Genomic DNA, 232,366 nt, shown 5'->3' with positions numbered 1-232,366 from the left:
CAAGATATTATGCCATTTCTTTTCAGGCCAGTCAATGTGCTCTTTGGCAAATTGTAAACGCTTCTGCACATGTCTTTTTCTCAGCAGTGGGACTTTGCGGGGGCTTCTTGCTGGAAGGTTAACCTCAGTAAGACGTCTTCTGATTGTCACAGTACTCACTGTCAACTGAAGGTCTTGCTTGATCCTCTTGGATCCCATCATTGGCTGAGTCTTCGCCAGTTTGGCTATTCTTCTGTCCATTCGAGGGGTTGTCTTTCTTTTTCTTCCTCGTTTTTCAGTTTTATGCTCCCATTTCAGGGCATTTGAGATCATTTTAGCTGAACAGCCAATGATTTTCTGCACCTCTTTGTATGTTTTCCCTTCTTTAATCAATTTTTTTATTAGGAAACGCTCATCTTCAGAACAGTGTCTGGAACGACCCATTTTCATTGTTTTTTCAGGAGAAATGCACAGCCAGCATGCCAGTTGTCTTGATCCTTAAATACGGATCACCTGTTAACACCCTTTTTTCCCAGAATACCCTCCCTAATTGATGCCCTCTCTAATTGGACTCACCACTGCTATTTTTTTGAACACACCCTTTTCAGTTAATCATTCAATTTCACAGAATCCACAGTATGCATGGCTGTCCTGTTGGGTTTGTTGGTTTTCTATACCTTTATTTTACCCCCCAGAAACTTATCTGGGGTATAGAGTTTGAAATGTTAATAAAACCAGTGATTTTCTTGCTGCTGTTGAGGCACTGCTATTATTTCGAACACAACTGTACTTCAGAAAAAAATTGTATGAAATAGCCAATGTAAATAATAAACATTTGATCTCAAAAGTGTAGTATTTTTGCTTTTATTTACTTTGTGTTGATTCACGATTCTGACCAAAGACGCCTCCATGTCTGCAGTGGTTTAGATGTTGTTTTGGATTCTTTTGAGATGTCGTGGATGAGTTGTCAGGAGACGTCAGTGAATGTTCCTGAATTTCTTCAGAACAGGTCATAGTGTGTTTCTTCTTGAGATCTTTTGACCTACTTCATCCAGTCAGACAGATTCTGTTTAAAAGGCGTCTTGAATCGACGCCTTAGACAGGGATGTGATTAATCACTATTAGTTCAGATGCTGTGGTATTCTGATTTGAATAATCTGAAACATGCACGTGTGACCTGGAAGCATAAGCAGAATTAATCTGCAAGGGAGAAGATGTTGCTTTACAGTACTGCAAACGTTGAATCACTTTGCATAGAGTACAGTCTGTAGAAGAAAATGAGACAAATAGGGAAGACACGATACACAGCACGCATCACCTTCACACTTCACAGGCCTTGCATGAGATTTTGATGGCGAGATAATCTGTGAAGATGGTACAGATACGTCCCATGTGGTTTCATGCAACAACACAAAAAATGTTGCCTCTGCTGTTGCTAAGAAAGGCAAAATAGATGTCGCACCTGATAAGAGCATATGAGAACAGGTTTCAGTCAGATACAGGTGTCCTTAGGTAAACAGGTTATGGACGTAACAAAGAAGAAGAAGAAGAAAAAAAAAATTCCATTAAAGCAGAAAGTGTACGACATAAAAATTTCAAGGACTGTAACTTTAGAACAAAACTTGATGTCTTACTTGTTTGATTACTTAAGGACAACAGTTATCATTACCAAAAAATTGTTTCGGGTAATTCATGCTTTTGGTATTTGGTACCTAGACAGTATGTGACTAACAACGCGAATGGTTTAAGAAGGTGGGGAAACTGTTTGTACCATGTAATGACAATATTCACAGAGCGCACCAATTCTTGCATAAAACTGCAGACAGAGATAAGATCTACGACGCCCTCTTTATGGTTTCTTTGTAGGTCATCGGATATAAAGCTCGTCAGAAAAAAGTACTCACCTTGGATTACTGAACCCACTTCTTTGTTTTTGTCTCACTTTTTTTTTTTTTCTATCTCCAAGATTCTCACAGACACAGTCCCATAACACGGAGTTTATGTTCTCTCATGTTTAAGCAAATATGCATATTTTACTGGGATTTTATGATAAAGACCAACACAAAGTGTAAGAAAAATGATTTATGTTTTTTTTTTTGTAAAAAAAGAAATCTAAAAAGTGTTGTGGGCATGTGTGCCTAGCCCAGTTTACCTTATGCCTATAAAAAGAATCAAGTGCAACCAACTGCCTGTAAAAGTCACTTAATTACAGAGTACGTACATGTGTAATGTAATCAAATCCGTCTGATCTGTGAGGTTTATTGGAGAACTTTAGTGAACTAACATTATCTTTAAAAGACCAACAAACACAGCACACAGATGGTGAAAAAAGCTGAAGAATACGCATTTTCCAGCTGTGTAGATGCTTGCAAGATGGGATACATCTATTCTTCTGAACACCTCAAGCTAAGAAATATGGAGAATGTTTTTTTGGAAAAAAATAAGGTTTTTATTCTCTCCTGGAGAAAGCGTAGAACAAAATCTGCAGATTTTTTTCAACGGGGGACAGTAGAAAAAGTTGGGGGACAGTTATTGTCCCCCAACTTTAACTAAAATCAACTTACTGTAAAACTGGGACTTTCAAATATCCTTTGATTTTAGTTTACTTTATTTATTAAATCCACCATTAGGATTTAGGAAAAAAAGACAAACTGGCATGACAATTGAAGATTTCTAAGTACTTGTGCAAAAAAAAAAAAAAATCATGATATGAAAAATCACCTACATACTAACTTTGATTAAAAAAAAAAATGGTCAAAATGAAATTCCAGGCTGAATCAAAGTAAACTGTGCTCAGTGTTGCTTATTTCCATTTTTAGAAAAAGTTACATCCTCTACTAAGCTTTGCTTTCCTGTCTGACTCATATGACTGCTATTCAGACAGACAGATAGATAGATAAATAACAGAGGAAAAGCAACCCTGCACATCGAAATGAAAATACCATCCCCGAAGCAAAACACGGAGGTAGCCATAGGATGCTTTTCTTCAACAGAGACAGGGGAGCTGGTCAATGTGGATAATGGGATGAATGGAGCAAAACGCAGGTCAACCCTGTATGAAAACCAGTTAGGAGCTGCAAAGGATTTGAAACGGAGCAGAAGGCTCACCTTGGAATTCAGAGCAAATGGTATTGATCTATTAAAATTGACCAAAAGCATGTATCCTTTTTACTTCCACTTCAAAATGATGCTCTATTTTCTTTTGGTTTCCTTTCACATAAAATCAATTAAAGTCTGTATTTCCCAGTGTAACAAAAAGTGAAACCATTCTCCAGATGCGATGACACTATCAGAATTTTTGTAAAAATATTTTTTAAAAAAGCTTCTGAACTCACTGCTTTTGATCTGACTTTAAAACAAAGCAACTGTTCAGACAATCTTTGGAATTAGGTCCTCATTAGCGGTCCCATTCACTTCGACAGCCTCTTCAGGCTTTCCCCTCGCTTTCTAGTTATTCCAGTAATACCTCACTGTGTCGCCTTACACACCCCCCCCCCCCTGCTCCTCTCACCCCAAAGGTCATGAGAACGTAAGAAGAAATAACTGTACTTTCAGGACGAGCCAGACGTTTCCTCGTGTGGGTGTAAATCTGAGGCTACAGTAACATCCGTCGGTTTCCTTGTACATTTAATGGCAAAATAACAAGAGGACAAAATAAAATTATTTACAACACGTACGTTTTGTTACATGTAAACACAATCTTCTGTACAAAGAAATATACATGCAAAAGTAAAAATGAGTCATAGTGAGACATTCAAGATGACATTGCTGCAGTCTTTGTTTGTAGGTGTATTCAAAATATGACAGGTTTACATCCCGGGCGCCGGGCAAACCGCCCAACCCTCTCTGTACAACTTTACATTAAAAGTTGACTTTGTTTCTCAAAGGCTCTTCACTACTTCAGTCAGGTCCTCCAGTGAGGTGGCTTTGAGAGAATCTGATTGAAGTGAACGACAAGAAACCGCGACCGACGCGTATAAATAAATAAAAAAAAAAAAACACAGTCACACAAAAAATGAGACTCCACAGACCAACAAGTGTCAACTTATTTTACAGTAAAGCAAATGACCTGACAGTAACGCTCACGACCTTCAAATATGACGATAAACGATGCACTTTTTTTAGTCTCTCCATCATTCTAAGGTTCTCTCACTCACCTGGCACTTTTGAAAAATAAAGATCTCCATAACATCCACACCCAAAGATGTTAAATAATAATAATAAAAAACTGGCATTAGGGGTATATTCAAAAGAAAAAAAAAATTATTTCTAAAATCTGTAATGCAGAGCATTTTTTTGCTTGACCTATTGCTTGCTGATGATGTAAAAAAAAAAGTGTTTCTATAAGTTTGAATGGGAATGCAAAAAAAATAAAAAATTAAAATATTGAGAAGGGGGAAAGAAATACTTCTAGCTGCTCCGGAGAGAACAAACTCACAGCAAATTACTTTGTGCACAGCTTGAAATCAGACAGGTGGAATCTGTTTTCAGCAACAAAAAAACCAAAGAAAAACAAAAACCAAACCAAAAAAAAAAATCACCAAACAATACCTCTTTACATTAAGAATAAATAAATCCACACCGAACTTTTGTAAACACTCACATTTCAGTGTGGACCGATATAACTTAACATGAATAATTTGAAATTAAAAAACGGACATAAAACTGCAGGGAAAGAAAGCTTAGCCAACTTTGGTATAGTTACAGAAAATAACAATAATAAAAAAAGAAAACATTACAAGGACAAAATGAAAGCATAAGTGTCCGTATTTCATAGATACATGTCTCTATACATTACTTCTGAAATCCCTCTTTTTGTCTAGGAAGTTTTGCAGATATTAATACTGAACTTAATACATAAGAGTTAACACAATACAGACATCTATTGCAGTACCAGGTACACACATGCCTTTTTTTAAGAATACGGCTACAACACAAGTCTTCATAAATAGTTGCATACATGGTAAAGCTGCAACATTGCACATGAGAACTGATGCAGAACAACAAGTGCATTTTCTAGCAGCTGTCTCTGTTCAAAGTGAGGATCAAGCCACCATTTAGAGTCCTGCCAGGACTCACTACAGCTCTGCACACAAAATAGCATTGTTTTTTGTTTGTTTATTTGTTTTTTGTAAATTCATTTGAGATAAACTCTTGAGGGACTGCGGGGGGACAAAAAGGGACAACTTTGTAAAGCAGGAAAAAGGTTATTTACAACTAAGGCGGATGCAGCTGCAGATCCAGGAAAAGTTAGCTAACTATGCTTTTTATTTAACGCTTGTTCAAGTCGTGTTCTGGTCTAAGTTACAATCTGAAAAGACTGGCTGAAATGAAGCGGGGTCATAAAGATAAGCAAAAACTATTGCACAAACGGTAGCTTTAACGCGTCTCTGGAAAACAGGATTTTGGTACTTTCTATCTGGCGTCAGAACCGACGAGACCTTCACGTCGCATTCCTCTTCTTGCTTTTGTTTTCCAAAAACCACCGAATTAAGACAGTTCTCCATTTTCCCGACTGTACACGATTTCATTTACAAAAGGTAATCTCTCGTTACAAAAAGAAGTCCTCTTTAGTTTAACCGAAAGCAGCCTGAATTGTTCTTAATATACAGTACTCTATTTTCTTTAACACTGTCCAAATGTGAGATTCACTCGTCTCACGTCAGCTTGTTCAGAAAGCTTGTTTCTTTCTGGTTTTTTTTCTTCTCCCTGCTGAGTCAAAGTTTGAAATCTCAAATCGATTCCGTCAGGTCATTTGTTGTGCCGGCATAGTGAAAATATGCCAAGGTAAGAATAGGCTGTGGGAGTTTATCAGTCAGTCAGCAGCAGCAGCAGCACTTCTGTGGCTTAGTAAATGAGAAAGAGTTCATAGTGGACTGGCCCCCCTGGTGGTCCTCTATCAAATTTGACCGTTCTGTCAGGTGTGGTTGTAAAGTCGGCTGTGGAGGAAGGCCTGAATGGCCCCAACGGGCCGGACGTCGTTCTGGTGTTTCCGCCGCTCGATGAAGGAGATGAGCCTCGAGGTGTCCAGATGTGTGCCGTAGTGACTCGGCGACGGAGGCTGCGTGTGATTCACGTGACCGTACCCGCCGCTGGCTACGCCTCGGGGCTGGAGCCACGGGTACTGCAGGCAGAACCCAGCAGAGGGCCGTCGCTCCAGCTCGCCCTGGAGCAGCAGGCAGACAAAGTCCTTGGCTTCTGTGCTCACACCCTGGAAGTAGTCCTCGGGGAAACTGAAGTCCAGCCGACAGATGTTCAAACACGTCTCCTCGAGGCTTTCGTCCAGGAAGGGAGAAGCGCCGCTGAGGAGAACGTAGGTCACCACGCCTGCAAAACATTCGGTAGACAGGCATACGCAGTTTCTTACAAAGAAATTTGCTATAAATTAATTGCACTGTTTTATTCAATTTGATGCACAAAGCCTGTTAAGGAGTAATTGCAATTCCTTTAAATTAAATGTAACCAAAAGACTTTTGTGGTATGTAATAATATTGCTGAACATTGTGATAATGATGTACCTTGTAAAAAATGAAAAGAAATGAAAAATAATTAAAGTGTGTGTGTAAGCTAAATTAATCAACTATGATATATGTAGGGGGAACAGAAGGGCAAAAGATGCAAATTATGTCCTTGGTTGAATTTGTCTACTGACCTAAGCTCCAGAGGTCAGATGTCAGAGAGACAGGCTGACCCAGGACCAGCTCAGGTGCAGAGAACTCTGGGCTCCCCAGCAGAGGATGGATGTGAGAGGAATGAGTGTCCAGTTGAACAGCGTCACCAAAATCAGTCAGCTTGATCACAGGCTGGGAGCACACCTGCTCCACCACGATGTTTTCAGGCTGCAATAGGGAAAAAAGGATCAGAGTAAATCTGTAACAGCAGGAGGATTTTGCTAGATTTGAACTAGTTTTAGTGTTTCTTTGAATATACTTATGACTAGTTTATGGGTATGTAAAAAAAAAAAAAAACTAACTTGAGAAATGTGCAAGTAAAGTAAAGATTGCCTGCTTACTTTGAGATCAAGGTGTGCTACCTTCCAGCCGTGCAAGTACTGGAGAGCTTCCAGGATATCTCGGAGGTATAAAGCTACCTTCTCCTCAGTCAGGTTTCCCCAGCTCACGATGTAATCCAGGAAGCGACCCTGGTCAGCCCTGACAGCCGAAAAAAAACCAACAAAAAAAACATGCCATTGGTCACATTATCATCAGCTTACACATTAAACCAAGGTAAATCCACAGAACTTACATCTCCAGTACCAGGACGTAGCTGTGGGCTGTCTCGTAGGTGTCCAGCAGTCTGACCAGATTTGGATGGTCCAGAGTCTGGAGGAGTCGAATCTCCTGCAGCACCTGGTCTCGACACAGCAGCTTCTTGTTGACTTGTTTTGCTGCGATGGTGCGCTTACTGCCTCTCTGGTCACACCGCTTGGTCACTGAGAATCGTCCCCTGGAAAAAAAACAGAGAGGAGAGTCACTGCAATGTTAAACTAGACGTTTGCATTGACTTTGATGCGGTGGAATAGGCCTCAATGCTGACTTACCTTCCAAGCTCAGTGATCTCTGTGAAGTAAGACTCAAAACTACTTTTCCAGATGTCTTCACTACCGTTATTAGGAGCTGCAGAAGACATTCACGTACAGTTTTTAGACTCTGTCAGTTGCGAAAACGCTGTAAAAGATGGGTGAAACATTGAACCACGACGCAAGTCTCACCTGACACTGTGAGGCCGGCGGAGGAGGTAACGGTGCCTGCTACGTTCGTGGCCACACACGTGTAGACGCCGTTGTCCTCGAGAGACACTCGCAGGACGTGCAGGGACGCCTCTCCTGTTTCACTGCAGTGACCCAGAGTCAAAGGGCAGCAGAGCATGAGGCACGCTACGGACATCAGAACACGCTGACCTGAGGCGGGGTTGTACCTGTATGTGACGCTGTAGTGTCCGTTGTTGCTTAGAATGCTATTGTCGGGTCCACGCCATGAGACAGTGGCGCGAGGTCGGCCACACACCTTACACCTCAGGGTGACGCTGTCGCCACTCTCACATGACGCGTCGCTGAGAGGGATGAGGAACTCCGGGGGGGCTGCATAAAAACAAGAGGAGGTTTTTGTATTTTGTGTTACCTTTTTCTATAATTTTTTTAAAATAAATGCTGAATTAAATCAGCTTACCATCATAGATGAAGTTGGGATTCAGAAGCTGAAGGGAAAGGAGATAGATCTAGTTCAAATATAAAAAAAACTGTGGCAGAGAGTGAATTGATTTGTGCACCGTGGAACTCCCTTTGCTTCCTACCTTGACAGAGACCTTGTTAGCCAGGCCGTCCTGGGACTTGCGGTAGCCGTTTTCCAATTTTCTGCCATCTTTATCTCTTTTTTCAGACTTTCGACGGATACGCAGCGCAGTGTGCCATGACAGTGATTTTCTACACCAAAAGAGGAGACAATGTTGAGAATGTTTTAATTTTAAAGATTTGAAAAGGTGTTTGCTTAATAGGCTGTGACAACTAGAGCTACTGGTACTGCCATGTTGCCATGACAAAAAAACAACAACAAAAAAAACACCTTGCCATGTGAAAGTATAACTGAAAAAAGACTCAAAGCTGGCAATTTTTAGTTTTGGAGAAAGTTTTTTAGATAAGCATTTTTACAAAGAAAGTATTTGCTGACTGCCCTGAATGTAGCTGGGAAACGCTGATCCCATTGCCTAATCTCCATGACTGTCAATGTAATTTTTATTTTATTTCACTTAGTATTATGTATTTCACCTAGTATTATGTATTTCACCTAGTATTATGTATTTCACTTAGTATTTATTTATTCAGACACAATTACAAATCAGTATGAAACCTTGGAAAAAATGGCCACAAAATTCTGATTGGTGCGTCATTCATCAGGTGCTTTTCACATACTATTTATACCAAACAAACAAAAATCTCTTACTTGATGGTTCCTTCAGGGAGGTCAGGTGTGGTGGAGGATGAGGTATGTCCCAACACGTAGCCAGGGATCCAGCCTTCAGCCGCAGGGGAGTGCTCGTTGGCGGCCCGGTACACCAAGAACATGTTCTGCTGGTTGCTGGCGAGCATTTGGACCACCTCACCCTGCACCACGCTGATCTCATCCTCCTTCACTGCCACGTAGTCCTGGGTCACCAACATGGTGGACACACTGCTGCTGCTGCTACTGCTTTCACTCTGCTGGAGAAGAGGATTGTGGAACTTAGCGCACAATTAAACACTCCTGAAAGTAAACGATGTTAAAATTAAAACATTCGTCAAAGGAAAGGTGGTCAATAAGCCATCAAATGTGTGATTTGACTGATGGAAACAGTTTATTGAATGCATGCGGCTACAAAAGCATTGCAAAATCCCCTTTTTTAAAAAAAAAAAATAAAATCTTGCAATTGCATGGATGTTATCATTCAAAGTGAGGTTCGACAAGTCGTGACACAGAAGTGGTGATCCTCAGGTGAGAGGCGCTGAAATGTTCAAATGTTTTTCCGCTAAAGGAATAAAACTAAAGGAATAAAAAGAAGGGGGATACAGAAGAGATGATAAGAAAAACAGAGTTGTTGCAGACGTGCTGTCCGACAGCTCCCTGATCAGTGAGATCATTGGTTATCACACAGAAGAAAGAGAGAGAAAGTGTTGCTCTGCGCCCTCTGATAAGTGTCTGAAAATCACAGTTGAAAAGCAAACACCAAGTGCAGAGAGAGCGTCTCACAAAGCAGATATGACAGGTGCCTCGAGTCAGATCTGTTAGTAAACTCATGGAGAGCCCAAGTATTCTCCACTACCACTGTCAGTGAAGTTAGTACACGCCGGTCGGTAGATGTTAATCTCCAGTCAGTGTTTCAGTAGTTGTAGTTGTTGCATGTAGAAGCCATTCTCAGAGCCAGCAGCAGGGTGGCTGGTTGAAAGCTGGTCAGTAAGTTAGGAAGTGGTTAGTGACTAGTGAAGAGCGCGGGGGCTCCTTAAGAGTCGTGACCTTGTCTTGACGTCTTACCCCATTGCTCTGGGTGGATGTTACCGACTGCTCACTGGTGGAGGAGCAGGTGCTCATTCTGTCTGTTTCCTTACTGTGGCTGGAGTTGCGGAGAAAAGGCGGCATTCCTCTGCCCAGGGAGTCCACTCCACCGCTATTGTCACTGGGGAAGGAGAAGGAACCGGGCCTGCCGGCTGGAGAGGGAGGCATAGGGGGAACGACAGCCCAGAAAGGATTCCCTTTATGTGCCGGGCTTGAAGGGATGAACGGTTCCTTTCCTCCTCCAGGGGTTTGAGGGGATATAAGTGGGGAAACTGTCCCAACTCGAGGGCTTCTGAGGGAAAAACTCAGAGGAGCCACTGGCATCTGTGGCACTGCAGTTTTTTGATGTGTCTGGGTTTCCTCGTAGACCCCAAAAGTCTGTTTCAGACCCCCGTCCGTGTTATCTGCCGGTCTGTTACTGTTATTATAGTTACTCCCTTGCGAACTGTCCAACCTCTTCAGAGTGAAGACCTCAGAGGTTAGCAGCTCTCCATTAGTTGGGCTGTCTGAATACGGGTAAGAGGGAAGGGACGGGTGGCTGGGGGACCACATACCTGCTGATCTGTCAGGCCCCTCGGGGCCCGGGGGGTGGTGGTGGTGAACGGGCTGGGGGAGCCGTGAGGATGGCTGTGGGATACGAGACGGGCGGGAGCGAGGGCCGCACAGGGAGGAGGAGTTGCCCCCTGATCCTCCAGAGCCACCGCCTCCCCCTCCACCTCCTCCTCCTCCCCCCATGCTGGAGGTACTGTTGGTGCTGCTACCTCCTGTACTGCTGCTGCTACTGCTGGGGGGTCCTCCACCTCCCACGTGGTTCCTCTGGTACTCTATGGGTGACGTTAAAGCTGTGGGACAAAAAAAAATATATATATTTTTTTTTTTTTCTCATGTCGTTAAGTGCATTTTGAGTGTTTTCACATTTTTTTACAATGTCACAGATATTTTATTGAACTATTATGTGACAATAAAAAAAAGTATTGCACAACTGTGACATAGGAGGAAAAAGGACACATGGTTTTTCCCATTTTTAACAGATACATTCTGAAAAGCTTGAGATGTTTGAGTGTATTATAAGTCCATAGTGGCTTAATGGTGTATGGCACAAAATAAATAAACTATAACTTTCTACCTTTATTGACTTGGATTTTAGATGAAAATTAGGATCAGACTTTCACTAAGGCATTCTAACACAAATATTATCATTGCACATTTTTTTTGTATTTTTATAAAAATATGTATTTTTCATACAATCACAATAAAACAGACAAAAGTACTGCAGTAGCTCTGAGTATGTATATTTTTTGTGCATAAGAATCAGAAAATTTGTGTTTACCATTGAGGAAATTGCGCTGGTTCTCCAGGATCTGGCTGACCTGGTGGACCCAGGCCTGACTGACCCCAGGGCTGACGGAATGCAGGGTGAACCTTTCCAGGTTACCACTGGATGATCTGGAGATCAGCGTAAACTTACAGGGGTCGTCTGAATTTTCCTCCAGACCCAAGCAGCTCACCTGCAAAGAAAAAAAAGAAGTCCCCAGGTGATAAATATATATATCTTTTTTTTTTAACAAATAACTTTCTGTGGCTCTTTGTGATTTTACTGAGCTGAACTCACCTTGATGCTATTTTTGAAGAGGTAGCCTGGAGTAGAGAAGCCCTTCTTTTTGTCCAGAGGCTCACTGAATATAACTATCTGCTCAAACAGAAACACTCGCCTCTCTTTCATTCTGGACAGGAGGCCTCCGTCTTGGTCTGAGACCATGAAGGTGTCCTGCAGGAGCAGTCTGCCCTGAGCTACAATTTTACCCTAAGAAAAAAGAACGGGACAATAAAAGCACCAGAATCATAAAGAAAGTGTCAAGTAAAGCAAATCTACGCTTAGTAAGAAAAACAGCTTTATCTGACACAATCTCCAACACTTCTAATTGAAATAAATGGTCTCACACTGACACCTGGTGGCAATGAACTTACTTCAAGTAATTTATAATGGGCCACAACTTAACTGTTATATTGGCAAACTTCTACATTATTGATTACTATAGAGAAACTTTGAGCCAATAAGTAGTAAACTTACGTCGAAACCCTGAAGGCGTCCAACATTCATCATGTCATTACAGCGTTTTGGGACCACACACATCACTTCTACAGCTTTCTAAAACAGGAGGAATACACACTTTTAAAGCGCTTGTACAAGAGGCAAGAAGAAATGTAGTTGATTACAGTATTGTTGGCATGATGTGAGATCAATTTCTGGTTTTGTACTGAGAGCTGTACCTCCAGCTCTGTCGTATCCGCTCCTGCTTTTTTGGAAACTTTGAGAAGATCCTGTTGGGGTGAAGAAACATATAGATTGATGCAATTTGTGCTGTTTAATTATACACCGATAATATAAGGAGTTTTTTGTAGTACCTTCAGTAGAAGCTGGTACTTCATAATCCGCTGAACTGGTTTGATTAGCAGGTCTGTGATCTGTAATCTGTGACCCAATCGCTGCTTAAGGTCCTGGGCAAAGATATAAATATGTCACATTCATGGAGTAGTCATCAACTAGACGATATACTTAAAGAGCTACAGATAGAAAGTTCATAAAATATTTTACCTCAAAGTAAGTGTCGATATACTCTGACACAATGTGCTCAGATTTAGGCTTGTTCTGACAGTACACAATGTACATGTGCAGCCTCCGCTCCTGGAATTGAGAAAAGAGCAAAATTAAAAAATTTTTTATGTTAAAAAAAAAAAAAAGAAAACAAAACATTTAACAAATAATGTTCATGCAACACAGAAGCTTGTTTCTTTTAACCTGTTTGACAAATAAAGCAGCTAGCCGTTCAGGATCCTCCAAGCACTTTTCAAGCTCTCCCAGGAAAAAACTGTGGATATATGAAGAACAAAAAACTATTGATTTTACACAACAAGATGCATGATATTGACAATCCTTTTTGTGTTTTTCTTTTATTTTGTTGTGTAAGCCCTGCTGCTGTAGCATGCAGGGTATGTTTACTGAAAAAGGCTGTGTACGTACTCTTTGTGCCAGTCATAGATCTGATGGATGTTTCCAAAGACCATCTTATCTTTCCCCCTCATGTCATCCGGAACTCCTTCCTCTTTCATCCTGCTCATGTAGCCCTGTGGATAGAGAAGCAAACACGTCTGTCAAACCCACAGGAAACATTGATCAATAACCCGACTGTAGATTTTGTATGGTTTCACCTCCACTACAGAGCCCAGGTCTCTGACATAGTCTCTCTCAGTCTCCACCAACTCCAGAAGCACATAGCTGAGCAGGAGAAAAGTGAAAATGTTACCGTTTCAAAATTCAACTATGAACATCAATAATGCCTCAGGACTTGTAGTTGTTCCTCTCAAAAGTTTTACATTTTCTCACAAAACAGCCACTAAATTCAGTGTATATTATCAGCTTTATCACGCAAAGCTGGAAACCTATCGTTTGTTAATGGATTATCCAACATTTAGTCTCATTTATCTCTCTGTCAACTGTGACCAGTTTCCCTATACCTGCTACCAAACACATAATTTCTTCTGTAGGACAAAAGGTTTAGTTTTGGCCTCATTTGAAGAGAAAACCTTGTCTGTCATCCCTTACATGACTGGAATCCAAATGTAAATAAACTAGTTATTTTTTGCTCCTTCTTGTCATTCTTCTGTAAGAAACAGAACTGGAATGCTTTCATGAAAGTTTCCCACTCTAGCTGTGGATCCCTGCAGCATCTATTGAGTCCACAACAATATCCTTGATTTTCCATGCAAGTCCTTTGAACCTCATAATGCCATTTGTTCACTGATGTTCTCTGACAAACCTCTCAAGCTTTTGCAAAACCGCTGTATTTATACTGAGATTAAATAATATACAGGTGGATTCTTACTTGCAAATTGAAGAGAACTGGTTGCATTGGAATTTATTTAAGAATATCAAAGTAAGGGGTTAAGAATAAAACGTCATGCTACACTCTGTACTACATTAACCACTACACTACCACTACCTTAACATACATGTTAAGGTAGTGGTTCCAATGTGACAAAATGGAAAATTCTGGAAGACATGAATATCTTTACAAGCCACTGATCAGCCTCAATCTCATGCTAGCATCAACATGCAAATGAGGTCAAATTTTATTCTAAACACCCGTGAGACATAAAGCTTGTAACTCACTGTCTCCTTTTGAGGAAGTTGGTTTTTCGCTCGTCCATCTCGTCGATGGGCGAGGAGGAGGAGAGCAGAGAGTTATCGGAGGGGTTGAGAGACGGTGAGGTGCTGTCGCCTTGCTCCACTGACAGAGAACTGGGTCGGTCCTCCAGAGACTGCACAAGAACAGAAAAGACAAATTGAAGATACAAAACGAGTGAAAAAAAAAGACACGTACAACAAGTTTTAACTTGCTTTCCATCAACATGAAGGATTTGCTGGATGTAGGACAGTGGCTATGAGTGTCTTAGGGATTAGTGCCCATTGGTTGGAACAGAGGACAGCTGGCACAGTTAGTCAGAGTTTTGACAGATGACAAGTAGGCTTGGATGTCATTCTCCATCACTGACACCAGAAAAAAAAAGTGTGTTCTTTCGTGCACATCTATCAGAATTGTTTTGTGTACATGTGTGCCAGATTGACAAGTACTAGTGGGTGTTGTTGACAACTTTGGACTCACCATCTTGCTCTTCACCAGCTCCTCGATGGCACTGACCAACTCTGCGGCACTCGGTGTCTCCGAACTGCTGGGACGAGCAGACAGCCGAGACGTAGACTGAAAGGCAGAGCAAGTAGAAGAAATACAGTAAATGACTCAAGGTGAATACATAAATTGTGATCGGTACAACATTTAAAATGCCACAATGCCTAGAAACTGGGAAACTTTTGGAAAGGCTGCTCACATGTGAAAACCCAACCCTTTTTAAATAAGAAGTGAATGCTTCTTGAAATCATAAAACACATTTGTAGTCTTGTAATTGTGCGTGCATATGTACATTCTAAATGATCATCACTGCGAACGCTGATCAGGCTCACCGTTCTGGTGTTTGGACCTCGATATTCCACATGTCCACAAAAAGAACTGCTTGCGTGTGGTTTTATCCTAATGACATGATTTCTTAAAGGCCAACCTGGAGCCAATCACAGGGTAGTCTCATGGAAAAAGGGATCATTAGGTGGGTATAGGTCAGGGCAATTTTAAGGAGCAAAGTGCTTATAATTAAGTGCACATGCAGTGACTGGTCAGACAACTCATTTATAGCGAGCAATGTTGCTTAATACTCCACTAGACAGTTTGCCTCTGCAACAGAGCTTAGAGAAAAATGAAAAAGGGGACGATTAAAGCAGAAAGGATCATTTGGGCATAACTGTTAACTCTCAGTAATACTTTGCTTCTGCAGACACAAGTAAATGGAGTGTTGTCAATTGGCAACAACAACAAAACAGTTACATTCCAAAGGAGAGAAACATAGAAGGGGAAAAGAAAAAATCAGGAGCTAAATAAAAAAGACTATTTAGTGCAATTACATAGAAAGATGTGGAAACTGGGACAGGAGAGAGGCAGAACAGAAATCAACATAATGCTGAAGGAGAAAACATGCAGCCATTAGGAAAATAAGAGCAAAAAGAGAAAAAAAAAATATTAGTGCAAAAGTAAGGTTTAGGTGCAGTTTTTTTGTTAGTTCTGAGATGATGGAAAATGAGACAGTTCTACAAACTTCTCCCAACATGAGTTTGTTTAAAATATGATTATCTAGATAATCTTTTTCAGAAGAAACTGGAAATTTTTGGAGTAATTTTCCTTACTATAACTCTCAACATACAGCGCTGTGAAAATTTATTTGTACTTTTCCCCATCCATCTATCCATCTATCCATCCATTGCATGGTTCCAAAGATGTAAGGGGCTGGTATCAATCTCCAGTGGACTTTGGGCAAGAGGAGGGTATGCTCTGAACAGATTGCCATGTTGCAATAAACAGACACACACCCATACCTAAGAGCAATTTAAAGAGACCAATTAATCTTTTTTGGTGGAGTACCTGGAGAGAACCATGTGTGAATGGGGAGAACATGTAAAAAGGCTGTCCAAAAAATTGCTTCTTTGCAATAATTTACTAGGGCACAATTATTTGTTCACATTGAATCAAGTAGCTCTGGATAGAATTTGAAATATTTAAGTTTAACCAAAAGAGCAAAAACTGAAGTACTTTGTTAGGAAACAAATTACTTTTTTACAGCACCACACTTTGGCACATATCTGTAACAACTGTCTTCCTACTTAACAAAACACTGGCATTTATGAGTCATCATTCTGCTGTATGATAATATAAAACATTAAAGAGAAGACTAAGGAAACCAAAGTGCAAATACAGAAATAAATATTCCTTTTAGTGTTATTTATTTGTTATCATGTCCTATAACAAATTATAAATTAACAGAGAAAAAGAAAAGCAAAATAATCCACCTTATCATCTTGGGAGTCAGACTGCAGTAAGCTATGCTGCTGGATTGCCATAGGGGGTGGTAGAGGGACAGCGTCGGCCCCCTCCTCTCCTTCCTCCTCGCCACAGCTCTGCATACCTGATGAGGAAGACTTTGAAAGGGTACCACTGCTCAGCCCTTCGTTACGCATCCGCTGAAGAAAGAGATTGAACAAATGGGAGACTCTGTACTCTGCCAGGTGTATTGACAGTTTCACAGCATCTGTTCTTACCTCCTCCAGGGTCTCATCTTGTGGCGTGGCGGCACTGTCGTCAGAGTCTTTCTGCGAGCCAGGTATTGCGTCCATGTTCTTTCTCGTGCCATCGCGATTTTTCTTATGCTTGTGGGCGAGTTTCTTCACGTGCCCGTCAGCTTTCCCGGAGCTCAGCCTTCGCACCGGGCTGGTAAGCCACTTTCTTAAGGTGTTCCCCGGACGTTTGGGGCCAGGAGAGCTATGGGGTCCGAGAGTGTGGCTGGACCCAGGCTGCAAGGCGTCGTTGCTGGATACAGACAATGTGTCTAAATGAAAGAGAGAGGTAGGGGGTAAGAGAAGAGGTTATTAATTCAACTGGTGACAACACAAGCAATTCAAAGAGCAACCAACTGGTGACCAGCTAAAAAAGTAAAACATCTGTCATTGTTTTGCAACCAGTAAATGCATCATTTTAAGCACTACCAGGTCACACTGACCACAACACAATCTGGCTTGGATACTTGAATCACTAAAAGAAAGAAACGCAAGAAGAAGTTGGATGGAAGTATGTTGTCAAGACATGTCTGCTTCAATCAAGTTGTGGGACATTTAGAGAGAGCAAAACTACAGGCAAGTGACAGGAGGGTTGAGCAGAGTACAGTTATGTTGCCTCATAGCAGGTTTATTTCCCCCAACTTTCACTCTGTGTTGAAATATTTTGGACACAGACATTTTGGTAGGCTTTTGGAAATCTCAGAGTCAAAGTCATACCCCAACAAATGGGGTCTGTATCCCATTCTTTGAGGTATATAGTAGTATAGTACAGTTTTGGCAATGTTAGCCTTGCTAATATTGCTAATTACTCATAAGCTAAAGCTGGGTCAGAAGGTAATCTTCAGAATTTGACTCTATAAAATGACTGAAATGACTGAAAGTTTTCCAAAAAAGTGCAGACTTTAAATGAGCCATGAAATGGCGAACTGTATGTCTGTAAAGAATCCAGAAAAGTCAAAAGACATAAAATCAAAATATAACCAAATTTCGATTTTTGTCATTTATTTTAGAGGCAATACATTCAATTCAGTTTTAAAATCCGGAAGTTTAGGTAACTGACATTGAGAAGTTTAAGAGGAAATAGAAGAAAGGTCAACACAAGACTGAGATTACTGGTGTGTATTTGTGTGCTTATTGTGCAGTAGGCAAGCAAGCCACCTCCACACAGTGATGACGCTCCTTGGGGAATCTGTAGGAGGAAAAATCTTCATCGAAGAGAAATGCAACAAGGAAATGAAACAGGATAAAGGGAGGCTTCAGGCTTTTAGTGAGTAAAGTTATATCTTTCTGTGTATTTTATTCACCTATAATCTTTTCCTTTTGTTTTTCAGGAGATAATCCCTTTCACTCCTGTTGAAAATCATTAGAGGCTTCAAAAAAACTAAAATGTATGAATGTTACTGGAAACCACCCAAAAATCGGATTAAAGATCGGAGCCTTTGACATCGTCATCACTTAGCTGTTTCATGGATGCAGATGCAGCTGTTAAACATTAATTCAAGTGATTCACTTGAGCAACACTTATGAATGGCAGGTGTGTGTGGAGATTCTGCCTGTTCTCACACAGCCTGAGAAAATGCGACTGCACTACATGTAAACGTGCGTGCCAGTGGTTGAGCCTCTGAAATACTTTTACTGCTCTCCGTTTATGGGAAGCATGTGTTCACGCTTCACATGCAAGCGAAGAAAACAATGTAGTTCCCAGAAACGCTGACACTTCAGGCATTGTGAAGAAACTATTAAAATCGTGTCCACTGACGTGATTAGCGTGACTGAATAAAATCGTTGTCTTTGGACAATATGAGCTTCTGATTTAAGATTATATGATCAATTTGTCATGCTTGAGCACAATAAAATGTCGATTTGTATCTTATTTCCATTGAATAATTATTTTTCCACAGAAACACAACAATACTTATTTCACTCCTTCTCTCCTCTTGACTCAGGATAAGTCAGATATGTTTGTCTTGCTTGAAGGAAAACTGATGCAAAATCATGCTATTAGATTTTAGACTTGATATGATATATGCCTGCCTACAACCACAGAGTGTTTCCAATACCCATGTACTCTGTAGTAATTCCTTTGTGATCAGAACATGCAATTAGTCAAAACAAAAAGTCTTTTTAATTTGTTATTCAATCCCAGGATTATGTCTTCAATTACCAGTTTTGAAAGTTTTATTTAGTCACATGTCCTCGTGATTTCCAAACTGCTTCAGCAAATCAGAATATTATTTATAGCATCTCCAATCTGCTATTAACAACTGATCACTGCTCTGTTCTGTTAGCATGTGTGGCAGGCTGATGAATCAACTCAAAAATAAAACCCAAGTCTTCCAATAGATTGTGCAGATAAGTTGCCCTTTATTGAACTCTGGACTGCTGTGATGAAACAGTCTGGGCCGTTACAATTTTACCATCTTTAACGCTCTTTAAGGAGAAATGAAACACTGTCCTATGACTAATCAAACCATTGGGGAAGTATATTCTGTTGTCTAAAAAGGAGAGAGAGGGGGGGGATGTGGTTTTCAATTATGAGAAGGAGAACCAGGAGTGAAAAGCAGGAGCAAATATTTTTTTTTTAGAAAGACTTATTTTGCACCTCTAAAAATGTAACATTTTTGAAAAATAACATGGGTTTAGAAAGCTAAAAAACATACCAAACTGCACAGTAACAATTTTTTACGTTTGTCCAAAGAAGGCATGGTCTGGCATGAGAATCTGTTATGCCTCAATATTCTTAAAATACCGCAGTTTCTGCCAAAAAAAGGTAAATGACATTTCTAACATGGTGCAATTTGTTTTATATTTAAAACATAAAAGCAATTGTTATTCCCACTGAAACCGTGTTTAAAAAACCCAGCTGTGCAAAGCAAAAGCAAACTTGTGCTTTTCGAGAGTACAAGCCAGAGGAAGTATCCATCAGTCAGGCCTCTCATGGATAACAAACAGACCATGTTTCCTGCAGACATGCTGGGCTCACAAGGGAACATGTAGCCACAGTTAACAAGTACATTTAACACGTGTTAATGTGCAAGGAAAGGTTAAGAAGGCATAGAATTTCGGGAAGAGAGTGCTGCACCAATAACTGTCTTTAAATTCTAGATATTTGTTATAAAAAATAACAATCAGAGGACTTTTACCCAGCTTTAAGTAGTCTTTAAGTACTGTTCACTTAAAGAGTAAAACAGCGTAGAAATCAATAACTTGCACCACATGTTGCATGTTTAAGATGCTCAAGTCCCAACTAAAAGAGCACTTATTGGTTGTGATGACTGAGCAGGGTCCTCTAAGAAGGATGTGAATGGGTAGAACATGGGGTCAGCAGCCTTGACACATTCCCCCTTGGAGAGTAATAATTCTTCAGACACATGGAGATGGTCGAATGGGAGCCCTTTCCCCTGGATGGGCTCTCTTTCACTCTGGAAACACCTAAAGGACAGCTAGTCCTGACCTTATGTGTGGGAACCCCCCCTGACCTCGCTGTCCAAATCTAACCATTCCAGCATGGGCAGCTGTGTTCAAGACAGCCAAAAGACATAATATCTGAGACAAATCCTAGATCTGTCCAAAATTCTCCTGCCAGTGATGCATGCTCAGACAATTGTTCCTGGAAAATCCTAAGGAGCTCTTGTGGGATGTGCAAACGCCCTTACATGACTCTCCTAAAGACGAGGTAGTCAGGAGCAATGCAGATCAATGTTGCAATGTTATTTCAGCTGCTTCTCTCACAGTAATCTTCTAGCTTCACGTTTTGGCTATCTGAGATTGGAAAATACATCTGTGTCCTCCAGAGTCACCTCAAATCCTACTCCCTTCTAATATCCTGAACAAACAACACACCAGCATCAACTAGCATTTCATTCAGCTTCATAGTTCTGGTGACAAAAAAAAATTATTCCATTCAGGTGTCTTGGAGAAAGAGATGCATCTAAAAGTCGCAGGATACAGTAGATTCTGGAGGGACAGGAGTTGAGCTCCCCTGCTTTACAAAATGTCCTAATATGCTTTTTAATCTTCTAATATCCTGTTTTCATTAGGGAAAAGCCATCCTTGTCTGCTTTGCTTCCTGTTTAATTCATCAGCAAACTCATTTTAGCATTAAACTGCTGATGCAACTGGGACAGCTTTAGCTGCAGGACTATCGATGCATATCTGCACTAAGCAGAAACACGGCGAACAATGTGAACCTAATAAATGTGCATACACATGCAACAGCATGTTCTATGCATCCCAAATTAGCAGATATCAAACTTCATAAAAACTGCCATCACGTCTGTCTACCACTTAACACCTATTTTTTGAAGACATATTGGAAATGCACTAAATTGTGTCCATGTAATGTCCCAACACAATTGTGCATAATTGTGAAGTGGAGGGAAAACAATATGACGTTTGCAAAATGTTAAAAACATTTCAATCCACCTTAATCTAATACCTTCTAATAAAGCTCGGAGCACTAAGTTGCTTTCAGAAGTTACCTAATTACTAAATAAAATTAACCTGTGAATAATGTAATCTCGTCAAGGCTCCACAGGTTTGTCAGAGAACATTAGCGATCATACAGCATCAAGAAACATACCAGACAGGTCAAGGATAAAGTCAACTAGACTTTATCCTAGTTGACTTTATCCTAAAGTCAACTAGGATATTTATCGCAGGATTAGATACATAAACAATGTCATCACCCCAAACTGAAGCAACCAAGATACCCATGACAATTCTGAAAAACCAGATCCATAGCTAAGAGTCTGAATTTTTCAACAACGAAACTATTTTTTGTTAACAAAACCGACCTTCACAGGAGAAGATAAGAAGAAAAGTAATGCAAAGACAAAGACAGAAGAAGTCATGTCTGCACTTTGCCAAAAGTCATTGAAGAAAAACATGTAGAAGAAGGTACTCTGGTCAGATTAGACCAAAAATGAATCTTTTTGGCCAACAAGGAGAATGAATTGTGTGGTGGAAAACTAAAAAAATCCATCCACTAAAACACGGCAGTAGCAGCAACATACGGGGGACTTGCTTTTCATCAGAAGTTTTGTGATGGCCTAAGCAAATAATATTCGAGTAAGCTAAAAATAAGTTTGTGACAAAATCTGAACAAGTTCACTAAACAAGTAGCAACGGATGCCACTGCAAAGAACTTTGCAGATTTACAAGGTTTGCACTAAGAATATGAGTGGGGTTGCATGTGGGGGTTGAACATACAACTGGAGTGATTAAAAAGGTCTGTGCAGCAACACAGAAGCATGCCTGGGATTCCAGAGGTCTTGCCAGGAGAGTGTTATTTGGGTGGTCTTTCTCCCGCAGGAGAAGTGATGCAAAAACACACAGATGGAAGATGTGGTTAAGGACCTGCCTTCAGGGAAAGAGGTACAACGTGTGGGAAAGCGCTGGGAGACTTGACATGCTTACCTGTAAACACATGGAGAAGGCTTGAGAGGGCTTCCCACGGCAGTATTCATGGAGCACAGAATCAATCAGAACTAGATTTTGTTTATCTTTCATTGTATACATCTGACATCTGCGGAGCACTTGAGGAAAAACTACATCCTAAAAGCCTCATTCTCTTTTTGCTCTTATATTTTTCTTTCTTGCTGGGGTTTACAGTAAGATCTGCAGCCCATCTGTGCAGAGCCTGCCTGGTGAGCCCCCCCACACACACACACACACACCCACGCCCGCACGCACGCACAGAAACATAATCTAATGATAGAGATTGCAGCAGATTTAAAGCCGCATCACATAATAATGCATCGTCTAAATTAATTTCAGCACCATAATGCCACAACCTGATCCAGAGATGAACTTTAAAATGACTAAATAAGATGCACTAGAAGCATAACACAAAAACTAGCTGTTTCACACATATTAAGGCTTCCTTTCCCACATGTAGAACTTTTGAGATAAAAGGATACATTTTTGCAGCCTGGCTCATATTTTTCTTATCATTTATTAGACTCAGCTTCTACTGTGACAAACAACCCTGTTTTTAAATGTCACAATTATGTACTCTAAATGAATCCGAATGAAAGCTTTGATAAGAGAGATTGACATTTACACGTGTCCTCCTAGAAATAATGTTTCTTCCTCGTGTGTCACGCGTGATGGAAGCACCTACCCAGATCCAGCAGCCAGAACTTGCAGCTGTCTGAGGGGTCTTCCCCTGATAAATCCATAGAGAAAAACGGGCTCAAAGACACCAAGGAATCGATCCCACGGGCCATGTTCGCCAAGTATATAAGCCTCTTGATTCCCGACTTATTCTGTTAAAGCATTTCCACATGTATGAGAGTTTTTATGAGGAAGAAAAAAAACAGCCTAAGCTTATCCGAACTGCTTTGGAAAAGGTCTTGTAATTAAATAAACGTTGCCGATATTCCACAGAGAGAAAGTGAGAAGTCCAGTGTGAGACGAAAAGAGAAGTCAAATGCTGCATTATAGTGTAGGACGTTATCCTCTCCCTTTCTTTGTATCTTCTTTTCCTCCCTCCCTCCCTAGCGAGTGGGCTGCTGTGAGGATATCTCCTGTTCCAAAGGGACGTCTGGAAACATGCAGCTCATCTACCGTATTACCCTTTGTAGAAGCGCCCACACGAGCCGTGTGGGCGGGTGCATATTTTACAGGCATTAGGATGCATACAAGTTGTGCAGTATGCTTGGAATAAATATAGACTCTGTTATGAAATCCATCTGAAGTGAACAGGAAAAAGGTTCAACAGCAAATATGGAGGTGAGACACACAAAGATGCCTCAGTGAAGCTAAATGGGAGCAATAAGCAGCTTCAAGGCTACCAACAGTGAGGATATAATTACTATGTGTATGATTGTCAGCAAGTATATAGAAAAAAAAAATAGACAGAACACCAACTGCTCTGAAGACTGATGCCTTTGTGTGGGCACTTCACTATTTTGTAAAAAGAAAAAAGTTAATGTGACAGGATGAAAACGGAGAGATTCCTGGACAACAGTCTGATTTCCTGAACAGTCACTTTCTCAAGACTTGGGCAAAAAACAAAAAAAAAAGGAAAACAAAACTAAAAACTTAATTATTGATCATTAAAAAGAAGGCGAGGAAATAGCAAAGATGTTTTCCTCATTTTTTTTGTCCACCTCCTACACAGAGGCTTTTTTTTTTTTTTTTTACTAGAACAACCCCTGCAGGGAGAGCCTCCTTTTCATTACTTCCTCCGGTCACATGAAAAACAGCACGAACTGACTGTGAGGGTGCAGTCAAGGAATCAAAAACACGACAGGACAAAGGAACCTAACAGCTGGAGTTGAAAGTGTTCAATAAGTGTTTAGGAAATTCTTCCCTATTTTCTACTGGACCTTGTAGTAAACCATTCAGCTTACTCCAAACTCTGGGCAAGTTGTCATTTAAATACAAATGCAAACTTTTATTCTTTATCTCCATAGAAACAAGCAGTCCAGTTCTCACCCGCTCTTCCAGATTCCAAAAACCAAAATGCACATTTAGAAGATAAGACAGTAACCATCTTACATTTTGGTCTTTTTTTTTGTTGTTGTTGTCGTTTAATTTAATCAGTATTCAGGTGAATGATTTCAACTGTTCAGTTGACAGGAAACATACTAGTATACATAACCAGCAGTAGAAGGAAGTATGCTATTGTAGAAGCTGGAGACAATACCATCAGTTTTGTGTAAACACCTTTACTGTGTAAAGATGTCTCAAAGTTAGCCGTTTTCAGAATCACCGAGGTGCTTAAAATACAATCTGAGAAGTCAGATGTAGGACATAGAACATATCTAAAGGGAATATATTCAATATCAGATTTTTGTTCCTCAAACAAGACTTAGCAGATTGCAGGAAGGCAGAATTACAACAAAGTTGCTCTAATTTATCCTTTTACAGTTTCTACCTTTGTCAAGACGCATGCTAAAGTTAAAAATGTCCACAGTCTTTGGAAAATTTCCAAAGACTGTAGACATTTTAAGCTTAGCTTTATGGTTCTTAAGAAAATACACAAGGACACTACTGTTTTAGTAATGCTAAACGCTAATATATGATAATGAAGTCATCTCAATGTCTACTAGATGATTCTTGCAAAAAAGTTGCTTATAGCAAATGAAAGCTCGCCATGGGAAGGTTTTTTTTTTAGCTGTTCTTAAATGATCTTACAGCTAGTAAGACATCAAAATTGGTACCAGTAGTCAGAACTTTACACAAAACTGAAATGAACTACAAAAAAATTGATTGGTGCAGCTCAACTGGAGACCATTTCTCAAGAGTCTGAAATCAACACTTACATGACCAAAAGAAGAACATTCCGCACAGCACCATGAAATGGATCAGGCGGGGCTTTCTAGTCTCAGCGAATTACAAGATTGCAAGAAAGCAGATGGAACTGGATGATATCATTGCACTGACCCACAAAAAGCTGAAATTGAGCTGTCCCTGAGGACAAGAAGCAGCACGAGGCACTAAAGCCGTGGTTAGACACTTATGCTAAAAAAAAAAAAAGGCATAAAAGCACTTTTAGCACCACAACAAACATGCTAACAGCTTCTAATCATGACTAATGGAGTTTCTGACATCACATCCTCTATCATTTCACCACATAAGGAGACCTACGTGTAGTATTTGTTATGCTGGAGATGCATGCTGTTTCATGTTTAAGCCAAGAAATGGGCTTCCAAAGGTAATAATAAGGTAGGTAGCTGCTGGGAGGAAGTGAGAGGAAGTCATGAAATTTTCTTAAAGATAATTATTAGAGCTGCACTTCAGATATGATCTTCACTGTTGCATAGCAACACTTGGAAATACATGTTTGTGTTTCCTGAAGCAGTTAATAAGAAACTCAGGTTGTGCAGGTCAACTGTGATATGTTTTCAAATATAGAAGGAATCCTGATAGGTGTCACATGTTCATGTGTGTGTAACTGTGATCTGTATCTACTTGAATAGAATTTGAGAGGTTGGTTAGACAAAAAAAGACAAAAAAAATGAAGATATTTACTTTGTTAGATATATTTCAGTTTGATCAAATATTTTTCCATCCACTTGAGCTTTCAGAAGTGAGGAAAATACTCTGGTCCTACCTTTATGGTTGAATAGCCCCTCCATTTCCATGGAGGACCGGGAGTGTGCAATGCAGAGGATGGAGCAGGGCACGATTCCCTCCTGAGCAGGGGAGCGGTCTGTGGTCCTGACCAAGCACCAGTCTGGTTTGTCATGAAGTCGCTCCAAAACCTCCACAGTCTGACCGCGGCGTACGGTAAGCTCCCCATTGCTGCTGCCATTACTGGCCACAAAGTCATGGATCACCACCGTCAGTTCGCAGCCACCAGAGAGCTGTGATGGAAGGAGCAAATGATCGCTTAATCGATTAATATTTCAGATGCAGAGAAATGGGACTGGTGAGTGGAATCTGTTGATTTGTAGCTTAATTGTCCTTGACCTGTTTTGTTGCTCCCTGAAAGCACCATACATTGGTACAACCAGGTCATGCTAATACCAACACTCTTCCGAGTGGACAGTAATAGAGTGAAGACGGAATATTTACTGTAGCATCATTATTATGTTTAAGATGAAATCAGAGAAAACCGAGATGTAAGCAGATATTTAATTGGAAATTGTATTTTCTGTGAAATGTTGAGACATTTTTACGGGTCATTCATCCTGCGTGAGAGCAAGACATTCAGCAGATAAAAGCAAGGCTGGGCTAGGTACAGAAAACTGGCTCTGTTTTATCTTTTCTTGTGCTTTCAGCATAAGTACTTCATGGAACATGTCGTATTTGGAATTTTCTTCAACAGATTACCATTTTGTTAAAGAATAAACACAGGGTTGATAGCAATCTGTGACTTAAACTGCGCTAATCTTGGATATAAAATCAAAAGGTTTAAAATGTCAACTCTGTACATGATCTTGTCTCGTTTTTAAAAGAAACCCTGTCTTATGTTGACATTTTCCTAACAGGCTTTGAAGTTGCCTTTCTCCCATCCTAGATAATTAAGAACTGCTCTCAGCAGGAAGGCTAGAAAAAATATCTTGAATGCAGAACCTGCTAAAATCAGAACCAGCAGGTCTGAGCTTTACAAAACACAGATTGAAAATCTGCCACAAACTTCTGATCGGTGCATTTGTAAAACATTTTTATTTGTTGACAGGGCTGTATAACGTGTGGAAATATTTAGGATCAAAATAGTGAATAGGAGTGAATTATAACACCTAATGTACACATGTATAAAAATTGAAGCCAGAACACAGGATAGTCTAACGTTGTTTTAGTTGACATTTCATCTCACAAAATATTATAAAAATTCAGATCCAACATACATTTTACTTTTTGTGTCATATTTAAGCATCTTTTCAGTACAAATGTACTGAATCTGTAATCAATAAATCTGCTGCAACAATTATTTTAGTAATATGTAAACTAATGTATGTTGCTATACATATATAAATATATATACATATATAAATATGTATACATATATAAATATGTATAGCAAAAGTGAGAGCAATAAAGTGAAAAAATTACAAGCAGTAATGATTACAGACCTAATTTAGCTAAACAGAGAAAAACACTATCATACAATTTGACTTTAAATTAGGCTGTTTGCTGCTTTTAATGCTTTGATGCAAAATGACAGGTAGAGAAAATTTAGTTATATAAACATAAATCTCCACATAACAAAGAAAAAAGATGATAGTTGTAAGAGGTTGAAATTAATGTTAATATTATTTTAACAAATTAAATTAAAAAAGTGCACACACAAAGTCATAAGCTCCATTGCCAAATCATTCATGGAGGAAAAAGTCTACATTTGCAACATACCCTCTGATAGTGTGGCAGAGCCAGAGAACTGAGGAGCTGAGAGACAGGATTTGAGATCTTCTCTTCCAGTTTGTCAATTGTCTTCCACTCCCTCATCATGAAAGATGGCCAGAAAAGCAAAACAAGTTCTGGAGCACTGGCTGATTTTCAGCAGGGATCTCTAAAATGTTCCTCAATCACACTTAGAAGATGGTTACTCGACAAGGAGCTGTCACCCAAAGGACGGTCACACTCATTTTCTGAAATGTTGGTTTAGTAGCTACGTGAAATATATTTGAAGCTCTGGTCAAAGTTGAAAAATGATCCACAAGCTCTTCTTTGAAGTCCTCACTTTTAGACTATCGACGCATAAATGATTTCCTCAGGAAGATCTTCTCTCTGCAGCAGAGCAATTTAATCCATCCTTCCTCTAACGAATGCTTCTAAAAGAATTGACCTGGCTAAGGCCCCCACTCCATCACTAACAAAAACAGACTCCAGAAAAGTAGGGAGGATAAAACTGCCCAAATTTTAGAGAGAAGTCTGTGATCGATTAATGTGACGGGATAATGCTGTGCTCTCCTGTCTGGCAAGAAGACGAGCATCCTCCGTCAAAAGAGAGTGGGAGGCTGAAGCTGCTGACACACAAGTCAGTCACTTCAACAGAAAAACACACCGGAACAGGAGCGCACACACTCCCCCCACCCCGCCAGCAGCACAAGCATGCCACTGTCATTGCCTCCTGAAAGAAATGCCTCATCTGAGTACCCGCAGAAAGACGGGGCACACAGAGACTCATTCAAAAAGTGGGAATGGGATGCCCATTCAAATGTGCACGTGTTCCTCTATGTTTTTGGATCTTTATGCAAGTGAGCACGCTTCGAACTGAGGGGACAATTCTTAATTAATTAGCCTCTTTGATGATTTTGACGGGAATGGGCAGATGCACAAGCAGACACGGACTTGTTCACCTCCCATCTAAAACAGTCCTGTGTTGCATAAAGCAGCTGCACAGTCGAGATTAGTGCTACTCCAACAGTTAAGCTGTGAAAGCTGAACATTATAATTTTCTTATTTTCCTGATTGCAGAGGAAGCCTGGTGAGGGCCGATCTGGGGTAAATCCAAGTCAAGTGTGAAAATAATGACCCGATCCACTCCTCAGATTTATAATTAATACAACACGAAGGCAGAGGAAGAATTTTATTTTTTATTTTTATATCCGACTGTGTGGGGTGTTAGCTTTACAATTGATCATACTGAGCGTAGGAGGATAAGCCTTCTGTGGTGTGATTGCCACATATAACCAAAGCTGATCGTTACTGTTCCCAGAGAACAAGGATTTTCTCTCTCAACCACACACACACACACACACACACGCACTGTATTAGAGCTCTGTCAGATGGGCCATTTCTTTCACTCAACACAATCAAACACTTTTACAGGAAGTGATTTCCAGACAGTTGTCTGCATCCATCCAGTTTGCGGTTTCTGACGGAGATGTGTGACGGTACTCATCCTGACCAATAACAGAACGGCTACTTATTGACAAACAGAAATAGAATTGTGTCTTGTAATACAGGTAGATACTTAAAACTGTATAAATAATGCCCAGTTTAGGTGCTACCTGGCAGATATAAAGTTGAAGAATAATATGTGAGTGTATAAGCGTGTGTCCAACCTTGTCACTGTCCAGTGTGTTCTGGGATGTCCGTGAGGCGATAGAGATGGTATCTGGTTGGCTGCTAGCATCTCCCTGGCTGTCTAGATCCTCTCCATCCCTTCAGGAAGACAAAAAATATCGACTGGTATTCATAACATTGAATCTCGCTTCGATACAGTGAAAAATATTCACATCGCCTGAAACCTTTTTGCATTTTACCACATCACTGCCACAAACTTCATTGTGTTTATTGGTACTTTCTGTCGTAGACCAACAATTGTTGTCAAGTAGAGAAACATAATTGATCATTTTCTAACCTTTTCATAAGTGAAAATCTCAAATGTGTGTCAGGTGTTTTTATTCGGCTGTACTAAGTCAATAAAGTGTAAAGCTACCTTTGCACTGCAATTTGACCAGACAGTTTGTGCACCTTCTTCAAAACTGGTTCCAATACTATGTTTTGCTTAATCACACAAAATTGTCAAAATTGAAGATGGTGGCTGTAACATGACAAAATAACTGCAAGTATAAGGATTGTGAACAATTTTCAAATGCAGCTTTTGCTTTCTACACCTGCTGTGTTTTGTAATCCTGGTTATATAACTATTTTATATCTGACTGTGTGTCTTTCAAGCCTGGGTCAGTATTATCTTTGCTTACCGCCTGCCTTTGTGTTTAGCAGTAGTGGCTTTAGGGATGTGAATGGGCTCCTTCAGAGCTCCACGTAGGAGGACAGTTCTCTCCTGGATTACTTCTCTGATGTGCTTAATCCAGTCCTGCTTGTTCTCTATACTTGATGCCTGCAGGAAAGGAAATAAAAAATAAAATAAAAAAATCACATGAAAGATTCAGACAAAGTATATGAAAAACTCCTGAGTACTTTGGACTTTTCTGCTTTTTAAAATACAGAAAAATGCAGAACATCAGATTTTGTTCCTCAAAGAAGGAGCAAGAGCCGGTACATTTTTTTCACCGAGTGTGGATGTTGACTCATGGCATTGTGTAAGCATGTAGAGAGCACAGAATGACGTTCGTTGTCAAAAATTATTGTTCCATCTGATCCCACGAACTGTTTGATCTTATTTAATCTTGAGTCATTATTCCATAATCATTAGAGTCCTTTTCTATTTCACTAAGCAAACAGATACAGTGCTTGCTGCAGTGGTGAGTTATATAAGATGCTGTTTAAATTGGTGTTCTATACTTTGCGTTTAGTTAGCTGCAGCTACAGTACTGTACAAAAGGTTTGGAGTGCCACCTACTGCCATGCAGGCCAACCTCGGGGCTCCCTAACCTCCTTCTATGAACACGGCAATGAGAAGTGCAATTTAATATAAGTCTTTCAGACGACACTTTCAACTTTGAGTGATGTAAGGAAGAAAATTGCAGAACATTACTCAGTCGTACCTTGAGGACAATCTTGTTGTCTGAGGTTGGCGTCCTGCCCAGCCACAAGGCAAACTTACAAGGATCCCCCTCCACATGTTCTGTCACTCCAAGCTCTGATGTCTGTAGAATTGAAAGAAAAAAAGCACAACAGCAATTACACATTTTGCAACAAGAGAACAAGTCTTGTTGACTTACACAGCACATGTCCTAAGGATTTACACTAGCAAATTAAGGGTCTTCTTACAAAGAGCTTGCTCTTGTAGAGGTATTTGCTGCGGCCGTTCGAGTCTTTCACTTCCTTGCTGAAGACCAGGGACATCTCAAAGAGAAACAGATGTCTATCACGGCCTTTCCGAATGAGAGTCTTGGGATCCCACACCTGGAAGGACTCCTGGAGTATCAGCTCCCCCTGGGAGTCTATGTTCCCGTCAAACCCTGAGAAATTAGAAGATGGAACTGAGCAAGCCAATGATCTATTGAGCTGTGCTAGTATTTGGACACAACATGCGATACTCTTCAAACTTTTTCACATCTTGTTGCGATACATCTACAAACATCAAAGTGTTTTATGGGGATTTTATGTGACAGATTAACACATGGGGCACTTACGAGGAAAGTTTTTGGGGCCGAAGGGCTAAAATTTGAATAAGAACAAGATTTTTTTTTTCTCGATTTCAATTTTTTCTTCAGTGAAATTTTTTTTCCACGTCACTACTTTGTGTCGATCTATCATATAATCCTAAAAAACACATTAAGGTTTGTGGCTATAACATGAAGAAATAGGACAAAGGTTAAGAGGTAAAATTCAATTGAATGATATTGATGTTAGATTTAAATAAAATTATCTCAAGGCAGACTAATCACCAGTTAGATCACCAATAGATCAGAATTGGAATCTTTCTTTATCCTGAATGAAACTGTACCAGTGTAGTGGATGCATGTGCGTGTGTGATGTCTGATTCTACATGCCTTCCAGCATAGAGAGGTGCATGGCATCATTGGCTTTCTTTGGAACGCTGAGCATCACTTCAAGGCCATCCTTGATTTCACCTTTCCCCTCTTCGCAGCATGTCAACAACTCCTTCAGTGGAATAGCATATATATAGACATGTTTCAGAAACCATGCTATGAACTCCAAAAGAATTTTAAGCGTGAATGTGTTCCCACTACTTTTTCCAGGTCTAGCATTTCCACTTCCAAACATAAAAACTTGCAGATAACTAGTCATGTCACTAAAATTAATTTGAAACTTGCTCTACCTTCAGAAGTAATTGGTATTTTGTGATTCGTTGAACGGGCTTGATGAGGTAAGAAGAGATGGAGTTGGCAAGGCGATGTCTTTGTTGAATTTCCTGTGGATTAAAATGGAAACATGTCTTTGAATTAAGAGAGATATTTCTTTTTTTATTTAATGGTTTACAACAAGTAAGTCAGAATTTCTGACAATTTAAAGCTTTACTTACATCAAAGTAGGGTCCAGCATGTTCCAGGATGAGCTGAGTGGAGTCAGGTTTGTTCTTGCAGTAGTTCACATACATCTGGAATTTGTCAGCCTGAGTAGGAGATTTCATAAATGTGTTATAATCAAGATATGAACCCTAATTTTAACGCTAAACACCAGTTAAAACAGCAATTTATCCCCCAAATACCCCATTATTTGAGGGAGAAATTGAAATTGAGAGAGAAATTACCAACCTGACCAAAGTAATATGAACGCAGTTTTATTTTAAACATGTGTTTAAATAAACTGAAGAATTTATTGTGTTGTAAAATAATGGTCATAGCTACTTGAAATAAAAACACAGCAAACACAGAATTCATTACATATGCTCACTTACCCAGGTCACAAAACAATGACCCACATCCTCTGGAAGCTGCTCATACTTCTCCAGCTCCTTCAAGAAGATACTGTTTGGAGAGGAAAAAATATTTACTCATAGACTATTAATCACCTTGCCTCTGCGAAATACAAACAATATTTCTACACATTGTCGCAGATTGCTGCTAAACTGACTTGTGATGAAACTCGTAGAGGTCCTGCATGTTCCCAAAGATGATGTGTTCCTTGTTGACAATGCCAGGAGGAATCTCCTCAACACCACTGGTCATTTCCCACAGGTACGTCTGCACAAACGCAACCATATGAAAACAGTTGTTTACATACATCTAGCTGAAGCGTTAATGAACACATGTACAATTTATGAGTGACAAATCAAGACTATAGGATTAATTAGAAACAGCATCTAAGGCAATACTCACATCCATACATTCACGTAGGTCTCTGACATATGCTTTCTCTGTTTGGATCAGCTCTGCCATTATAAATCTGGGCGAGAGAAAAGGACTCAATATGATAGTAAAATTGGAGAAATAGACATTAATTTCTTTTTAGTTTGCTGCAGGTAAAACTACATAAACAAAGGAAGGAAACTATATGAAACAAAGCAGAAAATAACACAAAACATTTTTTAGTTTATTATAATCTTTGAATGTGCAATGTGACTGTAACATGTATTTCAAAATATAAACACTAAGTTATTTGTTTGTCACATTATGATGAGCTGCTTTACATTTCAAAGCAGCTATTTTACTCTACTGTTTTGAATGCATGGTTAAGTGCATGAAAATATCAATAAATTACTTTATTTATATTATTTATTTTTCATAGTTTTTTGTCATGTCTATGAGCGTTTTGTGTTTTTAATCTCAAATACAATATTGGTTTCTGGATTTAGCATGGTTACTGGATTACACTCCCCTGCCTGTAATTTTATTCAGGCATTATGTTTTTTTAACTCCAGCTGAGAGCGGTACAATGTTGATTTCCTATATTTTTTGCTTACAGCTGGCATATAAATAACATACTTGCACCTGAGGGGGAAATCTGCCAATATTAGATGGAAGCATTATCCTTTACGCAGTTTTGGACTGTTATTGTAAATTGTGTAATTTGCAATGGTAGAAAGTAGACTTGTTGGTGGATGGATTCCTATGAAGGTCTCATAAATCATTTACAAGTGCCACTTTGTATTCCCAGTCATTGAAAGGATTAACATTTCTGTGTTAATTCTGAAGTCTTTAGGGCACAAGTTAAAGTCGAACCTTAAATGTTAAAGTCTTAAATGTGATTCACATGGTGGTTACATTTGATTTGGAGATTTTATCATTAAAACTGTGAGGATTTGAGTTTTCTTTGTGTTTATTTCAAGTTTCTATGTCTATTGAGTCTCCGTGTTGTCTTGTCTACCCCTTGATTTTTTCCAGCTGTGTCTCGTTCCCAGATTACCCTCTGTGTATTTAATGCCACTTGTGTTCCTTGTTCTTTGTTGGGTCCTTGTTGAATCTGTCTTGTAGCGTCAGATGTTTGTGCTGTTACCAGTTGCTATCAGCATTGAGCTATTAGCCTTCCGCTCATTCTGTGCTGCCTGGACTTTGGATTGTTGTGCTTTTGATCATTCAATCATCATCATCATCATTTCTCCATAAACTGGGCCCACTGTCTTCCTCACCACCTCTAACCTCATGACAAGAACTGTCACTTTAGGTGGCCATCTTGTTAAGAATTCCTGTAGTTTTCCAAAGGTAGCTTAATCATCCTTTTGAAATATTTCTTGTTCTTAGGAACTAGATATAACTAAAGTTTGCTGCAAGGCTGAACACAAAAAGTAACACATTCAATATAACTATAACTCTAAGACTCAATAGCTAACAGGTGAGCAGAAAAAAAAAAAGTCGAATTCTTACTCTTTCCTTCGTGCTGATTTTCTCTTTTCCTCATTGAGTTCATGGGCAGCGTCTCTTAGCTTGACCTCTGACCCCGGAGCGGTAGCTGGGATGATGTCCAGTTGCAGCTCTTTGCTCTGAACACACAGCAGGTTGTGGTTATTATGTGGCATACAGCAGCTAGATAGGATATCCAGCTGCTGTGTGGTGTTTGCCTTCTGTTGGCAGATGTTCGCTAAACAAAGTTTGAACAGCAGCATGCAGTAAACGGACGACAATACCATCTGGTCTCTGCACACCATAAAATAAAACGCAGTAGTAGGACTGGCTGATTTAAAAAAAAATAAATAAATAAAATCTTTAAGCAACACAAAGCCTGATTTTTTTTGTTTTTTGTTGCCGTTGTTAGAGTCTATTAAGTTGTCCTGATCTTATTTTTAAAACCTGGTGAAATCTCTTTGCGAGTTTCTCTATGTACCAATAATGTATGTACTCACAAAAAAAACAAAAACAACAAAATCACTCACAGCCTTGTTTGAATCGGAAGAGATGCCAAGTGCCGTTTCCAGGCTGGTTCGATATTTGTCCATGCGGAGAGAGAAGTCCCTGTAGCGCTTGTCCACGGAGGACACCCATTTCTTTATCTCCAGGGCATGGGCGTGGCCCTTGTCACAAAACCCATCCGCCAGCTGGATCAACAGCTTCACCCGCTCTTTGGTTTGCTGTCAATAGAGGGACATTCAGGGAGGGCAGCAGAGAGGGAGGAGAGAGAGGTGGTGCCAACAGAGAAAAGGTAGATGAGCGAAAGAAAGAGTTGGGAATCATGTGTTGCTTGGTGGACACAATAGCGAGCTCTCTGACACACAATAACAGTGACACAGCAAAGAGGACAATGAAGTGCCCCTGGAAATGGGCCTCACAGCGTAGCGGCGGACTGACTGAGCGAGCACAACATGATAATCAGATAACAACAGAGAGAATCACCACAAGCAGAAACTACTTTCTCTCACTTCGCAGGAAAACCAGAAAACATAAGACCTGCACGTACCTTTGCTGTGATCTGGAAGTCTTCATGCTCTTTCAGCAGCTCCTGCGTGTGGTGAATGCTCGACCCAGTGGACGTGTGCGTGGACAGGTAGAACTCCCCGGTGTCATGGATCCACTCCAGGGCCTGGCGAAACGACCAATCATGAGAGACGACACAGAGATTCCAGATAGCCTACGTGTCCAGCTCTGATAAGGATTCAAGTCTTAAGACAACAAGCAATCTAACAAAGTTGAAACTTTCTGAACAATATTTGAAATAAACTGAAAAGGGATTGTAAAATAAAAACGTTACTACAGAACCTACTTTTACTTTATAAAATAAGTCCTTTTTTAAAATTATAGAATAATATTTATGAAAATTATCGACTGAATATTACACTAATACTAATTATGAAATACTGATGGCTATATTATAAACATGCAGTTGTTCCACAAGAAAATGCAAATTATTTACAAAAAGGAAATAGTTTTGTCACTTTCTCTTCTTTTTAATTTTAGAATGCCCTACCTAGTGTTTTTCTTTTTTATGGCCTGTGTATTTTAAAACCAGGCCCTGGAGGTGACACTGCCCTGGCCTGAAATGGCAGAACTGGTCCAGTCAAACTGTGAGACCAAAAAGCATTCACACCCTGGGGATAAAACCTGGAAAGCCTTAAAATAGCTGTGTTCCAGAAAACAAGTGTGATGTAATTTCATTCTTACAGGCCAAGAAATGATGTTCCAATACTGTGTTTTCCAAACACCACAAGGGGGAGCTAAGTGTATGGAATTATACAGCAATGAGGCACTGTGGTGGCACTACAGCAGCAATAGCTTGCAAAACTATCCCATTTCTGTAACATTGCAGTATTCTATTTTTTTCATGTTAAAACCTAAAACCTCAGTGTATTGTGTGGTGATTTTATGTGACAGACCAACAGGAAATAGTGCATTTATTTGATAAAACACTGACTGAAATTTTGAGAAGCAGGGAGAGCATTTCTTTTCAGCAATCCAAAGTCAGCACTTTTTGGCCTACTTTGCCCATTCTTCTTTGGAAAATAGCACATGCTAAGTTAGATTAGTTAAAGAGCATCTGTCAACATCAGTGTTCAGTTTTGCCACAGATTCTCAATTAGATTTGAGTCTGGCGTCTGAGCCTGTTTGGGGTTTTGAGTTTAATCTGAAAAAAACTGTAATCTTTCAACTTGTCTCCAAAATGACACATAGAAAACTGAAATTTGGACTTCTTATGCCTTTCTTTCAACAATAAGTTTCATAAAAGTCAGATTTGTTGAAAATACAACTAATAGCTGTCCTGTCAACATATTTCCCAACAGGAGCTGCTGATGTCAGCTCCTTCGCTAGAGCTACTATTATTGCAGGTTTATATTCTGCACAAGTTCTGCCAAAATGAAAAAGTCCAGATGTGAGTTTAGTTTGCGTGTGGAAATTTTCTGCACTTTAAGCAGACTTATGCAAACTCTTCTTCTATATACAGTATTTGCCTTTTTAGAGAAATGCAGGAAGTAATTTAACCAACACACATAAGCCAGTTTTAACTATGTTATCATGGCAAAACACTGCATACTGTCATAAGTGGAAAAAATACTGCACTGAACTCAGTAAAATAAATTCTTAAATGTCCTTTAAAAGCACAAATCACCCATAAGTTTTTGTCTTTCTGTCTAGTATCAGTCTAATTAGTCAAATTTCGCATTTTTGCAATTTTACAAGTGTAGTGGTCATATCGCGCTAACTCCTCGATTAAACAAGAATACAGAGACACACATGCACAAGAACACACCTGCTTGGCGCTTCTTTCAAACACCACATATTGCTGGCACTGGTCCAGCCTCCTCTTCCTCATGGTCCAGAAGTGGAGGACTCTGTTCTCTCTCTGCAGCAACTCATTCAAGATATCTGATACAACAACACAAAAACATGGTTAATTCGGCATAACAACAGGATGTCTGCAATCATAAGGCTCTGATTAGGATTTTACAGGAGGAAGAAACGGTTACACAAAGTTCAGAGAATTATTTTATAAACAGAACACATAAATCATGAGGATATGTATTGCTCTTTACATACTTTTGACTTGAGTCTCTGGAGCTTTTACGTGGGACAGCATGCCAGGCATGTTGACACTATTTCTGTGCAGGTACTTCAAGAACACATCGGCATTACGTCTGGCTAACGTACAGGCCTGTGAACATGAAGGGAGGAGGAAATGATCACTCATCGGATCAGCTCAGAAATCACAGAAATGCATGTGTGGGCGTTTCTTTTCATATCTGAAGTTTTGGTCTCACTTTGAGAAATGCCTCTTTCTGCTCCAGATGTTTGCTGACCATAGGGGTGACATGATCCGTCTCACTGTTTGGGCCCAGTTTGTCAGCACCGCCGCACCAGTCCTCCTCTCGCTTGTACTCCTGTTCGAGGCTTTCCAAAACACTGCACACCTAAAGCACGCAAACACGACGTGGCTTTTAAATTCGCTCCAAAAGTATGTAGAAATGATATTCGGCTCATTCATTGTTATTTCAAAAATTATTCACTTGCAAAGATCTGAACTGTGCACAGCTGTTTCCAATCACAAGCAAAACAAATCTTTTCAATATTCAAATAAACTAACAAAATTATATTTCTGCATTTTCTTGTGCACGAATCCCTATTCACCATTATAAATAATTGGCATGACACTCCAGTTGTCCAAGTAGCATCAAACAAGATGCCCTTTTGTGCCCTGTTAGACAAAAATACCTGTTCAGATGTTTTGTAGAAAGCCACAGAGGCATTAACAAGTTTCAGCCTGTCCTCCATCTTAAGCATCAGCTGCTGCCAGTGATCCGCCACCTTCAAGTCAAACGAAACTCATCAGATTTCCAACAAAATTCTAAAACCCACACTGTGCTGCCTACACAGATTTCATTATTTTTCATAGATATACATAAAAAGCAAACCGCACCTTTTCTGCACAGTCTCTGATCATGTCCATGTCGTAGTGGTTTGCCTGAAGAAGCGCCTCTGCCTTCTGCTGCACCTGCAGTGCACTCTGGTGGGTTTTCTTCATTAAGAATGAGATAAAAACAAACTTTAAATATATAACAATTAATAAACAATGAATCCAGCATATAAAAACAGATGAATGTTTTCGAAATTTGTCCTAGGTTCATGCTGGTCCCATATTTGTGCAGTATGCATATGATGGAGCTTTTGCCATAATTCTTTCATTTTTAACTACAGGACCTATTGGGCTTGTCTTGTACTACTGCAACTAAAAATTCTCGTCCCACACTTTTGCAAAAACCAAAACAAAAGTGGATCTTATTAGTGTGTATGGGATCTGTGAAGAAAGCAGGTCAGGGACAGGCCTGCATTAAAATAAGCAAACCTTGACTGAGTTCAAAGGAATGCAAAAGGGACACTCAATGGCAAAAACTAGGAAAGAATAACGAGTGAAAAATGAGGGAGAGACATTAAAATAAGCTATTTATAATTTCATTTGATGTGTCAATTTTATAAGGAGAGGTGCAGATTGATAAGACCCTATGGTATCTCCGAAAGAAAAAATGTTAAGAGGTGAAGGACAAAAAGTAATGGAAAAACAAAAAAAATTGTCTTGTTTATATATATATATATATATATATATATATATATATATATATATATATATATATTCAATTTCACCTCAATTGCATGTTGAAATTGTTCATGTTCTTTCTGCAGCTGCTCAGCTTCTTGTAATGAACTGGCTGTGATGAGACCGGCATTGAGCATTGATTCCCCATTACGGATCCAACCTAAAACCTGCAACACACAGAGAAAGCATTTATTATTCATGCTTCAGTAGTAGTTTCAGCATTTGGTCTGAATTTTTCCATTCTCTCCTAAAAGCTAATTAAAAAGACAGCTTAATTAATGTTTTTATTTTCAGTTACTGTGTAAGTTCAAACTATCATCTAATGTTTGCATCCTCCCTCTCTCTACTTCGGCCCTGTATCCAAGTTGAAATCTCTCCGAGTGCAAACTTCTTGACACTTCGGATTTATTCTTCACTTCCACACTTTTCCCTCTCTTGGGTAATCTTGAAACCAACCGTACCACAACAACCCTGCTCCACCTCACACACATGCAGTCTGCAGCTTGAAAGATCGTTTTCCCTCATAGTTATGCCGACCTAGTTCTAGCTGGAGAGCGCACTCACAAAGACATTTCCCTCCCTCTCTGACTCAGCAGGCACACTTGCTGTGTGGGTGACGGCCAGAACCGTAGCTGACGCTCAGCTATAAAAGTGATGATGCAACCCTGACTCCTGCTTTAGACTCCTGGGACAATGTTTCCATTATGCCTGCAATGTCCTCAGGTGGCATGAAATCCATTAAATGTGCTTTTCCCGTCATACAGTCATACCACTTCAATTTTTTCCTTTCCCTCTCATGCGAGTCTGATGCACTAGCCTCTATTAATCCCTGTTTCTACCATTTATTTGGGACACGCCTATTTCAAATTACTCACACAAAGAAACCCTTACAGGTAGGACAACATAATGCAATAAAAAAAACCATAAAAAGTATATTAATTGTTAGAGATTGCACAATTTTATCCTGCAACCATCATTCTGGCACATCATTCCACTTGCTGCAATGTGTCTAGAATTTTTTTTTCTACTAAAGTATGTTTTTGTTTCTTTTGGCATTTGTCCAATTTTTTCATGTAAACACACAAACCATATGATTCTACTTGCCTGCATCAGTATAAGAGCTGTATTGGAAAAAAAAATAAAATATTTTCTATAATAATTTGTTTTGCTTTGAAATGTCAGCCTGCAAAATTGCTCCAAATGAGTGTCATGTTGTAATTGTGCACAAGCGGAGAATATCAGCGCTTCGCTTAAACAACAATCCCTCTTCGTCTCTCTGTGATGCCTGATGTGTTTTCTGATAAATATGTTTTGCGTGTCTAGAATTTCTGTTCTCGAAGCAGAGAAGAGGAATGAGTTCAGACACATCTTTATTGTTGTTTGGGCAATATAGGGGACAAAGAAAAAAAAAATCCTGCAACAAAAACATTTTAGGTTTACGTTTGTATTGGCTTAGATCAATATAGAGGCAATAGTGTGGAAAATACACCTATTAATACACAGGGTCCCCATCAACAGGGTGCCTGTGGGCACCTATAGCCTCCAAAGACCATAGTGGATGTAAAAATTGATAAATCATTAATCGTCAAGTTATATAAATAAAAGTAAACCGTCCGTATCCCTTGGTATTACTCAGAACCCATGAAATAGCTCAGTTGTAAAGAGACTGATGTCTTCCAAATTTGAAAAAAAATCCCCACATTTCAAAAAAATGTTCCTTCCTCATGCATGTATAAGCTTTTACAAACTTTGAACTTTGTGTCATGAATCTCTAAAAATCTGTTCAACAACTTCACCAGTTCTTAAAATTTTAAAGTCAATATTTTTCTAAGTTAGCATATATTTCTGATGCCAATAATAACTACTATACTCTACATAAACACATACAAAGAAAGGAAGAAAGAAAAAGTAGGAAGTAAACAAAGAAAAATTTAAACAAAAGGAGAAAAATACATAAGTGTATAAAGAAATAAGGAAAGATATACAGAAATAAAGAAAGAAGAAAAAAAACAGAATTTGTTGACAAGGGCTGAGTCATGTATTGGCAGTTCTGTGCAAGCAGAACGTGCTGTGACCTTTTAACACACACTAACACATTCTGTTGTAATTGTGGCATGTTGTAGCAATATATTATTAGAAAGACTTTCCAATAATTAACCTAGCCTCGCCCCAGTCTGAGAACAACTGTTTTTTAAAATGATTATTATCTTTATTAGACTTCTGTGAACATTGCAGTCATGTCCTGATGTAAAAAGTTTAAACTTGAACATTGTTGTGTCCTGTTCTTGCCTGTTTTCATGCAGTATTACTGTCTCTCACTGATACAATCTTGTGTTCATAAAGTGAGTACCTGTTTGACTTCAGCTTGAAGATGTCTTAACTGGACACACTGCTCCAAGTGTCTCCTGTGCTGCTCTGCAGCCAGGTCCAGCTCCTGCTGCTTCTCATGAAGGAACTCTAACAGGTCCTGCACCCGCGTTGCCATGTCCACATCTCTATCACATAGCAGCTCCACACCTGGAATAATAAACACTTTATTAAGCCAACATATACAGTTTTCCCCATCTTTCTATTCTAGTGATTTTTAAAAAAAATTTAAATATGCAGCTGTAACAAAAGCGAAAGCTTTATTTGTATTTGATTCTTTCTTTTAACTTAAAAGGGCCCATGTAAAGAGACAATATAAAGAGAGCAGTCTGTGTAGTGTTTTCATCAGATTCACATGACCATGTGTGACACATGATGAAACCTGAGCAGAAAAATGCCCTTTATTATGAAAGCATTCTTGAAATAATTACTATGTGAAATATATGAACAACCTTTTAATTTTTCCCTAAAGTCAAAATGGGATGTTTTATCAAAAAAAAAATGCAGAGGCTGTTCTTATGATGCTACAGATTATGAGCTGTTGTTTCAGAAAAGTGCCTCCGTGTCCCAGAGTATTTGCTGTTTTTTGTGGGGGTTTTTTTCAAATTCTTTTCTCTCACCAGATGTCTGGACCTCTGTGACATACTGCAGCAGCTCTTGCCCCTGGTGGATGACGTCAAAAGTGAGGTTGTTCATGGTAAGTGCTTTATCTGCATGGTGCTGAAGCCTCTGCTCAGCCAGGGTCAGGTCCTCTGTGTCAAAGTCATTCATCTGCTTGGACAGTTCCTCATTCCATGACTCCAGGTCTGAGATGATCTGTGGGACAGAAAAAGGTGAACTCATCAGTTTAAGCAGGTGTTCGGTAAATATTCAAAAGGTTTCCTTTCTTTTACCTCTGTATACATTTTATTGCTCTCCTAAAACTGAGGAAGCTGGACCAAAAGCCATTCTGCAGATATACCGTTATGGTCAGCTGTGAATCTCAGAGTATACGTTGTTGAAACTATTTAAACTTTAAACACTATAAACAATTTTGATGACTCCCATAGTAACAAATAGCAATAAAATAACAACGTGGTATTTCACGGCTGGCGGAGCAGATGTACTGAGATGTCGGTGCTTGTCACTGACTGCCCACGCTGCCTGAATCATGATACTGGGGGTCCCTCTGTCCTGGTGTTGTTCAGCTCTGTCTGTCACAAAGTTTTTAAAAAAACAAGGTGGTCTGATGGACAATTGCTGAAATGTTTTTGATAGAATTTGTCTAAAATAAAGATTCAGGTCTTGGCATGAAAGTAAATTAGGCTTTTCTTGTCAGATTTGTCTTTTTAAGTGACAACAGTTAAAAAGACTGCAGTCTTTTTCATTAACATATGATTCATGAAGACGACATCTAATCATGACAAGTTTGTAAGTAACAAGAACAAATGTCGGGTTTGACCCAAAGCTGTGCTCTGTTCAGATGTTGCAAAGCGTTATAAACTTGAAAGAAATCGCTTTAACAATATAACTGAAAAACATGAACAGTAGTACAAAAGCAGTAATGGTTTTTATGAGTGATCGTCACATGGCGGTAAAAATTCACTCTGTGTGCATTAATAAAAATGAGAAGCTTTGGTGGCAGCTGTTGCTCTCAATTGAGAAACCGCCATCTTGTTTTTGAGAAGACCCCCTCTCAAGAAGACAAGAGTCGAGCAAAAACAGAAACACAAAGACATGCCAAACAAAAAAAGCGGGTGGATGAGGTTTTGATGTTAATAGCTTTATGCATCTGGGCCAAAACAGAGATGCAATCAGTAAAAGATTCCTGAAATGAAACATCAGGAACGGGATCTCCTCAGCTGACAGAGTATTTATTTTTCTTCATTTTCTAGGGTTCTAAATGTTCTAGAATGGATTCTTCAGTCAACATCCACACTTTGACAAAATATTTGGTCAGTATAGACAAGCAGTAATGTATATTAAGCTGCATATTGAGTATTAATTTAAAACACAAATGTTCCTTTTTTATTAAGCAGAAGTTCAACCCACTCATTGGTAGACTTAATATAAAACCTAAATCATGTTTTGGGCAAATTAAACCATTTATATACACAGTTTACTTTGCAACCATAATGAAACTAAACTGATCTGCACAAGTTACATTTCCAGCAATTTGGCCCCTTGTTAAAATCAAGTTACACAGCAAATGTGAACACTCATATTGATGTATAGTTTTTCATTTCATTTTGTTAAGCTTTTCTGACTTTCTTAACATTATGGACAAATTTTATTTTCCAGTTGTTCACATAATGTTTTAAATGAATCTTGACATGAACAGTCAAGATTCACTGCAAGATTTTCTAGAAAGCTAAGATAGATCCCAAAAGTAATGAGGAACAAAAATTCCTTTATTAAAACTCAACAAAAAGCCAAGCTATAAAATATAGCTTTATAGGTATAAAGATATATGTTGACACCCTCAGCATTGCTATCAATAATATAAACAAAATGATATACAATATTCTTCTACAAAATAAAGTCTGCTTGCTGTAGAACAAAGACTATAGCGATGTGAATTTCTCTGGAGGAAAGATTTGCATAACATTAACTATCAGTTTTGTACACAATAATACAAATTACCCCATTATAAACAATAATAACAATATTTCAAAATTAGCAGAAATGTTTACACAACTCACCAAGCATTCATTTGAACTTTGCCTTCCTCTCCTCTTACAGTTGAGTAAAATGCCTTCTGAGTACAAAAAGACCATTTCCTTCATCTATCAGGACTAAGACAACTAATGAGTTGAGGAGACACTGTTAGTATCCCTGTTCTCTATTGTCTTATTGGCTTTGCGTAACGGTGAGAAGGGGAACCTAAGCAAGGCAAGAACTAATGGATGAGGCTATGTCTCACCTTTGCCTTGTTCTTAGACACACAGACTCACACCTCCAGTCGTGCCAGGAGGAGGTACAGTATTGCAAACTTTCACAAGTGTGTGTGGGAGCAGGGAAAAGAGGAAAATAAATCTGTCCTCCACCCATCTTCATGCTTGAGCTCTGTGTCATATTAATCCTGTGTCTGCATGCGTGCTTGTGGGCGTACTTCAGCGCTTTGCTTGTGTGATTAGCAGATTCACCGCCTTTACCTGGCCTGACATGCAGAGCTAATCTGGTTTTCGGGACAACAGAGACCCAACAAACCACAGAGGATTTTAATACCTGAAGAACTGTTCATATCCGCTTAATTTTTTTATTTCTGTCATATTAGAAATACAATCTTTAGGTGATGGACCAACACAAAGTGGTGCATTATTGTTTAATGAAAAAAAATTCTACAACGGTTCCAAAATTTGCAAATAATACGGAAAATGTGCTGAACATGTATTTTTAGCCCCCCTATGCTTGCATTTATATTTTTTGCTATATAGCTCAAATTTTTACATTTTGTCATTAAGTCTCACCTGGATTCCGGTCTGCAAGACATTCTAACATCTGCTTTGATTTGCTCTGGTTGCAATTTTAGGGCAAGTTGTCCAGCTGGAAGGTGAGACCCCTAAAATCTCATCCCAAATGTTCTGCAACTAGTTTTCTTACTAGATTGCCTGATAAAGGAAAACATCCCAACATCATAAAGCTGCTGCCATAATGTTTCACTCAGTGGATGGTGTGTTCAAGAACATGTGCAGTTTTCAATGACAAATAGCATTTTGCAGACAACTAAGAAGTTTTATTTTGGAGTATTCTACATGTCTGCTGTGTCTCCTATGTTGCTTTTGATGAACTGCTTAAAGGACTTGTTGGTAATGATTGGTAAAAGTCAGACTTTTAAAAAGTGTAACTAATAGGGAAGATTTGACAGATTAATCTACTCGCCTTTAGGTTGATGCTGCATTTAATCAGAATAAATTACAGGCAACTGGTTGTGAAGGCTATTGTTCTGGGGAATCAGGTTACGGGGAGATAAAAAATGCATGCAACACCTTTCAAATATTATTTATTAAAAAAACTATTAAAATCTAAGCCATTGTGTTAGCTTATCATATAAAATCACAAAGAAACATACTGAGATTTAAAAAAACGGAGTTCAAGGTGTAAACTATAAGTTATGTGGCATGAAATTAGACATTTTACTTCTTTACACATTTCATACTTTTACATGTGATACAACATCCAAGAACCCAGATCACCTTAAGCTTTTATTCTTGCTCCAAGCATTGGGAGTGGCTTACAAAGTTTGATTCGATGGCTTATATGTGACATAAAATAAAATGTTAGAATAAAACAGTCATCATATCCTAGCACTAGTTAAGGGAAGCATTCAGTGTCACAGTGGGATGCTCAGGAATAAGTGGATAGTAGTAGACCGCTGTTTCAAAAAAAAAAATTAATGAATGAGTAAGTGGATGTGATGCATCAAGTGAAACTAAATGCCTTTCAAAAGTACCAAATGCGAGAGTCGTGTTGTGATTTCAGCCGAGCTTTAACCCAGCAGGGGTCTTATACAGGACTACATCTCCCTTTTATTATGAAATGGCCCATAAGCTCAAAATCCCCTTTGATTTGCTGTTATGCACCTTTACAACATATATATATATTTGTGTGTGGGTGTGTGTGTGTGTGTTACAGAGTACCTACTTTCCCATCAGATCCCACACATGTATGTTTGCTCTTTATCTTATTTATAAACATTTAAAGCAAAAATGATTTGGAAAACATAAACCCTGAAATTTTCCAACAACTCACGTCTATTGCGTCCCTCTCGAAAATGCGGAGCTGCAGGAAGAGTTCCAGTTTGATCTTCCTTTCCTGGAACAGCTCCTCCATCTGACCCTGGGCCTCATCCAGCTGCTGCAGGACACTCTCAATGTGGGCCATAGAGCTGTTGTGAGGGGTCTTGTTGCTTGAGATAGCGGAGTCTCTGCAAACACAATCAACATTGACTGCAGTCGGAAACACTGCGGTTTTCTAGTTTTTGAAACTTGCTTGAAAAACTGTGTCTGCACAACCCACTTGATCATTTTCCATAACAGCGATACACTATGTAACATCCTATTAATTGTGTGGGAACTTTGTTATCCAGGGGTGTGGATAAATTTGGCTCGCCCCACTGAGTGAGAATCACCACGGCTTGCATTCCTCAGTTAAGCTGAGCGTTCTCGCTCACCTGAGCTGCTGTATGAGGTCCTCACCCTCCTTGATAACATTGACTGTCGCCTGCAGGGTGGTCTGCTGCTGCTGGCCGAATCGCTTGATCAAGTCCTGCACTGCTTCCACTGACTCAGCATACACATCATCCAGCAGTTCTTTCTGAAGCTCCTCCAACCATGTCCACAGCTAAAAGTAACAGGCAGAAAAGAAAAAAAAAAGGTTTTAAAAAAATCCAGAAGTACATAGGCAGTTCTTTATCAGCTCAACAACAAGCAGCGGATTCATGAAATGGTGCAACGAGGTTTAAAAAAGGTGTAATTTTAACACCACAAAAGCTTTCTGTTACATCATTTCTAAGGTTTGACGTTGTTTTAGTGCCAGACAAAACACAGAGATGCAGAATCTGCTAACAGCGGCTTAAATAATACTCAGGTTGTGCACATAACCATAAATATTTTTCTGTTATTGTTTCCACTGTAAATAATATGTCATCCATTAGCCACCGACATCGTAGATAAGTGCGCAGGTCAGTCAGTTCAGTTTAAGACCACTCTTACGGTGGTTGTCATTTATTAGTCCTCTACCTAAATATTCAGCGTTTCTGTTTTGACTGACAATATCCAGGTGAGCCATGATGGAAACCAAATCTGCAGCACAAAGAGTTTTCCTTGAGGGATAAGTGAACATACAAACAACAGATGTCTTGCATGTCATCATGCAGAAATAAGAGGAAACACATTTTCTTTGTGTATGCATGTAGTTGGACTATTAGTTATAATTGAAAATGGATAGTTTGTAGGTTCGCCAATGGCAGATTTACCTTGTTGGTCATATTGGAACAAGAAATGTACTCTTTCCTGCTTCTATTAAAGGTATCCGCATCACAGTTTCACTTATTTCTGCCAGGCAGTTTATTAGCAATCAGGACGCCCAGTTATGATCAAGCTTTCGTAGCAGGCAGGTTTCACTAAGAGCAATCAAACCATGCCGCAAAATGTTTCAACTATAGGATGTCTCTCAACATAATTTCACATTTAATTAGCTGGCATTATTCTATTGATCTGCAATTCCGCAAGGAAATAAAAAGTGTCCCTGGGTCGATTGTGCTTTTATACTTTCAGTAAAAATTGAATGCAACACTGCAGTTTAACCTGGTTTCAGGTGAACCAAAAAGGGAATGAGATACCTCTTTGACATGAGTGTGAAATGCAACAGACATGTCCAGCAGGACTTTACGCTGTTCGACACGCCGCACAAAGTCCTGGATGCGATCCTCTAGCTGGTGGGCAGCCTGGTAGATTTCCTCTGGGTCACACTCTCCAGTCTGGGCCAGCTGCTCTGCTGCCTCCAGCAGCTTGTCAGCATTGGTGTAGGTGTTCTGAAATTAAAACATGGAGCACTGAACAAAGCATATCTGTACTACTACATTCTGACAACTTATCCAACCAGTCTTAAAACACAAATCTTCGCAGAAAATGTGTTGCTATCAATTAAAAATATATATGTGAAAAACATTAGGGCAAATATAATATTCAAATAAATTAATCTGAATCTGAATTTCTGAAAAATTCAACTATTAATTTGAGCACATTTGTTCAGGTAGGAGAATAAAAAAAACTAATTAAGAAATAACTGCAAAATCACCCCTGTCACTTAAAAATAAATGTAACTAGCGTTTATTTAAGCATACTTATCTACAAACCTTTAGGACATTACCTGGAACTGAATGAATTGTGTCATGACTTCAGCACTTCAGCTCTGCCTTGACTGGGCTGATTGCTCATTGTCCTCACCTGCACTGAGCTGGTCCCTACTTAAACAGCTGCTCGTCACCAGCTCAGTGAGAGATCGTCTGTTGCCACTGTCACAGCGTTCAAGCCTTGTCGTCTCATGTTCCAAAGAGTTTTCTGGTTTCTGATCCTGCCTGTTTTTGACCACAGATTTTTGCCTAATCCTTCTGCTGTTGAAAGTCCTGTTGCTGAACCCTGCCTGTCTCTGACCCCAATTAACCCTAACCCCTAACCCCATCCCTGACTCCACCAGTGTGACCACACTCTTCTACACCAATTACTTTTGTAATAAAACTTTTGGTGAAACAGCACGCAGCACAAGGAAAACTCTTTGTGCTGCGTTTTGGGTTCTGGCTGATTCTGCTTTTAACATTACAGAATTGTACATTTAGTTCCAGGCTCATAGGATCTGTGGCTCTATGAGCCTGTTTCTAACATTGCATTTCATCAACTCATTAAAATACCAAATTTTAAATAAATATCTGGTGGTCTGTACTAGCAAACTAAATATACACTGCCACCAAAAAATGGTCACACTCTCTAATATTTTGTTGGACCGCCTTTAGCTTTGATTACAGCCCGCATTCGCTGTGGCATTGTTTCAATAAGCTTCTGCAGTGTCACAAGATTTATTTCCATCCAGTGTTGCATTAATCTTTCACCAAGATCTTGTCGAAGAAAAACAAGACCAAGATGGCATCAGTAGAAAACGACTATAGAGACTCACCTGTGCAACCTCTTCAAAGTCTTCATGTCTCTTTTGCAGTGCCCTGGCTCTGTGCAAAGACTTTCCAACACCGGTATGTTTGCTGAGGAAGGCCTCGCCGTGGTTTTCTATCCAGTCCAGCACCTTGAAACACATAAATATCCCAGAAACTTAAAATAGCAGCTTTTATTGATAGAGCAGTACACAATGTCAGTCAGCAGGGGGTGCAAAGAAATCCCAAAAGGCTGTAAATAAATCAACTAAGAACAATTTATAGATTCAATATCCCTGATGTTGCAAAATCCCTTTTCCAATTCGTCCCAATGTTCTTCTCATTCCTATATTTTAATTAAGAACAATTACCAACAGATGCAACGCAGCGTAAAGTGTGAACATTTCCAATGTGGGTGTGATAACTTACAAATCTTCCAACATAATTACCCTAATATCAATCAAACAGACAGACACACCCCATTTGTGGTAATGAAAGGGATTTCAAGGTCTCTGAGAAAATGTTTTCAAGGGACAAACCAAATGCTCTCGACACTTTATGTGACAGTAAATTGCATCACCATGGAAACCACTACCAAGAGAAAAGGGTGATGAAAGAGCGGATAGGAGAGCAGAGAGGCAGAAACACAGACAATAAAGAGGGAAAGCTTGAGAAACCCAAGTGGAAAGGAAAGCGGGGCAGAGAAGGGCAGATGCCTACAGGGTGGAGACGGAGAGACGACACAACAGAGCAAATCGCCAGTTTTGACGGAAGATTCAGGTTATCCATACAGTCCAATAGATGGACTTATGCAAAAGAGCGTTAGAAAAGATAATTATACAGTAACGTTAATACAATATCGCACAGATTAGCTGCTGAATTTCTCTTTTCTAAGGAGCAAAGAGGCAAAGCAGGTGTGTTCGCTGCAGGAAGCCATGGGGCAACACTGAACAGAACCTTCTGCAGCGTCTATCTCAGCAAAGGGTTTTCTTTTTCTCTTGTCACGTTTGCATTCGTCGCTTACTTGCTGCACGTCCTGCTGAAAGACACACAGCTGCAGGCGCTGGTGCAGGCGAACTTTGCGATGCTGCCAGATGTTTTCGAGCTGCCTCTGGTGATGCAGCACCTCGTGGATGATGTCCAGGACGTGGTGCACCGCCTTCGAATAGTTCGCCGACGCCATCAGCGAATCGGCACTTCCCGGAGTCAAAGGTCGCTGCAGCTTGTCCAGTAAGGCCTTGCCATCCTGGCTCACCTGGAAACAAGGAAGTGTGGTTTCACATGCTGGAAAACATCTAAAGAGTTTACATTTTCACAATTTTTATTTATTTATTGTTTTGTTTTGTGGGTTTTACTCTTGCAAAGAGTATTATGATATTTCACATTGTCAGGACCCTCATCATACTACAGTGTTTATCACTGCTTACAGTACTAACTAAGCACAAAGGATCAGTTGAAATAATTTGCATGAACTTCGTGCGTGTGAGAACATCTTTGCATGCAAGAGTTATCTTCATAAAAACCTCAGTGTTTTGCATACGTGTTCTTTGTTTTGTTTTGGTGCATGCTTGTTTCGGTGCACTGACCTCTGAGTATGCAGTGGTGATGTGTTCATACAGCCCCTGGTGATGGTGGATCGTATCTTCTAGATCCTGCAGCTCAGAGGGCAGTTCTCCTTCTCCGCACGCTTTACACCACGGCTCCACCTTGCTCATGTACTGGTTAGGAAATAACCAAGACAAACATATCATAACACACACCACTGCCTCAAATATGTGCTTGGAACACTGCAGCACCTTTTTTGTTGCAAAAAGTTTTTGAGAACAATAAAACTGACTCATGATCACTCAACTGAGTAAGAATAAAATGTTTGTTTTTATTTTCGTTTTATACATCGTCTACCTTCAGTTTAGCCTAGACCTGCAGCAGTTTTTCAAGATCTACACTGCCTTGCAAAGCTTTTCTCACAAAAGTTTCAAGTACACAGCTTTTATTTTGAACATCTGACTGACCTCTGTTCAGTTAATCATCTGAATATAGGAAGAAAAAAATGCAGCTGCAAATCTACCAATAAATGGCCTTCCCTCTGATAGCAGCAAGATGAGAGTCATTGGTGAATTAAAGCCTTAAGCAGCCTAGAGGACACAGTAAACTCATCAAGGAAGGTAGACTGGTCAAACTAAGGCTGAATACATTTGTTAGAAAACATTTTCCCACCATGAAACATTGGAGCGGCTTTGTATACTGCATTAAAGCTTATTATATTAGTCCAAATGAACCCAAACATTAACTATAAGAAAAAGTGGAAACAAAAATGAGGATTAGCTTAAAGTATCTTTGAGTGAATGAAGGATGGAAGTGCTCTGTTGATGCACAGATTTGTTTTGGACATATGACAGAAAAGCATCAAAGTATCGTGCCAACAGCGGGACTGTTCCCATTGTTTTACCTTCTGATATCACAAGATGTGTATTTGAATGGCGTGACTGCACCTGATCGGCTTTCTGGTGGAAGCTGGCAGACATCTCCAGCAGAGTGCTGCGTTCATCCAGCGCTGCTGCAAAAGCTTTCCACTCCTGCTCCAACTGGCCTGAGATCTGCTGGATCTGCTGGGAGGCGTAGTGGCCCGACTCCAGGAGCCGATTTCCAACTGACATGATCCGGTTGATGTTCACGTACACATTCTGCGTTTCAAAATGGGGGCAAAGAAAGAGTTGTAGCTTCAGTGTTAAAACAAACAAAAAAAAAGTAAGTAGGTCAAGCATGTTATTGTTTCTGACCATATAAATTAGCAGGGTTTCAGGTAAAGCACTTACTGCACTCTTGTTACATTTTGAGCACCCTGATGCATGAAGCCACAACTGTGTTTTCCGATAATTAAGCTGATTGTGTTGCTACAGAGCAGCTGAAACGTGCTCGTAAAACGCTGTGGCCACAAGTGTGCTCACAGAGAAGGTAACTTAAACAAAATAGATGAAAATCCTGCAAACACACCCACAAACACCTTCGGGGACATTAAAAAGTCATCCGCTTGGAAAGCGTACCCACGTGTGATTAATAAAAAGGGCCATTTACCTTTTAATCTTTTAGGCTTTTTCTAATGTACCTGCTTCAAGCTGTTTTGTGAAGATAGGCATGGATCAGCAAACGCTAATTAACAACTGTGTTAACAGCCAGTTATTATTCTATTCAATTACTGCTCCTGGAGCCCATTATGGCACCGAGGTCGCTTGTTTTAATTATAACATGTGGGAAAAAAAACCAACAGCTACAACCCAATAAACAGTTCAATCTCAAAAGAGGACGATAGCAGAAAACTGTAGGCTCTTATGTATTTTCAGTGTTGAAAATCCAAAAAGATAGAGTACCTTTTGCATTATTTAAGCTAAGGGTTGCCTATGTTTTATTATATTTTTACCTAGTTTGGTTTCTTGGAAGGCAGTGTCAAGAACTAAAATTTATGAGAATAATCAGAATCTGCACACCCAAAATCAGTTGTAGAAGTCACAGTTCTTTAAAAAAGATATTATGAGACCCTAAGAACATCTACACTAATTCACAAGCACTTACACACTCGGAGAGGGTAAAGAGGGGCAAAGTAGTGGAATGCTCAAACACACAGGGCGTTTATACAAAGTAAATGCATGAGGAGACAGTGAGGATGGGTTTAACAGGAACAGACAAAGATGTTTCGAATCAAACTGATTAGTGGCAAAGGATCAAAGAATAAGTGGTGGAGTAAAAACAGGCAAAAATACACAAAGTGCGGAGGATAATGCCAAATTTAACAAAAGCGAGAAAAAAAAGGAAAAGGGATGGATTTCTAAATTGAACTCAGAACAACTGTGGGGATACAAAAAACAAACAAAAAAAACTCCTGATGCTAACACATGTAACAGCAAGAATGGAATATATATGGGTCTAATAAAAGTAATATAGTAAACAAACAAAACACAATTTTTATTTCTTGATATTTAGATGCTGTGTTTCAGTTTCAAGAGCAGTTTTTGTTCTCTCCTTCGTGAGAAAAGACAATGCTGGAAAACAATGAAAGCCACAGTTGTGTATATGGGATAGTATTGTTTAACATGTTTTTAAGCAAATCCATGACCCAAAGGTCTTTACTGGAATAATACTAATCTCTACAACACATCTCCTTGTATACAAACTACAGGCAAATAACCAGGCTGCAGGTCCAACGTTTCCTATGTTTCTTTACGTAAACATTTCCGGGCAGAAAAAAAATATACTCGTTTGCAGCTTGTGTGACCTTGATTACAGATAAACTTTTCAATTCTTTGATTAGTTGTCAATGCTCTTAAGCAGAACACTGCAGAATTGTACATTAATCAAAAATCGTCTTTTTCTGACTTTAACGCCAGAGACTAAACGGTTCGTGTTAGAGGCAGGTGGGATCTCTTTGATTTTTTATGAATGCAGATGAAAATCTCTCCCGCCCACCAGGTTATTTGCATCCACAGACACCTGTATTTTAGGCCTGCAGAACATGAGCTGACTCACAGACAGCCCCGCAGTTCAACAATGGAGGGCCCTCAACCAGGCGAGAGTCCAGACAATGAATACATGGCGATGGATTCTGACCCGTGGGAAGACCAAGATGACACTTATGAAAACGGAGACACTCTTGACATTGGTATAAGACAAAGAGAGGTTGTGCCAGTGCCAGGAGGAGCCACTCAGCTGACTAACAGGGCCTCCCGGCAAACTAATGACACTCCCAACCGTCCACAGATCAACAGTCTGCCTCTCCCTAGCAGGTACATGACTTTAAGATGGCCTCTACCGAATGGAAACATAGCATCGGCGAAAACAGAGCAATTAGGTAATGTGCTTCAATTTTAAAGCAGTGCACAGTTAAAGCAAATACTCCAGGGAAAAACCCAGCAGTAGTGTTTGTAACGTGTTCTCTGATAACTAGCCTTCTTGCAGAGAACCATGGTGGGGCTGGTCTTGCTGTGCCTACTGTTGCTTGTAGTAGTGCTTGGTCTGAGCTTTGCTTGTAAGTACATTTTAAATATTAAAAAAATGGCAGAAATTTCTTGAGACTGATCAAATTGTGTACATTTTGAAGTCTGTGCTGCGCATTACAGCATTGGACAAGATTTAGCTCACTTTGCATAACTTTGATTTACAAAGAGATATTTTTGGCATTTTGTTCGGATCGGTCAGAAACGAAGTGCAATTATTTGGCATTTCTTTAATGAACAGGTGACATACTCACAAGACTCCACAAACGGTCACTAGAGAAACAGCTTGAAGGAATCGGTAAGAGATAGTAAAACGTAAAACATCTTTGTACCAAAAAAGTATGAAAATTTTTGTAAACAGTAAAATACTAATTTAAAAATAGTTTTTTTTTCCCTTAAAGATGACATTTTCTTAAACTGTCTCTCTTTTAAAAGGCTTGCGGTGTGGACCAAGATACTACATTTCTAATGATGAGAACCGAACCTTTGATTCAGAGCTGTATGTCTTAAACTGTGAAATGTTTAAGGTAAGGCGTTTTCCGATTCCAGTGTCTAAGTGAGCACATACAGTTTACATGTAGTGGGATAGTCTGAACTGCATTTTTTTTCTTGTGTCTTTACAGAGTTACATGAGTCGAGAATCGTTCGTTCTTCACTTGCAAAACGGCTCATGTAATAACTCATGGAAGTGCGAGTGTTGATTTATGGCCGATGGAGAACAGGATTCCACCCCTCTCTGTATATGCTTTGTATTCAAAATAACACTGATCAATATCATATAGCTACGACATTCTCTACATGATAAAATATATTGACATTTTGTAATTTAAGAAGAATAGATTATGTTTATTGTGTTGTTCATTTTAATATTGTATTTTTATACTTGTGTAAACACACACATGTTGTCATGTGTTGTCTTGAGTTAAAAAAAAACACGTTTCCAATGCTATTTCCTATGCACAAAAGTGTGAAACATAAACTAACTAATTACAGTTATCTAATCAAAATGTTATCAAAACAAAAATGACCACTTTTCCTTCTCATTAAACTGAATGTAAGGCATTTTAACTTTTAAGCTTTTTATAAAGTAACACAAGAAACAGGTTAGTTGGATTAACTCTACAGGTTTAAGTTGAAGTCACCCTGGTAACCGAAATGCTAACCATAGCTTACCAAATGAAACATTAAAACAAAATTAACTTAACAAAAACTAATTAGGGGTGCTTTCTTAGTTTTCAAAACCTGACTCTCCATGTTTATTACAATTGAAAATATTTTCATAAATACAAACTTGTATATATTTTTTTAATATAACTAAATGGCATAGCTCAGCAGAAGGTTGGGCTGCCTGTTAGAGAAAACAGAAAAAATCTGGTCACCCCATCACTCTGACTTTCTGAACATAAAAGGTATGATGGAAAAATTTGTGTTTTTGAATCTGTAACTATTTATCTCTCAGTATACCTTGTTATACTGAGGTATACCGTGAAAAAAGATAGGAGATTGAGAAACATATGATCATAGAGCTAAGCAATATAGAGATATTTGTTGTTTTGTAAAATAAAAACAAAACAAGTCTTGTATTTATTCCTGTCCGATGCTTTGTGAGCTGAATATAAAGTACCGTATATAGAACAAAATGTTGTGTTTTACTCTTTTATTTAAAAAAATATAGCAATCCTGATTATATTTAAAAACAAGGTTACAAAAGTACAATTAAATCACAATTATACATCACTAAGACAAAGATAGAAACTAAACAAATCTGAATCTTCCCTTCCTGAGTCACAACTGAGAGACGTATTGAATTTCTTGCTGATATTAGAGAATTGTATCTAGATTTATCCAACTTTTTGAATGTCAATCTTATAAATGTATTCTGATATCAAAATAAAAATAAGTACACCCACAATATTTGCATAAGTCGCCTTATTAAAGGTGAAAAGTGTTAATGACTAGAGATGTACTGTAGAAGACTTGTAATTCACCAGCTGTACTTGCAAAGAACATCCCATAGGGGGCATAACAGCAACATCACTACATTAATTGTTTAAAGCTGGAGACATTGCACCTAAATGATATAACACAGGCCTCTTTAGCATTTAGTCTTCACTTAATAGTTACATCCTCCCAAGTGATAACTGATTAAACACTATAATCCTTATTGATAAAAAATGATATCTTTTTAATACCAGTTTTACTATGCTTTAAAAAGTGTCAAACTACCAAATAAATGTGTCATATTTGATCTTTTTTCTACTGTAAAAATCTCCACATAGCAGAAAATCCTAACAAAAATAACAGTATTTATGTTGCCTTTGTACATGCACACTTATAATCACAGTTTGACACTGTGTATTTCCATTCTGCCGTGCAAGCAACAGGAAGAGGAAGCAGAGCTTCCTGTGAAAGAATGGGTGGAGGTGGCAGTGGTCACTCAGAGCTAACCTGACTGTGCGGATATGCGTGTGGGCAGAGTGTGGTCATATTCTCAAGAACACAGAATTTCCATCGATGTATTCTCAAGGGTTTGTGGTTGGTTTTAGCTTGAGTTACCCGTGGGTGGTGACTAGCCTCGCGTTGTCCCTGACAGCAGCTTGTTACATCAGTAAAGCCATGAGAGACTTTAAGGCCTCCAAAGGTGTGTGTTTACTTCTCCCTTGACTATAATTTTATTTATTGTAGAAAGGTGGCTGCAGTTTGAATCAGAGGTAATGGTGTGTTAATCCCTTTGCCTAGAGCAAACCAGCGCCTGATTCAGGCTTGGTTTATTGCTTATTTACAAAATAAATCCATTAAAAGTTCATTAATGAAAGGGTATTGGACACAATAAAACTGTAATAACAAAACACAGATAAGAAGCGGTGCACTTTTTGTGGCAGAACATGATACTATAAGAATGCTGATGACACAATCCAATGTCCTCAGCTATATTTCTTAGTTGTCAGACCGGCTAATAAATATAGCAGATCAAGTGGGAAGAGATGTAAGACTGCAGCGCTAAACTGTGGGAGAGGCACAGAGGTCATAAAGTGGGTCAATACTGGGACCGGCTCCATGACGGGCAATGACAATGCAAAGGCTTGGCTTTGTTCAAAAGAGTCGTATGAGAAACAGAAACAGGACAGAAGAATTGCAGAATACTTTGTAACACACTGCTTCAAAAAAGGGTGAAGCATTGTGTGATGGTGGCACACAGATGAGAGGTCTTTCCGCCATTATTTTAGTCATCCATTGGTAGTAATGATATATGTATGTGAGCACAGAAAAAACAGCAAAAAAAAACACACAAAAAAGAACAAAACAGGTTGACTCTTACCATGCAGTTCATAGCAAAGTGGTTGTGCTGTGTCTGCAGCTCCACAGCATGCTGGTGGTTCCCTCCAATCTCAGTGTAGCTGGTCAGAAAAAGCCCCTTGTTGTGCATGATCCAATCAAACATCTACAGATATAAATGGTGGAGAAGAGAAAGAAAAGTGTTCTTTACAAGATTTATTTCCAATATGCTGATTAACGACAACAGTGAGAACAAGAGGAGCCTGCATTTACTCAAAACCTTTCATCCATCAACTAAGAACTAATTTCTACAGACAAATGTCATCTCTAAGTTCAGTTGTGATACAGTCAATAGAAGAAACACACTAGCTGAGTTTGATTCCTACTAAGTTCTTCATAGTTCACCAGAGTGTGAACAGAAGTTGTATACTTGTGATTTATGCAGGATTGTGACACATTAGACATCTTTCATTAGGTATGTGACTGTCATATGCAGAGAAATGTGTTGGTACTACTTCTAATTAACCAAAAAAGTGCAACTACATTAGAAATAGTTGAAATTGACAAATGTTTAATGACACCCTCCATTATTTTCTGCATGTTTAATAAATCAGACCTTGCTTCTGAGTATTAGTTGATCTGGATATTTTACATAGTTTACTAAATGAAAATGGAACCTTACAGAGCACACTTGTCAAGCCTTCTTGGTTTGGATATGAAGCATATTATAGAGGATTAAGATCTGGAACCCTGGAAGACCATCTGACAATAGTGCAATGTTCTTCCTTTCTCTCAGATGGTCTTAAATGCTTTCTGTTTGTTTTGAGTGATTGTCCTAGTGGTGGACGACCCATGACCTGAAACTGAGCTTTCTAACTCTGACCAGATTGTTTCTCTCCAGAATGACCTGGTAGCTTGGAAATTGAATTATGCCCTGCCGCGACCCAAAACAGAACCAAGCCCCTTCCCTAATTCAGTCACATTGGTTATATATGTATTTTTTTCTTATTCAAAAGTTTTTCTTTATTTTATAAACAGACAACTTATGGGATGCATTGGTTTTATTGCATCAGTCCAAGCCACGTTCTCCCAGAATCTTTGGAATTTGGCAATATGATTTCTGGAGACAAAACTTGTGTTTCTCTGTCACTGGTGGAGTCCTACTCAGTCTGTCTCCATGAACCCCATTATGGTTAATAAGTAAAGAGATGGTGCAATCAGGAAGTGACAAACATTCAATGATTTTCTTTACTCCTTTTTTTTTACTATTTCAACAAATTGACTCATCAACATGTGGTTGTATTTCCTCTTGTATCCAAGTACCGTGAGGTTGCTCATAGTCCCATGAATAAAACTTCAAAATTGTAATGTCAGCTTTGGTCACAGGATTATAAAGTTGCTTGAGAGGTTGTGTTGTTACCTTGAGCTACAATGCTATTGATAGTCTTCTTTCTGAGCCTTGCTTTATCTGGTCGATGTTCAGAAGGATACCAAAGTACCATGATTGAACTAAATAGTTTTTAAGGAGAAATGAAGCTTTGATATATGTGTGTCCATATCTACATGGGGATATTGTGCGTAAAGCAGGTCAGACATCCATGGATTAACTAGATCATGTGTTTCTATCTTCACCTAGCATGCAGGAACTGTGAAACACTCCAACACGGACAAATTAAAGAAGAGTGCTCTGACCTTCTCAGCGTCCTGCTCAAAGAGCCGCAGCTGGAAACACTGGTCCAGTTTCAGCTTCCTCATGTGCCACAGCTGCTGCAGATTCTGCCGCGTTCCGTGGAGCTTATCCAACAACGCCGTCACTTTAGCAACCAGATTGTGTGCGTCTGCGTGAAGACCATGATGGTGGTCGTTGGAGTCTCCGCTGGCTCCAACACCGCGGTTACTGTAGCCCCCTTCACTGCCACCCCCAACCCCTGCAGTCTGTAGCTGTAGCCTCTGGAGCAGTCTTCGGCCCTGCGTATCAAGCTCCTCTATCGACGCCTTTGTAGCCCTCTTCTTCAGCGCAGCGTGATCCTCCATGAGCCGCCGAGCCCCCTCCAGGTCCCGTGGGAGGTCGCGCTGGGACAAGGTTTCCTGAAGCTCTTCGAGGCGTGCCAGCGCTCGAGCTGCATCACTGGCAAAAGTCTCGAAGGAGAGGCGCACCTGGAATGAAAGGGTCTAAGCTGGAAATTCCATTGTACCACAGTAGGTCTTAGCTAATTATAAAAAGTTTCAACCAATTATTAAATTAGCTCCACCACAAAACTGAAATGAAATAGAAAAGGGAAAACATCAAAACCTCAATCCAGTCATCATGGTTGTACTCTAAGCTGCCGTCAAAGTCAGCCGTGAGCTGGGAAGGGTCAACAATCTTGGTCAAACCCTCCAAGGACACCATCACTGTCTGTAGAGGGTTAGCAAGATAGAATAAAAAAAATGCATTAAATAGATTATGAATAAATCAAGGAAAATAAAGAAAACAGTTAAAATAAAATAAAATCTAAAAAAAAAAGCACTGGAATTCAATTTTGTTTCTGCTCTGAACTTTTCAAAACATCACCCCTACATTAAATATAATAGAATTTCAGGAAAAATATGCAATTCTTCAGCTAAATATCTGGATTGTTTAAAAAAGGTATGCTGAAAAAAAAAATCATGTTATCATTAATAAAAGTGAAACACAAGAATATAAACTAACAGGAAGCAAAAGCAGAAGGTGCTGGGTTTAATGAAGGAAGGTAGACATAATAAAAACACCTTTTAAATTGACAGATTTAAAACTGGAGCTGAGGTCGGCTTTTGTTTTGAATGTAAACAGCCACATCTATGAGAATATTCACATTAATTATACTGTTACGAGAAAGGCAGATATCTGAACCTTTTCACGGAAGTGCTTGAACAATAACAAATAATAAAATGTGGGAAGATATTTTCCTCTGTGTGAGTGCTTCTATAATTAATAGCAGTTTGTTTTATCTGCCAGTAAACTAGAGGGCAGCTGGGATTTGCAGAGAAAACATCTTCCACTTCAGTAACGATCAGCAGCAGTTGTGAAAACTTAACAGGATTACATGTTGAGTCCATCTTGATTATCTCCCTCTGGTCCTGAACTTTGCTGCCAATCTGAGAGAATTAAACCGACAGCGTCCTGTTTGGGTGTGGAGTACCACTGACAGTATGTTGCAGGAAAAACTAAAATGGACCGCTCTGGAAGTATATAAGTGAAGTTAGGATGAAATCCTTTGAATGTCCTATTTATCCCGGTTCTGTGGTAACTGGGTCAGAACTAAATATACCAGCTACCCATGGCCACATGGGACAGAACACTGCCGCTGTCACAGTGCAGCAGTCCAATCTGAGCCAATCGAAGGGGGGGGGGGGGGGCTGATACTTTTCAAATTGCATTTTTGTTTTAAAATCAAATAACTTATTGGAAAAAAAACGCCGTAGATGATAACTGCAACTATATTTGGAAAGAAATAATCAGAGAAATCCTACAAATGATGTGTCCATAAAAGACAGCAATAAGTAATAAACTAGTTTGCAAAATTACTGCTATGATTATTAGTGAAAAAGGATTGGTTTTGCTCTAAATAATAATGCATCACTCACCTCAAATTCAAACTTGGAGCTGCCAAAGTTGGTCCTCTGCTTCTGCCAGAAGTTGTCTGGCTTGATGATGAGGGCAACGTGGATGCAAGACGGGAAAGATTCCTGCAGGATCTTCAGCAGCGGTTTGATGCTGTCCCACTTGGAGCCACGCATGTCCACAATGACGGTGAAGCCATGTCGGGCCACCTCCTCACTGAAGAACAGATTGCAAAATAAAGAGGCAAATTGTCTTCTAAATTACTGAAATAAGACATATTAGGGAGAAAATATGGGAGAAAAAGAGTCAAAAGAGTGCAAATATTATCCCAACAAAATATCTTTTGTAAAAGATTTGTTGTAGCTGCAAACATGTAAGTTAAGTGGTCCTGTCCTCCACCGCATCTGGAGTAGAAGAAGAAGAAAAAAAAAGGCAGTTAAAAACATTCGAGGGTTGAAATTTCCACTGCTACTCACCGGGAGTCATGCAGCTGAACAAGCCCATAAAAGGTTATTTCTTAGCATTAAAGGCTATGCTCTAAATGTGTCTAGCTGTAACAGAGACAGACGCAGGCCCTCCTGCTCTATCTCACTCTGACCTCACTCTGAAAACAGAGCATCGGCCAAATGGGGAGAGAAAACAGAGCGGAGAGAAAGGAGAGAGGAGAGAAAGAGAGAGAGAGAGAGAAAGAGCTGACAGAGAAGAAGAAGAAGAAAAACGGTGGCAGAGTTAGAGTAAGGGTAGAGGAAAAAGAATAAAACAGAGAAGGAAAATCTATCACTCCACTGAGTAACTACACCACCATTCTTAAGTGGTGACTGAAGTCATCCGACTTGGTGAGTGACATGTTCTGATCAGTGATCAGTCTATATTTTTCTGAACCGCGACCCACCATACATAAGCGCTGCCAGGTTGCACTCGTAACAATATTATTGGTTCTGGAAGTTGACTGAGTAAAGAAGCTTGTAGAAACTGAACTTGGTGTGAAGGTTGTTCATTCAGGCTGCAACAACAGAGAGACGTCAGCAACTGATGGGAAGCTGAATGCATTGCTGCAAAACGTATCAGTTCTATCTTTTTGAATATAGTGCAATGCTCCAGGGACGTGCTGGGTAAGGAAATGCTGACAATCTTTTCGAAATGTCACAGTAAAGGTGCGGGTTCTGTAGCTCTGACTATCGGAAATACACAGGGACCCATGCTAATGGCTAAAAGAAGATGCTAACGAAAGCTTAAAATGTTAACTGCAATTATGTTTTTACTTTTTATTAGTGATCATTTCTTGTAAAGCAGCGCTGTGCAACACCTGCTGCCCTCTCTCTCATGCACAGGGGGGCACCACTTTACATTCGCAAAAAAAAATTACTTAATTACTGATCTCAGGAAGGCTTTGCAAGGCTTAGCAAGGCATTTCTCTATTGACAGAGATAATAAGGAATCTGGGATATTATTCTTTCACTTTATAAACAAATGGCAAAAATGTTGGCAGACTGTTATAATAAACATTTAAAATTTGTTGAACTTAAAAGATTTCCAACTCATTTATATCAAATTAAATAGAAAATATGATGCTAATTATTTGGTCAGCTAATTAACTGATCCAATCATTTAATCACTGAAAGTTAGCTAAGAATCTGAAAGTTAGCTGAGACAAAAAAACATCGCTGGTATATCTGCAAAGCTGAAAGTCTTATCTGTGTGTTGGAGAACATGCGCATAGTGAACAATTATTTAATAGACAAGGCAAACAGAATAATCAGCCATCATAAAAAAAAGGCAGCATGTTTCTTTTATTTCTTCTGACTATTGATCACATGTACAAATGACCTTTTGGACTGTTGTGGTGGTGCAACAGAATCTATGGCACTGGTTCTGTTTTATGATTTCCCCCTGCTTCTTCAGTACAGTTGGTTCAGATTTTAAAAATCCCTTAAAAGCAAATATTAAACTTGATTATGTACTAAGGAAGAAATTGGATATTTTGAATTAGTAGTGTTGGATAACAAATTTGTCTGAAACTATCAAAACAGAAAATCAACAGAGCAAAGCTCAGTTAAAGTGGCCTGTAAGTTTTTATACACCACTGTACAAACTTAAACACTTACCAAAATAAGTGAACACCGAACGGCTATCATTTTGCCTCTTCCTTCTTAGCAAAGTCTTAGAACGCTAAATACTATTTTTGCTGCAACTAATTTGAACCACCTCTCACCTCCAGACAAGTGTCGGAAATACTAAGGTGAGAAACACTTAAAAGCACTCGACCTGCACAGCACTAGAAAGTGTGGCACTGAGAAGATCAGAGGCTGCAGAACAGAGGAGTGCAAACTGCAACTCCAAGCTAATCACCAGTGAGGCCAAACAGAACAGCCTGGAGCGATGTGTTAAAGGTGCATTCTGCGCTGTATGTAAGTTCATAGTGCAGCTCTGAACATTATTCCTGTGGCTACATGTTTAAGGTTTTTAGATGCAAATCGTTGCGACAACAAAGCAAATATGGGAGCAGGAGAGGATAACCAGTACATGTGCAAAACTCAGATGTGAAAAAAATTTAACTATGACACAATGCTGAATTGCTACCAGTTCCTTCCAAACAACAGCAGACTCAAAAGGAAGGGGTCACAGAGGTCAGATCTACCAATTAAACTAGTTTCTCTCTAAGCTGAGCCATAATTAAAGACAGAAATTGAAAACATAGAGGGTAAGAACTTTAAGAACCTATATGAAAACCCTTAGACACTTTGCAGCATAAGGTTATTATTTAAACCAAGCAAGGTGGGAAAATCTAGCAGTGGATTATGTGTTGTGTGTGGGGGTGTGTGGGGGTGTGTGTGTGTGTGCACGGGTCAAACCAAGGTGTTTCATTCAGGAAAAGAAATTGCTGCGTCTTTAAAATCAGGCAACATTGTCAGTAAATAAAATAAAATAATAAGCATTTGGCTTATTTGGAAGTCAAATAGCAACACAAGTTGTAACTGGAGTCACCAATCAGAGCTCTGTAGCCATTTTCAATCTCCAGAGAGGTTTGACCTGCACATTCAAATTCCTGACTTTTCTTTAAGATCTACTTCTTCAATGTATCTGCAATTTGTTCTCATATCCACTCTAATATCTTACTTTGGAATAGTAGCCAGGTACGCTACAAGTCTGCGGAGGTCATCAGGTCTTATTCGGTCGTGGTTGCTCCGTGCTGGAAAAGTGAGAATTGGACCTCCACGTCTGTCTCTGCCACCTTCAGACACAACAAGAAAGAAAATCAGCAAATGACATCAACTTTGATAATTAGACAAAATCCAGGGTCATCTCTGAGAACTCTAAAAGTTCTCAGAGAGAAAATCTCAGATACAAGAACACAATTTCATTAAAGTTTGTTCTGAACTAAGTTAAACAGATCAACCAACTAACTTTCTATTGTATTCAAAGGCAGTTTTGCTAGTAAAGAAAAACATATTTAATTAAGTACATAAATATGAACTGACAACTGAACTAAGTGCCAAAGTGATGGGAGATTACATTGTGTTTGTGTCCGAACCATCTGTTATTATGTCAGTGGTTAGTCATGGCCACGCTGAGTCAAACTAAAGGGTAAGGGTCAAATTAGTCTCATGATGACACAAACACAGCATGCTTAAAAACAATGACAAATGATGCCAATACCATTTAAAAGTCAGGGTAAAATCAAATCGACACTCTTATTGAAAAAAAACAGCCCAATCTTTCCCTTAAAATTGATTAACTTTTCTTTTTAGAAATGACTGATGTTTTCTTCAGATGCATTCTTCTCACCAATCCTCTTTAGCATGCAAACTCATTAACAGCTATAGGATTCTTCACTAAGATAACTAGTCAATAAATGCTAGAACAGAATCAGTGCTGAATAAAATGCTTAGCAATTTTACCAGTTTTTAATAAGCTAAGCCTAGGGCAGAAATCATAGCTTTATCAATTGCAGCAAGTCACCCAGTTTTTGAAGAAAGCCAGTCCAACACCATCATACTACCACCACTGTGTATCTGGCGCCCTTTATAAAACGTTTTATATTTCCCTCATTGGACAGAATATTTATTTTTATGTCTTGGGGATCATCAAGATGTTTTTTGGGGCATTTTTCTTTTTGTCAGCAGTTATTTATGCTAATCCTTTGTGGAAACTCTTTTTTTGTTGAATTTCAAAACTGACTGCAAGGGAAATGAGTCCTCCAGTTTTTTTTTAGATACTGTTCTTTGTTATTTTATTGCATCCTGGATGAATCATTGATCCGCTCTTGGAGTATATATAGTAGGATAGTGACTAAAGGCAAGGCTGGTCACTGTTCTATTTTTTTCTCCTTTTATGGATATTAACTATAACAATGATTTGTTGTAGTCCCAAAGCCTTAGAAATAGCTTTGTTACACTTTCCAGACTGAGAGTTGTCTGTATTTTTGGTCACTTTGTTTTTTTGTTTTCTTTAGATTGGGGCATGATTATTTTCACAGAGATGTTATTAAGTTTGCCAGGCCTGTCTAAACATTTGTGACTTTAGGTTAATAAGTTCAGACGGTTCCTGGCAATGTTGCTCTTAGTTAAATGTGTCAACTTTCTTAAACAAGAAGCATCTGTTTGCTGGGTGGTGGACACCTGGATCAGCTAGATGCACAAATGACAGGAAACTGTCCCTTTAATTCATCCAACACAGAGGTTGGTTTCAGAGATCATGTGAATTGCCCACAGGGCAACTTCTAAAAGTAATACTTGACACCATGAAGCTCTGTGAAACAGCAATGAAATTAATTGTTTTAAATTAAAACTAAAGCAGCAGTGAAGGAAATGAATTAGTGTCTAAAATGAGTGGCAACTGAAGCAATGCCTCTGCAGTTGTCTAAAAAAATAATTAGGAAGCTCAATGTATTACTCAAGATCCTTGAAATAGACGTTTAAAACAAGGCTTGGTGACCTAGTGGTACACCCCATCTGACCTAGCACTAATGCTGTTCTATTCACTTCAGCTTGCAAAAATGAATTTAAAACTGTAGAGATATTAGAACTAGCGTTAACTAAAAATACAATATGGAGACCTGTGGTCTGTTAAAATCCACGACACACATTGTTCCAGTTATCTGATTAGTTTTTTTAAGTTATTTTATTTTCTAAGTTTATCTTTGATAATATTTACTTTACCCTATTCATAAGAAACGTAAAATCAAAATAAAATTTTATTTTAAAGCCATTAACGCGTACCTTATTGGATTTACTTAAATCTGAATGAAAATGTCAGTTTATGCAATTGTTTCTATTGATTGTTCTAAAAAAATCTAACCATAAAAGGCAGAACTAAAGTGACCCCCCTAATTTATTTTGTAACAGACTTTTCACTGATCATTACGACTAATGACAGATTATAAAAAATGTGGTAATATGAAAATGGCATGCAGAAAGTGTAACTGACCTGAGAGGAAGGCAACCTTCTCCTTGAGGATAGGAAGCACATCAATTGCCTTCATGTCCTCATTGCGATGAAACCCTGAAAAAAAAAAAAGCAAAAAAAGGTAAGTCAAGGTAATTCTCTTTGCATTTGATTACCTGTCAAGATTAATTCAATTTATACATCACAGCCTGAGGGGAGGTTGGATCTGCTTCAACAGAGAAGCGGTTTAATTATTATGTCATTTTATCAAATGGGCAATTTAAATCCAACCAAGTTAATGATTTGTTTAGTCTCTGTAATGAAGGTGACTCTGATCTGCAGAGAAATGTAATGACTTCTTTTTTTGTCCATTTTCCAAAAAAGTTTTCATTCTTTAGTTTAGAAGATTTTGTCATGACAACAGTTAAAAAAAGAGAAGATGTGATAACATTTCACTGCCTCGTTTGCTTTTGAGAACCAAACTACCAACAACAGTTTTAGACTATGACACATACTGATCACTGTGCAATAACGCATGTCAGTGTCGCAAGCAGGAGATGGTGATAACACCAGAATGCAGGACATGTCAGTGGCCATATGGGTCCGGTTAAAGCTGCAAAACATAGCAGGTCAAGCAATAGTCTTGCTTTTGTTTTAGCTTAGCCTGGTGCCAATATGTTTCTCAGCCTGGCCTGGGTTTTGTTGTGGTATGCTCTTCAAATGTCAACCTCTCTGCCTCAACTGCTTAGCAGATGGCCCAAGGTTTACTGCAAGGGAGCAAAATGCAAATACCAACAGCAAACCACCCTCACACCAAAGGATTCTTATCAACTGCGTAGTCATCTGTGCCTGACAGGTCAATCCTAAATGCTGCTGATTTAAATGTTGTTGATTTTTTTATATAAACTGGCAGTGCTCTTTTTTTCAGTGTTGTCTAATTTTTTTAATCTGATAGTTGTTGGTAACTGTGCAATTCTTTAGTTTTGCACAACTTAATAAAGAACTGGAGGATGTAAATATGTGTGATAGTCTCTAAAAAAATTTAAATTAGTCAAGACAACGGAGAAAGTTTTTGCCAGTAAACCTATATTGGCATAAAAAGCTGACACCATTGGCTCGTTTTTGTAACAATATTAAGACTTGAAGTTGAAAGATGCACATTTTTAAGTTTCATGTTATGGACCTACACAATTATCAAATTTATAAAACTGACAAAAAACAAAGTAGAACTACCATGCTTATGGAAGCCGTTTTGAAGAAAATGGTGTACAATAATAATAAGAAATATGTCTGTTAAGTTTCCTTCTATCCTATTTGACTGTCATAATGTCAGTATATATACATGCCTGTTTTAAGGTATTTTTAAGGACCCAAAAATGTAACACCACACAGAAGATATGAAAACAGATATTTCAACAGAAATAAAGAGATAAAGATCAGCATAAATTCAAATTGATGTCAAAGTTTTATTATGAATTAAATAAAACCAAGTAAACTTGTGCAATACGGCAGACAGCTAAAACAACACAAGAGGATGACAATCTTTCGACACAGCAACTGGAATCTAATTCTGAAGATCTTTCAGTAAATGTAAGGGACATAAAACATCGTGGTCAGATGAGACAAAAAAAGTGATTATTTATGCCAGCTATAGAAAATGTTTACCCTTCTCTAAATCTAAAAAAATAACATAATCCCAAAACAGAAGTCTTCAATGAAGCATGACGGTGGAAGTATAATTACCAGCTAAACAACTGAGTCATTAATTTAAAGTAACAACAATAAACCATAAACAATTTATCTATAAATAGAAAGGCTACAAAAAAAAATAAAACAGTAAGAAAACAAACAGTTACATAACCGCAAAGCTACTTTGACAGCATTGAATCACACAGACCACACTTACTGTAAAAATGAGCCAACTTCTCATAGGCTATTCATAACCAAACTAGTGAAAGATAAATAATCACTCTCTAAGTTTTAGCATTTTTAACCTTGACACCAACTAAAATTAGTTTAATTTACACGAGGAGTCCAATAAAACTATGATTGCCTCTTCAATTATAGTTATAACGAAAAAGAAACAGACTAAAGAACTACAATTCACTCCTGGTGTTAGTGGCTTCCCTTTTTGTTTATATATACTACATTAGATCAGATTCAAGACAAAGCTCCACCGTGCGTTCACTGCAAAAAAAGGTAAATGGACAAAAAAAATCTTTGAAAAATAGCACAACCAGATGGGCCTAAGTACTGCAATGGTCAATCTACTAAAACAGCAAAAGCTGACTGCCTGTTTTATTCATTCAAACTTTACAATCTCCCTCTGATATTTTTGTCTTTGAAAACTGCAGCACCTGTTTCGAATCCATTTATTTTCTCTTGCTCACGCACACAAAGACAAACAAAGTAAGAAGTCTACACTTTCTTTAAAACCAGGCGGGTGTGTGTGTGTGTGTAAGTGTGTGGAACATCTCCACAACAGGACAGAGAGAAATGCTCCTCTTGAACTCCATGTCTGAGCACATGCATGTTTCCTGTCAAGGGTGCCCAGACAGACGCATTCCTCACCATGGTGGTTTATATAAGATACCGATTCCGGCACACAGCTGGTGCTGACCTCTGTTAAAGTGCTGCAGTTCTGCTTTTACTGTTTTTCTCCACCTTTATGAACTCTACATCGGGCCAAATCTGGCAGAGAGATGAGAACGGTACAGAAGAGCGAGCAACAGATGTGACTGTCACCCAACTTTTGCACTGTGTCCTGCATGGACAGCAGTGTAGCTTGAAAAGCAGAATAAAATACTTCTAGATCAAACAGTTGCTTGTGATGCATATGCAGTAAAATAAACACACTCACACAATGCAGCTCATGATTTCAATCATGTTTATATACAGCGACTTAGCATAGAATATTCTGTGGAAGTGAAAAATTGCCAAGCCCATTGTGATTCATGAAACTGCATCATTGCTTCTCACTTCAAATGTTTACACAGGGGCACATAGTGTTTTTTTTCCTCCTACTGCACACAGGCCTTCAGTTACACATTTGCTAAGAACAAAATAAACCTGTTCAATTCCAGGTTCATAGCACGCTCATAATGAGAGCAATCAATTTAACCGCTACTGTGCACTTTGTCTTTTCATAGCAGGCAGAGTTCATACCATGTCTAACAAAGAGAAGTGTTTTTGCAATGAACCTGCATATGAACACATTTTAACAAATGAAGGAATTTGAAACATATTTCTAAAAATAAGATTAAGCTATTTGGTTTCCTGGCAGAGGACTGACTACTTGGTCTGCTCCATAAATTTTTAACAGGGTTGAGACTGGGGTGATTCAAGGAGCTCGCATGCTTTATCCTATCCAAAATGGGTTTAGCAGTGTGCTGGATCACTGTGCCACAGGAACACCCAATTGTGCCCTCCATCTGTGGAGGGCACAATATAAAGTGTTACCATCTGCGGTAATACTTTATTTGACGGTGTGTGCATAAGACTGACATGACACTGTCTTCAAAGTGACATAACACCTCTCATGAAGATGAAGGAGCCTTCATGAATGTTTATGACTGTTGTCATGAAGTATCATTCGGTAAATAATGCAAGGTTGGCCATTTTAATGGACTTTTAAAACAAGTTTTAATGCAACTTTGCCTTAAAAGTGTCATTATTTACCAAATTACACTTCATGACACCAGTCGTAAACATTCATGAAGACTCCTTAATATTCATAACAGAAGTTATGTCATGTTTATGACAGTGTCATGTCAGTCTTATGAACAAACCCGCCAAATAAAGTGTTACCCCATCTGTTGATCTGAGGTGAAGCTGAAGAATTCTGAGGATGGGCTTCTCTTTTCTTTACTCTGCAGACGGTGTGCAATTCAGCATTACCACCAACAGCAACACAGCGCTTTAGCATGATACTACCAACACTACTTCACATGTGGTACAGGTTTCTTCCATTTGAAAGCTTCTACATAACGTCACAGTTTTTTGTCAGTATGGCCAAACAATGAAACTTGTCTCTGAAAGGCATTTGGTTTGTCAATCTGGAGGCTAAAACGTTAAGCTTGTAAGAATAAAGCTGTTTTTACTCAGTTGGTTTATGTTGCTGCTAAACAGGCTTGAGTGTGAACAGTGATCCCAATGTTCCAGAATTTCCCAGTTTATGACATACCTGTGGTTTTGGTAATTACTTTGCTGTTCTTAGACAATTAAAGCTGATTTAATTTAATCCATAATGCACTCAAGCTTCTGCACCCATTGTTTTAATTTTAGAAAGTATTTAAGTTGTGCTCAGTATTATCAGTCCATCCTGAATAAATAATAGCAAAATCCTAATCAAAAGTATTGAATTAGCAAGCCAGTGATGGGTGAACATCAATTTCTGCAAGACAAAAGATTTTACTGCAGCTAAATGTACAGTAAGTCAGGAAGTAGGCTTTGTAGACTCATGGGCTTTTTAGATATTTATGAATACAGAGAAAAGCATAGATGCAAACAAAAATATTTACATGTGCATTTTAAGTTTTTGCACATTTAAGAAATTTTTTTCTGATTAGAAGTACCCTTTTAAAACAACAAGGCAGGTATACTTTTTTTTTATCAAGGCCATATTCATGTATTGAAGTGTTTTAGATTTTTATGTCTGATGTGATATTCTAATCTTAAATGTCAAATTTTCATTAGCAGGGAAGGGAAAAAGCATAAGTAACAGAAGAGAAGGGTTGAAAACATCAGTGTGTGTATATAACTAAACTATATAGTGTGCTTTATTGAGTTACTGAAGTAAGTTATTTTAAAAATATTTTCATTTATTTCACATTACTGTAAATGTACCCCAAAAATATTTTGTAAGTGTGACACTCCTATAGAACATTGCCTTTACTTTACCTATTTAGGTAGTTGAAGACATTTAGGTTTGAGAAATGAAACAAAAATAAAAAAAACTTGTCATGAAGCATACCTAAATAAATATTTATACTTGCAAGTACAAGAAAACTAGATGTACAGTCAAGATTAGTTAATTCTTAGTTTTCAATTTGCCTAATTTTGGTCAAATAGAGGTTAACTGCAGCCTTGCCCCTGAAATGACAATATCTTGTATGTCACAGAGTGGAAGGATACAAGACAACCTTGTTTGAAAACACAGGAGCAATATCTATATTTTGCACAGCAGAAAGAAAATGCAGTGTTTCTGCCAGGCTTGATTCAAAAGCCTGTGAGAGGATATGTATTTTTACAGTGGGAGTGGTGTGTATATTGTGCTTGCACTAGAAGTGTGGAAACCAGAGAAAGTAAGATATATTGATCATCATGCATTGTTTCTTGGCACTTGTGGTCTTTATAACTTTATGAGTTAAGTTAGATAGCTAAATTGATTCAGAATTTTTACAGCAAAGTCAGTTAAGCTCATTTTCCTTTGCCCTCTTCAGTCCAGCCTTGAAACATCAGAGCCACAGGAATAAATCAACATTGCCAGCTCAAGAATATTGGTTTTGTCACATTACCTGGCAAACTCCAAATTAATTTATAGAGATTTTATCTGATTATGTCAAACACAAAGCAGAACAAAGTTGCCTACAAAATCTGTAAAATGCATATTTTCATCTTTTTCAAGGAAGTCCTGGCCAAGAGACAGCAACAAATACAACACAAAAGAAAATGACAAAACAGGTACACATCATTAAATTATTCTCAAGAAATTCAATGCAGACAAACATTTAAAGTAGTTCAACAAGGTATTCACTCAGAAGCTCAAAATAAAATGCATACCAAAGTTATCACGCTATAGACTTTGAAAGCCTCAAATCATTTCCTTCCACCGTTCAATCAGTCAATGTTTTGTGTTGGTCTAGTACATAACTCCAAATTCTTTCTCAGGTCCATGGTAATCTTGTAATTAAAGAGTGATTCCCAAACTTAGGAGCTACAAATGTTTATTTGTGTCTGCCGTCCATGGAGTTGGAACGCTCTACCTTGATTCACATGTACAACATGCAGCTGTGCATCCCAGCATGCCTCATGATTCCAATCCTTTGGCACACAACATTGAAACTTTCAACCCAGACAAATTACAAGCTGACTGTGTCTGTGTCGTTGCAGAGCAGATGTTATTCAACTTGCAACACAAAGCTGCTGAAATGCTACAGTGCAGTTGGCTTGACTGCTGTCACAAATATATCACTGTAAACATGATGAACAGGATAACTGTAGAGCAAAACAATATATCAACCCACAATCACTGCCAGAATATCATTGTTTGCTACCTGAAGATCACAAAGGACTGCTTATGTGCCATATTTAGTAGGTTATTTCAGTATATTTCAAGTGGTGTGCTCTTAATCTTGGTACATTATAAAGATATTTGACTAGACATAGTCAACTAAAAAGAGAACAACGAGAAGAAAAAAGCTTTTCTCCACCAGTCGAGCATAATTGTTAAAACAACAGAGAGAACTAACTTTCTTCTCAATCCAATTTCCAAGTTTCCATCGATCAAGCTGTATTCCTTTGTTGCTTTCCTCTCCCTTTCTCCCTTCTTACACATAAAGACACACATGTATCGGCCTTGTCTGTTTCTTGCTCCCACAGCAGAGGCACGTCTAGCACCCGCTCGTCCACTCCTGCCCAGCTCTGTGACCTTCGTCCAGGGCTGGCAGGGGGCCGGGGGACTGTGGTGAGCTCAACTTTCATCATGTTTCTCATATTGTTGCTGTTACAGTGTGGCTTACAGCAAAAATAACACTTTGCTCTTACCGCAACTCCCTCGACCTGAACTTAACCCCTGAGCAGAGCACAAAAAAAAAGGAGAGCGGGAAAAAAAGGAGAAAAGGCAATGAATAAGTTAGAACGAATGAAAACGGTGGAAACAAAAACCATCCTTTTTGGTGGTACAGCTCTCACGCTGGGCTTAAATGCTCAGTGTGCAATCTGTAGAGTGGTGCCTCCAGATTAAACAATGCTATGTTTGATTAATCAATTTTGTATTTATGTGTAATTAGGTGTGGTTAAAATGACCATAAAAGTGAAGACTTCACATCAAATCCGCTTTCATAGCTGAATATCAAGCACCATTCCTACAAAAAAAATCAATTCTAACTATTAACTTTGCCAACTTATTGGAGCAAACTGTGCTAACCAAAAGACAAATGGCCTACATGCAATCCTTGACCAAGATGTGACATGCATTAATAACTCATATTGGACAACATAATAACCAATCCATGGGAATGGTGATGTGAACAATGCATTTCTCAATCTATATAAATCCCACAGATTAACAGCTCTCTCCATGAGACACTCATCCTTCAAAAGAAGGGCAGAGCGGGTCTTCGGGTCACTTCTGCACTGTGCGGCACACTGTAAAAGCAATGCAGTTGGGCATAAACAATGTTCACTATCAGCGGCCTTGTGCAAGCCAGTGAATGTGCATGTGATGATGGGTTCACTAAGCTCTCTGTGAAACCAGAGAAGGGCACGGCCAGAGTTTCATAAGTCTATAATGAACCACTGTGGTCACATCTGTGCTCTTACAGTAGCACAGTGACACGCAGCGCACAAAACCTGGATGTAGTCTTGTTAGAAATCCGTTGTGTGTCAGAAGACGAGCCATGTAATTTTGTATTATATTGTTATGCTTAAAGTGCATCTCAAGATTTTGTGTACGTCACTTGAAGGTACACCTGTTCCTCTGATGGTTTCATGTCTCTCTGAGTCAGAATAATAAAGTCAGTGTGCAACGTACAAATTTCGCTGAGCTGAATAGTTTGGCTATAAAAATTCTCAAAGTTCCCCTCGATCTCACTACTGGTAACCCACTGTAGCAGCTGCCAGCACTTTTTTGTACTAAACAAAAACCAAAGCTGGCAAATCTTACACCAGTGGTCTCGGCTTTCGGGACGCAGAAGAAAAAATGCCTCTACAATTTAAATTACATAATAAACAGACAAGTATGGGACATAAAAGGTGAAATGGGAGCCCAATCAGGTATTTTGTTTGCTTAGTTGGTTTAGTTAGTTTTGCATTGCCATCAGCACTGAATCAAGAATGATCTAGAACTAATAATAATAATAATAACTTTGTGCTCTGACATAAGAAAAATACCTATTTTTTCCATTGACAAAGTGTAAATCTTTCAATAGACAATATTACAAAAAATCTGGCTTTTCCACATTTTGGAAAAGCCAGATTTTTTGTAATATTTGCAGTTTTTGGTGACAGTCTCTTAAAAAATAAAATATATGATGAAAATACAGTTTTTTTAGTTGCTTTGCTGCAGCTAATGCTAACAGCAGATAACGGCAACTAAATTCTTCAGTGCAGACATCCTTACTGAAGAAAGAAGACTCAGAATTTGTTATTTCCTGTAAAGGTGGGTTGGTTAAAAATGTCAATTAAACAAAATGTGTAGAGGGTATTTAAAGGAAAATATGTCTTCCTGTTCATTCTCGATGGCTGCTACATTTATATAGGTACTCAGACCTTACCAGAAAACAGGTACACTAAATGTGTTACAACAAAGTTTCAACCTCAGCTTGCCAGACAACATACTGGAAATATTGACAGCCTTCAACAAATCAGATTCTCCTTATTGTGATCAATAATATGTTTGCGAAGCCCTGATAGCAAATAACAACCTGCACCAATGAAACCAGTCTTTGACTCATACTTTGTTGAAATAACTTTGACAGCCATGGGAATTATGAATTCCAAACATATCAGAAGACATATCAGGATTCAGAGCCCTTTTCCTTTCTTCCCCAAAACCATTGGAAAGGGGAACATCTCTTCACACCACTGCATTTGTCTTTATGAGTTTGTTTTGGAAGAGCAAAAGGATTTTAGCGATTGCTATAATTACATAACCTCGGACTACAAATCACTGTTTGTGGAAGGTGAACCCGTTCTTATGTTGCATGCACTACCTGCCTAATTTGTCTTTCTTCACAGGCACTTCTAGGTCGCACCTGTGCTTCAGACTGAGGCCAGCTGTCCTGTTTACCCTGCCTCGGCAGCAACTGGCACTGATGAACTGGCTAGCAGGCTGTAGCTTTGTAAGACTTACAAAGTGTTGTTGAAACAAGTTGCTTTTTATATTCCTCCCTTACCATTTGGTGAAGACATGATGAACTGCAAAAGCCTTGCTCACATTCTTCTGAAATGCTTCTGCAACAATGCTGTTACAAAAACTGCAATATGTCACCTTATACGGAAATCTAAAAATTATGTTTTGTATTTTGGTTTCTCAAAAAATTTTATTAAACAGCTCACATAGAAGAGTATTCATTTTATTAACCACATGAAAGCAGAAGTCATGAATTGCTCTTACTGACATGTGCACAGAGAAGAGCTACTTCTTAATAAACATCAGTTTGCAGTTATTCGTAAAAATCACCACAATACAGGTACTGCTGCAGATGTTCAAGAATTTTCCACACAGCATCTGTGCTTCATTAGGTATTTTAATTCAACATAAGTTGTGCAAAGGTCTGCCCACAAATTTAAAAAAGTGCATTTAATCCATGAAATAATGTAGTATAGTCAAAGATCTCAGTGCACGTATTTAATGATCCATCTGATTCCTTCTTCTTCCCTGCTCTCCTCTCCAACAGTTTTCACGATTCGTAGAGAAACTGGATCAGCCGCATTTCCAAAGCAATAAATGGAACTTGCAAAAATTATTATTAAAATCTTGAAGATGCCATGCACATTGTCTTCTTATCTCTTTAGCTGCTCATAAACTAAAGAGCAGATTTAGATTGTAAAAAAAAAAAAAACATCCTACCTGATAGTCTGATCAGGGTTTTCCCTGCCTGGGCATACTGCCAGCTGTGGTTGTCCAGCAGTGCCATTGTAAATTAAGACAATCCATAAACTGGCCCAATCAGCAACAGTCTAACCAACATCCTACAGATGTTTACAGGCAGTTTTGCACTCCTTATTCTAGCTTCCCCTCTGTACATTTCGTTTTGTGGCACTAAGGCACATGAACAGTGACTATGACATAGACTGGTCAACGCCCTACCACCCACTGAGCTACAGAAGGCTAAAGGGCCTGCCAGCTCCTTTTTGCCATCCCCTACTGGCTTTTCTTTGCCTTGTCCCCCTGATGTCACTAACCCCTCCCCAAAACGAGATTTAGTATCAGGCACTGCACTGAATCTAAACCGTTCTCCCCTCCAAATGTGCTTGGCTATTTCCTGACAGGAGGGGAGGGGGGGGTCTAAGCTTGCAAAACATTTGCGGCTAGTGTATTAGTCTGTGAACAAACTTTGACCATGACTGTTTATAATCTCTCTTGTATTAAGAATCTTTCGCTGGACTCAGTTATGAATTTCTTAGCATTTTCAAGTGTGCTTCGTGACATTTCAAGGCCGTAGACATCCAATGATTAAGTTCTAGATTTCATTGTATTTTCTGATTGTTTTTTGGAGGTGGCGTTAAAAGAAGTTAAATATAGTATACAATTAAATATACAAGACGAACATAAACCAGAAACAAGCTAGCACATACAGAAACATATTGATAGCTAACTATCAACTATTTCTTTCTAAAAGATGTTTCAAGCAAAAAAATAAAATAAAATAAAAAAATCACTATTGGCAAACAAAATGACTGAAGCTAATATTTGAGGAAGGTGATGATTTGTCAAATTTACCAGATTATTCAGGTTTAAACGTAAAGAAGCCTACTATCTATGGACAGGTTGCTTGATACAGGGTCATAGTTCATTCTGTTAAAATGGTCATTTTGGGGGATATTTGTGTTGAAAGTGAGAAAATGCACTACACCTATGTGCCTATAGCAAACATTTAAACAACATTTTAAGCAATGAAAGGCCAATATAAGTAATAACCAGACAGCTTTAAAAACACAATAACACAGAAAGTAAAAAAATGAATCAATCACTACATCCACATAAGCATTACCTAGTGGATGTTGTATTACCTACCAGTTTTGCTTGCAGACTGCATGGCCAGCCTTCCCTTCCTTTCCCTAAGAAATCCCATGTAGTGCAAACGGAACAGCAAGGTCAGAGCAGCCATGTTTTTGTGTTATCAATAGCAATCCAAACAGCCAAAAGATGCTCCAAAAACTGCACTCCCAATAGTTCCAAAGGTGCACAAAATATACTTTACTTTTCCCAAGCTTTTAGCATTTTCGGAATTACTAAAGGCAAATCAGACACATTGCACTTCAATGGTGGTCTTCTTGTACTATCGCAGGGCATCGAAGCTGACAGCCTGCAGCCTCATGTGACTGTGAGATCACACAGTTTTATGTGTATTATAAAAGGCCAGGTCATGAATGTCATGACTGAACCCGTTGGAATAAATAACTGGGAAGGATTGTCACCTCTTAGAAAGTGAGACAGGGTAAGCAGCAACACATGAGTGAGCGTAAAATAGGTCACACCATTCAAGCTGTAAATATACATGACTACAATGACCTGCCAGATATAGTTTAAATACATATGTAAAGTCAAGAATTACATCATCCTCAACTTAATTGTGTTTCACGCTGCATTTAGAAACATCAGCTAGATTTGCTAATTGCTGTCCTCAATGGCGAGACAAGTTTCAATTAACAATACAAACCAATAACATCATAGTTTGTAGTCTTTCATGTATTTTAACACCAAACCAACAAAATAACTTTGCACAGTACTATAATTGCAAAGGATTTACTTTCATATGAACTGTCAGAAGTGCAAATAAACTGTATACATGTACCAACTACTACCTTTTATAAGCATAGTAGCCACATTGAATTATAAAGTCTAGACCAGTTAGGAACCTCCAAGATTTCAAGCCAGATATCCAAATTCAAGCGTTTTGACCTCCCAGTACAAAAAGAATGCAACATCAGAAGAAAGAACAGATACACATAAAGTCTAAGATCATCCACACACAAAAACATTGAGATGAACAACGTCCTACTCTACTTCTTCACTTTATTTATACCTTTATAGCATAAAAAAGTCAAACTTCATGAACATTACTAACAGGACAATGAACTTCTTTCCAGTCAAACAATGCTGCTTGTGTTACCTCAAACACAGTGTCCATTTAATGGGTTACACTGTTTCTGCAGCAGAAAAGCTGAATGAGAGACTCTGACTGAGGCATAAAGGCCTTTTTCAGTGCTGAGCAACCATGGGCATCTGTCTCCCCATCGCAGTATGCAATATAAACTCACTGTGCAGCCAGCTGAACTGCATCAACTCATCAATGAAGCGGAGCCAAGGATGCTTTGTACGGCTGTGGGAACAACCAATCAGCAACCTGCTTTGGGCCAAAGCCCCTGACTGTCCTGCTGTGCAATGAAACCAAACCAATAAACCAGAAAACACCGAATGACACTTTCGAAGCAAGGGAAACAAATAGACGGGTGAATGCCTCAGTGATCCACTGTTACTAAGCTGCTCAGGAGAGAAAAAGGACAGAAAAGGAAGGGGTAAAAAGAAAGAAATTGAGCATGGAAGTGACAAAACGGTTTTGGCTGGGTGTTATTCATTAAACAGAAGTGTCACAAAATCCGATTTGGATTTCAGCAGAGTATGATCGACAGTTTGAGAGCAGTAAATTCAATTTTTAGGCAGATAAAAATGCTAAACATCTGCATTCTTCATATCAAGAAAAATACCTAAGCATGCCTGATGATGCAAAGAAAAGTCATACCGACACTGCAGACCACAAAGCTAAGAAAGGACTCATAATGTAGTACGTAGGGAAGCCTCAGTGCATCTCATGTAAAACACATAACCTTTGAGCTTTAGTTATTATGTTACAGACTTACACCCAGTGGTGGGCTGTCGGGGCCCTAGAAAATTGAAAAGAAAAAGTGTAAAATGTTTTAATTATTTTTAAATTTAAGTTACACCTACACAATAAATCCTACAAACTGTTCAGCCACAACTAGGAAAGAAAATGATATTAACAAAAAGACTTAATATTCCATATATGACTTTACTTGATTTATGTTCTTTATCTTCATGAAGTTAAAATGGAGACACTGAAATACAGTGAGTGTGTGATTGTGTGCACCAGCAGAGTCGCCAAATGTGGAAAACCGGCAACCATGTTCAGGAGCTCAGCAATGAGAGTTTGGTCCCAGAGGATGATACTGTGGTGCAAAACATGTTGTAACTCTCACATTATTGTTTAATGGAACATTATTGTTTATTGTTTGTGTGACTTTCTCTGTGACAGTTTCCAGGGACATTTTCAGATAAATGTACACATCACACAAAGTGTTCACCGCAACCCAAGTTCTGTTTCTTTTTTTTTTTTTTGCCCCTCCATACTTTGCCTTTCATTCAAAACACTCTTCTCTGGTTATTTCCTGATTACCGTCTCCTTGTTTCTGTTCTCAACTTCCCTCCATGGAACTCCATTGTGTTGTGAATAGTTTTGCACTAGACTTGTCTACAACAAAGACCAATGTCCTGCTGAGTAAACACACAGTAGACAGCAAGCTACTCGTCCAACGCTTGTCTCCATGACAGGAGGTAAGCACTTCACTGTTGTCACAGCTCTAAAAACAACTGGTTTATGAAAACAGCACGCTATGAGACTATCTGATGGAACATCTGACTGGCCTGCACGAGTAACCACATGCACGTGCATACAAATGCTCCCTGAGAGGGGCCGGTGGTCATTCAGAAAAGAATTGTTTTCCTCCACTCAAAATTATAATCCATAGAGCCAGACGAACATCAGACAGGAGCACATGAACTGCACTGGCAGATGATTTACACCAGCATTCCTACAGAGGAAAATATTTCACACTAATTCAGGCATTTGAGGAGCTCCAAATCTAATCCTATCCAGCTATTTTCATATTTTGCTCTGGCTCCTGGCAGTCTCAGTCTCAAACTCTCCCAAAAGGAGAACGATTTGAGGCAAAACGATAAAGGAAAACAATCAGAGCTGCAACTTTGGGGCTTTAAAACAACACAGAGCTGCCAGTGGAACCAGGACTCCACCCTGACTGCACACACACAGGATACAATGTGCATCCATGTTGTATTTCCTGTTTTTATCTGCATCACATTCTCACAGAAGAAAACAACTACACATGGCACAAATGGGCATGATCTCAAGTTAATAACAGTTGACACTACAATTCAGGAAAGAGAAAAAAAATCCACAAATAACATATTTTCTAACATCTGAGGAAAACTATGGGACTATTGTCTTACTTTTTCTTCTAATTTTTCATTAGTCAGTAAAAGGTTCTTAAAGTATTATAACCTCATGTTAAAATACCACAATATCATAGTTCCTACACAAAAAAAACATAAACAAAAAATATATTCTGGATACAGACAAGAAGAAAGCCAGAGTCATTACAGCCCTAGCATCTTACTAACATCTTGCTAACAGGACTAAACCAAACCAAATTAAAAATATTACAAAATGTATTAGCAATTCCCAAACCACAACTTTCAGAACTGTGGTACATCATTACACCAGTGACCCATGTGTCTTTCTAAATCAGATTTTTTACGTCAATTTACTCCTAAATATACAGTATATACATATATATATAAAAAACTCCAAAAACAAAAGATTAAGGAATATTGAGGGGGGGATATTTGTTTCTTTGTTTAAAGAGTCAGAAATTTTGAATTATGGTAAAAATTACCATAACATAATCATATATTTACTTGAAGAGTAGGCTATGTCATACAAATTTATTAAAGAAAACATTCCCAATATTCCTGACCTTCATATTTCCATCACTGAGCTCCTGGGAAATCAATACTGACAAGACGATTAAAACAGAAATGCTAACGGGTCACTACACTCGATTTCAGAGTTAAATTCCTCTCTGTTGAGGGTCATGATGTATATTAGAAGCTAAATAAAATTTCTTTATCTACAAAAAGTGTAACGAAGCGTAGTGATGACTGATATTAATAGCTTTTCGATTGGTATTTTACACATTTTAGAACTTGAATGATGGATTAAGCAAACTTTAAACATTAGGCATTTGCCTGTAACCAGATGTGCTGCAGCATCTGGTTCCTGTTCAGCTAAACTTACATAGGATAGCTCTGAAGCTCTTCTTCAGCTTTATACAATATAATTCATCGGCAGGGGTCTAAACTCCAGCTTCATCTTCAAATCTTTAGATCTTTGTTCTTTAATCTCTTGCCTGGTATAATATTTCAGTTCAGGAATACATGACAAAACATGCCAATTATTTTGTCTTTTATGTGTGAAACAAATTGTGCAATCCTGACCACTTCACAGATCTTCTGTCTTACATCTTTGATGGTTACACCCCCTTTCCATGTAAACACGGATCATAGCAGAAGAAGAGGTGAGACCGCATGAGTCACATGTGCCTAATAGTTAGCCTGCAGACCTCTGAAATCTAACTTTAGAGCTGAGTTTTTGCCGCCAAGCGTATTAACAAAAACAAAGCAGCCTAAAAATCACATTTAGTTTTGCTGTGGGACTCTGAAAACATGTCATACTTACAGGGGGGAGCAGATAGGATCTGGATAGACATGTCCTCAGCTTAAAGAGCCAGAGAGAAAAATAGCCGCACGACAGCAAAGGATGCCATCCATAAACGAGCTTCAATGAAAAAGTACTCGTCTAAAAAAACCCTCTTTCATGGCTTTTACCTCTCCAATTCCTTTATGATCAGTTCCGCTCTGAATTATCTGTTTGATTCAAAGAGCATTTGTCAATCATCCTTATGTAACGTGTTCCGACGCAAGACATCAATCAGATCATTAAGTAACAAAGGCAGAGACTGCCAGCATCAGATCCACTTGATGTGCATGCATTTTTAAACTGAGTTGTGGATTCCCTCGAAACACATTGCTGACATAGATCAAGACAGCTGGAGGTTTGCGTTCATCGTCACGTAAAATAAAATTTTAATCACTAATCCATTTGCACAGATGCAGTGAAAACGGCATATTCCAATGTCACTCATTTGAATAAATAAAAATAATTCCTCAGCAGCACAGTAATCAAGACCTGCAAATGCATCCGCTGACTAGCGTAGATCTGGCATTACAGTGACATCCCCCCCTGCTCCTGGAGCAGCCAAGCATCCTTTATATTCCTCAAGTCAAGGAGCAGCTAGCAAGCACACGAACACAACACATCCCCCTTCGCCCCGTCCCTGACTCTCTGCCTCTCCCCTGTCAGCCCCGCTCAGAAGAGCGATTGGCCGATCCGCATGGGAGAGGCTGATGGCAAATGGACGCAGGAGAGAGCAGAACCTCGTTTTTCTATGCATCAGTGCTCCCAAGAAAAAGAGCATGATCTGAGAGGCAGAAGACAAAGATGATGATGATGATGATGATGTGGGAAAAAGGGATGGCGCAAGGGTTTGAGGGGGAGGGCATGACAATAAATTACGTTGTCGTGCTAACCTTTATTTATCAAAAGGCTGTCTACACAGCATCAATAATAGATCATGACCGTTGCATTGATGCCAGATCTTGCAGGAAAAAAGCGAATTCAGAAAGGAGAGAATGTAATGTTGACAGAAGAGAAACTCTACATGACTTCGGGGGTAAATTCAGGGTACAGCAGATGGAGCTTATTAGCAGATGGTGGCGTATTTATACATCTAATGTGCTTGTTTGTGTGTGGATGTCATGGGGAACGGATCTGAATTCTAATCAGGGGGAAAAAAACACTACTGGTGAATTTGATCAATGACTTTTTTGGTGGGGGGGCAGACATGTGATTATACACACATTTTGGTCTCTTCTCCTCCTCTCTCTATCGCTTTACAGATTGAAAAACATTTTAGGTGTGCAGGAAAGTATCATAACTTGTGCTCTGTGTTCTCACAATAGCTAAATACATTCAGCATTATATTATTTACTCTTCCAGTGGATATAACAATATTAACATTTTGCATCATTGCACAGTGGCGCAGTTGGTAGCACTGTTGCCTTGCAGCAAGAAGGTCCTGGGTTCGATTCCCGGCCCGGGGTCTTTCTGCATGGAGTTTGCATGTTCTCCCTGTGCATGCGTGGGTTCTCTCCGGGTACTCCGGCTTCCTCCCACAGTCCAAAAAAAACATGACTGTCAGGTTAATTGGTCTCTCTAAATTCTCCCTAGGTGTGAGTGTGTGTGTGCATAGTTGTTTGTCCTGTCTGTCTCTGTGTTGCCCTGCGACAGACTGGCGACCTGTCCAGGGTGTACCCCGCCTCTCGCCCGGAACGTAGCTGGGGATAGGCACCAGCAACCCTCCCGACCCCATTAGGGACAATGGGTGAACAGAAAATGGATGGATGGATGGATCATAATTATTATTGTGCACATTCAGCATTGATATTGATATCCTTACAGTTTTATTCAAAGGTTTGAAAAATATGGTAATAATATGGCAATAATTATTGCATTTTAGAAAATAGCATTACTCAACTTTCCTACAGTTGTCATTATTATTGCGTCTCATTTGTTTATTTATAATAAGTTTTAGTAATAGCCACATACTGACTCGCAAAGTCACACACAGAATATCTGCCATTTTGGTTCCTATTTGTTTTTAACCATATTTCCCATATGTCTCGAGAATGAAACCATATTTTGATTTTTTCTCTAAACATGTTTTAATTGAGTGATGTAACAGATAGAACATTCTAAATACACAATGTACCCAACATTTATACAACAACTTGTACAACCACAGATTGTGCAAGGTGTTTAAGTTATCTTTAATGTACACTACTTAATTTCAGAGTGCTGTATAATTTCTAATTAAAACCAATTAGTTTTAATTATTAATTAGTAAAAAATTTTGGATGTTTGTGGCTCCATTTACTATTTTAGAAGAATGCACGGATCTGTGTAATTAAGGAGAAATAACTGGTGTCGTATACCTAACATTAGTTATTTATTTGAAAACATCACCCTAAAAGATAGAGTGCTCACATCCAGCTGAAATTTAGCTTAGCCACTTGTCACCAACAGCGTCAAAAATCCAGATTCATTTTGTTTCTAAACTCTACATCCAGAAACAACAAGTTTACAAAAGTGCTGTAGGCTACTAATGACAATAAATAAAATAAAAAGCAATGCCATACAGAAAATAAACATTCAAGAGGCATTTAAAATATTTGAAAAAAGTAGAGGTTGTCCAAATATAAGTACATCTAACACATTGGGTAAAGTAATCCAAATACAAATCCATTGATAAATTCATTTTAAATAAGTAATTGCGGCTGTCAGGATTAATTGTAACTATTAAAACTGTGAATTACTTTATCCTTAGCACTCATGCTTAATGCTGCACTCACGTCTACTGAGTGATCCAATGAAAGTTGCTTGTGCAAACACACAGCAAAAAAGCACACAAAGTCAGGATGCTCTGAAGTGTAAACAACATTCAGGAGCTCACACAGGTGCTTAGAGGCAAATGTGTGTAAACAGCCCTCTGTGGACAATACTAGGATGGACACTGCTTGTATATCCTGCACGCTTCCTTGCGAATTAAATGACAGCAACACTATTTTTATTTTTTTCTACAAGCAAGTTCAAATAGAGTTCAACCAAACAATTTGAATTTGTCTTAATAAAGTAGATGATTTGACCATTACATTAAAATACAACATCTTCAGTTTGGGTGTTAGGACTTTAAATATAACCTATAAAGAATGTTATTGTGTTCAGATTATTTGTTCTGTCAGTTCTTTCTCTTTTTTTTTGTTTTGTTTTACAAAGGTGGAAATTTCACTAGCAAAACACTCATGTATCACTGACTAGCTCTGATTTGTGCATCAAGTGGTATTTTATTATCTTTTTAAGTTTATTTCATAGGGACAAGTATACATTTCACATGTTATATCCTATAGAACTTATAGCCATGACTACTTTGCAATGTCAGTCCTGGGAAAGACCTTTACATAAACAATTGCTAAACCCCACAATTAAACACATTTAAACAACAAGAGCCAAACATACTTCATGGTAAATTAGTTGTGATCACAAATCTTACTTTTTCTAGAACACTTTTAAGTTCAGAATGTGCAAGTTAGATTTTGAAGAAAATTGGAAATTCCTATCAGCCAGAAACAGCCGGAAATGTCTGTATTACATTAGTTTTACGTGCTTACCCTTTATTGGGATAAGAAGAAACAGAACACATCAAAACAAAAGAGACATGAACTTGAAAAGTGAACTAACTTAATTCACACTAAGCAACTTCCGCAAACACACACCGTCAAGCCTCATCTTCACCATCCAGGCCTCTGCAGGGGGACGATTTTAAAAAACAGAAATCCAATAAACTCAGAGGAAACCACTTCCGCCACTGCTTAGAGGGGTGCGCGTGTGTGTGTGTGTGTGTGTGAGGGAGAGAAAGAGTGAAAGAGAGAGGACAGACTGAGGGAGCATGCCTGGCTGCTTGTCTACCCCCGGTGCACATGGTTAGCATTCAAAGCCCAGTTCAATAGGAACCACACAGTGAGCTCAGTGTGGGTAGGGATGAGAGACTGAGCTCACTGCTGAATTAAACTGAACAGAAACATATGGCGGAGACGAGAGGAAAGCAGCGAAGAGGAGGAGACCACTCAATCTCCCCCCTCTGTGCTGAAAAAGTTATCTTCACTTTCAGCCAGCGAGGCAAATTCCCATCTAATTCACCATACCAAGCATGTTTATATCCCTTTAGTACAGCAAGAGATCAGAATGATCCTGACTGAACAGCCAGTTGGCTTCTGTGGCAGATTATCTTGGATTGAGATCCAGAGCATAACTGGGGGACAGTCCAACTGTTTACTCTGAGCACGCTTAGTCTAGAAGCCCATATGCAAGCTAAGAGTGCATGCGAGGGACTCTGCGATTTTGTGGACAAGTGTCCTCAACAACAAAAAACAAGTATGCATGCATGTTTTTAGAATAATCTCCTGTCATTTACAAAAAATACAAATGGTGGAAAGTGACCGACATCCTGAAAAAGTATTTGTATCTCTTTTTTTACATTTTGTCAAACCATAAACTTTTTGCCTTTTCCTGGTATTTAATGCAATGCACCAACACAAAGCAGTGGGTAATTGAAATGGAAGCAGAAGGATCAGCCCCTCTGAGTCAACAGTTTTTACTACTACTACTCATGCTGTGATTACAATTGCAAATCTTTTGGGCTATGTCTCTTATTAGTTTTGCAAATCTACAGAAGGAAAAAAAATGTCACAAATCTTCTTTACAGTGTAGTTAAACAGCTGTGAACATCAATTTATTAGTCTTGCACTAAGTTACATGGTATGTTATCGCTGCCTTTGATCTTTTTCATGTTGTTTCTTCACTTATGTTCACCAACAAAACTCCATAGAGTATTTATATGGATGTTACATTCCACACACATTGGCTTTATATATTTTAATAACGAGGCCTCATTATTAAAAATTTTTAGCCATGGGTGTCAACGTAATGGAGATTGAGAGTACAAATGCATTTCACACATTTTAAATATTATTCTGCAAGAATTTTTAACATTCATATATCATTTTCTTTCCACTTCACAGTTGTACACAACCAATGGCCTGCTGCATAAAGTTCAAATAGAAACAAGCCAGTTTATGGTTTAACGTGACGAAATGTGAAAATGTAGAGGCACTGCGAGTCAACCATCAGAGTATATGTGGCACAGAACATATTCTTAATTACGCTCTATCACAGCTTTGTTTTTCGCTGGAGATTTCCTTTTCGCAGGACAAATCACAAATCATAATAATCGATAATAATCAATATCAAAACTGCAAGAAAGCAAAAACTCATTAAGCTGTCAGCAAATGATTCCCCTAAAAAGACAGACTCATCTTAAACCTAGTTGACTAGTCTAAGAAAAATAATGAATTAAAGAACAAGAAACAAGCAGTTGAGGTTACATCAAGACTTTTGAAAGGAAACATGAGCAACAAAGAAATCAACCACAACTTCAGGCAAACGTAGCTGCCCTTCATTCACTTACTACTAGACCAATAAAATAATAAATTAATAGACAGTTCTTCATTCAGAACGTGCCGCATCAGTTTTCAAGCAAAATAGATGAAATAGATGTTGGAATTTAGTGTTCTGAGAAAACATCGTTAATTTCCTGTTGCTGTAAACCAAGATGCTTGAGGCAGTTTGTTAAATTGACACTTCATTCGACAGCAACTTAATTGTGTTTTCAGTAATTGAAAAGGAAACAGGAACAAAAAGCCATAAATAAGCAGCACAGCCTGATTAACTCCAGTGAGCAGTTAGCAGCTTGTGAATTTCTACCTCATTTCAGCAGAAATGTACAAAGATACCAGTGCTGCTCTGCATTGTGTGATTTGTTCAGCATTAGGGGAGAAATTCATGAGGTTGTGGTTAAAGGTCTGGGCATGGGATTTGCCTGGCATGTCCCAATCATTTTACATTAGCTTCCATTCACATGGCGACTGGGAATAATGGGCCAAGCTGTCAATAAGAACCAATCTTCTTTTCATCCGTGCATGGCCTAGTTGGAAAAACATCAGGTCAAACAGAGTCTAGCATGTCAAACTCAGAGCGACATCAGACACGGTCGGCTCATGATGAAGCTCTTCTGCTGTGGTCCAAAACTGCAAATCTATCACGACATGAATCTGGATAGAAATTGTCCCCGTTTCCTCCCACTATGGCAATGCAAACAAAATTCTGCCTCTGTATGCCAGTTGGCCAAGCGTGGATTAGTAAAAACATAAATTAAACTTATTATGGAAGATATCCAAAGCGTCCTTATATACTTAAGTCCAAAGGAGATTACATTGAAAAAAATAAAAATAAAAACGATACTTTGTTCCCTTTATTTGAGATAATCTACATGCATATCCAGATTCAGGGCACTTAACTGGCATTTTTATGACCAGGAGCAAAAAAGCCATGACAGAATGACTTGGTGTATTTATAGTCTTAGTGGCCGGGAGGCATTATGAGATGTCAACACACAAGGTCAGAGTTGCTTGTTGATGCCATGGAAGAGATTCAATCCGATGGGATTTAATTCAGGGAAGCTTTGAGAAAACACGAGATTTTATTTAAAATGGAATTCATTTTTTCTATGTTTTAACAACGACGAAATAATTCTTCCTCACTGTGCGTGGGCTGGTATTTGTTATTAAGGTTGGCAAATATTTCAGTTTCTAAAACTTTCTCTCATAGCGTTTATATTTATCCAATTGGATAGTCCAGAGTTTAATAAGTGAGATCAATTATCATTAATAAGAAACATTTAAATTCAAATCGGAGTCGAAGAATACACTTGTTTTTTTTTTACTGTTTTTGTAACAATTATCATCCTTAATAACAAAAAACTCCCATCAGCCTTCTCTCAGGCTGATAGAAAAGTAAATAAATAGTGAAAGGGTAATAGCTAGTCAGATGAACTCACTCTTGTTTTAGCTTATTTTAGCAATTCAAAACACTTCAAACTGAAAATATTTAGATTTGGGGTTAAAACACTCCATGATAATAGATAATGAGTCTGTCAAACAACAGGGAAGGTGATATATTTATCCTGGTGGACTAAACATCGACTTTTTCCAGGTGGCTGGACAGAATCAGCAGAGTTCACCAGTGTAACTTTAGTGAAGTAACATAGTACGTTGCAATAATATGACATCTGTCTACTGGAGGTAAGGGATCTATTACTGGAAATAACTTTACTCAACCTGTAAACAACCTGAGCTTTCCTTTAAGATTAATTTATGACATAAAAAAAAGTAGCGAGTGTGAACAGAGTTTTACTTTACAACAATAATGCAGTGCTGCCCCTCCCACATCTGTTTGAATACAAAGCCAGTCAGATGGCTAAAAATTGGCTCCTACATTATTCCATTGCTAACTCGGAAGACTAATTTCACTGACATGAAAAAATTCAAGCTCAAGGTTATACACAAAAACTGTAAAATGCCCCCAAAAAATCTATGTAGACCACTGTAAAATAACCAAAAAATAAATATGTTGGGATACTTTAGAAATGATGTGAATGACTGTCGCACTGTTAGGAGTTTGACCTACCTGAGGTTTGACCAGGGCCATCCAGTTTGGATTCACATTTTGGAAGAGAGCAGTCTAAAAAAAAAAACACACACACACACACACAGAGACGCATGATGAGTTGAAAGAGGCACAAACAGATTGAAGAATGCTGCAACCAACTGGAGATGCAGCAAAGCCTGTTGAAGTGGTGGAATTACAGGGTGCTTACAGTACCAACGACCCTTTGATCCAGATATCTGGTTTGTCCCCTAACTAAGATTAAACACCGTCTTGCATGTTGCACACAGATGCTTGTGCACTCACACTGCAGCATAGGGGTTTAAGCACTATAAAACTTGCATTAATGAAAACTTTAATGCCTTGATGTGAAAAGAGCTCCTCACACTATTTGAATCTCACTCCAAATAAATCCTTTGCCCAAACGCTTACTTTCACTGCCATGCATCATACATTGAGCAGAAGAAGAACTGCTTTCTGGGTCACTCAACAACATGGCACTATCGTGGCACAAGATAACAGGGAGGAAGGGAAAGAGGGACACAGCCAGCTTAGTTCTCCACTCTGACTTCTCCTGGCTGCCTTTCTGAAAAGAACAGCCTGGCATATGCTGTTGCCTAGCGAGGATTACAGTAAGCACCTGCTTACACACTGTATGCCTCGTTCTACGCGGAGCAGATGAAGTGTTTGGTCCAGGAAAAGGTCCTGATAAAGCGCTCAAGGCCTTATCAGTGAAAAGACAGAGGGCAGAGGGATCCGAGTGGGCTGAGAGGTAAAAACCACGGGCTGGAAGGAAGGGCAGTGAAGTCACAGCTGTGATCCGTACTACAGTTTTGAATTCTCAGAAACTAATTAAGCATTAAAAGCATCACGCATTATTTGGCATCAATTTCAAATTGAAGTAAAAAACAAACAAAAAAAAAGGAGACAAAGAGCTTTACAGGTTCAGCCACAGAACACGAGGAACCAAATGTTCCCCTGAAGAAATCAATATTTCCTAACTAGAAGAAAATTCTCATACAATAAAATTATTAATTTTTCATTACAGAGAGGTGGCATCAAATGTCACATGGAGACACTTAACATTTTACGGCTTGCAAACTTTGCCTATAGATGAATACTCTATAAAACAGAATCAGTAATAATGAAACAGATGAGCAAAAGTTGTAGACCAGCAACCAATGTACCAGAGGTAAACGCTCTCTTACAAGCATTGACAGTAAGTTAAGCCTAATCCTTGGCCTATTTTATCCGAAGGCTGAAGGGCCAAGGCCGAGTCAAAAGAGCTCTGCTTACGTGACACGATTTAGAGCCTCACTCCGTCTTCAAAAGCTAGTGGGACTGATGCAGCAAGAGTCTGTTTGCGAGAGCGAGACTACACAGGTCCTGTTGGACAAGCTTGACACAGCTGTTGACAGAAGACAAGCAGTCTCACACATGCATGCAAACACACAACGCAAAAGCGGGGGTTTGATTTCACCAAAGCAAACTCCATATTATGCCACTCTTTGTTTTGAACACATAAAGTCAATACAGGGAGAAGTGTTAAAAGCATAACAGAAGATATCAAAAATTTCAGGATTCCTGCATTGCTAGAAAGGTGGGGATTTTAAGCAGCTTCCATGTCTGGAAAAATGTATTTATTCATATATTTTATTCAATGTCATTGTGTAAATCTATCCATCCTCTTTTTTTCTTTTATTTTTACCTCTCCCTTATTTGAATCATAAATCATAAATTCAAAATGCACGCAGATGTGCTTAAAAATATACACAAAATGGGCAGATAACTATGTATACTGTGGTCTGAAAAAGTGTGGGAAAACAAGCAGGAGCCTCAAAAACTGTAGTATGTTTATGTGAAATGCAGGCTAGCAAGTTTTATGTCTCAAAATTGCTGCTAATCTTCCAGAAAGGGAAACATTCAGCAAGAGTAACTTAAAAATACCTTAGTGTCAATGTTTTTGCATGAGGTTTTGAAACATCTTTGTATTACTTTGTATGAAACATCTTTGTGATCCTGTTTCTAATCGCCTGAGATGATTAGAAACAATTATACAACCACAATAACAATGGAGCAGTTTTATCTCTTTTCATTCATTCCTCTTGATTTGTTTTGGCTTTGTTTTCATCAAACTTCAGATGTGCGGTAAGGAAGTTAACGACTGAGAGGACAGACTAAACAATGAGAGAAGATGAGTTACACCTGTTTAGCCTATCTATGCATTGGCCATGTTCTGGACCTTTCTTTGAATTCTGATGTTGATCTTATCACATAGCACTGGTATTGCCATGTTTTGATTGCAATCCAAGAGATTTAAAAAAATGAAGATAAAAAAACCTGAAAAATATATTGGTGTCAGAAAATATTCAGCGCAGAGTAGACAAGTTCTGGGGTTTTATTTGATCCTTCTGGTTTTCTGGTTCTGGTTCTGCTGCTTAACTTGTGATTAGTTTTCGAATTCTGGAGTTTTCCGCTCCGTTACTGAAGTCTGAACTTAGGTTTCTACCTGCATCCATTCATTCCTCAACCAGCTACTTGTGACTGTGAAAATGCAAAATGACTGTATGCCATCTTGACTGTGTGTGTCTGTGTGGAAAAATAAATTCTACAAAATTGTGGCAGAACATTTCTCATTCTTCAGTCGAAGAGGAGCGCAGAAACACATTTTAGCAAAACGGAAGGAAAAATGTAACATAGTTTGGCCGCACGTAATCTATCCTTTTTTAGAAGCTTTTTAAGAACTCTATGATTCAAGGAGTGCATGCCCTCATGACTTCTTGGCTCCTTTTTCAAAGGTCTATTCTTGAAAAAAAAAAAAAGAAAGAAAGAACCACAAAGCATTGTGGGAGGTTTGTGACTTCAGATCTCAAATCCAGATGTTTTCCTGGTTTGAGCTAAAGGGAAAGAGACTGACAGGGGAGGGGCATCACTTATAGGCCTGTAAGTACAGAGCAGACAGATCGAGGAGGGAGAAATCATATTTTCTAAATGAATACCTATAAGTAATATATGTTCTGAAGCAACAATGGCTGTTTCTCCGTTTCATTTACTGGAGCGAAGTCTTTTAGCTTTACACATAAAAATGTACAAAAATAAAATTAAAAAAACTTTTAAGCATTTAATTTTTTTCTGCTCTGGAAAAATAAAAATAAAAATTGTGCATGCACTAAAATTGTCATTGTGTCATAACAGTATAATATGAGACAGATAATCTGAGGAAAAAAAGCTCCTCTGCCTTCTCCCAGTGCTAACTACAAAAATACACAGCTAGATCAGAAGTGTATTCTGACCAAGATGGGGAGAAGGTCTCTACTGCTCTGCAGCTTCTTCCCATCAGCAGAGTCTGCTGTGAACACTTAAGGCTAGATAGCATGTCCGGAGATGCTGGCAGACAAACTGAAACAGTAAATTGTTTCTCCGCCGTTAGTACATTGAGCAGCACATAAATGAGAATGATTGACTGCACTAAGACCCTCCTCCTGAATCTGATTGGTTGTTTTTGGAGCGGTGCATTTTTGAAGAGGGCAACAGGGACACATGGAGGAAGAGGATTACGTTTTTAGAAAATGTCAAAAACACATTTTAATGAAAGTTGCATACTCAGACTTTAATATCACAAATAAATGTTGTGGCAAAAGATCTGATGTGACAAACCAATACCATTGTTGGAATTTTGACCATAAGCCAAAGACAGACATCAGCTATGTTGGAAAGAACTGGGAGGAATGGAAAGGGTGAGGGGATTGTGTGGGTGGGAGTCTGTTGTTTACAGATGGGGGCTACTTTTTTATCAGTTGGTGAATTTGCAGGAGATACACAGAGCAGCCCATCATCTTTTTTATGATCTGCAATACTCCTCCCTCCATTCATCCATCATCTTTCTTTTTTTGTGTGTCCCAGATCTTAGGCGTCGTGTGTGGGATACAGTGATTTACACCACTGTATCTACAGGGGTGTATGTGTCCACATCATGTGTATGTGTGTGAAGTCAGTATCCCGCAAATATGTAACCAACTTCTTGGCCATCCTGATAATCAATTTCAGGTTATCCACAAATAAATGTCTAATAAAAACTGCCACTCCATTCTCAGGTTTTTGTATTCTCTGATATTTTTTTTTGCCCAAGACAACCCTATATTTATCTCCATCAATCTTCCCACTATCATTGATTAGTCCTTGCTGTAAAAGACAAGAAATAATAGAAAATAGAAGGTATGGGTGTTGATGTTCCCCCATACCTTCCCCACTGAGCTCCTCTAGTCTAGCAATGGCAGCAATTAGCAAACACATGGTGGAACTGCCCGTCTGCTGAGCTCCTAAGAACGGTTGTACACAACATAAATGCATGGCATGACGAAGAACTGTTGTGATGACTTGCTGAAGGGGGAGCATTGGAAAAATGTAGAGGGTTCTTAAAGAGACAGAAGCCAATTTCAAGGCATCAGATATGGCTCTGATACAAAGTCAAACTTCTTTTAGGTTGTTTTCCAAATGTACAGCATTTTCATAACAACCAACTGTGACAGTTACTTGACTGTGTGATAAAATGGCCCTAAGTACCTGAAAAATATCAATGAATTAATACAGTTCAGAGCTTTTAAAATGTTTAAAAAACATATCTTTACAAAAATGGTCATGAAATAACAAATCAAGAAAACTTTTTCACATCTCTCAATCTTATGGGTATTATGAAGAAACAAATGCATTTTGTCACGATAAGTAAATTCCCAGTTGCACATTCCGATAGAACACTGCTCTGTCACTCGTCATGGCCACAGCTCGCAGTCTGCATGATTCATTTTTACAGATTCTTTTTGAAAATATGTTGTAGTCTAGTCCTCTGAACATCTGGAAACAGAAAACATGATGACATTCATCTTTGTCGGTTGAATATGTGATAATAAAGTCAAAGTTTGATCCAAATAATTTTAACAGTGGTCAACAGAATGCCAGGGACCTTACTCAGATGTCAAAATAACTCAATTTAGCGGTCTCATTTTGCTGAGTTCAGTAAGTGAGAGTTAACGGTGCGAGTGAGCCTATGAGATTCAGCAGTGAAAGCCATGCCAGTCAAAGCTTATGATCTTTAACTCTGACCAACTGCCAATTAGGCTGCCCCTGGATCTAACCGTAAGGTTAAAGCCTCAGGAAGAACAGCATAGCCTACATTTTACGGGGTGAGCTCCACCCAAGCCTGAGATCTATAATTTGAAGAGTGAAGGCTTGTTTATCCCTCTGAGTATGTTGTGTCCTCTCTTTCTGCATCTCGCTCTCCTTTTTATCCTGTCTTGAATTCCTTCCTTAGCTCTTTTTCTTTTCTCCTTGTTCCTATATCTGTCCTCACAAAATCTGCCCCATTTATGATCTCCAAGCATGTTTTCTTAGACATGTACTATATGGATTATTGTTGCAGATTTGTCTTAAGCGACAGACTTCACCCCTAGTTGAAATTCCTCCATCTCATCAGCAGAAGAGATTTACTCTTGAGTTTGCAAGGTGATATTACAGGTCATTAAGCTCCCATCAGTTTTGACTGCACTACAAGAAAATGAGAGATCACTGCTCGATGGTTCGGGTCTCATTACAGCTTGTACTGGCACAGGTCATTGGGTTTGCTGTGGGCACAGAGGGACACAGCTCACTGAGTTGTCAATAACGGCAGTGTCATTACTGATGCTGACATCTTAATTATATCCTCAGTCACTGAACGCACAAAGTCAAAGCTGGTGCAACTAGTGTTAATTTAATTGTTGAGTAGCTACTGAGGTTGCGTGGATTTACAATTATTTTCGACACAGCTAACAAAAAAAAAAGACAGACTGCACTGGCATGCATGCTTATCCAGTGCTATTTTAGTGCAAAAGAAAATCTGTCGTATAAATGAAAGCTAACAGGAGCATACATCTGGCTGCCTTTACGACAATTAAATTTCACCATTAAGTCCAGCAAGGTAATGCAATTGCCGGACCAGTAACTTCATTTAAGAATTACTTTAGAGTCTGTATATGAAATAATCATTTTCAAAAATGCTCCACTGTGCAAATGTTATTTTTACTTTTGCCATAAGGACTCAACAGTACTTCAACATATTTGATCGGGATTAATTAAGAGATATGTTGTTGCAAAATGTAATCTCAAATGTACTATGGAGTACATAAACCACATCTACTACTTGTGGTCTAAGTTGAAGGATGTTTTATCATATTGCTTTCATAAGGGTATTTCCAGGACAATCCATCAAAATGATTCAAGTCTTCATTTTTCTACTGCTCTGAATGTTGCATGAACTCGACAAAACTTTATTCACATCTGAGCCTTTTATCTGGAACAAGGCAACTTTTAAATCATAGTTCTGCAATGTACACACAATCCCTGTCATAGAAGTTCACTTTTCCTGTTGACATCTTGCAAGGAAATTTGCCAAGATCACCGAACCGTCTGAGGGTTTTAGGCCATGTAGCTGCAGTTATGGAACTGAAGGGCTGAGGCTTACAACTTGAAGCCTTCACCTGTGGGTGCTATTTAAACTAGATATTTCCCCTGGGACTGAGGTTTGCTGTCCAAATGTCCACTCAGTGCTTTAAATACAGTCTTGTTGTGCAACATCCTATGTATATTACTATCTTCATCAAGATCTGCCTATCGACATGTTGCTCAGATTAAATGGACACTGGAGGATGATAAGGTGTCTCTGTCCTGTGCGCGCCAACAGACTGAACAGATGCTGCTATATCTTTAATTTCGACTATATCTTACTCATTCCACAGTCCAGTATTTCCCCTTGCAATTTGTACTGTCATACTGGTTATAGGTTTATTGCTACTTCTTAAAGTGAATATTGGGGCTTAGTACTCTTGGGTTAGCTTTTTTCACATGGACCATTCAGGTCATAGAAATACTTTCATTTTCTTTAAGTAAAAAAGTCAGAACATTTTTTATTGTTCTGAAAATATAAGACATAAAATCAGCCATAAAAAGTGAATAACAGGTATATCTAAGACTTGATTTAGCTGTTTTTCCAGAGGATAATATATGTTTTGTGACTCCATAAAAGTTGTATTTAGTAGGAGTGAGGGGAAAAAATAGTTGTTTGGCTTGTAAAGGTTGCTGACCCCTGCTAAAGGTCAAGTGGGAAGGGATTCACATTCTGCTGCCCTGAGTTTGAAACTTGAAGATACAAAAGTACTTGAGTAGGATTGTGAATCATATGATACAATAATAAATATGTGATGGACAATACTGGAAACAGGGATATGTTTTTTTTTGTTCATCACTGACAGTAACTTGCACATGTGCATTTCATATCACTTCTCTGCGAATAAGATAGCTTTTTCTTTTTTTTTACACTGTAGCTTAAATTAAAGTGCTGTACATACAGGTCTTTGAAAGCCCTAAACTGCAACTTTAGCACAGACTAACCGGTGTTTGAAAGCATGTATACATTTCTGAACAGCATAAGAAAGTTGTTTCTGTGTAAATTAAAATGCCTCTATCCTGTGTCTTCAAAACCTTGAGAAAATTAATTTTGCGTCCGTTTCCACTTGTTGAGAAAATCTGTCTCAAGCACCGAAATTTTTTCATTAAAATATTTGAAATCCCGAGAGAGATTCTTGTATTGCAAAAATGTTTTACAAGGACAACACTTGCATCCTGTACAAAGACTTACAATTACTTATTAACTGCAACATAAAGCCCAAAATACACAAATATTCATCATCATGCCAACAAATATAACAACCTGACTTTCCACCATGTTTCAAAGCCAATAAATAATTTTACCGTGCCTTTTTTGGACATAAAACTCCTTCCAACTATCAGGTCTTACTAAGATGAAATCTGCCTTGCAATACTTAGAGCTCCACATCATATGGAGCAGTAGAGAGCAACTGCATGCTGTAAAAACAAAGCAGATCGATGTGTTAAAAAGCATCTTCCTAAGGGAAAATATTGTATCTTTATGTAGCTCCTTATTGGCAAGCCAGTAAAGGAAGGAGTGAGCACTCTTCATTTTCCCCAGAGATGTAGCTATGAAGGAACAGAAAATCTGTGTTCGGACTGTTTGTATCTTCTGTCAGTGCAAAACATTTAGTTACATCTACAGATCATATTCATAAAAACAATAACTGTTCTGTCATATATTTCCTCTTGTATGTTTATTTACGATAATTACCTGCACCGTTGAGTTATTTTATTTTCTTCAATGTCTGAGCTAAATGATGGAGAAAGTGATTGACTTTGACTATAATCACGATTTCAGCTTCTCTCATCATTGCATACCACTGGCTTGAAAGGACCTTTTAGGGTAAAACAAATGCTAGTTTTTTGACAAGGAAAATATCAGTTGAGTTTTTACGGTGTGATACTGCATCTTGGAGTCGACAATGGAGTCAACAGTCCATTTATGCATAATAATTAATGCTGGTCTAGAAGGAGTGAATGCTGAAAATCACTGTGTTTCATAAGACTTAAAACTTTTTAACCAATTTGAAAAATAAATTAAAACCAAGTGCACTGTTTGATAACTGGGATCAAATTGTAAAATATACAATTGACTTTGAAACAGTGCATGATTGGATAAGATAGGCTTTTTTCGTATAGTGCATTGAGACGATATTTGTTGTCAACTGGCTCTATAGATAAATTGAACTGAGATGAATCCAGTTTCCAAGCTGCTGCCTCTCAGAGAAGATTGTTTCTGACTTCCTCCTCCTCACTGTATAAATTGCCATATAATTATGAGATGAAAGCTTTTACTTAAGAAAAATATTAATTATGACTACTTTCTTCTTTGTTAGTTATGGTATTTTGCATTAATGGAAGATTTCTCCACATATAACATTAACACTCTTTTGTAACTTCTAGCCATGTGCTCATCTACCTGGCATTTAGTTTCTATTTTATATATATATATATAGACAGGCTGCAGGGTGGCACAGTTGTTAGCACTATTACTTTGTACCAAGAAGGTTCTGGGTTCGAATCCCAGCCTGAGGTATTTCTCCATGGAGTTTGAATGTTCTTCCAGTACAATCGTGGGTTTTCTACATGTTCTCTGGCTACCTCCCACAGTATGAAAACATGCACATTAGGTCGACTGGTCTGATTGAATAGCTCATGTGACTGAGTATGTGGTGGCTTGTTTGTCCTTGTATTTCTGTGTGGTCATGGACTAGCAAAACTGTTTAGTCTGTAACCCACCACTTGACCGCTGGAGATAGGTCCCCATGGCTCTACATAGGTAAGTAGATCTACCCAGTGGATGAAAGGATAGATGGACTACAGCCTTAAGCACAGCTGAAGAGAAGAAAATCTGGAAATAAGCCTTTTAAGTGAGACCTTGAGCTTGAGCTACCTTTATTTAACTCAAGTGATAAAGTTATATTGTCTGTTTAGCCACTGGCATTTAGGAATATTTGGCACAATTTGAAAGCTGGGATGTGAAGTCATGGCATGAGCAACCTGGGAGGGTGACTCAGCAGCTGAGCTGTAATCCAAAGCAACAGAGTGGGCTTGAGATGAAGCACCATCTGCTTCCTGAAAATAATCAAGCAGAAAGAAGCATCAAGTCTTGCAAAAAGCCAATAATAATATCTTCTGTCCAGGTGAGGCAAATTAAAATTCAATCAGCCAAACAATTAGCTCTAAAGCTCTAAATCTTACAATCATGCTACCATATCTGACTAATAAAGAAATTAACCTCTCATGTTAATCAGGCTGCCAGTCAATCAATAAAATTGTTGTTTGGCAAAAGAATCTGTAGCATGTTTGGTTTTATTTTTTTTTCTGAAGAAGCAGGGCAGCTAAAGTGTAAACAGAGCCTCAGAAATAAAACTGCTAGGGATCAACCAGAGCCTACAGCTGTGTACAAAGATTTCAACATGCAACAAGCTGGCATCTATTAGGGAGAGATTGTTGCAAAGGTTACAAGACTTTGCACCACATATGGAGTACCTTTATGACCAAATAAACAGGGATATCATGTTTAGACAGACTGTGTTTGTGAAAACAAATATAGATGGATAATAAAGACAACAAAGACAACTGAGACATCATTGACAATACTGACTGGCTTTGAACTGTTCAGGAATAAAAACAGTAAATAAAACACAGGCTGAAAGCAGTAAACTCTTTATACAACTTAATGTGTTCATTGTGAAGGTCATAAACACAATGGAAATAAATAAAAGTTGTTTTTTTCCCCTGGAATAAATAGAAAATGTGAACAATAAGTCTTGAGAACTTCCAGAACCCTTGGTTCTAAACTGCGTCTGACAAACAGAACTTCCAACAGTGTTCTTGTGCTGTTCTCCGATCGACTTCGTTTTCCATACTTTCACTTCATAATAGTCTCTTCTAAAAAAAAAGAAAAATAATTCTTCAGGGTACAAACTATTTCTGTCTCCTTCATGAATACTGTATGAACTGCATTTGCCGCTACACAAACATCCAAGCAGACCCAACTTCACTTGCAAGCCAACTTTCTGGCTGGGTGCAACACAGCTATAGGAAAATACACACTGGCAGGCATCCAGTCAGACATAAGAAGGCATTTGAATACAATCCATTTCTACAACAGTCCTAACTGTCTGACTGTCAGTGACAGTTTGGAGAGGGAAGGATGTGGTTTGCAGACTGTTTATAGTGTATGTATATCTGGGTGTGCAAGTCAGAGAAATCAATTATAACTAAGACTTTACAATCACATCTAGGTGGACACAAGAAAAAGTTAGCATCCCTGCTTTCTCTCGGCCAGAGGGGAAACTGACCAGCAAACCCTAAGGCACCAAGTGTCACAGAGGGAAGCAGCTGAAGGAGCAAGAGACAGCTGGTTGTTTTGGTGAGTGCTGATCTGGACACCATCTTGGACTTTGACTTGAAACTGGGCCTTTCAAAGACTCTGTTTTTGGTCAATAAGCATAAATAAATAGAATCTTGCTAAAGTATTCATACCCAATAAACTCTTTCATGTTATGTCATGGTAGAACTGTAGATTTGAAAGTTTTAAAATATTTTCCTTATTCTTTTTTAAATAGTTCTCAAGCCATTTAGAACATAAATGGACTCTTAAGAGTCAGTGTAGCACATGGATATGTTTTAAGCTACACCAAGCCATTTTACCTTTGTCTGTATGTTTACAGCGGTTGCCCTGCTGAAGGGTGAACCTTCACCTCCTGAAGAAAATGTGTTCCTAACATCACCCAGTAGAATTGAGTAGTTCTCTGTGAGATGCTCAACGCTTTGGATGTTGCTTTGCAACCTGGCCCTGCTGTAACCTCCTCCACAATCTCATCCCTGACCTGTATGTTAAGGTACTTGGTCTCTGTGAATGTCTCTGTTCACTTCTGCTACCAGTCGGAGGCCTTTAAAAACAACTGTATTTACACTAAGCCCAAATTGCACATAAGTTTTAGATGTTTTCCGAAGGACAATTAAGGTTTTTATTTATATATAATAAGATTAAAGTTGGATAAACACATATTCATGCCACCATTTTCAGATTTTTATTCAAATAAAATATTAATACCCTTTACAATTATGCGTTACTGTGCTGCTATATAATGCATAATGCATCTAATTAAGTAGAATCAAGTTTGTTGTTGCAATAAATACTTTTGCAAAGCATTGTTTATAGGACTAGTATTGCACCCTACTCGAATCTGCTTAAGAAGATGATGTTTTGACTGTAGGGTTTGAAAGTAAACAGGCCCATCCTTATTTTGTTTTGATGATGCCATCACACCAGAGGGGCCCACTGCATGCACACCTCCGTATTTCCCTTTTACATATTTCACAGACCTTATTTAAGTCGACTGGCCTCTAGGCATGCATTCTGAAGGCTGCTCTGTGAGCCGTCAATGGGTTCGTGATGGATGTTACGTCAAAACAATCAGCATTGTCTGGCTGCAGTCGTTCACACCTCGTAACAGATTTGGTCCAACCCCGAGATGGGCACACTGTTTAATGAGCATTTCGGAAATTTGAGGGTGATATTCGAGCTGTTCCCATAAAACGCTGCAATATGACAGGTCGGTGCTCGACTGGAATGATGTAAATAACTACAAACTGTTTCGCCTCCAGCCTCCCAGACGCACGGTGTGCAGCCCATCTCTCACGCGTACGCATTTTGTGACATCTGTAAATAATAACCTCCAGGACCAGAAGGGAAACAAACGGAAAGCTTTTGCTTCGGCTCTGTCAAAGGCAGACTCGCCCCCTTTTTTTTTTTTTTTCCTCCTCCTGACTTACCCGATTTGAAAAACGCCGCTATGTCTGCCGCGTCCTTTGCAGCCTCATCTAGCCCCTCTCCTGCGCTCATGGCTGCGGTCGCTCGGGCGGAAACGGCTGTAGGTATCCTTGGGTTGTTTCTATTGCTGCAAGTCGGAACCGATCAACGAATGCGAATCCTGGCGACTTTCATTGAAGCCGATCCGTAATATCCGATCCCCTCAATGAGCGACAAACCTCCTCCATTTTGGCCGAGAGGGGAAAATCCTGGCGACCGATCGGCGGCGCTCCCGAGTTGGGACATGAGGCAGAGGATGAGGAGGAGGTGGTGGAGGAAGAGGGAGGAGGGTGGGGGGCGCGATAATGAGAGAAGGCGGAGGTAAAAGAGGAGGAGAACAGATGAAGGAGGGCTATTCCGATTCAAGGGGTGGGTGAGGGTGGGATATCCTGGGATTCCGTCTCGGTGTGTGTGGGTGTGTGTGTGTGGGGGGGTGTGGGGGGTGGAGGTGGGGGGTTTGGTGCAATGTGCGCCACCCATTTTTTATTTATTTTTTTTTCCATTTTTTGATGTGCGCCACACGCTGCGGTGCTGATGCGGACTGTGTGGGTGTCAGGATCCTATCTTAATTGCTTAAGCGGGGATGTTCCGACAGATAACATCATAACATCCACCGGGAACTACTCCGCCTCCTTTTTTTTTTTGAGACTACCTTCTCGCAAACAATTTGTTCAAATTCTTTTCAATAACATATTTGGCTTTCTAATTAGATGATTATTATCTATTTTATTTTAATGTCAGACTACAGGAACTCATATTGTAAGATATTCCAGGTTATCGGTATTATATTAGCATGACTTTGCCCATAAGCGGGACAAAATGATAGTAAAATGAAAGGATGAGTTCATTCGCTCTTCATCTCCTACTGAGGAAGATGATGCTACAGTATGAGGTCATTTGTCCCACAAACCTAACCCAGTTCTCCCTATGAGCTCCAGCTGTCTTTTTTTCCTATAGACGTCGGGCTACTGCCATCTAGGGGTTGTTCAAATACATTGCACCGTGAGGGTTATTAAACGCAAGCACAACTTAAAGAGGTAGTCCTATTTATTTCAAAGTGAGGTTTATTAAAAATAATAATTTAATAATTTCTTTACTTGTCGAAGGCAATTGTATTGCTGTTATAAAATTGATAAGCATTGAACACTGCCACTATAGTGCAAATTGATTGTTATCATTCTCTCCATACTTGGATATTTTTTTAATGCAATGTCACGTGCATTTAATGTTCTAAATGTTGTTATTTTGAAAGACAAATTGGTGAAAAAGGAAACAAAAAATGAAAAGAGAGGAAAAACGTCACACCCACTATTCTTTTTTCTTGCTCCTTTGTTGCCCTGGTAACTAACAACACAAGTGCTCGGAAGGGGAAGGGTTCTGCAAAATCTCTGCAAACTGAACTAAATTAATTGAAAGAAAAAAGGAGCAGTGGTTGGATGTATGGTTGGATGTATGGGTATTTTTTTTCTTCTATGAGGAGTTTTAAGAAAGAAAAGTTGAAGCCATGTCCTTCAGCTCCCGGAATGCTAAGATCAACTACAGAAACAGGACCAGCCAGTCGTCTGTGTCTGTGGAGATGCAGAAGGAAATGCAGGTTTGGGCTAAAAAATAATAATAATAATAATAATACACATAATAATACACAAGAGTGAAGATGAGTGTAATGCTTTTTTTCTCCCTCAAAAATCTCTAAACTGGTTAAAAGCTTCTTTTTTAATTACCGTATGTAAAAGAAAAGAAAAAAAGGCAAATGTGCCCATAAAAAGTTATTTACTTTAGACATTTTGAAATGTGCTTATTTATCATTTTTATTTTATGGTCACTTTACATTTCAAAGTGACCATGTTTGATTTGACTATTCACTGTTGCTCATCTAAAGTTTAACAGCTCAGTCATCTGGCTTAAAGATTAACCAGGGCTGAAAACAAACCTCCAGTGTTTTCTATGTGGTAGCATCAGCTAATTTGTTCTGTTTATATAATTTTGTGAATGTTAAAGGTTTTAAAGTAAAACTTTATATTTGTGTTAATATAAAAGTGTTTAACTCTTTACATATACCTTTATAGAATTATTACACACTTCATTTTCAACTTTAAATCCTGAAATCCTTTTAGTAATTACATGGAGAGCCACTTGATTAGATGCCCTGGTGCAACAAAGTAGAGTAAAAATGGCAGCACCACAGCAGTGCATCATGTTGTTTGTACTGTAGCCATCTCTCCACAAGATGGTGGCATATTCCTTAAATAGTTTCCGTAAGGGTTGCCTAAATGTGAAAATGCTGTGCAAAGATAATGAATGCAGCAAAAGTTTACTTTTAATATAGCTGCACTATATCAGGTTGGCTTTGTTGTGTTGAGCTGGTGAGAAATATTCATTCAGAACCACTGAGTCAACAATTCCCAGGCAGTTTTCTTCTCTTCATTGCAGATTAATTAAATTTGGTTTCTTTTAATCCCATTGAAGTTGTTTGGTTTAGATATGTACAGCTTCTCCACCAGCTATTAAAGTAATATCCCTTTGCTAGACTGTGTCAACTTTGTATCATTGAAGGACAGCATTTTTGTGGACATAGACGACACTATTCAAAAGTACAAAACCCCCACATGTCTCCTACAATGTCATTTCCTTCATTTGCTATGAAAGAAGAGTTTTACAATGTCTTTCTTTGCACTGAAGAGAATATCAACGAGGCCTTTTTTTTTTCCTGTGCCATCAGCTCTGACCAAACATGGACAACTTCTCAAGTGTCACGTTAACTGAAACAGACAATGGAGGCACTAAAAATGGTATCATCTATCATGTAGTGAAATATATCAGAAATAGATAATCTGTTAATTATGTATGCTGAAATGCATGCTCAATATAACTGGTCTCACATCTATTTTAACATTTTTTCTGCAGGGTAAGCTTAAATATTTCTGGTGAAAACACAGACCTGTTCCTGTCTAAGTCAATGTATTCTCATTTGGGGAGCCAGCCTCTTCATTTATAATTCATAATCACTCTCTTGTTTCATGGCAGCTTACAAGCAGAAAGTTCAACACAGAAATATCAGCTCATGGCCAAGCTAAATTTTATTGCTATGCTTTCCATTCTCTTCTGCAACACACAGGGATCCTTAGAGACATCATATTCATTCTTGAAAATGTTCTGAGTACTGGGTCAGAGTTCTATGTGTATCGTGTAGTTTTAAACTGATCAACAACGGTTATCCTGGCATGACCCCACCTCTTACCAGGGACCAGATGAACTGGATTGACAGTCTTATTCAGCTTGAGGAATACTCCTCTGTGTCTACTGCCAGATTTCAAACTCAGGAAATTTTAAGGCAACAGTGCTAACCTCCAATCCAGTGTGCAGTCCACTGGTGAATCATTGCTTATAACTCTTAACTGCAACTATTTGCATAATCTTTAAACAAATTGTTTTCTGTGTCTATATTTTCACTACTAAGCATAGATTTAAATAATAATAATAATAATAATAATAATAATAATAATAATAATAATAATAATAATGAAAGAAAGAAATGTGCTTGAAGACCATGGACTCTTGACTTAAACTTGCAATTAAGAAAAACATTTTAAGCAATCTGAATAAAACTATTAGAAGAATTAAAATAGTGCATAATTGCTTAACCTTTTCAATCTGGCTTGTTGACTTTGTTGCACCTCCAATTGCTTTTATCGCAGCTTGATCTTTGAGCTCACTAATGGAAATTATTAAGTTTACATCAATTAGACTGCAACATTCTCTGACAACAGTTGACAGATAAGCCAAATTTTTAATTGGATTGAGATTCCGACTGTTCGCTAGCTATGACTTTGACTATATATTTGATTTCCTAGAAAGAAAGTCTTAAAATTTCAATGCCCACAAATACATACACTGTAGAGATAACGACTGCCAGGGAGATTTATTCTGATGACGTCTAACAACTGCTCCAGTTACACCTCTTTGGCCAGTCCAGATTTAACATTCATCACTGAATCTATCCCCAGTTTATCCACAATTCATGATTGTTTCTTTAGCTCACTATAATCTTGCTTTGTCCAGGTTAGTTGTTAAAACTAACTCTGCTGATTTTCTTGCTCTTCTTTTGGGAGATCATAATGGTCAATAATGACTCAATTAACTTCACAATTTTTTTTAGTATTTGCATTTATACAAATGCAAATACTTCTCTCAAAAGTGCAGACACTGGGTGTGCTGAAATTATATCAAAATGAAGAAATTATAATTCCAATTTTTAATACCGATTAGTTCCATAGAATTAAACAAAAACATACTATAAAAAAAAAAATTACCTTATTTTGTTGTGATCTTTAGTTCACGGTTGTTACATATATGTAATTAGCATAAGCAACTATTTTACTATTTTTACAGTTTGCATATTAATTCACAATGTATCTTAAACTTATCCTCTAATGTCACCGTTTGTTCGCTGTCACACAACTGCTCTAGCTATGTGAGTAAAACAATCATCTTACAATGGTAATTCAGACAGCATAATGAAGGTGTGAGTAACCACAACACTCACTCACCATATAGGTCACATGTGTTTGCAACGCATTTGCACTTCAAGAGAGTCAGTGTTTGAATATTCCCCCCTACCAAGCAGTCTTTCAACCCTTACTCTCCTTTGTCTGGCCATCCTATTGTTATAATAGTCTGGTAAGGTGAGAGCGGGACCATGATAATTACCATGCTGACAGGACGTCATCCAACACCACATTATATAGTTAGCGGTACCCTTTCAGGAGCAACACTGATAATTTCAGGGCACTAACCTTTCTCTCATGCCAAACAAGGAGGCTGATTCCTCCCATAGTGCAGTAAAAACACTTCTTCTCTGTTGTCTCGTCTTTGTAGTTCTCTAATGTCATGAAAACCTAAATAAGTTAAGCGTTTGGAATGATTTAAAAAGAACAGCCAGTCTGAAAGGCCATCTACAACTATGCTGCATTTTAAACCAGACTATCAAAACAAGGTAAGGTTACCCAAGAGTTCTGATGTTACAGACGAGCTAGCTGCTTAATTAGCTTTGGCTGACTGTAATTCATCATTGATTAGCTGTTGTGTTTCTTTTGTATCCCTGAGTAAGGAAGCTATTAAGTTTAAAACTGATATGTACTTCTTCCTCTGTGAGCTATGGTAGTGCATGGGTTGTTGATATTTAGCATAGTTGTCACAAAAAATGAAATTGGATGTTTTGGGATTTTATTGGTTATTATACCTTTTATGTGTCACTGGGCCTCGAATATTATGCAAAATGTTATTTCATTAAAATACCATCTAAACTTTGACCTGTCTTTCTGTAGTAAACTTTCCTACACAAAGTAACTTTGATAAATTGATTTGTGGGCACATTTATCAAGTTTCATTGGTCTTTATGGGTTTAACCTTTCTCAAATATTTTGCAATATTTGTTACGAAATAAATGCATGAAATATTTGCACTTAGAGCTACTTTTTCAGAGGGAACTTATCTTGTATAAAGTCCTAAGACACAAGTTGGTTTTACCATTTCCAAGAGGAAGTTTTTATCTCAAGCTCTTTAATGACATGAAATGCCATGGAAACATCTAACTGAATGGAGCTTAGGGTTAGGTTGTCTTGACTACAAATCTATTTTCTGTTGTGTTCCTTGGTCACCATGAGGCTGCTTCAAACGGCTCTCTTCCTACGGCTATTTAATTACAGACAAGTAAACTATTTGGCTATCAGGTTAAATTATTTGACCTCGGAATGCAAATGGTGGCACTGGTATAATTTCAGCCAGTCTTTGAGCCACTGTCCTGCAGTTTTTAGATGCATCCTGACTCCACCACCAGAGTCAAATCAATGCTTCATTACAAGTCCACTCCAGCACTTAGTGATGCTCAGGAGGCAATTCGACCTTATAATTCAGGAGTGTTGGAGCATAGATGCTTTAAAGTTACAGGGCAGTGGCTCATGAGGACTGGATTTGGAGAATTACTAATTTAGCTCAAGTGGTACAAAATTTTTTAGCACAGCTCTGTTAATACGGTCAGCAGAAGGTCAAATGAAAAAAAAAAAAAAAGATTCTCAACAGTCCTGAACTTAAAATCATGAAAAATAATAATCGGTTCTTAAAATTAGATTAATCAGGCAGCTGAAATGCAATCAGGCTCAATTAATCCTTCCAACAACTAGCCAACTACCAAAACCGATTTTAAAAAAAAAGCTTTACTGGTGTTTCATGTATTATATTTAAAAATAAATTAAAAATGGCCTTTTAATTGCTTTTGACCTTTTGTTCAATGAACTATCTACTGCATTCTGCTCGCTGAGCACATCCTAACAAAGGGATAAAATGCTGGGAAGAAGATAAAATGAAATTTCCTATATGCTTTAGTATCTGTAAACTAATTACCAGATCTCATCTACTCACTTTTGTTTTTCCACATGTCTCCATCTGGTGCTAAACAAATTCTATTTGGAGTGGCCATTAGACATACTGTAGATAGTATTTCAAGCTGCAGCTCAGCTGGTTGGGTAGTCAACACTGACAATTGATAGCTCTAACCCTTCCGAGGTGAGAGTGCACATGCAGATGAGAAAGTGATAGGTGGTCATCGAGAAGATACAGGAGAGGTGAGGTGCTGATCAACAAGTTGTCATGTCGCAGATGTTTAGGAAGAGGCTTTGGAGACAAATTGTTTCAAAGGTCATTCGGGTAAGAGAAATAATTTGAGTGACTGGGTTGCCAGCTGACAATATTTTTCTTCCATTCTCGTCTACTTCTCTTACTGTCCTGCTTAATGGCATTTTCAGCTCTTTCATTTCCTACCAGGTAGTTGGAAATGGAACGAGCAGAAATAAACTCAACGATTTTTCGTTTTTGTTATAATTCTATGCTTGGCAGCATGATATTTCCATTTTTTCACATCATACATGATAACCTGTTGCATTGTATTTTTTTATTGTCAGAACAGTTTACTTTTTAATTTCAGAGGTGACAGTTTAGTATAGGACTTACCAGAATGGCATGGTTTATCTCTGCCTGGGCTTTTGTTAGCTTCTGAAGGATTTCAATGTTTGTACTGTTGTGACATGAGTCTGCCTCTGAATGGTTTCCCTGTCTGCAAAGAAATAAACGTGGGTGACTACCATTGGATGAAACTGTTGATTTGTGCCTGTGTATTGCTTTTGGCATAGATTCCACCTGCTCATTAAATTTATGTGCAGCATAACACTTTATGTATTATGTATTTTTGCTTTTTGATGTTGCTGTTTAGAAACTCAGGACTCAATACAGAGAAAAGTTGTAAAACGTTAAATCAGTTTGCTGTGCTTTTTAAAGGCACTGTAAAAGTGAAGTTACTCAGACATTGTTTTTAGTTTTAAATTGATTTAAGTGACTTTGTCTTAGCCATTTTAGAGAGTACAATATTTGGATACATATGTATGCATGTGGAATAGGTGGTAAAATGTCTCACTACTAGTGTAGGTTGTACATGTTAAAGGAGGAGCATTAGTTTTTATATCAGTGTGTTTAAATAAAGTATTTTTTATCAGTTTCAAACTTAAGTCTCAAACTGGGCAAGGTTTCTTTTTCAGAGAGACTATAAACAGTACACTTAATGAGAAGAAGGAGACGAATATTTTACGAGTAAAATAAAGTCTCTTCAAATGCAAACTTTATTTTTGCACTGCATCTGCTCATTAAAACAATAAATAAACTAATGATAATGCAACTTATATATTGATTAATAAACAAACGAGACATTGCTAACCACTTAAACGGAATTGTTAACAGGTTGGGGATTGAATGCTCTTAGTTAATGAAGATAGCCATTTTGTAAACCCTAGATTTGTACATATAATTTCTAAAACAAAAACATCCCCAGGCAGGTCATATGTGTCCTTTTTTTTTCTCAGAACAAGCTCTGGCTTCTTCTTCTGGTTCTGTCAGATCTCTTAGCCTTGTTCCTGTTAGTTGGGAATTATTATCAGCAAAGGCTCACGTGGGTGCTGTCTGCCCAGTTTACTCCACTGCTGGAAGACTGTTGGATATTTGGCTGATCCAGTCTTCCAAACTGAATTGTAACCAATTTGATCAAAAATATCTTGCTGAAAGACTAAACTAGATTTTATTAAACAAAACACATCCAAATTTTAAACAAGTATTATGTTGTAAACTAGTGTGTTAACTTTAATGGGGACAACTGTTATTTCTTTGTTTCTGGTTAGTCAGCGCTTGTCTATTTTTAATTTTTATTTTTGGTTCTCTGCCCCATCTCATCACTCACTAAGCTCTCAGTAGCACACGAGACAGTGTTTTTGTCATGTCTACAACAATCATCAAAAAAACCCTGATTTATCTACTTGTGGGACTACAATTGTCCCAAAACGCTTACGTAATATCACAATTTGAAGCAATTCTATTACCTTAATGGTATACTGTAGAGAGTTAGAAGTAGCATACGTCAATTCACAATAAACTTTGAAGAGTAAAAATGCAACATGTACAGTATGTGCATGCTTTTAAATTTTACAAATCTAAAAACAAGGTCCTATAAGTAACATCAGTAAGTGATGTAAGGTACTTGTAGTTATGACTACAATCTGCAAACTCTTTGTTTGAATTGATTTGCAACTACTGGAGTTGAATGATGTGGCTTGTAATGTGAAGCCTAATAACACTCACAGACATCCTAAATTGGTGGTCAAACAATGTTGCAGAGGTAGAGCAGCCTTTTTTACTTCGTACCTCTGAAACCGTCCTCTTACCACTTTCTTCCATTACCTTGAACATGACTCTTGCAATCAGCCACAACAACCTCTTATCCCTATTTAATTGCATTACCTCATTTCCTATGCTTGATTTTTTTAAAAGCCCTCACTAGGCTGATCAAAGCTCTTTGTCTGAATGCCTATCATCACTTTCCCTATAAAAATACTCAGTTTCTTCTACTTTTAAAACCCCACATACATAATAAATGAAATATATTATTTGAAATATATGAATTATCGCAACTTTAAATGGTTTGACATAGGCATCTCCGAAATTTAAACTTGCTTTAATTCCTGTCTACAACCTTAAAGGAGATCTGATAAATAAAATGATATACACTTTGCTACACTTTGTCACTCAGCTGTTTAAAGAATGCAGCTAATAAAAAATATACAAGTTACAAGTCTGCCATACTGCCACTAGACACCTATCAGGGGTTGGTAGTTCAATAATTTTCCTTATAAGAAAGAGAATAGTGAGAACAGTAACACAAACAAAAACTAAATATAAGGCTCTCCTTAGATTCTATTGTGGTTCAATCTGATTAAAGAAGATGGTGGAGAAAATGGGTTTCTGAAACTAAAACTCTTTGTCTATTTTTTCCATCACCTTAAAATTTTTTTCTTTCTCAGATTTAATGTCAGACATAATGACTCTAAATTAAATCAAAGCCAGGGAGAGGACAAGTCATTCTTGTCCTCTCCCTGACTTTGAAAAGAAAGAAAATAATTTTTTAGGTATATTCTTAACATTCATTTTCAGAGATCATTTTAGTTAAAGAAAATGATTATAACTAAAATATAAGTTATAATCTTATTTAGTTGTTGCTTCTATTAATCTAGAATTACATTTTTGATTCTGATAGGGACCAGCTCTAATGCATCATACCTTTGTTTGACATGATGTTGGGAGAGAGGCAGGACAGTCTGGAGAAAGATGCCAGTCCATCACAGGGCAACACAGAAACACACAGTCCTAAAAGACTTAGACGGACTCATACCAAAGGATAATGTAGAACAACCAATTAATCTAACATTCACATTTTTGGATTGTGGAAGAACATGCAAACTCAATGCAGACAGACTCCTTTCCAAAATTATAACTCAATATCATCCTTAAAGCAGTAGCACTAACCACTGTTCTAGACCATCAACAACTGTAATTGGGACACTTTGGGGCTCTTTACCAAAACCATTTTTAACCTTCCTGCTACATTCTGTTTTGCACATTACCAAAAGTCTAAAGCTTCTAATGGCCAAATGTGCTACTGCTCTTACTAACTCTGACACCCTCGCTAAATGAGGAAGCCGGCCTGCTTCTCCTCTCACTAGCCAATCCCCCGGGGTCTGAGAAGAACTCCTACTTTGAGCCTTCACCTTTCAGCCTTGAAGCCTTTGTAGGATTATTCTTCTGCAGTTACACTGAAGCTAATTCCACCCAAATGTTTCTCAATCAATTTATAAAAATAATGAGAAAAAAAAACTCTCTGTATTTTTATGTTCATTCACCTAAGCTTTTATGTATTAGTGACACCCTTTGTTTCCATAAATCATAACTTTCAGACCCTAATTATGTAATACTTTGAAATGTATCCTTGAAAACTTTGCTATGATTTCAGTGGTCTTATATTTAGCTCTGTCTGGCCGCTTTTTGATCTGCATCAGTTATGTTGGAATAAACCTGCACAAGAGTAAAGGTCCATGATATTTATATGCTATTATAGTCCCTGAAAGGCCTATTTTTTCATAAAATGAATAAGAAGTTTTACTATGAAACTTCATTATAATATCTTGTGCTTTGGAACCAGCTTTCAGGTGTTGGGATTTTGTTTCACATGTATAAGAGTCTTTTACCACCAGCTCTGATCATGGTAAAGCCTGTGCAAAAACAATTTAAGAAAGAATTGTACCTATCTACTGTTGTTTAAGTGTAAGACCAAGATAAAGAGCAAATGGCACGTTTCCTGGAGTTGTAGTGTGCAGCGTTATCCTATTGCTAAAAAGCTGTGAAATCTGGCAACTCAGTGCAGATCGCAAACCTGCTAATGGAGATGTATACTTAAAAATTAAGATGAATATTTGAATATTTTTGTGTCTGCGTTGATAATAAACAGGAAAATAAAAGTTAAAATAAGTAAACAACAATAATTTAAAAAAGATATTTAATCTAATAGTCAAATTTATTGGTTGTTATTACTTTTTGCTGAATCACACAATGACTTTACCTAAGCTTAGTGGATTTTTAGTCAGTACTTAATCAGCATAAAGTAGCTATCAATTTTTACTTCAGAGCGTATCCTTATCAGTACAACAATAACATTTATCCGTACATTTTTTGTGCAGCAAAAGCTAAAAGAGGAGCGTGAGGCTAAGCGTGCCCAGCTGGACGGACGACATGACTACATCCTCAGTATTGTTGCTTCATGCCTGGGACTGGAGAAGTCTGATGTTGAAGATGCCATTTTGGAAGGAAATCAGGTGCTTGAATTAAACTTTCACGTAAATTTCCTTATTGTTTTAGGAGAAAACAACAGTAACCTTCAAAAAATAAAGAATATAGAATATATAATTTTGAAAAGAAACCAAGTGAAAACTCTCAATCATTTCTTTTTATGTAGTATTTTTACCTGTTGTCTTGGGCATTGCAGAAGCACAAAAGAGTTAGGAAAGACTACAATAAAAAGTCAGGAAGTTCATTTAAAATTATTCATGATTTCAAATGAATAAATGTCAAATGATAACTTTAACAAAGGACATTATTACATATTAGTAGCACACATTTATAAACTACTTGTTTAAGGTTTGTATTTTCGCAACTAGTACTGACAAACGAGTGATTTAGACTGAACTGTAATGCTTTCATATACAGTACATAGTTTTTGCATAAGATTTTGAAACTATGCATTTTCTGTTTGGGATTTTTTAAATATTGTTTTGCAGCCTGGTTGTTATTTTTTCAGTGTTATGTAACATTTTCATCAATGTCTGCAAAATCTCACGATGCCGATTTGTTTGGTTTCTTGGAACAGATTGATCGTATGGAACAATTCTTTGTGGCAAGTGGTCTTCCACACCTCATGTTTTATTATCAGGACACTGAACTCGCAGAAGGAGGTACCATGAAAAAAAAGAACACTCAGTGAATCAAAACTGACTAAATATCTTCAATGCAATTATTTTTGTTACTAGTGATAATATAGAAAATGGTCCAGCAGTAACATAGACTGATGACTAATTCCTTATCTCAGCAGCTGCAACCTCTCCACCCACCCAGATTGATTCCCACCAGCCTGGTCACATAAGGAAAGTGTTTGTAACTGATGGAAGGGATGTGGCATTGACCGGAGTTTGCGTCTTCTTCACAAAAGCAAACACTTTGAAAGCAATAACCTCCGAGAACATACACAGAGTGAGTCAGAGTTTTGATAAAAGCATAGACCTTTTTTTAATAGAAATAAATAATGTTTTCAGATTAAAATACAACTTTGGCCTTGACTCTGAGAGTAAGACGTGAGAAATTTTACACATTAACTGTCTTGTGAATTAGCCCTAAAATAAAACCCGGTAGTAAGTAAATTACGCATATTTTTTACCTGTTCTGAACAAATAAATTCTGGGGCAACAGAAAAGAAACTGAACTTCAACATCTATTTCAGTCGGAATATAGTGCTAAAAGGTATTTGACTAAATCTAACAAAACATTTTTTTTAAAATGTTAAATGTCTGAATGAAGCTTGAAGGATAAATGGTGCCCATGAATGCTTCTTTTGTCTAAAGATAAGTGGGACAGCAGGGGTGTTCATCAATAACACTGTGATATCACAGGTTGTTTTGTTCATTGATTGTAGCTGCCCACATGCTTCCTGCAGGAAAGTTAATCACCTCTGCTGGTAAAAGACTATGTTTGCTACAGGTTATAGCAAAAGGAGGAGAAAGAATGATACACCATGTAGATTTGTTTCACAGATTGTGAACAGATGGACTTTTATTTATATATTGAATAGAACTAATTTCTGTTTTTGTCATATAACAGACATGAATGAGTGGCACTTTTCATTCTTAAAATGCTTTCTTTCAAAGGCAAAAATAAACCATACACATTGTTTATATTTTTGTAACTGAGGTGAAGTGAACATCTTTTTTGTATTTTAAATGTAAAAAAGTTTCTGTTTCTGTTTAAATGTTAGCAATAAAATGCAGAGGGTCGACCAGACCCACAAACAGTGTCTAAGTAACCAAAGTACGAACAGTTTACAATATCTCCTGAGACTCATGAGGAAAGCGAGTGAAATTCCCTGTGATTGTCATTGATGTTCACTCTCCAGTACGGTAGGTGGCGGTAAACATCTTAAGTTGGTTTGCCAACCACCAATAAAACACTTAAGAAGAAGTAGAGCGTGAATACAGGTGTCCTAATGGACCTTACCAGAGGGGCCGCTTTTCATTGGCTGATGTCCATTCTACGTGGTCACGTGCGTGGCCGTCTCACAAACACACTTAGCTTCCCGTTAGCTAAGTACAGCATAATGGCAGAACTGATACAACTTCTACACCTTGAAGCCTGTCTGCTACACAGTCTTACGTTAGCTAAACAGATCAATATGCAATGTGTACTGCATCTGACATACAATAAAGATTTTATTTTAGCAGAAAAGGCTTTGGACTAAACTGTTACTCGTGTTAGCCACGCTAGCACCAAGTACAGCTAGTCAATCAACCGTCGCTGTGTTCAGGGAAGCGCTGATGAATAATCGAGAAATCAATATCAAGCCTGGAAACTTGATATGGTAACGGACTGAATGTTATGTTTTTAACGTAATCTTTGCTGGTCTTGCGGGGAGCAGGCGGTTGCCACGGTAACAGGTGTGCTTAAACTACAACGAGAGAGAGAGTAAAAAGGTATGAGTGGTTTTGAGTTGATCACCTGTTCAGGTTATTTTACCTTTGTTTACTTTTGCTGTGGCGCATTACAGCCGCTGTAGTTTCTAAACGTTGGACTAATTACCTCGTTCGTTTGTGAGTATACGTCATTCACAACAAACATCAAATAGAACAAATATATTTCATAAAATTTTAACAAACAAATGGCTTCTACCGCGATAATTATGTGAAATTAAATGAATTATATCCCAACTTCAGAAGATTTGCCTTTACCTTTACAGAGCTCTTTGGTTCCTCCTATCAGTCTGTAGCTTCTCATATTGACGTCATCAAACCAAATTTCAGATCTACCATAACTGACTGACACCTGCTGGCCTCAGGTTTGCAACCAGCTTGTGACTGAGAAACCAGTAACCTCCTCCCAGATGATGACATGAACTTGTTAGTTCCTCTGACCATTATAGTAGCTGATATATTGTGAAAATCCGGTAGAAATTATGCTCTAATGGAGTCATGTTTACATAGAAAAAACTCGCTGCTAGGCTGTGTTTGTGAGACTTGCGGTCACGTGGGTCGGTTGTGGGCGGAGCTTGGTAAGGTCATGGCAACTACCACATTTATTCGTCTGCACTAAGGTAACTGGTAGTAAACTTCCCATTTATTGACATAATTACACTTATTGATAGTTAAATCAAAGATCAGCAAGTGGAGGTAGTTATATTTGATTTTATATGTAATTCCAACGGTAGCTCTGTGGCAGCATGAAAACATATGCTGCAGTAATTTCGGTATTTACATGTAAGCCCCTTTTTATGCTTATTACAGGAGAATTTTTCTGATTTTGGCTTTGGAGAAAATCCAAATAATAAGATGAAATACTATGATTTTTCATTTATGTAATCAGTGCACATATTTCTGGATTTGCAGGATGTGAACTTCAATATGTTGGATACAACAGAAGTTGGACTATTAAAAAGTGTGGAGCAGTTGCTTTCAGACATTTTTATTCCCACACTGAGGAAAATAAACCATGGCTGGGGTGATCTGGCTAGTCCCCAGGCCCAGGGTGTAAAACAAGAGTTCATATCTTCACTTGAAAGCTTTGTATCTGTTCTGGCGGGTGCACAGGAGAGTCTACAAGAAAAGGTACGTAACAGACACCACTTTATAAATAAATTAGATAGCATGTAACAGCCATCTAAATTCAAATCACATTAATACCAATTATTGTAATCCTATGAACACAAGAGATATTTAACATTTAAAATAAAGGGTAAAGAATATTAAAGCTAGCTTTGACATTTATTTGAAGTTCATGTTCTTTCTGTTGAACATCTGTACTGTAAGCAGAAAAAAATGGATATGCATGCAGAGACTTGCATCCAGATTCAAGTAGCTTAAAGACACAGAGAGGGGAAAAAAATGTTTTGTTTTCCCACCAGGTTACCTTGAAGGAGTGTGACACGTTTGACTTGCGGGTGTTGAAATCCCCAGCAGATTACATGGCAGCAGCCAACAGCGCAGAAACCACTGAAAAACTAGAAGCCTGTATGAAAGTTTGGATCAAGCAGATAGAACAGGTGAGAAAATATTCTCCAAGGCATCACCATTTATATTTCATGTGGAAACTAGCTTCAGTCTTGTTGGCTTTTCTGTTCTGCCGAGCTGCTTAAGGACAGGATTTGAGCGGTGATTCATTTTCTATCTGCTTGAATTGTCTATGACAAAGCAGAATGCGTCAACAATATAGTAAAAATATAACTTGATCTATAAAGAAAAAGTTAAAACTGGACAAGTAAATGCTGTTGTTAAAGTTTATCAGTAGAGGTAGCCCAATACATATAAACTGCCTAATAAACTGCACCAATGTTTTGACATTTTTTAAAAATAATGGCTCCTGGCATTATGTAACCACTCAGCTAATAACCACAGACTCTTTTTTTGTGCAAGTTAGAGAAAAACTGTGAACTTTATGCATGGAATAAATTAAATATCCTTAGATTTACTGTGAAGTCTTTGAAGGCACAGCGTTGACCTTTCAATCTGCAATTTATGTTAGGCTCAGGGAACATAAATACAGCAATACCTAATCATATTTAGAGTTAGAAAGTTAGCAGCCTAGAATATCAGCTAGGGGCTGATTCAATTTTTAAACATCAGTCTCTGTAGCGACAATATATGTCTACTGTGTAATCACTATGTGTACATTTCATAGTTTGGACAAAACAGTCTGTCCAAAATGTCCTGCAACTTAACTCCACTATGTCCAGATAAATATGTTCTTGCTTTGTAAGAATTAATTACACACGGTATAAATTAAGTTTCAAATACAGCATATAGGTGCCATGAACTGTTGTGGTGGAAGCAGTGAGGGAGACGCAGCAGACCCAGATGAGATGAATGATGGAAGTTTAATGATGAAAATATACTTAAATAAGTCCAAAAGTCCACAAAACCTGGCAGCACAGCAGAGCGGAAGGCTAGGGCTCAACACTGGTAGCAACAGGCTACATTTATGGACCAAACACATTGACAAGGACCCGACAGAAACGCTAAGACACAGGTGACATTAAATACACGTGAGGGTAATCACAGAAACGAGACACACCTGGGAAACAATCAAGGGGAAGACAGGACAACACGAAGACTCAGGGACACAGAAAACTCTAAATAAATGCACAGAAAAACACAGATCCTGACAATAGGTCTGTTCTCCAGGTTCTCGCAGAGAGTAACCAGCTCCGTAAGGAGGCTGACGACCTTGGGCCTCGTGCTGAACTGGATCACTGGAAGAAACGAATGGCTCGCTTCAACTATCTTTTGGACCAGCTCAAAACCCCGGAAGTCAGTGCTGTACTGGGTGTTCTCTTACTGGCCAAATCCAAACTCATTAAGGTCAGAAATGACACTCATTCATGACTGGAACATGCACCACATGTCGAAAAGATGTTTTATTTTGCTGTCTAAGTGAACTTTAATTTTATTCTTCTAAACTTTTTTATGTAAATTTACATTGAATAACGTAATACAGCAATGCATTAAGCGCAAGAAGCATATTTTTCTTTTCTTTAGTCATGGAGGGAACTAGACGTACGGATTACTGAAGCAGCTAATGAGGCCAAAGACAACGTGAAGTATCTCTACAGCTTAGAGAAGTTTTGTGATCCACTCTACAACAGTGACCCTGTAAGTAAAAAAAAATAAACAAAGTTAACATGTATTATGTTTCTATGTATGAAAAATGAACCAAACATTCCTAAAAATTGTTAGGATTTTACAAAAAGAAAATATTTGTCCTTTCAGGTATCAATGGTGGATGCTATCCCTGGTTTGATCAATGCCATCAAGATGATTCACACCATTTCTCGCTACTATAACACATCTGAAAAAATAACATCACTCTTTGTTAAGGTACTGTAAATACGGTGGTTACTTTGTTCTAATCCAAATTCGGACACTTGTGATATAGCTTTTAATGTCTCTAAATGCAATCAACTCAAAGGAAAGATGCATAGCAGTAGATAGGTGGAATATATCAGCAAAGTGATGTGAATGTTTTAAAATCTGTACACATGATAAAATTCTCAAACAGACTGAAAATAGTTGACAAAACCTCTTGTACTTCCAGGTCACAAATCAGATGATCACTTCTTGCAAAGCCTACATCACTAATAATGGTTCCAATTCGATATGGGACCAACCTCAACAAGAGGTTACTGATAAAATCAAAGCTGCAATTCATCTAAATCAGGTATTGGATATTCCTTACTGAAATAACTTTTTTTTTTTGATTCATCAGGTTTTTTGCTATGTATTTGTCCTCTATTATGATTTCTTAGATGTGGTATCAATTACTTTAGTTATGTCTTCGAACAAACAGTCCTAGTATTACGGTTCAGCTGGGTTGCAACTGATGCAACCCAGCTGCATCAGTTGGATGAGGATGAGTTTGCTTTGTTTCAAACTGTGTTGCACAGGAGTACCAGCGGTGTTTTCATAAAACGAAGAAGGAGCTGGAGCAATCTCCATCTCAGAGAAAGTTCGACATCAGTGAGATGTACATCTTTGGGAAGTTTGACACATTCCAGCGACGTCTAAACAAAATCCTCAAAGTGTTTGACACCATCTCCACCTACTCTGCACTTCAGGACTCCAAGATTGAAGGACTTGAAACAATAGCCACCAGATTTCAAGTAGGTGTACAGTATTTCCAATTTAAAATTTGAAGTTCTTTTCATGGTGCAGAATTGAATTCCATAAAATGTTGACATTATTTCTGCTAGCTGAACCTCTGCAGTAGTGGTTTTCACTTTCTTGTGGGTGAAAGATAATTAATCAGAATCTGCTTTAATGGTCAAGATTGTGAGTATGAAGAAGGAATTTGACTTTGGTTTTAAATGCTCACAGCTTACATGCATTAGATATACATACAGTATATGAGCTTTATAGAAATTGTACATGTACCGTATGTGTTTACATGAAAATAACATAAATTTAGCAATTACTTTAAATATATTTCAGAAACAGAAAAAAATAATGTGGCATTATAAAATGCGGGTTTTCATTGACATATACTAAGAGTTTTCTTTGGTGAAACATAAAAAATGTGTTTTGTATGTAGAAAATTGCATAGTATCCAGGGTTCCCCTCAGGGTGTTATAAGCCTGGCAGCCCACCATGCTTAGCATTGCTTATTTATTTATTTATTTATTTATTTATTTATTTATTTATTTTTAATGTTTGCATTTTTTAAGACTTTATAGTTGGTGTTCAGATATTAATCTTCCAATAACATAATTATCAAGTGATATTTTTAAATTTCCTGTCAACTTTAAATATTTTTAAACTAAAAAACATGACGGGCTGCTGGATGAATGACTGCTGAGCGCCCAACCACCAGGCTTAGCAAGTTTTCTGGGGGAAACTTTGCTATCATACTATTGAGGTAGTTTAATTAGCAATAAACCATTTAAAGAGGCCTTTCATCATAGTTCTCTGTTCTTATAATGTGTATTACATTTTTATCTTTTCATATTTTAATAGAACCAATTGCTTATCATGGGCCTTTTAAACTGATTTTTGTTTACCTTTTTATTTTTCCTTTTCACCTCACTCTGGAAATTCAGCTTTGTTTCATTATAGTGGTTATAGTACTGGAATCAAAGAACATTTCATCTAAAATTTTGCCACAGTCAAAACATTTGTTATCCAAACAGTGTCTTCATTACTTTACTAAATTATGCACAATCAGTGCAGCTCATTTAAAAGAACTAAATCTGACTGCAAAAACTCTATTATAGTGATAGATTTATCCCCTAGTTTGCAAAACTAAATTGTATTGCCTTTTGCCCTTGGTCATAAAATGATACTGGAATTAAATGACCATGCAAAATTAGAATGTATATTAATGTGAGCTGTACTGTTTGTTTTTTTGTTTTTCTTTGCTTCCTTGGATGTACAGTCTGCCGAAATGCAGGCAAAATGGGAGGTAATGTTTCATCATGGTCTTTACCACTTAGCAATGCATGATCTATTTTTATTTTTGTAGTTTGCAACTTGCAGTTGTAGATCTAATATCTACCAAATATTTCAGTGCATTTTTTAAATGACAATAATAACTGCATGGAACATTGACATTGGTAATTTTTTAAAAAATTTGTTCCCTTTTTTCCTTATTTTTATCTTAACTGTCCATTGCTGTTTACTCTGATACATTAGAGAATAAAATTGCTTTTTTGGACTATATATTTTCTTCTATACTGTTTCAAAGTACTCATGAGTATGAGTATATGATTAGTCTCATGTATGAGACTACTCAGTGGAATACAATGTTTTCAATCAATCAATCAAATTTTATTTGTTTAGCACATTTCAGCAGCAAGGCATTTCAAAGTGCTTTACATCATTACAAACACAATGCAAGATAGAATCAACAATCAAAACAAAGCATTAAGTCAAGTTCCATCAATAAATTTGTAATTAATTACATTTCAAATGCAGTTCTAAACAGGTGGGTTTTTAGTCGAGATTTAAAAGAAGTCAGTGTTTCAGCTGTTTTACAGTTTTCTGGAAGTTTGTTCCAAATTTGTGGTGCATAGATGCTGAAAGCTGCTTCTCCTCGTTTGGTTCTGGTTCTGGGGATGCAGAGCAGACCAGAACCGGAAGGCCTGAGAGATCTGGAAAGGTTGATACAACAACAGCAGATCTTTAATGTATTGTGGTGCTAAGCCGTTCAGTGATTTATAAACTAACAACAGTATTTTAAAGTCTATTCTTTGAGCTACAGGGAGCCAGTGGAGGGACTTTAAAACTGGTGTTATGTGCTCTATCCTCCTGGTTTTAGTGAGAACGCGAGCAGCAGCATTCTGGATCCGCTGCGGCTGTTTAATTGATTTGTTGGACAGACCTGTGAAGACGCTGTTGCAATAACAGATTATGACAGATTTGTGATACATAGCTTAGCCAACAGTTCTTAGCACGTCTGCTTATGTGTAATTAAGCATTAGTGGTAACAGTTCACAAGAGACAGGCATTTACAGTAATCTGACCAGTTTAGGGAATAGAAAAGTTTGATCTCAACATGTATGAGTTTTGTGATTTACCGTTGAGGTTGCTGTATCTTGAAAACCATGTAAGTTTCACTTATGACTTTGTGTCGGCCACTACGTAAAATCCCAGCACATTGAACACATAAAATACATCAAAGAGGTTGTAACATGACAAAATGTGAAAAAGTTAAAAAATACTTTTGTAATGCATTGTATAATTGTGCTGTCTTGTAAGGTGTGATGTTTTAATTGATATTTAAAGGTATTTTCCTCTCACCACCTGCTTACTAACACATTTGTAAAGAGTTCAAATTTAGAATGTAGCATATTTTAAGTGATGAAAGTTTGTTTTGACACCTAACAAACTGTCAATCTGAAAACATGCTTGATACGCAACTTACACCCTCAACTGATTTTGATTTTATGTTCGTGTCTGACAGGCTATAGTGTTGAATATGAAAAAGAAGAATTACAGTTTTCTAGACCACAGAAAAACTGACTTTGATGTTGATTTTGAGGAATTCTGCAAAAGCACTTCTGAGCTCCATGTAAGTTATTTGCAAAGTCATCAAATTATATATTCTGGTCTAAACCGATTTATCTATAGGTGAATAGCATTTTCCATGTGTGCATGAAGAATCTGAAAGAAATGCAGGGGATGTACTGTAAGAATAAACTATTGGTTTCTTTTTGAAGACAAGCCAGCCTGGGTAGATTTGGTTTTATATATTATTTTTACATTTAGGTGAAATGGAAAAAGACACATATTGTGTGTTGGTTTTTTTTTTGTTTTCTTTTCTACTTTTAAGACATATTTGCAATCAAGTATAGACTTGTCCATTGATTGGAGTCTTGCTAGGAAATTATATATTAATTATTGAAAATATTGGCCTCTCTGCTCGGAGATATTGTTTTAGACTGCAATCAGTGGATTTCAGAGTTGATTAACACTTTGTGACAGACTCTTCTCCCTGTTCAATAATCATTGCTGCTTTATGTGTTTGTTTTTCCAGAACCAGCTGAAGAGTTTCATGGATAGTACATTTGAAAAAATTCTAAATACAGAAAGAGCTTTAAATGTGCTGGAAAAATTTGAAAGGTGACTTCCGCTCACATTATTTATTTTACTGCTTAGTTTTTAGGGCTGATTAAATGCAACTGCCTCTACGCTTTTGTAATACTGAAACAGACTGGGCATTCCTGATCTTGGAATTAATGAAAAGTACCAGCACATCTTGCAGAACTACGGTCGGGACCTTGAAATGGTTTCCAATGTCTATGCAGAGCAAAAATCGGACCCTCCTATTGCTAGGAACATGCCACCAGTGGCGGCTCGGATCATGTGGGTTCGTCAGCTGTACAGTCGAATTCGAGCTCCCATGGATCTCTTTGAAAAGGTTTTACACAACTTATTTAAAATTTATTTATGACAGATTTTGATTATTTTTATATGTTTTTTTTTTTTTTTTTACATTTACAGAGGTTTTTATTTATTTATATTTATTATTATTATTCTCTTCCTGGTTAGCGTGAAGGTGTTCTTGCCACATCAGAGGCCAAGAAGATTATCAGGAACTTTAACAGGGTAGCAGGGATCCTGTTGGAGTATGAAATTATGTACCATCACAGCTGGATGAAAAAGGTGCAATAAATTGACAATAAGAAAATAGTATTTATTATTTGAAATGGTAATAATACTATTACCATAGTATTATGGTAAAATTGTAACTGCTATTACAATTTTTGACAGACAAAAATATCTTCATAAACATGTTTTTCCACTTGTTTTTTTCTGACAACACACGGAAATCGCCTACAGATGGAATATGCAAGGGCTGGCCTAAAGGCCTCTCTCTTGGTCAGGTCTTCAGTGACAGGACAGCTGTATGTGAACTTTGACCCAGAAATACTTACGCAGATCAGGGAGACTGACTGCATGAAGCGGATGAACCTGGAAATTCCTCCCTTTGGTGTTTTGTTGCAGCAGAAACAGGATATACTCAAGAAACACTATGATAAATTACAGGTGAATATTCCACACAGAAGCATTTATCTTAAAAGACCCAGAACTTATAGAGGACATATTAGGAACAACATTAAAATGTCTTACTTTTCAACTTTTTAAAAACTTTTTTATATATACTTTAAAACATATATATATTGGAAAATTGAGGACACTGCAGAAAAATAATCACAGAAAACCATTAATTTCATATCCACTGGTAGATTTTCAATTTCGAAATTTTAATATTGTTTGTTTTACTGTGCCAAGAATATAAAAAGGTATTTTTTTTTCCACAGCTAATGATGAGTGAAAACACTAGAGTGCGAGCCAAGATTCAACCTGTATTTGAACAACTGGCCATGCCACATGTTGCTAAGGTGAGATGTTTAATTGACAGTAAGCTTAATAGTGTAAAATAATTTCAGTGGTTATCATGCATTTCGACCTGTAAACGCCCATGTCTCAGTGCTTATCCAGACTTAGAAAACCAAACTCCAGACTTTTCCTGAACTTAGATAAATAGTTATTTTGGATAACACTGAATTTGTCAGCCTGTTTGATATTCAGGCCCATTAAACCAATGTTAGTTTTACAGAAACTAATACCAATCAGAGTAGCAGAAGAAAGGCTGATTAGAGCTGTTGTGTAAACATTTTGTTGGCCAATTATGAATTTCTTGTGGAGGTAATACATAGAAATTTCTTTCTGCAATCAGAAGCAAAGCAGGAAATTTGCATCTTAAACTGTCGCGTTTTGATCTGTGTAAATAGATTATGGCTTTCTAATTTTTATAGCTCAACCTTCAGTTTTGTGACACATTTGTATTTAAATAATTACTGTAACCAGGTTCCAGCTGTGCATTTCAACACATGCATATAACATGAATTATAACACAGTTTTCCTTTTATTAATTTGATTTTGGGAAAAAAGAAATATTTAGAAAAAAAAGGTCTATGCCATTAAGTACTGTTTACCAGAGGAAGTACATTTTCTTAATCTATTTCCAGTAGATCAAAAATAATTTTCACCTTTTTCTGGGACAAGTCATTGACACATTGTGGTATTGTTTTTGAAATGAAATGAATTAATCCACAGTTTGGTTAATTTTTTAAAATAAATAGGATTTGCCTTTTATTTCATAGGTGGATGAGACTATTCAGCCAGGTTTGACCTTCCTCAGCTGGACATCTCTGAGCATAGACAAGTATCTAAGCCGCATTGACAAAGCACTGGGTAAGCAAAAATTAAATAGAAAGTCCAGCCAGATCGATGCCTCATTTGCTGACACATAAGACATCTTGCAAGTCAGCACTGGCAGCATATTGTAAAATTTAAATTAATTGACTTTTTGTGTACACACAAGCAACTTAAATATACTGTATACAGTATATTCTCCTGTTGTCTGTTTTCAGCTGTTTTATCTTTGCTATAACCCCAGTCCTCCCAAATTGTGGTCTTTGATTCATATACTTCTTTTTGATTCTTCTTCATCCCCAGCTGATTTGGAGCTATTAATAGACAGAGTGAATGACTTGGTGGAGTTTAGAATAGATGCTGTACTGCAGGAGATGAGTGTATCCACATTGTGTGTTCTGCCAGAAGACCAACCTATCACCTGTGAAGAATTTGTAAAGACCACCAGGGTAAATAGACATGAATGAATGACATTTCTGTCACAAATTGTTTGTTTTTGCACAGTGAACCTGCCACGTAGGTTTTGTAGCTCACTTGTGTTAAAATTGTAAAGATTTATGGAGTTTTCTAAAGCAAACTATTGAAGAGCCCCATGACTCGCACATCTATAGAACCGTTTTTCGTCTCAGACTTTTACTTTTATTTTCCTGTGTGCATGTAGGACTTGTGCATAAAACAAGCTCAGAAGCTACACCTTAAGAGCACACTTGTGGAAGAGGCTACCAATGAACTGATCAACATGCTGATGGAGTTTGACCACGGTCAGAAGGAGGAGGTGAAGGGCGAGGTGAAGGTCGTGGAAGAAAACTCTGGTGAGAACAAGACCAAGCATCACTTTGAACCTGAACTGATGTTGTTCCTGTTCTGCAGTAAAGTGATAGAAAAGGCCTAACCTTGAAGTGTTGAACACAACTGGATCAGAAAGCTGTTTCCTGCAACTGCAGTTGATGTTCACTGTATATGTGTTGTTTAGGTGAAGATGAACACGCCCCCGAAAGCCATCTCTTCTCCAGAAACACTTTGCTTCCTCATGCTACTTCAGGTCCTTCCTCTCCTTTAGTGAAGAGGAGGAAGAAGAAAGATTTGATGAAAGTAATGGAAGAGGAAGCACAGGAACTTCTTTCTTACTTCAACCACCGAAATGTGGAGGCTTTGCTCAAAGTGATATGCAATACCTTGGAGATGCTGCGCAAGCGCATACAAACCTCATCACTTGGGCATTTCTTGGGTGGGTCTACTCAAATAAATAGTCTTTACTTTAAAGAGGAAATCACGGAAAATACAGGATTTAAACAGACACAACATCAGTATATTAGAGGAGATTTATTTGGCTGGTTTCAAAGAAATCTACTGTAAAAAAGGTTTTAGTATTTTAAAACAAAGACAAAATAATTATGGAGTTAAAATGTTGAAAATTTACCATGTTGCGTTAGCAGCTGGTGCTGTCATCATTAATAAAACTGCCTTTTTATATTCTTGCTGGAAGTTGAAAGATTTTTGAATGGCCCAGCAGGTGACTACATTCAAAAGAGTGTTTGTGAAGGGAATTACAGATTAGGGTGATTGTATGGAGACCTTCCTGGCGAAACATGCAAAGATCTAGCGACCAGTTATAAAGTTTAGTTGCTTCATTGACAAAGTTTTTTCCTTTGAAATTTGAGAAGTGTCAATTCATTTCTGGTATGCCATTTTTAAACAAAAGGTAAGCCCCTGCCCCCCAAAAACCAAAAACACTTTTTTCCAAAGCGGGTACTACTTTTACATTCGTAATCTTTTGATCTTTTGTGATCAAAGAATGTATTGTTTCCTTTCAGAAAAGCTTCTTGGTTGACTGGGAGCAATTTTTCATTTGTATGCCAGCGGTATGAATAATAACCTTGACTGTTCCATACATAATGAGTTCTTGTTTTCATTCTCATCCTATAATTGCTATTACCAAAGGTTATTTGTTTTTGCTTTCCCCACACATAAATATATACAAACCAAACGAAGCCTCCCCCACACTTAGACTATTTTTCAAACACACATTTCCATATGTGTGTTTATAGCCAAATATCACATCTAATATTTTCATATTTTTGAAACCTTTTAGAAATTTGAAATGAGCTTTGCACTGATAAAAAACGAATCTCAATGTAATGTTTCCCTATTCTCTCCCTGGTAGGTGAAAGTGCTGCACTGAGCCATGGGAAACACAGTGGTCAGCAGGCAATCTTCAGAGCCAATGTGACCCTCTCTATACCGAACATTGTCATGGTTCCAGGTTTGGAGGAGGTCCAGCAGGCGTTAAACAGGGCTGTTGAATGTGTGGTCAGTGTGAGCAAAGGAGTAGGTCAGTGGAGCAAAGAAAGAATCTCTAAGGTATGTTAACGTTAAAGTGACCATGACTGTGATCATGTAGAACAACTATAAACTGTTCATGTATTTTTCGTAGCTCACAATGTTCTAGCCTGGTAAGCCAAAAAATCCCTGCAATATTTCCTTTTATTTAAATTTCACTTTATAGAAAAAAATGAATGAGAGACGGATGGCGGCTCTTAAACAAGACAGCTCTGAGAGTGAATCAGATGATGAAGCAACGACACACAGGAGTGTGACTGGTATGAAGGAGACTTCTGCTCACCCAACTGACCTTCACCTATTCAGCCTTTCAGTGATTCATTCTGACATTTATTCATCTTATCAAGCTTACGATGTGCATCGTTTTCTTATTTCACAGTTTAGTAGAGCAAATCATTTGATTGACTAGACAGAGATGTGTTGATGTAAGTGACACAATCCATCAAAAATGACTTTTCAAAATGTTGATAACTCCACCTCAAATACACCAGACTCAGTAGAATTAGTAGAATAAAACTTATTGTAACATGTTTACGTACGTCTACGTTTCCTCACAGATGTATTCACGCATATGTCCTCTTTAATAATGAATAAGATAATATATTTTTCAGATGGCACCAGCTCAGAGATTTCAGCATCTGTGATTCAAGCTATTCCATTCCAAGCAAGAAATTATTACAAGAGTGTATCTGAGAACAAGGAGATAGTTAAGTTGGTGTCTGTTCTCAGCAGCTCAATCACCTCAACTAAGAAGGTAGATGGTCTTCATTATTTATCCTTATAGAAAACGATCTCAATTATTTTCAATAAAGCATTTTTAAGCATTTAAAAGGCAAATGCATAGACTAGACATTTGCCAAAATGAAGTTCAATTTTTCATTAAAGTCAGTGTTATGTATATACAGGTTTATAACACTTTTTTTTCAAATCAGTATTTAATGCTGCTTGGTAGTATTGTGATAAAAAAAATAACTTGCTTGTTTTGGATGTTGTATCAGTTTTTCTAGAAAGAGACTCTTACGCTGAGCAAACCAAATGAGCAACGTGATAAATATTGACAGGAACTCTTGTTGCCCTTGTATTTAGTTGTTATTACATGTTTGATTTTATTTTGCAGGAAGTAGAAGCTGCTCTTGATCGTTTTGCCAGTTATCACCACATCTGGAGAAAAGATCGTGAAGACACTTTGCAAAAGTATTTTTCCATGAGAGAATAATCTTTAATTAATGTTCTGTTAGAAATATTGAAACAGAAATTTCTTGTTTTTTTATCAGATTTATCCAGGGAAGCCCTTTCCTATCAGATTTTGAGAGCCAGATAATTTTTTATCAGGATCTCGAACTCAAAATAAACTCTGAACCAGAGTACATCACTATTGGAGCCTTAGCTTTATTCACAGGTGAGATCAAGTTATCATCTGTATAAGCCTAAATAAAAACAACTTTAAATTGAGCTCTAGTTGCTCACTCTGTTTTTTTTTCAAGCATTCCTGAAGATGTCCCTCACAGCTGAGACTAAGAACTGGATGGTGGACTATGGGCTGTATTGTGACAGGAAATATCGCGCAGACATGGAGCAGATCTTTGCTTTTGTTGATGAAGCAGGAAAGAAACTGAATCGGCAGATCAAAGACCTAGACGACATTCGCATCGCAATGGCTGCACTCAAAGAAATTAGAGAGCATCAGATAAATATTGATTTTCAAGTTGGACCGATCGAGGTAAGCCATACACCTTTTTAACATGATCATTTCTGACTCTGTGGAAAGGCACTTCATTAGAAAACAGTCGGAGACAAAAGCTTAAAATGTAGATTCCAAATATGAATGAAAATTATTCAAATGTGGTCAATATTGAGTTTGGGTTGTTCTTTGGTTTTGTTTTCTCACATTTATTTATGTTTTTAACTTTTAGTTCTGGGTTGACCATACAGTAATAACAATATTCAGCAAGATAATCAAGAGCTGTACAAATAGATACACTGATTTATACTAAATAATGTTTTATTTGTAAGGAATGTGTCACTGTGACAGCATTCATAAACTGCTTTAGTTAAAACTATTCCCCTTGTTTACTCTCCTCACAGGAGTCCTATGCTATGCTTCATAAATATGGTCTGTCAGTTGCCAAGGAGGAGGTTGATAAGGTGGATACGCTGCGTTATACCTGGGAAAAGCTCTTGTCCCGAACAACTGAGGTGCAAAACGAATTGGTTGCCTTGCAACCACACTTCCGAGAAGAACTTGTCAGCAATGTGGAGACCTTTCAGGAGGACTGCCAACACTTCTATAAGGAATATGAGAAGGTAAAAAAATTACTGTTGTTCTCAATGATTCAGGTTGTCCTTTAAAACTACCATAAATTGTGAGGGCTTGCTTGATTACACCGCTGCTACTCAAATATTGGAGCAATGACCCAATAATAATGATGCTATTGAAGAGTAACTCTCCCAGGTGCTTAAAACTAAAAGTGAAACTGAGGGGCATGGCCTACTTGCTGATTAATTTGGCTAATAACTGTGTGACTAATTGAGTCACTCAGAGCATTGACCATTTTTTATTATAGTTAGTTCAGGGAAAAAAGATTAAACTGTGACATCACATCAAAAGTCACATACTCCATCTTGATGCAGTTGAACACTGAATATCGCATATTTTATCCCAACACAAAAAATCTATTCAAATCAGGAACTGATGAGAAGTGCCAGGATTTGATGTTTCTAAAAATCAAATTGATTTTCTTAACTTTTCAACAAATGTTTTTTGTTGGGGTTCAGCTTGTTGCTCATTACGAAACTAAACTAAGCTTTTTTTTTTCTCTCTCTCTCTCTAGGATGGGCCAATGGTAGAGGGTTTGGCTCCTCAGGATGCCAGTGACAGACTGATCATGTTCCAGGTTTGTTTTTACTGTTTGGGTGTAAATTACATAGTAGATGTGTCAGAATTATTTTGAAATGGAGGGCAGTTTTTGATATAGTTACTGACAATTCTATATCAAATTCTAAAAAACAAAGATGGTGTTTACACAAATGCTTTTTTTTATTGACCATTAATGACATAAATATGGTTACTTTTTATTGTGTGCATGCAAACATATTTGGAAACTTGTGTTTTTTAATTCAAAAATAAAATTGAGCCAAATCATTCCCGGTGAATTAATTTTATACAATATTACATTAAGATGCTAGACAGTTGCACAATTGATTGTGTTGCTGTTTTTCATTTTTAGAATCGATTTGACAATCTATTCCGGAAGTACATAACTTTTACTGGAGGAGAGGAGCTCTTTGGACTTCCAGTTACACCACACCCTCAGCTGCTGGAGATCAAGAAACAGCTGGTCCTGCTACAGAAGCTGTATGGCCTTTACAACAATGTCATTGAAACAGTCAATGGATACTATGACATCCTTTGGGCTGACATCAACATCGAGAGGATTAATAATGAGCTGCTAGACTTTCAGACAAGGTTAAACTTTTTTTTGTTTGTCTTTGAACCTAAATAAAACTTCACAATAATCTGTTGCACTACAAGTAAAACATACACTTTAAGATAATGCTTCTCTACTGAGCCTGAAACTTTGCTGCCTATATTGTGGATGGGTTGATTGTAAAGCGACTTTGCAAAAACCAACCTGTTGCATTCTTTGCTATAAGTTCTCAAAAACATTTTGAGCTTATTTACGTGTGTATTTTATTTGTGTGTGGCTATTTTATTATCATGTTTTATTTTAAGCATAAGGCATATTGAACTTTAATAACAATATCATTTATTCATTTATAGTTTAATACCTACTAAAACTGTGATGGCAATTAAAATTGATAAATATTTTGTAATCTTGCAATCAATTTTGTATTTTGTCATGACATGAACAAAATGAGTCACAACAGATGTTAACGGCATCTGTAATTTGCTTAAACAGATGCCGCAAGCTTCCTCGTGGCCTGAAGGAGTGGCAGGCGTTCTTGGATCTGAAGAAAACTATCGATGACTTCAGCGAGTGCTGCCCCCTGCTGGAGCTCATGACTAACAAAGCCATGATGACACGCCACTGGAAGAGAATCACAGAAGTTAGTCAAAAATGGAGCACCAAGTTTTTCTACAAATGTTTCTTTCAAATATAGATTGATCAAACACGCATTGTTTGGCTGAAATTAATTGTTTTGTTTTTATCTCCCAGGTCACTGGCCATACATTTGAGGTTGAATCTGAGACATTTAGGCTACGTAACATTATGGAGGCTCCTCTGCTGAAGTTTAAGGAAGAAATTGAGGTAAGCTGAAGTTTACTTTTTATGTAAAGGAAACTTAGAGAGTATTCAAAAAATAAATAAACAAAAACCCAAAGTACTCATTCAGTAACCTTTTGCATCAATCAATAAATTTATATTTGATTGGTTTTGCTTCTAAGACATTTTAACTTCTGAAAAGAGTTAGCCTAACTGTTCGGTATAATGTTGTCATTATTGAATCTGTTCCTTTATGTCCTTTGCCACAAAGGGCTTTTATTGAGTAATTAAAATAATCTGAAGACTGCATTTTGAATTTGCTCAGGCTGTCTTGACTGACAGGTGTTTGGTTATTTGAAAATTGTAAGTAACAAGAAAGCAGCAACTAAAACATCCAATATTTTACTTATTGCTGTGAAAGAAAGTAACAATGAAGATGCTCCTTCTGTTAACAGTAATGATAATTTATCACTAAATGTGTTTTAGTAGCATGATAATACATCAACATAAACCCAATTTGATGCATATTTACATGTCTTTTCAAATTAAAAATCTGGGTAGAGATTTTTACTTTAACCACATGCACTGTATCCTGTGTTTTGATTAATGATTCATTCACATTTATGTCATAATATCTATCTTGGCATTCCATTCGAAGGATATCTGCATCAGTGCCGTTAAAGAGCGAGATATTGAGCAGAAACTGAAGCAAGTGATTGCTGAGTGGGACAACAAGACATTTACGTTTGCCAACTTCAAGACGAGAGGCGAGCTGCTTCTGAGAGGAGACAGCACATCAGAAATTATTGCCAGCATGGAGGACAGCTTGATGATTTTGGGGTCTCTTATGAGCAATCGGTATGTCACTCATACTTCTCATATGTTGTTACTGTGAATACTTAGGGGAGTTAAATACAATTTTGTAAGAATTTTCTGGCTCCAAAAGTTGAAGAAATGTAAGAGGATTTTGGTGTGACCTTAAAAGCCACCACTATTACACTGCATGGTTTTTATGCAAATTCAATTTCTCCCACAGGTACAACACCCCATTTAAGCCCCAGATCCAGAAGTGGGTTCAGAACCTTTCTAACACCACTGATATTATCGAACACTGGATGACAGTCCAGAATTTATGGATCTATCTGGAGGCTGTGTTTGTAGGTGGAGACATTGCTAAACAGCTGCCTAAGGTAAAAAATATTGTTTCCAGTTGATAGTTCCAACTATTTAATAATACAGAGTAACTAAATGTACCTTTATTTGTTTTGTCAAATGTACAGTACATTTACGCTCTTTTTCTTTTATATTTCATTCTCTTTAATAGATTTAATGCAGTTCATTTCTATTCCCTACTCATAATAAAAATGTCGTCTCAAGACACTGCAAAAAAATATTTCAATTCAGTCACACATACTTTTCAACTGATCCTAGTTATCAAACATTACAGTAAGCTCCGCTAATGATATTGAAATTAATTGTTTTAGGAAGCAAAGCGTTTCTCAAACATTGATAAGTCTTGGGTGAAGATCATGATGCGCACTCATGAAATGCCCAATGTTGTACAATCCTGTGTGGGAGATGAGACAATGGGCCAGCTGCTTCCTCACCTGCTGGAACAGCTGGAGATCTGTCAGAAGTCACTTACAGGGTGAGCCCAATTTACTCAACTAATATGGATGCTGGTTTGGGAGGCAAATGTTTCAAAACATCTGAAGGTGCAAGAGAGTGGTTAAAAAATGGAGGTGATTTTATTAACTGGATTGTTGTTACAGTTATTTGGAGAAGAAGCGACTGCTTTTTCCGCGTTTTTTCTTCGTCTCTGACCCTGCCTTACTGGAGATTCTGGGCCAAGCCTCTGACTCTCACACTATCCAGGCTCATCTTCTCAATGTCTTTGACAACATCAAAACTGTATGCTTCCATGACAAGGTGATTTAAATGGTTTCATAATGGCACCATGTATGAATGTTTTGTTTTATTATACTCTCTCTAGCAGACAACTGTTACACAACACTGTCGTAGTTTATATAACAGATACGTCGCTTTGCAGTCGGACTGGAGGAACAAAAACTTTGGAGTCTTATAGCACTAAAGTGATGTGGGTACTACTTGACAGAGCAAATTTTTTACATCAGTCGTGGTGACAAAGTGTTCCTCTGTGTGGTGTCCCACAGGGCTCAATTCTAGGTGCCTTTCCTGAAAAATAACCCTGGTTTAAACTTTTCTGTATCTTTACACCTGCCCTGTTCAGCGTGTTCCTCAGTCTTCTTAGTGTTCACATAGATTCTTTACAGTTTAGTAATGATGTGACCTCTGAAGGTTATTGGTCACACTGGATAGTGCTGCTCTGTCACATAAATCCTCAAAAAAATAAAGGCTTTTATACAGAAAAAAATGCAGAAAAAAGAGGCATACATGCTTTTGTATGCATAGTGTTAAGAAAACAACTACATTCTTCATAACTAACTCAAGTAGTACAACAGCTTGTGTAATGCATGCACAAATTCTATAGAAATTGATTATATAGAATAAAGAGAAATTGTGCATTAAAACAAGTTGTGTCTTTATTAAATGTAATTTATCTGTCTCAGATATATGACCGGATTCTTGCTGTATCATCGCGTGAGGGGGAAACTGTGGAGCTGGAGCGTCCTGTCATGGCTGAAGGGAATGTTGAAGTGTGGCTGAATGCTCTGCTGAAAGAATCCCAGTGGTCATTGCACCTGGTGATCCGACAGGCTGCCCTGGCCATCCAGGACTCTGGCTTCCAGCTTATTGAATTCTTAAATTCTTTCCCTGCTCAAGTAAGTTAAAACACTATAATTTTTAGATAAATGCTGAACCCCAAAATCACACCCTAGAACCTTACATTTATATAAAATATATAAAACGTAACAACATCAAGGTGATTTTTTTTTCTTTTTAACTGTGCTTGTATTTCTTTAACAATATAATATTCTTGGTGCAGGTGGGCTTGCTTGGTATCCAGATGATATGGACAAGAGATGCGGAGGAGGCTCTTACCAATGCCCGATATGATCGCCGTATTATGTCAAAAACCAACCAGCTTTTCTTGGATTTGCTCAACACACTAATCGACATGACCACAAGAGATCTGGAAGCTGTAGAGAGGACCAAATATGAGACCCTGATAACTATTCATGTTCACCAGAGGGACATATTTGATGATCTGGTGAGTAATAATTGATTTATAAAAGCAAAGTCAACTCAGTTCATTCACAGGGCAGACGATAAAGTACACTCAACTGTGTGTGTAATTAGAACAGATTGCTGAAGACATCCACAACTTTTCAGAACTGACTTGAACATTGTCTATTCGGACTCCTAATGGCTCTGTTGGCAGTCTACCAAATGTAACTGTAAAAGAGAAAGGTTTCTGTCAAGATACCTCAAAGCATTATTAATTGCTCTTGGTAATGGTAAAACACATAAAAAGGACAGCCTTTCTATTATTACTGACGACATGTTAAATTACTGCAGTTTTACAAGATATGATGGATTTTTTTTTTTTTACTAAGAATTCCTTTTATTACTTTTATTGATTGAAACTAATTTATGTATTCCTGTTGTCTGTCTCACTTAAATTCTATTCATTCAATTCATTTAAAGAATACTTCATTTATTGCAAAGGGAGATGTTGTCATAACTCATATTCCAAGTAGCATCAAAGAGCTGATGTGGATGGTGACGGTATAATGACCAATCACTTTCCAGGCAGCACAGATGATGTTCTTTAATCTGGTCGAATAAAGATTATAAATAAATTATTCTGTACAACTGTTGCCTCTCATCTACCTCTGATTTACTTTCACACAACTTTGCCCTGAATCTTTTTATTTTTATCATTTATTTCTCAAAAGGCTGTCTCAGGCGTCCTGCCTTTCCTCCAGTCTCGCATCACATTACCTTAAGCCTGAAGGTCTAAAACAGTTTTTTTGTGACTTTTTCACCATCATTTCATGTCTGATCACTTTGTCTTTTTGTCGTTTCCCTTACCCTCACAGTGCCGGTTGCATGTAAAAAGCCCCACTGACTTTGAGTGGCTGAAGCAGTGTCGTTTCTACTTCAATGAGGATTCAGACAAGATGATCATCAACATCACCGATGTATGCTTTGTTTACCAGAATGAGTTCCTGGGTTGTACAGAAAGGCTTGTCATTACACCTTTGACTGACAGGTAAAAGTACACCAATGGAATGACACACACAAATATATTAAGAGATATGATATGCAGCCAAAACTATTAAAAATTCAAACCAAAGTCATCAGATAGTTGGACGCAAGCAAAATATCTATTTTTATCCATATACTGTCAGTCGATAGCAGACATCAAATGTCACGTTTGACGGGTGAATGACAGCACAACCCAGAAAAACAATTACTGAGAGAAAAGTTAAAGAAAAGAATAAAGACAGAAACTCGTGGCTAACTCAGAAAATCAACCTTCTACCATGTTACTAGGGGGTAACCAGACGACAAGAAAGCATTTGAGGGAGACAAAGGAATGTGGACAATTAGAAGAGATATGCTCCAACTACATGCTCCAACCTTGTGGGAGGGTATTGGAGAGGTGCTGTTTGATTGAAGGGGATTGTTCAAAGTATTAACAGAAGATGTACCATCACTTGTGTCACCAGTGAGTTTTGATTAAAATATACAGATATTTCCTCCACTGAATAACTGTTTTCAAATTAAAGGTTAGAGTTTTCTATAATTTTCATTGAGAGATTATTCCACTCCAATAAGTTATTAATTTATCTGGAGTTTTTTTTTTACAATGTTTGCACCCTGTCTTTGTCCAGGGTGCAAACATATTTGTATAGCATATGCCAGCCAATCAGTGACGTTGACAGAAATTTAAACATTTGACCTTTGGTGTGGTGCTAAAAGCACTTATCATTTTGGACAGATCAGGGGAAAAGAAACAAACTACCAAGATGTTTCAAGAGTGATGTAATATTTGCAACCATTTAAACATTTTAAATGTTGAACCATTTAAAAATTAGAAAATCGGGGAAATGAATTAGAGGGTACTGTTGGGCATTCTTTGACTGTGATCACCACCCCTGTCACTGACAGACAAGGTGACTGACAGAGAGAGAGAGGAAAGCAATTAGACATAGCAGGGGAGCCAGTAATGCACCAACAAGCACTACACTAACTACCAAAAGCACAGCGGGAGAGAAGACAGTCAGAGAGAAATGTAAGGAGAAGCAGAAAGAAACATGAGACAAGACAATGAGACAAAGATGTGAAAGGACAGCAGCATAGAGGGAACTACAAGCAGACATCTAACAGTAGCTCTCCAAAGAAGTGACATTAGGGCCTCCTGGCTGGAAGCACCAAAGCAGCTCTGATGCTTTTCTTTCTTCTGGTACTTTATTTTATTGGCTTGGCCAGTATCTTATTCATTTCCCCCATTAGTGTTCTGCTCTGATGTTTTCCTCATTGTGACAGCCACTGTTTATTTTTTTAACATCTCCCTGTTCTTGATTTTCCCTTCAACTCTTTCAGTTTATAAAGATAAATTTATAATTGGAGAAAACAGGTTTGGATAAGAAAACAATAAAACAAAACCTGTTTTATGCATTTGTACAAAATATATTTCTAGATATCATTTGTAGTCCATTGTAATTATCTTTTGGCAAATGTTTGACATTTAGCATTCCTGTGGAGGATCATTATTTGAGTGATTTTAACCAAAGTGAAGAGAAAAAAAAGTGTTTAAGTATACATTATCTTTTAATCATAAAAGCTTCCTTTACCGATAAAATTAATACTTGTATATTTGTGTTTGCCTATTTTTGCTCAGATGTTACATCACCTTAGCTCAGGCTCTTGGTATGAGCATGGGTGGAGCTCCTGCTGGTCCTGCAGGCACAGGTAAGACTGAAACAACAGCATGGTTACAGACATGGCACTGTGATAAACACAAAGATCTAGCCTGAAGAAAGTGTTATCAGTGAAGAAGGTCCTTGATTATTCTTAAGGAAGGTTTAGTAAAATATGAAGAAATAGAAAAAAGTAACCAACCTCTTGTGATAATTTATAGTTTCAGATTTTCTTTAGCTTGCAAAAAATGTCAGATTTTACCCATTTCAGAGCCATGCAAGGTACCAACCCTATAAAATACCTAAATGTGGAGCTGCAACAGGTTAAAAAGCAAAACGCATCTAATCTGTGAACCACTTAAAAAAAGATACACACAGACATACGTATACAAACATACGTATGTATTTCTATTCTATTCATTGTATTATTGCGATGGACTAGTGACCTGTCCCGGGTATACCTCGCCTCCCTCCCAATGGACATGGACACCAGCCCCTCTTCCTCTGTGAAGACCTCAGCGGTTATTTGGAGTACAGAGCAAACAAACTGCATCACGAAAAGAACTTAGTAGACAATCCAGCAATAAAATTGTGGAGAATTTTAACACATGGTTAGGTTATTAGGTTGTAAAATAGTACCTCAATGTTTTGAACCTTTGTAGATTAGTGGCAAAGAAAGAAAATCTGTTGGAAGACAAAATCATAAGATGTGCTGAAGATGTCCATTGCCTTGCTTGACAGAAAAATGTCAGTGGACATGCTAAATTGGATGTAAACTAATACAGGGCTATGCTTGGAAAAAACTTTTAAAGCTTGACACTGGGGTGGATGTTTTATTTACCTTCAAGCAAAACAACAATGGAAAAAATAAATCCAAAACAACAATTTATTGGTTCAAATCAAAACATATTCATGTTGCAGAATGGCCCAGTCACAACCCATCCCTAATTCCGATTGAACATTAGCTACAAGGCTTGAAACCTGATGTTTAACAATTCTCTGTCTTAAATATATTTTTTAAAATTTCAGCCTCTGAATGTGTGAAACTATCCCATTTAGCTAACTGCCTCAACTAGAAAAAGCTTGATTTTACAACAACCGTAGTCTGTCAAATTTATAATCGGGGTCCAGTTCGGGTCTAAAGATTTGAGACAATCGGCTTAATATCCTGAGCTAAAGAATCACGTTGAGGGTCTCAGTGGGTTTACCAAAAACAAATTCTGCTTTTTGTTTTCTTTTTTCTCACTGAATTTTAAAAGGTGAGGTGCCGCCTGGGCTTGAATGTCATCAATGTAGTGATGATGTAGTGGGTGCACAGACTATTCGCCTTTTTTTTTTAAAGGCATACAAATCTGGTTGTAATCTACATAAAAGTGAAAAGCAAGTGGGAGAAAATAAAAGGAGAAGCGCTGCCTAGAGCTGAGCCCGATGGGACACCACACAATAGAGGATCACAGCAGGATACATGATCAGACTGATGTTAAAAGCTTTGCCAAGTACTGCTATGTCCTTGATGCCCATCCCCTGCTCCAAGCAAGAGTAAGATGCCATAACTCACTGTATCAAATGCAACTGTCAGACCTAAAATCATAAGAACAACAGTTGCTGAGATCAGTGGTTGAAAATATGTAATTAAAAACTTTTATTCTGTACTGTGTAAAGATTTAAATCTAGGATGGGCAAATCTCTAAAACAATTATTCTCTCCAGAAAGCCCATTAATTGACTGCACTATTGTTTGAAAAACTTTCAAAAGAAAAGGTAATTTGGAGATAGGCCTGTAGTTAGTAAGAGCTGTAGGATTTAGTGCTGTTTCTTTCGCTATTGCTGCATATTTGAAATCCCTAGGGACCACGCCCTACAGCAAACTAATTTACCAGTTTAAGAATCAGAGTTGCAATTGTGAGTAAAACCTTTTTAATTAGTCAGTTAGGGACAGTATTGTTTGGAGGCCGTGTGGGCTTGAAATGACCATCACTTGTAGTGAGGGCGCTGTCACAAGCTCAAACTTGTTGAAGACAGCAGAGCAGGGAACTGAGATTGAGGGATTGTGAGCAAAAAGAGAGATTTGAGCTCTGACAGAAGAGACCTTCTGTATATATGTATATTGTATATACAGTATATATTATAAAGTGCAGAATGCCATGATTTGCCATAGTAGAGATGTGAGGAAGATTTTGTGGACCCAGGTTGAGATGATAGAAGTGATGATTTAATGATGAATAGTACATAAATAATCCAAAAGTCCAGGCAGCACAGAATGAGCAGAAGGCTAAGGCTCAAAACTGGTAGCAGCCGGTTACTATCAAAAAACCATGGAGCGTGCTGTGGTGGCGCAGGGGGTTAGTATGCCCCACGTTTGGAGGCCTTAGTCCTCGACGCGGATGTCGCGGGTTCGACTCCCGGTCCCGACGACCTTTGTCGCATGTCTTCCCCCCTCTCCTCACCCTCCTTCCTGTCTGCCTACTGTCGAAAAAAAAATACAAGCCACTAGCGCCGCAAAAACTCTTCGGAGAAAAAAATGGAAGAAAAAAAAAACATACTGATGACAGACTTGACGAAAGACAAGATGGCTTGACAAACTAGACGGCAAGACAGATTAGACAAGGACCCGACGAGAAACAAGGAACATGGGTGGGATTAAATACACAGAGGGTAATCAGGGAACGAGACACAGCTGGGAACAATCAAGGAGTAGACAGGACAACACAGAGACTCAATAGACACAGAAAACTAAAATAAACACAAAGAAAACTCAAATCCTCACACAGAAAGCCTTCACAGGCCGCAGGGGAGGGCTTGATGCAGTCAGACTAAGGCACATAGAGAACAGATTCAATAGTCTTCAATAGAACACAATCATTGTAACAATTTGACATAAAAATGACACAAAACTGCTTTCTTTTGCCATCTTTTACAGTTGTTTTTAAATTAAACCTTTTCAGGCAAACGATTTGTAAAAACATCGCCACTCTTTTGCTCAACTTTGAGTTGGTTGAGCACACAAAACAATAAAATACATTGAAATTTGTGGTGGTAGGTTCACAAAACGTGAATCATGTCAAGGGGTATAAATACTTGTGAACCCTTTAGTGCACAGGTATCAAACTCTAGTCCTCAAGGGTAGGTGTCCTGCAGTTTTTACATGTGCCACAGGTACAAAACACTGGCATGAAATTACTTAATTACCTCCTCCTTGTGTAGATCAGTTCTCCAGAGCCTTGCTAATGACCTAATTATTCTGTTCAGGTGTGGTGCAGCAGAGGTACATCTAAAAGTTGCAGGACAGCGGCCCTTGAGGACTGGAGTTTGACACCCCTGCTCTAGTGTATTTCATTTTTGGAAGTTAGTTTTTTTTTTTTTTCTTATTAGGTAAGACTGAGACCATAAAGGACATGGGTCGCTGTCTGGGCAAATATGTTGTGGTCTTCAATTGCTCTGACCAGATGGATTTCAGAGGCTTGGGAAGAATATTCAAGGGTAAATGTTATAAAGCTGAATAATGCATGTAATAGTTAGAGGTTTCCAGATTGATTTTTTACAAATTACTTATAATAATAATAGAATGACTAAGCTCTGTGTTATTTCTAGGTCTGGCTCAGTCTGGTTCTTGGGGATGCTTTGATGAATTTAACCGCATTGACCTCCCAGTTCTGTCGGTGGCAGCCCAGCAGATTGCAATAGTTCTTACATGCAAAAAAGAGCGCCGCAAAAACTTTGTCTTCACTGATGGAGACAATGTTGACATGAATCCTGAGTTTGGCATCTTCCTTACCATGGTAGGTAAATCTATCATACTCGTTAGCAATCCATTGTAACTCAATTCAACAAGGCGTTATCTGGCAAGTCAACTGAAAAAGATCAGTGACTAAATTTCTTATAGTGCTTTGGCTTACTCAAACTCAGCCGTCTGCTAACCTAACTTTTTCGTCCTTTTCAATCTGTCTGATTTGATCAATGTCCAGCTTGGTATTGATCCTGCTCTGTTTTGCAGTCCAGGCAGATGTTTTCTGCTGAACTCTCTCCCTAAGGCAAGCCATGGTTCTTTGTGGGAGAACAGAGAGTAAGGCATGAAGCCAAATAATAATGCAATAAATTGCTACCATAACTTCTGATTGTTAGCATTTCCAGAGAATTGTCATGGATTTTACTCTCCATAATAATTGACCTTCTAATTTTTTGAGGGAATGTGAAGTTAGAATATATTTTACACTTCCCTCGCAAAATGAGGAATGTTTTATGATTTATGTTTTCAGTTGATTCTCATAACTACAGTCTGTGTAGAAATTAAATTTGAAATTCAAGCCTTGTTTTATGGATCTGGCTGAAGACTTTAAGCAATAAAAGTAAAGCAAGAAAATATACCCCTTGTTGCATGGTTGGACAGAATTAAACAATTCCTTAACTTAAAAGCAGAATTAACAGCATAAATTCTAATTTTATTCCACCCTGGAGGCATGGCCTTCAATTGAAATCATATAATCAATAACAAACTGAGGGACTGAATGAGAAATGAGTAGAATTAAATATGTACCATTTTGCAGACTCAATACATCTTATTAGATAAACACAGCAGCATTAGTGTGGTTAAAGATAATTTTATATCTTCCTTGCTCTTTCTCTCTTGCTCTATATGTGTGTGTGTGTGTGCGGGGGTGTGCAATAATCAAAGACAAGTTATGTAAAAAAGATGCTTTAAGATGTGTCCTTTGGGAATAAAAGCCAGAACACTAGCTAGAAGAAACTGAATTTCCAAGATTCAAAAGTTTTAACTTCATCCTTGATTACATAAGCTCTATGATGAAGACATTGTGTGTTGTTATATATGGAGCTCTCCACATTTACTAGTGGTTTGGATACATATGTGCCAAAAAATTACAAAGTAACTTCAAAATTTATTGCAGTCACTCAAGTTCACTCTGAAAAATGGCACATATCCATTCTATCGAGTACGTTTTTGCTATTGTTACAAACCACAGCAGGTGAGACCACTAATAAAGCTTATAACATAATTATAGCAGAACCATTTTAGAATTTATGCTTTAATTTTGTTAAAGAGCTTTTGATTTACACAATGAACCTGACATTGAGGGAAATTTCTCTTAGTATATCTTCAAAATGGGAAAGGGAAGAGTACATTCCATTCAGTTTTAGGCAAGTCATAAGACAGTTGATCCTTAACAAACTTTGTCAGGTTATTAATTAAAAAGTTTAAGATAATAGGAACAGTGACATACCTGGTATCATGTACAGTGAGGAGAATAAGAGGTAAAAGCAAAAGCTTAACAATTTGCTAATAGAGAATAATTTTGGGCTTTTTTTATTGGGAGAACATGCTATTGCAATGAAAGATTAGTTTATTTGAAAATTTTTTTGAATATCTTTACCAAGGGTCCAATAATTTTGAAGGGTTGTTTATAAATGGTAAAATGCATTGCTATACACAGAAGGTCATTCAATATATAAGTATTAAGCTCCCTATTTTGATGCTTGTATTGTTCCTATATCCGTACAATTATTATTTTTGTAGTTGTCTTTACCACTAAGATCTGAAATGTACATATTTAATTGTATGTCCATGTATGTGACATTATTCACTCTTGGATTATGGCTTCTTTTTGTTCTGCATAACTAGAACCCAGGTTATGCAGGTCGCCAGGAGCTTCCAGAAAACCTAAAAATCAACTTCCGATCTGTAGCCATGATGGTTCCTGACCGCCAGATCATTATTAGAGTAAAACTGGCCAGTTGTGGATTTATAGACAACATGGAGTTGGCTCGCAAATTCTTCACACTTTACAAGTTGTGTGAAGAGCAGCTTTCGAAACAGGTAAAACGTTGTACAAGCCGTGCCAAAGGTGAATGAAAGACTTCATATAACATTTGTCATATGTGTAAATATTGGTTATCTTTGGCTAATTCATAATATTTTGCCATTTACATGTGATCCAAGAAGGGTAAAAGATCTTGAGTGAATATAGAAACTTTGAAATGCAAAGTTTGAAATTTTGAAGGTATTATTATTCATGGTTATAATTAACATTTGTTCTATATAACAGCCGTTTTTTGTCATTGCTCAGGTTCACTATGACTTTGGCCTACGTAACATTCTGTCAGTCCTTCGCACACTGGGAGCAGCCAAGCGGGCGAACCCCACTGACACAGAGTCCACCATTGTCATGAGGGTTCTGAGAGACATGAACCTTTCCAAACTGGTCAGTTTGGAAAGAACACAGTAAATATTTTAGTAGCTGAAATATGTTATTTTTTTATTTGAACAACATTGGAGAAAACAACTTAAAAAAATGGTTTTTCATGAACAAAACATAAATATTTGTTGCTGTTGATTTGAGTAAATGTGTATGATTTTATGTTTTTTTTTTTTAAATAAGATTGATGAAGATGAGCCCCTATTTCTGAGCTTGATTGAAGACCTCTTTCCTGGCATCAAGCTTGATAAAGTGGGCTACCCTGACCTAGAAGCTGCCATTGACAAACAGGTAGGAGGGCAAAGCAACAACTTTGTCTCTAGGCACTGAAAAGTAAAATTGTTAAAAGAAAGAGTTGAGATAGGTATTAAAGGAATAAGGAGATTGTAAAACAAGACATTGAAAAAGGAAACTAAAGGCAAGAGAAATAAAGAGGTTGAGTAAATTGTAAGACAACTGTACTTCCCATGTCAATCTTAAGGGCTTCAAAACACTACAGCAACCAAAGGGATACTAATGGTGCCATATATCAAGGAACTTAGTCTCTTCACAAAAACTAAGTACAGGGGAAAACATTTAGAGATGCAATAAAATGTTAAGTCTGAAAATGTCCCCTTTTTATGTGTGTATTTCATGGACTACAGTATTTGGTGTTGTTCCTGCAAAAATGTAAACTTCTCAGTGAATTTGCAATTTGAATACAACAGTAAATTATAATGCTGTCATCTAAAACAAGTTATCTATATGCAGTTTAAGTTATTGATTACTTTTTGCTCCTGCAGGTCGAAGATGCAGGTTTGATCTGCCATTCTCCCTGGAAGCTAAAGGTTATTCAGCTGTTTGAGACCCAGAGAGTTCGACATGGTATGATGGCCCTTGGACCGAGCGGAGCTGGAAAAACCACCTGTATACATACCCTGATGAAAGCCATGACAGGTGAGATTTTGTAACATCTACTGTACTGGTTTCCTGATAAGGTTTTTGACTGTTTTTTTGTATTTTCACTTATGTACACTTTTTTTCTGCCATCATTTTTCATTCTTTGATGTCACACTTAATCCAGTTGTATCCAAAATATGGCTTATATTAACTTTTCTTAAAATTTTAATGTAACCTTTTTTTTGAAATTTCCAAACTATTCATGTAACATGAAGTATCAATTGCCATGTTGAAGTGCTGAATGAGCTGAATTATATAGAGACCCACATGTCTCTTGTGGGCTCAAAAACAGTTACTTAAAAGTTTAGCATATAGGAAACCATCAGTGCTTTATAACTACAGAAAAGTAATTGGGCAACATGTTCTTTGTGCAGAGTGTGGTCAACCGCACAGAGAAATGCGTATGAACCCCAAAGCCATCACTGCGCCTCAGATGTTTGGAAGACTGGATGTGGCCACAAATGACTGGACTGATGGCATCTTTTCTACACTTTGGAGGAAAACTTTGAGAGCAAAAAAAGGTCAGAAAAGTTTGTCATGCAAAATTAATTTCCGTTATTGAAGTTCAGAAACTGTTGAGGAGCACAACACCATGTTGCTCCTTTTACCCTAAGAGCCGTTGGTAGTGTATTAAATTGTCCAAGAAAAGAAAAACCTAAAATAAATTAAATTAACCAGCAGGGCTGAACTTACCAGAGTAGTGCACCATATCCCATGGGTTTTGGGGCCCCTCGGATATTTTGTTTTTGAATATGAAACATGTTATTTATGTATTCACACAAGAACATATTTGTCTTATAGGAGAGCACATTTGGATTGTACTAGACGGACCTGTTGATGCCATTTGGATTGAAAACTTAAACTCTGTTTTGGACGACAACAAAACTCTGACATTGGCAAATGGAGACCGTATACCAATGGCGCCCAACTGTAAGGTGGTTTTTGAGCCACATAACATTGACAATGCTTCTCCAGCCACCGTGTCACGTAACGGCATGGTGTTCATGAGCTCCTCTGTTCTCAGCTGGAGTCCAATTCTGGAGGTAAATTATTTATCTTGAATTGTATTTTCTAAAGCAACTTAAACCCCTTCTACTGAATGACTGTAGAATTTCAGATAAGAAATATCAGAGGTTTAAGATGATAGAAAGGCATTTGTAGCTCAAATAGCCACATGTTGCAACACTAAGTTCACACCATGGAGATGCTGTCAACAAATGTGCTGCAACTGCTTGCTGCTGTCATGTTAATATACATCAAAATCACTCAGGAATGTTTTCTGATTCTTTATAGAATCTATATCACAAATAATTAAGGCAGTTCTGAAGTCCAAACAGGTTCCAGGCCAGTGTTGCGAGCATTTACCTAAAAACGTGACTGAGTGTAGAAAGTGTGATGCTTGGCTTATACAAAGCAGCTTTTGGAGCTGCACTTTTTAAATTTTGGCACAAAAATAAAAAATCAGACAACAGTTGTATAAACAGTTAAGGACATATTCATCCAAAGTGTATACACTGACATTTTTGAAGTAATATGAATAACAATTTTCATATTTCTACAATGTCAACCATTCATATCTATGTGTTTACTGCTACCAGGGTTGGTTGAAGAAACGTTCTCCACAGGAGGCAACGGTACTGAGAAAGCTGTTCTCTTCTTCCTTCTCTGAGCTATACCGCTTTAGCTTGCAGTCATTGGAGTTCAAGATGGAAATGTTGGAGGCCTTTGTCATCATGCAATGTATAAACATGCTGCAGGGACTTATTCCCCCAAAGGTAATATACATTTTAAAATATAACAATATACATATCTTTTGATTTCTGTTAAAGTTTAACAGCTAAGTCACAGAAACCATCTAACCCCACTTAGATGTTTTACTTGTAGTAAAGATAATCTTCAAGCAGTCGGAGGCAAAATAAAAGAAAGAAATTCAGCTTTTTTGAGGAACAAAAAGATAAACCACAAGTGGGACAGAACTGCCTGAGGACTTGAGAGAGAAGATTATGTCAAACCACAGATCTGAGAATTTATGATGAAATATCTACAGAAGTGGCAATACTCAGACAAACAACATCTTCATTACTGAATGTTCCAGTGTGATGAAACTAAGATGAAACGTTTTTAACACAAACCTAATGGAAAATGTGAAGAAAACCATACTTATCTTCATGCAGGAATAGTGGGTAGAATTTTTTTTATACTGGAAAGAGAAAACAGAAGAGAAGTATAAAACAGAAAACCAGATAAGCTTCTTAAGTTCACCTTAAAAATTGTTGATTCTCTGCCATCTGTTCGTTTTGGGGAAATCCTTGGAGAAATCACTCAGCTTGAATTTACCTTTTGCCCTAGATGACCATCTTTCAGCAAACCTTAAATTAATCATATGCTTAACAACCCATATTTAGATTTTTATTGAGCAGTAATGTCAGAAAATGTAACAATTCCTTAATAAAAACCAGTATGGCACACTTGATAATGATTTATTTTCATTATCAAATTAACATTAGGCTCGTGTTTACCAACCATGATCCCGAGGGCACTCTTCACTCTAGATTATAGATTTCCACTTCGTTTAGCACAAATGATTAACATAAATGGCTCAATTTTTGTCTAAACTAAAACAGAAACCTGTGCCATTTCTGTATTGCTTTCCAGTAGTTCAATCACCAGATGGCAGTGGCTTGTTTGCTTTTTTTAAACTTGTTTTCTATTCCATTTTTGTCTTGGACTCATTTTTACAATAAAGCAGAGCACTATGACTAACCAGTGCATGAAGTGTTCTTCTGCCATTTGCTTACCATGTTTTTCTCAATTAATGAGATATGATTGTACCTTAATTTTTAATAGTCATTATCACTTTTTAGCTTTTCACAGCCAGTGAAATGTTTGCAAATGAAGCAAACATTTTTTACAATCAAATGTTTTCTTCATTTCCCACTGACATGAAATGAAGCAAACAAACCGAGGGATATTTCAGTATTTCCTTTTTTAAATGAGGCAGTCAACCAGCATTCCTGTACTTAATGTCTTTATAATAGGAACTATTTGGAATAAGACTGATAAGTCAAGCAAATGAATAAAATCCATGGTAAAAGAAGCTTAAAGCACAACAAACTGTAGAAAACTTAAGAGTAAAAAATACAGACAAAACCAACATATTTGGCCTCATTTTTTTTATTTTACAATTTTGACCTTTTTGAAGTGAAAGTCACTTGTGCAACTTTTTTCAAGAACATTTTCACTATTCAGGAACAGTGTGGTGAGTTATCTTTGGAGCACCTGGAGCGACTTTACATCTTTGCCCTCATGTGGAGCTGCGGGGCTTTACTTGAGTTGGAGGACAGAAGGAAGATGGAGGCCTGGCTCAGAGGAAATGACAGTATCTGTTTAAACTTGCCAGACATTCCTTCACCCAGTGACAACACCATGTTTGACTACTATGTCACATCAGAAGGTAATTAAACAAGTATAAACACATATTGGGATCAGATGTCACGAAAAACAAGCAGTTGTGTTTTTAAAAGGTTAGAAAATAGGTTTGACGTTCTGTTTTGTTTGTCCCATATTATAAACTTACATGTCTAGAAGATGTATTTAAAACATATCCCTCATCTTCAATGCTTATTTTCACATATCATTTCTCTCTAAAAATGTATGCCTTTCCAGGTCACTGGGTCCACTGGAACACCAGGGTTGAGGAATACTTTTATCCGTCTGAAATCACCCCAGAGTACAGCTCTATTTTGGTCCCCAATGTCGACAATGTTAGAACAGACTTCTTGATTCAGACTATTGCAAAGCAGGGCAAGGTAAAAAAAAAAATAATGAAAAAACGACAAACAATAAATATCTGTGTACAACAAGCTTTCACCTCAAGACTAATCTGAAATATCAGATGCAATCTTTTTGTCTGTAGGTTGTTCATACATCAGCATATGTTTTTTTTTTTCATTTGTTTTGGATGTGATACAAGATGAAGAGACAACTGTGGGCAGAAATGTTTAGCACAAGCAGTGTGAACCACATTTATTGGCACCCCTGCTGAAGATGTGTGAAAACCTTAAAGTAGAGTCACAGAAAAGCTTAATTATTCTGAAAAGTGTGGAAAGATCAAATCACAAATTTGTCTACATTTATTCAGTTGGGGGAAAACTGAATAGATATTAAAGAAGAGAAGAGGGCACAGTGAAGCCAAGAATCTGGACCATCTAGAGAGACTGGATAAATAGAAATTTTCTATATGATACAACATTGTCAATATGTCATAAAAGAGGACTACGTCCTGCCCTGTTGCCAATAGATAGCTAAATAAAATATTAAAAGCAGAGATCCCAACAACTGTATCAACTGTGATTTTATTAGAAACAATTAATTCTTCATTTGGATTGTTGTTTTTCTTCCCTCTGGGTGTGTTTGTAACTAAACACCTCAGGATTAGATTAATTTTTCTCTTTAATTTTAGAACTCAGCCTTATTTTAATATCAAATTTCTACAAACCAATGCATGTTTTTATCTGTTCCTGAGCACATTGAGCTTATGCTAATGTCCTCAGGAGAGGATAGAAGCAACTAGAACATTTGACTTTAAAATGTGAAAAATAAATCACAAGTCAAACCCATGAAAAGCATGTCTGCTTTCTGCAGTAGCTCACTGTATCAAAACAGACATCAGGGCAGAGTCATCAAATTAAACAATTGTTTACTCAGTGAAAACAGTAAATGCCTCTTCTCCACATCATTTGCATTGTTTTATGTTTTTATTGAGATGTTTCCCTCAAGGGGACTTGAAACTAATTTCAAATGCAAATGTTTTCAAAGGCTGTTTTGCTGATTGGAGAGCAAGGAACAGCCAAGACTGTCATGATCAAAGGCTACATGTCAATGTATGATGCTGAGAGTCACATTGGAAAATGTCTCAACTTCTCTTCTGCTACTACACCTCTCATGTTCCAGGTAAAGATATTCAAAATAGTCTTCAACAGCTTAATAGAAATATAACTTACTGCTTCATTACATTTTCATTTTCTACAATAAAACAACTTTGCTTTTGTGTCAGCACTCACCTTCATTTTGCCTTCATCTTTAGTAGCATTCCCTAGTAACTTTGGCGTATTTTGTAGAGAACGGTTGAGAGCTTTGTGGACAAGAGGATGGGGACGACCTATGGTCCTCCTGCTGGAAAGAAAATGTCAATCTTTATAGATGATATTAACATGCCTGTCATCAATGAATGGGGAGACCAGGTTAGCAATCAGTCCTGAAATGGCTCTATCCAAACATTTAATCTTCATGTTGATAAAGTTTGAATTTGTAATAATATCCTCTTTGCTTTTTTGTACCTAGGTGACCAATGAGATTGTCAGACAGCTGATGGAGCAGAATGGCTTCTTCAACCTGGAGAAGCCAGGAGAGTTCACCAATATTGTTGACGTTCAGTTCCTGGCAGCCATGATTCATCCAGGAGGAGGGCGCAATGACATTCCACAGAGGCTGAAAAGGCAGTTCTCTGTCTTTAACTGCACACTTCCCTCCAATGCCTCCATAGATAAGATATTTGGTTAGTATAACGGTGTGAAAAGCATCAGAGATGTTATTTCAAAATGCTGTTGATTTATGTTTAGATTTTTTTTGACACCGTAATAAACTGGTAAAAAACAAAACTAGGTAGGGTCTAAGATATTCTACATCCTGTATCTTTGATAAGAATGTATAATAATACCACAATTGGTTCCCTTATTGCACAGGTGTGATTGGTGAGGGCTACTTCTGCACTCAGCGAGAGTTCAGCAAAGAGGTTCAGAGCACTGTGCGTCGCTTAGTGTCTCTAACCCGACGTCTCTGGCAGATCACAAAACTTAAGATGCTTCCGACTCCTGCAAAGTTTCACTACATCTTCAATCTGAGGGACCTGTCCAGGGTGTGGCAAGGGATGCTTACAACTACTGCTGAGGTAGTCAGCTCGGTCCAGGTGAGGTGGATTTTATGTTGTGTCTTCCTAGCTGTTCTTTTTAATAACTTGATTTTTATATCATGTTTAGATGTAAAGTATATTCATCATACCCCTGTGCAGAGGTTTGATTTATTAAGAAGTCTGTGGAAAAGAAATATTTAAATCCCAGCTTTATATCTATATCTAAAGATATAGAGTGGCAGTATAACGGCATGATATATTATTAGATGAAATATTCACAATATTGGAGAGACATATGAGCGTCTCTTGGTAGAGATGGATTAAACAGAAAAAATATCTGCATTTAAAATTCAGTTCTTGCTGAGGTGGCCCACTCTACATTAGTATGTGGCCTTACTGAATAATTGAACACAGTCAAATTTATACTCTAGCTCAGACTGTCCTACATCCCTGCTGTGGCTCCTAGCCAAACTCAGATTGCTCTAGGGTAAAACTCATAACATTCAGTCAACAAAACAAGCCAACCAGAATATAGGGTGCTGGTACTTGTTTCTAAGTTAATATACAAACTCATTTTGGACTACAGCAGTTCTGTCCTTTCGAAGACATGTCCCAGTTTGACTTTGCTCCTTTTTTTTTTTTGCATTTGATTTGAATAATCTTTGCTAACCTTCTGTCTTCATGGAAAACAATAATTTCCCAGGTGTTGCTGGCTCTGTGGAAGCATGAGTGTAAACGTGTGATAGCTGATAGATTCACAATGCCTGATGATGTGGAGTGGTTTGACCAAGCTCTGGTGAAGCTGGTGGGAGACGAGTTGGGGGAGGAGCTCAGGAACACGGTGGATTTTGGAGGAGACAGATACTTTGTTGACTTCTTAAGAGATGCACCAGAAGCTACAGGTACTCATGAAGCAGGAAAACTTGCCATATTTTCTAGTGGATATTTCCCATATTCTTTCTTTGACATGTAATTGTATTATTGTGAAACTATTTTCTCACAGGGGAGGAACCAGAAGATTCAGACTTTGATTTACCCAAGGTGTATGAGCCTATTGAGTCATTTGAGAGTTTAAAGGAGCGTCTAAATATGTTCCTGTGTCATTATAATGAGAGCATCAGGGGTACCGGTATGGACATGGTCTTCTTTCAGGATGCGATGATACATCTGATCAAGGTACATTATCAACTGTTATGTGGTGAACATAGTCACACATAGATCATTGCTTTTTTTTGCACAATTTCAAACACTATCAGAATGTGACCTCTACAGGATCATTTAAACTTGTATATTTTACGTGAATATTTATAGCTACAATAAGGAACTTTGTGTTGTATACAAAGGTTAGTTATTTATATTAGGAACAGGTTTGATGCAAGACCCGTTAAAAAGCTGGGCAGCTTAACATGAATTCCCTTTATTTATTTAATTTTGCTTTATTTACTTAAAGACAAAATGATTGCGGATGTCAGAAATTACATATTAGGGATTAGCATGAGTAAATAGCTAACCCTACTAAATGAAATGAGCAGTATAACTATAAATATCCTAGAGAACATAGAAACTTTCCTCAACTCTCAGATTTTTAACTGTAGCATGTTCATGACATGCAGGTTAAAAGATTAAAGAATCAAGCAAAGGTATTTTGCTGTAATAAATTTGGTTTTTCTGTTACCCACTTTTGTCTCTCTTCTTGCTTAAATGGCATTTTCAATGCATAGCAAGCCCATATCTCTGTTGAAAAGCTTATTACCTTTCACCCTTTTTGTCTTATTCTTTTTGTTTTCTTTTTTCCTTTTTTTTAAACATTTTTGAACGTTTCACTGATGCTACAATTTCCAAAAGGATCTCATATATGGGCTAAGCGTCAGATTTCTCAGTACATCTTTACCAATGTGATATACAATCATGTTGAATAAATTAGAATATGAATACCGATGAGGGTTGTTTGTCAGAATAAAAATACCTTTAGAAAACGGCAACATGTGTTCTGGTATTAAACATACTGTCTTTAACCCCACATTCCTGTAATAAACAACAGTTTGATCTGAAGTAATGTTATAATCTTCTGAGAAATTAAAATGTCTTGGTTTTCATTAGTTGTAATATAATAATTATAATTTTCCAATTACAGGAAGAATTTCTCAAGTAGTCTGTGTGCAATGCATTTCACTGAGTGAATTGAGTTACTGAAATAAATGAAGTCATCAATCATATTTTAACTTATTGAATATGACTTTACTTGCATGTCATCTTTCTTTTGCATGTTTACGTATGTTTTATGTATGCAGGTATCAAGAATAATTCGGACACCAGGAGGTAATGCATTGTTAGTGGGTGTTGGAGGCTCTGGCAAACAGAGCCTGATCAGACTGGCCTCATTCATAGCTGGATACAAAACCTTCCAAATAACCCTCACACGGTAATGCTCGCACTCATTATCATAATTTTAATATTAATTTCCAAGATCTGTGGCATGAGAAAGTTGAAAAGTCTGTTTAGTCTGAGGTATAATCTTGAGTTTAGCTTTTGAATCATGATAAAAACAATTGAAATCTAGGTATTTATTGTAGCTCTTTGCATCCCTTATCCTTCTGCTTCTGCTGTTAGAACTTATTTATGAGAAAAAGAACAACCTTCTATTTTATTAACTTTTTGCTTCGTTTTCCTGTTCTCAATAATTTTTTTATTATTTTTATCTCACTCTCTTTGTTACTGTCTGTGGCTGTCAAAGGTTTTTCCACATGTTCCCTGTGGGCACTTGTGGTCATCATATTTCCCTCTGGCTAAGTCTCTAACTGGCTTTGGTGGTTGCTATTAATATGAATGAGCCTTTTTTCCCCTCGTCTTGACTTGCCAAAGTATCTCCAGGGGAAACAGGCACTTCAGCTGCATGTTTACTTTATTTATTTTCTTCTGCTTACTCTTTTCTCTAGCATACAACAGACCCATGCACATTTGACCCTTTATTTAGTCTGGTGAAGCAAAATCTGCATCTTTAAATTATGACTCTGTAAATGTCTGTTGTCATTTTTTAATTCTTCGGAACAGTTTGTTCTTGATTATTTCTTACGACAGCTTTGAGTGGCAGACAGTTTAATGCCATGGCAATGTTGTTTTGCACTCATGTTAATTATAAAGTCCGCTTCTTATTCGAAGGTGTTATACATAAGTTAAAGAAACACTTGTGGTTCTCCCACTCACCCTCCAACAAAGGGTTATACATTGACAAAAAAGAAGTTAAAATGAACTCAGCAACACAAATTAAGTTAATAATTATGTAAGTGCAAAATGTATTTACATATCGTGTATTTAAAAGTATTAAATACAAAACAGTAAGTACAACAATTATCATCAATTATCACAAATATCTTGTATTTCTCTGTGCTACTTTGTAAATTCCAAAGTAGTAAAAAGGTTACATTTTCTGTGCGAGAGGTATTTGGAAAGTACAACTTTTTTTCTGTAGGTATTTTTTCAATATTTTTCTAAATGTCTAAATTACATTTCTGTGTCATAAACTGAATAGAAATAAGTGCCATGCTTTCGCTAATCACTCCTGGTGCTCGTTTATGCACCAGTAGATAAATATTTTTTACAAGCAACAAAGTAGTCCCCTAGTCCAGTAGTCCCTAATGCATGGACAACCAACTAGTAATAAAGGCTGAAATTTCTTTATATGAAAATAATTTGAAGAAGTCTGCTGCAAGCCCCGTCCTCTGAAATTTTGACTAACAAATATTTTGCATTTGCTTAAATGTTGCAGCTCCTATAACACCACTAACTTGCTGGATGATCTGAAAAACTTATACAAAACAGCTGGTCAGCATGGAAAAGGTGTCAGCTTCATCTTTACCGACAACGAAATCAAAGATGAGTCCTATCTGGAGTACATGAACAATGTCTTATCATCTGGAGAGGTTAGAATCACAAATATGAAATGCTCAATGTTTTCCTTCACCTCCAATAATTTTCCCAAAAGGTTGGACTTTTCTTTTATTTCAAATAGCTTTTTTTCTTCATATCTTCTGTACTCCTGATTTGATTCCTGTTCATAACTTTGTTGAGTTAAGATGCTCCGTCTGCCTCTCTGTGGTAGCACAGGTATCCTTATTTTCCCCCTTCCTTTTCTCTTTGACTCTTTCTCTACCTCCTTTTCTGAATTACAATTTGAGCAGCAGATTCTTTAACAGGGGAGGCAAATTGAAGTGGGGACCCAGAAATAGGAGGCATTGTGACTGGGCACAGTTTATCTATAACAGATTTGGGTTTTGTGGAGAGTAGACTGTGTTGCACTGATTCTTGGGAGATAAGAAACTAAATGGAAAAATAAGCTCCATTTGTGAGACTGGTCAGCCAGGTCACACAGACACCAATGCCGATGTCTCTCCTTGCAGCTTACAATTGTGGACATAATGTTTGAAATTAGCATGTCATTTTGGAATTACACTGTCCATTCTATCAATTTTTAAAATTTTTAACAATTTTGCTTTTTGGAGGTTCACTGGGTAAAATGGAAATAATAATTTGCTTTGACAATATGAATGTGAATCCTAATTTTCAGTCAAAACAGAAGACGCCAATTTTCATGCACATGAATTTTTTAAAGATTGGATGAACAATTAGTACAATTCTGCAATAGAGATATGTAACCCTTGCATCATTGCAAATTTAACAAAACAAGTGTATTTTTATCTTTAGGTGTCCAATTTGTTTGCTCGTGATGAGATGGATGAAATCCTCAGTGATCTCATTCCTGTTATGCGGCGAGAGTTTCCAAAGCGACCACTGACCAATGAAAACCTGTACGAGTACTTCATGTCACGGGTCCGTCACAATCTCCATGTTGTTTTGTGCTTTTCGCCCGTTGGAGAAAAGTTTCGTAACAGGGCATTGAAGTTTCCTGCACTGATATCTGGCTGCACCATGGACTGGTTTAGCCGCTGGCCAAAAGATGCACTTGTTGCAGGTACATCACAAGGGCAACGTCTCATTATGGTGTGAATTGATTTGTTGGTAGCATTTGTTTGTGTAGATATACATAGTGTTTCATTGTATTCACTGCTTTGAATATGCTGGTATTTTTATGATTTATCAAAGCTTTATAAATATTTGGACCACTCGTCAATATTTGTTTTTCAGAATTTAACTTAGTCTCTACGCAGGAACCTATCATTTTCAAACAGAATGAGCAAGTACTACCAATGCTGGCGAACCCCTTTATAAAATGGTAAATAAATAAAATGAATAAAATCTATAAAAGAAACTGGAGTTTATGGGGACAGTGTAAGTAAAGTGAAAGTGAAGTCTATGAGGTTCAAAAGAGTGCTTGAACCACAGAGTTGGAGTTTGACTGTCAGCCTTTAGAAGCATTTTAATATCAGACTAAAGATGACACTGGATATTAGCATACAGACGTCAATTTGAACCTTACCACCAAAACTAAGGTGCATTAAAAACAGAAAATTTTGAGAGCTTTGGGGAACAACTACAACCAATTGCACCAACTTTTTAAAGAAACCGAAAACGGAGTGTCACATTTTAAATCTTCTTTCTGTAAATTTTTGACTCATTCACAAATCCAGTTCTGCTGATACGTCAAACGATGGGAAAAAGTCAATAATTCAAATTCATCGCAGCCTGTCGTAAAGTTTTAATTTTAGAGCTACATTTATGTGTAGGCATGTCAGCTTGGATTATTCCTTCTCATGTTTTATTCTGACTGATTCACACTTTTCTTTTCCATGTGCATTCTGTCATTCAGTTTCAGAGCACTTCTTGTCTGCGTATGATATTGAGTGCTCACCGCAGATCAAACAGGAGGTAGTCCAGTGCATGGGCTCCTTCCAGGATGGTGTTGCAGAAAAGTGTGTGGAGTATTTTCAGAGGTACAGTATTTCAACACACTAGATGTTTAAGCTTGGAACCTTACATGACATAAAAAAGCACATTAAAAATATAAAAACTTACATTAAGCAATACACTTACAAAATGCTTTTAAAATATTTGCCTCTTACTGATTTCCCTTGTCTTTGCTTTTAGTCTCTTGTAAATGTTCAAACAAATTTTAATATCAGATAAGCATACAACAATAATTTCTTTCTCCCAAATAGTTAACTTAAGAGTGCATGAAGAGATGACTGTAATTTTTGGCTTCCAATTGAGCTTTTCCTTAAGAGATAATATGGTATGCTAGTTTTATTGTTTTTTTACTTTGCATTCAAGTTGAAGAAGATGCTTAATAGGTAAATTAAAATTTTGAGATTTGTGAGTTCCTAATATGTCATAAATTTATTCTAATGCTATCTTAACTGAACCTAGATACCGGCGATCCACCCATGTCACACCCAAGTCCTACCTGTCCTTCGTTCAAGGCTACAAGACGATCTATAAGGAGAAGAGGTCTGAAGTCCAGACACTGGCCAATAGGTAAAGAGTAAAGGATAAATGAAACATGGTGTTAATAAAGTGCCCATGCATAATAACAAAAATGACCTATGTATAACCTCAAACAGTATCAACAATTCTTGTTTACCTGTATCATAATTCAGTCATAACTTATTTCACTACTGTAGTCATAGGTAAACTAATATTCAGCTTATTTCAGACTGCAAGCATTTCCAGTTTAATATTCAACACCATAGGGTCAAATTGTGGGTTAGAAATTAATTTGTCTCTGGTAAATCATGCTCATTTACCAGATCTTATTTCATGCTTACTTTCATTTGAAAACCAAACAAAGTGCATCAAGTACTAAGAGAGATTCCACACCTGAAAGCAACATAAAGTCTTTTCTTTAACGATTATTTACCCTAGAAGCTCTGAGATTTATTGGCAGCTGCTGAAGGGAGCTACCTTAACTTTAAAAAAAAAATCTGACTCATGACCCGAAAGATGAAATATCTCTGTAATGCCCAAGTATTTCAATTACCTGGTGCTAAACAGAGATTGATTCAAACAGGAAGTCATTTGGGGCAGCCTAAAGCTTTACAACTACTTTACAAACACAGTCATTTGTCCTGAATTAAAGATTTATACTAGATGGACTTCCATCCACACTACCGTAACCCCCATGCTACAAATCTTCAGTATTTACATGAAACCTGAATGACTGTTTTTACTGTTTAGGATGAACACTGGCCTGAAAAAGCTGAAAGAGGCATCAGAATCAGTAGCAGCTCTGAGCAAGGAGTTGGAGGTGAAAGAAAAAGAGCTACAGGTTGCCAATGACAAGGCCGATACGGTAAGCAGATTTGTTTTGCTTACATCTGAATGGTTTCTGTTTCCATTTCCATTTTTTAAATAAATATGTACTTTGGGAAATTCTGTTTGTATTCTATGTGCATATGCATTCACTATCAGTGATAAAATCCAAAATATATATAATATTAATGGGGAAAAAAACCTGTGTTGTTTTTGTCTCTCTCTTGTTTTTTTTTTTTGTTTTTTTTATTAAATACTATTTTCAAAAAAATCACTTCAGCATAACATAGAGTCCCAGTCAGAAATCTACCTAATCTCATCATCTGATAAAAATCATGTTATTTAGCTCTTAAATATTTAACAAGATCTTTTTCCATGTTGGAAAACTGGTGCCACATAAAACTTGAATGAATTTTTAAAACTAGAAGAGGGTACCAGTTTCAACAGATGTAAAACCTCTGACAGGAAATGCAGACATTTAAGAGTATGCTCTAAGATTAAAGTTTTTGTGTGATGTGATTCTGCTGAAAAGTGTGCAGCAATCCATGTTTAATCAGGATGGGTTGATTTGTGTCTTACCCTAACTTTAACCATGTTCCACACATTATTTTAAACTTGTGTGTTAGTCAGCTATGGTGCGAGATTTCATTTTCACCCTGCTGTGTGGTAAAAAGTGAACACTGCGATACTCATGGACATGACTCATTTTTCTTCCAGGTTCTCAAAGAGGTGACAGTAAAAGCCCAGGCGGCAGAGCGGGTAAAGGTCGAAGTACAGAAAGTGAAGGACAAGGCTCAAGCCATTGTGGACAGCATTTCAGCTGACAAGGCCATTGCTGAGGAGAAGCTAGAAGCTGCACGGCCAGCTCTGGAGGAGGCAGAGGCTGCACTACAGGTGTGGCACTCATAACCGTTAATATTCAATATGCAATTACCAGGTTTTACCTCAGCTTTTGTTTTCTATTTTTTTTTCTTGAGAGGACTGATTTAATTTTGTTGTTGTGTATGTGAATAAAGTCCACAGACTCAGATTGTTCTAAATGCTAACACAGATTAGTTTCAGCTTGCAGACTGTGCTACCATGCACAACAAAACAGTTGAAGATAATGATTATTTGTTTTGGAACCAAAGAACTGCACAATAGAAAATTACCTGGCAATCATAGAAGATGATAGTACTCACACATTATTACGGTGTTATTTCCCCCCTTCCCCCCCACATTGTTCTTAATAATAAAGCATCTGGCATTCATGAATGCCTGAACTAAGTGTGACATGTTGCAGCAAACTTAAACAGATGAGACTCTTGGGTATTAATCATCGATGCCATGGTCCTGCAAATCGCAATGCAAGTCAAAAATTTGAGGCTTGTTCCCTGGCAAAAATAAATAAATGAGCAAGACGTGCTCTTCCAAGGAAATGAAAATGACAAAAACACTGCAGACTGTTTCCCTTCAAGATAACTGTTGCCTTGAGCTCTATATTCTGTTGGAACAACAGATTTTTATACACAAATGTGTCCTCCAGTGTAGTAAATCTCTGCCAACTTGTTTATTTCTGCAGTATTTGATTTCATTCCATTTTTGCCTAGACTTGAGATTAAGCCTCTGCACTTTCTAAATGGCAGTGGGTAGAGCTCAGTGTTTTGCCAATACATCAGTTGTATATCATAGGGAGCTCAAAGATGTAATGTAGAAATTTATTTATTTTTTAAATGATAGTTGTTTTTGAGTAGCACCTCTGAGTAGATTCCCTACCGTGCCTGAAAGTCTGTGTTGGGAAATCATATGTTGCTTTTACTTGAAGATGCTGAAGAAATTGTCAAGAGAATATGATGGAGAGGTAAAGTTGTGCTGTCAACAGTGTTATGCTTTGAAAGTTTTGAATAAAGAATTTGGCAAAAACATCCAAACGAGTAATTACCTCCACTACAATTTATGAAATATATAGAAATAAAAAAAAAAATGCAATTATAGTGATTTATTTAATGGGAGAGAAGAAAAAGACTCTGCGTTGCACCAGGTTTTAAAATTGATGGAGTACACATAAGCCACAATACATCACACTCTAAAAACATAGGTTATGTAATGTTAATGGTCAGAAAAAACCATTACATTTTTTCTGACCATTTCTGTAATGGTCAGAAAAAACTGTAAATATCCCAAGAATAAAATGTTTGATCTATTCATACCTTATGCTGTTGATGAGAGTTGTTGTAGAAAGATATATAACATGTTTCGTTTTAGTAGCCCTCCTGGAGTTTACCCAGATTCCTCTTTAAAACCCCATCATTAATGTTTTTTGAATAGGTTGAGATTGTCTTTTGGCTGTGATGATGCTTCATTTGTCAATGTGTTTTCATATTGTTTTTTGACTTATTTAATCTGTTTTTGGATCATTATCTGCATTCGGGTCCAACTTCATGAATTCCTCCTCATTCCTGTCACGTTAAGAGAAAGCCATTGCCCTGGTGAAACATCAAGCATAGTGAGCCCTAAATTGACTACATTGTATAACTGCATGAACTATGTAGCTTAAAGCTCATTTAAATGCAGATACATTACCAGATGATATAGGGAAGCACCATTAATTTAAGTGCCTTTACATTGTAGTAAGAACTGCAAGTGAGGATAAGTTTCAGTTGAACTGCATTAAATTTGCTTTTCTTATTTGGTTTTTATTGTGACCAGTTTGTGTTGTGATGCCTTTTAAGGATGTTTCTTTCTCTACCAGTAATCAAGCAGGTTTAGATTAGGGAATGACAAATGTACCAAAGACATGCTTTGAAGAGCATATGAGTCAAATTAGTGTCAATTAAGGAACAACTCATGAATTCTTCCATGTTTGTTTATGCAATTTATGGCAGTATAACAGGTGAATAGAATGGATTAAGGACTTTGTGTTACAGTAAATTTCTGTGCTTATTTGTGCATGATGTATACATGATAATTTTCAGTACTAGTTTGTTTTGCATCAGGGTCTCACTTGATTCTCTTAAGAACTTGATGTGCCAAGTGTCTAAAGTTGTTGGTCTGGAAACTAGAGCTACATTGTGAATGTACATGTCCCACTGGGTAGGCGATTTCCCACCAATGTGCTATGCCAAGCTGCTCCTTAATTATAATTTTTTTTAATTGAAAAAAATGTAAAATAATTTTCTAATTAATTGTTGCATAAGGAAACAATGGATTTACAACGACATTGAATTCACAAAGAGACAACCCTTTGCAAAGGGTTGTCTCTTTTAGTCTGTTGTAATAATGTCTTATCTTTACTAATTCATATTGCCTCCATTGAATGACATCATTAAAACAAATCACATTGTTCTTTTTTCATATCACATATTTTCTGTAAGCTCTTTTTGACATACTCCACCATTCGTTCTAGCTCTGTCCCCATTTTTCTTGTTTTCCACTCTGCACAATGAGTACCAATAACTACTCTGACGCATCTTAAGCAGCCGCCTAGCAAATAAAAAAATAGTTCAACATACTTTTTTGCTTTGAAAAATTGACTGCTTAGAAAATAGAAATAGAAATGTTATTCATCTTTTTCTGCCCCGTTAATGTAAAAACATATCTTGGATGTTTCCTTTTTCTTTTCAAACATAGACAATCAAGCCATCAGATATCGCCACTGTACGGACACTTGGACGGCCTCCCCACCTCATCATGCGCATCATGGATTGTGTGCTGCTACTCTTCCAGAGGAGGATCAATAGTGTGAAGATCGATCCGGAGAAAAACTGCATCACTCCCTCCTGGCAGGAGTCTCTAAAACTCATGACAGCTGGAAACTTCCTAGGCAGCTTGCAGGTGCACTTTTAAAATTACATTATGTAGATGTAAAAAAACATAAAATTTGCTCAGATGAATTTCAAAACCATTGATTTTAGTGATAAAGTTGCTGGTTTAATGAATCATGTATCCTGTTTTCGGTTCTGTATTTTACTTTTCTTGCTGTAAACAGACAGAAGGTCCAGATTCTTTTTCTGTCCTAAACAAAACCATCCTACATCATAATATCCCACCTCCATTTTTTTTTTAACATCTTTGTTTCTTTTGAAGCAATTCCCCAAAGACACCATTAATGAAGAAACAGTGGAGCTGCTGCAGCCCTATTTTGATATGCCTGACTACAACATTGAAACAGCCAAGAGAGTGTGTGGTAATGTTGCTGGCCTCGCCTCCTGGACTAAAGCCATGGCCTCCTTCTTCTCCATAAACAAGGAAGTTTTACCCTTGAAGGTAATGTTTGTAAGGTAAATCACCTTTATTGATGCTGCAGAAATTCAGACTATATCTGCAGACAAAACAACGTCTTAAAAAGCAGACTTCACTACAATAAAATAGTGAATACTTTCCTAAAAATGTATTCACTGAACAGCTGGACTGATGCTCCCTTGAGGCATTCTATGAATAAGACGTTATTACAATGCAGCAGAGAGTTTTCTTTTTGTTTTTGTTTTCATTTTGCACAGGAAAACCTCAGGCTACATAAACTATACAATTTCATGATTTATTTATGCTCTACAATCAGTCTGGGTAATAAAACTTTTAAGATGTCATTCTCAGAAAGAGAAATTATGGGAATGAAAAACAAAGTAAAATAAGCACTTTAGATATGTATAAACACAAAGGCCTGGATACTGAGTTGAATGTTAAACATCATGGCATCAAATACTATATAAAACCAAATAGGATTAATTTCAGCCATCGCTGTAACTCCAAAGTAAAAGGAATTTGTTTCCATTAAAGTGATCACTTAAAATGCTATGATTAAGACCAACATTTCAATGCATTCATATGAATTGTATTTTGTATGTATTATTTATGAGTAAAGATGTTAATGTTATCCACACAACTAAACATCATTGAAATGGATAGAAATAAAACTGACACATTAGGCCTGACAAAGTCTGCACATTATTACATCAAAGCAAGGCCTTTATCAGTCAAGCATGAGTTCAGAACCTTCTTCAAATAGTCATTGGGAGATTGATCAGATATGTTCAGCTTTGCTTAAAAATGACTCCATTTTTGTTCTTTTAACTCATCAGTCGCCTCTAGGTTCACATTGTTCAACTGATCAATAGCGACGGTGCATGTGTTGCTGCAAAACTCAACAAAATCTTGAAGTGCATAAAACCCCCTATTTATCATCATGGTACCAGATCACGTTGGCCTTTTAGAAATTTCAAAACCCTTTTATATTCTGTCTCACTTGACAGTGAATCAGACACTTTATTCTTCATATTTAAAACGTCAGATGAAGCATACCAGTGACTGCAGCTGGACCTGAATGAATCATGCAATGTGGAGACTCGCACAGATACACATGTTGCAAACAGTTACTTTTATTAAAAAGTTAAGCAAACAACCTACAGGTAAACACACACAGACCACTACAGTGCTTGACCGGGCAGTCAGAGCGCCAAATATCACCCATGAATGGGTGATATATACATAACACAATTGTTGCTCAGATACTTTTAATTTCTAACTCCTAACTTCCTACATAACACAATTAGATGCACTGAGGTACTTATGTGTTCATCCAAGTGACTATGCCAACCTATCTAGCATAATTCACCAATTGACAGATGTTTTCGCCAACTGCTTTAACTCTGTGATTTTATACAGAAATCCCACTGAGCCAAACTCCCTGGTGGTCTTCTATTTTTATCAGCAGCAGTGTGATAAAACCACAACCAGCAGCAGAGTACAGCAGGAAACAGGACACATGATTAACGAATAAACACGTAGAAAGGAGGTTCTTGTTGATATCCAGCAATCTAAGCTTAGTCAAGAAAAACATTTTGCTTTTGACCTCATAGGGTTTGCCTTGTTGAAATAGAAGAATATTTTGAAGGCTGGGCAAATTCTGTTCGCTTACCCTTTTTTTTTTTTCAATACCATTATTAAACTATTGTAATATTATTTATACTACTATGAGGGACAGACTGTGGCTATAAAAAAGGTACAAAGAAAGTTATCCACACTCAGCACGGGGTATCACAATAATTTAATCCTCTGCCAGCTCAACCTAAAAAAGCGGAATATATTGAAACCCGGCGGGGTTTTGTGTGTTATGGAGACATTAAAATAATTTGTGCCATCATTCAGGTGCAGGTTGCATCAAGTCAGCTGAGGAATAATTTAACCACTTTTGTTACACTAGTTATTATCTTTGTCTTGTAAACCATAGCTGGGTCTTTTTTTTAATTTATTTTTGACTTGTATATCAGATACCCTTTTTTTTTTTTACATACTTTTAAATATGTCTTGAAAACCTGACGTGTACTCTGGACTGCTGTGTTAAGTTGGTTTCCTAGAAATTGGGACAAGGCAGAATTTCCGATTCAAAATCAAGGAAAAATTGATGACACAAGAAGAAATTGAATATCCTCTGGTGGTCAGCACAGACTTGAAGGAAACGTGGATGAACACTGTCAGGGCCTTTTAGTATTATTATTCTTGAGGCCACTGTCACACCTCATCTGCATGAATAATATCAGCTGGGCCAAAGTCTTTTAGACTACTCAGTATGAGATTTGAAAGAGGAAGCTGGGGCTGCGCAGGATATAAAGACAGTCAGCAAAACCTGAAAAACACCTTTTTATTAAGACACTGCTAAACTCAGATGTATTTAAACAATATTAGAGATTGGAAACAAGATTTTTGTAAACATGAAACCAGTCTTTAATTATCATAGAAAATATAGTACAAATATTATGGCTAACCAAAATGAAAAAAAAATGTCATGAAAAACACATCGGTTCTAATATGAGTCATTTTTAACTCACTTATGGAAGAATGTAGACTGCAACTCATAAATCTAAGGATTGATTTTAAGGGAAGTGACCATTTCCATCTACATAAACAGCTTTTACTTCATTTGATAAAGAGTAATAAGGAAAAAAAATAAGCCATTTGCAGGAAATAACAGATTTAAATGTGGTCATTTCTCATATAGATGCTGTATTGATCATTCTAATATAAACCACAAGATATAACAGTGAATTATGTTCAAACTAAACAGTTGAAGTCTAAAAACGGTGTCAGTATTCTGCAAATAATAGTTTCAGATGACAATACAGTATATTGGTTGTAAGTATGGTAATTGTTGTTAATATACACTGCTCAAAAAAATAAAGGGAACACTTTAAGTGTTAAACACCTGTTTAAGTGTTCCCTTTATGTTTTTGAGCAGTATAGTTATGCAAAAATCTTTATTTTACTTAAGCTTCCTGCACATAGTACACCAGAGCAAGAGTTTACAGCAGTCTCTATTTCTCTTAAGAGTTAAATGTAGCAATAAGAAATATCCTGAAGGAGGCTTACTTGCTGTGCTGCTGGAGGCCACTTTCCACCAACCTTGGCTTTGTTCTATAAAAAGATTCATGCATCCTTTTTCAGTCTCAGTTTTTTTTGTTGCTTTTTTTAGTTTGTCCTTGTAAGAACTGGTTTTGAGAAAAATAAATATTCTGAAGCATAAGAATTATTTTAAAGCTTTAAAAGTGTACATTTAAATTTTTGACTTGATTAAATATTTTATTTGCTCTGTTCTTTCATCTGAATGTCCTTTGCATCTCTTCTTCTCTGTTACTAGGTAATAGTGGCCTTATTTTTAGCCTTATTTTCTCTGTTCAGTGTCTCATCTTCACCTTTACGTCTCCCTTCTTCCCGCTTCCATTATGCCTCTTCTGACTGCCTCGACTTTCTTTCTACTTCTATTACTTTCTTTCTCACACATACTAACACCCATATTCTGTTTTCATCTCGTGGTCCGCAACATCCGAAACAACCCCGCTGCCTCTCATCCTGACCTTTTCCTTAAGCATGGAGCATGGTCTAGCAATTGATTTTCTGGTTTACGGCTCAGCGATGGCTTTCTTTTCAGCAAACCAGCCAGACTGTGAGACAGACAGGGAGACAGACGAGCATGAATGGTCTTTTTCGATGTCAATTAATAATGAATGGAAGTGGCAGACTCCCTTTCGGCCAAGCCAACCAAGAAGATTTCAGCACAGATTACCTTATAACCTTTCAGTAAATCTCTGTATCTAAATAATTTTCAGTGCCTTATTTATTGCACCAGCAATACTTCATTTTTTATTTATTTATTTTTTGCTTTTGCCTCTATTTAAATCATTCTTTTTTGTTTGTTTGTTTGTTGTGTTTGTCTTTTTTCTGGCAACCTTTCAATGTTTACTTACAGTTCTTTGGCTTCCACATTTCCTCCTTTATCTTTTCTCTATCATATACTGGTGGACTTTTGAATCTGAAAGTCTTCAGCTCTGGGGAGTCTCTTAAAGTCTGTAATGAAAAGAATTATGCTTTTATCCTTTTTTATATCATATTTTATGTAAACGCATAACTTTTAAAAGTTCCAGTAAGTCTAACATTGCAAAAGTGAGAAATATATTTATTCTTTCACAAGTTTGAAAAAATAAAATGAAATAAATGGCCGGCTGCAGTACCTTTACTTCTTATGTCAACTCCTTGAATCTCCACTTTCTCTGATCTTTTGTCCTTTCTTTCTTTGTGTATAACAAAAAATAAACTCTGCCTACTTTGTCTGTGAGGATGGTAAGTATAACCAAGTTCTATCTTTTCTTATTTTCATTAGGCCAATCTTGCGGTGCAAGAAAATCGCTTGGCCTTGGCCAATGTGGACCTGGAAAAAGCTCAGGCTGAGCTGGATGCCAAGCAGGCAGAGCTGGACGTGGTGCAGGCGGAGTATGAGAAGGCCATGATGGAGAAACAGGTCAACATTTTATTGACTCCTTAAACACACAATATATTTATACTACATTTTCAAATGTGTTAATGGGAAATTGCGATGAAACTACTTTTTATATATATATTTTTGATGCTCTGTAAAATATTTTGATTTTGTTGATAAACTAACACAACTAAAAGTAGCACACAATTGTAAAGTGGAGGGTAAATAATGAGAAAAATCTCTAAGAAAAAATCTATAAAATGTCCCATTTGAAATGTTCCACCAGTTATGTAGAGTGTACACCGTGTTCCAAGTTATTATGCAAATTGGATTAAAGGGTCATAAAGATAACATTTTTTGTTGTGCTATTAAATTTATAGATGGTATTATGTGTCAGGGCTCTTTGAATCACTATAATTAATTTCAGAGAGCTGGGTTGATTAGTTTGTCTGGTGAGCTCAATTAAAGGAAACTATTGCAGTATAAAACGAATTTTACTGAACAAAGCTCCCCATGAGAACAGTATTTATTTAAAAAATAAAAAACTCAAAATGCATTGTTCCAAATTATTATGCACAGCAGATTTTCTAATAGAATTGTATGGTGTCTTTGTGCTTGTGTTGACTGTAATGTTAAAGACTATTCAAAAGGTCTTTCAAAATGCAGCTAGAAAACATGGGATGAGCTTCAGCTGAAATAGAGAATGACTCAGTCGTAGTCACCCGAAGCCCAGTTTTGTGTATTTATATTATCAGAACTGTCTGTCCTCTGATGAAAAACAGCATGTAAACAGAAAATCGTGTGCATCATGATTGTCTGATTAGGAAAACTGCAAAGCCAGAGTCTTCTTTTATAATTCTGTGATTAAAGCAGAGAGCTGTTCTTCTCCAGAGACCAACAGTGAGAATCATGGGTATACTGCAGGTGAAAGGGACTAAGATACTCAGAAGCAGTTTTGTTTTATGTGCTACTAATCTGATCTGTATTGAAGTGTAATTGCTGCTTCTCTCAGAACAGTGTCGTTATGGTGTTTGAGCAGCAAATGAAAAGCTAATTCTGCTAAATGATTCAAAAATCGCCTCTATACAAGATGTGATTGTTCTTACATGGGACAGGTTATTTAAGCTTTTAGATTAAATGAAACAGATAAATTGAACGCAATTGTACATCATCTGCTTATTTCCAGAAATAACCCGGCTTGCACTGGGATCCTTGATTCTTTATTAAACAGACAGACAGGCAACATTTACAGCTAGCGGCAGAATGATGCTTTTTTTTTTTTTTCTAAGAAAAATCTCCTTGTCCACGATGCATACAGTTCATCCAACTAAAAAAAAAGTAGTTGGATGAAAACACAGTTGAACAGACAAAGATGGACAGACTCATGAACAAGCCAAGCTGACTTGTTTGTTGGCCCATTTACCTCCAGACTTTGCTGGAGGATGCTGAGCGTTGCAGACACAAGATGCAGACAGCGTCCAGTCTCATCAGTGGCCTCGCTGGTGAGAAGGAGAGGTGGACAGAACAGAGCAAAGAGTTTGCTGCCCAAACCAAACGCCTTGTGGGTAGGTTACGTTGTATGTATGATTTAACTCTTTATATTATAGAAACAATATTTCTGCAATACAAAATATATTTTATCTCATAACATGTAGGGTTTTGTGTATCAGAAGAGATTTCAGAATTGTGCAGTAATTTTCTATTCAAGCCAGACGTTGGAAAAAAAAAAAACTAAAACCATTAATTTCTTCATCTTTATTTTCTGATGCTGTTTACTTTTTTCAGGTATTGAAAACATATTTGCTATCATCACTTTGGTGTCTTTCAGGTGATGTCCTTCTGGCCACAGCTTTCCTCTCATATTCTGGTCCCTTTAATCAGGAGTTTCGTAATCTTCTTCTGAGTGACTGGCAGCGAGAGCTGAAGCAGCGTTGCATCCCGTTTGCCAAAGGCCTCAATCTGGCTGAGCTTCTAATTGATGCACCCACTGTTAGTGAATGGAACCTGCAGGTTAGTCAAGGATCTGGCTAAAGACCACCTAAATGGTTTGTTGTTGAAGACTAGGGATTATTTCTTTACAACAAAAAATCACTAAGAAAATCTCCTTGTGTTTCTGATAAGGATGCAGCTACAAACCTGCGAAACACAGTTTTGAGCTGCATTTTGCACCTACAAGATACAACTACAAAACTGCAGCTGTACAGCAACACATTTATGTGTTTGATGCATAAATATTTGAAGGTTCTAAATAGTCTGTTTTTTTGTAAGATTAAGTGGAACACCTTATAAATAGCAGCAGGAATAAGCTTCACCTTTCTTTGTTACAGGGCCTTCCCAGTGATGACCTGTCCATTCAAAATGGCATAATTGTGACCAAAGCTGCTCGATTCCCTCTGCTTATTGACCCACAGACACAGGGAAAAATCTGGATTAAAAACAAAGAAGCTAGAAATGAGTTGCAGGTTTGGTTGACCATCATCTTCTTATTTATCTAATCCACTTTGAGTTGATCTTTATCTGGCAACATACAAGAGATATTTGAAAATGTTGGAATCATTTATGCGTATATATCAGCATTTTAACTTTGAGTTTAAAATGGTGAGTTTGCTCTCTTCTGTAACAGGCATTGCAGGTTAGGAAAAAAATTTGTGTCAGATTTTGTGTTTGAGATATTCTGTTTACTTTTAGCTCTCTGATATCCAGCATGGACAGCGCATTTGAAAAAGTATTTCTGTAGGCATTATGAGCTCAGACAAGGTCATGCACCTGTTAGAGGCAATATCTGAGCAGCATGAATGCATTCTGAAAGCACATTATGAGTGTTTTCAAGACGCAGGACTTAACCATAAGTTTTCAAACCATCTTGCATTGAACATCATCCAACCAAAAGTGTTACTATCAGCTTTCCTTAAGATATTTTTTAAAAGAAGCAATACATAATGACTTTTCTAGGTTTTTTGTATTTATGATGAGAATCTTAGAAAAATCCAGTTTGATTACTGCTGATAATAATTCAGGCTACATTATAGAATTCCATATTTTCTTTTGTGTGAACATGTGTAATTCACAATTTACCAATGTTTTTTTTTTGTTGTTGACTCTTTTAATTTCAGATTACGTCACTAAACCATAAGTACTTTAAAAATCATCTTGAAGACAGTTTGTCTCTTGGTCGCCCCCTGCTGATTGAAGATGTTGGGGAGGAGTTGGACCCTGCCCTTGACAACGTTCTTGAGAAAAACTTTATTAAAACTGGCTCCACTTACAAGGTTATAGAAAATTATTTTGTTTAATTAATATCTGTTTTCGTCATGTTTTTTTTTTCTGTATTATTAAAAGACCTTTTCCTGCTTAGTCAAGACATAATATCACACTACAGATACATCTGGTCATGCTAACTAACACACCTGTATCTACACAAAAAGGTTAAAGCAATGCATGGATGCTTGCTCAATAAAACCACACAGCATAAACTCCTCTAGATGGAGATGTAGAGTGCACAAAGTGTGCAGAAATAATAGCTCATTCTTTCTTTTTCCCTTCATTTGTTTCAAAATCAGGACATTTGCCTCCTAAGAAAACATTTTCTATTATTGATAAACGATTTTGAATCTGGGATTAATATGTGCATACAGTCTAAAGATGCACCACCCAGTCCTTCATATCTCAGAATGTCTCAACAAATATCACGTCTCAGATGAAGGCCAAGGAGTATAAAGAAGTGGATAGATTTTTTATGTATGCTTCTCTTTTTTTGTACCCATAATAAATATGCTCATTGCTAAACTCAGTATTTGCTCACAAAACAATTTATTAATACCTGCATTGGAAATGGTTTTGTTGCAGCAGCATACTTCAATCTAAACATGCTGCACAATAAAATGTGAATCACAATAGACAAAATGTACAAAGTATACATTTATATGAGCTAGAGGCAAACACTGTATGTGCCACTTAATTATAGTGTTTGTGTAGGTATGTTATGCAGCAGAATTAAAGCCTGGTGTTTTCTCTGGATTCTACCAAATGGTTTTAGCAGCTGTGAAATGTAAAAAAACACACTTCAGTACCTTTTCAAAATAATCCACGCTTTATACCTTGTGCCTTTTTTTGTCATATAAATACAATGTTAAAGGCTATATACTGTATATGGCATAATTATATATATATACAGTACAGACCAAAAGTTTGGACACACCTTTTAATTCAATGAGTTTTCTTTATTTTCATGACTATTGACATTGTAGATTCACACTGAAGGCATCAAAACTATGAATAACACATGTGGAAATATGCACTAAACAAAAAAGTGTAAAACAACTGAAAATACCCCTTATATTCTAGTTTCTTCAAAGTAGCAACCTTTTGCTGTGATTACTGCTTTGCACACACTCTGCATTTTCTTGATGAGCTTCAAGAGGTAGTCACCTGAAATGATTTTCACTTCATAGGTGTGCCCTGTCAGGTTAATAAGTGGGATTTCTTGCCTTATAAATAGTCATGAAAATAAAGAAAACCCATTGAATTAGAAAGGTGTGTCCAAACTTTTGGTCTGTACTGTATATATATATATATATATATATAATTTTTAAGAAAACACACTAAATTTTTCTATGCTGAACCCGTCACACATATCTTAGTTGTTAAAAAAGCTGAAAATTATCTCTTAATTTTTTAGGAATTTACTATTAGGTCTTTGTGCTTTGTACTGAAACAACTTCCTTTTTCCAGTTGCTATGCAATGTTCAAGCCATATATTTTCTACTTTAAAATTGGAGGTTATTGTTTGAATTCTTTTTTTATTATTTTTTTTAAATTTTATTTGCAAGCATAAAAGCTTTGATTAATCTGTAAAATGTGTCATTACTTTGAGAGGAATTATAGTGACCACACAGTTTGACTGTAAGTAAAATCTTCTTAATTACATAACTGTGTATCTATTTTATCATACATCATATACAAGGTCATGTTATAAATATTACTGCAGTCAGCTTGCAAACATTTTCCCTGGTACTCGCCATCAGATGCATCACAAAACATGCTCTGACAACAGGGATACTCCTCAAACATAACAATCAACCAGAAGTCTCTTTCAGACTATTTCTATTAATATCCTGCTTTGAGGAAGAAGTGAAGGTGTCTACGCTTGACAGCTTCAGGAACAGACATACAGATGGATAATTAGATGATATACTGCCATGAGTAATTAAGTGTCGATCAGAGGCAATGCAATCTTGCACCCATGCAGGTACACATATTTATGTGCACAAATACACACGGGGAATATTTCAGAGTAGCTCTATCTACCTAGGGCTTATTGAAGCTCTCAAAAAGTATGCGCAATCCATTTAACGCCATTCTCCAAATAATTGATTTTCAGGAAGTTATTTGGCCTCTTTCTTGACTTTTTTTCTACAGTTCAGTGTTATTTTTTTAATTAGGGTTTAATGAGAGGATTTTGTTACTCGGGCAAAAAAAAAAATTGCATACAAATATTACACTTATTTGACAGACCAACAGAAGTCTTTTTTGTGTATACATCCACCCGCTTTACACATCTAGAATAATGCAGAAGCAAAGTCAGACCGGATGAAAAGTAAACAAATTTAGGCCTGAATTTTAAGTGGGCCATTCCAACACTCATCCGTTGTTACGCTTGTGGTTTGATACATTTTAATGTTTATGATGCTTTTATGCTAATAGGTAATATGTTCACAGGTGAAAGTTGGGGACAAAGAAGTGGATGTGATGAAAGGATTCAGGCTTTATATGACCACCAAGCTCCCTAACCCAGCTTACACTCCTGAAATCAGCGCTCGCACCTCCATCATTGACTTCACTGTTACCATGAAGGGGCTTGAGGACCAGTTACTGGGTCGTGTCATTCTCACTGAAAAACAGGTATACCTTCAGTCAAAAAGACGGTAATTTTACCTGCCATATGTACAATTTAATGACTTAATTAAGCAATATTATATATAAAATAATTAAATCTCACTCCTACAGATTTGAAGCGGTTTGTATCGATACTTGTAGGCTTTTAACACCTCTCTTATTGTGTGACATAACTCATGAGTTACAAAACAGAGTAAAGAAACTCCCAGTCACTGGTACAATGGTTGCCCATATGTATCAGGATAAAATCTGCTAACAAAGACACACACATATAAAGTGTCAGGAACTTGAGCCATTCACACTGAGCAATATAATAGCTCACTGTAAATACACCAGTGCAAAGGGCTCATTAATTGTTCGTCTGAAAAGACTGGCACTGCTGCAGAAAAGCAATTTTCTCACCGGTAAGCCTAATGGGCGATCATGAAATGAAAGATTCATGGAAGATGTGAAGAATAGCATGCTATCTCCAATATGCGCCAAATATGGATATAACGATAATGAAAGAGCTGAGGCTGCTATTCCAGATTGAAAAACCGGCATCTTTTTTTTCGAGCTTATGGGGGTACAGAGGGCTAGAATTATTGTTTTCAGTATTTGGATTTTTCATTGATAATAAGGCTACTTTATAAATGTACCCACAAACATTAGGAGCATAGGGAAACAAAAACTAGCCCTAGCATAAAACCAAGTTTAAATGAGAAACTCGTCATTATTTTTTCTCTATATTTTAAAGTTGTAAGAAATTGTTGATCTGCTGCAGACAATGGCAAATATTTATATAACACAGTAACTTGGTGAACAAACTGTCAAACCTCTTTCTGCCTCTTTTCAAATTAAATAACAGTCGATAAATTAAGCCTGACAAAAGATTATTTGCAACTCCAGAAGGTACTTGTACTTGAACTCAGATCTCTGGATTGAAAGCCCAGAGTTCTAAACAATATGTCATAGAAACCTGTTGGCAGATCACACAAGTTAAACCCTCTTGTTGGCCTACAACAACCTTTGATAAACATAACTTGGGCAAAAAACTGTTTTTGGCTGGTTTCAAACTAGAGACCTTTTGCATGTTAAGCAAACGACAATAGAGAAAACAATCTTCTACTGTTGGTTCATGAGAGCGGGTCCAAAATTTGTCAAAGGATAATTTCAGTGATGGGCTGTAGACAATGCCAAATATCAGTACTACAGAGAATGCTATAAGGCATGTGATTCTCTCACAGAGCACAGTAACTTAGATTAATAACTATTTTTGCCTGATTTCAAGTTAGAATCTATAAATAAAAACGGAGAAATCCGATTGTATGGAAAATGTTGCTTTGTGCACATTTTTAGGTACAAATCCAGAAGGTTCTTCTGAAAGTATAACTTAAGTTTACCTGAAAGAAACAATTGCGTCCCTTGTTCCTGCTAGCATTTGCCACGTAACAGTATTAATTATTAACAGCGACAACGACACAAGCTGCATGTACAGTTGCAAGTGAGAGTCTGCTGTTTCTTTTTATGACCATTTCCATAGCAATACAGTAGAAACCAGATGATCATATTGACAGACTGGAAAATAACCACCTTCAATCCAGATAACAAAACTGTGAAACCCATATTATAATTCCGTGGTGCACGCCTAAATTAAAACCTAAAGCAGTAATGAAAGAACTGTGGAATAACTCTATCTTTTGGTTAGTTGGTCACCATAGAGACTAAACAGATTTTTGACCAAGGAGTTATAGGGATGTTTTTGAATCAAAAACAAAACTTATGGCTAGTTAAATCAAGGACTGCATAGATTTGTACTCCTTTTTTAGTATGACCCAAAAATTCAGTAAATATGGTTATTTGCACCGTTTCTGGGTCACATTTACTGCATTTCTTTAAAAACAGGTTTTGAGGATAAAAAAACACGTTTGTTTTACCTTGTTGGTTTGAAACAGGATTCTAGGTGAATTATAGATAGATGATTCTGAAAAGTATCTGTCACTAAATGTAACTGAACTCCATTATCATGTTGTCTTAGATGTTGGCACATTAACAGACTGTAAAGACTATAAAATTATGAAGAAAAACTTTTAGACAGACACAGCTTTTTAAAATTATGTGACTTGATATTTGTGCACTGCACTTTGAAGCCTAGACTCCTTGAGTTGACTTCTATTTGTTCCTCATCCTATTGAGTCTGACTTTCTGACCATATTCATTTTCACGAATCTAAAACAGTTTCATAAAAACTTCAGGGTGAATATAAGTGACTGTTTATTTAAACCAGATGAGTGCAGATTTTTGGGTTGAATTTTATGTGTAGTATTTGTTTTGTTATACTTATAACTCATTACTGCACACATCATCAATTCATTATGTTTGAATTGCTCATTTCTGAACATTGGCATTCATCTTCAACCATCAAAATTAGTTTTCGTTTAATCTGTGCCCTCAGATGCAGTGGAAAGGGTTTTAAACAAACATCAGTGGTGAGAACTTGTGACTGATATTACCTTGTTGAACGATGTGTTTTAAATAGAATGTGAAAGTCTGAAAACTAATGATCTCTCTACTAAGAAGTTGGCTTAGATAACAGCATGAATTCAAAATGAGATTTACTTTGATCTTGTCCACATTAAGCGTAAATTGTCAACTTAGAATACCCCGCCGTCTAAAATACGTTTACTTTTGTCAGATTCATCTTCTTCATGAAGCTCTTTGATTTTAGTGGCCCTATGCTGTGTTTTTTTTACAGTCACAGATTTATACTTTATATCTACATGTCCCTGTTTGCTGTGTTTTCTGACTCCAGGAAATGGAGAAGGAGAGGACTGACCTTTTGGAAGATGTAACCTATAACAAGAGAAAAATGAAGGAACTTGAGGACAACCTCTTGTACAGACTAACTAGCACACAGGTAAAAATATGTTTCAAACTTTATTTTATGGCTATATATATAGTATATGCATAAAGTAGGAGCACCGCTTTTCGAAAACATTAGATGATTAGATGCAAATGTTGAAAAAATAAGAGTGGTGGGAACACTTAGTTTGTTTATTATTATTTGATCAGATTCACATTTTGATTTCTGATAATATTGTAGGGTTAAAAGATTTTCATTTAGAAAACATCTGAAACAGTTTTGTTTTCTTACGTTTTTTGGGGTTTTTTTAGGGTTCACTGGTGGATGATGAGAGCCTGATTCTCGTTCTCAACAACACAAAGCAAACAGCCGAGGAAGTCACTCAGAAGCTGCAGATTGCTGCTGAGACTGAAGTTCAGATAAATGCTGCTAGGGAGGAATACCGACCCGGTAGGCTTTGAGATAGAATTTTTATTTATTTATTTCTTTAGACAGGCTGCAGTATGTTTCTAAAGTCAAAGGCAAGAATGGATACATACAGTATATCTATATCTTTAGCTTTTTTATTTCAACTCAGACTCTTAACAAATCTAGTGCAAAAGTATTTTGTATTCACTTACATTGTCTACTTTACAAACACAAATTTAAATATGATGTATTGTTATTTCTGAAATAGAAGAACACCAAGTAGAACCTATTTTTTTTACAGAAAAAGATTTGATAACTGTATTTTGCATTTGTTTTCACAACAATGTAGTGTATATGTCCTCAGTAGAATAGAGTGCAACCAACAGAAATCTCATAATTAGTAACAGAAGTCCATATTGTGTGTAATATAATCTCAGTATAAATACAGCTGTTCTTGAAGAGCTTTCTTCGAAAACATTAGTGAAAAAACAGCATAAAGAAAACCAAGTAAAGCGCCGGACAAGTCAAGTTTCAATTATTTATTGAACATTTATTGGTCAGACAGTAGATAATTACAGATGTTGTATGTCGTTTCCTTTCTTTCTGATGTTTTGTTCTCTTGTCTGCTTTCTGTGTGATTTTAGTGGCCACTAGGGGCAGCATCCTGTATTTCCTTATTACTGAGATGAGTATGGTAAATATCATGTACCAGACATCTTTGAGGCAGTTCCTTGGACTTTTTGACCTTTCTCTTGCTAGGTGAGAAATATTGGCATTTATGATGTCCCAGTATAATACAACAACAGTACAGAATTTGCTTCACCCCATAGAATCATATTATTTTTATTAACACTGTCAATTAAACCTTTTAGCCCAGATTGTTTAGAATATTAAGTCAACTATTGTAGCCACTTCACAATTGTATATGACGTGAAGTTCTCATCAGAAATAACAATCACATTTGTCATTTTCATATTGTTTATACTTGGTACTAAATTTGTAATTTGTTTCATTTCAATACAATAAAAAAAACATAATATTCCCAAGGAGAAATAAGGTTAACCCAGAGATTGGCCAGAGATTTCTGAGCTTGGATATTTTACTTCGATGTATGAAGCCTCACGGGTTACACTGTGCATTAAGTTGGTACAGACTACAGTCCTATTTAATTTAGAGAAAAATGTACTGTTTAGCAGTTAAACAATTAAGCTTGGGGCTTAAACTAACGTTCAAAACTAACATTTGTGTTGTAATTTTCTACCGGAACAGGTCCTCAAAAAGTCCTATTACCATCAAACGGATTGCGAGCATCATAGAGTTCATGACCTTTGAGGTGCACCACTACGCAGCACGGGGCCTGTACGAAGAACACAAGTTTCTTTTTACTTTGCTGTTGACTTTGAAGATCGACATGCAAAGCAACAAAATGAAACATGAGGAGTTCCACACACTCATTAAAGGTACGATAACTTTTCATCCAACATCACTGTCATTCAATGTAAAGTTCTCCTTACCTTTACCTCTGACCTGTGAGTTTCCTGATCTTCATAAAGATCACTAATGTGGTTGTTCACTGATGTTTTTGAACTAACCTCAGAAGTCTTTACAAAACAGATGTATTTTTATATTGTTTAGTAATGAGTTCAGTTAATAAGGAATTTGGTTGCAGTGGATTTTATTAAGCGATATCATAGGAAAGGGGGCTTCATGGTTTTATTTTTTTTAGTTTTAAAAAGTATTTAAAGTTTTGAAACACTACATACTTTCTTCCACTAAACAATTCTGTAGTATTTTGTGTTGGTCTATTGCATAAAATATGTGAAAAGGTGTTAAAATAGTTGTGTAAAGCACAAGTTATGTAGCCTAACTGTTTTAAATTCAAATGTTGAAAACAACAAAAAAGTAAGTAGAAAAAGAGTAATTTTCTCATGTTTTAGAGAAGTTTTTCTAGTATTAAGATATAAGTTGTTTGATTATATTTCTTTAAGTACTTGTAGCAGCTAGTTGAATTTCTTACACGCAGCACTTTTCACTGCAGGAGTAAAAGTCCGTAGCGTTACCAGCAGATTCAGAACAGCTACATGCATGCTACATGCTGCTACATGCATGCAGCTATACCATCTGTCAACTGTGACATGCTGACTACAGTACTCTTGACTTTTTTTGTAATTACATGTACAGTACATTAATTGAAATGTAGAAAAAAAAGGTATATGATATGCATTTTTGCTTTGTAAAATGTTGCTTAGACAAAACTCAACGTTATCCTGAAAACACACATGTGTGTGTGTTCATTTGTGTGTTTTTGCATCGTACAGGCGGTGCGTCTCTGGACCTAAAAGCCTGCCCTCAGAAACCAGCCAAGTGGATCCTGGACATGACTTGGCTCAACCTCGTGGAGCTCAGGAAACTCTGGCAGTTCTCCGACATACTGGATCAGGTTCACATATTGCACATCTCAATCAGTGTAGGCATGCATCTTTAGCTGAGAAAGATTTACCCAAGTACTTTTATCTACCAAGTCTCCCTCAGTAAGGAAGTTTCATCTGTTCATCACACACACTCTGATGCGTTTGTGGTCTCTGGGTGCTTATTAAATATTTTTCACAGCTCTTCTTTGCGCCACTAAGCATGTCAATATCATCCTCATCATGGCTCACTTCATCCTTTCTTTTACACATGGGCTCTCAGAGACTCGTGATTGACTGTCACTCACACCCAAATGCACAAACCCTTGAGTGTAACTGACAGCCTGGTGGCTCCCATGGTGGGAAAAACCAACGTTGTGTGAAATGAGCTTAGTTTGGTTAAATTTTCAATCAATTACTTTTGGCTGGGCAGATGTACATGTACATGCCGGCATGATGTGTGTTTGGCTGACTGTGTATTTGCAAGTAATTCACATGAGCATTTTATTCCGCATGCCTGTTAATAAGGAGAGGTGGTGTTGAACTTTTTAGTTTATTCAAATCAGTTTTTCAAGGAGGACATGAAAAAAACCCCAGAAGTTTAGAGTTTCAGCTGTTGGAAGGGCACACTGTCCTCAAGCATACGTAAACTTCTCAGTCTTATAAATTTATAATGAAGAAAGCTAATATTACTTGAAAATATGCTCATCATATGAACAAACAGCAGATAAAGCATATTTTTGTTGTTTCAAAAAAATTGTGTTTTCTATTTCCAATATTCTCATATGTAAATAAACGGTTAAAGAAAAAGATTATGATGATTATGAGTATTATTATTTTTGCCTTTTTACCTTACCAAAGTAACACCATATTCATATCTAACAAAAACAGAGTAAACTTAAAGCTCCCTTCCTCTCAGGTTCATGATTAATTTATTTCTGAGGCCTCTGATTGCTGAGATGAGCATGCTTCAGTCAGCCTGCCCCAGGGCAGCTGTGGCTATGATGCAGTAGCTTACCACCATCAGCTTGTGAATGTGTGACTGAATGCAGCGTAAGGCACTTTGATGTCCTCTGGACTTAATAAATCTCTATGCAAGTACAGGCCATATAGGCACTCAGTGTCTTTGCCTGCGAAATATACTCAGTGTAAGATGTACCTCAGTGCAATAGCCCGATGTCTACATTTCTTCCAGATAAGTCGTAACGAGAAGCAGTGGAAGTCGTGGTTTGATAAGGAAGCCCCAGAGGAGGAGGTGGTTCCGAACTCCTATGATCAGTCTCTCGATTGCTTTAGGCGACTGCTCCTGATACGATGCTGGTGTCCCGACAGGACCATCGCGCAGGTAAAGAAAACACATTTTTGTATTCTTAGAGTAATTATATAGAGTTAAGTCAAAAACTGAGTGTAAAGTCAGCCTGTTAACAATTATACTATGAAATACTGTAAATAAGATGCCAGAGAAAGTGATGAAGGAACTGGAAGTTACTGTTCTGCTTGAGTCCCACACAAATCCATATCCACCACCATTCATACACCAGGTTATTGAGTAAAAGAGTTTTTCAGAAAAAAATAAAGTCTGTTAAGTAGTTTTTAGAAAACAAACCGTGGACTAAAAAAATGATCTGCAAAACATCAAACCAAAAACCCTCCACATATTTTCCTAATATTAACCCTGGATAGAAAATGTATTTCCTTTTCTTCTACTTTTGGTAGGAGTTCAACAACTCTTTGCATTTCTTGCATTTATAACCAGTAAATAAACATCCACTTTACACCATTTGATTCCTCCTCTCTTTCTTAGGCTCGTAAATACATAACTAATGCAATGGGGGAGAAGTACACCGAAGGGGTGATTCTTGACCTGGAGAAGATGTGGGAGGAATCAGATCCACGGACACCGCTTATCTGCTTCCTTTCAATGGGATCAGACCCTACTGACTCCATCACTGCACTGGGGAAGAAGCTCAAGATTGAGACCAGATACGTGTCTATGGGACAAGGACAAGAGGTCCATGCTCGGAAGCTTCTGCAGCAGACCATGGCTAATGTGAGTCCAGGCTCTGAGGTGGCTGCTGTTGGTACTGTAATTAATTTTCCGAAATAGCCTGGAAAAGTTTAGAATTTCAATCAAGCAATTTACAAGTCCAGATAGATGTGGAAAAGACAACGGTGAGGAGAAATATCAGTATTTTAGATCTTGTTGCCTGTTCCATTCTTTTAAAGTTGCATCCATCTATTTCCCTGTGTATCCACTCCCTTCAAAACTGTAAACTCACTATGAACACAACAGTTATAGTTTAAAAATGGCCGACAAAGGGATTGAACCCTGACCTGAAATTTTATCCTCAACTCGTCACAGTGTTTGATGGTTACCGGTTGTTGTGATTATTCACAGGGTGGGTGGGCCTTGCTCCAGAACTGTCATCTGGGTCTAGACTTCATGGATGAACTAATGGACACCGTGACAGAAACAGACTTTGTCAATGACAGCTTTCGCCTTTGGATGACCACAGAGGCTCACAAGCACTTCCCCATCACTCTTCTTCAGATGTCTGTCAAGTTCACCAACGAACCACCGCAGGGCCTGAAGGCTGGGCTTAAGAGGACCTATGGAGGTGGGCTTCAGTGTATTTTAATTTGCAGTAACAAAGTCATTTGAATTGATCTGTGGAAAATAGAGGACAGACTGTATGGACTCAAGCTACACGAAGTCTTGTACTGAAATGCCTTTGCTTGCAAACACAGGCAAGCAAAAGTATATGTATTTTCAAATAGAAAAACTGTCAATAGGGGTATAATGAAATGATTGAAACACAAAAGTGTCGTATTATTCTTGATGTGTCCGTTTATAAAGATCTGAGTAGTGGGTGGATGCATGCATATAGATACTGTAGATCCAGACTCTTACTGTGTCCTAGGGGAAGGACAACAGATGAAGAGATGGAAATTCACAAGAAACATATGCTTGTTGCTTAAATCAGAGACTTTACACCCAAGTGCCACAAGCATTGGGGGAAGGTTTATGAGACCTTAGACGAGCTGAAACATGTACTTTGTGTTTTTATTCAAAACCCAGAAGGGTAAAAAGAATATTTAATATGCACAAGAGAACTGCCTGTTCCTAGTTCATATTGAAAAGGATGAAGGGCAACTAAGAATCTATGTGTGCTTGTCTTTAGCTCCTAAATCCTGCTAGAGACCAAGTCTGTTTCATTTGCAAATTCACAAAAGTGCATTTGACACATATTTTGATCCCAAAATTATAGCTGTATGAAATGAAAAATTGCATTTAAAGTTGCTTCACTGTTATTTGTTTCTCTGAATATCAATCTTTTTCAGTTGAAAAATATGTGTATGTATATTCAACTCCCAACATATTTTGGAACTGGGTGTTGACGTATTGATCCCCGTGTCTTTTAACAGGAATAAACCAGGACCTTTTGGATGTCAGTAACATGGTGCAGTGGAAGCCAATGCTGTATGCTGTGGCGTTTCTCCACAGTACCGTACAAGAGCGGAGGAAGTTTGGCCCTCTAGGATGGAACATCCCCTACGAGTTCAACCAAGCAGACTTTAACGCCACTGTCCAGTTTGTTCAAAACCACCTGGATGACGTGGACATCAAAAAGGTCAGTGGAGTTTACGTAGGGTGAAGCTATTGCTGCACATAAACATTTGCACACATGACTAGCAGAAATCCCAGCTTGGATATATGAAAGTAAACAGCAAAGCCTCTGATCAAAAGATACATATTTATGATTAACGTTTCTTAGCTGAGAAGTGTGTTATTTCACTTGTACTTAGGAAGTGGAAGCTTCTAATTGCATGACTAGTCAAAGGAAATGCTTCATCTGAATTGCAAAAAAGCACTTACACTACACTTTATCATAACCTTCACATATTTCATTCTGCAGCAGATATCAAAGGTCTACTTCCCTGTTTCAATGCTGTTTTAGTGACTTATAAAAAGATTATGATAAATTACTACAAAACCATTTCCACTTTTACTCTGATCTACAGTATGCTGCATGCTTAAAAAAATCTAATTCTGTAAGGAGACGACATGTAAACAACTCAAACAAAGCTCCAGCTTAACGGTGTGCAAATGTATCCACTTAAACTGAAACTTTGTTGAAAAACTCTTTGATTCAATTTTAGCTTTTTTCTCAAGCCCACATCATCATAGGTATAGTAGATCTAAATTAACCTGAAATAAAGGTCAGCTTTTCTAGTGGGATTTTCTTTAAGTTTGCTATTTGCCTCCTTTATCTGAAGCCATAACTTGCAGAAAGATTACACCCAAGCTTTACACTGAAAGAAATCCCCAACACCCATACAAGTAAAAATGGGAGTTTAACCCAAATTGACAAAGGTTAAAGCTTCACAATGACTTACTCAGAATCCAGAAAAACATCTACTTCTGACTGTCTTGGAAAAATCTTCTTAAGGCAGATCTTGGCAAATGATACCAAGATGTGGGATACTGATAGACTTGCCAAACAAGACATGAGTGTTGATGTTCAAACAAAAAGTAGTTCTTTTTTTCACTTCAAGCAACCAAAATTGTGCTGTCTTTTGTTTTTTTTATTATTTTTTGAAAGAATATTTGTTTCTCATTTTTAATTTGAAATGTATGTTACATCTTCTCAGGGTGTATCATGGAGCACAGTACAGTACATGATCGGAGAGATCCAATACGGCGGCCGAGTGACTGACGACTTCGACAAACGCCTCCTGAACACCTTTGCCAGGGTTTGGTTCAGTGAGGAAATGTTTGGACCCACCTTTAACTTCTACAAGGGATACAACATCCCAAAATGCTCCAGTGTTGACCAGTATCTCAGTTACATCCAGGTAATGCTAAAAAAACACAGATGATGGTGGTGTGTGACTGAAAACGTTTCTACAAAATGTTATTTTCAGTCTGTGATGGCAAACACATTGTGGACGATTATGTTCTTCTCCCTTTTCTGATATAATCACTCAAGTGGATTATGTCACATTAAATAACTGTGTAATTGTATGCACATATGACAAGATGCATGTCTTTGTGTGAAACAAAGCAGCTTTAAAGCTTATTTTATTTAACCTAGCTTCATTGTCATATATGCTGAAGACTGAAAGACTCTGAAATGCTCTACTGTGTTCTCTCGTACACATAAACACAACCGTGGAGAAACCATATAGATACGACATCTAAAAACACAAACTTAATTCCAACTTTTCTGTCTCCCAGAAGAGCACAAGAGCATTACCACTAAATTCAAGGTACAAACGGAAGGGATTACCATTTGCATTGTCATTTCTACATTTTACCCTAATTGTAAGTAAATCTGTTGTTGCAGCATTAGACAAAGCTTGCAGGTCAGACCCCGGTTTTCCCTGAGATTTATTTTAGGCGTCTGAATGAAAGCTGAATCAGCGAGGACACCTCTTTAAATCATTAAGTTATTTGTCGTATGAGGCCAGCTGGAAAATTGGTATTGATTGCTCCTGTCAGACAGAACAGAGTCAGTACATCCCTTCAGATCAGTGAAGAAAAGCATCGTAGTGTCACATATTATAATAAGGAAAGTAGTGAAGAAGGAAAATAAATAAGGCAGTAAAGATGCAACAAAGTTTGTAGGAACTTGGTTAATCTAAGACTAATTTCTGGGTAAAAGAACAAAAGGAGTCGCAGAGTGCCAGCCTGTAGAGTGCATGTTTCTTTTTCTACAGGCACTTGGATGGTATGGCTGCGCATCACCACAGAGCCACAGCTTGGTTGGGTGCCAACTGAACACATTTGACTGTTTGTAGGAAGCTGGGGGAGAGATCTTGTCACTTCAACAGCCTCTCTTCCAAGTTGGTCAGAGACACTCACCATTTTGCAGGAGGGATAGCGTGACTGACCCATGTCTTATACTGTCTGAATCCTCACTGGAGGGGGACAGAAAGCAGCTTGTGACACCATGTGTTGCTGAGATCATGCTCAGTGTCTGCAGCTTGTTGTTTGTGTGAACCTCGGGATAAAAAGAAGGGGAGGAGATATAAAAAAAATTTTTTATATAAAAGGCAAAAAGAAAACAAAACAATATAGTGTGAATTTGTTCTGGGTCGACAGGTGCAGTATGTATTGGCACACAATCAGATGCTGATTCTGGGTTCCTCACTCGATAGGACACTCGAATGCTATCTATTAAATCTTAAAGAGAAAAAAGCTTAAGGGAATTTAGTTACTTAATTAAACTCCATTCCTATATTTCAGGGTCTTCCAGCCTACGACACGCCTCAGGTGTTTGGGCTCCACCCGAATGCAGACATAACCTTTCAGAGTAAACAGGCGAAAGATGTGCTGGACGCCATCCTCAGCATTCAGCCAAAAGACAGCTCATCGGGAGGAGGGGAGACCAGAGAGGCGGCGGTGTCCAGACTGGCTGACGACATGCTGGAGAAACTGCCTCCTGACTATGTACCTTTTGAAGTATGTTTGTGTGCTCTGTGAACAGCCCGAGGCAAATGATTGAGGTTAGGCACGGTTGTTCACAGTTCCTCTCACCATGGAAGCTGGGCTGAGTGTCTCTCGTGGTGCCAGGCAGAGGCAGGGAGGGATGCTGTGAATACGGCTGGATCCCAGCTTTATTTTGAGGTTCCTCTCCTTTTCTGTCATGAAAAGGTGAGGAGAGATTATGACTCCCAAGCGAGGTGCAAAGCTTCGCTGTCGCTTACCAACACACCATGTCTCTCGCACTTTCAGGATCTTGCTTGCACGGAGAAGAGGTACACAAGGAGAAAAAAAAATACTGAGCCAGTCTGGTGTTGACAACCTGAAGAAATATCATGTTTTTTTTGTTTTTTTTAATTGAAGGAGATAAACGTGTAAAGTTCAGAGAGATGCAGAAGTGTTAAGAGAAATATCTTTATCTGTGAGAGCAGATTTTTAATGGAAATCACAAATTGCCAAAAATTATTTTGCTTTCTTGTTTCACAGATAAACGTTATATCTTCCCATGAACCTTAGATCTTTTTTTATACTTATCCATTCGATGCAGTCACTCTCAAAAGCTTTCATACGCCTTGAAAACTTCTAATGGTATCTCATTACAACCAAAAGCTCAATACATTTTATCGGATTTTATGCAAGACTGAACTTTGAAGTGGAAGGAAAATTGTATGGGTTTTAACATTAACAAGTAAAAATCTGAAAAGTATAGTGTGTATTTATATCTAGCCCTTCTGAATCAGTTGTTTAGGAGATCCACCTTTCTCTGCATTTACAGTCGCAAGTTATTTTCATGACATATCTACCAACCTTGCACATCTCAACTACAATTAATAGCCATTCCTCTGAAGTGCATTTGTAAAGATCAAATCTTAAGTCTTGTCACAGATTTTAAACTAAGATTACGTGTGAACCTTTTGTCATTCTTCTTGTTTTGTCTTTGACTCTCATTTTAAATCAGGTGAGAGAGCGTCTTCAGAAAATGGGGCCCTTTCAGCCCATGAACATCTTCCTCCGCCAGGAGATTGATCGAATGCAGCGGATCATAGCTCTGGTCCGGCACACTCTGGTGGACCTCAAGCTGGCAATCGACGGCACCATCATCATGAGCGAGAACCTGCGGGACGCCCTGGACTGCATGTATGATGCTCGCATTCCTGCACGCTGGATGAAGGTCTGTGTTCCCCGAGTACAAACCAACAACGCTGAACCTTAAACTGTTAATCATTTGAACATTTTTAAAATTTAAAAGGCATACATAAGGATTTTATGTTTCCTTTCTTTACTGTGTTTTCACTGTCATGACCAAACTGAATGTGGAAGAAAATGGATTAGAATATCGCAGAATGATGATGTAACGTATGAAATGCTCAATTTAAAATGCCGCCATAAGTTGCTGTAACAGAAGCATCGTCATCATCCATATATGGTAGTAACTTCCTGTTGTTATGACTCAAGTCATTTTCTCATTCGAAGCTGGTTTTAAAATGACTAATTTACTTTAAAGAACAACACACATCTATTGGGATTCATTCATGTTTTGTTTTATAATTTAGATTCTCCCACTCTACAAAATTATGACAATATTTTCTGAGAACATTGGGTACTGTATAAAGAGAGCAGCAAGTCAAGTTTATTTGTATGGCAGATTCAGCAACAAGCCAGTGTAGAGAATTATCCGTTCTCCATGCTGAGTTCTTGATGTATGGGGTTAAAGAAGAGTCAGTGAGTTAAATTCATGAATTCCATTTATTAATACCAAAGTACAGCTGGTCCATTTCTCAGGCCACTTTTAGGAGTTAGCAAGACAAAATGGCATCCAAGAACAGTTTGTGCTCTGCTTTGTTAGCCTCTATCTAAGCTACGCCCTAAAAGAGGGCGTTCCCTAGTGTGTCATTTCCTCTAAACATAGCTCTCATTTGCAATTCCTAACATGTCATTTCCTTTAGATTTAGCTTAGCAACTAGCTAACAGAGATAGAAGGAAAACACAGGATTATTTATTCTCAACCCCAATTAATCTCATCAGTCCTACTCTTTCTCCTTTCAACTCATGATTAAGCCACTTTATTATGCTTATTATTGATGCTTTGAAAATAGAGTATTTTAGGCTTCAGTTCCTTCCTAGCTGAGAGTTTTTCTTCTCGAAGTCGTTTTGTTTCGCTTACTCGGTCGCCATTTCTTTCTGCTCCACCCTGTTTAGGTGTTCAATATATCACCGGAATATGTTGATTATGTTGTTGCCCGTGTTTGTTTTCCTTGTAGGCATCGTGGGCCTCCAGCACCCTGGGGTTCTGGTTCACAGAGCTGCTTGAGCGGAACCGCCAGTTTCAGGCTTGGATCTTTGAGGGCCGGCCCAAATGCTTCTGGATGACAGGCTTCTTCAACCCGCAGGGCTTCCTGACAGCGATGAGACAGGTACACATGGCACCAGGCAGCCCACCTATTTACCCTCTGCCAGGGAGGAGACCAGATGGCGCACAGAGGGAGAGGCGGGCACACATTCGCAATGACACACATGAGTAAACATATGTGCAGCTACACACACAAACACTGATAAGCAAGTATGAACTCCAATTTGTCTTAATGTGTGGCAAATGAATGCAGCAGAGAAATAATTTCAATGGTTAACTCTGCTTGAACCGCATTAAAACTCCTGCCTCCTGTTGTTATGGGATTACTGTCTTTTTTTCCCAATACGGTTAATCAGGTTTACAATTCTTCATGCAAGATTCAGATTAGAAATTATATTTCAGCACAGCATGAAAAAACAAACAAAAAAAGATTAAATACAAAGCAATGAAAATGAAAAATACTGAATGAGAAATGTTACCATTACAGACATTAAACATTGGTTTTCGAGCAAGTTTCCTTTAACTTTCTCAGTTTATTATTGTAACAGTTTCAAGTCTCTGACAAAGGTTGCATTAAAATGCAACTTTGTCAGACATGAAATGACATTTTCTTGCGAAAAATGTAGGAATACAAATTGAGATTTACTAAAATCTTATTTTGGATTTCTGCTACATTACATTTAGTAATTTACAATTACTAAATTTAATTGATTTTTAGAGAAGGTGGCTGAGCTTACCAACTGCTGCTCTGGAAGAAAGCAACATTTTTGATCAATGTATTTCAGGTTTCCATAGAGCTCCTTTAACAAAAACAGCTCTTCTCTGTGTGACAAATGAAATGCTGACGGGAACTGATACAACTCGTAAGTTCACTCATCTCCAGCAGTTCCCTGAGGTCCTGTGACCAAAGCCTGTGGGTATGCCACAAACAAGGCTGAAAACTAAAGGTGATGGGGCTCTTACATCAATAGACTTTGGAACTCCCTTCCAGCAAACTTGAGATAGATGGACTGTGAACTTGTGTTTTTTTTTTGTTTTTGTTTTTTTCAAATGCAGCTAGAAAATATGAAAAGATCTAATAATTAATTTTCTCTTGCTTACTGTAAATTAATAAAGTATGCTAATGTGTGCTATAATCAGAGCTAATGATGATCTAACAAAGTGTTGCTGAATATTGTGTTCAGTAATTAAACCTGAGCACCAAAGGCAGGTCAAAGGCCAATTGAACATTTGATTTCTTTTTGACAGATGAGAAACAGAGTTCATATGCATTATGTATCACGACAATTATAGACACCCTCTTGTCTTCAGTCAGAGGCCTTGTCTAATTTGCTGTAATACAGACTGCTGCAGGAGCTCCTTCCTTCCCACACTCCGCATCATCAACTACAACTCTTTGAAGAACCTTGAATTAATGAGTTACATTTAATTTCCTTTTTAGATCAATAAAGTATTTTTTAAAATCAAATTGAATTTAGAAAATGCACTGTGCTACGTATATTATTATCAAAACCTGATTCAAGTTGGATACATGGAATTTATCGATTCCTTTAAAAGAACAACTACACATTTCACTGTTCAGGATAGTCTGATTGCTAATATTCTGTTCTGGCCAGAATAAGGAGCAATTAGCAGTTATATGGAAAAGCTTCAACCTTCATGTCTAGTTTTGGGCAAATAATTGTATGTTGAACACAGAGATATTCAGCTAACAAAATCAAATGATTTCCATTATGTCAAGTTTCACCTGCTTGTTTATTAACTAAAACGCAGAACTTTCAGTTGTGTTTTGAGAGCCGACGTCAATTTATTTATTTTTTAAAAAATTTTTCTTTAAGGGTTGCAGTGGGAGGAAGTTGAAATCATTTAGTATTTGTGTCAGGCTTCTGCGTCTGACTTTTGGTTTATTTTTCCTTCTGCACCAAAGAAAAACCCCAGCTCTTCAGAGACGGGAGTTATTGATGATGGAGCTGTCTGCATTTTACTGGGAGCAGATTTGTAGGACTAATGTGAACTCCTGAAAACAGCCACCTTTTCTGGCTTCTAGTTGATAAATTGGAGCTCTGAAAACACAAACTACATGAAAAGGCTGATCAGTTTACGTACAATATGTGATGAAAGTCGCAAAATTATTTTTCATATCTTATTTTTTTCGTTTCTTCCGAGATTACAGTGATTCCAACATACTTTATTTTTATGTCCTACTTTCAAAGCTTTACTGCTGCCCTTCCATCTGAATTGAATCAGTGCTTTAGCTGGAACATTAAGACCTTAACCTGCAGATTTGTTTCTTCATGCGCTCCCAGGAGATCACTCGCGCCAACAAAGGCTGGGCCCTGGACCGCATGGTGCTGTGCAACGAGGTAACCAAGTGGATGAAGGATGACATTACCCAGCCACCAGCAGAGGGAGTGTACGTTTACGGCCTCTACCTGGAGGGGGCCGGCTGGGACCGGCGCGGCTGCAAACTTGTCGACTCCAAGCCCAAAGTCCTCTTTGAGACGATGCCTGTGATCAGGATGTACGCCGAGAATAACGGTAAGGTTTCCAATTAAACGTCACTACAAAGAGGCGGGTCAGGCTGCAGGAGGGGGGGCAGAATTGATGCATAAGCCTTAATCCTGCCTACCATAAGAGCATCTTGAATTCTCCTCATGATGTTCATCCCACACAGTGACTGGATACATGCAGCCTTTAAATGTCAAGCAGACTTAATGTTGTTTATGATGTTGGGGGATACACTTCCAGCGGTTTGTGCCACAGTATTTGCTCAAGATAAGGCCAGGGTGCAGCAACATCTTACAGCCACTGAAAGATAAATAATTCTGATCATTCAGTGGTAAACTTTTTGCTCCTTGTTTTTACACTGACATCAGCTACCTTATCATTGTTACAGCAATCAAGCTGACTGTATGCAGTGCAGGAGGGGCTGTAAACCCATCGTTACAATGACATGAAATGTTGCCAGTAAGCTTACAAACTGAGGAGAAAATGAAGTCATTATTTTGGGAACATTTTACCCATTTTCCAAATAACATAAAATCAGTCTCAACATGATTGTCTTATAGCACTGCCATCATTATGTTGTGTATTTTGTGTTGTTGCTGAACCTAACTATAAAGTTCAATGTATCTTAGTGGTATTTGATTTGACTTGGATCTGAAATTTGACTTTAACAACTAATACAGCTGAATAGATAAATATGCTTTCATCTAAACATTTAACCGTAGCCTTGGTTACAGTAGCTTTAGGATTGCTGTGTTGTTGGAAGGTGAATCTCCACTCCAGTTTCCAATCTGCAGCTTTTTAAGGTTCTTCTAATGATTTAATATTATTTCAACCCCACAGCATGACTCCGTCATGCTCATGTTGCGCCATGGGCATGACGGTATGCTGAGCTTTATGCTGTATACAGTGGTTGTTTTTCTTCAGCGTTTTGCATGTAGGTCAAGTTCTATTTTGGGCTCTGCTGGCCAGACAACCTTTCCTCCAGCTGTTTTGCTTTGTTTCCTACATGGCTTAAGGGGAAGTGCAAAGGACTTCTCATGGCTTTCTTTTAGCCCTCTTCTTTTCAGTCTTTCAAAAAAGGCCAGATTTGGGGAATGCCCATTTAACAGTAGTCCTGGTAACAGATTCTTCCACCTGGGATGTGGATGTTTGAATTACCATGGGGCCCTTGGCTGTCTCTCTGATTAATGCTGTTTTTAACCGCTCTGTTAGTTTAGTGGATGCCCAAGACTCCACATATTTTTCCTTGACCTGTCTTGTGTGTACTTCTGTCTTTGTAAAATTATTTGTTCACTAATGTTCTCTAAGAAAACTCTTAAAAGGTCTTCACAGAAAAAAAGAAAGAACTCAAAACCATGGATCTTTTTTTCTTTCCTGTTCACAATTATGCCCCGTTTTGCCCTAATCCTTTACCGAAGATCTTGATGAAACAATTTCCTTGTTAATTTAGGTTTTAGAAATTGCACACAGGATTACATAACACAGAATGACCGAAAATGTTTTTGTAAATTTTCTCGCCAGTATATAAAAAAATAACTCGACAGTTTGTGTGCCAAGAAGCATCGAGATTAAAACAATACTTTATATCAACATTCATAAAGGTGTTTTACCTAAAAATATTCAGCCGTTTTGAAGCTTTTCCAGTTTGCTGAACTACTTAGCTTCGTCAGTCTGTAGCAGCTTAAGAAAGAGTTGATGAGGGACACTCAAGGCAACCTCTAACTTTTTTTTACATTATGACAAATAAGTAATGAAGCACAAACTTGCAGTCCAAAAAAGCAGTAAACAAACTGCTGCTGAAAAGGAAATAACTATGTTGTCCTAATTTGAGTTATCTTGTTGGTTAGTTTCATAAAAAACAGATGTGGTGTCAAACACAGCTGGATGTCTTTGGTGCAACACATCAGTTTCTGAAACTTCCACTTAAAATATCTTTAATTAAGAGAGAACGTTTTACCAGCTGCTGCTCCCTTTCCAGAAAACTGTTGAATTGCATTTTTTTTTTCTGCTCTGTGTTGCAGGTGTGAAGGATTCACGCCTCTATTCCTGTCCAATTTACAAGAAGCCGGTAAGGACAGACATAAATTACATCGCAGCTGTGGACCTGAAAACTTCCCTGCATCCAGAACACTGGATCCTCAGGGGCGTGGCTCTGCTCTGTGACGTTAAATGATTTATTTACGTAAACACGCAACATATCAACTTCATAAAACCAGTCACCTATAGAAACAAGACCCCGTGTCTCAATAGGATTAACCATAAATAATGAAGTGTAAAGTTTTTAGGCATTCAGTAGAAAAATGTTCTTCTAAAGTCCCTTTTAAGTTTGATTTTCTATTTAGAGATACATCATGTTGTTGGGAATTTTGTAGTAAGATGCCTTTAATATTAAAGATTTAGAAAAAATACATCAGGTCCTGATAGTTGTCCTATTTTAAATGACTCGAAATTGTTTAGTGCAGTAAGTATGTAGAGTTTGGATGTCACTTTCAAATAAAACCATGAGTGCATTAAATGTGGCACAAACGTTTACCTGCATTCAGCGTTTTCATAAAGGGAAAGGACTCAGTGTCGGCTACAGCTGTGGTGTTTGAGGATCAGATGTGAACATGAGGTGATAAATAGTGTGATTTTAAGATGTCGTTAGCTGGGGATATGACGTCTGTGCTGGTTATACAACTTATTACATAATTTCTGTTTATGTCAATAGAAGGGGGAAATGTCAATGTGCCTACTTTTACTGTCTCTATTTCAGATCGTATTGACGTTGTGAAATGAGCTCTAGATTAAAAAAAAAAAAAAAAAGCTTTACAGAAAGATTTAGTTACGACCCTGATGAGTTTAGACTCATCGTGTCAAGTGTTCACTGCATTCAAAAGGTAGACCAGGAAGTTTTTATGTTGATGTCACCCTCTGGTGCAGCCTGCTTCGAGTGAACAAGATGCATCAGTGCAGGATGCTGGGATTATTTACGCTATTCTGCCATTACTTGTAAGTGCAGCACAATCCTGTCAAGGATCTAAGAAGGCTACAAGAATTTAAGAGCTTAGATGAACTAAATTACATAGAAACTTTATTGAGGTTTTTACAAAAAATAACAATGGCATCATCCAAAAACGAACAAAAAAAAAACCTTTTTTTAAGAATATTTTGTATCTTTTCTTACAAAGCAACCGTACACACTAAACCTATCCTGTACATAAATCAGGCTTTAACTACTCAAAACTAAAATATTTACACTGAAATAATTAGAATTTTTCTGAAATTCTTTGAGTTTGTTTGGCTCAGGTCTATGCAATAGAGGCCAGGAGCATAAAAGTGTATTAAAACAGAAAAGCACTGTTAACTTTCACAACTCCTGTTTGGTTTCAAAAGGTACATTCTGCCCATTCTTCCCCATCATTCACTTCAAAAACTAGTATGCATCGATCAACATCTCGGCCACATTAACTTGAACGTTTAACAGTGGCAGCAAAATATCAATTTTTTTGGCAGATTTATATGGTCAGTGTTACAAAAATTCTGCATGCTTTAGTTCTCAGTTTGAATTGTAATCTACATTCAGCTGGATGGGGAAACATGTACAACTGTTAAGCATATTCTCAACAACTGCCTGGAAGTAACAGAAAATGTACAATTTCTGTGTTTCTCACAAACTGTTATGCATCTGGCCTCAAACTCCCCTGCTTTCAGCAGGAGTTGACAAATACACTTTGGATAATGCAGACAAGATGATTGGAGTGCAGACTATTTCAAAATATTCTGGACAATATTCTGGACAGTCTTTAGGATACATCCAAGACTTTGTGGTTTTAACAGATTTCTGAAGTATCCATTGTAAACCATGTCGCCGCCTTCTGTTTAAAGACAAGCCTCATCCTTGAAGTGGACTTCTGCTGTTTTTTTTATGCTTGATTTGTAGTATTTCAAAATACTTCTATGAGGAGCACAAACTTACATTCATAACACCAGCGACAAGCCGGTGTTTGTGGTGCCATCGGTCCTTTAGAAATTCTGCTGATACATTTTCTGTGAAAGTGCTTTGGAGTTTTCCAAGCATGTTATTCTGCAACCCCGAGTGTCCCGTTCCCTGAAAAGTGAGACTTGCTGTGGTGCAGCTGGCATCAATGCAGGGGTTGCAACAAGCGTCGCATAGCTACGCAATTACTGATTCGGAAAGTCTGGAACTTTTCTTTTTCATTAAGCCTGAATACTTTTCAGCTGTGACATTCAAATTGCATTATAATCGTAGTGTTTCCCACATAATTGCTGTCCAACATAATTGCTGTACTGTTACGGAAAGGACTAAATGAATACTAGATCTGTGGCATAGTTATTTTGCGAAGTGATGGTAAAATCTGTTTTTCCTTCTTGTCAGTCAGATTTCTTCCTGAGTCGCACTTGTTTTTATTACCAAAGCTCTTCGAAGACAGTTCCTCAGTCACCGATCAAAGACTTTTGGTTGTACCTCCGCCGTAAGATTCAGTCTTACGGCATAATATTCCCTTGGGACAGTGAGCGCGTCATCTCTGTGTGCACAAAGAAGGTTTTGAGCTCTCCTTTGCCTTTGACATTGATGATCCCTCTGCAAGAGCACATGTAGCCCAGATTATGAAGGACGTGACTTGTCTCGTCCGTCACCTAGAGGGAGAACCACATGAGTCAAGGCTGTTTTGCTCATTTTACATGACTGGATTACATTCCTCCGGAAGCATCGGGGTCTACCTCTTTTTGAGTTTTGTGAAAAGTACATTTGCATGGCACTTCTTCTGTTGCACTTTAAAGACCAGATTGGGATTATTTATTGTACAAATATGTATATACACATACAGTATCTGCATATTGTGCTTAAGTAAATTGCAAACAATATTGGTTTCATATTTACATTTGTTATTAGAGGGAAGGGAGAAGAGATCACAGTGTGTTTCACAACGTATTCATAAAACTATATGTCTACACAGCAAACTGTGCAAAAAGAGAACAATGAAATTTTCATGTTTTAAAAAAAACAGCAGCTTATGGCACAATAAAGACCACGATTCATAAGATTCATAAACAAAAATGAAAAATGTTTTCTGCGGGTTTTGAAATGAGGTAACATTGTTAAAATGAAAGAGGGGAAGCTTACCTGGAAAATTCACAGCACTTTTTTTATATTATCTCTTATCTGTAAATATCAGCAGCTATTTACCAGAAGAAAATCAGGAGGACTGCATTTGTGCTGCACTGCACAACAGATGGCTATATTGAATGTGTGCAAGCTGGGAAGTATAATGCATCTCTCCGAAGACTAGATGGTGGCAGCAGCAACATGCCGTGTGATGGAAAAACATTCCACCTTATCGGTGCCTAGACAAGATGCCAGTATAAGATTTTAAGGTGTCGGGGGATGTGGAGATGATAAGATGTCCTTTCTGCTATAAACCACACATGTGGCGGGACAAAGTCTTATCAACATGTCAGTCCTTTTTTTTTAAATGCACTAACTTTGTTAAATGTAAATGTAAATTTACTTTCAAAATTCTAACATTGGTTTTGATCCTATTTTGGAGTGCATTTTATTGCTATTTTGATTTACAGTGTTTCTGTACCATCTGGACATTTGGTTTACTCTTTTTTCAGGTTTAGATTAGTATGGAAAAATAGATCTGATCCCTAAAAATAGACAGTCTGTAAAACTATGGAATTTTAACATGGAATGTGAAGGAATCCTGTATGTAGGTGCATCTTATTACTATTAACTGTTTTTTACACCCTTATTTTCTAGAGAAACAAATGTTTAGTTTTTTTACTCCATAGCATTTTTTTTTTGACATGCTGTACATATCGTTCTACCTACAGTACAGACCAAAAGTTTGGACACAATTGTGCGTCCAAACATTGTGTCCAAAAGTTTGGACACAATTGTGTGTCCAAACCTTTGGTCTGTACTCAGTTCAGACCAAAAGTTTGGACACACCTTCTCATTGAATTCAATGAGAAGGTGTGTCCAAACTTTTGGTCTGTACTGTATGTACCTAATTTGTATGTAAAACTAAGGAATTGAAGGCAAGTTGTGATCACTTTTAAATGTGATATTTCAGACTAACATGGTACGAAAGTTAAAGATAAACGAAAGAAGCCAGTTCATGTCACTCACCTGTATTTTCCCCAGGACTCCAGTGCTTTCCATTCTGCTGGCTACATTTACTGTGTTTCCCCAGATATCATACTGTGGTTTCTGAGCTCCAATGACTCCAGCAATCACCGGACCGTGGTTAATGCCTGATTGAGAACGAGGCAAAATCAGCTCCTAAGATACATCTTAATTTATCATATTTCTCAAGAATAACAAAAATATGTATTGTTAGCTTGTATTTTTGTCACATATGCTTTATTTCTTTGTAATTTCCTGTCCAGAAAACATACATTTGGTCTGTTTTACTCTGGATCTCATCATCTTGTTTAAGTAGTATTATAGGTCTACTGAGAGTAGTTTGAAAAAAAGAAAACCCTCTGCTGTGATAAGAAACAAAGCTTTTCACAAGATTTTTTCACAACATTGGAAGCTAAGCACAGCAGAGCCCTTAATCCCCAACACTATTAGACCCTCAGCTCGAGCTTTTCATGCAAATTAAAGACTGTACCCAGATTTGTGGGAAACAGACAGCGTACACATGTAAAAAGGCATCCAACCATTGGCTTTGAAAACGTCCAGAGTAGCAAGACAAGTATTCTTTCCTCATGGGGGTTGTTAGGTCCAGTCTGGAAGCAGCAGGGATATACAGTCATCCAGTCACACACTTGCACACTGCTGAGTTAATGGAGCATCTCATGCGGAGACCTGCAAAGCCGTGTTGGAAGTAGCAAACTAAGTCTTAACTGCTCGCAGGGAGCTTGGACGTGCCTCCCTTCCCGACCAAGACCATGACTTTTTCAGAACAGTGGTGTTTAGTGTATGATCACTGCAGAGACATTAGCTATTTCGGCAGGATAGGAAGGGGGTAAAAATACTTTTCCTTGACATTTACCATTTGGTGCATTGGAGTGTACACAATAGCAAGTTTAAGTTTAAACGGATTCTTTTGAACACATCTTAGGTTGAGCAGAAAAGACAGTACTTGTAAAGCTCCCCTAACCTTTCTATATCAATCTCATCTAGAATCAATGTTATGTGATATTTTACTGGTCATGTCTGAAAAAAATGATTAAATTGCGCTGAAGTTACTATGACTTTTAGGAACAGCAGTGGGACAGAAAAAACAAATACAGGTGCAACTTAAGGAAGAACATCAAAAAGTTACTTAACCCTTACATCGACAGTGTTCTTACATCGACACTCAGGAGAACCGCAGTAGATGTCATGGTTACACAGTGTGAAGGTGGAGTGGGGGTGTCCCGTCATATTGTCAGTTCCCAAAACCACATAATAAAAAACTTGTAAAAGCACACATGGGGTCAGTGCGACCTCACTGAACCACGCACAGGGTAAAAAGCTCATGAGGTCCAAATGCCTCCCTGTCTCTTAAGACTGCGGGAGGGTTAAGTACCTAAAGTCAAACCGTAATATATTTCAAGCATTTATTCCAGTTTGTCAAAATATTACCCAAGAGCAATAAAAATCCTCAAGACGTTGGGATCTTGATTTTCATTTAGTGAGATAGAAAATTTGTTTTCACCCAAAAAAGACTCGACTGCCCCCCATACCACCTCTATGGTAAGACAATATTGTTGTTTCTTGCTACAAGAGGCTCAGCAAGAGGAAAGCGACAGTTGTAATACATTGGATTCATCGATCTGACGTGGTTCTTGAACCATTGATTACAGGTGCAGTCCATACCTTTCCTCAAAGTTCTTATTTTTAGACATTGCTGAACAATCTCAGTCCTCTCAGGGTTTTTATCCCTGTCGCTTGTGCACCTTTTTCCACCAGATTTTTTCCCCCCAATTAACTTTCCACTGTTATGGTTACACACAGTACACTGACGAGTCAGTTTCTTCAACAATTGCTCCTCCTGTCTTACCCTCCTTGTGGAGAGTGTGAATGACCGTCAGCTGGACAACTGCTGGACCAGCGGTCTTCCTGTAGAGACCATACCATTTCTGTGTTTGGAGATAAATCTTTTAATACTGGTCTTAAGTAATATTAAAACTTTTGGAGAAACTAAGCTTTTTTTCTGTTTTTTTCCCCTGTATAGTTTATAGTCATCAAATTATAATAAATGAAACACTTGAAATATATCCCCCCATGTGTATCTTTTGAGATACGTTTTGAACTGAGCTACAGAAATAAACAAACTTTTAATGTTATTTTAATTTATTGACATTTACCTCCATTTAGCCTACTTCACACAGTCTTTATTTTATTCTTTGCGATACTCACCAACTCTGAGTTTAAAGTCATTGAATGAGTGTCTGTTGATGACATCCAACTTCCCCACCAAGGCAAATGCAAACTCCACCATAGTTCCTAAGTGCATATACTGTCTGTCATCCTCCTGCAAGAAAACGCCACTTACACTATGCTTTGTACTGTAGAGCAACATGTTTAATAGCAGTCATGTAAACAACATAAGAATTAAACAGAAGTTGTCTACCTGGGTAGTGTACTCTGTCACAGACGATGTATTCAGTCCAGTAGCTGCCATATAAGTGCTGCCGATGGTCTTTATCTTCTCGACCCCACTAAATTTAGGCTTGGAAAGGAGCTGCACAAAAAAAGAAACTATGAAATATTAACAAATAAAAGAAAAAACATTTGTTCAAATCACATGATCACACCCATGAGGCATACGTTATGGAAATTCTAACCGATGCTAATTTACCTCATCAAAGTCAGCAATGATTTCATTGAGAAGCCTGAGACACTCTAATCCCTCCTTGTTGACATCAGATTCAGTGTAGAATTCTTTAAAGTCTGGGATAGAGGCAAACATGACGCACACCACCTCATAGGACTGGTGGTACAGATCCTGCAGGATAACGGATGAGTTGCACAAGTTGTCAATTTCTCTGTGTTTTGTCTGTCGGGTAAAAAGATTTTTCAAGCAAATGCACAAGTTTTTTAAGAAACATTGTGGGGGGAAAAAAAGAGAAGAACTTAATCTTAGGATGGGTTGCATAGAAGTGGTGAACAGTTTGCATGTTTGTCATGATAGAAATATATTGTACAAATAGGAAGAGAAATGCCAACCTCATTTTTCCAGTTGCGAGCCAAAAAGTGTTCTGCGACGTGTGCAGGCAGGACGTTCTCGAGCAAAACCCGGTTGAGGTTCTCCATTGTTTCTATTTCCTCACATTCTCTCTTAAACTTGTTCTTCCAGAGAAAGTCCAACCTACAGTAATATTCATTCTGTTACAAGAGGACACAGAGGTGAAGAGACTGGAGGTACAGCTGTAAAGCTTGCTTCCAGGAAGCACAGAAAAAACAAAAATCTGACATAAATGTGGACAGCAACACTGAAGACAAACAAGCACAAACAAATCAGTTTCCGTTCTGCCATTAGAAAAACAATCACAGTGGAAGCAGTAATCAATGGAGCTTTGTTTGAATGATCTGTTATCGCTTCAAAAAGTCTTTTTAATGATGTGAGGCTGAGTGTAAGGAATCCAATAAAGGACACACTCAGTGTGTGATGTTCTCTGGTCGGAATAATGTATGTAGTCAAGTCTTCTGCACTTGAAACATTTACAGCTAAATATGATGCAACAACAAGGGGCACATATTTGTAATCACAGATTGAATATTTAATTGAAAATAATAGTTTTTATAATTAAAACAGAGGAATGAGCTAAGTTCAAAACTTAATAACTGATGGTCTCTGATGGATATGGTCTCTATCCAAACTATCTAGAATATCTGATTTATTTCAATTAGTACACATTTCAGTCTATAAAGATGCAAAGCCCGCACTAATCCAAAAAGACAAAAAACGTAGTATTGACTCCAAATGGTATAAATACAAATGCTAGCCATGCTTTGAGATAAAAAAATAAATCCATCTATCATGTCTTTTACTCTTCGCAATTACGTACTATTTTGTGGTAATTTTTTACATTACCCCACATTATTCTGGTAAAAAAAAAAAAACAACAAAAAAAAACTTTGTAACATGACACATTGTGAAAATAAATAAAAGAAAAATCAGGTGGTTACTTTTGTGTAGCTCTCTGAAACCTGGTGGCATACAGTATCTTTGAAGGAAACTAAAGCCTCTAGAATCCACAGGAATGCTAATGTTCTAATGTTTTACCCAGTATTAATACATCAAACAATAAGGATACTCTGAAAGCATCCTTAGTCCCATCTCTGGTTTGAAATTTGAAATCTAGTACAGTTGATGGATCCTGGGTACGGCAGACTCTGTGACGGAGTAATTAGGCAAAAATAAGTTGTTGTGCATTGTGATGAATGATTTTCTGATTTAATTTTATGACTTGTTTGCCTGATGTTCTGGAAGAAGCTGAACAATTATGACAAACTATCCCATAGATTGTAATTAGGCAAACAACTTAATTTGTGTGTCTTAAAAAGTAAAAGGAAAAGAACCAGGGGCCTCATTAACTTTGTGCGTGGGTAATTCTGAACATTTAAATAAAAATAGTCTGACTAAGGAAAACAATGGAGTAATGCAGAAAGGGATTTAGGGAGGCAAAGCTATATTTGGAATAGGCAGCCTACGGAGCACAGAGCAGGAAGAATGGATTGAAAGAAAACGAGAAAAATGTTTTTAGACTGAAACAAGCTTAGTTGCATAAAGAAACAAGTACACACAAAAAAGGTGCAGGTGTATTTTTGGACATGTTTTGAAAGCTGTGCATCAGCTGAGCATCGGATCATTTAAATCAAATCAAAGTTTACCTGTCTAGCAAGAACTAGCAGTGTGATGAAGAAGATGAAGAGAGAGATAGAGCCCATGGTCTTCAGGTCCTTGAGAACTCCTGGTCTTTATGAGCAAAGAAAAACATTGTATTTGTTAGACCGTTTGCAGACAATGGCAAAGCTAATGAATGAAAACAGATTATTAAAGAGTGAGTGAAAAATTAAAAGAGAAAATTATGAGACTAAGCTAATTACAAGATCACAATCACCACTGACGCACTTCATGAATGGTTAGCAGACCATTTTATTTTAAGCTGTCACTCAGTCTTGACTGTCAATTCTGCTTTGCTGTGACAAGAGCTTGTTTACTATTGAGATTTTAGTGACAGCTTTCCGCTGTAATGGTGCACGGTCGCTCACCACAGCTATTTCTCAAAATCAAAACAACTCAAAACATGTGATGAAGTTCCAACAGAGCACTACTGCATCTTTATTAATGCAAACATATCTTGTATCATTTGGGAATTCCTGTTCCAATCTAACTCTCAGCTTCCCAGAAATCTTGAAAAACAGCATAGCCCAATCAGTTCACTCCTTTTTACAATATAAATGAAAAAATGTGAGCTGACTAGCAGTCAAAATCGCTAATCAGCTCATGACAAGGACACAATAACAGACAGTTGTTACTTTGGTGCATTTCAGCTAAAGTGAGGCCAAGGCTTTTATAATATGTTTTTACGCCTGGCATGTTCAATTCTAAAACCGCTTATGTGTTTGAAAAACTGAAATATAAACCACTAAAACCATAACAACTCCTATCATGTTATGTAAGAAATTGCACCATAAGTGAAAAAAGAACAACATACATGGAGTTGCACATATATGCTGAAATTGTAATGCTGAAAAACTAAAGGAACCTTAAACATGAAGGCTATTCAGAAGATAGCAAAGAAGATACATTCAACATCTACAGAAATGGGAGTTATTCAAATTTGGTTGAGTTAGGTCTTCATCAACTCCCTGGCTTTTTATGAATCATGGCATCTCTCAAGTCATATTTTCCAAAATGGGAGAATCTGTTCAAGTTTGCGCCACATTAATAAGGTAAGTCATCCGATCAATATATACATGCAAGATTAATAATTTTTTTTTTCTTTTTTAATTCTCCAGCGGGATTTCCTAAGGGACTGAACGACAAATATTGCCATATCTCATGACAATAATGTCAGCCACCTCAATATGAGAACTTCACATCCATCTTTATTCATTAGCACTCCCAGGTACTCCACTGGGCATTTTCTTTGTATTTTGATGGAATCGGGAAATTATCTACCTACTGGGTAAATGACCTATTGGGTAAATGAAGCTGCAGCATCACCCTTCTGTAAATCTGAAGCCGTACCATATGCAGCATCATCACCTGTTAAGCCAGGCTGCCACATGTATATAAAAAAAGAGAGAGATCCTGTACATTCTGCACATATATTCCAACAGAACATAAACAAGTGTCACTCAAATCCTGCTGCATTAATTCAATAATAACACAACCGCATCTCAAGCTACACTATGCAGACACTCTGTCAGCACTGATGAAGATTTGCTGACATCAACATGCTGAATAATTGAAGCAGCTCTTTGAATAATTCAGGGGGTTTCACAACTTGGGGGAACCTCCTACACTTTAGACGGAGTAATTAACTTTCATTTGTAGAAATAAATTAAATGGTGGAATTATGGTTAAGGTAATGTACCATGACAATACACCAACTTTTACACCGTTCATCCAAAGTATAGGAAACAATATACATTGTCATAACTAGTTTCATTCATAAGTAGTGCACTGTTCAGCTAGCCTTTAGAAGCAACCAATTTCCTGATGCACTCTGACACTTTAAAACGCATGAAATGAGTAAAATGGGAGTGTGATACATTCACCTATAATGAATGCCTGCAGTATGTCACTTGGTCTTAATTCCCATTTAATCACTGCAGAGAGATGCCAACGTGTGCTTGATATCCAGCTGGCGTACATAAATTGAAATTTTCACCGAGACTCAGAAGGTTTCTTCCAGAGCTTTACATTTTGTAGACGTGTTTAAACCCACCAGTCTCCAACTCACAGTACAAAACACTCAGATCAAGACTCGCCGGATCAATAATTTGGTGAAATGTTTGGTTTGCTTTTAATGTGGTTTCGCCTGATATCTACCTCTAATTTTTATGTGGTTTCTATTGCTATTAACAGAACATAATGAACCTTGTACTAGAGCCATTTCTTTCCATAATGAGGCTTATGTAATGAGGTGTGCAACAGACAGAAGTTTGTTGCTTTGCCTGCTAATGATTCCCTCACATACATTCCTTCCACCTACCTGTCAAGGCTTTCAGTCTTGTACAGGAATCTGCTATATTCATCCAGCAGAGAGGCATGTGTTTGTAGAATAATAATGTTGTAGATCACCACTGCGGTCAACATTATAATCATCTTCAGCACATAGTTTATCCTCAGAAACACCGAGCAAGAGATCAGGCCCAGGATGCAACTGTAAATTAAATACTGAACAGCACAGAGGGTTTGACGGACAGAGATGGAGATTAATTCCAGCATAATGAAAATAATGAAAGCAAGAAATAGGGAAACAATGACCATTATTCTCATAAAAATTGATTTGTACACACTTACAGGGAGGTAATAATTGTTTTTGCCCGAGAAGTGTATGAGCTGCCCAGTAGGGTAAAGCAGAGTTTCATTAGAGGAGTTGTAAAGCAAAACTGGAGGTGATATGTCGTCTTCCAAAAAGAACTAGATGAAAATCAAACATTAAAAATATATTATTGCTTCCTTGCAAAAGTTTTTAAAAAAATAACAGACAATAAAACAGTTCATCTGTGTGCTTTTCTCGTCAGTATGTGTATAAGAAGAACAAGCCAGAATTAAGACTCGCAGGACGAAAATACAATCTTGTTAGAGGCCAATTGTGACAACCATTCACTGATGTCCATCAATGGGAACCTGCAGGATAAAACAAGGATTGCTGTCCCACTGAGCAAAGGGTAGATAATTTGGTTCATCCGCCCTGAGCGTCTGACCCGTGTCAGACGCAAAACACGATTATAATCTCTGGAATCGATTTGTGTGAAGGCCTAACCCAGGGTCTTGACACCATGCTTTATCACACAGCCAGCCCCGTCTCACGCCTCAGGCTACTGCTTCCCCCTTCATCTCAGACTTTATGTATTTGTCTCTAGTCTCCATAAAAATAAAACACAATCAGACACACCTATAAATTAATGAGCAATGAACAATAAACGTGCTATATATTGTCTTCTTATCAGTGTTGGAAAATAAGGCCAATGTGGATAGGGGGAGTGAAAATATAGTACTCATGAATATATATTTTTAAAGGGAAATGTGCTTATTTTTTAAAAAGCTATAACAACAAAATCTGTCTATTTAAATCACGCATAAAACATTAATTCCATTCCGCTCTAATATTATTTGAGTCACACAAAAAAAGAGCGATGTGTTTAAGACTGGTGCTTCATAGGGTGTGAAGTCTACAAGGTGTAACTTCTTTGTTAGAGCAGTACCTGCACATAAAAGCTTACCATGTTGATGACTGCCATTATGAGTATTAGAGCAGTGGTTGTCATGGTGAGAGTGATGCGAGGCCAAGGCTTGTTGGCAATAATAACTGATGACCTCAGCAGCCACATCCAAGAAGTAGATGCACTTTTATTGCAGTGCTGTAGGCAAACACAAATACAAGACGGGATCAAGGGTTGGCACGCTGCAGGACTTCACAGCCAAGAACAGAAGACCCCACATGCATCACAGGGATCAAAACACTTAAAGCACAGATCAAACACAACTTGTAGTTTTAAAAGTTACGGTAAATAGTGCAAGCTATACATGTGGATGAGAAAAACAACAGACTATTATTTACTGTTTTAAGTGTGAAATATAATACAATTCTTTTCACTGAATCTGATGCAAATGCTTCAGCAGCACCAATCCAAACATTTTAAGAGACCCATAGCTTCAGAGGGCTTTTCAAGTAATTCTACCCTGCATCCTTTTTCAAGAGAAGTGGAAACTGTGGCACATGCGATTCCACGATGAAACAAAATTCAAAATCAGCAAATAGTGATTTGAATATCAACAGAATTCCCTCCTCTTTTTTTTTTTTTTTTTTTTTTTGACCAGGCTGTTTGTATGTGAGAATGCTTTTTTGGGAGAAATTTCAACACTTCTTACTGCTACAGCCACTTTATAGCTTTCGCTGAACAGCCATAAGGGTTTTATTGTCTCTATATAATGTTTATTGCTAAGCTTTTTACCCATGGAATGAAACCATGTGTTTCTATCTTTTACAATCAATTGATTTACTTTTTTAACAACACTGTGAACTGCAGCTTAGTGTGATTTATTGTGGAACAGTGAGAAATCTTTTTTTCATAGGTTTGAGTAGTTCAAGGATGTACATCACATTCCAACATGCCAATAATTGCACAATTCATTACGTAGCAGACTGGTAATAACTTAAAATGTAGACCAGGTAGATGGCTTTTTGACTTCAGTGCTAAATTACACAAAATGCATCAACTACACAGCAAAGAGCCATAACATTAAAACCATGTTCCCAATAATGTGTTGGTCCCTATTTTGCTGCCAAAATAGCCCTAAAGTGTTGAGGCGTTAACCCATTAGATCAAATGTTTGCTGTGGTATCTGGTAGAAGACCTTCAGCACAAGATCCCTTATGTCCTGTAAATCACAAGCTGGACCCTCGATGGGCTGAACTTGTTTCTCCAGCTCAACTAAGTAAAGACAACAATGGTTGGCTACAGGCTCAGATCGTCCTGTGTTTAATTTCCAAAGGAAATAGTGAAACAAGATTGTTAGTCCTGCTACTGATGTCCAAAAACCATTTACACCTCAAAGAATGAGACGGCAGGTAACTGAACCGGATAATACAGAATGTTGACTGGAAACCATTAAAGAATAGTCACTTACTGGCACTAACATAAACCAGGGAGTAACACAGTTTTATTGACTATTTCAATAGTTATTAAAGATCAATGCTATTAGAGGAGATGATTCTTCTTCTAACAAGCAGTGTTTTTTCCTCTTCAGCGCTTTGTAGGCATGTCAAAGCCTACCTACATGTTTGTTTTAACTGAACACAGAAAAGTGACGTCACTCACCAATAGGTGTCCAATGAAACATATGAAGATGATCAAGGAGAGGATGAGGAAGGCCATTCCAAATGATATTCCTAAAACAGCCGTTCTGAAAAAGAAAAATACAGAAGTTAGCTCTGTAATGACATAGACTAATAAACGTTATATAACAAATTAAAGGTCACTCACTTTGGCAGAACCAAGATCTGCACGACAAAAATGCAGAAGAAGATCAAACAAGCGCAGGTGACGTAGTATTTAAAGGCAGGCAAGGTTGTTGCTCTGTACTAAAAAGACAACAGAAAACAAAATTAAAAACTCATTGTGTCAACAATTGTTTATCTTTTTGAGCAGCTTTTCAACTGTGTACTCAGATATCATTTTTGCAGTGACATTTTAGGCTAAATGCAGATAAATGTAACAAAAAGGGACAATTTTTGATGCATTATGTAATTGATTTCACCCAGGCAGGGGCTGATCCCCGTTTACCTCTTTCTCCAAGGATCTGTTGTGAAAAAACAGTGATATTCTTTGAATGTCCTCAGACTTGAGCCACTGTCTAGGAAAAAAAGCCACACAAAATGCAGTTAGGCATAAAAAATAACTGGACAGAACAGAAAAGAGCCTAAAAGTAAATTTTCATATAATTGATCCTTAAAAGAATTACTGTATATTCTATATTCCGAGTTCGTTCACATTTTCCGTTTCAAATTTTCATTTCTTTCATATTCAAATTTTAGTTGACATTTTTTTCTTGATCATATTCTGGACATTTGAAAACACAGCATTTGCCTTGAAAGTATGCAGGATCCATTATCTGTACAAGTACATCTAATAAAATTTTAGTATTTTAGTAAAAAGTTCCATGTTTTGTGTCACTCATTTCAGAATCAGAGACAAATCAAGCACAGCAACACCACTTTGGCAGAGTAGTCAGGTGCCAAGTCTTTTCTTTGGCACTGCAGCGGTCTCTGTACACCTGCTCTGCCACTGAGCCACCTGGTGATGCAGGGCAGCCACTAAGTCCTGCTGAAAAATAAAATCAGTATCTCTATAAAGGCTGTCTGGAGAAGGAAGCATTACATTCTCTAAAGTTTCCTGGTAGATGACTGCACTGACTGTGAACTTTAGGGAAAACAGAGAATATCAGCAAGAGCGGATGACATGGCACCTCAACTGGCCCAGTGTCAAACTAAAGCTCAGATATGGGAAATCTAAAGTAGAGGATGTCACTTAAAAACAGTCCACATTACTAAAAAGCATACTTATCAAGACCTATAATATGATAAAAGCAAAGTCCATATTTTTCTAGAAGGTGTAGAAACCCTGGATATAACTCTGAAAAGAACGTTTTACGATTATAAAGTGTTCAATGAAAGTAGGGTTTTCAAAAACTCTTACTTTTGCGAATTTATTCCATCAAACGTCCTGATCATCCGTTCATTGAATTCCTCTTCAAACCGTTTCTTCTGAGATTTTGTCCTGTACAGGGAAACAGAAAGTTCCAGGAAGAAAATATATTTTAAGCCATCACCGTCTGTGACAACGAGGCCTTTAATGGAAATGTAGTCAACGGGCGCCTTGGCATAAATATTTATCTGATAAAAGGGTAGCTTATACCTTTCCGATCTCCTCTGGAAATGATACTGCCCCTTCGGCACGTCCTTAAAACAAAGCAAGAGAGGGACAGGATAGGTTGGCATCAGCAAATGTACCACTCATCACAATAGAATTAGTTTAGAATAATAATAATAAAAAGAAATACACACAGAGGTGCTAATCTTGCCATTCTCATTTGTCATGCTGTCTCTGTGGTGCAGGTTAGCAAAGGGCTTGGCTGCTCCCCACGACTCCAGGTACCGGGTCATCCTGACTGAGGCTCTCATTTTAGCTCCATCCAGTGTGTGTCTGGGCCGATAATAATGCTGCGGGCTCCAGCGCTCCACCTGAACATACATGGAAGTAATGGGATTTTAAAGCACTTTCTTGACTGCCTCGTATTACATTCATTCAGTGGAAGTCCTGTACCTTTGGGTTGATAACAAGATAAGTGATGACATCATGTTCCTTTAGGTAAGGGTCTCTCTCTTGTCCATCTCCATCCTCAACCTTATAAGCACCATTCAGGTGTTCCAGCGTCACTGATGTGATGTGAACACGCCTAGCAATGAATTGATGAGTCATTTGTTGATGGTAATATTTAATAATAATAGGACTATTGCAGCAGAGAGAATTTGACCTATTAGAACAATCAAACTGTAAAGCTATCAGTTTATGAAACATTTACCACTGCAAGGTTTCATCTTTTACTCACCCTGGTACACCTCCTGCCTCCATATGATTGGCCAGTGTAACGTCATGTGACCAAACATCATACTGCCATTTTTGAAGTCCAATAACACCACACAAGACATTTCCTGAATGTACGCCCACACGCATGTTGATGTCAACACCTGTAGCATCTCGTACTTTTCTATAATGCATCAGAAATTTGTATTTAATTAGATAAATCAGAATCTATGCCCAGTTTCGCTGTTCAAAAATATTTTCCTCATAAACATATTTCTTTAACTTTAAAATGTGGAAAACACAACTCCCCATGCACATGTGCACACAAAAGGAGAAATCTACATATAAGTAGTAAAAAGCTAACTTATACATACTGACTAAAATGCAATGAAGTTTATCTTTTGTTAAAATTTTGCTAAAATTGACAGAACTTATCAGTATAACTTATTGTGTCTATAAAAGTTAAAGTCTTATAGTTAATTTTGTTACTGAGTGTGTAATAACATGAACTAAAACAAAAACAGAAAATTCTTTAAAATACTCCTTTATAATACAGTTATTACAAACAACCATTTTCATATCAGTTGCCGCACAAGTTCCCATCGCTGAGAAACAAAACTGCTACTGCTGGACGTTTAAAACTCCAGCCATGTGGCAAGTATGTCTTGATATGAGCCTTTACAACCATCATTAGCTGAAAAGGTAAGGACCTCGTAGACAAGGTACAGCCAAAATAGTGCCATCTATGAGAAAGATGAACAGGAAAAGGCAAAACATACCAATAACCCCTTATGCTAGCCGTAGTAGCACTATAACCTTGCTGAAACCTCAAAAACGAACACTTTGAAAGATACATAGATAGACAAACAGTAAAAGAGAGAGAATAAACAAGGTGGTAAATATTACTGTTATATATCTGCCACTTACTTGATAGCTTCACACATGTCCAGGCCCATTTTCACACAGTTTTTAGCGTGGTTTGGCAAAGACTCCGGGAGGCCAGAGACACAGTAGTAACAGTCGCCAAGAATTTTGATTCGCATACATTCATTTTCCTGCATGTAGAAACACACAGAGAAGCTACTTAAAAGTGGGTCTGACTGAAGGACCTTCCAAGTGGCCTTTTAAATGAAATTTCACCAAATCACCTTTTAAAGACATTTCTGAACTTATCGCATTTTCTTCACCATTAAGTACAAGATAGGTGAAAATAAGATTTAATCATGTTAACCACAGCAAATTGAATCACTATGTGTAACTTTATATTAAATAATATCAAGGGTAATGGTATATTACAGGACATTTGGATATGTGAGAGCAGGTTAATGGACATATAACTTGTTGGTTTGAATATGAGCTTTGTTATTTAGCCTGCAGCAAAGTTGCCAAATCAGCGACGGTTAAGACGAATAAAAATATTGACCAGGATTTAAGAAGGGCTTTTTACCTTTGCAATTTGATCAAATTTGCCAAACAGCTCATTCAGCATGTGCACCAGTTCTCCTGGTGAGCAGTCACTGGCCAGGCGTGTGAATCCAACAATATCTGCATAAAGGATGCTAAAACGGAAAAAGAAATGATTCATTTTAATTAATTTATGTTTCCCAGGAGGCAACATTGTTTTTCCCATAAGATAATTCCGATCCCCATTTGGCCAAACACTGTCACAACAACTATTTAGTCTTCTACAGATTTATTCTGTTTTTTTCCTTATTGAGACAATTACATGTTTCTGATCAAGCTAATGCCAGTAATAGGCAAAAATAATCTAAGTAAATACAAAAAAACACAGCTGTTAAATATTTCATTTATTAAAAGAAAAACCTGTATTTAGTCACATTATCTTTGTATGATAAAACTTGCTTGATCATTTGAAACATACTGTCAAAAAACCCCCAAAAAACACTTTTTCTGACAGCGCCATAAATAGTAAGAACATCTACATGCCTGACGTTAGTGTGCCTCTGGACGTACAGGTTGTGAAAGTTGTTTGTGTTCTCAATCTGGCCAAAGTTTGGTCCCTTCAGCCTCTGAATGATCTCAGCTTTCATTACACGAGCAATGTGAGCTGGCAGTAGAGACAAAAGAAGACGTTCCTGAAGAGAGTAACACAAAGAAATACACAGAATGCACAAGTATTATTATAAAGTCAAAACAAAACCCAATGAAAACATGCTATTACGACGATTGGCATGCCAAACACCTACTTCAGCATTACAAATTTCTTTACTGCCCTCTGTTTTGACTTAACTAACAAGAACTTCAGAAAACCCCAGCTTTTCGCTGGCTCCTTTCAAAGACTCTTCTGGACATAGAAGATTTTTAAAGCAAAGCTAAAACACATCAATGGGTCTAAAAGCTAATACAACCCTGACTGATACTAATCTTTCCTCTGCACTATTTATAAGGCTCTGGTGGTTGTACGAGTAGTGCCTGCTGGCAAACGTTGCACAGAGTTTCGGGTTTATGAGGAATTCACACAGTGCCGCCTGGAATTTTCAGACAAAATGTATGCACTTACTATACTGCAATGCACTTTGGTTAAAAGCCTCCTGCAAACGGAATATATTATGAGTGCAGCAAGCGCTTAAAAGACAAAAAAAAAAAAAACTGCCTCTACACAAATACTACCATCTGTCATAAACAAAGCTGCGGCCAGCACTCCAGGGCCACTGCAAAACGCTTCAGCTATGGCAGTCGTGCCCAAAGTCAGTCCTCGAGGGCTGGTGTCCCGCATATTTTAGTACTTTTCCTGGTTCAGCACAGCTAAATGGTGGATTAACAACAGGCCTCTGCAGAACTTCGACATTCTGATTCTTTGCTAATCAAGGAGTATTAATTACCTGTTGTCTCTTTTCAAACTCCAGTTTAATAGGGGACTTGATGCAGTTGCAGGTGTCTTGGTAGGTCTGCTTCAGTGCCAACTCCATCAGATGCTTGTGGTACGCCCCAGCCATGTTCCCACAAACAAAAATAATAACATTGGCTAAAATCTGTGGAGACATACAGACAGAAAGACAAAGCTAAATATCGATTTCACAAAACTATGCTCAATTCAAAAAGTCTCAAAAGTCTTACGTTACACAACTTTGGAAAACTGAAAGTTTTGGATTTGATAAGGACAAACAATAAGGCTTACCATGACAACAAAGTTAAGACTAAACATGGTAGCTGATATAATATAAAACAGAGTCAAATAACTTAGATGCTCATCTAGGGCGAGGGGATGAAGAAAAGAAATTGGGCCTGGGCATGTCCAGAATTATAATTGCTGGACACAAAAAAGCTGGAGGCAGTGCTGGAGATCAGGCAAAACCAACAAAACCTAGATGGCATCATTGCTGAGGGTGAAAAGGATTCAAATAAACGTGGAGATTAACAATCCACAGTCTGACAGCTTCAGAGTTAGAGTTCTCTGCTGGGGAAAAACAAGAAAAAATAAATAAAAAAGGAAAAAGAAAACTACACCTCATTATCAAATAGGTGTACTATTTCTTGCACTCCAGTTACACAAAGTAGTACAATTGCATGGCTACATTGCACACAATAGATTGCAAATAAATCATATTTTCATCTCGGTTGGTATTAAATAATGCTCTCATAAAACCAACTTAAAAACACCTGTATTAATCTCTTCCAGAAGAGAATTTGGATGTAACGATTTGATATTTTATTACACCTTGTATTAAAATCAAACAAATAAAAGCAAAACAACAATGCTGAAGAGAATGTGGTCACATTAATGTCAATCACATTAATGTCCTTTGGTCACATGATAAATTACCCAATGGTCACTGACAAGCTGTTAATCATGAACAAAAACAAAAAAGAAAACGAACAAATAAAAACAGCAAATGTAGGCATTTTATTTTACAGAAGCGAGACTCTGCTTTAGAGGGACGAAGTGCAACTTCTCAATTCCTGAAGATAGTTAATGTCATTAGAGAAAGTGATTAGGATGCCTCTCTTTGAAGGCCTGCTGGCAGAATGTGAGGTGTCTTAATATGTGGAATAAAGAATGAACAATTTAAGAAATAAAATCCAAAACATGTGAAATCAGATTACTTGATCTTTAATCAGAAAAAAATAAATAACAGTATGTAACACCAATAATTGAAACATGTTCAGTTGCCACAAGATCACAGCAGAAGATGTGCATCTTGGAAAGAGTTTAAATATAAAATTTCAGTATATTATTATGAATAATGATGGAGGTTTAGTCATACTATTATGTTTTATGTCGTTGTAATGCAAGTTGTGCAATAGATTTATCATTGTTAGCACTGGTAAAGTGCCGTATGAAGCTGGTACAATCTCAGTTTTGACAAGATTGGCCATTTAACATTGTACATCCTGGGTTATATAGTAAATGTAAGAGTAGTTAAATTTACTGTGGGGAAAAATGGGCCATTAGCAGTGGCAGACTATCATATCCTCATATCTTTTGTTGGTTGACATTAGGAAAAAGGGATCAAGTGTAATAGCTTTTCAACCTTAATGGCTCCTGGTCAGTAGAGAATTGGGCTGGATCACGAAAAGCAGCTGCCCATAATACACAGACAGGATTCTTACTGTACTTAATTAATTTATTCCCTAAAACCTCAACATTTAGGGATCAATCAATCCATCCATCCATCCATCCATCCATCCATCCATCCATCCATCCACTGCTAGATAGAGTTAATCTTTCAGCAGTACAATAACTGCATCAAAAGGTTGGCCTTAGGAAAAATCTGTAGGTCCAGAACATGTCTGGCTTAAATTATGTTGTACCTTTCTGTCTCTGCATAGCAATATTTGAATGAACTGTAAAGAAAGTCATACATTTTCCAATATGCAAATATGGATGACATTTAAATATGTATAGTATTTACTGCTTGTTAACAGATACTACAAATAATTACAGTCCTTTTGAAATGCTCTGAAAAAAGACAAGTTTGCGCATAAACAACATTTATATCCATATTTCAATGATGTTTGTTCCAGAATTTTTCCCCCTCTCACTCTATAGTTTACTATTATAACAAACTTCAAACACATTTCATCAAATTATGCTTCCATATTTTAGGCAACTTGCTTCTGAAGCACAGCATATGAGAGGAGAACCAGCTCCAGCTGGGCATGCCACCCAGGCTTCCGCAATCAGAACTTTGCACACACCACTCTGAACTGGGATTAACATACAACAAAATGCACAGAAAGATTTTAAAATTCTCAGATTTGAAATAAAATTACTCAACACATTCATGCAAAACACATGAGGGAGTTAGTGCATTACGTCGCTCACAGATCACTGTGTTCTGCATTCACTTTAAAGACCTGATTCGACATACACTCATTAAAGCAATATTTTTATATGGAAATCATTGCAAGTAAAACATAAAATATTTAATAGCCTTTACCACTAAAGTGTCTGTCAGATACAGTTTAAACAGTAAACGTTGCAATGAATTATTGATAGTTTTGCCCCTCAGTGATTAACACAATATGCAAATGAAACATTTTCTTGTCCAACAACAGAGGTTATGACGCTAAAAGAAAAATTTAATTAACTTCAGCAGCAACCATACTAGAAATATTAGGAAGTATTTTACACCACTTTGTTTTAATAAGTGATCTTGTTATGTTATCATATACACCACACTCTGTGTCTATATTTGTCTCAGCCATCTCTTCTAAAGAACAAAACTGAACGGTGATGTTTTAAATTAGTCTGGGTCATAATTCAATTCAGCAGTCAAAATGATCAAAACTCTAGTCTTTCATAAGGTTTTCCAAAGTTGTTCTATGAGCTTTTCCTGTTCTGTCATCAATTACAAACAATCGCCATGCCTGGCATGTAAGAGCATATCATACAGTAAACCCTTAAAAATGAGGAAAGTGAACAAGAGCAGAAAACAAGCATAACTGTGTAGTCTATCTAAAAACATGTAGTCTATCTAAAAACATGTATTCTATCTAAAAACATGTATTAGATGATTACCTGAAAGTCATGTCCGTAAGCAACCGGATAAAATAAAATCCACAAAGACCCGAGAGACCTTCAGCTCTACAAGTAAATGTTAACCAGGCTTCTGGTAAACAAATATAAAACATTTTACTCAAAATTGATTCTCTCTTAAGTTGTCTGTTGTGAATAAACAACACTCAATTTGTAGAAAACATTGCATTTAGCGCTCATGTGCAGAATGTCTGAAGACATCTAGCCACAAGCAGCACAATCATAGAATGACTACTGAAGTGATTATTTTCTTTATGATCATATTTTAGATCAAATCTATATTTTTAAAAGGGTATCACATGAACGCAATTAAAGAAATACTAAATGAATAAGCAGTGCTTTACATCATAAATGACTTAGTTTGTACATTTAAGTTTCAGGCACAAGGACTTAACTAAGAGACATTCACCTCTGTATTAAATCCCCTGGTTCATCAAGTCTCCAATTAGAAAAGTGAGTGTAAAGTTTAATGGACCTGACAAAGAGGAAATGTCAGCATCTTTGTATTTTTTTTTTTTTTTTTTTACCTAATCGGTCTTTGGAAATGTATTTGCAGACTAATACAACATTTAAAGTGTGGACATTTAATTAAAAACTTCTAGCGTATCAATTTTTAAATTTTACAAAATGTATTTTTGTAAAATGTATCCCAGAGACTCACAAAAAAAACAACTCAACACATCAGACAGTTAAATTATCAGCACCTCCAAACTATCCACAAAGCAGCAGCAGCAAAAAAAAGTGCAATCAAAAAAATCTGGATTTGTCCACAATTAAACTTTCTAGAAAACAAAATAACTTTTCCGTCTCTACTTCTAGCTTTTTGCGAGGGCTTCATGCTAAAGTTGATATTCTTTTTTTGTATTTGGCCATATGATTAGTTTGTCATTAGGAAATATAGGCAGTTTTTGTTTTACTTATTGAATAACAAAAATAATGCAGGAAGACATTTTACCAAGTTTGAACAAAATCATGACAGCACAGACTTTAAAATTTGTACTTAACTGAAAGTAGAATACAACTACCAAACAATTAAGTTAAATATTAAATGAAGTATAGAAAAATATTTTGCTTGTTTTAGGACCCGTTGCCAAATAGCTAAAGAAATTATATAAATTCTAAACCTCAAGATAAATGACAAAACATTGGCTTTACAAACATGCAGTTTGGATTATTTAGGATACGATGTTCATTGATATCTATGGGTAACCAGTTTATGAACATATAAATACATTCTTTACTAAAACGACACCAATACAATCAACAACAAAAACAAAATTTACACTATTTATTTCACTCAAATCCTTGATTTATACTTCTTGCAGTTTCTGTGTTTCATAGAAATGTTGTAATTCACAGAAAATTACAACGTCTTTGTTCTGCATGGTAAGCTTAAATTACTTGAAATGTGGTACGCACTGCCCTGACAAATCCTTTCCATGTCTGATCATTTTCCACTATCCTCCAGCACACCTATAAGCTTCCTGAATATCGAACACACAAGAAGCCATACTGTGTGGAAGAAGACGACCTTTAAATTGAGCTAAAAACGTAGATTTTTTTTTCTGTTACTTGCCATGCTAAATTTAGCTTAAAGGTCACATACCCTTGTTAAAATATAAGCTAGAGTTACAAATTGTAAAATAGAAATATAAATTTTGTGACCTGGATCAAGAGACAAAAACTCACGTATTTTAATCTATGCACAATTGTAATGAGTTAGGTTATGGTTTGTATTATGCCCAGTTAGAGGTGGAAAGGTTCCTGTATTTCTGCAGAAAATATCCAGTGGTATACAAAAGTACCAAATAAATATCACACCATTTTATACCTCAACATATTTGACCAGGTATGCAGAATACCACTTTATTTTCACAGATTATATATCAAGTACAGATCTTTAGCAATTCACAAAGTAGACCAAGAACAGGTTTTAGCATCTTGCCAAAATATTATTACATTTTGCTAAATTATTATCCTAATCGCCACGTTAAGCTGCATAGTTGCAGTGGGAGGCGTTTACACTGACAGGCAATGATTATTTATTTCAACCCGTGTTGTCATTTTTGTTCGAATTCAGCTGTTTCATACATTAATCCAAAAATATATACATTTGGTTGCTACTTCTACTAATAAACAAGTTATATTAGCTCATTAAATGGAAACTTCTATGTTCTGCTAATCAATACCTGGTGGTGAGCAGCTCACCTGCCAAACTACTGCCTCCATGTGATCAGCTGTTGTGGACAAGCAGACGCTCAGCACAATGGTGTGAGAGGCGGAGGTCAGGACGCTGGCGATGATGGCTTCCCGCATGGAGAACGGTAGCATGGTGTAAACCACAAACACAATGAACAGGAAGAAGGATACCTACAGGGAAAAAAAAAAGAAAAAAAGACTTGCTTATATCACCTCAAAGCATTGGAAATAAAATAGAAAAGGGGAAAATGAGAGACTGTTAAAGTAGAAAATACAAAATGTGGACAACATCCTAAAAAGTAGGCATTACTAAAAAAAAAAAAAAAAGTAGTACAATAATAATTCAGGAATATGAATATATAAATATATTGAAAAGAGGCATTCTGCACCTGTACTGTAACACTTTCTACTACAGGGTTAAAGTTGTTGTGCTGCATGACAAGAAAGAAGCCAGTGTTCTCACAGGCTACAGCTTGTCTCTTAACCTTTCATGGCTTATTTGCCAGGCCAGTGGGGAAGCAGCAATGCAAAGTGGGGCTCAGTGACATGCAGAGAGTTCAGCAAAGAATAAGAGCACTGAGGAGAGAGGCTGAGAAAGCACCCTAAAGGTCTCTTAAATATAAAAATAAAGGTAAATATGGTCTCTTAAATTTGAAACAGCAAAAACTGGAAATGAGGATGATTGCATAATTAACCAAAATACATATTTAAGTATGCTTACAGCTTTGAAGGGCGTAATGTATTCTCAGAAAGTGCATGCAGTCATAGCCTGCTGCTGTTGATTATCCAAAGTATTATACATTGTTATTTATTTATTTATTTATTTTTTTTTAATAGGTGATACTGCCAACTTCTAAGGTGGACAGACAAAAACTAGTACTATAATGAGAGGAGCAGAAATGCATTTCCCTCTTTGAAAGTCAACTTTCTTTTTGTTAAATAACTGCACAAAACTGTTTTACTAGCACATCTTTCTGCACAAAAATCAATCACACAATTACAAAAATAGGGAGAGCAATTTTAAGATCACCCCAACAAATGTGAACTGCTTTTATGTTAGCCAGATGACTAACAGTAAATGCACGATGACTCTGGTCAAACATAGATAATGTTCATACAGGCAAGTAATGCAATACTCATGTAATGCAGTAGTATTGCATTTGGAGGAACTGACTGAAAAATATAAAGGTAACTCAAGACAAAATAAGGTCACTTTAACACAACGCAAATAGTTAGGAAAACACATTTTCATACTGGTCAGTAGGTATATGTGTAAAATACACAAGTAAAAACACAAATCAAGTTTACGGAGCCTGGAAAATAAACAATATGGCAGCTTTGTTTCTCAGTTATGCTCTACAAAATTTGCAGTATTGTTATCCTTCACATGGTATTCTAAAACTGATTAAGCTTTGCAAACAATATTATTCAAAACTACAATTATTGCGCAAATACTGAAGGCAGCAGAAGACATTAGCTCATATTTTACTATTAACTGTTTTTACAGATGCATTAGAAAAAAAGGCTGATTGATTGATAATTGGTGGATGAGATGGGGTGCAATTACATTCTCCATAAGAAAAACATTGTTTTTAAACCACCACTTAAGATTGTTGTGCATTTTTGGAATAGAGAGGATTATATGAACAATTTAATGTTTCAAATGTTGAATGTTAAGTTTATATTAAGGATACAATGTCCAATTTCTATGGTTTTCTATGAGGAGAGTAAAGAAAAGAAAAATTCCATCCACACTACATAACAAATGTTGGTTCACAAATTTTGACACAACCAATTCGCTTAGCTCTTATTTCCACATGAAGTTCATTAAACAGATATTTAGTCAAGTAAAGGTGTAATAATTTAAACCCCACAAGAGAAGGGAGCTGCTAATTGTTGCAAACTATCGCCTCACTCAGGAACATAATTTGTTTTGAGTCCAAAAAGCCTTTTGCTGAAATAATGTTAAAACCAATGCTGCTAACTCCATCATGAAAAGTGTACCAAGAATAATTGAGAGGTTATGAGGAAAAATATTCAGTTACACAGACATAATGGCTGACTGACTGCAGGGTGGTTAGAAGACTCAAAGCACATAGTGACCTTCTCCTGGGATAATTATGTGAATAAGAAATCTTGTGGTCTATCATAGTACAGTCAACGTTGAGCTTACCCTGTGAATTATTTCCTTCCTAATGACACTGAAGACAGTCAATAAAACTAATTATGGAGACAGAGTGTCTTACATCAGGCTTTTAGTCTGTGATTAGTTTACAAGTGAGATTATAAATCTAACCTGTAACCTGTAAGTGTGGAAGCCTGTGAGATCAGGTGCTGACTCCCTGCCTGCTATTTAATACCAAAGTAGACAGATGCTCATTTCATCTCCAACCACTCTCACATAGCCGGGGTAAAAAGACAGATCTACTGATTTACCCTGAAGATGTGGGAATAAATGGAGTGGATGAAAAACAATCTGCCAGATTGGCTGGTTTGTAATTTCCACCCTCAGCCTTTGCATGGTAATCTCCAAAATAAATTAGGCATAGAAACAAAATTAGTCTCCATCTTTTACGTTAAACCTCATATTTACACTCCGTCTCAGTTGCTCTCGTTTGATTCGTCCCCAAGCCCCCTTACCTCCTCGGCTGTCTTTCCCATCACTGGTTTGTCTCCTTCTGCTGCCTACCCACTTCTTTGCTGCTCAAATCTGACAGGGACTTTCCAAGACCAAAACCTCTGTCTGTTAAATCTTAATGAGACTGGCTGTATACCAAGTGTGTGTATGTGTGTATCTGGCACATGTATCAAAGAGAGACAGAGGAGAAAAAGGAAGTGATGAGGCAGGATCTAGACATGTCTCAGAGAGGGGTAGAGGCTGGACCACACAGATAAGCTCTTCTCCTAACCATTAGGGGATAGAAGAGCTTTGTAGCGCGAGAAGAAGTAACCAATTGATTTCAGGTTCGAAGATGGAAAATGGCCTACACAAAGTAACGTTTGGAGGGGAAGCATGAGCAGAACACCACTAAGGACATATCTGGTTATCCACTCCTGTAGTATCTGTTGTTCTTCAGTGTGCTTTACTATGAGTAAAAAGTTTCTTTTGGTTAATGCATTGCTGCAGTTAAACTTCACTTTACAAAGGTATGTCTGTTGAAGGGCTAAGAACTGCAATTGTAATCAATAGTCTGTTTAATTTAATATTAAAATACATTCTCAAATAGCAATAATCATATACATTTCACGAAAATTCTGCAAAGAGATTAGCAATTCTACATCTACAATTAGCAATTCTCATGCTAACATCCTGTTGTTTTTACATGACATTAAGCTGAGCTAAACCACCAATGCTTCTGTTTATATGTATGAACATCTAAGAAGTGCTGGATGTTTCCTAAGGTGAAAACATCCTGGTGTTATTTTGGGGGGCAATACTACAATGAGAATCCTTGCACTAAACTGGACAGCATGTCTGTTTTATTGCACAGTTTTTAATGTGACTTACATTAAAAACAAAGTCACACACTAATAGTTTGTTGTATAACATTTAACTTTGATTAAGGAAAGCAAATGATTTTAGTATTGATTTGATAAGCTTCACAACATTTATTTTTGTGCATAATTACAATAATCACCTGGCATTAGTGAAGGACATACAGGCAGATCAAATAGACAGTAAACAACAAACATTAGCAACAGCACATTTCTTCTACAAAAGAAGAAATAGCTGTTGATTTTGTATGTCACTGAATCACTGCTGAGTTTGTATGTCCTATCTTTTAACAATTAGTTGAATAGTTTATGCTGGAACCTTTGGTAATTTCCTTATTTGTTTTATTTGCTTGATACATGTCAATAATATAACCCCTCTTTTTGAAAACGACAGGATGAGTCTTCCAATGTGGATCTAAAAATTGAGAAGCTACTCACCGAATCAGTTAAATAACTTATCGCCAGCTGAAATATATTTATACTTGCAGCAGTTAAGCAATGGGAGATTTTTAGCCTTTGATTGTGATAGATCCATATGGTGACTTTTTATTGTATTCCATATTGAAAACTACTACTACTGTGTTGAATTTATAGCTAAATTTATAATCTCCTTTCCTGTGTATCCTGGTCAAACCACAGGGTGAGTACTTGTCAACTAATATATTTTTCACAACCTGTTAGCTTTAGGGGTTAGAAATACAATGTTTTCCCCCAATTCAAACAGTTTTTCACTCCTCAATGGAGTCTCAGCTCAGCAGATGTGGCGGTGAAAATCTGTTTGATTTTTTTTAATAAAGATAGAAATCAAAATAAAAAAAAAGGAAAAGTGCAGAGATGAAAGGGCCCTAAAATAAGACCTTAAAGATGGCCCAGTCCTTTCACTTCTACATAGATACATGACAAATGATTTGTTTTATTATACTGACTAGTACACCTTAAGGGAGGCCTGAAGCCCAGCTTCAGCTGTTGGCAAAGAGCATGTATGTATTATTTAAATCTTTTTCATTACAGGCTGAACAGATGTGACGCACATTATTTTCAACGATACATGAATAAGGTCTTCTGGTCTCATCTGTGGATAATTACAATAATGAATACTGCGTACTGAGATGGAGTGGCATGAAAAGGCTAATGAGTCATTTCCCTTAACCTATCCAGTTTCAACAACTGAGTAAAAGAGAAAAAAAAAGACTGCAGTCCCTACAAAAACATTCTGTCCATTGAAAAATGGTAATTAACACTTAAAGAAGCTGCAGAGGAGAGCAGAAGTAGCATAATGGCTTAACATCTGAGGTGAGCACAAGAAAGTAATGAATGGAGAGGTGTGTGAATCAGAGCATCTTTAGTCTTTGTGATCAATGAGTCCACATCAGACATCTGTCTTGCTAAGTACTGCTAAACGAGAACAGCTTTCACATGATGAAGACCTAATGTACTGTGGTTTTCTTCATTGAGCTCTGAATGCGTGTGGTTGGAGGGTCTGATGAATCTGGTATATTGCCATATTTAATTCCTAATAGCCTACAAATTTAATGGAAAGTATAGTGCACATTGCACTTAGGTACAGTACATACACTGTCTATACTGTACAAAACTCATGGAAATTGCAACTAAATTACTATATTAAGAGGAAATAAAGAGACTCTGCAACATTTCTTTGGTAAAAACGAGCATTTACTCTGCACACATAGACATATTCGTGTGTCACAATGTTGATTTTGTATGTTTTGTGTAAAATTCCTTCTACAAAATAAATGATGCACACTGAAGACATATACACACTAATAAACTTAATTTCCATTTAAACAGACCTTGTGGAATTTCATGATACCAAGAAGCCATTGTGCCACATCCCCTAGTCACTTGAAAAATGAACTTATCAAAGGGTTGAAGTGTGTATTTTATTACATGTGTTCATTCTGATTTAACTGTTTTAATCTGTGTACTTTTAATTTGAAATATGTTTATAAGTTCTTTGTGTTTCTATACGCTGAGTAAATCACCCATGAATTACCAAGACATGGCTACCTAATTGGCCAACGATAGCCAGATAGAATACAGCCGGTTAACAAAAGACCAATGGGCAGATGGCAAGGCACATCTGCCACAGACTCAAGCATGCCAGCTTCAGCAGGCCAGCAACAGCAGAGGACAAGAAAGCCCCAGTGCCAGAGCAGAGAGTGCAGCTGCTGCAGCAGCAGGAGCAAAGGTATTTAGCTACAGCAGGAGGAAAATTATCAACTTTTGGAAGAACGTAGGAATCTCTACACACAGCCTGCAATGCAAACATTTATCTATATTTGCCAGAAGAGTTACTGGTTGAGCTCTCCCTCCACCAGAATGCCATATTACATATGATGCCAAAGCAGTGACAGGATGGTCAAACATCATGAGGACCCTTCTGCCCCTGACCTGGACATGATTTTAGCTTGGACTTCCAATTTCTACAGCAGCAGCGACACGTCGAATGGTTTGTGGTTTGGGGCTGACTCCAGCCCCGGGAATAATGCTTAAAATGAACTATTGAAAACATTTAATTTGAAATAAAACACAGCCCAAATGCTAGCTCACATAAACCCAACCCTGCCCCAAGATAACGCCACTCCCTCAGCAGCCTCCTGTCAATGAGCCAAGAATTCACTTACAAGTATACTGAATATGTCTGTGATGCTAAATCAACTGCTAAGGCGATGAAAACATTGGGTGATGTAGCCAAATAAAGAAAGATAAAGATCCAAAATTAATTTTCTCTTGTGCCCTGGTCATGGGTTTCCTAAGGAACGTCTGTCCATTTCTGGTTTCATCACAAAATGCTTTGCTAACACAACAAATATCAACAATTTAGCTTCTCTTTAGGGCAATAATTCCTTCCTCAACCTACCACTTTTGCAAGTGGTCCACTCTTTATTAATAGTCACGTTAACAAAACAATTCATGAACAACCATTTCTTACCTGATCCCATGGACATACGATTCCACCAGAAAACATGAAAAGGTAGCCCATTGCAACCAAGCAAGCCCAGATGACCAAGGAAAAAACTCTCAAAAGCTTCTTGAAGACAGACTCAATGCAGACGAGCACAAACACCGTCAGGAATATAGCCAGTGCTGTGGGCACGGTGATTACAAAGGCCACATGGTCTGCGATGCTCTGAAAAGGAAAGTGTGAAGATGAAAATCAGAAACGGGATCATAAAATGTTTGAACATAAGACTTAGAAGAAGTATATACAATTATTGAATAACTGAAGAAATCCATTCGTGAACGAGCGCTACAAAAAAGTACATTTGGAACAAGTGTACTGCAGGTTATAGCCAGAAATAAAATGTTCAGATTTCTAAAAGTAGACATATATTATTGGGAATCTGAAAAAAAATGGGGATGGGAATATAAAATATGTCATTCAAAATAAATTCATATAAGGATTCAGGAAAATTTCTAACATAAAGCAAAGACAAATAGTACATATTGTTTGCTTTGTTCCTTAAAACAGTTGCTCATCACACAATTTTAGCATAGGTAATGTATGTAGCTGTATTTTAAAAAAGGTAAAACTATACTTAGCTAAATGTATAAAAGATTTTTTTAAAAAAGAGTCATTCGAAAGAAACAATCCAGTGAAATAAAAAGAGGGAAACCATGCTGGGGTAATATCTTGCATGTTCAGGCTACATTCATAATTTACTGCTACAGCCTGCCTGCAACACACTTGGATATGGAAAATGTGATAAAAATTTTAGGAATTCCATCCAGTTAAACCTGCAGGAACGGCACAGTGAGATGGGATGCTTGTGCAATGTTTCTGCTATATTTCATCAGTCCTTCACCATTCCTGTCATGGGGAATGGAAAAGGGGTCACGATAAGGTCAAAGCACTGGAGAGTCAAGTCTTTTTGGCTTTATCACTTCAACATATGTGGGCATTTATTTTAGAAATGCAATTTTCAAAGTCTGACTTAAATTTTGAAGAGCTTCAATTTTTGTTTTGTCAGTTTTTACTTTTTCTCCTGAAGGTTATCAAGACATTTAAGACTATTTTAATTTACTTGACTCACTGATACAGATTCAATTGTTCATTTTTACATTAGAAATGTCCAGTCTGACCATTATCCTGAAAACAACAATCAACAATCCTCCTGCTCACATTTTTCTGACCCAGTCTCCTCTCCAAGGCATTCTATTTCTTTTTCTCGTGTACAGTCAAAACGCTGGGACATGAGAGGACGGCTGTGGTTAAAAGAGAGCCACACAGAGTTTGTCTTGCCCAAAGCGAGCCTTTAAACAGCAAAGGATTTAGGTCAGCCACACAGAACGATGGAGGGATGAAGGGATAAAAATGAATGCCACAAAAAGAAATAAGGAGGTGAGAGATGGCATGGGATTCAAAAATAAAAGAGGATAAGGGGAAAATAATACACCAGAGCAGCCATGCTTTTTGCATGGTTATGCAGAAACACATAACTTAACCTGAGTTAATAAATTCTATTTGTTTCTGCAAGAATCCTGCTTTTAAGAGAAGATCAACATTTTAACTAGAATAGCAGTTTCTCACCATATAATAAACCTACAGCTGTTATCAAAAACAACGTCAGCTTTAATGTAAAAACACGCACAAATGATTGACTCTATTAAGGTTGTCCCTAAGGTCAAAAGAATAAGCAGTCCTATTTAGCCACTCAACTCTTAACAGTGAGCAAATCAATTTAAACAATGATTTTAATCTTTTAATCTTTTCAGAACAGACTAACAGTTTTAATTTGCAAGTTATTTCTTGTCACTGTGTACCATTGAGTTATAAAGTTAAAAATGGCAAAAGACTGGCTTGATCTGAACAACATTTTATGTTGCCAGAAGTGGAATACAATCTTTCTGCTGCAGCTCATATTGGGTTAGAGGTACAGGTATTTTGAGATGTAATCAATAATATATATATATATATATATATATATATATATATATATATATATATATATATATATATATATATATATATATATATATATATATATTTTTTTTTTTTTTCAAATCAAACAATTCAGAGGTAGATTAATAATAATAATAATGATAATAATAATAATAATAATAATAATAATAATAATGAATAAAGACTCCTGTTAAATTGATTGATTTTTGCATGTTTAGCCAGAATATTCAATAGTTCCCATCAAATTGTCGTGCTTTAGTGGATTTAGCACTATACAATACAAGTGTCTGTCGCCTCTTTGTTTACCTCGGTGTTTAACAATACATTTCAGACAAATCCTTTCCTAACAGTAAAATCAATCAAAAAGGATGTTTTTAAAAAGCAAGTACTGAAATCCACAACAATAAAAGTTCACAGGAAAGAAAATGTAATCAATTCAAAGGAAAATTTTAATCATTTTTCTACTGTAATCTGACACATGATGCAGATAGCTTGGCTGCCACTGCACTGAATTTTAAAGGCTTTTGACTGAGGGAGGAATAAGGGGACAGAGCTAAATGGATCACTTTGTAGTTGAGTCAACCATAGGCTTATACAATAACTAAGCCCCTTATCCTCTCCTTTCACTTCACATTAGTGCTGCGATGAAGAGAACATGCTGTGAGAGTCTGATTGCGGATGGACACAGGTACTGTACCAGCATGTGCACATTTGTAGGTTCCAGGTTGGCTGTCTGATTCCAGTCAACTTTGAATTGTACCGTTTGTGTTTTTCGGGACATTTAAAGACCTGTTATTATTGTTTGTACCATCACATCCTTTGTTTATCCTGCTAAAATGTCTTACGAGATCAAAATCTCTTTTTCCAAGAGAAATTTAGTGTCAGGGCAGCAGAACTACGACAAAGATGAATCTAATATCATTTAACATCAAATCAAAAAGAAAAATGCCACATAAGCTGCAAAACCTGCGTGTGGTCCCAGATTGTTGCTCATTTATAAGTGTTTCACTTGCATAATATATGTGCATGTGTATATCAATGTGTGTGTTTTGTGAGCGAGCAGCTTACCAGCCCTGAAGCAAAAAACACAGTCAGCAGAGCCAGGCAGGCTCCCATCACTATGAGAAGTAAAAACACAATGAGAGGATGCTGCTGGCTCATACAGTGGTAGGATTCATATAACCAGTCCGGGGACCTGTTCCTCCTCTCCTCACTGCCTCCTCCTTTATCCACTTCACCAGACACCCCTGCACGGTCAATTAAATACTGTTTCCTCTTCATCGCCTCTTGCCACATAGATCTCGGAGCCGAGAGAGTTGAAAAAGAGGCAGGGAAACCTGAAGAAGAGGAGGTGGTCACTGCTGAGGTGTTAGTAGTTTCCACCACAGAGGAGGAGCAGTTTCTGTTCCGTTCTTGTCTCATGCCGTTTTCTCGGTCTGGGAACCTGTAGTGAGAACTCCTGAGCTCCAGTTTGTTGTTCGTTTCTCTCTCCACCTCCTCTCTCAAGTCCTTTAGTCGGAGACAAGTGAAAGATGAGGGTGAGTCTGAGTCAGAGGCAGTGTGTGCTGGCCGGAAAGGTGGCAAGAATGCACCGAGGGTAAAGCGCAGCATCCTCCTCCTTCTCCCCTTTCCAGCATGTTGGGGTGGAAAATGAAGTGAAGCGCAGCCAGAGTGCTCTTTAGATAGAGAGAGAGGGAGAAAGAGAGAGAGGGAAAGAGAAAAGTGGGAGGGGAGGGAGAGAAAACTAAGAGGGAAGGGAGGGGAAAAAATAAGATGCATTATTATAGAGAAGTCAGCCAGTGAAAATGATAAAAGAAAACAAAGCATCCAAACAATAAAACTTCCGAACAGCACATCATGTAGCATTATTTTTGTTCGTGTCTGAAGGGAAAAAAAATCAACAAAATCAAATCTAAGCTTTGAGCTAAATCCCAAATGACAGTTTGCTCTCAAAGTTAGAAACCGAACAGAATGTTTAGAGAGAGAAAAAATAACCTGTGAAACAATGTTTCATCCTGTGTTTCTCAGTGAAACCAATCCCCCTCTGACTTAGGCTTGACTATATGCCAACTATGTCAAAAACATCTCTCATGAGTCAAACTGGGGCTGACAGCAGACAAACAAAAACACAATCTCAACACCCTTTCTTGTTTAGTATCTATGGAGATAAGCAGCAGACAGCAAAAGTTTTTAAAAAAAGAAGATAAAATTAGAAAAACATACGTCCCCAGACATTTGTTCAAATACTGTGTTCATCTGTGAAGACAAAGAAATGAGAACACAACATCCACAGGGGAAAATCAAATCACCAAAGGACTGTCAACATAATCTGGGCTTTTATAAATGGTGTTCAAAGAAGTAATTTTGATTTATCTTGTCCTCTAAAACAGAAAAAAATGTTTTGCTTGTATGCCTAATGACAACAGCCTTGCTTTTTACTGCATAGGGTGAGAAAATAAGGGTTTAAAGTCAACCACACTCATTTTTAAAGTAAGTGCAAACAAGGTGAAGCAGTATGTGCAGAAACATGCATACAAATCAAAATGTGACAAACCAAAAAAAAAAGTATTATTCTATCCACTAACAGAAGATAATAATGTAAGGGCTAAACAGCAGTTCATGAAGTGGTAGAACATTTGTGCTGTTTATATGAACAGATATTTGATACTGTACAAACTTAGACAAAGCATAAACTATAGCAAACAATTCTTTGGATGGATTTTTTTCTTTTTTAAAGTAGAATTTTTTTTTGACAAGTAGGAAGATATCTTAAAAAGAGATACTTCTTTGACAGGATGGATATATATTTCCTCAATCTTCTTCTGCTCTTTATTTCCCCCCATTACAGAAACTGGATAATGGCAAGAGTACCATAATTTATCTTTAATAGGCCTACTTACTGTAGGCCTATATACTATTTTTTCCATTTTATTATTCATTTGCTACTGAAGCTAAAGGTCTTCAAATAACACGCTTGATTCATTATTTTACCCGGCTTCTGCATGGTATTGCTTCACATACAAAAATGATTTTCTTAAATCCTTCTCCTGGACCAGCAATTTTTGACTCCTGTCCTCTTAAGCTGCTAACCTGAAGCTTTTAAACTGTTCTAACACCTGAGTGGAATAAATGGTTTGTGGTCAGGAGTCAAATTTGAATGACATGCTGATGAGGGAACTCAGGCGATTCATTCAGGAATCCCTTTAAAAGTTGCAAGGTAGTAGCTCACGAGAAGTGGAAGTGGGCTTCCCTGTCCTAGACTCAGTCATGCAATTTCTTTAGACACATATATACCTTACCTCGTGTGTGTTTTACCCCCACAAAAAACTCTTTTTCATAAGAAAGCTCTTAGGTTCATTCAGTAAAACAAGAGCTACAAAATATAAAAGTGTAGTAAACAGAAGACTGGAAAAGTTACATGACGCCACAAAACCATTCAGCCTGTTTTGTGAATCTGTGCATAATGCACGTGTGCATGCTAAAAAAAAGAGGCAATTCTTCGGCTAGCACACTTCATCTATTACTGCCACTTATGCTGTCATCTTCCTCCTGGCAATACACAAAGAAATATACATATGGTAACTTTTACAGTATTTCTCAGCTAAACTACCACAGTGCGCCATTGTCCTCTTCTACTTTTGTTGCTAACTTCGAGGTAATTTCCACATGCATACTCTCTCTCATTTCTTCTCTATGTATCTCTCTTCTCACCTTTCCTCCACTGCCTTTCAGTGTCATTGTTACCCCTGGCCTCCTCCTTTTTCTAATTTTCACTTATGTGGCCCCCTTTGGTCACAGCCGGATGGCTGATGCGGGCGCATCCACCTTCTTGCCAGAAAATGAGCCTCACACAAGGCGACTGCAGTGGTGTTGTAATGAAATCCTTGACTGACAGGACATCATCCTGTTTTAAACAAGCTCAACAAAGGAGCACGGACAAAAACGTTACTGGAGAATCTCTAATTAAAGCCACCTTTTTCCAAAAATACTGCCCAAAAAGGGGTGAGGAGGAGACGGGATGTGTTTTCAGCTGCAATGTGGCAGCTGGAACGTTCCCCAGAATCTAATGTCTTTTGGAGGCTTTATTTGGGAAGGAAAAAGTGGTGGTCCATCTACTCTGATCAGCATTCCTTCACATTTTAGCGTATTAAAGCAGTGATCATTAACTAGTATTCCCCTGGCTACACTGGCCCTGTAAAAACATCCCATTTTAAACTGATGATAAATCACAAATAATCTAATGCAGGGGGCAGATAAGCATCTTCAGAGAGGAGTTAATGGCATTAGTCCCTTAGCTAATTAGAGTGCTCCCACACAGTCAACGGGCCTGTCTATGAGTGGCAGCCAGTAATGAAAGACAGGCGCAGAAGCGAAAGACATGCTGATGGTAAGCCTCACTTGTTCATATACACTAGAGGCGTAAATATGTAATATACGTCTATGTGTGCTGCAAAACTAACACTGTACATCCCCCTGAACACACCGTCCCTCTACTATGGGTGGAGTATCCTGCAGCGGGGAAAGCAAAGCTAGTCGGAGTTGTTGGGAAGATGGATGGAGCTAAATACAGAGCAATCCCAGGGGACGCAGAAGAGAAGAAACTGGAACTGATGTTCGATTTCAAGCAAGAAAACAACCCGAAAACTAGAACCAGAGCTGCAATGGGATGGTTTAGGTCAGGGATGTCAAAGTCATTTTCATTTTGGGCTATATTAAGATCACAAAGGGTCTGTGATCTGTGATATAGCCCAAAATGAAAATGACTTTGACACCCCTGACCTAAACCAGGGGTTTAAACACAGACCCTTTGTGATCTTAATATAGCCCAAAAATCAATGCTTTATCAATGCATCAATTTATCTATGGCATTGAAAAAGCTACAAATTAAACTGTTGAAATATTAATAAGTGGCTGCCTCTGCATTAACTGAGTATGCTACCTTAAATGAAATAATATTGAACATCTTTTCACATTGATGTGATTTTGTTTATCTATAATTATGTAGATAAAACTGCTTTGAATTGATTGTTAAAATAATATTTAAGCACACGACTGTTATCATGAAAGTCCTATTTATTTGGCACTCTTGAATCAGACGCCCACATAATGATAAAATAATGATTATATTTCCTTCCCTGACCTTGAGCTTGACACATGTGGATTAGAGCAAAACATATTCATGGACTTGAATGGCCAAGTTAAAGTTCCAACTTAGATGTTATTGAAAATCTGTTGCAATACCTAAAAACTGATATTCACAGGTGCTTTCCATCCAGGCTGACTCTGCTGAAGTTTACGGCATTTATTAGAAGCAGTCCAAATAATGAGCAACGCTGAACTGACAAGGGAGTCATGAGCAATCACGTCTCTATTGTCTGATCAGACAAACAACAGAGACAAATATGAGGTTTGAACACAGTGCATCGCAGTTTGACGTGTATTGGACTGTACAGCCACAAACCAGTCGAGGTTCGCATGCTGGTCACAATGTTTTGTATAACAACATGCTCAAGGGCAATTGGTGGGTCTGGGATGTTCTTTTAATGAATTACTGTATAATAAAGCCGTATTTAAATTTCAACATGAAATGCGTTGAAGTGGAATAAAAAGATGTTCATTGCTAATATTTTTCTACTCTAGCATCTAGTTCCAAAGGCACAATAATGACTTTAGAGTTGATTTTAGTTTGATTTAAAATTCATGAAGTCAGTATTATGATAATGAATGTCTCTACTTGTCCCTCTATCAAGAAATCCTGTAAATTTCATTGAGCACTGACTGATGTCTGTTATATATATATATATATATATATATATATATATATATATATATATATATATATATATATATATATATATATATAAAAGTTTTTTGTTGTTTTTGGAAGGGATAGGAGGTAAAGTGCAATAAGTAGCATGCATTATGTCATTTCAAAGACTGTACTGTAAGGAGAAAAAAACCATTCAGTTGCAGATTAATGTTTTTAGCTCCTGATACAAATCTAAAACAGCTTTCCCTCTTCTTCCTGACTCAGCCTGATCTCCTCCAATTCCGTGAAAGCGTACTGGGCAGTGAAGCTTGGTCGTGTGAGCTTAGAGGCTGAGGGAAGGCAGCATGCAGTGAAGTTAACAAGGCCTTTTTCCGGGGAGCAACAGGTAGTTGTGGTGAGAAACAATGATGAGGTTCACAGTTCTAAAAAGCGCTGCTCACACAGGTAGATTCACTCACATCTTCTGGCAGTCTTCTCTGACTTGATAGAAATCACAAAGTTTATATGCATGACAAAAAGCTACAATGTTCTTAAATATTACAAACGGTTGTGTGAGTTAAAATGCCGCAAGTCTTTTATTGAAAATGCCATTTTTATTCACTCCTAGCACATCAAATGAGTGATACATTACAGTGTATAAAGCATTTGTTTTAGGAAGTGTGATAATAGCTGGAGGTTTCTAACAATAGTAATCATATCAGATATTTTTTCCTCTTCCAAAGTCGCAGCAGCCGCAGCCGCAGCCGCAGCCGCAGCCGCAGCCGCAGCCGCAGCCGCAGCCGCAGCCGCAGCCGCAGCCGCATCAGCTGGCACTCGGGAATCACAGAGTTTAGCATAAAAAATGTAACTGAACAAGTATATTTTTTTCTTAATGAAACATTCCTCCTGTCTTTTCTAAACCACACAGAGAAAATGACCTCCAATGCTGAACAGATACAAACCCACAAAAGACACAACTCTTGGCACAGTTATCTTGTTAAGCTCTTGAGCTCCATTTTCCACGTGTCCTCTGTACCGAGAATAAACTTGAATGAAAATAAATTAGCAGGCAAGTGCAGATGGGGTTCAGCTGTATGGGACTTGCGTCTTTTTTTGTGTGTGTAAGCCTTCATTCTTATCGGCCTTTTGTAGGAGGACGTTGCTCTGACGAACACTGTCAAACAAAAGAAACCGTTATTCTGTCAGTCCAACCATAGACCGGTGAACTAGTGCAATGCTGGGAGCTTTTTCTGTCTTTCACGGTTGAGTGATGTTCTGTGCAGGCATTAGATAATGCCAAGGGTGAGCTGCACAGCTGAATGTTTTGTTGCCTATAGCTAACGCAACCAGAAGAGGACACTGGATCTGTGAAGTGTGGTGAATTGAAGCACCAGTCTAAGTTCGCACATTAGAATATGGGAGTGAAATGAATACTTGAAGTGATGTATGGATATATTTTTTTGCTTTGCCTGAAACAAGGTCTTCATGTGCCTTGAAATTTGTGTCAAGACAGAACCACAAATTTCAAAAATGTATTTGAAAGAGATTTTGTGTTAAAGGCCAAGTGAATAAGATAAGAGGGCTATGAATACTTTTGTGTGTGCACTGTGAAGCTAGTTTATGATTTGACTATACAGGTGTGCAGAATCTTTGTGAGTCAAAAGGTATTCTATGTGGAAAGAGAACTTGTACGAAGAAAGGGATTTTCATACAAGTTGAATCAAACATGAAACTACATAAAAACTATTATATTGCAATCTATCTGCAGATCGATTATTTTAAAAAGACCATGTCGAAAAAAATAAATAATACCTATATTTATTCAAGTTTAACCTTTTACTGTGAAGGTGACCGTTTTTTTGTTTTCATGAAACATTTTCAGCAGGCTCATGCCAAGCTAATGCATTTTTCTTTTTTCGGAGAAAACAGACTAATTGCTAAAAACACTACGTAAAGGTCCATCTACGACATTTCTAAAAGCAGCTGCAGATTAAACGTGAAATGGTCTCCATCAAACAGCTTTTCATACTGCGTGGCTAGCAGCTATAAAGTGAGTGTGACAGAGAGCTGACACATGCACTCGCTGTATGACATATCCTCAAATAGTCCACATCACACTGCTGACTGTCTAGCATGTAAAGCAGGATGTGCTAATGAACAAGATCAGTAATTAAAGTCTTGGCAACATTTAAGGGGGACAGCTGCCTGGAGTGTGAGACACATGTCAGCCAAACTGAGATGTCATGAGATATTCGGGAGAGAAAAACTAAGCAACACTTCCTGATTGCTTAGAGTCATGCAGTAGAAGGAGATCAGGTGAGTCGTGCTGTGACTTAAATGTAGTTTTTGCCCCTTGAAATCTCTTTCTCATTTTGTCGAGCTGAAAAAACAGCCGCGAATATGTTTGATTATGATTTTATGTTATACCTCTAAACTGACACTAAACTGACAGGCTGCGCAAATGGGATAATTAATTAGAGAAGCAGCCAAGAGCTCCACATGGTAATTCTAGTGGAGCTGCAGAGATCCAGTGTGGACAACTGATCCACAAGACTGGCCTTAATGGAGGCATGA

At 37.5% G+C, this 232,366-nt stretch overlaps 4 protein-coding genes across 10 annotated transcripts; 2 read left to right on the top strand and 2 right to left on the bottom strand.

Moving 5' to 3' along the window:
- Window positions 1-3,589: 3,589 nt before the first annotated feature.
- triob (trio Rho guanine nucleotide exchange factor b) lies at window positions 3,590-101,748 on the bottom strand. 6 transcript variants are annotated; one of them, XM_032554941.1, is made up of 61 exons: window positions 101,422-101,735; window positions 89,194-89,247; window positions 66,215-66,289; window positions 63,905-64,019; window positions 60,811-61,003; window positions 59,498-59,602; window positions 58,897-59,361; window positions 57,248-57,370; window positions 51,433-51,624; window positions 50,527-50,658; window positions 49,965-50,195; window positions 48,970-49,092; window positions 47,639-47,830; window positions 46,469-46,638; window positions 46,048-46,222; window positions 41,937-42,132; window positions 41,300-41,466; window positions 38,997-39,116; window positions 38,275-38,373; window positions 38,070-38,162; window positions 37,619-37,768; window positions 37,398-37,512; window positions 37,111-37,226; window positions 35,326-35,448; window positions 34,805-34,999; window positions 34,299-34,414; window positions 32,814-32,880; window positions 32,569-32,678; window positions 32,393-32,462; window positions 32,018-32,107; window positions 31,814-31,906; window positions 31,524-31,635; window positions 30,799-30,989; window positions 30,573-30,674; window positions 29,826-29,965; window positions 29,184-29,283; window positions 25,784-26,036; window positions 16,705-16,991; window positions 16,456-16,626; window positions 14,669-14,764; window positions 14,176-14,324; window positions 13,215-13,281; window positions 13,027-13,130; window positions 12,805-12,874; window positions 12,601-12,690; window positions 12,411-12,503; window positions 12,276-12,326; window positions 12,076-12,153; window positions 11,617-11,808; window positions 11,335-11,512; window positions 9,984-10,846; window positions 8,919-9,175; window positions 8,272-8,401; window positions 8,148-8,175; window positions 7,897-8,059; window positions 7,691-7,812; window positions 7,520-7,595; window positions 7,225-7,425; window positions 6,992-7,130; window positions 6,632-6,818; window positions 3,590-6,306 (listed from the first exon to the last, which is right to left on the bottom strand). In XM_032554941.1, exons 1-61 carry the CDS (start codon window positions 101,489-101,491, stop codon window positions 5,897-5,899), a joined length of 9,435 nt encoding a protein of 3,144 aa, XP_032410832.1. In that variant the 5' UTR covers window positions 101,492-101,735; the 3' UTR covers window positions 3,590-5,896. The 6 variants fall into 6 exon arrangements, with proteins under 6 accessions (XP_032410832.1, XP_032410841.1, XP_032410876.1 ...); XM_032554950.1 differs by having other exon boundaries at window positions 8,919-9,172; XM_032554985.1 differs by lacking the exon at window positions 89,194-89,247.
- Window positions 52,860-55,840, top strand: LOC116714434 (uncharacterized). The gene is made up of 5 exons (XM_032555017.1): window positions 52,860-53,783; window positions 53,880-53,960; window positions 54,170-54,226; window positions 54,364-54,455; window positions 54,552-55,840. The coding sequence occupies exons 1-5, from the start codon at window positions 53,375-53,377 to the stop codon at window positions 54,627-54,629; spliced, it is 717 nt and encodes a 238-aa protein (XP_032410908.1). The 5' UTR covers window positions 52,860-53,374; the 3' UTR covers window positions 54,630-55,840.
- Window positions 101,749-102,802: 1,054 nt separating the features above from the next.
- dnah5 (dynein, axonemal, heavy chain 5) lies at window positions 102,803-191,682 on the top strand. Its single transcript, XM_032558388.1, has 87 exons — window positions 102,803-103,052; window positions 112,564-112,698; window positions 113,250-113,334; window positions 113,469-113,629; window positions 116,029-116,247; window positions 116,544-116,681; window positions 117,820-117,996; window positions 118,174-118,287; window positions 118,405-118,512; window positions 118,730-118,852; window positions 119,079-119,294; window positions 122,090-122,197; window positions 122,663-122,748; window positions 122,839-123,046; window positions 123,178-123,291; window positions 123,469-123,675; window positions 123,951-124,031; window positions 124,797-124,887; window positions 125,152-125,297; window positions 125,510-125,660; window positions 125,822-126,076; window positions 127,013-127,209; window positions 127,355-127,448; window positions 127,800-127,942; window positions 128,306-128,382; window positions 128,463-128,587; window positions 128,673-128,908; window positions 129,274-129,492; window positions 130,020-130,082; window positions 130,416-130,654; window positions 131,109-131,256; window positions 131,367-131,459; window positions 132,073-132,272; window positions 132,451-132,604; window positions 132,899-133,062; window positions 133,187-133,343; window positions 134,006-134,218; window positions 134,383-134,607; window positions 135,440-135,612; window positions 137,248-137,318; window positions 140,638-140,745; window positions 140,857-141,044; window positions 142,901-143,095; window positions 143,346-143,480; window positions 143,658-143,765; window positions 144,257-144,410; window positions 144,788-144,934; window positions 145,215-145,456; window positions 146,012-146,188; window positions 147,663-147,867; window positions 148,080-148,222; window positions 149,232-149,366; window positions 149,534-149,656; window positions 149,757-149,970; window positions 150,158-150,381; window positions 151,028-151,226; window positions 151,328-151,500; window positions 152,616-152,746; window positions 154,091-154,244; window positions 155,026-155,293; window positions 156,089-156,212; window positions 156,646-156,753; window positions 157,453-157,567; window positions 158,245-158,421; window positions 161,137-161,340; window positions 161,593-161,772; window positions 166,157-166,294; window positions 167,682-167,817; window positions 168,081-168,262; window positions 168,580-168,714; window positions 169,366-169,521; window positions 171,971-172,153; window positions 174,939-175,043; window positions 175,301-175,439; window positions 176,042-176,156; window positions 176,667-176,857; window positions 177,716-177,837; window positions 179,001-179,150; window positions 179,610-179,855; window positions 180,204-180,423; window positions 181,232-181,437; window positions 182,459-182,662; window positions 184,056-184,271; window positions 185,251-185,463; window positions 186,554-186,706; window positions 188,949-189,180; window positions 191,172-191,682. The coding sequence occupies exons 1-87, from the start codon at window positions 102,963-102,965 to the stop codon at window positions 191,321-191,323; spliced, it is 13,929 nt and encodes a 4,642-aa protein (XP_032414279.1). The 5' UTR covers window positions 102,803-102,962; the 3' UTR covers window positions 191,324-191,682.
- A 524-nt stretch (window positions 191,683-192,206) lies between these two features.
- adcy2a (adenylate cyclase 2a) lies at window positions 192,207-225,707 on the bottom strand. Of its 2 annotated transcripts, none has more exons than XM_032558386.1 (25): window positions 225,112-225,707; window positions 222,073-222,270; window positions 215,634-215,795; window positions 210,268-210,417; window positions 209,372-209,520; window positions 208,872-208,983; window positions 208,352-208,479; window positions 207,450-207,608; window positions 207,164-207,296; window positions 206,905-207,081; window positions 206,756-206,799; window positions 206,537-206,617; window positions 205,625-205,694; window positions 205,325-205,422; window positions 205,160-205,244; window positions 203,561-203,698; window positions 202,635-202,754; window positions 202,324-202,508; window positions 199,991-200,075; window positions 198,323-198,481; window positions 197,955-198,152; window positions 197,727-197,837; window positions 197,513-197,627; window positions 195,290-195,414; window positions 192,207-193,791 (listed from the first exon to the last, which is right to left on the bottom strand). In XM_032558386.1, exons 1-25 carry the CDS (start codon window positions 225,652-225,654, stop codon window positions 193,639-193,641), a joined length of 3,678 nt encoding a protein of 1,225 aa, XP_032414277.1. In that variant the 5' UTR covers window positions 225,655-225,707; the 3' UTR covers window positions 192,207-193,638. The 2 variants fall into 2 exon arrangements, with proteins under 2 accessions (XP_032414277.1, XP_032414278.1); XM_032558387.1 differs by having other exon boundaries at window positions 197,955-198,101.
- Between the last annotated feature and the right edge of the window lie 6,659 nt (window positions 225,708-232,366).

Source organism: Xiphophorus hellerii, chromosome 3, assembly GCF_003331165.1.
Source record: "Xiphophorus hellerii strain 12219 chromosome 3, Xiphophorus_hellerii-4.1, whole genome shotgun sequence".
Lineage (NCBI taxonomy): Eukaryota > Metazoa > Chordata > Actinopteri > Cyprinodontiformes > Poeciliidae > Xiphophorus > Xiphophorus hellerii.
The sequence above is the reverse complement of the archived record's forward strand: the minus strand, read 5'-3'. Positions and strand labels throughout refer to the sequence as shown.

Excerpts from the sequence above, each read along its gene's own strand:
- LOC116714434 (XM_032555017.1), top strand. The coding sequence starts at position 53,375 with ATGCAGATGAAAATCTCTCCCGCCCACCAGGTTATTTGCATCCACAGA. Across the intron at positions 53,961-54,169 it reads GCTTGGTCTGAGCTTTGCTT|GTGACATACTCACAAGACTC; the intron begins GTAAGTACATTT and ends TTTAATGAACAG. Across the intron at positions 54,227-54,363 it reads GAAACAGCTTGAAGGAATCG|GCTTGCGGTGTGGACCAAGA; the intron begins GTAAGAGATAGT and ends CTCTTTTAAAAG.
- triob (XM_032554941.1), bottom strand. The coding sequence starts at position 101,491 with ATGAGCGCAGGAGAGGGGCTAGATGAGGCTGCAAAGGACGCGGCAGAC. Across the intron at positions 66,290-89,193 it reads TGGCCCTGGTCAAACCTCAG|GGTTTCATCGCAATGAGGAC; the intron begins GTAGGTCAAACT and ends TTTTTTTTTCAG. Across the intron at positions 6,307-6,631 it reads ATCTGACCTCTGGAGCTTAG|GCGTGGTGACCTACGTTCTC; the intron begins GTCAGTAGACAA and ends AATGTTTTGCAG.
- dnah5 (XM_032558388.1), top strand. The coding sequence starts at position 102,963 with ATGTCCTTCAGCTCCCGGAATGCTAAGATCAACTACAGAAACAGGACC. Across the intron at positions 179,151-179,609 it reads CCGACAGGACCATCGCGCAG|GCTCGTAAATACATAACTAA; the intron begins GTAAAGAAAACA and ends TCTCTTTCTTAG. Across the intron at positions 179,856-180,203 it reads TGCAGCAGACCATGGCTAAT|GGTGGGTGGGCCTTGCTCCA; the intron begins GTGAGTCCAGGC and ends GATTATTCACAG.
- adcy2a (XM_032558386.1), bottom strand. The coding sequence starts at position 225,654 with ATGCTGCGCTTTACCCTCGGTGCATTCTTGCCACCTTTCCGGCCAGCA. Across the intron at positions 222,271-225,111 it reads TGTTTTTTGCTTCAGGGCTG|AGCATCGCAGACCATGTGGC; the intron begins GTAAGCTGCTCG and ends TTTCCTTTTCAG. Across the intron at positions 205,695-206,536 it reads GATGGAATAAATTCGCAAAA|ACAGTGGCTCAAGTCTGAGG; the intron begins GTAAGAGTTTTT and ends TTTTTTTCCTAG.